The following is a 288358-nucleotide window of genomic DNA, read 5'->3' as shown; positions in this document are numbered from 1 at the left end:
TATGAAAGTACGAAATAAAAGCAATAAATCATCACATCATTGGCAGAAAGAGAAACTTTATGTTCTGTGTGACATTTCCAAATGGCCTGAATCCGATAGAGAGGGAGTTAATGGATATATTACTTGGGTCATAAAATAAAAGTCAAACCAAAACCAAATTTTTTCAAGGCTGTGTACAAAGCAAGCAGTCAGTTTATTTCTACGGGTAGTTTATCCGGAACTTGATCTGCAAACCTTTTAAAAAGGAAAGTAGAATATCAACCCATTAACCTGTAGACAATGTTCTGAAACACAGTAAACCGCTGGCAAAGCAAAAGACTTTATTTTTGTGTTCACTTGCTACGAACCTATACTACAATGAAAATTCATTGCACATAAAATCCAACATCAGCATTCTGAAAATAGTTAGAAGCAATGTTTCAAAAGAAAGCCTTTATGTAAATCAGTGGTTATCTACAAGCGAACTGGACCAGGGGGCCACAGAGCACAGATTAAGAAACAAGGTTAGTGCTTTCTTCGACAAGGTCAGCGCATGATGTACTAACCAAAATGATAATGCAATGAAAAAGTAGATTTAATTAACGTACGCTTGTCTCTGTTTAGAAATGTTTGAAAATCTTTCATGCAAACCCACTTGCTTCTGATTTATTTCCTTATAGTTTTAAGGAGATGTTATCAAGAGAACAGCGCTGCCTGTACACAGTCAGACAGCATCAGTGGCGGTCTGTGCGGGTGTCACTGAGTGAGCGTCTTTATTACCTAAACACTCATTAACTTGGCAGCTTACAGGCCATTTGAACTCATGACCCACATCCTGCTTCTCATTATTGTGCAAACCAGATAGGCCGGATGACGACTCAGGAAGTCAACACACGGGGAAACAAGGGAGCTAATTCACATAATTTATATTAATATGTTAAATTATGAGCTGTGCATTATCTACAGTGTTACACCTTCTGACTGCAATGTCTTCCTCCCTTATCTAGATGTTTTGTTGAATTAAACACACCAAACACGTTTAAGCAATTTTTAAAAAGTTTGATCAATTAAATTCTCAATGAATAGATTGTTTTAATTTACTCTCTGTGGCAGCATGTTAATAGATCTGAATGACCACTCATCCTAAAAGAATTTACAACAGAGATGGAGGAAAGCTTTCAGGCGAGATTTCTGTGAAACTCCATACACATGCTGTCTGTTTTGTGGATGGAAATGTCAATAGTTACGACCCCCTCACACACCCCCGAAGCACAACTAGAAACTGTGTGTGTGGTTAACGTTTTGCCCAGCCTCTGAACATTTAAGGACTCCCTTCCACACCAGCTTGTTGTAATTATGGGGAAAAAGTGGCAGCATGTGGTCAGGTTTATGACTCTTCTTCAAAGAGCGAGCCTGGTTTGCTCAGACCAATCTGGGTGACTGCAGAGCTGTAAATCCCAATCTGAGCCAGCTACTGCCACTAAAAGTGAGTGTGGTGAAGTGAGAGTTCAAAAAGCCCGCTTTCCTCGTAAAAATGCATCTGAAGCCCATGATGCAGATTTGTCTCCAAACATGAGGTAATTTAATGTATAATTAGAAAATGTATGAAAAAAATACATAAAACAGAGACGGAAAGTTTTTTGTTTGAAGTGTCAATTAAACAAAAAGAACTCATTTCGAAAATATTTGACTGAAAACATGAAACAGAGAATAAAGCAGCCTTAAAACTGCAATGAGACTTTAATGGAATAAGGAAATCATAGTCTGCAAATAAGGGCATTACAAAGACCTGAGTCAGAAAAGGTAATTTTGAATGAATTAAAGAAAAACTTTACTTAAGAAACTATAGTCGGATAATTCAGAGCATCACAACCCTTGCTTAGTGCTACGCTGGTGTAGGGAGGAGGTCTTGACTTTTCAGTGAACTCATTTTTATTCTCACAAACACCCCGGCTCCCCCGCTAATGATAAGAGCCCTGAGGCAAGTCAGGTCATATGGGACTGGCTGTGCTCAGACAGAGACCGTCAAGACATCTGGAACAGCCTCAGCCAACTGTTTCAACTCTAGCACACACAGTGTCTTGTAAAGGTTTTTGCAACCTTTGACCTTTATATATCCTGTATCGTTACATTCTCAAATTTCATTGTATTTTCTCTGCATTTTTCAGCAAATTTGTAAGTAGGAATTAAAAGAAAGTAATAAGTGATGATCACAGTTTCAAAAAACTGAAAAGTGTGTCATAAGTGTTCATCTTTGACTGGACCATTCTAACTCTGTTTACTAGTTTATTCTCAATATCCTGCTGCAGGGTGAACTTCTGGCTCAGTTTCAAATCTTTTGTAGCTTTGAACAGGGTTCTTTTCAGGATTGCCATGCTCCCATCAAATCTCAACTTATGTGTCCTTCTAAATTTAAGAATCCCCACAGCATTATGCTGCCCCTATCATATTTCATTATGGAGCTTATTTCTTCAGGATGTTAGATTTTATATGTTGACTATAACTGGCACGTTTACATGGACATAAGCAATCAGAATGAACGGCCTATGGGAATAAAAATATGTCATGTGCCCCAAAGGGAATATTCTGAAATTGTAGTTCAAATGAGAGGAGTGGTTTATGCCGATTAAGCATCCAAACAGTGTAAACACTTGTTCTGATTTTGGCACACTAACCTAATTGAACATTACAGAGGGAAGTGCAATAGTTGGAGTCAGCACAGAACTTTGAAGGATGTTTATTTCCTCTCAATCTCTCGTTCCATAATGCAAGAAGACCAACAGCATGTAATGCTTAGTTTGTACTTTAATTAGAGAATGGAGTAACATCTCAATCATTATTAGAACCTGGCACAGAACAAACACACTACTGCTTTGGGGTTTCTGGGGTGGGGGTTCAACACAGAAGGAAGAACAACTTCTGTGTTTTTTAGGGAAATTTTACATGTGTCAGTGATTCTATTCTGAATAAAGCCTGGTGCATGAAAACACATGTCATCTTATTAATTAATTTTGTGCCCATACAAATGATACATTCAGATTATGTAATCTAAACACATTTAAAGCCGTTTGAGGAACCATTGTCTACATGTTTGCTGTGTATCCAACATTGTTTAGGATAAACTTAGGAAGTTTATCTGGGTACATTTAAAAAAATAAATAAATAAATTTTTGTTGTTCTATACTCAACAGCCTTTTTCCTGACCTCTCAATCCTGTTCCTTCTTCCTCAAGATGTTGTTTATTCTCAACAAAGTTCTGAGTTCACAGAACAATTGTGTTTATACAAACATAAAATCACAAAGCCTAAATATTCATTAGGCCTACAAAAAGCAGCACCTGATTTTATTCAGTGATATAATAAAAGGAGCAAAATACAAATGTATGCCACAATTATCTACTACTTTGTATTGATCTTTTCCACAATAAATCCAAAATAAATAAATCTACATTTATGGCTGTAACATGACAAAATATGAAAATGTTTTAAAGAGGGAACACTTTTGCAATGCACTTTGTGATTTAAGTTCAACAAGGTAATGAAACGAACTACAAGAGGACATTTATTTAATTGGAAATAAATGTATATCCTGTGCAAATTATGTGTTTCACTACACACAGTTTGATAAGATTTGTCAACACAATGAGCCAATCTTCACAATGATGGGAAAAGTGCCAAACTCACCAAATCAGAAAGAAAATGTCACCCCCAGCATCTAAAACATGGTGACCAGCTGCTCTCTCCAGTCAACCAAATTAACCTCTCAGGGTTTTGATCAAAATGGAATTAAAACGGGGGAAGCAAGATGTTATTGCACAGCAGGATTAAGCTTCAAGCTGAATTTATCCACAGAGATACAGTATATTAATGAACAGGACTCCGTGTATCATATTGAGCAGCAGGTCGTTCAGACAGAGAGTTATTAATCTCCCCAGACCTGCACTTTCTCTTCTAATCTCATTTCCCATTTGTCAAATTCAACCTTTTTATAAGTTCAGTATTTGGCCTCTACTGACTCAGGTTAACAGAAAAAAGCACAGAAAATGGCACCAATTTCACCTCCTGTAACACATTGAACCCTAGAAATGAGAATATGTTAAAGTTACAACTAATCCAGATTTGTTTGAGAATTTAAAATATTTATAGGGGAATGGCTAAAAAATGCATTATTGTAGAATTAGGTTATACTTTTATAGAAAGGTTTCTGTCATCTTCCTAACTTCTCTGTTTCTATAAATTGAAGGCTTCTTTCTATGCATATCACTAACATATTAAAATAAAAACATACTTTAAAACAAACTGGAGAAGATTTCTGGAGCAAATTTAAGAAGCGGTCATAAAAAACAACTGCTCATTTCTTTGCCAATAAATTTAACTGAATACAAATTTGGGTTTTATAAGTGAGATTTTGTTGAAACAATATAATCTTAAAGATTAAACCTGCAGCAGATAACTCCCCTGGAATCTTTGTGTAGTCTAAATTCAGATTAATTGGTCTTGCAGGTTGATGCTACAGCTAGCCAAAGACCAAGCCAAAGCAGGCGCCTTCCATCCTTTTACAAGTTCACTCTCAACAACATTTATGTGAGCAGTATTTTATCAACTAACTCCAGCAATCTTTACAATGGCTGACTATTTAAGAGAACGCTGGTGATTATTTACACAGGAAATGGAGGTATGAGGTGTTGAACTAATGATGTGTGAATCAGACACTGAGAATGGAAAAGATATGCTAAAGGTTTTCTGGCGATTACCTTTTCTCAAACAGCGACACTGTTTTAGTTAGTTCAAATATTGATACCTTAGGTCTCTTGAATTATATAAAAAAAATAATTTAAGTACTATAGTGCTTAACTAATTAAAATTTCTTGGTCTGGAGGAATTTTGAATTTAAATATTACTCCTTGAACTGTTAATCATCTTGCATTATTTTATCCCTGGGAATGATTTTTTTACGTTCAGCTATTTTTTATTTAGAGAGACTTTGTGCATTGTGAGCAGCAAACATCAATTCTAAATAAACATTTTTTTAAAAGGTAATTTCACTATTTTGCGCATGTGTGCTTAAATAAACTATAGATCAAATTGGTTTAAGAATAAGTCTGTAAAATAAAATGTTTAAAAAGTGAAAATGTGCGAATACTTCCTGGTGTTAGACGCTAGAAGAATTCGCATGATTGGCACCTGTCAATCATTGTAGAAGGTTTGCCAGCAAACTGACAAAAGCGGTCGCAATTTGTCCAGAAACATACGCCCCTTATCTTTAGGAACTGAACCGCAGTGGTTCATCATTGCTAGCGGGCTGCGCTCAGAGAGATTTCCAGGAAAATAATAAAAATGTCGGTCCAACGTCGTCAGTGGGGAACATGCAATCCCGTCAGCTGCTACCCAGAGCGTGTAGAGGGCGGAATACAGTTTATTACATTTCTAAAACCCAAACGAGTCTGGAATACAATGCTTGAAATGGATCAAGGCCTGCAGTCGACCTCATGTCCAGTTGAATGAAACTGTGATCAAAGGCAACTACCACATGTTCCTCTGCAAGAAGGTAACTGGCACTAACCATCCCATTTTTATCACTTCTTGATAGTCAAGTCAGAGATCAATTAGTAAAGGTAATTATGCTTGATTTTGTGTGTAACTTCAGCATTTACACTTTAGCACCCTTTTATGCTGTTTCTTTTTAAGTAGGTTTTCACAAGTCATTACTCACCCGCTTTGTACGGGTAAAATGCACCCGCCACAGCTTTCACACTCACATCAAGTGAGAGTTTGTCCTTTATTCTTCGTCTGGCTGCGAAAATTTGGGTTTTAACTTTGAATTCTCTGTTGTTTCCCGGAAATAACCTTACAGAACCGATGTACGATTCGTTGGAGAATTTTCTTGCCTGCCGACTTTGCTTCAGTATTGGCTGATAAAACCAAAATAACTCAAACATCATTATTTTCCACTACCTCTGCCATTATAGCACTGTTTGTCTGAGGCACAGACATGAATACTATTCATCTCTATGGTCCGAGGTTTGCGCTACTTCCGCATGTACTCTTCTTCTTGCTCTTGTATTTTATTGGCGGATGGCAAACCAGCTTAACGTTTGCCATCCAGTAGGTGGCGGTGCTTTTACCGCCACCTACCGGACTGGAGTGTGAACGTCAACGAAAGAGGGAATATATCAATACATACAACAATGGTGCGTGTGAGCATATATATATATATATATATATATATTTTATTTTCCTGTCCCAAAATGAGAACTATTAGGGCCTGTATGACCAAACTTAAGACATATTATTACTTCTTCCAGCATCATGTCAGTTTTCCTGTGATGAATTATCATAACCTCACTTTAAAAAAAAAAAAGTACTAATCATTTAAGCAGATTTGAGGTGATTCTGTGAAAGAAGACAAATTCTTGTAATTCAGTAACCCAAGTTCCCACTGGTCTGGATTTGTATTTTCTTGGAAAAAGCCCTTCAATTTTGGATGATGAAATGATCAAACTTGTTCACATCTGTAAGAAGAAACATTTTATTCACAGATACTGGGAAAAAACACAAGCTGCCATATTATACATCTATACACAAGGTTTGAAAATCCTATACAAAAACAAAGATCTTAGAAAATATGGGTTTTGATATGAAACGAGACCTTACATATTATCACACCTTGGAAAAGAAGCTCTGTTTGTTTTTTGGTTTTTTTATTCATGAGCCCACCCTCTTCCTTAGTGAAAACCAAAATTATTGTAAAAAATTAGAATGGTAAAAATGAAGAGTAGAAATCATCTGTAAAAATGGTAAAAAATTTCATGCAGCATCTTCTGTGAGGGCCTGAGAGAGTACATCTTTGTAAAAGGAAACAAAACAAGCACACCAAGATAAATCATAGCCAGTCTGGTTTTTCATGTTTTTGGAACAATCATTCTCTCAGATCTCTCTTCTTCTCTGTGTGTCAGCCATTTGATTCATAAACGTGTTTGGGTGGCTTCAAAGAGCAAATATGATTGATTTTTGCTGGACACCGCTACAATCACCGTCCATTCCTGCATCCTTTCCCGAGGAAGCAGATTTAGTCATTGTGGGAGATGCTTATTAAATGTTGCCATTTTTTTCTAAACAGTCTTGTTGCAGATAAAGATTAACGTTGCTTCTGAGGACTTTAAAAGTAGTTACAGTGTAAATGTGCTGGAATGCATAGAACTGAGGCTTGGTAGCACTTGGGAAAAGCACTGTTCAGGAAAAATACTGTACAGGAAGAGGCTGGCACATTGGCACTGTCTCATTTGTGTCTTACATTACATAGTTCAAACCATCTGCAGAGAAATAAGGCTCAAAGATGAGACCTACTGTCACAACTGAGGGTGGAAAACTCTCTCAATGTCCATCACAGTGCCCTTCTGATTGTTTTGGCTTCATTTTTTGATTTTCAGGGAGATAAACATCAGTTAGCACATTTCAAATAAACTTTGCTTGCCATCAAACACACCAGCTGATCCACCGAGACCAATTTTGATAAAGGCAACTGTAGGAAAAACAAATCATTTCCACCCTGTGAGCTTTTACAGGCCAGCTGACGGGAGGAAAGGCGGTCTGTGATGAAATAATAAAGTCCAGTTTGAAAGTCTAGAAAACTACAGAAATACAAATCGAACTTAAGGCGCAAGAGGCTGAATGACCATGGAGAAAATGCTGACTTGAGGTTAGAAACAAGAGAAAAGGCAAAGTCTGGGACCGCAATAACATTAGCTTATTGCTTCTTATGTTTTCTTTATTTTTCCCACTTAAAAAAGGTTAATTGTACACACCACACATTCATTTAAATACACTATACAATGCGGTATAAAATATTTTTTTTCTTAAAAGCAACGTGTTCAGGGTTATGTTCAGGTATGCTTAAAACACCTGCGTTGTATGAAAAATAATGACTCAAAAAGAACATTAAAAAAAGGCACTTCAGGGTGTTTGTCGACTTTTCAGTAAGTGATAGCCACTGCTTTGCCATGAAGACAACAGCGTTTGTGCTCACGCTTCATTCCTCTGCTTTGTCCTAGACAACGAGGCACTGTAGCTCAGATGGTCGAGATCTCCTATGTTTTTCAGTAAAGCTCCGCTCTTGGCCCCCATCCGTCTCTTTTGTACTTCATTCCAGTGATATCTATAGACTGACTGCTACATCTCTTCTACCTTTTTCTTCTCACTTCCACTTTCTTTTAGATTCCTACTTGCTTTTGTCCTCAGACTTCAACTTCCCGCAGTCCCTCTTGAGTGCCGGGTGTCGACGGCATGCTGATGTCGAAACAAGTCACCATCATGACGTGGGACTTGCAAAGATTGACGCAAAACTCCAACTCCTCTGTGGCCTGTGCCAAGGCCTCCAGGTACTCTGGAGACTCTTTATCCATACTCTGGTCCACGTCAACTGTTGAGACAAGAGATCTTGTCTTAGGACTTAAAACAAATGTATTTTTTAGGCTATGGACTGAAATATCAGTACACCAAAAGTGACAATGACTTACATTCTCCAACCCACTTGCTCGGATCCATCATTAGTCGAATCTTTGTGTCCTCTAGCTCCTCCAACAACACTTGATGTTTTGCTCTTAATTCCCTCACCTGCTGTTGCCTTCTCTCTAGCAACCTCCACTTGCTGTTAAAATACACCAGACCCTAAAACAGAATAAAAAGGGGATTATTCATTGCAGTAGCCAGAGGATTCTGTAGAATCCGTTAAGAGAGAGTAAACAACCAGTTTCTAATTGTGAAGAGTATAACAGTAAAGTAAGCACTTTGAGTCAAGCCTGTGTATTTCCTTTTTCTGTCTATCTAGACCACAAACTGCATATTGAAAGTGTTATATTTTGAATGAATGAATGAAGTATCAATTTAGATTTGTTTAATCCAGAATCTCAGCCAATATGAAAAAAAGCATACCTTTTCAACTTCTTGGTAGGGTTGCTGCAAGACATTGAGACAAAAAGTTGGATCAGTAAATGATAGCTATGTATAAACCGTGTATAAATATTGTTTTAGCAGTAGCTTGCAGTAAGATTTTGCAAGCCAATAAAAGAAAATCACATTATTACCTCTGATTAAAGAAACAGGACATATTTAAAATTTACAGTGCCTAGAGAAAATATTAAATTGTCTTCAACAAACTACAACATATATTTTAATGGGGTTTGATATAATAGAGCAACAAAAAGCTTTGCATGACATCATTCTGAATTGCCTGATATTTAGATACATTCTTATGCCCTTTAAATCCATTTCTTTCCTAATACTGTAGAAGAAACACATTGCCACAGCATGATGATTTCACCACCTTGTTTCACTTTAGGAATGGATGAAGTGCAGGGTCAGTCTTTCTACTGTATTTAGGTGAGTTCTGGATTTTATTGAAGTATACCAAAATAAAAGATTCTAAATTTAGATTTTAATCTGATCCCAGAAAAATACCCTGAAGATTGTGGTTGTAGTATGACAAAATGTTGAGTGTGTGAATTCTTGTTTAAGACAGTGTAATGGTTTTTCTAATTGGTTGTTAATATTTTTCAATCAATGTATTCTTTTTTTTTTTAAGAAATATATTTATTGTTTTCAACAAATTATTAAAAGATTAAAAGAAACCTAACGAGAGAATTCATTTGGCAGTGGTTTTAGTAAGGTGAGAATGTATTTGCATATGTCCATATGGTCACTCTATTTATGTCCGTCTTTTGCTTTCATTTTTACACACCTCCCTGGTCTTCTCACATTCAAATCAGGACACCCTTATCAGTGCACTAGACTTCTGACATTCATGGGGAATGCTACCAAAATACCAAGCACAAAGTCTGGACACAGACATTTTAACGACAGGATTTGCTGCTGAGCTAACTGAAGGTCAAACGTCTGGGGCATATTATTCTTGTCCTACTTGTTAAAAGGAAATTAGATGGAAAAGATTCAAGTTATTTTCACAAAGTCCTGTAAATCTTTGTGGCACATCTTGAGAATGTGTGGCAATAATACTGCACTTGCAAAACAGGCTTAACAAGCAGAAGTCACAAGCCCTTCACCCAGACATGACGAAAGTTTAGCAACATGAGCTGCAAAAAATCTGGATTGACCCTCCTCTCACCTCTGTGGTTTCCTCCTGACGCCGTCTTTGGAGCCGTTCCACATCATCAATCTCATATACTTTGATCTCAAAGGGCTCTTTCAACTGTCCAGACATAGGAGGCAAGTCCACCCACTGGCCTGCTGGGGCCACCTTTTTCCCCAAGGACGATGTGTCTGGCAGGGGTGCAGGAATAAGTCGCCTTCTCTGGAAGCCTTAAAATACGCATACCATGCAGTTAGATAAGCATTTTCTATGTTTGGTTAAGGACAAGGCAAGCTTACACAATGCTATCCAAAGAGTCTCGCAGGTAAATAAAGTACATTACAAGAATAACATTTAAGCGTCATTGAAGAAGAATTGTTTCAAATGAAAACAAATGAATAGCCAAGACAAAAATGAACTAATCAAACCGTATTTACAGGAAGGCTGTAGTAAACAGTAATGTTGCAGTGGTTTGAATGAGTGAACAGTTTCTACACATCCCAGCTAAAGGTTCAGCTGCCATGCTTAATACCAGTTTTTGGAGTCAATATACAAGCAATATTTCAAAATCTATACTTTAAAAAGAGGGGACCAAGGCAGTGTTTAAAGACTAATACGATATGATTAATTTTTGAGGTGTAGGTCAGAACTCCGGCATTAGAAATATGGAATGAGCTGTAGCTGCCCTATTGTCTTTTTTACAGACATTGCATTATTCAATCCAACAAAAAATTAAACAAAGCACAAGTTTTTATGTGTCCTATTTTGACTTGAAACTCTACATTCTGTCAATGTTTTTAGGATAGCCAAAGGCTAATTTAGCAGTAAACTTGACATGTCCATAACAATATTGCAGTTTCTCGCATGCTTTGTGGTCTTCAACCAATAGCCTTTCATTTTTGGACTAAAACCAACGACTTATGTCTTTTCTCTGTTATTATCTGTGCGTCCATTACATCTGTTATTTTTCTTACCATTAGCTCTTTTCTTGGGATACTTGGAGCTCCTTGCTCTGCCTGAAGATGAAATCCCACTTTCACTCATGGAGTCAAGGGCAGACGAAGCACTACCTGTGGCTTCACTGTCCCTGATCATGCTCTCATATCCGCTGCTGCCTCCACTGTGGTAGAACAGAGCTGTGCGGCCCATGGCTGGAGGCAGTTCACCGCTCAGCACGCTGCTGTTGTCACTGCCATGACCACTGCTATAGCGCTGAGGCCGTCTGGGTGCAGTGATTTTACTGTACGGAGAAGGTAGCATGGCTGTGGGGGACCTGTCATCAGCCGCATTTACTCCACTGTCATTCCCGCTGTCTGAATCTCCTGAACCTCTCCCATGCTTTCCTGATATGTTCCCTGTTGCAAGTTCGCTGACACGACTGTTTGCGGCCCTAATGGCCTGCTTTGTGCCCATGATAGTCCCTCTCCCAGGTTTATTTGGGACTGGAGCAGTAGTCCGAGAGCCTGATGTTCGACCTGTTGGCGGGAGGTTGGCATTAGTATTCCGGGTCACGGGAGAGGCCAAAGATTTAGTAGAGGAGCTGAGGCCCTTGGAGTTATTGGCTGACAGTGAGCGTGCTTTATTCCCATTAACTGCTCCTAATGCTCTTGTATTTACAGAGGTCTTAGCCTGACTTGGCTTAGTATTGTTTCCTCCACTTTGAGTAGACTGGAAGGTAGCTATCGGAGAACTAGATGAATTAGGAATACCAAATCTTGGAATTGACTTGTTGGATTTGCTACCCAGACTTGCTCCACTGTTTTCCCTGCTAAGCGTAGCTCTGGAGCCAGAGAGAGAAAGGCTTTCACACCTTTCAAGTGACATTTGGCTGCCATAATGCAGACCAACCTCTCCTTTAGAACCTTTGGCCTTCAGGCTAGAGGTAACTTTGGCTGTGTTGAGGCTGGAGGTTTTGAAATTGGTAGAGTCTGCTTTACAATGTACCTCAAGTTCATCCTCTGAAACAGCTGTCCTTCCCCCATAGGTCCTCACTGCCTCTCCATATGCTGACTTTAAGGCACTTTGGGGCAGCAAAATCTTAGTCTTGTGATCAAGGCTTGATTTCCTAACTGGAGGAGGAGGTGGTGAGGTGCAACCAGGCTTGGGGAGATTACTTGCTTTCTGTGAGTTAGCCTTGTTGTTTTTCCCTAGCGAGGAGAATTTAAGGCTTCCAGAAGATGAAGCAATATCTTGGCTTCCCTTGTGATCTGAAGAGGAATGAATAACAGGCACCGTTCCCAGGGTGGTGGCTCCTCGCCTCAGCTGAGGCATTCTGCTGGGTGGATTTCTGGTAGTTGACTTCTCACAGCCATCAACCACTCTCTGGGATGAGGTAGACCCCTGTACCTTGGGAGGGTGAGGTACACTGTTGCTGTTGTTAGATGCTTTGCTGGAAAAGACACCACAGGGGGGATTTCTGAGAAATCTGCTGGTGCTGCTGTCAGAAGTCTGAGGTTCTGCGTGGTTGTTGACGCGCTGCCAGGGATCCTCCTGTTTAGCTTCTTGCCTCGGTGGATCTCTACTGCTGCTGCTGCTACTGCTACTGCTATGAGAGATGGATGAGGTAGGTTTAATCTTCCTGGGAAGACTAGAGTGGACAATCGAGGAGCCCTGTGGAAGTGGAGGGGAGCTCACTGAGTGAGCTTTGGATAATTTAGATGTAAATCGAAGGGACCCTTTGGTTGATTCTGGGGATTGGGGGCATCTTGACAATGACAGTTTACTTGATGTGGCACTGTCACTGTCTTGTTCAGAAAAACTGAATCCACTGTCATTTAAGGAGCTCTTGGCATCTCTTGTAGATGACATACAATGAAACATTTCAAGGGAATCGAAGTAAAAGGTGGACTCTGGCCCTATGTGTTGGGCCTGTGGAAGGAAAACATCTGTTGAATGGGCCCCTTCACTTTCCAAGGTGCAGACACTGACCTCACTCAACCAAGAACTGATAGACGAACCCCTGCTGTCTATACACTCCATTGTGCTCTCCTGGGTGGGTGTCACCATGGCAATGTTGACCTCAGATCCTCCCACAGTTGATGTGTAGGCATCAAATTCATCATTGATGCTGCTGATGATGCTGACAGGCCTAGAACCAGAGGCCAGGGCCTGAAGTGAGCAGTCACTGTTAAAGCTAATAATGCTTGATGGCCGACCCTTATCTACAATACTACCAATGGAGAGCTCTTCCACAACAGTAAACACTAACTCATCCTCCCCATTCAGCTCCACTGGCTGCTGTAGGGTGACAGTAGCTCTAAGGATATCGTGATCCAAACACCTTTCCCTTAAAGTTGAGCGCACTTGACACACTTCTACAGGTGCTCTGAGAAAAGGCGATGTGCAAGGGTCCCTTCTTTTAACAGCTTGGTGGCTCATTCCCACTGGTGGCATCCTGGTGCCTGATCGTTCTCCTTTTTCAGGATTTTCCATTTGTTGTGAAGGAGGTGGAGCTGGCTTCGGCAAAGCTTTCTTATTGGGATAAACTTTCTCCCTTACTACAGGCTCCGAGCTTATGGCTATGGGAGGTGTTGATCTGTTTGTGGTGACCTGGCTTTCAGACATCAGCACCTTCTCTCCATCTGCACTGGTTCTGCATACATTTTGGACAGTCTCTGCTGGAACCCTTTCTGAAGGCATGCATTGTCTCTTGTTGGCATCAAGTTTGGGTATAACATTGGCACTGCAGGATATTTGAATAGGGATAGATTGTTTAGTTGAGATTCCCTCTTGGTTGTTATAAAGATTTATTCCAGTCTTTGGTGAATTACAGACTTGGTTTTCCCTGGATTTTTCTGTTTTAGGGCTAGCCTGGTTTCTCTTGCCTTCTCCAACAAAGGCAGTGGGCTCTTCACTACCGTCTATACACTCCAATCTCTCCTGCAGCTCAGCAAATGTGTTGCACTTAAAGAACTGGTCTCTATCCCGAGGGCCCTCTTTTGCAGATCTCTTCTTGTTAAGCGAGGGGATTATGGGAACAAAGGCAGGTGGGCCTTCATTGTCACTAAGCTCTCTATCTGAAATTGCAGTTCCTCCAGGTCCGACATAAATGACGGTATCACAAGATTGTTCACTACTTGAAGAGTATTCTGGGTCGCTGAGCAGAGCTGGCAGGTCTGGATCCAGGGCTACTGTCTGAGGGTGGAACGGTCTTAAGTGTGGAGGCCGTCGAACTCTGCCTTCCTCACAGGAACTTTCCCCTCCAGATGAACTGGATGCATACTTCAAAGAAGAGCAAAATCAAAACATATAAGATTGCTATTATAAAGAATATTCGCTGCTTCAAAAGGAAGCAGTACAATGCTTCTTTTAGCATTAGCCAACCTTGGATTCTTACTAATAAGATGATCTGTGTCAAAGAGTCAGTTTCAAGTCCTACATTTAAGTCACTTGGTGTAGTGCATGGTTTGTGTACAGAGTTGAAGATTTTTAACACTCTGATGTTCATCCTTCAAACTTACAGGGGAATTAGTATCCTGTAATTACTGTTTGTAGCCTTGTAGCGATAAAGGCTGTTCCCATCCCTCAGTGTACATTTGGTGTTATAATTACAGCAGGTGACATTTTATTGGTCTAAAACATTAATGTGATGACCATTCTATTTTACAAAACCTTTTTAACTGTTATGATAGATTTCATATGGGTTTTTAATATTTCAACATATTTTACATTGCATGTCAATATTTATCTAAAGGTTAAAAGTACACATCAATAGACGCATGGAAATGAATGTCAGTAAAACTAATTGCTGTGTCTGAACAGCATAATGATCATCACTGGGACCACAACCAAATAAATACAGGCTGCTATTGGGCCTCATTTACTTTCCCTAATCACATTTACTTAGGCAGTGCTATCGATTACATGCAGAGGAGCTGAGAAAAACGTAATCTGTGATATGGAGTATTATATGGGTGCATGTGTAAGAATCTCATTTTGATGCAGATTTTATCTTGATTAAAAATAAATTTATACCTCAAGAAGACAACAAACCTGACCATGACATGTTCTTATATTGGTGACAAACTACTTTTTCATAAGTACAAAAAAGTCAGATCAATTGCTTTAATGGCAAGTACCATAGCAACAAAAAGGTGAAAATTAATGCAATCTTACAGATATAGAACAGATCTTCAGCATACCTTTGATTTCTTCTTCCTCATACGGTGAATACGAGAAGCCAGCTGGATTGTGTTGAGTGAATCAGCGTAGTGGGCTGGGGAATCTGAGATATGGGCAATCATGGTGGTTCTGCAGTTGATGTTGCCAAGAGACTCCCTCAGCAACATTGTTAGTTTGCTGTCCCTAGAGAATGAATTAAAGTTGCTATTAGCAAGCAGCCCTGTCATTTTTTAAACAAGACAAAAGTAACTGATGTGTTGTGTTGTCTGGGGATGCGTCCTTAATACGTGAAGAGAAAAAAGCTCCCAGGTGACAAACTGTTAATCTTTCAAATACTATTACATTCTTGTGTCACACAAGAAAAAATTACTGTCTAAAGGCAAATAAATTGTCAAACCATGCACTGAAACAAACCTATGATCAATTATGGTTTTCTTACCTGTAAGGTACATGTTTTGCTCCATTTGTCAAAGCCATTATGACGTTTCCCAGTGCGTTCAGGGAAAGACACATGCCTCCACCTCCATCTCTGCTTTTGCTCAGGACCTTCTCACAGCTTCCCAAATCAATAAGGTGCAGTCTGCTCCGTCCACCCGACACTGTGCCAATGGAAGAAGGGGAACCAGGTAAGCAGAACAAAGACATTCCCCTTTTGAAGTTACAGTGACAGGAGCAACACAGCACTGTGTCAACTGTCCAGTTTGTTTAGGAGAAAGACTCCCACTGAGGTGATTCAGTTACGGAACAACCAGCATTGTGAAGACAAAGGAATACAGCAGATAGATCAGTAAGTTTGTGGAGAAGTTTAAAACAATATCCAAAGCTCACGCCATCTGAAACTGCTAAATCTACCAACTAACAAATGGAAATGGCTACATCATTGTAGCTATTGCTATATTGATCAAATCACACCTAACAAGACCACTCTTAATCCAGCCAGCTGGATTCCCAAAAAATGTATAACTCTGGCTTTGTTGTTTATGTTATGTAAAAAATAATAATAAATTCACTACAATCAGGATTAAATATCTATTCTAATGAATGAATAAATTAAATCAATGATTCCATATTTAGATATTAAATAAGACATTCATTCTTAAATCAAGCATTTCATATGAACAGTTATCAAATAATTATTTATTTTCAAGACAACTACACTCTTTTAATCTATTGCAGTGCAGGAAAATTCACATTTTTACTGTAAAGTGAATGCCTCAAATGTCAGCTTAGAGGCTTGAAGATTTTACAGAAATACTAACTTCCTCCTTTGCCGCTTTTCTCCATGCGATATTGGTAAATATGTAGTGTGAACAGCATGTGCGAGTTGCGCCTTTCATCTTCATCTGCATCTGGCCTGCTGGTGCTGCGTGCGGCGAGGGCTGCGTCCAGGAAGAAGCCGGCTTTCTCAGCATTTGGGGCTCGAAGCTCGCTCTGGTTCTGGAGCTACAAGGTTAAAGAGCAGTGGTGATGTGAGCAGAAGAAGGTGTAAAAATGGAGGCGCAGTAAAAGGATAGGAGCCTGTTAATTGGACCCCAGCATACATTAGAGTGTGTCTCCGGGGCAATTAAAATAGCAGATATGCACACAGAAGAAGGAGGATTAGGAGAGGTGAGGTAGGAGATGGTAGTGGTAGGATACAAATATAAAAAAGGGGGTGGACAAGAATGAAGGTAGAAGAGATCATAAAGAAACCCACGCGTGGTTGCTGAGAGGAAGACAAGCTTCACAGGACTGCATTTCCTTTGAAGTCAAAGTCCACAGTTGCCCCCAAAAACAACATCTGTCAGCAACACCTGTGAACACCTTCAAACATCCAGTTCTTACCATCCCCCAATATTATTTCTATTGTGCTACAGAGGCCTGATTCCAATTCATCCATAATAGATGCTGACAGGAGAGTCCGCATGAGAGAGAAGAAAGCTATCAATAACATAGATGAGTTTGGCTTATACATTAAACATGGATAGAAGAAGCATGATCGAGACAGATAACTGGGAAGTCCTGGGAGATGTGGAATAAAAGAGAAACTCACACAGATGCACTGACAAGAAAGTTTAAATCTCTTTGGAGGAAAAAGGAGAGGTGGATCATAGAAAAAAAAGATCAATACTCGGATAATACTGGAACCCACGGAGAGAATGAAAGGATCAGTGAACAAAGGAAGAGTGAAGAGCTGTAGCGATACTCACCTGAGTGCCACAGATGGGATCCTCTCTCAGATGGATTCCCGGGGACTGGCCCTCCTGCAGACTGCCTGTTGACACCTCAGACAACAGGTCCTTCAGCTCTTCATCTTTTCCAAAGATTTCTACAGCAGACACACGAACTGAGAAGCGAGTGCCTGTCTTCTCCTTGCGCTCGTTGATGAGCTTGAAGAGCCAGGAAATAGCACAGGGCACAATGCCCAAGCTCTGAGTGGAGCTGTCTTTGCCAATCATGGTGTATGTTTTGCCTGTTGAGTTAAAGAGAAAGGGATAAAAATGGAAATGTAACTAGAAACATTTATTCTCACATATAAAATGGCTTGTATTTCTGAACCTTTTTTTGCATCTTGTCACATTACAATGGCATATGTAATCGTTTTTATTGCAATTTTATGCAAAACACCAAGACAAATTAGTTCCTAAAGGTAAAATTAAATCTTATTTTAATAATCTAAGAAGTATGGCACCACCTTTGAAGTTAGTATGAGTCAATCTTAGCCAGCTTTGCACATGGAAAGACGAATAATTTTTCCTAATCATCTTTTCAAAATAGATTAGGCCCCAATTTTCATGGAAGATATATGTGGGGTATATGATTACCAAGTCCTACCAGAGATGTTCAAACAGATCTTGGACTGGACTTTGACTAGACCATTCTTGCACTTAAATGTACTTTAATCATACCCATTCCATTGTAGCTCTGGCTGTATTTTTAGGGTTATTGTCTTGCTGGAATGTAATCCCCCACCTCAGTTATTCAAGTGTTTTTCAACCCCTAACAGGTTTTCTCCCAAGATTTTATCTCAGATGTAAAGTCAACTGCTTGGGTTGGAATTAAATTTTGGATAATTAGAAAAAAAGTCCAAATGCACACTTTGCAGATTCTTGAATCCCATGTTAATTTCCTTCTAATTAGTAATTATGTGTTACTTTGTGTTTGTCCAATTCAAACCCAATACAACCCATTAGGGTTTGGGATTCTGACCTAACAAGATGTGGAGGTCTTACGAGGTACAGGTAGTGTTTTGAGGCCTGTAATTTGAAGCTGCAAATATTACGCCGGCTGTCTTTAATTGGCGAGCGTTTTAAATCACATTGGAAATTATGCGAAGGTTACAAGGTTTAACAATTAGTGAAGGAAAAGAAAATGACTGGTGCGGGGCATCAGAGGTAACATAAAGTTAAAATAAAATCAAATGCTAATTCAAGGACTTATTCCAGAAGCAGTCATTCTGTGGAGAATTATAGCTAACAGCACCAAGAGAGAAGCACACTCTTCATCCTAGGAGGACTGGCTGGACCAATTACTAAGATTTTAATTAGAGACTGAGCCCTGAAGCTTGTAGGCAGCATTTTAGCCCTCAACCCCCCTCACCTCAAACCAGTTCTTTCTTCCCTCCAATCTCCTATTCCTTGACTCACCCCAGTGCACTGCTAAGCCAATTGTGGACATCAAGCCTAGCTAACAAAGAGCAATGAGAGTTTTTTTGCCCGAGACTAACAAAGGCTGTTGTCTAATGTGTTGCCGGTGGAGGAGCTTACCGAGCTTGATTTGGCCGAAGCAGAAGATGCAGCCGTCCGCACCGTTCACCACAGACTGGATGACCTCAGCTACTGTCCCTGAGCACACCTCAGCCTGAGAATGGGAGTGACACATATACCTGTCACTGTCAAAGTCTAGCTATGACACATCTGAAATGATAAAATAAAACAGTCAAATACCAAGAAGCATGTTGATTTTGGAAGCATAAAACATAAATGAACCACAATCAACCTGTTTTAAAAATGTATTTTTCTTCACAAAAAAGCCTTTGTGGCCACGCCTACTTTTAAAACACAAAGTGAGTAACATACATGGATGATGCCTCACCTTAATCTGTCTTGTCTGATGCAGTACTGTAGTACACAAATTCATTTCCAGTTTTAAAAACAAAACCTTTAGAAACGAACATCATTTTTGCTGTAATATTATCTTTGCAGAAAACGTGAGTTAGCTCCATGGAAGCAAACAGGTGATGAGGGTGGAGTTCTCATCACCTGCAAAATCTGTCTTTGAAACACTTTTTTAAACACCTGGAATATTTCATATAAGGAAAGTATCAACTCAGGACCAGGAGAAGACACAGAGCTGTTCATGACACACTTAATTTTTTTTCTACATTTTTTTTAACCAAGTAGATTAAAGCCTGATCTGGACTGAAAAGGAAAAGTTGTAAAAATGATGATAGATACCATTTGAGGAATTTCTATTACTCAGGTGTGTGTTTGTGAAGGTTGCACTGTGTATTTTTGTTTCAGCATCGGCCCACTGGGAGCAGTGGGCCCTTACCATACATCACATAGCAAACAAGACCTGTAACAGCTGAACAGCTTGCTGTAGCTGTTAGCCACCAGCAGAGCTGTCCCAGAGGCATAATCCAGCAACTTGGCTTCAGCTCTGCAGCAGAAACATTTAGACTTCAGCTATCAGCACCATACTTAGGAAAATAATTGTTCCATGTAGGTGGTATGATGGAAGATCTGGGGCTCTCTCTGCTATGGATATGCTCCTCTACACCAGTAATCACAACCTCCTTTACTTGAGTTTATTGTGCCATTTGGAAAACGAATAAAAGAATAAATGGTGATATAAATCTTAATGTTAAATTGCAAATCTGTGCCAAGTAGAAGTAGAAAGCTTGTCTAATCCTCTTCTGGAATACAATAAATATAATGCTGACCTTTTTTTGTGTCTCAGCGGGAGTTGTGTGGTTAGATATAGAGTTTGGATATAAACGGAGTGGATTCAAATCATTCCTCAGACAGCTTAAAAGCCCCAGCTGTTGGGCTCACACTGGTAAGAATGCCCCCTGACCCAAGACAGGGATTTTTCTCTAAGCCGCTGGTCACACCCTGCAAACATAAAGATTGTCCCTTCGTCCTTGAGAGGCTAAATTGCCACCCAACACCTTAAAAAACACAACCACGTGAACATACATAGAGGCTCTTACTTGTGAGGCATCGTGGGTAAAAACAGCATCGAAGGCAAATATCTTTGGGACGGCCACAGTGGCGGATCTCCTGTGCCCTGAGCTGGAGTGCGGGCTGGATGCAGGGTCATAGAGGGTCAGCTGCTTTTTCCTGCTGTCAACTTTTAAGAAAGACTGAGACTCTGAGGAGTCCACAGCCTCCAGAGACGGACAGATTCGCATCATCACTTTCACCTAGAAGGATAAGTAAAAACCAGGAGGGAAAAAGCTGGATTAAAAAGTGGGAAAATGCAAAATGTATAAAACAGAAAAGAGGAAATGGAGTCAGCAGAGATTTATCTCTTGTTCAGTGTGAAGGTGGAGAAAAAAACGTAGTCTAAGAACCTTTGCTCATCTAAAAAAGAGGAAAGAACATACTGAACATTCTGAATGCGTTGTGAGATGCGACTATTTTTTTTATTAATTCATCAACTCCATTTTTTTTAATACATTGGGTATTCAGAAAAACATTTTTTGTTTTCTTTTAGACAATAAACCTTTTCCTTTTTTGCATGTTGCAAACAATATAAACAGGTTGCCACCCTTTACAAAATGTATGCATAGTGTATGCCTGCATAAAAAAACAAAAAATAGTCATATATTTAATTTTTATTGACAAATAAAAACATAGAAAGAATTTTTTTAAAAAAACATAGGCTCTCAGTTTTGTCAGCCACTGACAGTACACAAAGACACAAATACCAAATTTTTCTCTTCAGCTGTAATCTTAATTTAAAGTTCAAGACAAAAAATGCAATGCATTTCTGTTGACTCAAAATATTATTGTCAATGGAAAGCTATAGTCGCAGCAGTCTTAGTGTATTTTGCATCAGGAGTAATTTGACGCCATGTAGACTATTTCAGAGCTGAACTATATCTCAGGTTACCATGGAAACTTTCAGTTTTGCATTGACTGGGAAACTCAATGGGTCAACACATTGCTTAATGGTGTTAGTAAAAGGCACCAAGGTGAGTATTGAAAGTCATAGCTGAAAACGGTGGAAATTGATGTGCGTGAAACGCCCTGCTGTAGGATTATCCGAATCCAGGTTGTTTTTCTAGACTGCAGGCAACTCAACAGCATGGGAGAGCACCAGCATCTGCCCCCCACCATTATTCCACCTACTCACTCTCCTCCTTCTGTTGTCCTTGCCCTCAGTTGCATAGAAAAAGCCAGTTCACTGCTAAAAAGCCTGAAAGCCACCCAGCTGCATATTGCGGCTTCACATTCATCAAGTGGGCTTTACGGTTTTAACAAATTCCACAGGTCAGCGTACGGTTCATCGTGCCAACATGGAAAACTGAAAACGATGACAGCCCATGCATTAAAGCGTTGACTGAGTGCGGCTTTGACGAGACAGCTCATGTCACAGGAGTGGAGCCAATCTCCTGGTGGTGCACAGTTCAACCTCCTCCAGACAAGAGCAGATGAATTTTACAATTTCCTGCTGCAGAGAAACATTGTGTGTGGTTTGTGTGGCTATGTTTGAACATGTCTGGCTATAAAACACTACAATTTACAAAACCCCTTCTTCAGAAATCCGGACAGCTCCATATTGCTTTACAATCTGATGGTCAGATATTTCTCACTTGCATTTCTCCAAAGGCAATGTGGAAACATACTGTATCTGTGACTGATGGGTGACGGAAACAGCTCTTGGGATGTGTTTAACAGTCCATTCACCTCTTTGAGCATTTAGGGTTACATTATCTGAATAGTCTCTATACGCGTCAGTTTATTCAAGATGCTAATCAGTCCTGAGTCATTTAAAGTACGTATGTTTTCTCTTTGACTGTTTTGTTCAGCCTAGGGATTCCACAGGACTTCTACATAAATGTTCTTTCAAATGTTGGATACAGAACTGTAAGGTGTTACTGAAGTGAGTTTATAGCCCTTTATTGAAGTATTTTAACTCTGCAAACAACATTGAATACTTGATGAAGTTTTCAATGTTGCAAACATTTGTTGTTGTTACACTGCAACCACAAAAAGAGAGAGAGAGAAACAACATGAAGTAATGTGAAGTGATTTTTCACAACTGAATATTTCAAGTGTCTTGGTTTTTTTTTTATTAGTATGTCTAAAATTATGCATTGTCACCAGTTAACTCGTACAAATGTTCAACAAGTATTTTTTGGAAGGCACTTTCGTCTTAATTTTCTTTGCCAAGATCAAACTTTCTGTTATTCTAATTTTATTTTGTTACAGAAACATTCAAATAAAGACTAAATTACATTTGCTCTGACTTTTAAACGGAGTTTCTACATTTGACTGCTGAAGTCATTAGAAAAACAAAAGCTAATGTCTCAGCTTTATTTATCTTGGCAGTAATATTAAAGATATTAAAAGTCACAGTATTTTAAAACACTGCTAATGGTTTTGGTTTTCCTGCACCTTGATCCCTGTCTGAAATCCATTTGTGTTGCTTGGCACGACTCCATATATAAATGTCTGCAGGTAAGAAGCAGAGAAGTGGAAGTGACCTATATATGGCTGATGGAAACCAGCCATTCACTCAAGTGTCACAGCGCTGCTGATATAAACCAGATGCAGGCAAAGACAAGCTGTAGAGGGCAAGTGAAACTGTTATTTCAAGAATCTTTCTGCATGGCAACAAAGAAACCAGACAATGTATTGGTGTATTTGCTCACTAATAGGATAAAGCTGTAACTCTGATAAGCTAGATCATAAAATCTCACAAAAAGTCAACTGTCCTGTTAGCAGAACAGATGTAACTGATCTTGTTAGGACTTGAAGAGGATTGTTAATAACAGTTTTTTTTTATGATGTCTGCATGTTGAAAGGAGATTTACAACATGAGGCAAAATTTCAACCGTCTGGATACCTGGCAGCAGAAGCGAGGGTTTCCTATCCAGGTGGGATCTAATCTTGTTTCGGGGGACTTCTGCTTTATAAATACAGGACGTCGGCTCAGACAAACAATACCCAATAAACCTCAAAGGAAGAGCAACTTGTTTGCACAGCTTTGTTTAATGACTGTCCTATAGCTGCCAGGCCGACTTTCATCACCCTGCACCACATATAGAATGGATTCAGGAATCCCGCTGTTGTGGTGACCACAGATATGTGAATTACAGCTTTTACTGGCTCTCGGTGTTGAGAGAGGAATGCTGGTCCCACAAACTGAGTGAATTCATGGCATTCCAGCAGGCTTATCAGACTGAATCTGCATGAACTGGACCAGACGGCATGCTGCCTCTAGACCAGTCTGTCTCCACTCTGCATTTCACCCCTTCAAACAGGGGTCTCTCTGTGCATCTGTGTATGTGTGTGTGTGATGTTGATGAGGACAAGGTTACATCAGTGTGCATTATAAGTAGAAAAATGTGCTTCTCTGTGCATGTTCTCACCTTTCCCATCCCTGGGTTCTCTTTCACTTTGGACACGGCTCGGAGGAGACATGGCGGAGTCGGGGGTGGTGAGACCTGCAGGATGCCACTGAAATTAGTTGGGTAGATGGAGGGCTCCTGTGGGTGGAGCAGGGAGGGTTGGTGTTTCTTCCGTTTGGAGGAGAGGTTAAGCTTCTGAGCTGCCCTAAAAGAGGAAAAAATAAGAAATGAAGGTATGGTTAGATCCAGCAAGCCAGAAAGGTTATGCTTAAGGAAATCTTTGTTTCTGTGAGGTGTCATGCCAAGTACTCACACTATGCCACTTCCATAAAGGTGAAAACTTTCCCTTTTAGTTTGCCAACATACACAATACCACTAAAATTGCTTTTCTAAGAAACCACTCCCTTCCTTTGATAATTAAAACACTTATTTTCCAATCTCCCAGCTTATATTCTTTCACCACATGGAATTAGCAATCAGTGTCAGCTGAAAATCATTGTTTAAACTACTCCAATATAATATAAATCATCACCAGTCAACTTTCTCAGTCCACTGGGGACTAAATGTAGGTTGTCATAGCTGGAAGACAAAGTAAATCTAATCAATTATCTTGATCAGACATAACCGGGCTGCCATGGACATGCCAGGTGAGCAATGCTGAAGGACAACCAGATGGGAAACGCATGTCGCCTTAGTAACTGTAGGATGGCTAAGCACTTGTGACAGAGCTTGTTCATTCATCATTCAAGTCACAGCAGAAGAATGAGTTTTCCTTAGGAATGTTTAATTATGGGGCCGAAGCTGGTCTTTACATGAAGTCATACAATACAGATGTATTAGAGATTTACCTGGAAATAGGTTTGGTACATTCAGCTGAAAACTGTCCTCTATTCTTCAGTGCAAATACTAAATGTTTGCCATTTTCAGTGTGAGTTTAAAGTTTAGAGATGAAGTCAGACATGGAACAAAAGGAGTCTGTGTATTTCTTTTTCTTTCTTTCTTTTTTTTACAGAGTTAGATCCATTGTTCATTCAGGCTATCACAATAGAGAGTTGAACATCAGTAGTCAAGAACAGCTCAAGGTATTACAGCAGAGTTGAAGTAATAGGTACATCCAGTTTAACCACAGAGCTCTTTCACACACACGGTGTAATGTCTCCTCCCGTCCTAAAAGGTTATTGCTGATTGCTTGCAATAGAAATTCCTCTTAAAGTTTCTACAATACTTGCAAAAATAATCCTTTTGGAGGTAAATATGTGATACAGTATTTTTGTTTTACCACATTAAACTGTATTTGTAGATTTTTATTGACAAAAAGAGAGAGAAAGCTATCTAACTTTGATTTGTTTTTTAAGAAAATAGACATTTATTTCATTGTAAAATCCTTAAATCGACATCAGAACCAAGTAAAATTGGTAACAGGAGGTCAGAGCTTTACAAAATCGCTGTTCAGAAATTTGCCACATTCCTGATTTTTGAACATCTGATAGGTGAACAAGTTTACTTATATGGACACCTGGCAATTCTGCTATGTTGGCTCCAACCGTGAGAAAAAGGTATCAAACTCATTTCTGCTTTGCAGCTCAGGAAAAAGAACCAGCATATTTGCCTGAAGGGATTTAATGCATTGCCCCTATCAGCTAAAGCTCATCTGCCAACAATTCAATGTTGGCATATAAAGCACGCCTCCCAGGAAGATCCAATGAACTCAAGTGGTCTTAAGCAGTCAGATTTCAGAGAACGTCTGAGAGGACAAAGAAGTGATTGTTTAACATGAAGGAACAAGTAGCTCAATTTAGCATATAGGATTAAAAAAACCAAAAAAAAAACCCAGATAAACTAGCGTGAGCTAACTAACGATGTTCAGGTAAAACTTAGGTTTTAAAAAGTTACATTTTCAAAACCACTATTGATTCCGTCACGCTGTTCTTACTCCTAAGGTGATTAATCTGAGATGAAACTGCAAATCGCTAGCCTAATAGCATAATTGTCTAAGTCGTTAGCCTAATAGATAACATTTCGTAAGCTATTATATGGAGGACAGTGTGATGTAGCCTTTCCCCTCCCTCACCTATTGCTGCATATTGTCCATCAGAAAGAGTAATATTCCACTATCAGAAAGAGGAATTTCCACAAGACAGATAAAATCTTTCTTGTAAGTGAAAGATTTCATGTACAAGATGTTCAGAAACAGAACATTACTGTTTTGTTTCAGAACAGAAATGTTTCTGTCCTGAAGCATTTCTGGTCACAAGAAACAATCATGGTTTGAAGAGGAAATGAGCACCAGGCATCATTTCATCCTAAAATAGACTAATTAGAGAGCTAATATAATTGAACTAATCTAGATAATAGCATCTTTTTAAATACAAATACCATTATAAATTCGAAAATTAATTTTAGATTATTTCGGCATCATGCAATTCTTTCATTTTCTGTTGGATTCAAAACTCTTTTTTTTCAGACAAGCTTCAGGAAATGTTTTTTCTTTTAGGAGTTACAGCAGGTCAGACCATAAAGACGGCCAGACATTGATCTAGGCCAAGAAACGCCTGACCGGTGCAGTGCTAGATTTTAGAGGCGGCACTCTTAAAAAAGGGAAAGGCAGTGATCAAAATGAAATAAAACTACACGTCTCCAAGTCAGCAGGAGTTCCTCAGCGTCCAGTCTCAGTCCATTACTCCTCTTCTGGGCTCCTCTGGACAGAATTGGGTGGTCTGCTGCGAAAAACCTCACCATGTTCCCATTCCTATCTAATCCCCCCCAATCTCTACTACTCCCCTCTTCACTGTAACACCCCCTACAGCGACAGCCGAAGAGCACAATCATGGAACACGCTGCTGGCTGATGGAATAATTATTACATCCAAGAAGGCTGCAGGAGAAGCGTCTCCCTGGGGAGCTGCCTATGTGCGATAGCATGCGAGACGGATCATGTGACTGAAAAAAAATGAATAAAGACTAGATGGAAGAGATGGATGTGAGCCAGAAAAAAAGGGAAGGCGAAACTACGCCAGAGTCCACGTGGCTGCATGCTGCAGCATGCATGGGTATACATGTGGGAGGTTTCTGCGACACATTCATTCAAGAGAAACCCATCCGTCCGTCTCTCTCACCCCATTCTGTGGTTTCTCTTCCAGCAGCAGAATAAATCAAATGTGAGCCTAAGACACTTTACAGGAAAAAGGGCACCAAAATGATTTGTAACTGTCCTGACCACAGAGGAGTGGTTACATCCCAAAGCTGAGATGGTAACCTTGAAGTTTAATTGATGCTGCACAATGACAGTCAGTGCGCAGGTGTGCTCATGAATAAAAGCAGAGACAGATTCACATTCACATTTTGAGATTAATTAACCGCCTCTTTCCCTTTCTGCCTCTCCCTTCTTCCTATTTTTGCCTCTCTTCACCTCACCCAACTATGAACAGGGAAAAGGTGGCGAGAAGTGGCTCAGATTTCATCAGCCCACAACAGCTTATCCACCTGTTCACTCTCAATCTCCATGCAAGTAAAGCTGTTTCCACACACAACTTGCTCCAACTTCTCAAAGCAGAATGTCACACTGAGTAAACCAATATCTGAGATCTCTCAATTTTCTTTTCAAAGTATATTTATTTACATTTGTTTAACATGCACCAGTAAGAATGTGCTGCAGTCATGTACTTACAGCTCTTTCCAATCCATCATCTAGTTTGTGCTCATAGTCAAAAAACAGACAACTGATTCAGATCAACTTTGAAGTCCGTGTCTGTGCTGTCACTGTTCTCCATTATTTGCACATTTGCTACGCCAGCGCAGTCGCCAAGAACACGGCGAGGAGGAGGGGGTTGCTCACTAGTCAGGGCACGGGGCTCCTTCCTACTCCGATCGCAATCATTGAGGTTCCGCTTGATTTCACAGAGGTTTGTAAGACGCCAGAGGGGTGGAGGGAGGACGATCGGGGTGAGGCGTGGGCGTCATAGTAACTAAATGGAACAAGCGGCAGGTGGGGCAGAGATGAGGTGGGCAGGAGGGATGACCGCTCTGCAAGAAAAAGTAGGATAGGTGCAACGGTGAGAGAGGTGCGTGAAATCCAGAGAGTTTCCAAAGAGGAAGCAAGAGGTGGAGCACCCGTTTAAAAAAACATCTCCAACTCTCTTCCACGTGAAAAAGTTCTGCACCACTTCACGGTCTTAAAAAACAGCTTGAAGCAGTTCAGTTCCCCTCTCCGTTTCTTCATCCAAGTCTTCTCTCGTGCCACAAGCTGCACTGTTTCCTGTCATGGAGTTAATCCTGCACGCTCTGTCTGCTGAGTGTGGCTGTACATCCCGACTGTCTTCCCCACAGCCAGAAGGATCGGAAGGGATTCTCCACTCCTGGCTCGGCTTTGAGAGAAGAAGGAGAATTCCTGTTCTTGTTCCACCTCTTGGTCCTTCTCCTGCTATCGGAGAAATTCTGGCAGCTGTCCTGCCGTGTCCTTCTTTCCCTCCCTCTCTCTCTATCTCACATACACACATGCAATCCCTCCTCCTTCCTCTCCCTCTCCCCTTTTTCCCTCAGCCCAGCCCCTTCTCCCTCCGACTGCCAGACGAGGTGTCAGCGCTCGATTGCTGGGTGCTTGCGGCGCAATTTGCCAGCACTCTTTTTCTCCCTATACCCGCACACATACACACACATGTATGCACCTCAAAACACGTCACATGAATACTTAATGCATACAGGAGCCCTCTCTTCTTTTAGGGTCCCACACTTCAAACAGATTTGGTTAGTATGCCTACAGTGCATGCATGCATGAACCCCAGTGTGCACACGTGCTTCTTATTTTCCAGCACTTTTGTGATTCACTGTCATTGTTGAAAGATGTAATTAGCCAGAAGAGTGAGGGTCTTATTAATCAAAAGTAGAGACACGCAGATAAGCCGAGATATACTTACGAGAGATGGATTGCTCGAATGAGTGATGCTGGCACTCAATTGACAAGCTATGAGAAGGTAAAAATACCAGAGCAGAGGAAACAGAAGAAGACAAGAAACAATGAGCAGTTGACACACTAGGAAAGCGGATTTATGCTGGCCGGTAAGAGGGAGTGCAGACAGTCAATGGTCAAGGGTAAAAAGGGGAATGAAAGCATGTGAGTGGGTGAGCGCTGGGGTGAGAGTACCCTGTATTCCCTGGGCTGCCAATTTACCAGTAAGCCCTCTCAGCCCCCCTTCTCCTCCCGAATACAGCCAGAGTTGTTTGAAAGGCTGCCGCGTTGGCTGCAGAGAGCCCACTACAACACATCAGCAAACAGAGTGGGTGTGAGACTAGCCAGATGAAAGTACATTCAGCACAAAGCTCTCTCTGACTCTCCTTCTGACACACTGCCCCACATATGAACTCAGCCGGATTAAACTTTAAAAGACTAAAAGGGGAAAAAAATAAAACTCTCCATAAAAATCTGAGAATGCCTGATAAATAATGAAGCTGTTTGATATATCATGTAACCTTTACAGTCATCTCTGCAACAACACGCTTACCTCTGCTGTTCTGCAGCAAATCCAAATTACATCAGCTGAGGTATTATTGTTTAAGAAGTGAAAGGTCTGGTGCATTCTTCAAAGAAAATACTGGTGTTGATATTAGAGCTGCTCAATTATGGAGATAAATTACAATTAATTGTCATAGTTACTCATTGAGTTTGAAAAAAACAAAACATTTATTGCACATCATGAACATTTTTCCCTATTTTTATTCATATTTTTTCTGAATTCCATGTTTTGCCATTTTTTTCTACCTAAATCAAATCTAATCACAGGAGTAATATAATCACTTCAGCTCCTGTTGCTTGTTAACACAAACAGCAGTCATATGGCAACTCAATGCATCATCGCATCCATATGTGGTTAAGATAAATTACTAAAATTCAAACTGAAGAATATAATGAAAACTAAAGGATGACTGAGGACGATGAGCAGTAGCTCAACAAATCACTGCTTATGTAAAGTGTGCAAATAAAAACACATTAAAGTGTTCCAACAGAATCAATGAAAATACTTTTAAAATCATTCAACTTTTTAAAACTTTTAAGCTTAAAAATTTGTTTTATGTACATATATAATTTTACTAACTGCTATATGGTGGTGTTAATAGGGTAAACAGCAACTAATTTCAAATACATGCAGATCTACCATAATTTATCATGTCTTTTCCAAACATCACACAAACTGGTGAGTTTGTCAAGTATGTTTGAGGAAAACCATATTTGTTAGGTCACATCCAAAAAAAAAAAAAACATTGTCACACTGCTTCCCTGTATGCCATCTGTGCCTGTAGTTCTAAACCACATTGATTTGCATATGTTCCCAGTTTGAGTACAGTGAGCGTAATGGGATCAAGGGTGTGGCATTCAGTGTTCAGGCGGATTGAAGTTTTGCCATGATATAACCATCTAATTTTTTCTTTCCCATAATTGATGCTCTGGTAATTAAATGTCAATGCTTTATGAGTGTTCCCAAATGTTGAGATAATTACTGTGACCTACTTTGAATAGTTTCACCTTCAGCTTTAGCAATCCTAAGGTGAATAAATAGAGCACACACATAGTGTTGCCTAAGATTAGATTATTCTGTTGTTCAAGTTGAAGTTTAATTTTAAAAATGGGACAGTCTGAACATTTACATATAACTACATGAGATTATAGCCATGTGGATAATTTCCATCTCTAGTCCGATGTTCATTCCTACAATATTTACGTAGCAGTTGGGTAAATGCTGAATCATGTAGCATACAGGAACATTTTGGCAGCTTAGCTCAGCTGTGGAATGTTTAGGAAGGGTTGTCTGAAGTACATTTTCCCTGAGGCAGTGTATCTTCCTACACCATTGAAATGCAAGGTAGATGTACATTAATGTGATACAACATTGTTAGTTTCACAAGGTGCTCCTCAGTCAGAAGTCAGGCAAAGTGCGGCCATCAAATTTAATTAACAACATTGTTTTGTCAGTTACTTTGTTTTAATGGTTGTTTGGAGGTTTGATTAACTGCTCAGCCTACATTGGAATTGGTCACTCTGACAGAGTTGCCTCATTAGTCCCATTCCCACTGCCATTCCCCTTAGTGTCCTCTCACGTGTTATACATCACAAGGGCATTAAAAGAAGGAACAGTCACAGTCAGAACTGTCCTGATCGCCTTTCAGCTCAATCACTGTCTCCTTTATGAACAGACCTCGGGGACAGATAATGACTGCAATATATATAAATGAGCCAGAGCAAGACAGATGTAAAATTAAGCACCTTTTTAAAAGAATAGGTCTACTGGTGGCTTTTTTCCCCCCTGAGGAAGAAAACCCAGATTTAGAGCGAGAGGACGAGGAGCAGGAGGTCACTGACTGCAGAGAAAAAAGCATAGAGGGGTTGTGTTTGCCTCCATCTTTCAAAGCTTCACGTTGGCTTGCTGTCAATAATCACCCCAGCCTTTTTCTTCAAGCTTTGTCAAACTGGCTGGAGAAATTCTCCTACCCCACAGAATAATTTGCTGCCACACCCATCAGCTTCATTGTGCAAATTTATCTCTGTTCCCCTAACCATCTATACAGCTTCTTGGGTAGGTTCGTTCAGCAGCTAATTAACATGTTGGAGGCATTTCCTATTCTTGACATTTTGTTTCTGTGATTCCCAGCTTTTATTCTCCCTCCATGCACAAGATAAGGTTGCTGTGGCTATTCATGCAGGGATCAGATCACTGGATATGATATCATACTGCTTCATCCTCGACTGCCCCTCCCGCTCCACAGTCTGCAAGTCTCCCACTGTTGCTGATTAGCAGCCCTGCATTGCTGTTCATGAATGGAGATACATGAATGATAATGACCACAGCACAAAGAGCCAGGCACATTCACTCTCAGAAACATTGAACATTTATCCTGGACTCAGTAGTCCTGGCATTTGTGAGATGTCTTTTGTTCAAAAAGCGGCGCATCTTAAAAGCGTTGCTCCATGCCAAACCCAAAATGCCATATCAGCAGTTGGTCACAACTGAGTGAGCTGGACTTGTGTTGCTTTATCAGGTGGGGCGCTATGTTGTTGCATGGAAAGATAATCATTACCAATCCTCCCTAGAGCTAAAATTGACTGTCTTGTTGATGGGCTGCCCTCGACGCAATCAAACAGCTCTCTGCCCCAGAGGTGTGGGCGAACAGCATAAATCACCAAACTGTGAGAGAAACATAGACTTCAGATAAAGCGAGCATACCACGCTAATGTTCAGAAAGGCACCACTGCGTGGGTTTATGCTTTACCAAATTTGGGGAGGATTAAGGCAAATCTGGATCTCTGCATCACCCTCGTTGGCTGTGATCCCCCTCCCCCCCACCACCACTACAGCCTGATCCAGCTATCACAGAGCCTTAGGGGTAATTAAGCGGCCATGACATCAGGCTGTGAGCACACAAATTCAGACAAGAGGAGATGATGTCATACACTTAACAGCTACTCCTGGCAGAATAAATAGCCCATCCAGAGAGGATTTACTTGTAAGTCCAGGATGCCAATTGCTCTACTTGAGATAAACAGTTTTTCACCTAGTAGTTGCTTTTTACTCTGAGATAAAACCCTGCTAGTTTGATAGCAATTTGTATATAAATATGGTGCTGGAAACTAGCTTTCTTACTTTCAAGATTTACATCAGTGTAATAAATGAGTTTGTTTTTTTCTTGTCTGATTATAGAACATAAACTTATTGTGAAATAAGGAAATAGTCAGAATTTCATGGAGAATTTCTCAAATTTATACACATAAATAACTACATCTAAAAAAAGTCTAATGATTTGTGTGTAAGAAGTTTGACCAAAATGTAAGTCAAAAATCAGAGGAATATGAGGAAATAAGATTTAATAAAGAACTCAGAACAACTTACAAAAAACAGGGAGGAACAAACAAGAAGCCAAGGATTAAACAGAGCTTAATAAACATGAGGCAAACTGAAAGAGCCAGTGAGGAGCGAGTGAAGGAGAGGTGGTTAAAAACTAAAGTTTGAATGCTGGAACGATGTAACAGGGTGCAATTTTGGACCAGGCAGCCTCTCAATACATATTTTAATTTTGAACTCTCATCACTGTGGATAGTGTTCCTGCATCTTCCATCTTATAATAAACTTGAATTTTCATGGTACATGGATAGTTCTTAAATATCCAAATGAATTTTCTATCAGAGGTTCATTGTTTGGTCAGATTAGGTTTCCACTCATCCTACACAAGCATCACAATTGGTTATCTTATGCATAAAGCTGGCTAACATTAAACCTTTGGAGTTCCACTGCCTTCCACCTTGTTGAAACTGCATGATTTATGCTTAAAAACAAGATATTTTCCTAGAAATCAATAAATGTGATGCCAGAAGCTTGTTGACTGCCACATATATGCAATATTTCACCAAATATCCGTAAATGTTTGAGTCTGAATGTATACATTTGAACCCTGCTTGTCAAATTATTATTTTTAAGATTAATTTATGTTTTCTTTGTTGTGTCATATCATCCCAAAACAGGAGTAGTGGGAATTCATCATTAGAAATTAAAAGACATTAAAATAACAGTCATGAAGAAGTCTGACTGGAGCTGCATTTGAATTATAGTGGCACTAAAAGCTCTTCTTTTGGTACCTGTCTCAGAGGGCACCTTAGGTTTTTATTCATTAAAGAACTAATTAAATATGCACATCTATGTTACACATTAGCTATAAAGGGGGTGATACCAAAGGGACAGGCTGTCTAGTGCATGACAAAGCTAATCTTGTCCTCTTGTGTGGCTCAGACGTTTAGTCAGGTAATGAGCCCATCTCTTTTCTAAAATCTCCCTGCAATCAAGGGGCTCTTGGTGTAAACATTCATTTAGTTTTTTTCTCACGTCCTCTTCCCTATCCTGAAATGCTCGAAACTACTGCCTGGTGCTTCAGCCTTGTGAAAACCCAGATTAATCTTGCAATGTGGCTAAAAAAAAAGATCATTGAAGAAAAAAATGTGCAATCCCTTCTTAAAAACAGGAGAAAAAAAAACCCACAAAGGCTACTACCGGGAGATGCTGGAACAGATTCTCGCTCCGTTCACTGGAGTTTTCTTATCATTCAGATAAGCTTTGGCCAAATCTGAGATCTTTTCAGACATTTTGAAAAAAAAAATCTGTTTCCTCTTTTTTTTGGCAAGCTTCTCTGGCTGTCTGTTGAGTCTTATCAGTCCAAAAAGATCTGTAGCTTTCAAATGACTGCAAGCTCGTTTTCTGCTGCTTGGCAGTTGTAACAGCAGTCTGAAGGCTCTTCTCTTCTGTGTCAGGAGCCCTTTACAGGAAATACACAGACAGCTACAGGCTAAGATTAATGGTCTTTCTATAAATCCTTAGAAATAGATAAACGCATTCCAACAAAACTAGACACCAATAAATGGGATGTCCATTTTGCTGCACAATATCCGGCCTGGTGTGTTCCAAGCACGTTGGACCAAGCCTTCTGGAAAGGCTCTTTGTTTCAACAAGGTGTTCAGCAAGCCTTTTGTCCCTGCACAGTGTCTGACCTTGCGCACGGAGAATCAAATGGTACCTTATTTGTGTGCCGACTGCTGACAGCCCAAGGCTGCTCACACATCTTTGCTGCACCAGTCTCTAGCCAATTAGGTAAGGCCAAATGCATTCATGTAACATCTGTGAATACAATGTGTTGTCACATAAGAAAAAATTCCCAACAAAGACTGGCATTGCCTTCTGCAACTGACTTGTCGTATCTGAATCACTTTGCGTTGTCAAGGAGTGCTGCTATCAGAATAAAACAGCAAAACCCTGCAAATAAAATTCCTATTTTTGCCAGCGGGTTGTAAACCTGTTCTGTCACAGTCTGATTTTCAAAGGGGACTGTGGACTGAGGTGGAAAACGGAACATTAGGGTATCCTCCGGAGAATAGCTTGAATAGCAGGGGATCATTAGAAACAAATGGGAAGGAAGGGGCTGTCACTGATAAACGTTGAAGTAGGCAGTGCAAAGGTACAGCTGGGATTAAAAAATGAATTAGGGGGAACGGACATTAAGAGAAAGATGCAGAGGAAACAGACTAAGGCAGCATGAAAGGAAGCAGCAGGGTGTAAAACCAAGTCCTCTCTTCGATCAGTGAGCCTGGCTCTGTGCCAATGAAGCACTGTCCACGAGGAGGTAAATCATTTTCTGCCTGAGAGGAAAACAGGGGAGAGAAAAAAAATGATTGCTGGGACTATGCCACAGCCAGCTTGGAATTGCTTTATTCCCAGAGATGGGAATCCCCAGTCGGCCAAGAATAAATGGAACAGTTGGTGACAAAAAGTGAAAAAACTCATCAATATTCAAGAAAGTCTGGTTTGGTGCTACAGTATATCAGTGTAAACAGAAATGCAAGCATTGGCAAGTAGCAACAGCTTAGTGTATTTTGTACATATTTGGATGTAAAGTACCCTGGCAACATGATATGGACAACAACCGTATTCACACTACTTTACTTTTACCATGTTAAATTCCCAGGCTTGGATATATTTCTGAACCATTTTATGTCATAGACCAAAACAAAGTAGGACATATGTGTGTACATTTGCATATAATGCTCTCTACTCTGACTCCCCTAAAAATAGTGCAATGTAACAGTCACCGATTGAACTAGACTCAATTAGTAAATCTAGTTCAATTGTGTGTTATTTATTCTTTGAGTATAAATAAATTTGAGTATTTGCTGAAGGTATCAGCAAAGTGCTGTGTGTAAGGAATAAACACTGTACATCACCCTACACACCATTTCCAGGTGAGACATGGAGGTGGCAGCATCATGCTGTGGGTAGATGGTAATTATGAGGTGGGAAAACCATGTACACAAATTTGCACTGTGTTGGTCTGTCGCATAAAATCTCTGCAAAATACATTGAGCATTGTGGAGAAATAAGGGCATAGGCTCTGAATGTAGATCTTGAACTGTAAACATATGTTTGCTTTTAAAATCAGAGCTATGAGTCTCATTTGTGATGGATAAGAAACTACTATGGTCCACAATCACCTAGAAACAAGGTATTTTTTTAAACTTCTTTCCTGAAACTGACTGCATCTCTATACACCCTGCACCCATTGAGTGAGTCACACACTCACTTATCTGTCACATTCCCACACTGAAAAGCCATTAAGACGTCTCGCCAAAAGGGGGCTTAAGCATGGCTTAAGACAAGCACAGGAAGGAAATATGTGGGTATAATTCCATTCACCGTTCACTTTATTGTTCTTTCCAGCATTCAGGATCTCATCTTCCTAATGTGGCCTTAACTGGCCACGAAGGACTGAACAAAGCACTGGGCTTTGACTTGGCAGGACCTTTTGTATGTCAATGAGATAAGCTTACAAATTTAGGATCTATAGAGGAAAAGAACCAAAGGGTATTTGCAACAGGAGACAGAAGTGTGAATGAAGATTTGCAGCAACAGACTACCTGCAGCACTAAAATACTCAGCTGTTGCCTCAATTTTTTTTTCCGGCAGTTGAAAGTGAAAATTTTGGAGGCAAGTATGCTTTTCAGCTGATAGGTGACACGTGATGATGAAGACATGCTCCTGCCATCTTCACAGACGGCAGTCTCCCCACCTCTGGCATGCTGATGAAGATTAACAGCTGCTTTCATCTCTCCGGGTTTTTTTTGCATTTTCTCCGTACTCCTGAGACATTGCTCCTGGTATTCTGCTGTACACTCCTCTCCACGGCTGCGGGGAGGTTGGAACAGCTTCACATCCTTCACACACATGTTGAACTCTAGTTTACCCATCATCCCACCCACATCTTCCCTCAGAAACCTCCCTAGAACCTCAGGCGGTTTTACTCAGGGCACACAAAAAATGTCTTGGCACTCACCTCAAGTCATCACAAGCTGAATGATGTTTCCTGTCTTGAAACAACATCAACTGGAATCAGGATATTGCAGACAAAAGACTAGAGAGGGTAATTCACATGAGACAATTCTTCAATCAAATATATTGTTCTTTAATTTAATTCATAACACAACTTAAGACCTTGATGAGCATGGGATTGACAGGCAAAGGGGTAAAAGTCAGCTTACTTCTGCTCCACTTCCCCGCTTCATTAATCACTTTCTACCAGCGGAAGACACCTAGCGATTATTTATTTGCACTTCTCCGCACAGAGGCTATCACAACAAACAGGCCCACAGGCAGCTAAGAACATTTGGGGGTGATTAATCAACTCTTTAAAACCTCTGTCTATCTTGGTACAGGTTAGTGACCCAGGCCTAATGTAATCCTCATCTTGAAGAAATGTGTTTGCAGATGTCTCATTCAAATCAAAAGGTTCATCCGCTATCACATACCCGTAAAGCCAACAAGCACACACAGGGAGCCACAACTGGTGTATGTGCAGAAAGAGATTTTTAAAAAACCTTGCAGCTGGTTCTCACATACAAGGTCATGAACTGATTACAGGGTATAATCCTTTCTGTTCAAGACAATGCATGTGGTGACACAAACATCAGGGATAATTTAATTGTAGCTTTTAATTTTATGGCAAGATGTTGAAACATTGAGAGACACAAAAATACATTTTTGCATTTCCCTTCTAAAATGTGCAAAGTGGTGGATATACACAATGCAATTTGCATTAGTCACAATGTTTCCTCTCTGTCTGTACCTCAATTTGTATTAATTACATTAATTTAGAGAAAGGTCAAAGGTTAATTTGTACATTCCCAGATAATAATATTATGTCAACACAACAATGTGTGTTGCAGCAGCCTCATTAGTCCAATAATTTCTTAGTTTGAGTCCCCCACAGTTGCCTGTTTCAACCCTTCTGCAGCAACACCAGCAATAGATGGAGATTAAAAAAGCAGCAATCACAATTAAAAGGTCTGGCTTTGGAGGATGATGAGACAAAAGCTACAACCCCTGTCCTAACAATCGCCAATCCACAGTGGTAATCATAGTGCCTGACTATCAAAAGACCAGTCAACCAGTTAACTCAGCAGAATAAGGTCCTGCAAATGTGCATCTCTAGAAAAATAAAGCACATGTGTTTGGGGAAATCAACTTGCAACTGGTGATTAGGCAGATATTAGTTGTTCCTATTGAAAGGAAGGGCATGGCACAGCTGAGTACTTAGGAACAGCGATGCCTGAGACGCCCCAGCAGGAGACACCTTTGTTTATCCAGATTGTAGCACATAAAGGCAGCTCACAAGAGATCATGAGTCTCTTTTCCACAATAAGGTCATAAACTTCAACAGCACACTTCATTTGCCAGTCTTTCTTTTTTCACTCTTACACTGTCTGAGCCACAACGTGAAAGCAACTACTCCTAATGACAGAGATAATAGACTCCATTTGCATGACACCTTTCACTGAGGGGCACCAAAGAGGTTTCGATGGCATCCTTGAGCCCCCACAGTCATGACACATAATATCCATTCCATGGGATGGGAGTAAGAGAAATACTCATGATAACTAAACGCTAATGTACTGATCATGAAGCCCCGTGGGTAGCCATCAGGGCTGTTATCCAGTTAGACAGGGAATGTTCGACGTGGGCAGGCAAACTGAGCCGAAAGGGATTGATGTTCAGGGCACGGCCTCTCCTGCCCACATGAAACTAATCGCACACAATTTAGCCTTTTTTACTGTTGTCACCACAGTCCTGACTGACAAAGGCAGCTCTGTGTCAAGTGACATACCTACAATAGATTGAGTTATGTTGGTGCCTGGAATCGGATAAAAACTCAATTGAAAACTAAAGTATCTTATACAAGATCGGTTTACCATCAGTTGATGTACTGTACCTAAATTCTGCCACATTATGCTGACAACCACATTTTTTGTCTGGAGATGGGTGTTTGTGAACATTTTTTAACTATTTTTAGTATTAGTGATCCAATTAAAAAATGAACAAAGAAACACAGAACGCAAAAGTTCAGGTTGCATGGGAGACCAAGCCTTTCAGCAGATAACAGGAAGGCTGAATGGAGTGCAGCAAAGTTGTTTTGTTTTATCGTTTTTAGGTTCCAGTCTTATAGAAACATGGTGTTTGTGGAAATATTGCCATATTTTAGAATATCTTAAGAGTTCACATAAGTATTTACATTCTCATGCACACAAAGACAGCTGGTTTATTTATGCTAGTTACACTAACCTTGCTACTTGCTAATAAGATGCTAAGCTCAAAATCATCACCATCTTTTAGCTGATCATGGCAGGAAGGTAAAAATCAATTGTTTGATCCTTTTTTTAAAATTGCTTAAAGAGAAATCAGAATCAAAAAAGTCATTGATAGCCTAATGAAGCTGGTGACTGGATATGGCCACAACACTCTGATCAGTGCATCTCTAATCTCAACAGAAAATAAATCTCTGCCACTAATTTCTGTTTGTGAAATGAAACTGTCAGGTTTAGACAGCAGTGCTTTCCCTGCTCCCCACAGGGCTCAACACATGTGGACCCAGGGTGAGTGCAAAGGCTTGTGTCAGCACTTCAGCTCTTTGTTTGTCATCCCCACATTCACTGACCGCTTCAGGCAATGTGAGTGGGCCAGACACACTTCCTGACTCAGGGGATTTACTTAGTGGAACAAGGGAACTGGGACAAAATATCCCTGTGTTATCAACGTGATAATACTTCCGCTATTCTTCCTTTCCAATTTCTGCAGCTTTTCATAATGTCAGGGAAGAGTGATTCTGACCTGCCAGTCATAACAGAACCCAACCCCAGAGGCTGCGAGCGCCGCATCACCAGGACGCACACTTTTGAAAGAAGTCTTTTAAATCAAACACGCTCAATAGAAATTTCCAACTAAATCACATTTCTAAAACAAACTATCCTCAACCTGTTGTCAATCAACACAAATCCTGAGAGTTTCAGCTGCCTTTCCTGTAAACTGAACACAGAATTCATATCAAAATCTCTCATGAAATATTCAACATGCACTTCTCTGCTGTGTACAATTTATACAGGTATGCCCCAAGCCTAACGTGATCTTTTCCATCCAAAGGCTCAATACTGTAAACAGGGTTCTAGAGATTTCTCACGATAACATTCAATTATTTCAAAGACTCAGATTTTCAAAGCAGAGCACAAATAGAGATGGATGGATGGTAAAAGTTTAGATTTTAAATAAAAAAAATCTGGAAATGCAAATATTTCTGCCCACTCTTCAAAAACCTTGCTGAAATATCGTGACTAAATTTTAGTTGTTTCCATGTTCTTGACTCTGTGTAAAGACTTTATCTGTATCCGTCGTTAGAAACATTGACGTCTTCAGACTTACAGTACAGTATGATTTTGAATCAGCGATGCAACTTTTTGCTGCATGCAGGTGAATGAAAAAGTGCAGATCCCTTAGGCTGCAAGGCCGAGCTCAACCTTCATCAACACCTCAGCCTTGACGAAACCCGACAAGTCTTGGATGAATTCACACCTGGCATTTTCTGCAGGTTCCAACCTTTTTGCTGCCTCAGCTGGTGCAGCCAATGTTAGCTGCCGCACAGAAGGAACCATTAGTCCCATCAGCCTGATTATGACAGGAAAAAAACCAGCTGGTGTTTTATCCACCAGCAAACAAAGACAAATACCAGCTCAACCATCCCTCCTCCCTCTCAATACTTCTGATGAGCCACTTGCCGCCGTGGGCATGTGTTGCTCAGATTCAACAGATTGATATGAGTCAATTCTCATTTGTCAGTCTCCAGAGGTACACACAGTATTAACATCTTCTGCCCCATTGTGGTCGTTTCCTAAAAAAAAAATAGAGCCCGGATTTCTGCTGTATGTAATACAGCTACATACCATACAGTGTGCTTACACTCCCTCTCTTGGTGGAGGAATCCATCTCGCCGCAGCTTGACAACAAAACTATTAGCCCCTCACCTCGAGGGAGCACACAGTCCAACTCCAGCAGCACAAAACTGCACATTCCACAGAGCAAAAAAAAAAGAGTGTGACACACAAAGAAAGATAGATCGGGAGAGAGAGGAAAGAGAGAGAAAAACAGCTCACAAGGCAGATTCAAGCCAACAAACACACACAGGAAGGCTCTAACACATCCAGGTGAGCTCAGTCTTCACTGTGTACAACATAACTTACTTGACTCCCATGGCAGTGAATCCAATATATTCTTCTCCACAGACACAGACCTCCCTCTCCTGACGCTTTCAGAGAGGAGCATCAGTCTAAGCTCGACTTCTGAATGACAGCATTTATAAGCACATTCATCCCAGGCAGTGACTGGCCTGCTCTGAGTCTGTATCCCCCGGCTATGTGGGCCAGACCAACTGCGCTCAGCAGACCCCTGTGCTCCCTGTAATCTATTCTGTCTGTTTGTCACCGCCAAAGATCCCTCCTGTCAATCACGGCGCAACAATCCAAACACAGTCATGCCCTGCTTTGTCTGTCCCTAGAGTCACTGCATAGATCCCTCCCTTGTTAGAGAATAAAACCACTGCATTTCCTGAAGCTCCAGATGTTTGTATGTTCCCAGGCTTACACTATGTCTGACCTCAGTGTGTCTGTCTGCCTGCAAGGTGGTCGGCCTAAGTGGAGGGCATTTCCTGTTCCAGTAGGAGCCACAGCTCAACCACCATGCACAATCTGGCAAAGATCAGTCTCTAGCTGCGTTTCCATTGACCATAAAATTGCGCAAATTGAAATTACCAAAAAAAAAAACACGGTTAATGGAAACAGGCCAGTATGAAAAACCCGTGGTTTTTGACAAAAAGCTTTTGTGTTAGGATGAAGTGATTTTTCAGCCATATCGAAATTGGTGTATTTCACAAAACGGGTATTTCACATTACGGCAGTTTGTAATGCGCCAGGAACTGGCCTCTTTGGAGAATGAGCAGCTGGCTGCACAAGCGATCTCACAGCTCAGTTCATCAATTGTATTTATTATTCAAAAGTGTTGAATCCATTGCTCTTATAAATTGCCAACTACAATTTCTCCAAAATGCCACATATATAAGTAGCTCCTGCCACATATGAGAAGCTTGTCGCTCCAACGCTGGCATAAGGACGCCGACATCTCCTCTGTTTGTTGTTGTCTGACCTTTCATGAGGTCAGACTGCCATTATAAGGTGGGCATTCAACTCCCTGCAGGTTGGGTCCTACATATTCCTTCTGGCCTGACATCGTCTTGGAGAGTGTCACTGGGGTGCCGTTACTGCCACCATCCAACCTCAGATAAGCGGAAGACAATGGGTGGATAGATGGACTGATGCACATTGTGTTTGCATCATTGCCCCCTTTAAAAACAAACAGGATGAAATCTGTTGACTTCATTTCCAACTCCTAAGCTCACATGAATAGACAATAGACTTTAGTAAGTAATCCAACATGTGTTTTTCAGGCACTTGTGACCCTGCAGTGCCTCCACTTTCCAACGTGTGGGACTCATTGATGAGATGCGCGTCCCTCCCCCCCCGACAAAATTACAGTTCACTGGACGTGAGTGGGCTATTGCAACTTCCTAATTCCCCACTCCACTTTTGAAAGAAAAATTTGTCACATTTTACTCCCACGAGCAAGTCACATGTTTCTATGGTTACTCCAAGCAGCCTGGGGGATGAAGGGCAGAGTGTGTTGCTGACACAAAGGCAGTGTCTTGTGCGTGCAAGGCTAAATGGACCTGCTGCCACAATTACAGGAGGATTTCTGCACAATCACAGTCATTACTACACAAACACTCACCTGGGCAGCAGCTGCAAAACAGCAATGGGTGACCATAAAACCACTTCCTCCTGATGCTCCCCCCAGGGTCGCATTCCAGCAAACAGCTGTTTGCCCTGCGTCTGCAGCAACCCACCTGCCTTTAGTGTGCCACCTTAATCTCAGTGGCCCTCTGAGTCATTTTATTCTTTACCACTTTATGTCATCAGAGTAAGTAAATCAACCATCTCTAGGGTTGGATCATGGCAAGGAAACAGAGTGATAAATGGACTCACCACGTCCTCCAAAAACCCATAAACAAGGGAGTATCAATAAACCATGAAAACGGTCTAATCCTGCTGTGTAGATGTGAGCCTGCTGATCTAACTGGGCTGCAAACTGAGCAGTGGACCCCCCGAGGCGCCGTGCACCCAAAAATCCCACGAGCCCAGCTTGTACCAAACCCAGCGTCACAATCAGCAGGTGTTGATGGGACAGAGATATGGGTGGAGGAACCTGCGAAGCAGCAGTTTGCTCCACCATTTCATCCCTGCTGAGAGCTCCCCCTGTTTTCATTACACAACACTGTGTCAATACACTAATCATATGCTCCGTCACAAGGCAATCAGTGGTTAACGTGCAACTCAGCCGAACACTGGCTCTAAATTCATTATGCCCTCCCCACCTCTGTAACACACACAATGAGATGCAGACACACGCTCCACCCAGTCAGAGCTTGACCGCGGACTCATCCCATCTTCCTGTGACTTTATAGTTAGAATAATTGCCAACTGGCCATGATTGACCCAGAGGTAATCCTCGCTTCAGAGTATATTTTCTGTGTTTATGAATAAAAGGAAGACAAAGGAGAGGAGTGACAATTGTTACAAAAAAATTTAAAATATTCATTAATGTATGAAGCATGAAGACCGATGAGCACAGCAGACAGGTCAGGGTTAGCTTGTTAGCTTATACCTTTTGCTATGATCAGCACTTTACTGGAAAATCGCAAAAAGATCAGAGCTACATATTTCAATAACAGATATTAGCACTTTAAACATCTGCTGTCTTGCTAAACAGAAGCTCAGAACTTAAATTTTCAAAATTGATAAATATCAGAAAAGTCAACTAATTTGGCTTAATTAATGAAATGAAAAAAAATGTCACGCTGCAATTGTTTATATTTTTCTGATCTTTATCAGAAAGACTCCTGTTGAAAAACGAATCTAATATTCTTTTTGCATCAGAATTGAGTTTAACATTTGAGTATTGTGACATTTCTACTAAGTGGTGGCAGTATCATGCTGTGGAGATTACAGTTCTCCAAAAGAACTGTAATTGCAGAAAGATATTTCCTTACAGGGACTGAATGCAAATTCATGCCACACTTTCAAAAAAATTTGTTATAAAATACTTTGTAAACCATCAATTTCCCCTTACTTCACATTTTCTCTCTTAGCATTTATCAGTCACATAAAATATCGATAAAATACATTAAAGGTTGTGGTTGCAATGTAACAAAATGTGGAAAATGTGGAAAGGCGCCATATTTATTTTATCCAAACATTAAATTAATAAGTCCGGAAAACATCACAATTGATTAAAGAATCAATTTTAAAATAATTAAGTAATTTGTCTAATCAAGTCACCCAGAAGCAGAAATGATTAATTGGAGGTAAACAATCACGCTTCCCAACATGAATCTGATCTCTTGCTGATTTTTGCACAGTTTGTGCATAGTTTGTGCAAAAATCAGCAAGAGATCACATTTTGTTTCTTAAAATGTTTTTCTACTGAGAGGAAATCTTAAATGAAACAAATTAGGTGCAATTTAAATTAGGTCATTTTGAAAGAAAACTCGTTGAAATGTTGATAAGGCTCATACAGTATTTCTGTCTCTCAGCAGAGGTTAAACTGGAGCAGGTAGGCTCAGACTAATTGAGATCTAATTGAAATAACATTTTTGAGAAGAGAAGGTGTTGCTAAATGTCAGACAAGAGTCTAAAGAGGCGTCTGTACTCCGCTGGGGTACAAACTGCTCTATGCTTATTCTGCTCCTACCGTATATGCTGGGCTTTCAGCATTTACACATGCATGCCACTAATTGAATCTTCAGAGAACAAAAGACGAATACTAATCACATACAAATTTTCAATCAGCCCGAAAATATGATGGACAATTATTTTATTCAATTTTACTCCTTAAAATGGGGTACAGAAGAAGAAAAACACTGTTGATTGATGCGTTTGTTTTTCACTTTTTGGGCCTTACGTTTCAATCAGCAATTACAGAGAGAGAACAGCTGCAGAGGGTCAGGAAGCGAGTGTGTTTCAAATCAAGCGAAAAACATCTCTTCTACCTTTTCTTTATCTGCAGATTGTGATGTTGTTTAAGTCTGACCCTGATGATTGTATTTTTGCGGGCCAAGTCAAACACAGAGCTGTTGGCAACAGATTTTCTTTGGGACGAGATGAAAGGTGAACGCCTCTGTCCGATCAGCACCAGTTACGAGGGGAAAAACATGCCTTCGGATTAGACGGTGTGCTGTGAGCTTATGTCCAAAGAAAACATAAAATTTAATAAATCAAAATCAGAAATTAACCCTGCAGCTCCTGATTACATCCATTGCAAATAGGAGGATGCATGTTGAGTTATGGATTTGGGTTGTCCCCTCAGTGAAAGAAAAGCCTTTATCGTTGCACTGATATACTCTGGCGCTTTGAAAACTGGGAAGATAAAGCCCATTTGGACACCTCAGAGAAACGCTTTGCTCCAAACTGATCCCCTGTGGGCTTCCTGTCACACACCACAGGTCCCCTCGCTGCTTCCTTACACCTCCTGTGGAGCAGGGTTTCAATGCCTCTACACATCGCTCTCAAGCCAGCTTTCTTCTCTCATCAATATTCATCACACTATAGCTCTCTTTAGAGAAAAGAGGCAGGCGATGTATGCACTGAGTGGACTGCCAAAACTAGGGGAGGGCAATATAGACATAAAGTTTTATCATAATACTTTGTGGTTTTGTGAAAATATTTATTACTTCTATTTTAGGTAACTGTGACTGAACAGCACAGAAGTCACAGCTACACAAACGCAGATGCTGCCCATTTGTAATATGCTTCTTTAGTGATTTGTATCACTAAGCTACACAAAATGACTGCATTTAATCATATTTTCAAATTTGTCAATATTTATTTATGCTGTCATTGAACAAACAAAGAAAATAATAAAATTAACAATCCAGCTAGACAAAAAAGACAGCATCATTCATTTTTAAACATCATTAATTGGAATTTATAATGAAATTGATAGATCAAAATTCTTATCATTACCAGAACTATTAATGATATTCCACCACAGAGCGGACGGATGGCTGGACGGAAGGACGGAAGGAAAGTGCTCTTGTATTTTTTTTCCATTTTTTAGAGCCAAACAGGACAGAAACAGTTCCCGAGTTCCAAAACACAAACAGTTAAGCTGAATTAATTTCCTGAATTAGTGGTTCTGATCTTTAGCTGTCTGCATAAACAAAAAAAATATGACTAAACGTAATAAAATACCTCAGAACAATATTAAGCTTTACCCTAAGCTCCCTTCGTGACACACTCGCTCTTTCTATAAACTTATGTAACTCTGTTATCTATTCGAATTCACTGGTGCCTGTCACTAAAGGTTCATTTAGCTGCATGATGCACATCCCACAGAATAAAAGAAGTGAAGCATGGTAGGAACAACATTTCTACTGAATAGGTGCCCTACACTAAGGCTAGCAACCTGAACCATCAACTTCAGTGGGCAGAAAAAGGCAAGTCTGTGCAAACCTTCTCAGTTTTCCGTTTGGAGCACAAAATGAAGCCTGAATGCGTCTGCTAACACATTTTGCACCGACAAAATTGATGTACAGCAAAACAACACAATCAAATCGGTCCAAAGTTTCACTGCAGTTTTGTCGAGGTGCTCACCTGATGAAGAAGGAGGTTGCTGCCGATGAGGAAGGAGAGGCGGATGCACTGGTTATGGGTACTGGGACTCCTGGGTGGTTGGGGCCTTTCAGTCTGCAGGGCGTCAGCGAGGTGGTGGTACTGCTGCAGCTGCTGGTGGTGTTTGTCATGGTGGTGACGGGCGCCTCCAAGGCTGTGACATCACTTTCTGCATCCCCCATCAAACTATGGGCCTGTTAACACATGGATACAGAGATAAGACCACAACCCAAGCTCATGCCGGTCCTGTTCACCTCCATTCCACTCCATTTGCTCCCCCCTCTGCCCTCCTTTGCCACAGATGGATGGGCAGCTGCTGCAAACTGTACGGGTTAGTGGCAGTCAGCAGTATCCGCAGCAGAGGGCTCCCCACAGAACAACAGGGATGCTGCACCATTCATTGATTCTGGCACCGCTCACAAGGTTGCTCTGGATGTAACATACTGTAATTAAGCAATAACCCACATTTAATTAGCAATTAAATCACTTGTGATTTAGCTCACTCTGCACCCCTGATTATATCTATACCTCCATGGCTAATTTGGCACTCAAGCAGGTTGAGCCAAAATGTCTGAGAGCGAGTTTTAAAGAGGGTAAAGAAATTACCTGTGGTTTGTGGATAGCTTAAACAACTAGGAGGTGTGTGAGCTGTGCATACTGTACAAGTCGTGCCCTGTTGAGGAAACAAGCCACAGAACAGGAATAAACTGAGGTGTGCCGCACCTGATTCAGCCCTTGAGCAGTGTTAGTTCTTGCTGAAATTATATTTCACTCACTGTTATGAAACACAGCCGTGTACGCAGCAGCTACATATCTGACTCAAAAATCCTGAAGCAAGAAACATGCACAGCACACAGTATAAGTTCAGGGCGATCAAACAAGTTTAACAAATATTTTTTAAAGTTGAAATTTAACATTTAGTCAATTTTGGGCTGGCAAGAATGTAACAAGACGTTAACTGCAGCAGTAAAAAAAGATGCAAACTTGTTTTGTTGTATTTAATTGGGTCAATTCCACCTTTCATTGATTCATACTCCATTTTAATTTCATCCTTCTTCCATACTTTTATAGCAGTAAGCAAACTATGTCACACCCATGTACTGAGTGTCAGTATTTTGGTGAGTTATTGGGATAAATAGCCTTGACCCCTGATTAAAGCGAGATTGTTATTGACAGGTCAGAGTTTTTAAAAAGGTCAGTTATAGCATATTCATATATTGAAAAGAAAAACATGGCTTTTCAACAGTCAAGCAGCAAGTAGACCTATTTTATGTTTATCAGTCAGGTTTTTGGTCCGTCTCTGAAGCATGAACCAGTTGTACTCCTCAGCTGGAGCCAACATAAATACAAGAAGTTAATTCCCACCCGAGTTCATATTTTATTCAGCAATGGTACTAACAAAACACTACAATTATTGATTTTTAGTTGTTCCTTGAAGTATTTGTAACTTTGTCACTTGAACACCAGGTGCTCAGCAACAACCTTTGAATTAACCAATGACGTACTCAGATTAACCACGACACAATTTAGACTGGATTCCTCCTTGGCAACAAAAATAACTTCCTCCAAAACACTTATTATAAAGTTATTTATCATTACTGACTGACAGCTGCACTAGTTAAATGCCATGACTGCTTATGTCAGACTTACATTCTAATGTCTAAATGAGAAACTTGACTCTTGCTGCTTGTAGTGTTGTGTTATCCTTGAGCAGTTGTCAAACAGTGGTATTTTGAGCATGGTAAGCTTCAGAATAGCACCCTTATTTAATAAAAAAAAATCTAGTTTTTCCACCTTGAGACATAATGATGGAGGATAAGTTGGATAAAGGTTCAATGTGTGAAGTTATAAATAAACAACTTCAGGAATATGCAGAAACACTAAATATTTTGTAGATCCCTGAACTGCTGCTGAAGCAGAAAGCCCTCACACCAAAGCTGGAGTTGGTGACAAGTTAGGAATTCAGCGCATACCGGCGAAGTGGACCCATTACACTCTGGCATGAAAGACTAGAGCACTTCACACGCAGCCGTACAGGAAGCTGGTGTGCAGCTCATCACATCTGCTGCTGATTGAGTCGTTGGAGGGTCTGTTTTTAAATCAAGTGGCAGCAAATTTGAGGAGGACACACAGACAGCCGGGCACAGATGGAGCTGTGGTGCAGGCTCAAAATGGATAAAATGCAGACTCAACACACACAGACACATTTGAGCTTGGGCCCAGTGCCTAGCAGAAATGTCCCTTTGGTATAAATGCAGGAGATTTAAGCTGCACACCCAAGCCGCTCCCTGCAGCCTTGGACCGGGCCTGGCCCTGATTATGGCTGAGGAGAAGAATCTATCCCCCGGTCAGGTAATTAGGCTGTGTCAGTGGAGCCATGTGCACTCGGCTGTCTGCACCAAAAGTCACTAATGAGCTGGCCTCCCACCCTCTCACCCCCCAACCCTTTATCCTTGGTTCTTTCAACGAGATAAAACAGAGAAAGGAGAGAAGAGAAAGCAATGAAATTTTAAATATAATAGGAAAACTGAAGAAATGAAAAAAAATTATATGGGTTTGTTGAGAGGGAGCTCTGATGTCCAGAAGTGAGCAATGCAGGTCAGCATTCAATCAACAGACCATCTTCCCTTCAGTCCACCGGGAGTCCACTGCAACCTTTGACCCCTGCAGTCAACAGACAATTACAGCTGAGGTGAAATAGGCCTTGTGTTGATCTTGCTGTTGTTCTCAGTTGGCCTCCATAACCAACAAAGTCCAGCTGAGTTGAGAATTGACTGCTAAATGATACGGGTTTCCTTCTGGGTGAGGAAATAACACTATTCAGCCCATCTTGATAGAAAACACCAATACAAATATTCAATCACATCCCAAGCAGTATAAAGAAAGAAAACTGGAATTGTCAACCTTTTTCCTTCCTTCTCTTGTCACCACTGCCATCTGTGGCTCTTTGCCATTCGAGCACAGCTGCAGCAAGGCAGCAGCAGCCAAGATCGTCTGCTGGCTAGAAAATTGGTGGCTAGCTGTGGAGGCAGCCAACCACTGTGGTGAAGAGCGGAAATCCTCAAAAGTTGAGTGTATGTAGATTAGTCTGCATGTGGTTTTGGAAATTTTAAAGCAAAGGATGAAAAGTGTTGATTTGATTCGGTCTGAACAGCTCTGCTCATATTGTAATTCAGTCAAATTACAGGAACCACTAAAAGCTCTTGTCATACCGAAGCTAAAGCAAGGTATGTTTTTGAAATGTCAAATTGTTCTGACTTTCAAAGAGAGCCCCGAAAATATATGAAAAAAATCACACCTAGTTCTACATGTACAGCTCAATAAATTGAAATAGCATGGAAAATGTATTTATTTCACTATTTCCAATAGTGAAAGCTATGATTTAGGTCCCTTACAAACACAATCATATATTTCAAACATTTATGTCTGTTAGCTTTGATGGTTATGGCTTACATTCAGAGTAACATAACGTTAATTTTAAATGAGATCAGTAAAAAAGAATAATACATGCCAGCCTGCTGAAAAGTATGTTCATGTACTGTACAGTATATTCGCTCAACACTAAGTTCATGCTTCATGCTGCACTAATTATTGCACTAATTCATGAATCAATCTGTGCGAGTAAGGAGATTTCAGGAAAACACGAGTTGATTTAATGTCTCCTTTCAACTTGCCAGTACTATTGGGTCCAGTATTTCATCTTCCTGTTGACAATAACCTTTTTTCTCTAAACTCAGCTTTTCATTATTATTTGGTTATGGCATTTTCACAACAGCCAACTTCATTGAAAGGACATTTTCTGACTTACTCTCCTTGGTAAAAGGATCAGTGAATGTCTGTCACAAGTTGTCCCTGTGATTGTGTAGGCCATAACATGGCTATAACATAATTAATAAACAGTATATATATAATCTTTTTATAATGTGTTTATGAAATATGTGACACAAATATATTCTATGACATATTACTGATTGTACTTAATTTAAATACAATGGGCCCCACCTATTTGCTGACTCATCTGTTGAACGTAACTCCAAATCATTTGGGGAAAATGCTTTTATCTGTGGATTTTTTCACAGATCGTATCTAAAAACCGCTTAGGAAACTGAAATACCTGGACAAAGTGTTAAGTGTCATTTGAAAAAGCAGCCAATCCAGGACTCCCCTTCTTTTTTCTTGGTCCTGACTGACTGAACTCCAAATTGTGGAGATAAGGAAGAATGTGGACGATAGCTTTTGTGGTAATGCTAGGATGGTTTCCACTGTGCATATTAATGCATCCTAAGGTATATTTGGTGATTGAAACTATTAAAATAGGCTGTTACAATCATTTTTAGAGAGTGTCTTAAGTATTCACAGATATTAGCTTTTCCAGACAGTTGTGGTCCCTAAACTCTGAATACAAGGGATCCACTGTAATAACTTAACTTTTTAAATTGAATTACTAAAATAGCTTAATTTTCTGATGAGTTCCCATTCATTGACATGCACAGGTAAAAAACTGAACAAACTTTAACCAAAACCAGTAGTTATGGGAGTAAACTTTGCGTCCTTCCATGTAAGCTGCATACATCCTCTGCCCTTCTCTGTGCAGTTCACTCAGGACAGGCTGTCACTCTACAAGGGGTCAACACAAAAAACAGACGACTTAAGAACATGAACTCCTAGAGGGCAAATCAACTTTAGAACACCAAGGTGAAAAAGCAACACCAAGAGAATTTTGTGCAGCCTGAGAGAGAAGATCCAAACTCCAGACAGACAAACTACAGTTGAGATTTAAGACAGGAAATTCTTTAAGTCTAATGACTAAACCGCCCATTATTAAAGATCCCCTTCTGTTTCATTCCAATAGATGCAACAAACATGCTAAACAAAACCCACATGAGAGATTCTGGGTGCTGTGTAATGAACTCCAGAAACCACGTTTGACATTCCCTGAAGAATATCTGCATAAAACACACACAGTATATGTTTGCCCCTCCTGCCAGAACAGCGCAGTAAACTCTCTCTGCTGGGAACACGAGTGGGAATCTTGTGCCTTTCAGCACTGTGTAACTTCCAGTTCTCAAGAGAGTGTGTGGGCTTTTGTCATTCTGAAGGATCTGGTTTTAATGAAAGAAACCGCTGCGTTTGTAGCTTGATGTCCTGAGGGGACATTTCTCCCAGAGCGAGGACGGCCTCAGCCTCAGCTGCGGGCTTTGAACAACTCACCCAGGCTTCGAGAGCCACTAATTGCTTTTAGACACAAAGATGGAGAACACGAGTCAGTCTCTCCTGTCTTTGCCAGGGCATTTGGTTTAAGCCAGGCTGCATACGAGCAGCTAAAAGCTTTTGATGGTCTCCCATAAACCATCTCTACAGGCACTTGTTGACATTACTGGTGGGAAAAGAAAATCTGTCTTCAGCTTTTCAAGCATGAGGAAGAAACGAATACCCAGAGACTTCATTTATTTATACTAAAAAAACAGAGCAGGGGAGATTTAAAGTTATAGTGCCTCACAAAAGTATTCACACCCACTGAAATTCTTTGTATTTTTTGTCACTCTACAAACACAAACTTTATTTTATTTATTTAGTATGTTATGCAACAGAATGGAGGTGGAAAGAAAAGTAAACATGGCTTTCTGATTCTTTGTGTTTTTTTACAAATAAATATCTGGATGTTGAGTCAACACGTTTTTGAACCCTCTACACACTTTACTTGTATTTAGAGCTGCAAAGTGTTTGAGGTGTGTAACTACATCCAGCTCACTCAGATTGAATAAAAAACATATCTGAACATCTTTATTTTATTCAAGTCATGAATTTAGAAAAAGAATTGGATTTAATTCTGGAAATTTGACTGGGCTGTTCTATGCTTTAATCTAAATCTTTCCAGTATAGCTCAAGCTGTACATTTAGGATTGATGTTCTGCTGATATGTAAGAGAACGTTAAGTTAGTCAGAGTGAGAGTTGAGGATGCAGAGGATAAGACTAAACAGAGACAGATGATTCGCTGGTGATCCTTAAAGAGAAAAGAAGAAAAACAAGAAGATGCTGGTTGTAGATGAACTTCCACTCCAGAATCCAGTTTTTTGCAGCCTGTTAAAGGTTTTCTTCCCATAAAGTCCTGTATTTAGCTCTGTTTAAATTCCCATCAGCTCTGACCAGACTCTTTCTCTATGCTGAAGAAAAGTATCACCAAAGCATGATTCTGCCACCACCATGCTTCACAGTGGGTACTTTTGGCAAACTGCAACAGGAATACCCATGGGTTTCCTTGAATAATGTCTTTTTTCTTGTCACTTTCCAACAAAGTTCAGAGTTCTTGGGTGCACAACTAATGTTTGCTCTGCTAACAAATTTTCCTGCCTGAGTTGTTGATCTCTCTCATGGGCCTCTGAGCTGTTTCTCTGATTAATGCTCCCTTTTCCCTGCATGTTGCCATTTTTCTTCTTTTTTGTATAAAGAAATAAACAGTGCTGGGTGAAATGTTCAAACATTCCTTGGGCTTAATTTTGTAACTCAACTCTGCTGGTAAATTCTCTCTACAACTGTATCCCTGACCTGTCTGCTCTTTCTTGGTCTTTATGATGCTGTTTGTCAAATAATGTTCTCTAAGAAACCTCTGAGGCCTTCACAGAACAGCTATATTTATACTAAGATTAAACTAAACACAGCCAGGCTGCAATAACTATCTGACCTATGAAGGCAATTGCTTGCATTGTGATTTTTTTAAGGGTGTGAGAGTAAAAAGGTTTGAAAATAAAAACATGGGTTTACATTTGTAAAAAAATAAATAAAAGAAAAACAGAAAAAAAAGCGCTTTTTCTTCTGCTCCAATGTGCTCTACTTTGTGTTGGTCTATCTAGCACAAAAATTCAGATAACATTCACTGTTTGTGGTTGTACTGTGACAAACGCTCACATTTGCAAGCCACTGTTTGCTAATTTCTTAGGTGCTACAGCGTGAGATATTATTAACATATGTTGTTTAATCTGAGTAGAGCCTGGCAGCTGCAGAATGTCACATTTGTTTCTCAGTTAGGTCTGACAACAGATGTCACCGTCATTGCAGGAAGTAACTCTGCAGTAAAGCAAAGCGCCTTCTTATCAGTAGGCAGAGATAAGCTCTGAGATGCTGGAGATCACATCCTCTAATGAAACAGTTTAAATCATTTAAAAGATTCAGCCTTTAATCATGACAGCAAGTCAAAAAAAAAAAAAAACTATCCACGCCAGTCACACATCTAATAAACCAAAGGACACATAAAGAGTTATGGTCCAGGTTATTTAAATATACCCTTGAGGATGAGGTCAGCAGAATACTGCTGGGATGACCTCTGACCTTAGATCAGTCAGAACACCAGGCAATAAGAGGTCAGCACTCCTGCAGAGCTTTGAGTCAACAGCTCTCTTCAAGGCTTCATCTCCCCCAAAGGAAATTGAACATTTGTGATGGTTGATGTGATGAGAGCTGCAGTGTGATGTTTATAATCTGTAAGTGAAGATAGTAATTGTGGCATTTTTTGGTTCACATTGCAGAATATGTACATCATTTAGTTTTTCTTGCATGTGATATTATTCAAATATTAGATGTTTACGCTGAACTACCTTGGAAAAGTAGTTTAGTGTTCAAAAGTACACTTCTTGAACATTTTTTTTTTCATTTTGTCAGGTGACAAACACAAAATTCAGTGTACTTTATTAGAATTTGCTGTGGAAGATCAATGCAAAGTAATGGATACTGAAGTGGAAGCATAATGATACATGGTTATGACTTTTTACCACAAATGAAAATTTGAAAGTGTGGTGTAATTGCAGTCAGCCCCCTTTATTCTAATGCCAGTAAATACATTTAGTGCATCAAACTGCAAAACACTACTAGTACATCCACACAAAGAATCACGGTGCTGGCTGCATCATGCTGAGGATGTTGTTCATTTATAGGGAAAAGGAATTAATTACAGAAAATGGTTGAAACCACTTATCATGTGCCTTCCACTTCACATATTATACATACAATAATAATAATACAATATTATTACATAAATTGATCAATTTTGTTTGGGTCCAAATGTTCAAAATGACAAAGTACATAAACACTATTTCAAGGTATTAAATCAGCTTTTCCCACTTCAAATTCATTATGCTTTTGCCATCAGTAAAGTAACACTGATTTGCAGTTAGTTTGAAAACTAGAATTTTAAGAAGTGTAAAAATGTATGCAAATAATAAAAAGGGATGTTCTTGAACAGTACAGAGATGTTTTTATCAGACATCAGGATCTGCAGATAAATTGTGCAAATAGATTGTGCAATTTCCATATTATACAGACGTACCTGTTTAGGCTGAGCCAGAAAGTTATTGAGTCTAGAGATGCTCCACATCCCGTCGAGGTACTGCTGTGCCTGGATGGTGATGGTGCTCAGAGATCCAGTAAGCTGCCCTCCTGCCACCGTCACCTGCACACTGGTCTTGGACCCTGAAGAGGCAGACGGGCTTTGGGCCCAGCCTGGAACCTTATGCCGCTCCCCCAAAGGCAGGATAGAGCGGTTCGTAGGCTGACCTTTCACTAACTGCTTGGCATTTACACTTGCGGACGAACCAGTGATTCTGGAAGGCTGTTGCTGAGTGGACGTGGTGGGCAACGCTGCCATGTCTGAGCCCAAGGCGAGAACAGGAGAGTGGAGTGCCTGCAAGGCCTCCTTCCTCAGCTGGTGAAGAGGCGTGGAGCAGACCTGGCAACAGTCAGGTTCATGACTCCCAGGTGTTTGGAGCTGATCAAAGAGGAAGGTTGCATATCCAGGGTCCTGCAGGGAAAGAAATTATACAAGTTAAGTCAGGAGATGGAGAAAGTCTGCATCTGCTCATATATTTCATTTAATAGTGTCTGTTGCATTTCAGAGATGCAAGATATCAGTAATGGTTTACAAAACCTGGAGATAAAAAATCTGCCACAAACCTATGATTGGATCATGTAAGAAAAGATTTAAAAGAAATTCTGAAGGAAAGTTTTGGGGAAGGCCAATTCATCATGAATACATTGAAATATTCCTTCAAATACTTTGTAGTGCTGCAAACTTCAACTTTCAGGGATGGCCTTGTTGTCTTTTCACTTTGTTCCTAAGAAGGCTCCCCAGGCTGTCCATCTCTGCTTAGAGGGAGTGATAAAACAAAGTGACAGCGCTCAAAGCAAAAATAATTTACATATGATAAGTTTCCCAGCATAAAAACACATGATAAACCACAAAAAAGCTGAAAATAACTAACTCCACAAGTAAGCAGCAGATGTACAGAGCGGTGATTAAATTATTCAAAACATAAGTAAGGATGAAATATAACTTTATGTCTACATACACACCATCAGACACATTTGGTCTCTTAAGAGGCATAAAGTGGCACTACAGGCTGCTGCCCTGTGGAGTCATGGCCTAAGACAGGAGCTCACAGCCCGCACATAAATGTTTATGAGACCTTTGCTCCGCAGAATCTCTGTGGTGATCAAGAGGAGAGAAACAGTGGGGAAAAACAACAATCTACTGCTCTAATGCAGTGCCACTTAATACAGCTAACCCGACAGGCACAGAGAGCAAAGAGGCCGGCGGAGGGACTCTAAATCAGCTCCTGGTGAAGGCAGCTCAATACGCAGACAGCCCCGCAAACACCAGCCTTATGAGACATAATGGACACATATCAGCAATGCTTTTCACTGACTGTCAAACTGCTGCCTAATTGAGCTTTTCAGGATAGCCGCAATAAGGTTTACATAAAGGATAGTCATGCGTGAAGTCATAGCGAGCCAGAGTCTAATGTTAACTAAGTGGCTCAAGTTAATTATTTACCAAGCTGCCTATTTTGCATGTAAACATGGGCGGGGTGAAAAAGAAACGTCTCGTTTAGTCTCACTGTAAACGGCTCAGAAACTGTCTTATGGATTAGCAAGTGCAGTACAGTCGCAGACGGACATTAATGCTTCAGCCTTCTAGTCTTGTTGAGGGATTTAAATGTAAGAAGCTTACAGTTAAATGTGAAACAGTTGTGGGAGCTAAATAAGTCGGCCTTGAATCCACAGCATTGTGTAAATGAATTATGTCTGTGAATATTGAATTAATATGTGGCTTTAAATTAACCTTGTAATTCACTGAGGGTTTTCTTTAGCCCACTCAATATGAAAGTAAACATACAGATGAATATGTACATAAAACCAAACCAATATATGTAACACTTTTGACAGCCATCAGAAAGCTTTTCTAGCAACGCTGGCCAGATTTTTGACCATTTGAATTATTTAGTTTCCAGCCACTGGCCAAGCTTTTAAACAAAGCCCATATTTTTTTAATATCATAGCTGTGAAACCAGACTGCTCTGCTCAGCTTTGTTGTATGTTTGGAATCACTATCCAGTTGGATCATCAAACCATATCTAAGGATCTCTCCATCCAGGAAGAACCAAGGTTCAAGTCTATCATAGAGCTGTCAGTACAAACAGAACAAAATCACTCTGGGAAAGGATTTGCTGTTAGAGGAGACACAGGGTTGAGATGTTTGGTCTAATTAATTATGCTTAAAGTTGTAGACGATTTCAACAACTCTGCCATGTATGATAAGAAGAGAAGTCAAATTTACAGCTGAATTTATGCCAGAAGCTTGTCGATGCTTGAATGGTCCAAATGCATCGCTGGGAGCCCAAAATCACATGACCTATCCAGTGTGCACAAAACTGCTCACCAGAACTGTATTTTCACCCAGGCAGCGTATCTAAACACAAACAGGACAGATCCACTGACAGAAGATGAAACGGTTTATTACAAAACAGAGTGCAATGTGATACCGAGCCATAGAAAACGCCGCTGGCAGCTATTTTTACAGTTTGGCCTCGCTTCATGTCCACGTTTCCGTATGCAGGAAATTGAAGGAAAGTCGTAATAAATAAGCCCCGCCCCTTCACCCTTTACCCTCCGACCACTCCTTTACCAACTCGGGGGACTGGTAGATGAAATCAATGCCCGTCTTCCTCTTCATGCATTGTTAGGCATTGATTTAGGGGTGCAGTAAAAACGAAACACAAAGCTGAGCCCATCTGTTATTCAGTTTGGCTTCTGGAGGTTAGAGAGTGGGCCTTCTCCTGTAAAGCTGTCCATAAGCTTTATGCCCAGTGGTGTGAAGAAAGGGTCATGGCTGCAAGGCAGGATAGGTGGCACAGATTATGAGGATGATGATGATGATGTTGAGGCGAATGATGTGATTAAACTGAAGGCCACAGAGGAGAAGAGGTGAAGAAAAGCGATAGAGGACATCAAGAGTGGCACATATTTCACACAGGTCTGGTTATAGAAAAATTTCAAGAGCTATGGTGGTATAAAAAAAAGCTTTTCTCCCTTCTGAAAATACCTTTTTGTTCATCACAATCAAATGTTTCAGATCAAACCAATTTTAATATCAGACAAAGATAACCTGATTTTATTTATTAAGGGGAAAAAAGTATAAAACCAACCTGAACCAATGTCTAAAACTATTTGTTCCCTAATATCCTAAACCTAATACCCAGTCATGTACCAAGTGCACTTTACCTTAATATCCCAAACTCCAGCACTTCTAACAAGTTTTTCAAACCAGGAAGCGACAAAACGTCACCAGACCATCTCATTTCTACTACCATGCATGACCATAAATATGATGTCTGGGTCGCTGAGCTTCCAAATTGTTCCAGTTTTATCTTGTCAATCCACTGAACATTGTCTAGTTGATCATCAAGAATTTGTTTGGCAAATGTGAACAGGGTCTTTGGGCCAATATTACGTTGTGCTCTGCAGTGCTGTAGATGTTGGTTTGGGTTCTTTTGTGACTTTCTGGATGAATCATCAATGTGCTTTTGAAATAGTTTTGTTCCCTATTTTGTAAGAATCACTAATAATTCTTAGTGTGGTTCACAGAAGACCTAAAGCAAGAGAAATGACTTTGTGAACCATTTCCGATTGTTTCTCAGCTGTTCTTGACTTTCTTTAGCTCTACACATGATGTATTGCCTATTCCAGGTTGTCAGACAGGTTCTATTTAAATGCTTTCTTGATTTAAAAGGCCTGTGAGAAATCAGGCCAGGGTGTGGCTTTTGAAACTTAACTATCCAAAACATGTGGTCAGTCAAAGTGTTTATGATCTAACAGGAGATGAATGCTTTTCTTGCATGGGGTCAAATTGGTTTGGATATTCTTTTAACATCAATGAAATCACCATTTGAAAACAGAAATGTTGCGTTTACTCAAGTTATTTTTGCCTGGTTATAAAATACTTCAACTATAGGTAGCAGCTCAAACACTTTTCTCATATGCTGTTTTTATCCTGCTCCAGCTAAACGCATGAGAGCTTATCCATAGGCGTAAAGTAGAAGCATGGAGCATATGATGCATGAGTGCTCAAGCCCCAAAGCCATACTGTTTCTTTTATTATCCATTTGATATATTACTGACAGGTGCAAGTGGGTGTGAAGGGTAGCATCGCTTCAGAGAAGTATGTAATGCAAGGCTTCGGCGCAGTTCGAATGCTCAAAGCATTCCCCGCGCAAGGCGTGGAACCTCCGCAGGTCTTTGCGGCCATTGTTAATACGAGAGCTGGTTTTGGTTTCCGACTTGCGGTTTCTAACCGTGGAGAGTGCTAGACTGCTGCATAAGAGGTTCAGGGAGAGGTGGAAGGAGGCAGGCAGGGGTTGTGGACCTTGCCTGGAGGCGTGTGGATGGTTGTGTTGGTTTACTGCCTGTCAGTGGTGATCTTTATTAAACTCTGGGGACAAATCTAGTCAGATACTGTGGCCTTATTATGGAAACAAGCTGCACTGAGGGCCATGGAGAGAGAAAGCCCAGCCGGTGGATTGAACTCTTCATGGTCCTTGGAGACTGGAGTTTGTCTTCGTCCCTCACACTAACTGTGATGAAAACCAGGGCGGCGGCAGCAGCAAGAGAAACGAGCCAACTGTCTCCATGGGTTGATGGAGAGTGTCATCACAGACAGGCCATGCCCAGAGGCTGATGGAAACAAGTTCAGCCGCAACCACTTATGGAAGAGAGCACTGGGAGAAAGATGGACGGGATTTCTCTGTGTGCAAACAGAACTGAAATCACACCTCATTTACCTCGTCTTATCGCTGCACCCTTTCTCTGACCAGGCAAAGCAAAGACCTGCCATCTAACTGTTTCTACATTCAGTGTTTGATGTAGCACTGATGTGGAGCACCGGGCCAGATCCAACCAGCTGACCTAAATCAAGGGAAGGTCACAGTGATTTGAAATGCATGAGGCCCCTCGCTTGCCGAGACACTTTTAGGCACGCTCGATTGAAAGCAAAATACTCCAGGACACCATATTTTCTATTCCAGTTGAGCTCGACAGATATTTTCCAAGCATGAAAGCTCACTGTGACCCTCTCCAGGAATGGAAGAAAGAAAATGAAGTGAAATTGTTTCAATCTGCAGACAGGATAGGAAGGAATTTTAGAAAAAGATTGAGATGTTCGTCAAAACGTCACCTAAAAGAGTCTGAGTTTATTTAGTCGACAGGTTTCTGTGATTCATAGTGTCCTGCTAAAGTATTCAACTTTGTCACATTTCATCACATTATAACCACAGACCTCAAGGTATTTATTGTAATTTTGTGCGTTAGAGCAACATAAAATGGTGAATTATGCCTGAAAAGTGTTTCATGTATTTATATTCAATCTCCCAGAGTCAATAATTTGTGGAACCACATTTTTCAGGCAGTTTTAGGTCCAAGTCTTTTGAAGTATTTCTAAACGAGCTTTACACATCTAGAGGTGGAAATTTTTGCTCATTCTGAAGCAAAGCCTCGTAAGTTCAGTGGGTGCGGATATTTTCAAGTCTAGACTTTTACTTGGCCATTCCAGTAGTCACTGGGTGAAAGGTAAATCCCAATAAATTTACAAAATGTAAAAAAAATTAAAGGGACAGAATACATTATCAATTATATGAGTTGACATTAAGGAATTCACAACTGTATGGTCCATTCTCTGTCTCTCTCGTTAAATTGAAAAATAACCCTTTTTAGCTCCTGATTTAGATCTAATTGTTCAATCACTCCTCATCCCCTTCCTTAACCTCCCATTTATTGTTCTACCGGTACGGAAACATTCCTGAAAAGTAGTAAGTACAACACCACATTGCTTTATATCTTATTCTCACACCAGTGCCAGGCCTGTTTACACATCACAGTTCTTAAGTACTTCCTACCGACTGCATTTCTTATAAAATCAAGACCACACAGAAACTGTCAAACCTCTTCAGCTTCTAACTTTCCCTGAATGTAAGAAAATCATCTGTTTACTCGACCTGAGACACGTTGACCTAAAACGCACAGACCCTGGATAGATTGGTGCCCCAATAAACCGCAGGAGCCCCCCGTCCGGGTCCCAGGGTGATCACGGGAGCATGAGGTTGACTCGTTTTCCCACAGGTTAGCTCGGCTCACTCTGACAGCCAAGTTGGAGAAAAACGAGCACAGCTGCTGGCCTTGCCCCAGGTGAACACAGAGCATTAAGGCAGATTACGTTCCCAAGATAAAAGCAACACATCCAGAGGTGTAATCCCTCTCAGACTCCTGCTCCATCTCAGCTCCGGAAACCCACCAACTCTGCTCAGATTCCCCAAGTTCGCCTGTGGCTCTGATTAGAAATCAGGTAAAGCTTTTAGAGCCACAGCAGATTGGGGATGCAGACCATTAAATTTAACCACTGCCTGCTCGGAGGCAGAAACAGACAATGACTCAGGATGTCACACTAGCATGCTATTTAACTGTGGGAACGCCTTTGGTGGAACACAAAAAGGGACGGCACAACAAATCACATCAAACAGATGTTTGCCCACGGTCTGCTGACTTGACAATATTAAACAAACCTGTAATAAGACTTTCCCCAAACAAAGCGTCTCAGGAAGCACAGGAAGACTGTCATTACCTACCTGACGACAGCCTCGGAGAAAACAAGCGGACAACCGCAGCAACAAATTCAATCATCTGCAGTGGATGTGAGCAGGAACACCACCTGCTTGATTCATCTTGAGGATTTTACTGTAGACGTTCAGAAGCTGTCACCACAAAAACACAAAATCTTATCAAGTAGTTTTGTTCTAGTTTCTAGTGCAAATACTAGTTTCTAGTATTCTAAGTGTCTTAGAACACTTGGACAAACCTAACTTACAAGTAACTTTTCAGCAAGATGTAGGACCTGGTTTTAAGTCAGTAACATCTTAATATTGATAAAACAGTATTAGATCCATTAGCAAATTATTTCACTGATAATATGAGAAAAATATCTTATTATAAGTGAAATAATCTGCCACTGGAACTAGCATATTTTCCATCACAAATAAGGAATTATTTACTTAAAACAGGCTCCTATTTCTTCCTGAAAAGTTACCCGAAAGCTAATTTGTCTTAAGTTTTCTAAGGTATTTATACTAAAATATAGAGGAAAAAAACATAAGATTTTTTGTTTTTGCAGTATAAGAGTGGAAGTTACAACTAGGTACTTTAGAGAAAGGTTTTCAAATAAGCAATTTTCCTTTTAAAAATGACTTTCAAACTAGCTTCAGAACAAAGCACCAGATCATAATCCCTTCTCCAACCCATTTACCTTGTCAGGATTTGAGAATCAGTCTTCCTTTAAATGAGCATCTAAATCATCGCGTCTGAAGACTCAAGAAGAGCTCAGGGACTGATGACAGCCCTCTGTCTTCTTGTCATTTCTTTCTTTTAAGCTGGCACTGAACTGCTCACAGAATGCAAATAGGCTTTACCCTCTGTGATACTTTTAACACATGATAGCACCACCTGCCCGTAACATCACACTGTGACACAGGGGGGAGCAAACCAGCCACTCGATGAAGCACACAAAGATTTAACAGAAAAGAAAAGCTGTGACCTTCTTGTCCTCCTGGCTGACATGCTCTATTTTGAGGAATTTCATGCACAGTGATACATCTCAGAGTAACCTACATTGCAGTCTGCAGTTCCCCACGACGTGCATTACCAGAGACATCACTGTCCGTCAAATCTGAAAAGGCTGTGAGTTTTGTTGACCTTCAACTTCATATGTGATCACTCATAGGTTTTTGCTAAACCATACCGAAATCACCACCGACTCAAAGTTCAGATGTGTCATCTCTCCATATGGTCGACCCATTTAACAGTTACTGCTCCTCCTTTCAGTGGCCACTATACACTATTTGAACTCGTGGAGCCTTGGGTTCGCTTCCCTTGAACTTTTTCACATCTGCAATGTATTTTGTTTTGATTTATGTGAAAGAGAAACACAAAATAGTGTCAACTTGCATTCAAAACTGATAAAAAATAAAGTTTCTTCTTATGAACTGCAGCCAGCTTCCATATCTCTGCTGGAGAAAAGCAACCCCAACATCATGATGCTGCCGCTACACCTGTTGTTTTGCATGCACTAAATAGGTGACTTTGTACGCAGTTAGCTGCTTTGTATTTGATTTAAGGGGATGGGAATAAAAAGGCACTAATTACAAATTAATACTGGATCCCCTATATTTCCCTTTGTATATAAGAGTAAAGGGAGAGGAACAAAAATACACATAAGATTATGAAAATATAGCAAAAATAAATATGAAAACCATACATAATTTTCCTTCCATATTACAGTTGTGCACATAAAATCCAAATAAAATAGATTAGGATTGTGTCACCATAATAAAGAGAGTGAATATTTCTGGAAGGCAAAGGAGAAAATGCAAAAAAATATGTTCATGTTTATATATGTATGTGTGTGTATGTTTGTGAAGCCATCTCTCACACCCATCCATCACTGTAGCCTCTCACCACTTGGCCATTTAATTACCTTTTCCTGTTCTCTTGTGCACTTAAAGAAAACAAGCCTTTTCAGACTGTTTGGACAGACTTCATTCTTCCTCTCCCCCACCTTTTCAATATCTTTCTCTGCTTCTCTCTCTCTCTTTCTTTCTGGAAAGGCAAGGAGGCCTCAGCTGGCTCAAGCTCTGGGTGTCTCAGCCCAAAATCCATCAAGCTTTCATCAGCTTTGACTGGGGTCAGAGTGTTGCAGGGCTAAGACAGATTCACCACTGGTAGGAAGGGAGACAGATGCAAGAAAGGATGTCTCAATTAGACATCTGGTGGTGACTGATCATTAGTTTCGTTCAATATGCGTCTGATTGGAGAGATTAAACAATGCTTGCACAGAGGAAACAGCCATCGTTGTGAGAATTGCTGGATTTCTAACTGAAATTGTCCAGATCTCTTTTTTCCCTTAAAAAACATGTGAATCTGTGAACTAATTTCATAGTAAGTCAGTAACAGGCCAATATTTATGTCCCCCCTTTTTTAAATGTACATTTAAAAATGCAATGTTTCAGTTAAATAAGCCGTTATCAATTCTGTTCCACACTTCATATTCAAATTAGTATTCCCATACCATCTGCTTGAGCTTGCTTGCTTGTTTTTTGTCTAAGTGCCCACTCTATTCCACATGTTTCTCGTACAACAGTGCCACCAGCACAGCCATCCTTGTTAGTCAAAATCATTTTCATACTGTAAGAAGCGCTGACAACTGCCTGCTTTTCCACGGCAGTTTGCTTAGCAGGAAAACATTCTGACTGGGAATTGCAGCGCTCCCAGTTCCCTGCAGTTTACTTAGAGGGGAAAACAAAAACAAACTGCTGCCAAGGGCTTATGGCGACTAATCTTTATTCGTGGTTAAAATGTGGCTGCAGTGAACACTAGGAGCGTGTGTTTTCAGTAGTTAATTATCAAAGGAAAAAAGGGAGTTACTCATGCTTAAACTGAAGTAATTACGTACAGCACATGCATCCTCTGGACCAATAAATGTAAAAGAAATACATCACATCACATTTACATCAACATTTAAATTGTGTTTTTAAATTACAAGCCACACATTTAGAGAACATGCGGAACGGGATGATTCTTATGCACTTGGTATGGGCCTGTTTATAACATCAATGTAAAAACAGCATTTTCAAAAGCAAAAACCACTAAAATTCTGAGTGAAATCACAAATAAAGCCACAAATAGTTATCAAACAACCATTTTTCATTAATTAGAAACTCTGCAAATATGGAAGTGGTTCTAAGTATCTGGCCAATCACATGCTAATGTTAAAAGACATAAAATGTTAAAGTCAAAACATACAAGAACCTGTGGGATTATGTCAATAAATTCCTTTAAAAATTAAAGACAGTAAATTAATCATTTTGTCCTTTTAAAGTCAAACTTTAAAGAGCATAAAACTAATCTCAGTTTTTATCACAACGATCACCTTCTAAGTTGTATATCCAGTTCAATATAAAAAGCCAAAATGAGGAAATATAAAGATGAGAATCATTAAAGTGAGTTGAAACAAGCTGCCCTCAATCATTCTGCTATAATGTGCTTTTATGATCCATGATCCTTTGTGTTTCCTTCCAGTTTTCCCAAGATATCCAACATACATAACATCTAAGAACATTCATTTTAGTGATATATATTTTGCTTTTTGGTGATTGAAAAATAATCCAGTTTCTATTATAATTGTTCCACTGCATGCAGCCATTTTTGTTTGAAATTTGAGTGCAAACAGCATGAAACTGCTCAAGCTTACACCAAGAATTTCACACTGGCTCAAGCCTAATATGAACCTGACTTAACGTTCCTGTTGTAATAAATAAATATATACTCCTGGATCTGACCAGATTGCTGGGGAGGTGGGGACAAAATGATGTGCTGAGTATCCTTCATTATTAATTCTGTCCACTTCTCCCTCCAATAGACAGTATGGTGATTATCCTGGAACGCTGCCACTATAAAGGATAAATATTCATATTTTTCTGTTGCTGAGAGTGTCTGAGTTTCAGTCCCCCTCCCACCGTCTCTCTCCACAGAATCATGGTGGCTCAGTAGGTTCAGTGAGTGGGGAGAGAAGCACATAATGAGGCGCAGTAAGTGCTTATTGTTGAGCGTGGCACTTTTTTTATTTGCCTGATGTCTCAATTTTCACCTATGAGTTCCTGCACCAGTAAAGATATGTGAGCGACGGGCAAATTGGTTAACATCATAAATGTGTAGGGGTTATAGGAATACTCATTCTAGCTCCTTATATGCTAAAATCCTGAGCTGGGCTGAGCATTCCTGCCTCATCCACATCCAGTCTGCAGAGCGTTGCCGCATGGAGTGACACACATTGTGTCTCAGAACAATGCAGCAGCAGAGTCAGTCTGGTAAAACATTATAGTGTAGGTACACCACAGAGGGGGGGTACTAATTTATCATAAAAGATGTCATTACCATGCCAATAACTTGTCAGAGAGCACAATTATCTCTAATAATAGAAACACAAAACATCAGGCCAGAGCTTTCAGTCAGGGATGATGTATTAATGGAAAACTGTTGTGTGTTTATAAAAAAAATCCACAGTGACGGCTGGCAAGAGTAAAAGATAGAGATAAAACAAAACAACGAAAGATAAGCTCCAACCAGAATCTAGTTTTTCTTCTGCTAATTGAGAAGTCTAGACACATTTTGTGAATCTCGGAGAGATAAGGAAGTAGGCTGAACTGTCTCTGTGGAGAATAGCACAGGCTAATCCACTTATTGACTCTGCAAGATTTTCATTCACCATCACTGAAAATGCTTAGCTTATCAAAATTTTTCCACATGCACATTTTTTCACTTTGTGTTTTAGGAACAATAGCATCCTGCAAACAGAGTCGTGGGCTGCAAGTCAAAGCTCCTAAAACATTTTCTCCAAAAAATTGAAATATGCAAATTCAGACGTCGTTTTCTACGATTTGGTGTCACTCTCTGCAGTTATCTCCTCTATAACTCACAGTATGTCCAAAGAATATGATTAAAATTAATTTTATTTTGTATTTCATTTGATTTTAGTAATGAAATCATTCAAAGGGTTGCCTGGTGCAGCAGTTATCATCAATGCTGCCTGCCAGCAGATGAATCCTGGGTTTAAATCCCAGGACAATCATTTTATGTAAAGCCATGTACGTGTGTTGGTTTTCTCCAGGAACTTTGGCTTCTCTCCACAATCCAATAACATGCCTGTTAGTACATCACTCTAAATTACCCTTAGGTGTGAGTTTAAAGGAGCTGCAAAGATCAACAGCTTCGATTTGAGAATCTGTTAATAAATCTCTCCATTTAGGGAAGAGAGCCAAGAAGAAAGTCACAAGAAAGGATTAGAGTTCATCACAATCAGTGCAGGGCAGCGAACATGTGCAAAAAGCTGCTGTTGTTTGATTAGATTAAACTTTAACTTTTTACATGCAAAATACTAAGTGTGGCATTTTGAAACATGTGGCGGTAAGAACGAGTGGTGGCAGTGTCATGCTGTGGTGACATATTTCTTTAGAGGAATGAGGAAACCTCCACTAGATAAGACTTGAGGCTGAGGTGGATGTTCTCCTTCCAGCAGGAGATCTTCCCAAACATGCAGCTAGAGAAACAACGGAATGTTTATATCGTAGCACAATGATGGTTTAGTCAAAGTTTGGACCTAATCCAATTATAAATCTCTGTCAGCACATAAAACTTGATGTTTAAAATGCTCTTAATCTATTCTGACCAAGCATGAGTTTTTTTGCAAAGGAAAATTTGACAAGTCTTCGTGACTTGTATAGGATCGATAAGTCGAACTCAAATTCCAAAAACAGTTGCAGTGATGACGAGTCCACAAAGTATGGACTCAGCTGAGTTAAATACATTCACGTTACACCTTTTATACTTTTTTAAAAATTTTAAGTCAACAATAATTTTCCTCGTACTTCACAATAACTCTCCTTTACGTTGGTGTGCCACACAACACCCTAATAAAAAATGCAAAGGTTTGTGGTTGTAAAATGACAACCATGCTTTGTGAATACTTTTTCAAGTGTGTATGTCAGAGGCACCGACATGGGAAACCCTGAAGTCAGTGCTTTCTGTCTGCTCACCTAAATTGTCGGAACAACAGATCTCAGAAAAAGTGGAGGAATTCGGATTGATGGGAAGACATGTAATCCTTAGACTGCAGCTTAGACGGCACAAGAAGACGCAACATGATGACAGAATGTGTCACAGTGAAAGCTTTCAATCTGGAATGTGATTTGTATATTTTGTTGAATATTACAACACTATTTATATGAGTTGGTCTGTTGCTGTATTTATGAATGGCACTTATTACTCCATATAATAGAATTAAACACAGGTTTGAGCAAATAACCACAGAAGACAGAGACTTATGAGACTAAGACAGGGATACAAACCTAAAGGTATAAAGTTTAGGATGCAGTTTCATCTCCTTGCCTCTCAAGAGTCTCTTCTTACAACTAATGACTTCATGCAAGACTGAATAACATGCTACAGCCATACTTTTTTCAGATACACATTCACAAAGTCAGATGTGAAGCAGATCAGGGGATGCAGAAGCACGCCCTCACCATGTTCAGGGTTTGATTGTTGGAGCGAAGGGGTCAAAGGGCAGCTAATTTCACAACTCGCTGGGGTCAGCTCTGGTGTGGCCTTCTGCCGGAGATCGAGAACCCCAACTAAAGCCTTGTCAGGAAAGACAATTGAACTCCGACCTCCGTGCTGATGGTGTTGACCTCAGACAGAGAGCACACACGTCTTAATCTGGGTCATGGAGAGAAGATCAGGTCCCCCGCTGCCAATCTGGAAACTACACGCTGAAGGAGCTACTGCTGGTGTTTACCGTCTGGTTTCTTGTTCATCCAATCAAACCATAAAAAAATGGCACAAATAACAGGAAACGATCAATCTTTTTCTTATCCAGGATATTGTTGTGGTCACTCAGGCCTGTGTTAGATGAACATTTAAGATCACGGCATGTATCTTTGTGGATGGGTTGGACATTTACCTTATTCTGATTAGTTATAGGGATCAGCTGAAAACTTGGCAATTAGTATGTAATGAGTAGTATTGTCATAGCAGGTGCAAACAGGCTTCACTCAGAGGTTAGTTCAGATCTGTAGCAACATGGACTGCTATAAAAGAGCATTTCCATCCCTAACAGAAACATCTAAAATAACTCTGTAAGAGCTCTCATTGTCCAGGTTTCGTCTACATTTAATTTGTATGAATGTTTGCAGTATTAATTAATTTAATTTAATGTCGATACAACAAATCACTAAATTAAAGTAAACTTGCACTAAGTGAAGTAAAAGTGGCCCTGCCTGACCTTGGGATCTCACTCTGCTAGTTTCTTTTCTGATTGCTGTGAATAAAGGCCACCAGTTCCTTTTCCCTCTTTCTTCTCTTTATTGCTGGGCAATTAGTTGGGCTTTCTGTTAAGCAGCCAGGCTGCCGTTGATTACTTAACTCTTTACTACCTGAATCTTTTATCAAATGCATAACACATTATTATCCAACAGACTCAAAAATTTACACAAACTGGTCATTTGAACAAAATACATGTAGGAGACAGAAATGTAGCTGTTAAATTTGCACATTAGCTAAATCTGAATGAAACGCACCACCAGGTGGCAGTAAAGAACTCCAATATGTATGTGTTGTATATGCATTATGAGGCATTAGAGGTATAAATACATACATCGCCCTAACTTTGTGGTGGTTCGAGGCAAATTTGTGACAATACTCTACAAGACATTAACACAAAACAATCGTAGTTTTAAAACAATGTTAAAATAAAAGTGATGAATGATACTCCTTTAGTTTCCACTTTATGATTGTGTTATTTGATAAATGAAATATTTTCAAAGTTAGCCTAGTTTGGCTAATTTGTATTCAACTGTAAAAGCCGCTTTTCAGCCAGCTGGCCAACTGTCTGCAGTAAGGAGAAGAGGAAGGGAAGTGCCTGTGCTCCATAAAGACAATAGCTCAGACACTTTCTCTAGCATCTCTATTAGAGGATTTTAAACTATAAGAGCATGTCTAAAATGGCAATAATTTTGAATAACGCCTAACGTGAACTGACAAGGTCTTGTCCTTTTTCTGACTTACTTGTTTTTCTTACCTGATATTTCATCAGCGCTCTCATAGCTCTCCACTGATCAGAATTTCCACAAAGCTGCACTCTAAAACAAAGCGTTTTGCAGCTCTATTCTGTGCCTGCGCCGTCCTGTTGTAAAGATCTACAGAACGTGTGTGATGGATGGATAAAATTATTTGACACCTCCAGCCTGACGGAAAAGGTATTGTGATTGAGGTCTAGAGATCACCCAGAGAGAAGGAGTGTCTCGCTTTTATGATTAACATCATGCCAAAAAGGATTTCCCTTCCTAAACAGAGACATGTGAGGCTGCCAGCCAACGGGACACGGCCAGATGGGATGTCTCTCAGATCTCCTGCGCTGTTTTAGAGACAAAAATTACCCAAACCTGTGTCAACAGCTGGGAAAGGCATCCCCCTGCTGCGCTTTGTGAAAGTGATAAAAATAACGCCGTGAAGTATCCCACTGTGGGTTACACCCAGAAGAGGTCTGTTTTTCCTGACTGGGAGGGTCACCATCAACCAGAGCTGGACCTCCAGCCAACATACATCAAGGCAGCACTTTCCTACTCCTCCATTTTCGCCCCTGTCCTTTCCTGTTTTGACAGGAAACAGGAGATGATAACATAGTCGCACAAAACAAGCAGAGATTGCGTCCGACCTGCTGCCATGCTGTCCTCGTGTGGCAGAGGATGTCTGTTTTCTTTAAAGAGGCTCGTGTCCAGGCATTAAAAAAATATAACACAACGATGTGTTCCAAAAACACCGCAGAGGAGCATGCACACAGACCTGATGCACACCTGTTGTCCAGACAAGCTTTCAAAAGCCTGTCGCAGTCCATTGTCCAAAATAAACCGCCTGAGTCACAGACATAAGACTGAGACAGGAAAGATTTAAGCAGCAGTGTTCGCTGAGGGGACCCAAACATCAAACTTCAAGGGTAAGCAGAGGATAAACGTCTCGCAGAGAGAGGAAGGGTGGAGAGGGGAGTGGTTCACGGCTTGGATCGCCTGTCCGAAGCTCTTTTTGAAATCTGCGTCTTTTATGTTGTCAGGAAGCGCACCACAGTAAGACACAACAACCAGGGTGACGGAGCCATTAGAGATGGCTTTGTAGACGGTGTGAGAATTTCAAAGGAGTGAGAAACTTTGATTGCCCTTTTTGATCCCCCACTAGCCTTTGTTTATGAGCTAATTAAGCATTGTTCCACTGCTCCAGGGGTCTTCAGCTCTCCATCCAAATAGCACCATAGCATGACTTTTAAAAGCTACTTTATTGCTTTTATGACACCCTCTGGCCGAACTATTAGAATGGGAATTACTTTTTATATTACAATCTAGTGTGGGAACCACCTTCTGTCAGGAACGTGCAATTAGTTTCTAAGTTGTGCAAATGTTTGCGTGCCGAGTACACAAAAGAGACAGACACACAGGCGAACACATCAGATGGGTCAAATTCAGTTCAAACCTGGTCTGTGGTGTCGGCATCTGTGGGAGTTCAAGTGTGTCCAGCATTCAGCCCTTGGCTGGACTGCACAGCCAAAACAGCTCTGCTCTCACAAAGAGATGAAGACATAAAGGCCCAGCGTGGGGCAAAGGAGCACCGAGGGGTCAGCCTTGGACCAAAGGGGAAGGAAAGGGGCAACATGGACATGGTAATGACCATGTGACTTTGGTTCACAAGGCCAGCGGAAATGTTAAGACACATCTGAGCAAAAATGTGTTTACCTATTTTTGTCTGAAAGTCACACGTTACTAGAGACGCAGGTGCATCACAGTGACGTAACAATGTCTTTGAAAAGCTTAGCTGTTCGACTCAAATAGATAAATTCCTATAATATATAGATTCATTACAAAATATTTCAGGTAATTTTGATAACTGTATTTCTTTAAAATATCATAAGACAACAGAAAAGATTTTTTATATAAAATATTATCCCTGATGTGATTGACAAAATCAAGGAGAGACTACTGACAGCTGTCCATCAGACAATCACTAATATCCTCCACATCCGCCATAAACACAATCATTGCTACAGAACAGACAGGGTTCTGTGTCCTGGCATATAAATCGAAAGTTGAGTGGAAGGAAAAAGTAAAGCGTGGTAGAAAATCTAGTACAGTACATGGGCTTCGCCAATTAGTGCGTGAAGGTCAGTATCATTCTTTGTGATCCCCTCCATGTCATGCTATGAAGTTAAATGTAACATGAGTTACATTTAAGATCTTGATGAAGTGGATCATTTCAGGAGAAAAAAGTCTGTCTGCATATTGCTTAAATGTGAAATTGCGTTAAAAACAGTGAAGATATAAAACCACACATGTATTTGAAGAATCCATACTGTATTAGTTTCAGTATATTCAACTTACATTTTTGGCCGCAATAAATGTAATAATTGAAAAACTGTAAAATTATGATTTCTGCATAAAATAATCTATAAATATGATATATTAAACATTTACCTTTAAAAAACATCATATCAGGTACAACATATTTGTAAAAAAAAAAAAAAGAAAAGAAAAGAAAAAAAAAACACTTCTAAATCTCATTTTAACTATGTGAATAACAGGAAAATATCAAAGGTGTGAGCAGCACAGCATCAACTCCTGTTCTCACCACTAAAACGTAACAGGAATTCATCAAATTCACAAGTGCAGGTGTGCTTCCCAGGAACTTCCACCCCTTTAGTGCCAGGAATCTGTTGAGGGACAGCATTTCCGTGTTGCACAGACATGTTCAAAGGCATTCCAGTGATGTTTTCGTTTGATGCACAAATTTAGAGCAGCAAACAACAGTTACGATCTGTCATTTTGATTTAGATGTCACTGAGACAAGAATTACTTAGGACCCCTGAAGCCTGTTTCAAAGACTAACTGCAAACCCAAAATGCACAACCTAAAGATGGCCTAAAGATCGACACGCAGGTATGAAACCCCAACGAAAACCAACTTGAAATGAAAGTTAAACTTTGAGATAACTTAACTTTACTACATTCATCCACCAAACAAACATTTTACTAAAGGTAGGGATGTCAGAATCCCCAACTATTAGTATTTCATGCCTATTAAGGCATTTTTAAATGACTGATATAAAAGACAATCATCCATCAAAAGAACAAAAAAAGATATAAGCTTTTTTCCCCAACAATGAAAAATGAAAATCTTTACTGAAGAAACTCTGGTTATAATGGTATCAGATTATTAAACACTAACAAATGCCTAATCTTTAACAACTCAAAACACAAAAAATCTTGACTTTCCTAACTTAAATTTAAAAAAAAAAAAGGTATTTGGATAAGAATAAACGTGGGGAGCCACATAACAGCCCACACTCTTCGCAGGAAATTCTGCAAGCTTGATGTCACTCTCAGCAGGGGAGCTGTTTGCTTCGCTGGGGGGGTTTGCACCACAAAGTTCCCTGAACAAGCAGGATGCCTCATCTTTTACAGGCGATGCTGAGGTGAGCAGGAAACGTAGAGAGACGGGAAGAGGCAGTTTGAGACTCGTAAACAGAAAGGTTTAAGTTTAAGTGCTTGACACACATGAAGGAAATAAAGCAGCCCAGAGCTCTCCACCAAAGAAAGTGACATCATAAAACAGAACGGCGACAACAAGAGGGGAAGCATAAAGGACATATCTATTAATGGGAGGCCGGTCATAAAAGAAAAGAGATGGAAGGTTTACTTCAACAAGCATCAGCTGGGAGTCATGACAATCTCAAGATGTCAACATTTTTAAGGCAGTAAAGCTCTGCTATTTGAATATAAATTTAATTATTCATGTGTGGCTGTTTTTAGGAACATCAGCAACTCTTGGTCCAAGTCATTGCAGACAGGAGAGCAAAAGACAACAAAATATTTGGTGAAGTGAGCAGTTTCATTTGGATGTGATGGCAGGATGCTTCCTGGGAGTCTTAAAAACAGCTTATGTTGTTTCTGTGAAAGAATAATAGGAAGCCAGATTCAAACTGCAAACACCATTTTATTTTAATATCTTTTTGGCTACATTTTTGTCAACCAGTTGTTTTTAAAAATCTGCCAAATAAACCAATATTAACAAGTGTTTATGTGATATATGAAGACATTAGACTCCACATAGGGTGACTGTCTCAGTGATAGAGTACCGGTAGTTGTTTTGCAATCATAAGGTTGTAGGTTCGATTCCAGCTTCCTCCTGTCACATGTTGATTTCCGACCTATGGTATATTGTTGGAAATATTTGTGCGCATGTTGGTGAATTTGGCTCTGGTGAAAGTTTTCTGCTGCAAGAAAAACATTTCAACATTTGCACTGGAAAATGTTTCAACACCTTCTGACTTCTCCCTGCTCACCACAGTGTTGTTTTATTAAAAGAAGCATTTTAACAGGCAAAAAGTCAAAAAGTGCCCTTTAGATACTCTATTTCCTAAAAGTACATAAGTTTGCTGAACTGCTTCAAAGAACCTCAGGTGCCAATCTCAGAAAAGCACACGCCTACTGTATCTTTATTGAGTTTTTCTTCAAAAAAAAATCCATTATGAAAATCCATAAGGCTGCAGATGACCTTTTCAGTGCTCTGCTTGTTGAGAAATTCAACAACACATTTTTTTATGGAAATAAAACCAACTTGGCTGCCATTTTGCAGAATGAAGGGCTATGCCATTTCCTTTCAAATGTCAGCAGACAAATTATTATGTCAGGCCATTTAAGGCTGAAAGAAAAATGCTAGGTGAACAAACAGCTTTCTTTTCTAAAGCAATGTGTCGTAATGATTTGGAGCAAATCTAGAATGCAGGATATTTCCATAAAGGGGATTGAAATGTAAGTTATTTCCATGTCCTTGAAAGCTTAGAAAGTAAAAATCTAATAACTAGCAAAACCATCTGAGCTTTACAAACATAAAAGCAATGTCCAGCCACAATCTCCAGCAAACAGGTCACCACCAGATATGTCTGTGTGTCACAATGAGGACAAAAGCCTGACTGTAATAATGCAATCATAAATTGGTAGCAGTTACGACCAGAGAGATGGATGACTTCTGCTGCAAAGTGGAAAAGATGGAGGGACTTTGAGCGAGCTTCATCTTTCTTTTCTCTCTGGTGCTTACACGCACATCCGCACATCATCAATACACACAGTCGCCCTCGCTCGCGGAGCTGGATGCTCAAGCATGAAATGAACATGAGCAATGTGAACTTTGACTGGCATTTTCACACCTCGCCAGGATTTATGGGGCACTATATATACGTATCAGAATGAAGTCGCTGATGATAAAAAATAGCCCAAAGCTTAGATAGGAAGTCCAGGGAGATGAGTTAACGTTACCTGTTTACCAATCATAACACAGAATCCATCAGCTATTACACAAATAGAATCACTGGAAAATGCTTGTGTGCCTCCTAACAGACACAAATGGAGAAATATGATGTGAAAGCAAACTGGTGCACTTACACAGTTTCCACAAACCACAACCACAGCGTACTGCTGTTGGTCTGTAAAAGGTTCTTTAGGGAATAAAAAGAAATATTCATCTGTATCCATACATCCCTTCCTGGTCTTTAGCTTATCCAAAATCAGATCCCAGATAACAGGTCTAGACATCCCTCTCCCAGGTCCAGGCTAAATTTAAAATAAAGTTCCTCCAGCATGGTCTGGGTCTTTCTCAGGGTCTCCTGGTTCTGGTGGAGTGGGGGCTTGTCTCTGAACTCTGCAATGGATGATGAATCTGAGCCCAACCCCCATATGGGTGAGCTAATTTACTTTTTGGCTTCACTCTTTCTTTCATCATAGATGAGGCCCCAATCAGTTCGTCCATCTCTCACTTAATCTTACGAAACATCTATGAAGGGATGTCGGCTGTTCTTTAAATCAAGATTGGAGACTTTACATGCAGGAAATGCTGCAGCAATTGTAGCCAAGCTGTTTGGTTTTCCTTTCAGCGCTTCATCTTTTGCAGTCTTTTAACATGCTGGACTTGGAAACCTTAGCAGCTTTTTGAGATATCATAACACCAGAGAAAACTAAAACTGGTGTTTTCAATTAAAACTACAAATTACAGTAACTGCACAAGATGCTGAAGGCAGTTAAAAATAACTTGTAAATATGTTTTCTTAGTATTAAAATAAATGGGAAATATTAAGTACAGAGCTGTGTAACACTACTACTTCTTTATGCTCCTTTAAACATATAAATAAATGAATTATGTCATATCTTATTATCTCTGACAATTAAATTAGAACTTTTTTCAGACATATATGGATTTGGACACCATTGCTATTAATTTTGAAATGATTTTTTGGAAATACAATATTATCTATATTCTGAGAAGTTAAAAAAGGAAATGAGGTATGTTGTTATTCTTTTTAGCTTTATTTCAAAAATTAAATGTATCATTTAATCTTGCACAAACATTTTTTTTAAATAGTTAAGGCTTCAGAAGAGCGTAAGTTGGCTTGTTGTGTCTCTTGTAATAAATAGTCATTACATAAAGCGCCTTCATAAAAGCAAATCCCAAAACAGCTTGCCTGGCTGGTTATTTCTGAAAGTACATGTTGCCAAATGCTGAACTGACAGATGACATGTAATTTCTTTATTGATTCTGTCAAAGGAATAAAACAAACAAGGCTAAGTCGGCTCCAACTCAGGAATCACACTCTGCTAAACCCCTGTTTGCCCTGAACATGGGAGCCACGCCCAGACAGCTCAGAGTTTGCTGTCTGCATATCCATCTTGGCAACGATGCACAACGCTGGCATTCTCTTTCAGCACATCGCTATAAGCCAGGCGATTTGTCTGCTACCACAAGGCCTGCTGTCAATTGAGCACATTTTATGGAGCCAGTAGGAGATTACCTCCAGCCCATCGGTGTCTGCGCACCATGTTGAAAATTTATCTCAACAACAATGTCTCTCCAATACTCTAAATCAGACTCGATAATTGACTGCAAACCGCCCGGATTGTGCGCATATCACTCCAGTGTGACATATAGTGCTGAATGCTGAGAGATTAAAGAAAGAAGCAAACACTCATTCAGACTTCAGACTTTTACTGTTACATATTTAGATCCACAAAGTCAGGCTGATGCATTTCCAATGGTTGCACATCTAGTTTCATTTGTGTTCTTTGTTCACTGACATTTCTGCCTCTGCCATTCTGTTCTCGTGCTCTGTAGATCTGTGCAGTGCTGTGTCACATCGCCCTCTCAGACTGCGCTTCAGCTTCATTGTTCATTTCAGTCTGGCTCTTTGTAACTTGTAATCCTTTGCCAAACAGCAGCAAACTCTTTCAGGCGAGGGTTGTTATATACAATAATCATTCTTCAAACACACACAGAGTGGAAGACAGTGAGAGAACAGAGGTGCTGTAGACTGCTGCAGCAGAACAAGGAGCACTGCCTACCGGTTATGTAAGAATGATTCAGAATAAATGCAGAGGGATAAACTCAGATGCATGATCAGAAGATAATGTAATTGAACCAGTAAAATAATTATGACGTGATTATTTTTAGCAGGATTGAAAAGAAAGCAATAGATAAACACTACAAATTCAACATCTAGCATAACAACTTACAATATGTTTCTTCAGCAGGAAAATGGAAGCCAACAAAGTTAAAGAGATGATGGATTTAGCTGAAAATGTCCAAACCAAATCAAAGGCGGCAAAAGATTTTCGACTGGGCACAGAGGTCTTCCTTCTGGACAAACCGTTACAGTCAAAAATAGAATGGCTTTCAGTGGTCTCAAACTCCAGTCCTTAAGGGCAACTTTTCGATGTCTTTCTGCTTCAGCACACCTTGCTCCAATATTAGCTCATTAGCAGAGCTCTGTGGAGCTTGACAGCATGCTAGTGAGGCGGTTTCACCAATTAATTCAAGTGTGCAGGACAAGGGACACATCTAAAAGTTGCAGGACTGTGGCCCTTGAGGAATTCAGAGATCAATGGTTCATGTGTTCAACATTCAAACTTTAAAAATGACCACCCAGCCTAAATAAAAAGAAGCATGCAATTGATTTTCACAAAACTTATCCTGATTATGGTGTGTGACCAGAAACTCTTGCATTGTCTTGAGCGACACGAATGGAAACTTTCCAAAGATTTTCAGGCACTAACTTGATGTCATCAGGTACAGTGCATGTTACGATGAATCACATCCTGAGTCAAAAATATCAGAACTGGGATTCGAACTGAGACTGCAACCTGAACGCAGATCCTTAGACTGCTCAGCCATCCTGACCTCCATCAGCTGTGAGTGAGATGCCTTTACATGCAGTAATGCACAAGAGGGTGAAGAACGTCAGTCTGATAGGGACTTTGTCAAACATTTAGTGTGTAGCAATCTGCAAATTTACCACATTTTTGTCAAAATTTTATGTTCTGTTTGTATTTCTTCAATGACCCCCGTAGGTATTGTGTGCATTCCTGTTTGCTCAACCCTTGCCATACAGGCAAGGACAACATTTATATATGGGCATAAATCTATGAATTTGAATGCCTGACATTTCAAGACTTTAATCAACTTGAGAGTTTTAATCAAGACTAGAAAATGTTACCAATGAACATTTGAAGTACTCATGTTGTTCTGAAAACTACTGAACTGAAGTATTCTCTTCACACCATTTCCAAAATAAATAAGCCATTGTAACCTTTTCAACCTCTGAAGGTGTGAATATCCACGTTTAAGCACGCTTTCTTTGACAGGTAACTCTGGGAACATCTGGACTTCTTTCTGCAAACGTTACAGCACCAAAGACACAACAGCAACAACCAGATGGCCCAAAAACGATGCATCCTGATAAACCTGTGAATGTGGGTGTTGTTGTGTGTCAGCTCCTGTTTCATCCTGTCCGCAGTGGAGCCGCTCATCTGAGCAGCCTGAAGTGCAGCGTAGGCGGAAAGAGTGGCAGTGATTCCAGGTGTTGCATTCCGGCCGATTCCTGACGAATGGGGATGAGCATCGGCTTCACTCTCTTTCTAACCAAAACCCATCAGCCTCCTGCAACTGCACCGCCTGAACCCATTACCAGCACTAACTTGGCAATTTGCCCCTTGCTATTGCAATAAGTAGTGGACCAGCGAGCAACAACTGGGGCTGATTCACTTTCCCCGTTCAGCAAATGAAAGATGTAGAATGAAGCTGCAGCGGACACAGTGAAGATTTGACCGTCACTCCAGAGTTGCCCGGAGGTTAGAAAATGAGGCTAGTGGCTGGTGAAAGTGCTTCGAAAGCAGAGCCAGCTGTGAAAATCTGCAAGCAGCAAGTGAATGAGAAACTCACTGCACTGCACATAACAACTGACACAGTTGTTTCACTATTTAAAAAGCATGGTTAACCTGGAGTGTTTGGAAGAAAAGAAAAAAAATGAACGGCAGGTTAAGATTTATTAATAGATAAAGACTTTTGTTGACATGTCGATTCTGGTTGTCAAAAAATCATTAGAAGTGAATTTGATCTGATCAATCTGAGTTTTTTTTTTATTTACAGTAATACTAAGTGTGTTAAATGCAGAAGCACTTCCCATTGCCAAGATACTGAAAGAGCAGTACTTTGTTGTGGCGTGAAAAGTAATTACGTTAATTAATTTAAAATTAAGATTTCTTATAAACTGCCAGTTATGCTTTACTATCAAAATGATGAACAGCTTATGGACATAAATAAAAATTTTATCAGTAGTTTATAAACAAATAAAATGGATAAAAGTAATTTATTAACCAAAATTTTTTTCAGAACCTCTGATCAAATCCAGAAATCAGATTTTGACCTTTAAAAAGAAGGTTTCACAGCCTGACACAGAAAAGTGATTCTTCGACACTAAAATCTATCCATTCGCTTGAAGGAGAATGTATAAACATCTACAGAGAGCAGTAAATTGGCCTAAAACAACTGCATGCTGCTACTGCTCAAACATACAGTGCTGCACAGTAGCACCATGACTGATGTCTATGGTCTCTGCACCACTTGACACCAGATTATTGCCCTACAGTTTAATATAGCCACATGCCATAAAACAGAAGTCACACTGCATGCAGGGATGAAGCAGGAGCACAGCTCATCTCCTCTCTTCTCCGGCATCGTTTCTCATCTCCTCCCAGGCTCTTTGCAGGGAAACAGGCTGCTGAGCACACACACACGCACACACACAAATATGACAGAGAGCCTCTGGGGCTCAGGTGTTTAAAGGTGCACAGAACAATATGGCCCTGAACTGTTTTAACTCTACGTTATCTCAAGTTTCACAACCGGGAGGGCTCTTCAAAGTCTTTCCTTCCATCTGTCTGCCAGTCACTCCATCCTGCTCTCCTGCTGCGAAATTGGCAAAGCACACCTGTTCCAGCAGCCCCCTGCCCCAAATGCTAATCTACCAGACGTTTTACGACAACTGATTGCAAGGACAGAGGTCAGCAATCGAGGAAGAAGCGACAATCTGCGTGAGAAACCTTGCAGTTAAATCGAGCTGACTTTTTCATGTTTATTGCAGTTGCTTGTACATCCGCATGCGTCCATGCGTATCACTGCTATCTTTAAAGAAATATTCCAATAAAACTGAGCATTTTGCCTTGGGCAAAAAAGAAAGGCGTGCGGCCTTGACGCAATCTAAATGCATCAAACACGAGCTTCTCTGCTGCTTCAGGAACCTGATCTGAGACACCTACAGACACACCAACATGACCTACATTTGAATGGATTGATGATCAAATGAGGAACAAAAATGAAACAAATCCAACATGAATCCCAGTGAGTCATTTATGAAAATTATTCCTCCCATAATTCATTAATTCAAAGTAGAAAAAAATCTGCAAGAAGTCTGATGGTATAAATTAATTTGTGCAGTCACATTCGTAGTCACATGGATATACACGATCCATAAGAGCCGGAGACGCTTTGTGCATACATACGAGACATGATTAGCTGTAGTGTACTTTCTCTCCATGTACAGGATCCCACTTGGTTGTAGATTCACTAGATGGTCTCCAGTGGCCTGCTTAATGGTCAAGGTTTCTGATTCCACAGTGCAAAGGTCCCAGGAAATGCGAGGCTGACCTTAACCTCCAACAGTTTCAACCCTTTGCAGGCCTGCAGGACATTATCTTTTAATCCGTCTGCATGCTAATTTACCTCACAAGGTCTACTGTTGCTTCTATATTCATAAATCTCAATGTTTAATAGGAACTGTTACAGTACCAGTAGAAGCAATCTGCAGTTTCTGCATTGCAGCAAACTCCAATGGCTCAGAAAATAGAAAGCACTGAATCATTTTGATGAATCCAAGTTTCTGTAATCAGTATAAACATATTATAAGACAATTAAGGAGCTATAAAGTGTATAAAACACTGACTTATTACTTGGACATTAAAAGGACTGATATCACTATGACTTTGCTGGCAAAGTATTCATACACTGTGTCAAGTTTTACTTTTTGTCATTTTCAAAGTATTTTACTTTGATTCCAAGCCAAAATGAACTCAGCAACATTGGAAAAGCTGCAGAGATCCTCATCTCAGGTGGAATAATCAAAACTATTAGACACAAACTTCCCATATTTGGCCTTTATGGAAGAACGGACACAGAAAGGACATAAGAAGTTCAGTTTGTCGCAGTCGATAAAGGACACAACAAATGCACAGAAGAAGGTGCTACTCAAATGAGAACAAAGTTTAAATATTTTCGTTTAATGCAAAACATTACACATGGTAGGAAGCTAACACTAGCATCACCCTAAAGACCCAATACCTGTTGTAAAATATGGTGGTGGTAGAATTATGCTGTGGGTATGTATTTCTTTAACAAACAATGGATGAAAACGTTTCAGAGGCAACTAATGACTTGAGACTGAGGGCGAGGTGCCAGCTGGAAAATGATCCTCTAACACTCAATCAGAGCTGCAGAGAAAATATATCAAATTGTATAATGTAAAATGTTAAGAGCAAAATGTTGTCAAATAAAAGTAGGTCTGTATTTTTTCACTTTTCCACTTTAGTTTTAACAAACAAGATTCAGCTTAAACAAACAAGAGAATATTTAAGATTTTAGATGTGCCTGTGGTCTAAAAGAAATCCAACCTTTCTGACTTTCATTCTCTCTGAATGTTATCTCTCGGTGAGCTCCGCAAATGCAATTAAAGTAATCCCTTTCAAACAGGAAAGATATAAATTTTTGTGTGTTATCTGGTCTGATTTGCTTCAACCTGGCCTGAGGCGAGGAATAATAATCTTTCCTGGCAGTGGGTGATTTGTTACATTTACAGAGGTCTGTGAACTAACTAATTTAGGCCTCCCTCTGCTCCTATGCAAACAGCTCACAGAGAAGATGGCAGGTCTGCAACGGGAAAACAATTTGGTTATTTTTCCTTCATCTAATCAAGATACCAATGTATCTCTTAACTTCATATTAGGGATTCTTTCATGTCAGAGATTTTCGCTCTGCAGTGAGAAGTTGTGGGCGGAGGTTCCAGTCAAACTCCTATCAGTTTGCAGCAATTGTTGACAGATCCTCTGATTACAGTAAGAAGCTTAGTGGTTTCTTTGATGTGGAGTTTTAAGCACTAATCTTTTTCTAAAATCATCCCTTAGCCACCACATTCGGCCATAATTAGCAGTTTAAAGTTATTCAAATTAAGGAATACAGGCAGTCTACCACTAATGACTGAATCACTCATCATCACAGTTTTAGGTATATAAATCAATTCCCTTGATTCAATAAAGTATGGGGGTTAGTACCTACATTTAGACAGAAGCATTTAATGTCTGGACAACATGAAACGTGTTAAGGCATCCAGCATGAAAGAAAGAAAGACAGAATTGTAGGACTGCAAATAAATTAATGATTAATTAGTGAAATGTTCTTTTTGGTATTGGTGCCAAATGTGTGCAAACACAAAAGTGCACATAGGCATGAGACTATGCAACTCTGCATCTTTGTGTCTGCACAGGTGTGCATGTAAGCATTTTTTGGTGATGATGGTGGCCAAAAAATGTTTTCAGTGCAAGAACAGGGGATCCCAGTTAGAAGTTGTGGACCACTGCTTTAAAGAATCCTGTTTTGCTCTGCATTTGCAGTGGCAAGTTTTCAAAGAATGTCTCTGCCAGCTCTGCACATCTCCAGAATTGCATCTTTTTTCTCTGCAAAATAACTCTAGCTCAATCAGATTGGATGAAGACCATGACCAGATCTCAATTGGATTGAGAACAATTTTTCCTTGCACATTGTTTTCTCACACAACTGGTGGCCTTTTTACAAAGCTGTACTGAATCGCAGACATAAAGGGAGAGGCCCTCGCTTCCACAGCTTTCTTGTGGGACATACTGTAAGCACGTTCCTCCAGACCCAAACAGGAAAATACAAAAAAAACTGTCTGGGAGGCTTCAGAGTGTGTGAAAAGTCAACTTTCCCTCCAGCAGGCTTGATGTTGAAAAGCACATTCACTCTTCCTTGAATTTTAGTCCTCCTGATACTACTACTGTATTGAAACAATACAGTATGCAGAGAGAGGGGATGTCTGGGGACTGAGTGACTTCCTCTTTAGAAAAAAAAAGGGTCTGCAGGCAGATTGGGAGGGTGGGGAAGTGTGACCTCGGGTAAACAGTCTTCGCTCTCGGGTTTTCCCAGGACAGACCCAAACACTGTCCAAATCCAAGCAGGTTGCAGGATCCCAGACACACCAGCAGGCCCCATGAATGACCCAGCTGACCTTATACCCTCCATGGAGGAAGTAATTTGGAACCAATCATCCATCCTATGAGGCCCAACAGGTGAGCTACTCAAACCTCAAAAAGACAATGAGGTTTTTATCCTTTCGCCTAGAGGAGGCCATACCACAGCAACCGCACAACAACGGTATCCAGCCATCACTGCTTGCCACCCTGGAATTAAGGCCTCATTTAGCCATCAACAAGAGCAAATAGTGGGTAAAGAGGAGGTCTTCATCTCTTTCTTCCTCATAGAGCACCTGGAGAGAGCCACAAAGTGCTGCCAGAGGGTCTATCACTAAACACAAGAGGTCAGTTCCAATGACAGATGACAGGACTCAAGTGAAGCCTTTATGGATATATGAAGTGGATATACCTGATAGCTGAATACTGATATGCTCTGAACTTTTCATAATGGACAGACCACACATAAGAAGTGTAGGTGGTTGAGAAATGTCCCCTTGTCCCTTTGAACAGCTGCTCCCGGGTGAAGCACAGGTGCTGTGGGATTACAGGTGAACCCTAAAGTGATGTAACTCAATCTCATGTTGAAATTAATGACAAAAAATTACAACAAAGGAGCACGGACCAGAGGCCAAACCCAGCCCGCCACAACAGTGGGGGCAAGACCTATATTTAACAGTGGTGGGAATTGTGGGAGCAGCAGCACAGGAACACTTTCAATGGACATCGAAGGCCGACTGGGACTGAACTTCCTCCTTAGCCTCCAACGTGAGCAGCCCACTCGTTTCAGGCCTGTGGACAACCCCCATTCCCTCCACACCCAACATCGACATAAAAAAAGGTAAGCATTGTTTGGTCGAACAAAGGGGCCACTTTAAATGTCTCAAAAGCGTCCAGTTTCACATCCAAGGCCAGCATTTGAAGTCGAGTAGAGCAATAAATAATGTTACAAGAGAATGATGAGAGTCTTCTAGGTTCTGTTAGAAAATAGCAAGTGGAGCTTCATTGTCCTTCAACCCAAAGTGAATAACAAGGGCAAGAACAACTGAAGGAGACAAATATCTTGAAAGAAGTGTTTCAGCAACTCAGAGTGAGAATTAATAATCAGGAGTCCAAAACTACCTTCTCCACACATATGTTCACATATGGGCCAATATTATATGATATTGGCTAAAAATGGTTCCCAGCTGATATTGTCCACATGTTACAAATTGTGGTTAAAACAACTGGAACTAATATGGTACCTAAAAGTGATGTGCAATTGAGATTCAGTGTCTTAACAGCCAGCCAACACCCATGTAGAGTGCCAGATTAGTTTTGCTGCCACAGGTTATACAGTATTTCCATACAGGATGGGCCACATGTTGAAATTGTACTTTAAACTCCTGACTAGCAATTCTCTCTTTGATCTACACATATAGGACTGATACAGGTTATCCTCCATTGAACCTTTACAGGCCATTACCTGGGGGCCATTGTGTGGCCTCTGAACCATCCCATGTGGGAACTATTGTCAGCCCGTCTCTAACCAGTATGGCACCCAACAGTCTGGGATTCCAGCTACCTCACATGGGTCCTAAATGTACTGTACAATTTAAGGTGTCCAATTGGTTTTACCATATAGGTTCTATTGAGTGAAGACAATCAGAGTTTTGTAAGCCCAGGCCTACTTAGACCCGACCAGATTGAGAAAACCCTATGGGGCACTTATTTGCCCCAATATATGGTGGGGGGAATTAAATGGGGAAGGAAGATTTCCCTGAGGGAATATAAACTAACCTTTAAGGAGCTGTGGTCAGCCAGAGTTTGCGCCTGTTTCTTCAGTTCGGACACCCTCTTTTGGCACTGCTGGCAAAAGCCTCCTTTCTCCTCCGACTCGGTGATGGAAACTGACCCGGCGCCCTCAGGTGGAGGACGGCTGCTGCATCGCGCTTCCTCCGCGGAGTGAAATCTTTTCCTGGGACTCACCACGGACTCTCCACTGGGACATCCCTCCACCTTCAGCACAAGATAGAAAAGTTTATTAGGTGAGCAGTTCGTGCGTCAGGTGCGCATAGGTGACAGTGGTAAACCTGAGAACAAGAGCACCTTTTGAGTGCGCAAAACAGAGAGATGCAGGTTAAACGAAAATGGAGACATAGTCAACAGTTCGCCTCGATTGTGACACACTTACAGTGAACACGCGGCTGTGGAGGACTTCTCCATCAGAAGCCAAAATGCACTCAAACGTTCTCATTCTCCCAGAACCGAGGTTTACACCTTCAGGAGAATCTTTCGTCAAAGTCAAACTGAAAAACGCGAGGCAGAGCCATAGGCTACTCTGAAGATTAGACTCACTGTCATCTGTCACATTGCACGTTGGCAAGAGCTGCACAGCGAAAGTAACAAGTGAGCGTCTCCATAAGTTTGCAAGCTGCGCAGGAGTTTTTGGCAGATCAATAGAGGAGGCGGCGTACCCTGCTAAAGTGGGAGGGCCAAACAAACTTTCTCCCCCGGGGTGGGGTCTTATTATTCTGGAGTAGAAAGTTTAAAAGCTCTTTTGATAGCTAAATTATTTAAGATGTCTCTTTTATTGTTCTCGTATACGGACGTAAACGTGTTGCTCTACACATTAAATGGAAATATGGAAATTAAAAATGATAATTTTATAATCCTGAAATTAGATCAAGTAGATTCACTTTAGATAATTAATCTAAAACAATGACTTCGATAAAAAAAAAAAAAAGAGAGAATATATTATAACTAAGAAGGTAGTTTATCAAAAATTGAACGACTTTCAGTCCAAGAGCATCGCCCCTGCGCGTAGTTAGTGGGACTCTGACGCCATCGTCTGGGTAAAGAACAAAACGGCATTTCTCAGACGGAATTAAAGGGCTTCACTATGGGTTTAATATTTAATTAGTAAACTTTGAATATTTCATGTGGGTGATGTCAGCCACAGTGGCCACCCCTGAAAAGGGTTTCTAAATTGTCCCTGTCCTTAGTTTTGTACGTGTCATTTCATATCACAGACTATATGCCATGTTAAACTCCAATTTAAGCCAGAAAACATCTTCTCTAATAGTTTTGAGGTTAAATAGAGATAATCTGAAGACCTTTAGAGCGTTATAGATTCAGAATAGAGAATTATGTGCGATATAACAATCTCAGTTTCACACAAACATGTCCAGAACGTTTTACGATTATCATCTTCTGATTTTCTATGTATGCAACACTATTATTCATAGTTTAGCATTTTTGTAGAGATTTATATAAATTGTGGGTTATATTTCTGAAAAAATAAAAAAATGAGATTTAGAATTCCCCCAAAAAAATAATTAAATGAAGAGTTTTCATTAATCTGAGATAAAGAGAATGGCTGTTGCAAGATGCGTTCTAATCCCGGAGAGGAGCGCTCCAGCGCGCATCATTTTTCTGGATCCCAACTGTTTTCCCTCATCATATTTCCTCAAGTATTTATTAATCCCCGAAGAGTCGCTCTTACCTTTGTTTTTCTTCTTAGCAGGTGACTTGTAAAGCCAAATATGATGTCCGAGTCAACAAAGATAGTCCCCAGGTCTATGACGTTGGGGCTGGGCTTCCCTGCTTCGGGAGAGCCCTGTGAGTTTGGTAAAGCCATGCCGGCTGCAAGCGCTGCCCGAAAATAGATCTTACTCCTATTTGGTGCTTAGATCCATTAAATTCACGAGTCTCATTGTGCCAGAAAAGATCCGAGAGGGTTTTTAATCCCAACATCCAGGGAATTGCGTTGAGCACGTGTGCGTAAAATAATAACCTCCCGGGTTTCCAGTGATCTGGAGTTCAAGAAAAAGACAAGTACAATCCACCGGGTGTGTATCCACTTTAAGAGGCTACTTTTCGAGGTTGCTCATGTCTAATCTGTGACTGATGCTGCTACAGATCTGAGAGCGAACAAGGAGCACCTTGTGCATCTGCTGCGCACTGATCTCCTGCCTCCCTCCATCTCGTCACCCAACTCTCCCTCTCTCACTCAGCCGCCCTCTCTCTCCGCTATAAGCTCCCCCCTGTCAGGCTGTGATGACCTGCTCGATCATCCCCCTCACGAAGATGTAAAACACAGAGTCAGTCCTGCCTGTAACCCCACACACACGGAATCACCTCAGGCTAATTATCTTGTATCTACTTACAAAGTGTCACTGGAACACAAGAATGCCTACATTTGTCTTTTTGTCTTCTTTGGGTTAACAAGCCTTCAAAGTTAGACTTGTATAGAAGAAAATTTGACATATTATTATGGTAAAAGTTATCTTTACAATAAATTAAAGTATTAAAATAAAAATGTGAAACTTGTATTCAGTTATAAATTTAAGATTCTCTATATGCAAAGCATTAAATCTCAAGTACTTATTTTTGTCAAATTTGATTAACATTACTTGGAATAAAAACCTCAAAATGTGTCTTTTAAAAATATTAAAGAAGATCTGTTAGAACTCGATTTTTAACACTCAAGTTTGTTTTTGCTGGCATACTGCTGACTTGCAATTGTCCAGCAGACTTCTCAAAGTCCAGCCATACTAATGGGATGTTTACTAAAAGGAAATTATGAGGGAAATAAAGACGCACATGCAACAAGCATAACTGCAGCCAGTATCATGTAATCTGCTTATTTTGGTACTTGTGTTTTCTTAGTTCCCCTATCCATGCTCCCACCCACTGACAAGCTTTATTGAGATAGTTATTTCTTTTTCCAGTTGGATTTAAAGTCTGCCCACAAAGCCCAAAAGTACAAGCACCTTCTTTACTTAGCATTGTATCACCATGCTTAGTCAACCAGCGAACTGATTGGACAGAAACCCTATCCTTTAGAGCCTGTTGGTACTGTCAAAAGGAAATTGAGAGACACCAGAATCAACAATGAGGAATAAATGTCACTATTGAAGCAAGCTTCATTAACGCCACAGGAGAACACAGGCTGATCACCTTCATCTCACACAAGAATACAGTAATTTATGCAACTGCCAAACAATATTACAATAATTTCTCCACTTTTTGAAGCAGATTGAAGCTAGTTGTGGAACGGATTGAGGATGAGACCAACAGATGGTTTCCATTTGATTCATAAGAACGATAACTGACTGAGCAAGCGATAATCAGTAAAGGTTTTTGACAGCATGGTTCACTGCTCAGAGACCAACAACCAACAAGATATTTATCATAGGTTGAATAGTACCTTTGATTTCTTTCAAATTTTCTCTCACACAGTTTTTAGGGTGTGGAGTATTATTACTATTTACATCAGTCAAAGTACTGATGAGCATATGTCCTTCAAAAATGCCATTACTGAGTCCAGTGGAAGCATCGTTATTGCCATTTACAGTAATCAAACTCTTGTTATAATTATTTGTTTTGTATGTTTCCACTGGTATTTTGATTATTTACTTTTGGTAATAAGCTCAAATTTTCTCTGTGCCTTTGTCCTAGTCTTTATCATCTTTTATGAATCACTTTTAATATGGGCCTCCAGAGGGCACTAATAAAGCATTGAACTTTAATCCTTAGATGGTCAGTCAAACCTTGAATATGAGCGAGAAAAAAACCAAAAAAAACAACAACATCATGGCTAAAGTTACATACCGGGTCATCTTTAAGTCGAACAATGTGAATTTCACAACCTTCACCCCAGTGTGATTCTGAGATATCTGAGTACTTCTAATAGATATGCCATAAGAAAACACTGCTGCTTGGCAATGTTTCCTCATTTATTATTAAAATCATAAAACATTTTTATTTTATTTTACTGAATGGTTTCTAAAGGGTGATTAGATGGGGGCCATTATAGCCCTGGGGAGGTGCACTAAGGCCAAAATATCAGCAGAATTTCTGGAGTTTAATTTTGTCATCAGGTGGCCTCTCTACAGGTTTGTGGTGGTAGAAGTGTGTGACAGATATGGTCTGCTCTATGGATGAGATTTTTTTTTTCAATTAAATAAATATTGAAGCTCACTAAAACTGGTCTCCTTTTCTTTTAAATTATTTTTTTGTAGGTATTTGGCTAGGGTGGCCAGCAGATTTTATAGGAGTGACTTACTGCTCCTCATGAATATCCTATCTTCTTCGTGGCGTCCTTCTACCGTAATAAACCTTATATGGGGGGGAGCTGATTTCTACTTTCAAAGCGCCGTTTCTGGGTTGAGCGTAAGGTTGAATTGGATGAATAACCGGAAGGGTATCATGATTTACGCCGTTTTACTTTAAAATTAAATTTTTTATTTGAACTTTTAATTCAAAAAAAGTTGCAAGACAAGTTTGGAAGTTTTAAGCTTTCCACCCAGCAAGTAGTCAATTTCCCTGCAACAAGAACAGTTTGACAGGTAAGCACCGCAGATTGGGAAGGTCAATAATTATTTCATGGATTAATCAATTTGATTTTTTTTTTTTTAAATCAATTTTGTGACTTCAGTTGTCACTGAAATAATGACTGCAATCCATAAAGATGATTTACAATGTTCGTCTCCCGTCTCCTCCCCGCTCCAGGAGGTCTAGGTCGGACTCGGGTCTCCCCCTCTGGCCGCTGATGAAATTCAGTGGACCCCTCCTGGGATCCCCCCCTGGGAATGCCTGCGCTTCTACATCTGCTGCCCTGTCCCTGCGCACGTACACTTAAAGCGCTCTGGGCTTCTCATTAATGCCTCTCCTCGTGTCTTATCCCTTCTCCTCTGCAGCTCCCCCGGTGCGCGGTCCGGCTTTGAGGGAAACGTTTAGCAAATATTGATAGCTCTTGGTGCACGGAGGAGATCAAAAGCAGAAAAAAAAGGAGAGAGGAGGGCAGTCTAAAAAGCGGAGCGGTGGATAAATGGTGCACAGTGCTTTCGTGAATGATTTATGCGGTATAAGGTGGGTTGTTGCTCAGGAAAAAAGCATTTGATTTTTTTGTCAGATTTTGGATGCACCTGACAAAAATGTGCCTTTAGAATTTAACCTTTAGTAAATGTCTTTCCTGTGGGCACAGATTTAAAATAAAAGCTGAAAAGTGGTTCAATCAAATAAATTGCAGATTATTAATGGAGATAAAATAAGAAGATTCATTCATCTCAATCTTTATGTAATATATTTCTCTGTACCGTTAAAGAGAAAAATGCATTTCTTTCCCAAATGAGTGAATTTGTCATTTCAACACAAAACCAATTTGCAGAGCTTTGGACAGTGACCCTCCCTGCAGACCACAGGTCTATCACCCCCCACAGACTCGTCAGAGACAAATGGTTCTTTATTGACTTGTTTTAATCAGTACCTCTGGAAAGTAGGGACAGAAAAGCAGTGAAAAAGTGAGAGCTATGCAGCAATAGAGCCATTAAAATGTTGCATATGTGCCAGCAGAATGAAATTACTGAGCCCTAATCATTTTTACAGCCCCCCACAGCTCCAGAGCTGCATGTGCTGCTGGGACGCAGTCAGGCAGAGATGACAGGGAGACATCAAGGAGGCTGACAAATATGGTAAAAACGATGCAGTCGTTCCCAAATTTGTCCAGATTCAGGCCTTCTTTGAATCCAGCCAGAATCGTCTGAGATGGCAGCATTTGTCCGACTGCTCAAGTGGTCCTAAACATTTCACAATTTTCTCAAAGAACTGTTGAACTGTTGAGAACCACTTGATCAGAATGACTTTGCACTTCTTCATTCGACGCTTGTCCTTCAAACTGTGGATTCCACTGGTGAAAGAAAACCAGCAGCTACTGTTAGTGAAAAGCAAACGTAGATGCAATGATACAGCACTTTTCTGAGGTTAATTCTGCTACAGAGCAAATCAGTACAAAAACAGAGCAAAGCCCAAGCAAAGCACTTCTTGATCAGAGAGCTTTTACCTGAAGAAGGCGCCTCCCTTTCTTGGTAGACGTAGTGTTCCTTGGTGTGATCCCTGCCAAGACTGAGTAACTGAAGAGGCAAGAGGTGCTTATATAGTGTTTTTGGGCTTGGCTTTTACAAGAGTCTCGTTTAAGGAAGAATGAGGCTCATGCTGGTCCGACCTGATGAGCCAGGTTCCACCGGCAAGGAGCAGGACAGGGCAGCTACCCTGAAAAGGAAAAAGAAAACAGATACTGACGAGTGATATGAACAGATGCAGTTTTATGTCATCACTGCCTTGTGAGTTCGTATGATTTCTGATTTAAAAAGATTACATTTATAGTTGGTAACAGCCTGCTGTTCACCGAGCTTTATATTAGGATGGGATGCAGCTATTCGCTAGGAGAATTTCTGCAGTCAAAATTATTCCTTTCAGCAGTCAGAGCGTGTTTCTGGTGAGAATACAAAGAAAACAGCTCAGAGACAGAAGTGACCTCCAATGTTTGAAAAGATCTTAATTTATTCATTAAAATAGAGAGAGTTGGAAGCTGCAAAGACAAGGCAAGTTTACTTGTGTAGTGACATTCATACAGAAGGTAATTCAAAGCTCTGAGCAAAGATAAAGAAAAATACATTAAAAGTAGTAAAATTTATTATCTCATAGAAAACGTGCAAATGAAATTTATAACAATAATTGATCAAATTTGACTTTTATGGGAAAAAAGGATGTTTTTAGTCCTGACTTGAAAAGACCTGACAGCTTCTACACACTTCAGGTTTTCAGGAAGTTTGTCAGAGCTTAGGGCTCAACATTCAACAGTTTATTTGTGTTCTAACTGTGTAATACACAGAGAAATGCTTTCTGAATCACTGTAACTTGCTTGCAACACTAGACAGGATGGAAAAATAAATGAGGAGCAAAGAAACTCAAAGTTGACTCTTAATGCTTGTTCACATTTCAGTGAACACTGAGTCAAAAGGTCTGTGATGACTTGTGGGGTTTTGATGGTTCATATCGGAGAAGAAAATCTGAGATGTACTTAACTCCAAAAGTATTCACTGCTTTATAAACCAATAACAAGATTGGAAACTTTTTCCATTTTAAAGTGAGGATGTGCAGTGATTTAAGGACTGCTGTGATTTTTTTTCCTCTTGCTGCTGGTCAGGATTCCAGCAGCAGCAGTTCTAGATGCACTTCAGCAGTATGACAAATTCTTCATAAAAAATATGCGGCATACTTAACCACAGTGAGTCTCTCATTTTCTAGTTTTCTTTTCTGAAAACAAGCATAACACAGATTTTTGATAAAAAGTGGCCCAAAAAAGGAGCCTGGAAGAACAATACATGTGAGTTAAATTAGGCATTCTGAGACTGTGCAGAATGTTGCAGCAACCTGGACTAGAATTAGGGACCACATAACCACAATATAACCTTAACATATTGTGGACTTACTGGAGCCCCAGTCTTCATCCTGGCGTCTTAGATTATTCAGCTTGATGCTGCTGGTCGTTCCCTGGACTCACTTTAAGATCAGTAGAGACTTGCAGTTTTATTCAGGCTGACTCCAACGCTTTGAACTCTCTTCCACTTCCACTGAGGTCAATGTTTACTGACTCTTAAAAAAACAAAACCTGCAACCCATTGAGCTGTGTATTTCATATACAAATATAATTTGTAGATTTTATTTCTTTCATTTTCATGGAATACTTTTTTTTATCTATGAAAGGTGCTACCATACATAAATTATTCATTAAAAATTACTTACAAAACAGAAAATGTGTCCTTTGATCAGAAGACAGCTCTAAAATTATATAGTATATCTACTAAAAATATTTTTTAAAAAATTAAACCTGACATAAAATAACTTAATAGAAAGAGTTAGATAGTGGGACTGATAATTTCAGAATAAAAGAAAAACTAATTCCACCATAGTAAATCTATTTTTTTAAATTATTTGTATGGTAAAAGATGTTGGAATACTCCATAATCTGAAATAGAGGGAGTAAACAGAATCCACTTTTGAGTAATAGTGAATCGAGAACATAGTTTTGAGGATCACCATTTATAAATCCCAAGTGGCCCAGTCTTGAAAATAAGGTCCAAGCCCTTTTAGATCAGTGGAAGGCAACTCACAAATGTTCAATCTATCCATTTGGTTTGTTATGATCAACTGTTAAATTCAGGACTGAAATTTAACAAGTTTTGAATGTTGTTATATCATTGAAGATCTTTTCCAATATGATAAGCTACATTTTTAAGGACCTCTGTCAAAAACACTAGGTTAACAGGCCTGGACTAATTAATGTACCTTGACTACATTTAATCAAAATAAAAAAGGTCATTGCAGTTTTGAAGTACTGATGTTTTGCTCTAGTAAATAGGGAATATATTTTTATATCTGCAATATTTTAGAAGCAACATTACAAAAAACAGAGAAAAAAAAACAACTTGTGGCCGTCATGTCAAGACAAAGGAATATTTGAACAGGATCAACATATTTTGTTTCATCCGAGTGTGTGAAAGACATCAGCAAGCACACAAGGTATTTCTTTACATCAAAGGCTTTATTCCTGCTGTTCTTCCCGCAAGGTAACAAATTACTATCAGATAAAACTCATTACAATGCTTATGTCATTCAAAGAGGTGAGAGAGAATGTTCCAGACCATTAAAATGAGTGAAAAAATAGAAGTGCATACAAAAAAAATCTAAAAAACTAGAGCAGCACTGGATGATGTGAAAAGCCATAGATACAATAATTTTATTGCTGAGAACATTAAACAAAGTCATGAAGTAACACAGAAACTGGTTTTCCTCTTAATCTGCTTCACACAATAGTCTGGACTTCCCCTTTCCGGTTCAGGGTGCGAGATATGCGACGCTTTCAGTTCGACAATTAGCCTAGAAACAGGCTGGATGAGTCTGAGGAGTAACTGCAGCTTGTTTTTTCTATTACACCTGTAGAGCAGCAGGAAGCAAGGAAAAATAAGCTGCATTTGGGAGCTGCGAGGCTCTTTGGCTGATGTGGACAACATTCAATAAAATATTGCTTTCATAATCCCACATTATATTTTCTACAATTTCACTAATAAAAGAACTACAAAAATAAAATCAGTGATTTTACACTCTCATTGGAAACATTAAAAATACTTAGCTTCACAAGCAGGTAACATTATTTCACAATGAGACTCACTTCAGTTCTCTAATTTAAGGGTTATTTTGAGCAGAAAAGTAACAAATTTGAACATTCAGCATTGTAACACGATATACAACAAACACTTACAGTACATACATGTAGTACTTCCTTTTCGAGGCAGCAGAGTGTGATACATTTGAGGTGATATAAACACATTTGGATGGATGAAGTGATATGTGCTCATATTTAAGAGGTCAAACAGCAAACACAAAGATGGACAGGATGTAGAGGACAACTTTACAGGAACGGAGTTAGAGTCGGCTCACAACAACGCTGGCTTGGCAGTGAACTCGATCGCTGCACCGTTCTGACAAAGTAAAGGATTAGAAAAAAGGAAGGATTAATACTAAGCACTAGAAGGGATGACAAGTGATTCAGGATTTCCACAAACACACTGACACACATGTAAGATTAGTGTGAGCAGGATTCTACGAGGGTTTGCCAACAAGCGCTCAAACATGATTAGAATGAATGCATGAATGCATTGTTTTGGTTAAAAGAAACAAGTGTTTATTTATTCTGATAATTTAGAGAAAAAGCTACAAGTCTTTACTTTTAAGACACCGATTCCTGATAAAAAGCATTTTTGCTTGGTTACTGGTCTGCAACCTGAAGAGACTCAAGTGGCTCTTTGGTCTGTCATCAAAAGTTCTTAATAACTTTAGCTAAAAAATTATGACTAATAATTTACACAAATCTGGCCTTTATGGAAAAGTGGCAGGGGAAAAAGACACATCATGCTATTGTGATAATTTTCTTCAGAAGGGACAGGAAAGCAGGTCAGCTCCGAATCTGGTAGGACTTGAAAACTGATCTTTACAGATTCAATCAAGTAGAAATTTCAGTTTCTAAATGGCCAAAGTGGTTGAAATATGCACCAAAAGACTTAAAACGTGGTTTTCTACAGACTCAGGTTTACTAAATGCAAATGCATGCCACACTTTTCAGCTTTTAGTTGTAGAAAATCTCTTTCCCAGCACATTACAGCCATGTGCTACTTTGTGTTGATACTGCATGCTAATTCAAAATAAAACTGTAACAGGGGCAAATATAAAATGTTTTAGGGGTTTCTGGAACAATAAGGTTTTCCTTCCCTCTCTTATTCCTTCTCTTGAAATGTGAGTCAGATCATTTGACCTGGTGTCACTATGATGATCTGGACGGGCGTTTTAATGACAGGATCAGCAAAAAGAGCACCCTGAATGAAGGGGAACTCAGGCCATGCTCGCTGTGGGAAAGGAGCAACAAACTGGGAAGTTCACCACATGTCATTTACCTCCTCCTCATCATCAATATTATATTCATCATATTCATTTAGTTCATCAAATATGGGCTGAAATGAACAAGACAAGCAATTAATAGGCAGAATTAAGGAGTTGGTTTGATTTAATTTAGGTTCATGTCGGGGTTTGGACGAGTCTAAAGGAGGATGGGAAAACCATTTACCATGGTTTTGCTGTTTATGTACGAGTTTAAAAACTCCACCACGTCCTTACTGCCTGCAGCTTCAGCCTGAGACAGAAGAAGAGGGATTTATTAGACTTTCTGAACTGACGAGCGTTATCACAGCAGACCAAGTCTCCCTGAAACTCACCACTTCAATGGCCATCTTCCCGTCGTAGCCTGGTCTGGTCAGATCTGCCCCGGCGATTCTCCAGATATCAAGGCCCTCTCTATCACCATTGGCCGCAAGGCTGACACACACACACGCAAACACAACGTAACGTTTTTAAGAAAGCAAAATCAAAAATTTAAAGAACCGAGGGTGAAGAAAGAGAGTTTCCTGAAACTGAGTCAACACATCAGAGGAACAAATCAACAGATTAGCAGATGCTTTTGTTTCGCCTTAACTGATAGAACACGAAAAGTGCGCTCATACAAAATAGGTCCTGACAAAACCAGTTGAGTATCACGTGTAGATAAATAACAGAGCCCGGTCTGCATTGTGTGCTTTGGAGATGCAGATTGGGTCCACAACTATGCAACTAAGTCACATTCTTAATGCATGTGAAACACTTGGGCAACTGGTTGGACCTGTCAGCTATGCAGGATGGGTCAGCATGGACGGTTCAGTGTGGGTAAAGTCCTGAAACGTCTTTCTGGTTGGTCTGACCTGCACAGCTCACTTCCTGCTTCCTCTAGCTGCTCTCTCGAGAAGTGGGCTCCGGTCTTCTTCAGCAGCCTCACCACTTCCTTGTGCCTAAATAAGACAAAAACACAGAATCTCATTTAATTCACACTTTCCCTGTAATTCACAGTTTAATGTGATGCTGCACAATAAAGAGATTTTATAAAGCTATTATATAATTTTAATATCAGCTCATTAAAAATGGTATCACCTCACTGGAATATAAGTTATAAGTTCCTATAAATAGATTTTTAACCAACATTACAAAACATTAACCAACTTGTAATATGAATTTACCAAAAGCGTTTAAAACAATATGCTGGAGTGTATGGGAAAAAAATTGAAGGCAAGATCTATGCTTTTTTGTTTTAGTGGCAACAAAGACAACACTTCATGCCTTCATGCCTTAAGTTAAAGTTTTCAAAAACGTTTAACTTCTGCTCAGCTCATTTGCTGTTTCATTCAATGTGAGACTTTAAAAACATACCTGAGATGGAGTATATTAATTATTATAGATAAAAGAAAAAGAAATCGGACACAGATTGAAAAAAATAACTAAATGGATATTTCACATATTTCCAAGAAAAAAAAGATGTGTATATTTAATAATTTAATGCAGAAATGTATTGAATCTAGTATATTCTCCAACATCTCAGAGGTGCAGATTCAATGCAACATGTTGCAGTTTCTTCCTCAGGTGTTTATTCCGGATCGTGTTTGAGATTTTTATGGCGAGTCTGGACAAGGTACGTGTCAGTCTGGTTCAGTAAAAGAAAGAAACTAACATTTTGGAAAATATCTAGATGTGCATACCCTACATTTTTCTAACTCAGTGTTAGTGGACCTCTGTCACTTTGTGTCGCAAATGTCTGACCCTATAATCTCAGGAAACATCTTGAGTTTCTGACTTCACAATGTCAGAGAATACACCAGTCTTAATATCATAACACTATGCCTTTAGTCATGGAAAATTCACATTTTCTTCCTCACAAATTTACGACAGCAAAGGCTAGCCACGTTTTTCTTGTAAACATTTGAAATGAATATCAAAATTAATATTTTTTTGGTGGAATTTTACTTGTCAATGATCTACAATGATCTACAATGATCAGGTACTATGTACTCCGTCATAGGCTTTTGCCTCTTTCTTTAATAGTTTTGGACAAAAAAAGTTCCTCTTAGATTTCTTTCATGTCCAACCCTGAAACATGTTTGTAATATGTCATATGCATGTCAGTGTGTCAAAAAATGCTTTTTATCTAAAGTTTCTGCTTGTCTATTTTTTTCTAGGCATTGAATTTAGCTAGTATTTTAGCTTCATACAACCAGAATGTCCTCAGTCAGAGGCTTCTTCAAATTCAGTGTATTACTGACTGTTGGAAGTGGATCCTTGCTGCCCACAACTACCAGCGTGTATAACAACTTTTTGAAGAAACCTGAATAATACGAGTTACAACAGTAGTTTTTATAACTGAATTTGGAAACATGTTGCACTTCTTTTTTTGTCAGAATCACATTTTATTTAGGCAACATTTAGATAAAATACAAAACATTAAATCATTAAAGGTTCAAATAAAGTCTCAAAAACGATAACGGCCTTTTTGTGGTCAGTTCAAAAATCACAGAATTAATTTTTTATCAAATTATTTTTATTTGTTCATAAGAATCTATAAATTAACCGCCCACTTAGAGACAATCAAACACTTTTGTGCTTGTGTAACGTTAAATCATTTCACAGTTGAGCAATATTTAGACTTGGACTTCCTTCAAGCAAATATTGCGCTGCAGCATTTAAGAATTCACACTGATGTTATTGTGCCGTTCTAAGAGTTAGTGTGGTGGTTGTAGTTGTTGTCTGACATGTTAAGACAGGTTCCTTATCCCCCACGTTGAGCCACCCACACAAGAGTCATCTGCAGGGACAGTCACTGTGACAAGACACAGCAAGTTAGTCCTAATATCTACAACTGTTTCCCTTTGTGCACCAATGTCCATAAAAAACATTGTTAAAGACAACAGGGCAACATAACTAAAAGCAATTTGTTAATTCTATAGATTGTGTGATATAAGAACCACAGAAACTCCTGGAACGACAAAGGAGACTAAAAGAAGAAACAAACTAGTATCTTTCATCAGTGAAACTGGGAGCAAGCTGGTAATACTGGTTATTAAGGCACTCCCCACATTTGTTCTTCAAACTTTCAGTCAGTTCAACTCTTAGCTTTCCCTTATATGGACGTCAGGCTGTGGTGTGAAAGTTCTGTGGCAAATACATCAGCGATACAGACAGCACCTCCAAATCTCAGTTCTGTTGGGCTGTTTGCAGTTGTTTCATTGAATCCATTAAGGTAGGAATCTGCTGACAGAAGCCGTGCAACATTCTTTAGGACGTGTTCAGTAACGACAGGTCCCTGTGGCCCGATGCATCACTCCAGTATCACAAAGGAAACAAGTCTACGCTTGCAGTGCCAACCGTTAAAGTAAGAGAAGAGCAACATGGTATAGCTGTGACACACACCGTCTCCCTCCTCAGGCTTAATCATCGCTCCAACATGGAAACATGAAGCTTGGTTTTCACCGGCAGACGTACAAAAAGATTTCAGAGGGAAAAGAAAGCACGTGTAAAAATAAACACTCTCTAAACTGTCAGATGACAATTAACCTAATTAGTTTGTAATTATTGTTGGCCTCTAAACTCCATTATGAGTCTCTCCTCTGATTCCCCCCCCCCACTAATACAGATGCTTTTCCCTTCTCCTCATTTAGGCAGAACCAAATTCCCTGCTTCTCAGCAGCTCGTTTAATGAAATCTCCGCTATAGCAGCTATTAACAACATGTTTTCAGGAAAACACTTTGAGGTCTGAGAGGAATGACAATTGTTGCTAATGGCCAAGAGGGGGGGTTTATACATCTGCAACTTCATAACCTTAATGAGCAGATTAAAAACAAACACATCAGCGCTCGATGAGGCTTTACCTGAAGCGGACGGCGTTGCAGAGGGGTGTGTCTCCATAGCGATCTTTGGCATGGACAGAGGCTCCCTGGTTGAGCAGGTATTGCACAAGTCTGAGGTGACCCTCACAAGCAGCAACATGCAGAGGTGTGCGTCCGTCAAAGTCGCCCAGACGTAAGTCGCTGCCCTGAAACACAGGAAAATCAGTCCTGCAGGTTGGCTGTTTAAAACAGTAAAAACAGGTGCGGGGTGTGTTGATGTCTCTGTCATAAATGTCCAAATCAAATAAATACCCAACAGTCACACAGACTGGTCTTCATTATGAGCAAAATGGCTAACGTTCTAAATAAATTATCACGTTTACATGCAGATTAAGCAATATGACAGAAAACATCAGTTTAGCAGTCCTCTGTATTTTCAGAAATGTAATATGTTGAAACTTCAAATAGTGGCTTTAAAGATGCTATCCAGCAGTGTATTTAGTTCTGATTTAAAATCTGTTTTCTTTTGACAGATTTTGACATAGATCATGACGGACTAAGGGTCTATTTGAGTTGCAAGAGGTTTGACTTTCCTTAGCAAACGTGTAAACTGTAAACTGAAAACAAGCTGAAAATTTTCACATGGGAAAATTACAAAAAAACAAGTATGATGTGATTGCATAAGTGTGCACACTCTCTTAGCTTTCAGAATTACCCACCACATTTAAACTCATGTTAAATAAGAGTTAGCAAACTCTTATTTAGGCCTTTCTTGATATCTTCTTAGTTGTCCTATACCTTATATGATGTCACAACAGGCATATAAATTGTTCTACAGATGACAAACTATATCAACAGAATATTTGGCTGAATTAACAGAAAAGTGTAGCTGGTACCAAAGCTACAAAAACACCTACATGTATGTTTCCAAATTCTATTTGGCTTTGTGTGAACTTGGACATCCAATTTTCTCAAAAGAGTAACATTGATTTTTTTTGGCAAATTATCAGTGAGAGTTTTAACTGTGGACACTGACCCTGCTACTCAAACATGAGAAGAAAAGAAAGGTCAGAACCTCTCTGCTAAGGCACAAGGTTATAGCTTGTATAGGTTATAGAGTGAAAGTGTATCAAACAGTTTTTGTTTATATGACACAATGAGAAGGAATGGCTGCTTACCATTTCCTTAAGAGCTACTAAAGCTTCTGTGTCCCCAATTTTAGCAGCAGCACATGCCAGCGAAGGAGTCAGTGCATCACGGATGGCTTCCAGTTCCTTTTGGATGTCAGGAAATGTAAGAGATCAAAAAATATGTCTTTCAGGGAACTTGATAAAATCCTCTTTCCAAAGTTTGTAAATTGTAATAATTTTAAACACTGCCAATGACAAAGTCCCAAAAGCTAGAAGTCGTGTTTTTTTGTGGGGTTTTTTTACAACTTTTATCAATAAAAATTTATGACTTTACATCTCTAGTATCATGAAGTAGTCCCTTAAAAAAAATCACAAATTGATCTTTGCAAATGTTTTTTGTTTGTTTGTTTATGGGGCATGTGGGGCAGTGGCATGCAGTCAAAGTCATCCAACTTATTGCCCCAAAAGACTGCATTGGATTGTTTAATCATTTCTATCCTCACCTTTATTTGTTTTGCATCAAATACTACAAAATGCTGTGAAAAACTTTCATCATTACTACAATCCAAAATGTATTTTATTGAGATTTTCTTAAACAGACCGGCACAAATTAGTCTATAACAGCAAAGTGGAAGGAAAATGGTACATAGTTTTAATTTTTTATGCTTAGGGTTGTTGTCCAATTGAAAGGAGAACCTTAAACGTTTTGTCTTCCACTTCACAACTATGCACCACTTTGTGTTCGGTTACCATATAACATCCCAATCAAACACTTTGTGGTTTTAACAAGATGATACATGAAAAAAGTTCATGAGGTATTAATACTTTCATCCTTCCTCCAGAAATATATCAAGAGCTGCACAGACTTTTCTACAGTTTGATAACAATTCTAACAGACAGTATTTATTTCATGTAACATGTCAATGTTTTAATGTGACATTAAGCCTTGAACGGAAAACTGGAAGGACACAAGCCCCACTGAGCTTTCCTGAGAATCTAAATGAAAAAACAAACACAAAGACAAGTGTAAGAACTTAGGACCTGATTGTCCTGTTATCAACTGGTTTGCTGAAAATCCTGTTTAGCTGTTGTGGGGGTTGAAACACATGCGTGGGTGTCTGTCTGCTTACCTCTTTGCAGCTAACGCTCAGAGACTTGGCAATGACCTGGATGAACCTGCTGTCGCTCAAACACAGTTTGGCTCCTTCAAGGTCGGCACTCATCTCACCTCGCAGGTTTTGAGCCATCATCTGGACGTGAGGACAAAATAGTTTTTACTTTTATGACATTCCTTCTTTGAAAGGTTCACATCAACGCCAAAGAAAATGAAGCCTTTTGAGCAAATAACCTTTTTCTGAGCATCTAGAGTGAGCTCTTTCTTAGCCAGAACGTAGGACAGTTTTGACAAGGCAGCCTCAGGGGTCATGTCACCTCCAGCTAACAGACCGGCATCCATCAATACCTGAAAAGTCAGATGAACCAGTCACTTGCAGAGCAGATTGTATAATAATCACTTGCAAAAAAAAAAAACTTCTTGGATGAAAAGTTAATCTGTGTTTATGTATGTAATCACTTAAACAGATGTGGAACGACATGCATGAAATAAAATTCTAATTTCTTAAAGGAAATTTATGATGAGTAGGTCATCAGTTACATGTGTCTGTTTAACGAGACATAAATATTTGTTTTTAATGAAAGACTGTAGCACAGGAAATATGATTTTTTTTTTAATACATAATGAATTCAAAGCAATATATCTTTGAATTTGTATATGTGAAGCTGGACTTCCACAGCAGTAGATGATTGTTAGAAATGTTAAAGACCAATATGCTAGTTTTACAGTGATATGAATACCACACTCACAGAAAAATAAAAATAAAAACATGAGCAAGTCACATCAATATTAAACAATTATATTGCAAGTGCATATTGTTGTAATTATCATTAAATAAACTCCCGTACCCTTCCAGTGGCGTAAGAGGCTGAGACTGTCCCCCTCAGACACTGGGTGCAGTTAACCATGATGACACCAGCGTCGGTGGCCTTACTCAACTCCTCCAGAAGATCGGGGCGGTTATCGGGTGCGTTACCACTGCCATAGGTTTCCAGGACGACGCCCTGCATGGGCGGCTGCAGGAAAGCCCTGACCTGGAGACAGATGTGAGCCGGCTCGAGTTGAAAACAGCCCGCATTTACGACCGCATCAACTGCATAGCATCAAATTGAGAAATTAGTATTCCGTGTTATTTTTCCTGCAGTGCTTTTTACTCTTATGCACAGGACCATTCCCTCTACTAAAAGCCCATCTGGTGCCTTCTCTAAAACCAGTATCTCAATCACCGGTTGGCTGGCAGGCACTCGGAGGCCCTATAGCACATCATTAACCGTGGCATACGACTAGAACAGCAGATGACTTCAACGGCAGAAAGGAGAGCAATTAATCTGAAGCCATTAGTGAGAATAAAGTCACTTGGCAAATAGCAGTGTGAGGGGAAGGTGACATTTAAAGTTCGGGGTTCAGTCAGTATTTTTGAGTATAATTAGTAGTTTGACAAGAAAGGTCTGACACAGACCTCAAAACACGCTTCCATACAGCAGGGATGGTGAATAGGCAGAAGTCGCCTGGAGACTAATCAAAACGGTGCCTCATAAAGGACTTTAAACGTGGTAAGAAAGCCTTGACAGCAGAGCTGGGTAGAGGGAGCAGATTGAGACAGTAAAGGAGAACCGTCCCCACAGGTTCTGCAGGGGGAAGCTCAGCTAAATTGGACGGTATCAGCGGCATTCCTCCCTCCTTACAGGGTGATTGGACATGGGCCATAACTTTCTCTCATCTTTTTCTGGCCAGAACCCACACTGCAGTTTACAAGAGCAGATAAAGTAACAGCGGAAAGGTAATTACATAAAAGTAACTCTATTTTATTGCAGTTTGACAAATAGAGGGCTTTACCTTTATTCGGAAAACATTTGCATTTTATGTGTGAATCAATTCAATTTTAATCAAACTTAATTTTGAGCAGGCATTGCTTTATTTGCCAAACTCTTGTAACTCTGTTAATGTTATTGTTAGAGTTTAGATTTATGACAAAAGTCCAAATTGAACATGGTAAAAAAATGGGTAAAAAAAAACATAAAGTTGTATTAATTGACGAATTTTTGTCAAAAGAGAGGAAGAGAGGATTCTTACATAGCAGTGAGAATCGCCACCACGGTCCCACCAGTAAGACAGAAATCTAATTTTCTTACAGTTGATGCTGTGATTCCTGGGAACAACCTGAGCAGACCCACGTTCCTGTTCAGCTCCGTTCTGACTTGAAACTTTGCTGTGGTGTTTGCCCTCCACACCGTATCCCAGTTAACTAAAACAAAAATAATTAAATTGCTTCAGCCACAAAAAAAATTACACATCTTCAGTATGCAGAAGAATTTTATCTATAACTAACTTTTAAAATCCACTTCAGCGGTTGCTAAAGGAGGCAAATTGGGAGAAGTGAACGCATTGAAACTGCCGGCGTCCACCTTAGTAACACGATTTCCTCTGTAGAGCTTGTTGTAGAAATACAAGCAAACCTGAAAGAGAAGAGATCTAGTTCATGACCAAAATTTGTTGCAGATCGAATCAGTTTCTACATTTTCTGTCTTACTTTTTTTTTGATGACTTACTTGCATTTTTAGACAAATGTCAAAAAGTAGACCATTGGAGGAAATAAAAACCAGAAACACAGAACCTTGCTAAAGTATTCAAAGGTCGTTTTTCTTTTAATTTTGCTACAACTTCAAACTTCTGCACTTTTTGTTGAGATTTAATGTGACAAATCAAGACAACGTAGTGCATCGTAGTCAAGTTATGGAAGAAATGCGTGGGTTTCAAACGTTTTGACAGGAAAGTCTGAGAAATCTGATGTGGCTTCTTTTAACCTGATACATTGAAATAAAATCCAGTGTCTGGCACAACTGCAAACCTGCAATGAGACAGCTGCCAACTTAAACTGACAGGCAGAAGAGTAATAATTAAGAAAGAAGCCAAGAGATTCACAGCTCAGGTGGAACAGTCTGTCATCAGGGAATCGATGAGTCGTACACAAATGTGGCTTTTATTGAAAAATGCCAGAAGAAATCCTGACTGCAGAAAAATTTCCTCTGGTTCCATGAGACTAAAACTGAACTTTTTGGTCTACATCCAAAACTAAAAGTGACAAAAACTAACTTCACAAAACCTTGTGAATGCCATTGGTGAAACATGGTTGTGGCGGGCTGGCAGCATGGTAGTGTGGGTGAATACAAATGAGTATGATTTGTAAAATGGGAGCAAATATGGTTGATCATGCAGATTTCCACCACATAAAGCTACTCAAAAACTAAAAAAAAATCACCTGATGTAAAATTCTGGTTCACATATGCTGGATAATTTCTAAGTAGATTCGATGGTATATTCTTTACACTAAGTGTTTTAAAGTGTTTAGATTAAATGAAAAAAGCTGCTCTGTTTGAAACGCTCGGCCCTGACAAGGTATCATTCCTGCTAACGTTCTGCAGAGCGTACGATGAACAGAGTCAGGTGCTTTTCCTGTTCTGTTAACTATTGCGAAACACTCCCGGTCATTAGAAAACATTCCTTCCACACCCATCTCTGAGGTACGTGATGTATTCTCTCTGCAAATCACATTGTACATTTAATTAATTTAGACATTAATTTAGAAACGGAAAATACTAAAACATTGAGTCACTGCGAATCCTCATATTTGGTTCAGAAATAAAGCTAAGTTATCAAATAATTTAAAAATATAGAGGCTTTTCAAACCTCAGGAATGACAAACTGGCCGGCGATCAGCAGCGCTCCCAACAAGTTGTCTCTGCCATCATTCCTCAACTCATAGATCGGCACCTAAATACAGAAAGTAAACACGTCAAATTTAGCAGCCATGTTTCATAAACTGGTTGGTTAAACTCTTGAAGACAGGTTTTACCTGAGAGCCGGTGAGAACGATTGGTTTTCCCAAATGCTCACACATGAAGGACAAAGCAGAGGCTGTGTAAGCCATAGTGTCTGTGCCATGAAGAATCACAAACCCATCAAAGTTTTCATAGTTTTTCTGGGGTCAAAAAAATTAAGACAGAGCACATAATGAGAGTTGAAGTTAAAATTCAATGTTTATTTTTATATCCTTTTATCTATTATGACCTAGAAAAAAACTGCCCTAAAATGAAGACAATACATTTTAATTATCATCAAAAAGTTTATTTATTTTAGCATATTGGTTCGAAAAAATGATTATATAAATTTACTACTCACAGTAAAATTATTGACACAAGGAAGGTATGTCACTAAAGGTTTGTTGCTAAAGGAGCTGGCTATAAATACAGTGTTAATAATATCCAATCATATTAATGAAAAGCTTAATAAAAAAAAAAGTGTGGTGAAGAACCCACAGGGATAACCACATCCTCAAGAATCTTGTCAACCAATGTGGCAAATTGTTATAGCAAATAAGGGTTCATATATTATGCAGTAAAATGACAGATCTTCTGTTAAAAATGTATTTTTATTGAGCTTATGTAATATTCTAATTTGCTGAGAAAGTGAATTTAGGGTTTTCATTAGCTGTAGTGCAGGTTAATCAATAAATGAACAAAAATAAACACTTAAAATATATCACTTCACGTGTGCCTTATATAATATGAGTTTTCATTTTCAACATTTTGCTGATAATCTAATTTGACGAGATAAACCTCTAAATGTACCTCAATGTCTATTCCAATGTGCCCCCAGTCATCTGTGGTCATGTTGGAGGAGTCGAGCAGAGGACTGTACTCCAGGATCGTGTAGATTATCCTCTTATTTAATTTACTCGGCCTTAGAAGAAAAACTGTTTACAAATTTAATATTCAGCAAGTCAATAAGCTCAAGTGTTAGTGGAGTTAGTGCAAACACATTCACAACACAAAACATAAACACAGTGTTAAGGCAAATATTTAAATATGAGTTGATAAACTATTATTAATGTTCAAGCTGATTCTTTTTGTATTTAAGTTCTGATTAACAAAAGAAAGTAAGTTTAAAGAAGTAGAAATGGCTACTAATAAACAAAAGAGTTGGTGAAGAGACAGTGTTTTTTTAGCTGGGCCTTTCCTTCTCCACAGAAAGCTGCCAAAACCTGTTTCAAACACAGACAATGAATCCTGCAGGTGGAAAATCAAGGTGTGTTGTCATGCGGGTTATGGAGAACGCAAGGTTCGAACTTTCAGGCCTAGGTTTTGTTTACACTACTTATTTAACTTCAGCAAAACAACAAGTTTAAAGGGACACAGCTAATGGTACATTCTTGGTCATTTATATATGATTACAGGGGAAAGATATGTTTTCTCATTCATGAAGCTGGAGAGTCTCACGTCACCTTTCAACCTAAAGAGCCCCACCTGCAACACTCACATGTAAAACAGCGTGACAGCCTCATGAGTGACTGAAAGATTTCCCCACTAATCTCTTTTTTTTTTTTTGTTTTCCCCGCTAATCTCTTTTTTTTTGTTTAAAAACCAGGGTGTGACTCCCAGTCTCCCACCCCCACATTATCATGGGCAGCCTTATCCCATGGAGATAGGAGCTGAAAGGAACAGCAGGGGGAAGAGCAGGCGGGCCTCAGCCCATCCAACCAGGGGTCTTCACTAACACTCTTCCAATTAGCCTCTCATCCACACACAACCCTGTGACATATGTTGTTGATAATCTGAGAGCTGAAGTAGCAGAAGAAAACACTATTCAAATCCCAAATTATTCATCTTTCTGGCCTGAGGTGCATCAAAGCTACGAATTAGCATACCCGTGCTAGGAGGCCTAATAGTTAAAGAATAATAAATGTGTGTGTTGTGTGTGTGCATTTTTATGAATGGTGTTGGGGGTTGAATAAGGATGGTCTAAGTTTGCATAGATCTAATTAATACAGTTAATACCGGCTCACAAATAAAATGTTACTTTATTAATTCATTTGATTAAAAAAAAAAAATGTATTGTTTCGAACAAAACTATTCAGACCAAGTGAAGGTTTAGATTTCAAATTATTTCCCCTCAACCAAAAGGTTTGTTGCTAATAGGAAATAACACAGGTAAAACAATGTAAAATATATATATATATAATTTCTTTGTTTTCATTTAGATATGATTAAAAAATTACCTGACTAAAATCATCGGCGGATCAGCTTTTTACATGTTTTCAGTTTCACTAATATTTTCATTAATTTAGGTAATGTCCTCACAGTCTGACGTTGGAAAGTCTCTGTGTGCACAATAATCTTTGGCTCTCTCCATCCACTTTTAGATTACAACTTTTGCCGAACTGACTCATGGCATTATTTTTACTTGCAGTCTGAAGAAAAAAGTGCAAATCTAAACCTAAATGTACCAATTTTTGGCCTATCTGTATTGTATAGATTATTTTCACACAAAATGAGACATAAAAGCAATTACTTATTTTAATTTCATGCATTAAGACTTAGCATTGTTCAGCACTGCTTGAAACACAAGGACTCTGACAGTTGTCACTATATCTTGGATATACAGTATATCTGTGTGGCACTCCAGTCAGTCTAATCCTTGTCAGTCCTCCCAATAATTAAACAAATTTTAAATTTCTACCACACCTTTTTCTTTAACTAAACTTTGTATCAATAAGCTTTGGATGAAAGACTGTAAGAACCTGCCAGTTTCTGACACTCAACACATTGGCTATTAGGCCATAACATGACTAATTTTTTAATCAATGTATGGTAATATTTAAATTTTGTAAGACATCAAAATAATCATCATGAAATTTACCAAAAATAAGACTTGAAATATATCACTGTGTGTAAATAAAATTACTTTCTGGGTCTTATAGTCTTATAACCCCTTATAGTCCATACATACATAGTCTTGTACATCTGTAAATAAATATTTATATCTCATAGAGCACTTCTGGATAGATGCAAACTACATCTCGTTGCTTGTACTTGTGACAGTGCAATGACAATAAAGTTGAATTCTATTCTATTCTATTCTATTCTAATTATTGAATAAAGTTTTTTTACATTTTTTTTTATTAAACTCTAACTCAATGAGATGCACCTTCATAAACTTCCAGACAGGACGCAAAAACTGTAAAAAGTTGTTAATCAGCTTGGAGCTCAGTCCATTCTCATTAATGTGCTGCATGTGGGCAGGACAATAAGACAAACTCTATCAAACATGCTGATCAGGAAATTGTTGTTCAGCTTTTACAAACTGATGCTCCAAAGAACATTAGATTATCTCAGCCCAGGTTATTATCGTTCACACTTTAAGGCAGCTGAAACTGAGCACACATTAGCTCAATGGAGGGCATTAAGAATATTCAAGCCAACATTTATTTGACACCATTCTCTGGTCAGCACACCATAGGCAGAGAAACAAAAATACTGTCAAGCAAGTGTCATGCTTTCAGTTTTACAGCACCGAGGGAACTGGAGATCGGACTGGGGTGTTGGCTTTCTATTGAGGTGACAAATGCAGGTTAGAGTCATTAAAAGGAATCTGAGCGCTGGAGGAACAGTTTACTAAAAAATTCTAAGTTTGGGTCAAAACTAGATGAAATAAGGAGGTTAAAAGAGCAAATTATATAAAATTGCTACATTTTAGGAATAAACTAAATGTTAGTTAAAAATCCAACAATGTTAGATCATCTTTAAACTGTGTCATACAAAGCAAATTAATGGAATTAACAAAAATAATTTACAAGAAAATTAAGCATACAGTAGATGATAATTCTTCTAGTGAAGAACAATAGCACCAACCTTACAAGATGCTCACTGGGTTTTTCCCTGGCTCAGATTAAAACAATTTAGAAAATGTGTCCATTATTCAGCTTTTTTCAAATTTAAATACTTTTTTATAAAACTAACAATAATCTATAAAACACAGTTATGTTGTTTCTATTGTAAATTCAGCTATAGTACACAAAGTGGCCTTCAAAAGTTTATATTTAAGAGCATGAGTTATGGCTACATGCTAACTGTTGTTGAACTTACGGCAGAACCAGCGTGTTCTCCAATCTGTAGTACTCATACAGGCAGGTTTGATGGGCATAAAATTCATCGTGTAGGATGGGCAGCTTGCGCAGACTCTCCACAAGGGCATTGGCTGTAGGGGCATAACCTGTAAAAGAAAAAAATAATAAATGTTGTAACTTATTCTTTGTACTACTTTTTTAAAGAGGGATTTGCCATTGTCAATAACACAGCAATAACAGTCTTCTACTGAACCCTAGAGGTAAACCTAAGAAATTACATGAACACAATTTTTTTTTTTTTAAATCTTAACAGGACTTTTTTTTAGCTATTTACATCACCCAGGTTTCTTTGTAGGCACCCCAAGGAAATATGCTGGAGTTTATATTAATTTTCACAAGTCAGTGTAATTTATTTTGACAACATATAAAGTTGTGCAGTGCTGGGCTCTTTCATCCAGAGTAAACACCACAGAAAGAGCAAGATAATCAGAGAACATTATGGTGTGAAAAATGTTTGCTGGCTTCCTAATTTCCTTTTATTTTTATGTTTGTCTCACTTAAGTCTTTCACAAGATCAAACCAATTGAAATATAAATGAAAAACATCACAAGTAACCACAAAATGCAGTTTTTAAATGAAGGTGTTTATTTTTGAGAGAGAAAAAAAAAAAAAACAGTGAATGGAAAAGTGATTTTGCCTCCCCACTTTATGTTGAGATCCCAAAAAAATGACTTTGCCAGAACACTTCTTGATGATTTTCAAGACTGGCAAAAGCTGAACGCTTTGGAAGGTGTTTGTCTCATTACAACTGCCATAAAGCAACACTGCATTTCAGAAACATCATACTAGGGATACAGGTTATCGATTAATCAGGTAATCTAAAGTTGATCGATCTTATTGTTCAACTAACAAATTGATAAGCTGCCATTTTCTTAAAAACCTGAGGTTTGGCTGTGTTTCCATAACATAAAGGGATTTTTCTTTCATAATATGTTGAATTAAATTAATTAACTTTTAACATTATTTTGTGTCATCTGTATAAAATGCTGACCAAAATAAGCAGAAAATGTGTGATTTGTTATTAAACTTAAGGACCTTGCCAAGTGTTTAGATTTTAAAACAGTCATACAAAGTGCATATTGCATCACACACTAGTCTGTTTGGACCATTTCTTTCCCCACTCTGGGGTCTCATATCCCTATAACACTGCAATAGATAATCACAGCCCTTCACTGTTTCCTCATAAAACACTTCAAGAAAGAAAGAATCTTGATGACCGTTAAAATGATTACTTTCTTTGTCTGCAATACTCTGAAAAAAATAAAATTTCCTGATTATTCATTATGAAAAATAAGTAAATAACATTTATTTATGAAACATGATAGGGATGCTTCCTCTTAAAGTACACACACACACACAAATACTTCCCCAAATTATATGCACTCTTCCTTCAACAGTCCAGGAACCCCAACTTTCTCAATGCCCCGTCGCCATGGAGACTCATTGGTCTGAGGCATCATTTCTCCTTTTTAAGATTTTAGAATCTCTTGATAATTTTTACCCAGTGAGTTTTATCTTCTTTTTGCAGCGTACCCAACATGTTTAAGAGTGTTCGGTTGAATCGCTCCACAGGATTGCCACGGGGATGGTAAGGTGTGGTCCTAATCTTTTGGATTCCTGTGATCTGACAGAGCTCTTTGATAGTATGAGATTCAAAATCAGTCCCTTGGTCGCTATGGAGACGCTCTGGCATTCCATAATGGACAAGGTAATTCTCCCATAGTGCTTTTGCTACGGTTTTGGCTCTTTGGTTTGGGGTTGGCACTGCAACAGCATATTTTGTGAAATGATCAGTTATCACTAGAACATTTTTGGTGTTGCTTCGGTCTGGTTCTATGGAGAGAAAGTCCATGCAGACAAGTTCGAGTGGTCTTGAGGTTTTAATGTTAACAAGTGGTGCAGCTTTCTCAGGCTGTGCTTTTCTTCGGATGCATCTCTCACAGTTCTTGAGTTTGTTACAGACGTCAACTGCCATTCGTGGCCAGAAGAACCGTGATCTGACGAGGTCCAGAGTCCTTTCTGTACCCAAATGGCCCATCTGGTCATGAAGCTGGTTGAGGACCTCAGCCCGCCATTCCTCTGGAAGTACAAGTTGGTAATTAAGCTCACCTCCAATATTCCTCCTCCTGACAAGAACATTATTATGGAGCTCCAAGCGTGTAAGCTCTCGCAGGAGTAATGGCAGATCGGGGAGCTGTTCCCTCAGAAATGGCGGTGGGTTTTCCCCTCGTTCCAACTGAGCGATGATGTGCTGAATGACTGGATCGGCTCTCTGTTTGTCAGCAATTTCACCTTCAGAGAAAGATGGCACAACAGGTGAAGAGAACTGTAGATCATTAACGAAACTGTCTGGTAAACTGTCAGTGTTAATGGAGAGGGTTTGCACAAGAGCAACAACCTGGTCCAGGTTGGGTGAGCTGTACACCAGTTGCCTGTCACATATTGCTTGGACTGAGTGCTGGTCAATGGAAATACAGGATGGATGTTCCAGATGTTGTTCAGTGAACTTCAATATTCTCTCTTTCTCCTTAAGAGACAAAGGATCAGCCTCCTCTTCAGCATGAGGTCGCCGAGAGAGACCATCAGCATCCACATTTAACCTACCAGCCCGATAAATGATCTTAAAAGTAAAGGTTGAAAGAGCAGAAAGCCATCTATAGCTTGTAGCATCCAATTTAGCAGAAGTTAGCAGATATGTCAATGGGTTGCTATCTGTAACCACAGTGAAATCGGATCCATACAGGTAGTCATAAAATTTTTCTGTAACTGCCCATTTGAGGGCCAAAAACTCAAGTTTATGGGCAGGATATCGACTTTCACTGCGGGACAGACCTCTGCTGGCATATGCAATCACCCTGTTCTGCCCATCCTGTTCTTGGTACAAAACTGCACCAAGGCCAGTAGAGCTAGCATCTGTGTGTAATATGTAGGATTTACCTGGGTCTGCATGTGCAAGAACTGGTGCTGTACTGAGTTTCCGGATTACCTCTTCAAAGGCCTGCTGGCAAGCAGTTGTCCAGCGAGAAGCAAAGGGTTCTTTGGGGTCAAGGTAATGTTGCAACTTCATCTGTTTTGATTTTTTCTGACAGGGTGGATATCCAGCTGTTAACTCATTGAGAGGTTTGACCACTGATGAGAACCCTTCCACAAACCGGCGATAATACCCTGCAAAACCAAGGAATGATCTGAGCTCTTTTAAATTTTGAGGAACCGGCCAAGATGTTAAGGTGGAAATCTTGTCTGGATCTGTCTCCACTCCATCCCTTGAAACTATATGTCCAAGGTAGCGAACAGATGTCTGAAAGAAAACACACTTTTCAACTGACAGCTTCAATCCAAATTCTTTCAGGCGTTGAAGAACTTTCTTCAACCGAAGTTCATGCTCTTCTAGAGTTGGTGCAAACACTATTAAATCGTCAATGAAAACAAGCACTTCTTTTAAATTCATGTCTCCCATGCACCGCTCCATGAGGCGTTGAAAGGTGCTAGGAGCATTAGTTACACCTTGAGGCATGCGGTTAAATTCGTAAAATCCAAGCGGACAGACAAATGCAGTTTTATTTTTGTCTGATTCATTCATCTCAATCTGGTAGTAACCAGATTTTAAATCCAGTGTGGAGAACCACGTCGAGCCAGACAGTGCTGAAAATGTGTCCTCCAGCTTTGGCAAAGCATATGCATCCCTGATGGTCTGTGCATTCAACTTCCTGTAATCAATACAGAGCCGTACTGCACCATTTTTCTTCCGCACTACAACTATGGGGGAAGCAAAGGGTGAATTGGATTCACGTATAACACCAGACTGCAGCAGTTCTTGAATATGTTTACGTACCGCATCCACATCTAGGGGGTGGATGGGTCTCGGTCGCTGTTTAAAAGCAGTGGGATCTGATAGCTTGATCTCATGCTTGACCTTATCTGTACGACCAAAATCAAGATCATGCTTTGAAAAAACATCTGACATACTGTTGAGCATGGTTGTTATACTTTGCTTCCATTCAGTTGAGAGTGGCGAATCTCCAAAGTTGTAGTTCAATTTGGTTGGATTTGGCTCGGAACTATGGGAAGGTTGATGCACACTCTGCTCTTTGTAAAGAATGGTTTGGATGGTACTGACTTCAGCGATGACTGCTCTGGCTGGAATCACAATGTCATGGTCAGATTCATTAGTGATCACCACTGGCAGAGAAGCAGGCTGTACAGGAGGTAAATCAAAAAGACTAGATTTTACTATCAAACCACCCGGTAGAGAGAAAGAGGTTGGATGCTGAATAACTACTTCTTTTTCACCTTGCAGTAATGGGCATATAAGAAGAGCATCCAGCACAGCAGTCTTCTGTGCAGGAACGACCTGTGGGATGGATGACTGCATTTTTAGAATGCCATGATAGTCATCAGTTGTCAGTTTATGCCTTATCTCCAAAATTTTGTGCACTGCTCTATATCCAAAAGGCACAGGATGGAACTCAGACTGTGACTGACAGCACTGGTTATACACAACATCCAAAGTGTTGGTGCCAATCAGAACAGGGGGTTGTGATGATCGCAGGTCTGGAACAACCAAGGCCAAGGTGTTTATGTCCATCTCTTCTCCTGTGAACTCAGGGGGAAATGTCAAACAGAGTTCCACATATCCGATATAAGGCACCCTCTGACCATTTGCACCTTCTATCTCTAAAAGATCATTTATTGGTTTTATTTTGTGATCTGATAGATGGGTGTTATAGAAGGAATGTGAAATTGTGGTGACTTGGGAACCTGTGTCCAAGAGGCAATGAAAGTTGATCCCTTTAATCTTCACCTCACCAGTACTCCTTGTGCCCACTAATCCTTTAGGTAATGAAAAATATGAAAATGAGTCTGTAGTGTGGGGACATTCACTGGTTGCAGCTCCCACTTGTCCCTCAGTAAGAACTGCTTCTAGTTTAATGGCTTACTTTTGTCCCAGGACTGCTGTTTGTGTTTGAGCTGGCGGCGTTTTTCTTCAACTAAGCTGGAATTTGGCTGACTGGAACAGTTGGGAGCAATGTGACCATCCTGTCCACACTTGAAACAGAACCAGGGCTTTGGCGTATTACTGGTTTGGCCAGATTTTGGTTTCTGTTTTTTCATCTGATTTTCTGGTTTAGCAGAATTAGAGTCCTTAGACAGCAGGGTTGACATTTGACTCTGCAGCTTTAACATTTGTTTCCTTAAGTCTTCGATAGTACCTGAGTCTGATAGATGGCTACATGAACATGAACTGGTAGTGTGAGCTTGTGCACTGACACGATGCTTGACTGATGGAATATGTTTTTTCATTAGCATCTCTTTTGCCAACTGGCTGTCTTCTTCTGTTCTGAGTTTTAATAAAAGCTCTGAGAAAGGAGGTGGTTGGTCTTTTTTCTTTTCTAGTTGAAGTTTGTTAATCATGCTGTTATCCCAGCAACCTCTACAAAATTGTTTTAACAAATATTTGTCAATTTCAGTGGCTGGAATCCCACCACGCTTCACCACTGTGCTGAGAGCCAACTGGAGTCTCTGCAGATAAGAAGATGGTCGTTCCCCATGGTCCTGAAGCGTGTTTAAAAATTTTGCAAACAATTCTTCGCCATCCTCAACAGTGGCATATGCAGAATCAAGTACCTGCAAAAATGTTGCAGGCAGGGCACCAGGCCCCAAACCCTTCACTAGGTCAGCAGCTGGAGGGAGTAAACCTTCCAAAATGCGCCTTGTAACATGTAAAGGTGCAAGACTTGGATCTGCATTTAAGAGTTCTATTTGAGACCTCCAGGATTCATAATCTGCCTCATGCTGAGGTTTTGGAAGTCTTCCTGAAAAGGTGCGTAGTCTAAATGAAGACAGAGGTTGAAGATTAACATCATCTCTGCGCACAATGTGTTCGACAACAACCCTTTGAACCCCAGAAGGATTCAGATCATTCCCCGAGAGGAAAATTCTCGGCCCCACATTTGTAGTTGGATTAGGCTGAGTTTGTGGTCCCTGCTGGTAGGTGGTGGACTGATCTGATTGGTTTGCGGGAAGAGTAGATAGCTGAGTCTGACTGGACTCTCTTTCAATGGTAAGTATTTCAACAATATCCTCCTCATCACCATCCCCTTCATCATCCCCATCAGGCTCCCCTCCGGTAGCCGCTACTCCTAAATGAGCACTTATTTGTTCAAAAACTCCTCTCAAAACGTCATCAAATGATTGTCCACTCTGCTGGGAAATATGTTTCAGTTCATGGAGATAATCGGGAGGTAAGGTCGTGTCCACTGTGACTGTGGCAGGGCACTCTCTTGAAAGCAATTTAACAACAAATATAACATCTTCTGCAACCTGAGATGGATAAACATATGGTAAAAGCGATTTTAGCTTTTCCAAATCTGCAGAATTAGTAAATTCAACGGCCAGGTTTTTATAAAATGGACTCTCACGTGCAGTAACAGAAAAAACCTTAATTCCACCATAACTACGTAAAAGATTGACAATCTCATCATCTGCTTGAGTGTTCGTTACACCACTAATGATGACAGAATTAGCAACATTGAAACCAACTTTGTCAAAGAAATCCATATTTCAATACCAAACCACAAAACACATTCACCAAAACATTCACAGTATCAGGCTCCTGGCTAGCTCGCCAAAGTAATGTAACAGTTATGGGCTAGGCAGCTAACTGCGGCTACATAAGCAGCATCGGAAGAGTGGCCTTTTAAGGAGCCTGAGGTGTGAAAAAAAACAGGAGGCAGTGCTTTTAGTTTTGGTAAATATATATTAAGTGATTTGAATAAAAAAACATACAATTACAATAACACAATGAGACACATGAGAATTGACTCAGAATAAATTGATTTCCAAATCATAAAGTCCATAGTCCATTTCTAGCTCGCCATCTTTCGATCCAGATGAGGATCTGATCCGACAGGTGGATAAAAGAAAACCCGACCTTTTAGAAGAGAGTGGGGCGTACTTAGCCACAATCAGCACTAACAGAATCCTGGTGACGGTCCAGGTAAGCAATGCCAGTGATTCCAGCAATCAAATCAATATGTTCAAAGATTTTTTGAGGAATTCCTGAGGAAGACGCCAACAGCAAGCCACAATCACAGTGGAACAGGTGAGGATCTTTTACTGCGCACTGGAGGCGTGGCTTTAAATAAGTTAGCAGCGTTCGGGCAACACAGGAAGTGGGCCCGCAAAAATAAAAGTCCTTTACTAATTGTGGGTTACACTTACATACAAAAAAAACAGCAGAGTATCTTCTCATTGATGGTACTTGAAATATCATCCTACTGTTGAGTCTATTAATTGAAAAAGGGGAATGTGTCAAATCTCAGTTATTTTGATAAACCGTGAATTTTGCCATTTTTTTTACCAAAAAATCCTGCAGGAGAATGTCCAGGCATCTGTTCGTGACCTCAAGCTGAAACAAACTTAGGTTCTACAGCTGGACAGTGATTCAAAACACACCAGCGAGTCAACCTCTGAATGGCTGGAAAAAAAATTAACATTTTGGAGTGGCCCAGTCAAAGTCCTGACCTGAATCCTATTAAGATGTTGTTGCAGGACCTTAAAAGGGCCAGTCATGCTTGAAATCCCTCCACTGTGGCTAAATTATAACAATTCTGCAAAGATGAGTGAGCCAAAATTCCTTTTGATCACAAACTCTTGATTGTAGTTGTTGTCAGTTTTTAGGTTTTGGGAGGCAGGCACTTTTTCAGGAAGGGTCATGTAGGTTTGGATTTTATTACGCAAAATATTATTGATTGTCTAAGAAGACAATCAATAATAAACAAGTCAGAGTAAACACTCTGAATGAAAGGTCTGTCGGACAGAGTCAACACATCATTTTCATACCAAGGACAAAAAATCCAAAACAGTGGAGTGACAATCTGGCTGCAGCTGCAGAAAAAACTCTTCCACCCTGTGTGTGTGCATGTGTGTGTAACCCAAACAGGTTCATTTGGTGAGAGTTCATAAACACTTAAAATAAAGACATAACACAGCATAACCATCAGATCATTAATGTTATAATGTGATGCATAACAATAAAATATTCCACCACATTAGTCAAATGCATTTTTAGATATCTAATGTAATTATGGATAGGTAGACAAAACCGATTTTATGTCCAAACAGCCTGCCGTAATTGAAAGCAATTTTATTAACACTGCCATATAGGCTCCAACTTAAAAGTACTGTGCACAGCGCTCTTTGAATCACAAGGCATCTTGAACGAGACTGTGTTCGTAAATTTTTAGGATCAATAATTTTAGGCTGTTTTTTAGTTTTTACAAACTTTTGGGATTACTGTGGTCTTCACCTATTGCAGGACTATACGGTCAATGCAGGAAAAAGACCATTTCCAGTCAAGATGGTATGCATTGTTCTATCTATCAAATAACTTGATTTTAAAGCTTGAGAACTAAAGAAAGGTATTTCATCATAATTGATTTTCTTTATTCAGCTTTTGTTTTTGGTGAATTATGGGCTATATGGTGTTAAAGTTGAGCTAATAGGGGACAAGTTTGGACATTCATTATTTGCTGAGCTATAGTAAAAAATCTGGGACGCAAAAGGCTTAAAAGTTTTAATATCCCAAAAGTTTGTAAACAATTAACTATGGTGACTGTTGAACAGCTGCTACGCAGAAAGAGGAAGGCGTTTCCTGCATACCAGTGGTTCTCCAATCTGGTCCTCAAGTACCCCAGCCCTGAATGTTTTAGGTGTCTCATTGCTTTTAAACACCTAAAATAAATAAATAGTTGAATAAAAGTTTTCTGCAGTATTTGATGGCTACAGAGGAGATCATGCAATCATTTGAATCAGGAGACCTGGAACAGAGACACATGTAAATAAAAATGAACCATATCTAATTTAGTTTCACCTCATCATTATTTGCTTTATTTAATTTATGACTAGTCATAATTTAATTGTTTATCTGAAATAAAAGTTTGTCTAATTACTGAAATTACAGATATCTTGAATTAAAGCTTCCAAGCAAATTTATGGCATATATCTGACACAATTTATGCCAGTCACAATGTAATTAGTTATCATAAATAGGTATTATGTGTAATAAACTTATAATTAGAAATATCTTAATTTTAATAACACAACATGAACCAATTTCAGATATCTAGAAGCTACGGTAAGTGTGATGAAACTGATTTTATGTTAAATCGACCTGCCATATCGCCATGTTGAAATTTCAACTTCTTAACTAGAACACATGAGGTACATTTTTCCCCAAAGTAATAACACCTGATTCAAATGAGTGAGGCATCTACAGAAAACCTATTAAAATCCAACTGTTATTTCCTTCTCCCTACCAACTGATGGAGAACCAAATTCCAACAGGCCCTCATCCATATCCCAATAGTTTTTCAACCAACAACCAACGCACTGAGGCCAGCAAATTGCTGTAGCTTATTGCCTGTTTCGGATGTGTTCAAACTATGCGTTTACTTCTTTTTAGAGTGAATCAACCTGCTGCATCTGTCGTATCCCAGCGAAGTCAAATGGATATCAATGGAAAGTGGGCCCATCAAATTAAGGAAATTGGCACCCATAACTTGGCTGGCCTGTAAATCGGTGCACCCCTAATATCTGCTTCAGAAAGATTTTAATAGATTTTATGCAAGTCCTGGTGTAAAATATCACTCCTTTCAAACAATGAAACACACAGAGCTGTTTTACACCTATCTGCTCCTTTTTAGTTGTCTCAGTTTACATTCAACAAAACTTTGCTTTTACAGGGGTTGTTTCTTTCCACTGTTGCCCTTTGAGTCATGAGTAAAGGGTTTCCTCAATATTTTTGTCTTTTAGCTTAATAAACTAAAATTGATTACAATGTATAGATTGCCATGATTGATTTAGAATGCTTGTAAATGAATTTGAAGTACTCTGAAATGACATTTGTTAATTTGAGTTACAGAAATAAACTGCATTTTTATTAAATTTGGCATTACTAACAATGTCATTGAAGTCAATATTTTATGTATTTTGGCAATAACATTTAACTTGTAAAACTGAATTAAAAACAGGAAATGTATCTATTTATAATACAATTATATTTACAGTAGTTAGTTTATTGAAAATTTGTTTTTACATGTTCAAAATAAACAATTTAGAGCAAATAGTTAACTCAAACTGCGACATTTGCATAAAGAACAGAATGGAGGTAAGTTAGAGAAGCGTGATGAGAACGCAACTATCACACTTTTTGTATGGAACAGTTTTGAAAATGGTCACTGTAGAGTTTTAAACAATCCAATTTTAAAGTGTTTGTTTTAATACAAACTGAAAGAACAAATTTAAATAAACGTTAATTATGAGGTTAAGTCACAGAAATTGTCATAAATTAATTATTTTAAGTATTGTGGGACAAAGAAAGATGTAAATTTCACATGTACAAAACCCATTTGAAGTACTGTCTGAGATAATTTCAAACAGTACTTCAAATGTACGTTACAAATGCAAATCATGCATTATTTTCAAGTCAAATAAAATCATGCAAATCAAGTCTAGATTACTAGCTGCAATTTCTCCATCTTGTTTAAAAGCCTAAATTATGCTGGCCCCCAAGAACTAATTATATTTTCTTTTGAGGCTTACTTTTATAGTTTAGTAATTTTCTGTTCTTCTATCAGATATTATAGTTAAAGGCTAACCTAAATTATCCAGCCTCACAATGATGGAGTCCATGCAGTTTGGCCAACAATAATGAATAACAGGGAAAATAGGTGCCTGAGTTGAATGTTATTCTGCATCTCTGCATGTTGCACAATACATGTCAGCATGAGGTTATTGATTTATGAAGGGTGATGTTGTTCCAACTGTATCCTGGAAAAAAGGTGCCACCATTCTCTGAGGTCTACAAACTTCAATTCACCGTAAAATTCACCCCTAATAAATAACTGCTCCAAATGAATACAACTTTATTACAAACAAATACGTTTCGTACTATTTTCGTTTGAGGTAGAAAATATATTTACAAATGTCAATTTTTACTTCGATTAATTTTTATTTTAAGCGTTCCTTCTCGTGTGTCTATTTTAGGATCCACGTGTAAGTTGTTATGAAGCACAGCGTAATCCTTGCATCATGTTCCCAGCAACATGTGACAGACCCGCCTATGTATATGTTGAGTTATTTGCTACAGATGTGGGCTTCAGACAGACACTGCGAAACTTAAAAGTAAAGTTAAAAGTAACTGGGAGCCCAGTCCATCACATATACCTTTATCATGCAGCGTCATCCCGATGGTCCCCCCGGTGTTTATCACCAGGACCCGCGACTCATTCCCGCAAGGTGAAGTCACCAAGTCAAGGTTTTCCACCGAGCTGCAGCTGGACAGCTTTCTCCTTCGGCTTGGGTGAAGCTGGACGTTAGACGGAGAAACATCGTTTGTTTCTATAAGAGTCGGATGAGACAGAGCCCGACCGAGCGTGTTAGGTCGACTGTATTCCGCCATGATGCCTTAAAGTGGCGCTGCCCCTTGAAATCCGCCCGTTGAAGCTGATGAGGGGTCTTGTAGTAAACGTCAGAGCCCTGCCTCGCGAGCCGCGGATTCCAATGCAAACCGGGCGGACCGATTATTTTAATGATGTTTAGTTTCGCTGCTATAATTCACAGAGATGTGATAGACTAGGATGGTAATCAATTCTGGCGTCATCAATGTGGGCTTGGCTTATACACCAGTGGCGGTGTTTTGATATGGGCAGCCGCCCAAAGCGGCTTCTCGGAAACATAAGCTCTCGGAATACCTCTTCTGCCCGGCCCCTCTCCACACACACACACACACACACCCACACACACACGCACGCACACACACACACCACACTCGTGCGCGCTCTCACACAGGTGACGTGTCCCGCCACTTGCCTCCCTCCGCTGTCAGTCATGTCCTGTAGTGATGGGATTTTCGGCTCCTTTTCGAGATGCGGCTCTAATGGCTCTTCTTACTGTGGAGAGCCGGCTCTTTCGGCTCCCCATATATATTTTTGACATTATTAATTAATTAATAGCTTAAACCCAATTTTATAATATTTTGTTTCATTATTGACATTGTTAAGCACTTATGATGAGTAAAAATGCCGCATAACAATGCTATAGCAATACCGATGCGTGTGATGTCCGCATGTGCCTGTGCAGGTTGTTTGTCGAGCCTGCATGATAGGAAATGCTGACTTTGCACAGTCTGCACTCTGCCCTGGAGCTTGATGTAGCATTAAAATGAGTCCAAATCTTGCTCTGTTTTATGTCACTCATTTATTTTCACCTATTCAGTTCTCACACTGACTCCCCTTCTTTCTGTGCTTCTTGACGCTGACTGAGTGTCTGTACATAAACACCTGCCGACGAACGCTATACAGCTTGGCCAATTGCCTGCCGTTTCCACAAAAAAAGTGGAGATAAACTTTTTTTTCAGTGTTTTCCCGCCACATTATTAATTGAAACTCTGTGTGATTGGTCAGATGTGTGGATCACACGCTTGACATGAGGGCAGTGGACCGAGGGGAAAAAACTCTCCGCTGTAGCACTGGCAGAAGAGCAAAACGCGCAAGGAGAGGGAGAAGGGGGCGGAGAGACAGCAAGGCACCTCAGAACAAAAAAAACGATGTGGGGAAAAACTATCGGCTCTGGCACTTGCAGAGCACAAGCACAACGACAGGGAGGCGGAGAGACAGCGATATACTGTAGAAAAAAACCCGGCTCCCAAATAGGATCCTAAAACGGCTCCCATTGTGGAGCCGGTTCCAATCGTTCACTTCAAAGAGCCGGCTCTTAGAGCCGGATCGTTCGCGACCGACACATCACTAATGTCCTGGTGGCGGTCAACCATCCAGGTGACAAACAAAACGAGTAACTTTGCCTCCTAAACCTAAGACCCAAAAGTTCAAACTTCTCTTACTATGCAGAGCAGCCAATCACCGCCAGTAGAATGATTAAAATATAGCTCTTAGATTAAATAAAATATATAAGTAAATTCAAATGTATATATCTGCTCTCAAGGCTGATAGTTAATCTAATTAATTTTAACTCTAAGAATAATTTCTGTCATATTTCACTGGTTACATGCAGAGGTCTAGATGAATCTTCTCATGGCTGTGCTCTGTTCTGTTGTTGCCTATTTGGTTATTTTAGAAACCAACCTCTAGTGTTGAACATTATCAGACATCTGCATCAGACATGAAATATATATATATTTATATACCCTTATATTGACTTCGTAGGTGTTAAACTTAGCATATAGTTGTTGGGAACGTCATGATGTTTGACGAGAAACTGTAAGGCGAAAAATATCTTGCAGGGCATTCCTTCATATGAATTGGTTTAGTTACCATTTGAGGAGCACACTCGATAAACAAACCTTTTTCCTACCAGGTTACCGAAACATTAAGGAAGACACTTTGATACCATTCTGGTTCAATGTGATACTCTGGATCTCTTTCTTTGACCTCTCTTGTCTCAGATTGCGCTAACAATTTCTTTACATGCCGTTGGCCGCTAGGGGGAGATGTTACTCTTCTTATAATTATAAATAACTGGCAAAGATATATTTTCATTTATGAGATCCAATACGTTTTTGTATTCAAGATGAAACACCATAGTCTCCACAGAATATTCTTTTCTTACCCATTTCTTACTTTCTAAGACTTTTCCTGACAAATGGATGGAAAGAAACCTTAAATATTGTATCTTAATAAATACTATAGATAAATACTATAGAAAAGACATAGTAAAATCGCATTATATCATATTTGAAAGGATGCATTTCAATGAGTTGGAATTTACTCAAAGTTTATTTTGTCTGGCATTTATTTCCTAAACCAAAATCACCCCAGTGCATGTATTTATAACACAACGACAGTGTGATATACCGTAATTTTGCGTTAATGATTGTGGTTTACAGCTATACAATAATTATTTTTATAGCTTGTGAAATCAACCCAGGATCCAAATCTTACCATGACATAAGCCAAAAAATAATAATATTTTTATACTCCAGTGTTATGTTATGGCCATATTATGATTATAACATAATGATTCTAGACAGCTGTCCAAAATGTGCTGAGAAGTTAGGTTTTCATACATCAGTGGAAAGTTAAGTGGACGGAAAATAGTTATAACTAATGGCATAACAGCAGCATTGGAAGAATTATAAAGTGTGTAATATTTATGAATATGACTGTGTTTCACATGCAGACCGACTATGTCTCATTCAAATGGAATGGTTGTTTTGGGATACTGCAATGTAAACCTAATCCCTGAAAAACTGAAATTTGCTTGTAAACCAACAGAAATAAATGCTCTAAAAACATACCTTCTGGATGTGAGTTGTACTTTTTTGAAACGAATTACCAAAATAAAACTTTTTTGTTGTCATAATATTCATTGTGTGAGAGTGTGGCATGTAAAGAAGCGTCAGACAGACGGAGGCGGATTGGGCGGCTGTCAGCTGAATGGAGCCGACAGGAGGAAGTGGCCCCTGATGCAGTTCCACACCTTTCCGTTATAGCAGCGGTAGTGCGGATAGCTCCGGTTAAAGGAGGAAGGCAAGAGCTGAGTCAATTTATCGACTCTGAAGGACAAAAACAGGTAAGTAACTTAATTATAACCGGTCTCTTCTTCTACTAAAATGTGTCGCTAATCATATTGTCATCGTAGCACACGTTTATTGCCCTGATTTGTTTAGTTGACTGCCGCTAACTGCTGTTAGCTACTTAGCTTAGCGTGCTAGGTAACGAGCTAACTAGCTGTATTAACAGGCAATCTAGCAATAGCTGGCTAATTTTTCATGTCTGACCCTCCCCCTAAATCTCATTTCAGCGTGACCAGAGTTTCTCTTACGGGGTATTTCTGGCCACGGACAAGCAGGGATATATTTTACGAAGTTATTCCCTAGTAGCGCGGTAAAGTGTCCCGACGTAAAGCTGCTGTTTCTCTCCCCCCGACAGCAGTGGAGAGAACAAGGGCGCACCCGGTGAGGAGGACCGCCACATCCTAACACCAGAGGAAATTCTCTTCAAGTATCGCGGCTTTTGTTGGAGGTCCTTTTTACCCACACAGTGAATCTTCTCTGCAGTTTCCAGTCATCGCGGCCTGTACCTTTATCTTCATTTTTACTGAACAATGAACGACCTGCAACAGCTGCTGCCAAGTTCTTAGTCTGATCGTGTCATGTTGCGTGTAGGCCAAGAAGACATTATCTGAGCATAAATGCCCCTGCACCTAACAAGATCCAGACAGACTTTAAGGTGAAAAGTCAAGCATGTGTGTATATTTCTGACTTTTGTTCCCAAGTAAACAAAATATCCATTCACTTCATGGTTTCACCAGTAAGTCTATATTAAACTGAGCTGCATTCCAAGTGACCATCAAAACATTATCACATTTTCTCCTTGGGAACAAAGTATTTATGCTCAAGAGTTCAAAATGGGGAAAATGCTGTCAAAAATCTTCGGCAACAAGGAGATGAGAATACTAATGCTCGGACTTGATGCTGCTGGAAAAACAACAATCCTTTACAAACTGAAACTGGGACAGTCTGTGACCACAATCCCCACAGTTGGCTTCAACGTGGAAACTGTCACTTACAAAAATGTCAAGTTCAACGTCTGGGACGTAGGAGGCCAGGACAAGATCCGTCCCCTGTGGCGACACTACTACACTGGGACCCAGGGCTTAATTTTTGTGGTGGATTGCGCAGACAGGGATCGCATTGACGAAGCGCGACAGGAACTTCATCGCATCATCAATGACCGCGAGATGAGAGATGCCATGATCTTGATATTTGCCAATAAGCAAGACCTTCCGGATGCCATGAAGCCACATGAAATACAAGAGAAGCTCGGATTGACCCGAATCAGAGATAGGAATTGGTATGTTCAGCCCTCCTGTGCGACCACAGGTGATGGACTGTATGAGGGTCTGACATGGTTAACTTCAAATTACAAGTCTTAATGATTGAGTGCTGACTGTTTTAGGTCAAAACTACAATGTTGCAAGTAACAATTTACTCTTCAAAATGAGAATGCTTAAGAAAAGTTGATTATCTCAATTTATTTTTATTACGTTTATCTTTTGACTAATTTATCTTTAACTGGGTTTGCCGGCTTAAAGTTTGCTTATTTTCTGTAGCAGGCATATATCACATTCTTTTTTGCTTGGGCTTTTTGAGATAAAAAAAAAATGCGGTTAACTGGTTTCTAAGGTCAAAATCACAGAGATCACCACCTTTGCCTGTTCTTTTGTTTCTATTTTATATCTTTTATTTCTCTTGAGTTCATTCTTGGACTTGAGATGTTTCACAGTCCTTTTGTCTCTGTTGGGATAAACTTTGACATTGAGCTCTTTATTTGTCATGTAGCCTACTTGAAGGACACAGTACTGTGATTTATAGTTTTTCTTCTCTGGTATTGAAAAGAACTGGGGTAAACGCAAGAAAAAGAAAACATTGCCCATGTTTACATGTCGCAACACATTTTCTTACCCCAAATACAATTACGTGGGCTTTTCTAGTTAACTGATTGACCTATGTCATGTCTCACTATAATGTGCAGAGTATTAAACAGGCCATTGGTAACCTCAGCTCTGACCTCTCAATCTGATACCACAGCTGAAAAGTCTCAGTATTGGGACATTATATGATTGCTTATATCTGTAGCATGAGTACATAAGTACATTAACCCAACATCAGAGTCCATTCGTTGGCGCAGTCAGAACAGAAAGCTGTTAAGAAGTGAGATGTTGAACAACAGCCTGTGGTGCAGGTCCTATTCCTTATTTGACTGGGGGAACTATGTACAGAACAATGTCATTGTAATGTCTTATTAAAAAAGTGATTTTAAATCTTTTATCTCTCCGTTTTATTTTCATTCATTTGTTGGTTCATTACTTGCAGAGTCTTGCTTTTAGACTTAGGCCATTTCAGCTACAACTTGGTTATTATATGCTTAGAGCAATTGCAAAGAAAACATTTGTGATATACTCTCCACTATGTCATAAGACTTCATATTTGACGCTTAGAAACATTTAAATAGTTGGCTAAGTCAGTGTTCCCCAACCCTTATCCTAAAGGCACACTGCCCTGCATGTTAAATGGATTGGAGTTCAACCTGTTACTCATCCATCAATTGAAATCAGGTGTGCTGAAGCAGGGAATCACCTAAAATATATAGGGCAGTGTGCCATGAGGACCAGGGTAGGAAACATTGTGCTAAGATCAGTCCTTAAGTAATTCTTCTGAAGCTAGGTGTAGAAGTTGTGTAACATTGATGTGAAGGGACTGGACTCACATGGCAAAGCTGAAAACATCCAGATTTGTCCCTTTTGTAACTGAGGGAAAAGTGTAGCAACCTTTCAGCCAGCTGACCAGCAATCCACAGCTACATGTGTCTTAAAGTGTTTAACTCAAATTTAACCCAAAAAATTCTTATTCTCCACAATAGGTTTCAAATTGTATTTAATTACATCTAATGTTAATAAGATTTATATCCAACTTTTTTCTCTTAATTTAATTTCTCCTTCAACTGCTTTATTGTATGTTTAAACAATTTAAATAAAAACACCCCTCTGTTATCCTCTACTAGCTGATGTGATAAAGGGCATATTTAACCAGGGTTAGCTTAGAAACAGGGAGTAGTGGACTAACACTTATCAGTCAGCAAATTTCAATTCTTCAATTGTATCTAAGCAAGATAAATATAATTTATATAATTTTTTTTGCAACTCGTAATTTTTAAATTGATACTTTATGTCTGAAATTCAAGTTAAAACTTGTAGAAACTGTTATGTAGTCATCTAAAGAATACAGAACATGTAGGGAATTAGTGTTTGAGTCACATTTGGCCAAGTCTTTGTGAATAGTTAAACATCCATGCTCAGATTTAAAGTTGGCCTCAGTGCACACCCCATTCAGCAGTGAAAATGTGCAAAACAGGAAGTCCAGTTGCTCTCTCTTTTTTTAAGAACAGAGAAGTGCACGCAACTGTTTGCATGAAAAGTTGAATGGGCTGCGCTGATATTCAGCTGAATTGTGAATTCTTTTTGAATGTTTCATGTTGGTGCTGAGCTGTCAGCTGCAACTTCCTGAGTTTGCCTCAGCTTGAGACGTGACTTCACAAAGCAAATCTGTAACACTTCAGTTTGCAGTGTAAAGCTTTTTGGAGCAAATTGGTTTCACTGCAATCCACACAGTATGAAACCTTTAAAAATACCACAGCACCACTGTTTGAACTGAAAAATAATTGTTTAAAAAAGCACAAAAACAGCAACTCTTTTTACTGTTGCTTAAATAATGTGTATGTTAATGATAATATCACTAAGACCTAAACATATCTATATGTCTATCTGACTTATCGAAAAATGTTTTTCATAAAAGCAAATTAGGTCATTTTTTTCCCACTATATTATTTGTAAGGTTTAATGTCCTGCTAATTAGATAACAGAGAAAGTTTGACCCAGTTGTATGCAACATAGGGTAATCCAGGACTGGTCCTTCCCTGCCTGCTGCTGCGCATTGCTTTGCATGTAAAAAAGACAAATCCAGCTGTAGAGATATTTCTAGTGACTATAAACACACAGTCGTACACTTAAAGCAAAATTATTGTCACTCACCATTTGATTTTGAAAGTGCAATTTGCAATAAATGAGGGGCATTTATGTGAAGAGGCCAACTGTATGCTCTGTCAGAGCAGATAACTTTGGTAATTGGCTCTTAAGGTTTATATCTCTAGAAAGCGCAGAAAGGCAAACAAATTTACATTTTAATCATATGTGCTACATGAATACCATTAAATAAATGTACATATGTGTAATAAAATGTTTTGTATGATTTTAGTGCCTGTAAAACTAATGTGTTCCTAATAAAGTCAAATAGAGCGCATTATGCTCCAACGTTAGTAAACAAAGTGTCTTTTAATTTTTCAGTGTTTTATTATAATACAATTTGAGCACAGCATACTAAATACTATTTCCTGGATTATATTCTGAAACTAAAACATACAGTACATGTAAATTGTAGAGTGACAATCAGACATAATACTGTTTTGATGTGTCCCATTCTGAGTCATAGTTGTTGTCAGAGTGACTGCACTTGTTGTTTGTAAGATCTTTTGCTCTAGTAATAGCTTTTAAAGCCTCAGGATGTTTGTTTTAGCTCCACAGAGGTTTCTGTCTGGTAGGTCAGGTGACATAGATGACTTCTAAAGACTCTGAGACTTATGACTTCCTTTGGAAAAACTGCAAAAAAGTTTTATATAATCACGTACAAGTCAAGCCCATTGTATAGGACAGAAGTCTCCAGAATATGCCTAATTTAACCACCAGGGTTTCCACCTTTTATTACAACCATATGATCCTTTAGTCTTTATAGGCAACACTAGTGCTCGAGGGCAGAGGACAAAAACTGTGCAGGTTTTAATGACCTCCCTTCTGTAAAGGTAAAACCTCCTGCCCTTCTGTCAACTCCCTCCATACTCAACTGGAATTCCACACACTTCCTGAGAGGAAAGGTCAGAAATGGCTTTTAGGTCAAAGTAGGAAGCTCAGTAATGAGGAGCTTCTTCTAATAACCTTCACTGCTTGCAATAATGAGGTGCTAGGCCGAACATCAATGCTGCTACAACATCAACACCAAAAAAACACCAAAAAAACAAGTGCTGTGAGCAACATGCTTATGAAAATAGGCACATAGTTTAGTCCTTTCGTAATTCACAAACTAAGGGCTTAAGCTCTTACTTAACTTGTTTGCATGTGAATATGTGACTAATTTGTCTTAGGTTTAAAATCTGCGTGTTTGTTGGGCTTGTTTCTATGACAGTAGGTTAAAGGATCTCTACAGTTACGCATGAGTGTCTTTGGCGTCACAAACAGTGCCAATTTTGGTATTATAAGTCTCCTATCAGGTTTTCGGATTTACATGGAAATAATTAAAAGGAAACAGCCTCTAAATGCGGTGCCAACAACACATGTTTTCCACTGTTTCACAATGATGGTTTCCAACTTATTAGTCAGCTTCAGGGAAAAAGTGAAATGGCTCCAGAGTTGTTAAATAACTGCATCCCTCCCACGATTACAGGCTAAACCTGAACTGTCTTTGCGGCTTTCAGGGGTGTGGTTTGTCTAAGTCACTTGTCTTCATTTCCTCTGAGCTCCATCTGCAGAGCAGCATTTCTGCAGGTAGTTCGAGAGTAATCCTCCCCAACATAGTCATTGTTGGCTTAATGCTAGCCTACAATTTAGTAGACACACCCTCCTGGGTAATCACGGTAGGATTTGGACATTCGTGCCCGTAAAGGCCAAGCACCATCATTACAGCCATTTATTTATTTGCTAAATGGTTGGTGGGAACAGATACTCCAAACTGCTGTTGTTACAGCTTGATTTGGTTTCTCTTTAACCTTATAGACACTAAAGTTGTCCTTGGTTGTGAAACTGCTGCCTCTATGTCCACTTTTGAATTCCTGTGCACCCTCTGTAGCCTCTTCGATTGTGTAGTTAATGATGAACTCACACAGAGCTCAGTTTAAAACAGGTGCGGAAGTGGCAGAAAGCTGTTTGGTTTCCTGCTGAGGGCACAGTTCCCCTGAAAGCAACTGGCTTTAATCAAAGTGCCTTGCGAAAATATTAGCACCCTTTGAACGCTAACAGATTTTTTCACATTAAAACCAGAAATTTTACTGTATTCTTTTGGGATGTCATGTGGAAAACGAACACAAAGTAGTGCATAATTTGAAAGTGAGAGGAAATGTTTCTGCAAATAAAAAATGATGGTGTGCAACAGTATTTCATTCAGGATACATTGAGGAGTAGTATGGATCTGTCAGTAGAGTGTCACTGGGTGAAATTCTATGAAGGCCTCAGAGATTTGCAAGAGAACATCATGAATAATATCTTGAAAACTAAGGAATAGGACGACAGGTCACGGATACAGTTATGGAAAACTGTAAAATGCTTCAGCATTGAATAAATAAATTATTACTGAGATTGAGCTATTTTGCAAAAACAACATGGTAGTCTATGTCAAGCTGTTGGAAGATACTCTGAAAGATTTGCCAGCTGCATCCGCTGTCACTTGTTTTTAAAAATGCACTGATTTGTTTTGTCCATTGAAATATATTTAAATAACAATACATTAAGGATCACTGCTGTTGGAACATGACAAAATGTTAGGAAATGGGGTTCGAATACTTTTGCAAGGCTCCTTTCTTTCAGTAATGGCTGTGTAACTTGAGTTTGTTTGACTGCAGTTGTTTCAGACCTGAATTTTCTCACTTATATTTTTTTTCCCTGAAATTGTTGATTATCAGCCATGCTCTGGTGGCCAAATAAGGTTGAAAATGTGAGGACCGTGAAGTCCAAGGTACACCGGGCAGTTGTCCAAAGCACATTCCATTCATATGTGCAGCTGAAGGTTGCTTGCTGTGGTGAAATTACAAGCTCAGAGAACCAGAAAATTATTATGAACTGCTGCAATTCCACCTGACATTTTCAATTTGTGTGTAGCGCCGTACATAATGTGCATAGAAGCAGAGTGTGCACTACATGTGCTACAAATTCTATTTAACTCGGCTAAAATCATTGGTGTAAGTGTAATTCAATTTCCTAGATATGGTCATGGGTGCTGCTGAAGATCTATAGATGCTTGGCACAGATTTATTAGTTTAAACTAGTTTGTCTCTGCAATCACACACCAGAAATACAAAGGATTATAGCTTGCATTCAGGTGTGAGAATGGTGTTACTTCAGGGATAGGAGGGTAAGGTATGATTAATAGTGCTGCAGCTTGCAGTTTTCTGAATCTCCTTATTGCAAAAACCACAACTGCATATGTTTCGAAAAAAAAAAAAAAATCAGTCGTTACTCCTTTGTGATAATCTGCTTGGTGAATAGAACTGGCCAGTGCTTGTTCAGGCAGCACACAGATCCCCAACCTTTGTCACGGAGCATCTGTTTTCACAGAAACAAGGGAGGGTGATTTTATCATCACACACGGGAGCACAGGCACAAGTCATTCACCCCCACAGTTGCACACACTGACTGAAGGTCCATGTGATGCAACCTCAACCGCTTCCTTTGAACAGTTCTCATACATGCCAAATCAGTGTTGTGACAATGCTTCTGGATGAAACAACACATGTTGCTTGTTAGGAGGTGGAGAAAAAGACTAATTCGTGGCAAGTCTTGTGCTGCTGCTCACTTATGCTCCACAATTAAGAAATGACTCAGGAAAATGTTCCGTATGTACCCTGGTCTGGACTCCAAAATGCCTTTAAGCAATGTTAATGAATGATCCAATACTAATGCTTTAATAGGAATGGAAATGTGTGCACACTATCCTTACAGAGCTGGATTCTTGCCCCCCTCCCAACTGCAGCACAGCTGTCCTAACATCATCCTAACAGAGAGAGAGGAGGGAAGCAGCGATGTTTCCACTAAAAACCAGTTGTTCTACAGTATTCCATCGCCATTTGATGCAACTGTGAAAGTATGGTTCAAAATGCTCAGTGTTGCTGCATTCCAAAAGGGGTTTGGAAGTTGTGCTGAGAGATAACAGAGGTCACATGCTCCGCTTTAAAAAAGTGAGTTCTGTTGTCTGTTTGTGGAGCCTTAAGTTCAGTGAACTTTTTTCTATGAGAGATAGAAGTGGAATGTGTGTGTGTGTGTACAGAGAGAAGTGTTTAGGCACCTTTTGCAGGATCAGAGGACTCCACCATTTATGCAGTCTTTCTATTTTTAAGCAGCCCAGTTTGATGTCTATTCTTGAGCCACTCCCTAAGAATTAGTGAGAAAATGAGTCTTCCTTTTTCTGGAGCAGTGTCTCTTGGCTCCAGGCAGCGTGATGATGATGATGATGGTGACACAAAGGGTCCTCTGTGTCACTTGGCTGTGATGCAGCAGAGTGGAGCACGCCACACAGAGCGATGCGGCTTTTTCACAGTATTTTGGGTGCGATTCAGTTCATCTCTCATAGAGCAGTAAAAAGAGTTTGCAAACACAAGATCAGATATTTTAATGTTATATCATGATTAATGAGCAGACATTTTAATAAGTGAGAAATATTTTGAGGTTAGTTTGAGAATATAATAGCACCATCTGTTGGTAGGAAATGGCCTCATTTGTGTTTTGTTGCAAAGAGGACCAACAAAAAGAATAGCATTAAGGCAACTATAATCCACTATTATGTGTACAAAATAGCAACATCAGCGTTTCTCTGTGATTGTCATCATTTATAGTAAGGCTTCCTGTGTTTCCATCTGGTACAAGCCCAATTATCTCATTTTTAAAAGCATATATTTCCTTTTTTTAAGTTATTCTTAGTCAAAATTTAAGAGGTTATTTGTTTTGAATGGAAAAGCTTTAAGTCGAACTATAATCTCTAATAAGACTATCTGAGACCTGTCTCCATCACATATGGGAACAGTGATTTATTACCAGCTATGATTAAAATCAATTAGCTGTTCAAAGCTAAAAAAGGCCTTAAGACAAAGTTCATTCTGATTACTGTCCAAGTGCTTCAGGACAAAAAGTGAAAGGAGAATGGAGGGTCACGGTGATTATAGTTGAACTGATTAGTAAAATTAAATTAAAATCAGTATATCTATGTTCTATACTCTCAAAAAAAGTTTTAAAAAACCCCAGATCAGATTCATTTCTTAAAATATTATCTAAACAATGTCCTATCAAAAGCAATTTCAATGTATTCATATACAGTAGATGGATTCAGATTCTAAATATAATACAATATATAGCATAGCACATTGTATACTGTCTAAGAAAGCCAGTATACCAGTATTAGAGAATTCCTTCTTCCACAGCAACCTTATGTTAAAACGTAAGCAGTTAATTTTTGCCACTTTTCTTACAGACAGATACAATAATTTAAGCAGGTGGAGCTCTATATTTTTCACTATTCACAGCTTCACAGTTTGATAAAACAGGATGAACCAACGGAAGCAGATTACATGGCTCCCTAAATCATCATTGACTGTGTTTAATCTGAAACAGTCCAGTTCTTCTTCTCCTTAGTTTATCAACTGAAACATTGACTCCAGCCTCAATGTAATTGATGTAATCAATGTATTTTGTCAGACTTTTAAACTTCCCTTGACCATCTGCATTGTTTCATTTAGCCAGAGTACTGAAGGTCACCCAAGCTCTTTATGCTACAGTTCCTACTGTGTAAACAAAGCAAGAAATGCTGTCGGGGGGCCCTGTGTGTCTGTGAGAACGTGTGGGGCATGCTTCGTGGTTTTACGGTTGAATAAGAGTTATAATCTTCTTAATCTGGAGCTCTGAATAGAATTCTTCTCATATGGTGGCAAAACCCAGTAGTGTTCACTTTGCTTTACAAAACCATGCAATTTAACCTACCATGGTTAAATTGTAAGTTTTTTACTTACTTGATGCAGCACATGAATGTTAATTGAATGAAATTATTTATGTGCAGATGAAGGAAACTGTTTATATTTGACTTAACACAAAGTTTTACACTAAATAATCTTGGTTCATGGATCTGAGTATTTGTTGCCCCCCAATGTTCATAATGGGTAAGACTGTTTTATTAACTTCCTCTTCCTGTTGTCAGCAACTGAGTAATCAAGAAGAGGCTGAGATAAGTGTTCAAGAGTATTTTATTTTTATACGCTAAAAACTTACTGTTTTGAAATGTAAACTATTTTTAAGAAATACAAATGATTATTTAAGTTTTTTTAAATGCCACAGTCTGAAATCTTTCTCACAATGATATAAATCTTAGTAGAAAAACAAATTTCATGCTATAAAATCAGTCTTTTCTTTGAATGTGCAGAATATGGATGTCGGGACTGCTGAACTCTGGGTCCTGTTTATCAGAAGGGATTGTTTCATAGATGAAATTTCGTTGCAGCAACTGAAAAATAAAAAAGTAAGGCAGCAAATCAGACGTCAAGGATATTGAGCTGAAATTTTTTTTTTCTATCTATACCTCAAAAAACTTATTTTCCACTTCTGGATTAACACCCTCAGTGCGTTGCTCATAGCAGCAGATAATGGAGGTCTCTGGTCCAGATAGCTGCTTCAAGGTCTCCACCAGTGGACCTATAGACTGTGAAGGATTGAACCATGACTTAAAATGAGGAATACAGCAAAGAATACATTTTATAGTCTCAAAATTATTATTATAGTGCTTTATTAATGTATTCATTCCTGTTGTCATGTTATATCTTCAAACCACAGAGTATCTTTGAAATCTTATGTGGCAGACCAATGCAAATAAATAAATATGATTTAAACTAAACAATATATTGACTGCATTTTTATGTTTACTATCCAACTGCAAGGCTAACCTGGTCTCAGATCTTTAGCGTAAAGATTTCAATATTACTCTTTGCTGACCTTAGTGACTTCTGGTTGGTATTTTCTTTAACAGTACACTCGCGATAGTTGCCATATCAACAGCTAGTCTTGCCTATCCTGTTGATTTTTCCTTATCATGGGCCTCTTTACTTGTGTTTTCTAAAGTAAACTGACGGGACTGAGTTTTATTCAGGAGTACAAAAGTGAAGAGGGCCAAATACAAATGCATCTAAATCTTCTATTTTTTTAAAATTATTTCCTCTTCATAATTATGCACTACCTTGAGTTGATTATGTGGATAAAATCCACATGAAATAACTGAAGTTGGTGGTTGTAAAGTGACAGACTTAAAAAGCACAGTTTAATTTAATCCATTTCATAAAAGAATAAGTAGAAGAAAGTTTGCGCAATACCTGCTCATAATATATGCAATCTGCCATGATAATGTAATGTGGAGGAGGCAATAGCTCAGACACATCCTCACCCCTTTAAAAGCAAAGAAACGGGTTAGAGTTTAGCAAATATGCAGCTTGTAAACATTTTATCAATCCAGTGCAATATTAAACAGAAGTACAAACCATTTCAGTACCTTGGCAGATATGGACCCACTCTGAATGAGTATCTGGTTTTCCTGAATATTCACATTCAGGAGGGACTGCAAATCTTCCAGGTCTGTTACTATGACATGAGCACTGTAGAAAATTAAAGAGAAAAAAAAAAAATGTATATATATATATATATATATATATATATATATAAGTAAATGAAGATGCAAAGCAAATCTGAAAGATTGAGGAAGCGGGGGTGATTTACAAAAAAAAAAGTCTCACCCGAGTGTTGCTGCCATCAGACCAACTACTCCTGTCCCAGCACCTAATTCCACCACAGTCCTGCCGCACCACACGTTGACTCCTATCGACATGTCATAAAACGTTTTAGTCTCCAAATATTTAGCAAGAACAATGGCTGCATCCCAGACGACACAACCAACGTCTCCTATGTAGCACTGTTTCATTCTTAAGACGCATCCGTTATTCTTTTCGATTTCTCTTACAAAATACTTGCTATTGTCTATTTCTGCTGCCGCCATGTTGACCAAAGTTGGAGCGATTGGTGTTATACTGAGAGAACTTCCGGTCCTGTGCGAAATTATGTCCCCCTGTGAAAAACTGTTCCCCTTGTGTCGGGAGCGTACACAGCAGCCAAAGAGGTTCGGAGATACAATATTTGGTAGCTGCATTTTCACTCGGTGGGCGCACCAAATATTTCTCAAAAATACATAAAGGAAATACATCTGACTCCCCAGCTTCCAAATCTGTTTCTTAAAGTCAAATATCCTGCTAGGCAGGGCCAAAAGACCGACATTTTACTGTTACAACATTTCTTATTTTATCAAAACAAACTTTCGGTTCAATGAGATATAAATCTTGTTGAAACGATATACATTCTCTTTACAACCAGACACTGCCCATGAATTTATTACCTAGCTTTGACAGTTAAACGCTTTCATGGAAATACGCCAGAGTACCTTTCAAAATAAAGTTTTCATTTGCCAGTAGCGATGAGAAGGTAGCGATAGCATCATGCGCAGATGCTAACTTCCGTTGTTTGTCAGAATAGCCATTTTTGCTAACTGCTTGAAATATGTTAAAATCCTCTCTTTACTGTTTATTTAAGTCTGATAAATAGATTTGAACATATATAGAGTACGCAGTTTGGACTTTTTTAAACCACTATAATTTTCTTATGAGAATTTAAAATGTATCAGAGCAACACAGAGGAGATAACCGGCAGTGAGACCTCAGACCCTGGACAAACCTGTGGCAGAAGTGGCCTGAAGGAAGCTACCGCCTCCGGCTACACCTCGTCCTGTTGTCCTGCATCTCTCTCCTCCGCTCTGCCTTGCCGAAGTTCAGATGTTCACACTCCCAGTTCAAGTCATGCTCCATCACAGCCAGGAATTGCCTCAGGTGATTTTAAAAACAAGGGTAATATCTTGTAAAAATATTCATACAGGTTGGCTTTTTTTTTTTTTTTTTTTTTTTTACTGTTTGTCAGGTCACAACCACACTTTAGTTCATTGGTATCTTGTGCGATTGAATCTAAATACAAAAAAACAACAACGTAGTTTTCAAAACTTAAACTGAAATGTTCAAGTCTTACCACAAAATTGGCGTTTGATCTGGGCTTGCACACAGACATTCTACAAATTATCCTATTGCAGCTCTGAGCGTATTTTTAGACATTGTTCTGCTGGAATGTAAGCCTCCATCCACAACCTGCCCGTTTGTAATGAGACAAAAATAAGCAGTTCTGCGCATGTGAACATTTTTTAAAGCAAAAATATCTACTGTCTATGTGTTATGAAATTCAGATTTTATTCTGATAGTGTAGAATAGGATTGTTCCCACAAGTTAAATTTTGTTTTTGACATGCTGGTTTTCTTGAAGGTCAGTGCCAGAATGGCGTCAGGGTGGGACAACCAGCCTCGTTGGTTCTTATGTCTTCCTCAGACACTTCCTCTGTTCGCTTTCCTGGAGGAACACCAAGACTCAGGAGGACACCAGGATCTACAGGACCGACAGGTTGACACCTTACACAGCCACGGGTTCCTGAAATAAAACTTATAAGTAATCCCTTTTTGAGCTGATTTCTAAATGGTCACTCTTGACAGGAACAAGTGTCTCGTCTGTTTCCACAACTTCTGGTGCCTCTGTGATAGTAGCGGTAGTTGAAGGGCGAGGTTTGGCCAGAGGAGAAATTGGCATGGCCAGTATTGACTTAAAATGTCCAGAACTCGTACTTTCTCAGTTTGCAGACACAGGGACGTATGCCAAGGTGAACCTATTAATTTCTTCTTGGGTGATTATAAGACATGAAACACACAAAGAGTTGTTTATTTTTCCCTTTGAAGGTGATAACCAGACTTCACATCTTGATGCCGATGGAAATCCTGATGCCAGATACAGCCAGTGAGAAGGGGAAATGGACAAAACTCTTCAAGCTCATCACAGAGAATTTTCCAGTATAAAAACATTATAAAATTTTTTATAAATGTTTTTCAAAAATAAAAATCTATCGATCACTTTTAGTATGTTAAAGTTTTGTTTTTCAGGGTGTAAATCTCACTGCAATCCAGAGAAAGTACTATAATGAGAAGAAAGGGATGGAGTACATACAGCAGCTCTGTGCTCCAGAATTTGGCACTGTTCTAATGGAGGTGCAAGCAAAGTAAGCTGCAAAGTCCATGAAAGCATGAAGTATACTGGTCAGAAGTTTGGATACATTCACCATTAACCATTAACATGAATGTCATATCAATTTTGAGCTCTTTACAATTAATTAGAAAAGTTCTTATGTGGAGTGTTGACATTAAACAGCTTTAATGAATTTTAAAAATGAGGACATTTGGTGTTTGAGTACAACAGTTGTCTCAAACACTCATTTAAACTGATTCTGGAGGATGCAAAGTACACTAACATGTCTGCGGAAATGACCACAACATCCACTCTGTTGAAAATGTATGGACTACTCTTAAAATCTGTCTTTGTGCTATCCAATTTTTATGAGGTCTAGTTATTTATCCAGAGTTGGGGTGTATATATTTGAAAAACCCACAATAAGTTACAACTTGTATGCAAAACATTTGTTTTCGAAAGTTTTCGAAACTGAACTTGTTATTAATATGAAAACCCTAAAAAAGCATAACGTAAAACTGAAAACAAATGTGACATTCATGCTATTGATGTGTTTATGTAAACCTGAGCGGCACTGTTACTCTGCTATAATCCTGCAAGTTTTTATTTACCTAATATTATTACCATTTTAGGTATTATTGCCTAGCAACGGCAGCTGCTTTGCTGAAATACTTGGAGTTCATTCAGAGCTCGTTTTATGCTGCCAAGTCTCTAAAAGTGATCTTTAAGGGAAGTGAACAGACGGCTATGATCGACTCGGCCTCTGCAGCTAACTTGGAGTTGGTGGTTAATAACAGAGACAACAGGTAAGAGAGGAAAGCACCTGCAAAATCATGATGTCATTACATAATAACTGAACACATTTTTAGTCCGTCTTTGTTTGCCTTTGGACAGAAGCGACTATACTCTTTTAGGAGTACTCAACCATACGAAAACACCTGGTGGAACGAGGAGGCTGCGCTCCAATATTCTTGAACCTCTTCTTGATGTGGATACTATAACCACACGCTTGGACGCCATTCAGGAGCTGCTGCAAAATGAGGAGCTCTTCTTCGGCCTAAAGAATGGTTTAGGAGCTACCTTTTTATTAAATCATACATGCAAATTTAACAAATACAGATGATGCATAACAATGTGTGTTTTTCCCCCCTCAGCAATAGGTCATTTCCTGGACATTGACCGGCTGCTCTCCGTACTTGTTCAGATTCCAAAACAGGAAACGGTACATGCAGGGTTTTTTTTTTTGCAGCTTTATGGTCTATAGATTTTTTTTTTCTGTTGCTCACGTTTTATGCATTTCTCATTAGTGGTACGTTGTTAATCCTGCAGGCTCAAGCTGCTGAATCTAAGATTACGCATGTCATCCAGCTGAAACACACACTGGATCTGGTGCCACAGTTAAGGGTCTGTACCTGCTGGTCATCATTCAATAGACATTCATATGCAGATTTTTAAAAAGCCAACTTAACATTGCACATATCAAACAGGAGGTGTTAAAGACATGCAATGCAGCGCTGCTAAAGGCATACAGTGCAACGCTGGAGGACAACCGGTAAAAAGGCTTTTTTTAACTTTAAATTCAAATTGGAAATATGCACTAAACCAACTGGCACCCTCAGTAAAGATATGTAAATATCCTTAAAATAATAAACATTCAACCCCTGTTGACTAATTGTACTGCTCTTATTGTACCTTCTATATCATTTCATGATCTTTTACCGTTTACCATCTGTGCCTCAGTCTGTGCTCTCTCACAGCTGATACATATTAAGCTACCTTGTAAGCTACCTTATGCTACCTTGTTGCTCTCACTTTTGTCCGTTTGGGTTTTTTGTTCTTTGTGTCATCTTTAGTTTTCTGTAAGCTTGTACACCTGTTCATAGTGAATATAAATATCCCTTAGATTCCATCTTGCTTATCTGCTGCCCGCATTTGGGTTCTATTCAGCAATAAAATATGACCTCATTGTGTTGAAACCCATTGATGATCTATTGTAATAGAAAAAAACCCATAGCATGACATACTCCACCATACTTAACAACGGCCGTAAGGTACTTTTCCAAATATTCATACAAATATTCATCTGACTAAATCAAAGGGGTTCAGTTAAAGTCCCAATTTTGAAGGCCGGATTTTTCTAAATGTTACAGTATGAAATGATACTGGAATAAAGTAGCCTTTTCAGGCTTACATATATGTTTGTCAGGAGTTTCAATAGATTTTGTTCTCTGCTTAACCTTTCTAAAACAGTGTGTGCATTTTGTTTTCCTACAGATTTGACATAATCCTTGAGCAGATCAAGACGGTGGTTAATTATGACACCACATATTTAAAAGGAAGCCTGAACATGCGGACCCAGAAGTGTTACGCAGTGCGACCCAACATCAATGCGTTCCTCGACATCGCACGCAGAGTTTACACTGAAATTGTAGACGACATTGCAGGTTCTTTAGTAAAAATTCTCTTGCATCATTTGTATGATGCATCCATATCTGATGACTGTGTGTGACCTATACCCTTTGCTGTGTATAGGTCTTGTGAACAACTTGGGGGAGAAATACGGTTTTCTGTTGCGCACTAGTTTCAGTACGACCCGGGGATTTTTTATCCAGATGAAGCTGGATGGAGTGGTTTTACCGGAGGGGAAACTACCCCCAGAGTTCATCAAGGTAGGATCCTTTTAAAATGACTCCCCAAGCAGACTAGGTTGTGGAGAGACAGAGGCAGACAGTGGAGCACTACTAGGTAGTAAAAGAAACTAACTTCAGTAATCACTAAAGCTGCTTCTTGAAAATCTTCTATTTCAGGTCACCAAGCAGAAGAACAGTTATGGCTTTACCACTGCAGACCTGATTAAGATGAATGGTCGCTGTGATGAAGTGCTGAGGGAGATTTTCCACATGTCTTATGTGTGAGAAGACAACTATCCTTTCACAAACAACTTTATAACTAATTTTAACTGCACTGATTAATTTCAATTCAAAACGTATATGTTTTTCTACTAGGGGTGTTCTTCCCTATAGAAAATCAAATATAAGGACATGATTAGTAAATTCATTATCTCATTATACCCAGCAATGCCTTTGTAAAAAATTACTGTACCTTTCAGAGCTTTGAAATATTTCACTGAATCTTTTTACTTTGTGGGGTGCCAGTGACCCGTTAGCAATTTTCTCACAGCAAAACAATACTTATTTTAGTCATTAAAACCATAACCAGCAACCCAACTGGAGTATTTTAGTGAGAAAACTGACATTATAGCTTTTGAGGCTTGTCTTTGTCATCAAATGCCCACTAGAGGGGGCTATTTATAAGGTAAAATTTATTATACTCCTTATCTGTGTTTCAATAGGGTTATATGCCAACTTCTTACAACCATCCATGAGCACATCCACTGCCTGTACAAACTGTCTGACACTGTATCCATGTTGGACATGTTGCTCTCGCTGGCCAATGCATGCACAATCTCAGACTACGGTAAGTGGAAACCAGTTTCATCAAAGATAGTGCTTTGCAAAATGATGTATAAACCTTGAGCTTTTTAACATTTTGTCACATAACAGAGACAAACGTCAGTGTATTTTATTGAGATTTTTTGTGGTAAACTAGTTTAGTCAATCCACAAATCTGGCAGAGTGGTAGATGACACTAAAACAGTGAAAGTGGTTCAGAACGTAGGGATTTTGTCCCACAACTGATGGGTTGCTGGTTCAAATCCTCACTCCATTTATATCAGTCAGTTGGTGGCTCTAATTGAATGGCAGCCTACCTTCCATAATCAGTGATTGTAGTCTAGATATGTACAAGTACAAGCCACTTACCATCACCCTAATCAAACCATTTCCATAGTGGACCATTGTGGTGGAAGCATCATGCCACCACACTGCAAAAACACAAAATCTTACTAAGTATTTATGGTCTAGTTCCTAGTGAAAATACTGTAGTCCCCTTGAAATAAGACAAAACTAACAACTAACTTCTCCACACAATATAGGAGCTTGTTTTAAGTCAATAATGAATAAGTACTAGCTATAAGTAAAATAATCTGCCAGTGTAACAAGGTATTTTTCTCATGTTATAAGTTAAAATGTCTTGTCATAGCAAGGAACAGTCTTGTTAATAAAAAAATCCAAATAAAATTGATCAAAGTTTGCAGATTATAATCATTAAGTGACAAAATGTGAAAACGTTCATAGTGTATTACCACTTTTCCAGTGCTGTGTACTCAGTATTACCTCCATGAAGTTTGATCTGCTGTCTAGAGGAAGGTGGCTCCGTTAGACCGCCATGAACTGCTTGCTCTGCTAAGCCCGACTCTCTGCTTGGCTCGGTTCTTTTCGCATGCGGCTCCACCCCCATCAGCCACGTGGGTGGCGATTGCTGGGCCTCAGCTGTCTGAAACTGTCTCTTCATTGATGCATGCTGACTGCCTGCCCCCTTTCTGTCCAAGCCAGCTTGTACTCAGATTACCCTTCTTATATAAGCCCTCACTGATGTGCTGTATTTGCAGAGACAACTGCAGCCGCCAACTGTCTGTAACCAGTGCATATTTTCACACAGAAATGGCTGGTTTTATGATACTGTGGCTTATTTTACAACCAGCTTGTGGCTAATCAGGAATTTATTTAAATACGCTGATGGATTTAGAACATTGCAAATGCTTCTACAGTATTTTGCTGTTGTTGTCACTGATATGCCTGGAAGACAAAACAGCAGACAAAAGTGACGTAATTGTGCTGTTCTGCTGTGGCCGCCAGTGCGTCCAGAGTTTACAGACACCTTGGCCATCAAACAAGGTCGTCACCCCATCCTGGAGCGAATGGCCCGACAGCAGCCTGTCTCAAACAATACCTACATCTCCGAGGGCAGCAACTTTGTCATCGTAACAGGACCAAACATGAGCGGCAAATCTACATACCTCAAACAGGTGGCGCTGTGTCAGATCATGGCCCAAATAGGTCAGCAGCTTATATTCTAACCTTATAAATTGTGCCGTGAGCTTAGCTTAATCTTGCGTCATGACTTCTGTGTTTATGTTCTTCAAGGCTCTTTTGTCCCAGCTGAGTATGCCTCTTTCCGGATCGCTGATCAGATTTTCACCAGAATTGGTGTTGATGATGATTTTGAGACCAACTCTTCTACCTTCATGTTGGAAATGAAGGAGGTATAGGGGCTTTTTGGGGATTTTCTTTTTGCACAAAGATTGCACAGATTGTTTCATGTGATATAAAAAGGAAGGCTTAATCTCTAACACTTTTTGTTTCTTTCAGGTGTCTTACATAATCCACAATGCGAGTGACAGGTCATTGACCATTATAGATGAATTGGGGCGTGGCACTAGTGCTGAAGAAGGCATTGGAATCTGTCACTCAGTTTGTGAGTTCCTCCTTGGCCTAAAGGTGAAAAATGCACCAGTACAGTTGAATTCTGCCACTCCCCTTTCTGAATTAAAAACCAGATCATTCAGATTCCTTTGCTGTTTCTTAGCCATTTACCTCCTTTCTAATAGCTTGTGCTACACCTTCCTGGTGAATGTAAAGTAGCAGAACAAACAAAGGCATTATATGCTGTCAAAACACTTATCGAAATAGGTGTTTTGAACTTGAAGGTGTGTTCGATTTTTCCTCTTCTTTGCAAGGCGTTCACTCTGTTTGCGACACACTTTCTGGAGCTCTGTCAGCTGGCGTCTCTCTATCCTAACGTGGAAAACCAGCACATGGAGGTTCAGCACACACGCAACAGAGACTCTGGTGCTGAGCAAGTGGTGTATACATATCTGCTGAGTCGAGGATGCGCCGAAGAAAGACAATACGGTAACCAGTCGGCGTATTTCAGGAACAGTCTTGTTAAAGTTTGATATGAAAGTCATTACAGGACACAGTTTTTTCTGATTTAGGTTTGAGAGCAGCTGAGATGACCTCACTTCCTCCAAGTATAATCCAAGAGGCGAAGTTGGTTGCCTGTAAAGTCAGCCAGCAGCTTCTGGTAATGTCCATAGAGATCAGATTTAGACATTTTGTTCTGATAGTTCTGTAATAAGTTATCCATAGCCCTGAAACTGTCTAATGTGTTTCAGCTTTAAACTTCTCTCTTGTTGGGGAATTTATAAGATAAATAAAACAAAATCTAGTGCAAATTTGTGGAGAAGAACATTTTTACTAATAAAAATCCCAAAATTGTGTCCTGCATATTTTAATCTGCGTTGAGTCCAAAGTTTTTAGAACCACCTTTTGTTGCAAACCCAGCTGCTAGTCTTGCCAGTTTTGCACATCTAAGAATTTTGACCCATTCTGTGAAAACAGCTCAAGCTCAGATGACTCAGACATCAATATCTTTTCCAATCCCCTAACAACAGCAGGTTTTTTCTAGAATTAGCTCAATTAATGTCCTTTCTGACACAATTCTATATCCCTGACACAGAAAAGCATCCCCACAGCAGGATGCTGCCAACACCGTGTTTCAAAATAGGGATTGTGTATTCAGGAGGATGTTCATTTGTAATTATTGCATGATATGTGTATGTATGCCCTTTTTGCCCAGGTCTGTCAGTTTAGGTGGACGACCAAGTCTTGGTAGAATTGCAGTTGTCATACTCTTTTCATTTTAATCTGCTGAACTAAACACACAGTGACATATCAGGGATAAAGTCCACACAAATGGGCTCTTTTAGGTGACTAATGAAGGCAGTTGTTGCCTTTAGAAGTCACCTAGATTTTATTTAGAGAAATCAGAATAAAATTGTCTGAATGCAGACGCACATCTGACTTTTTACAATTTCATTTGCCATATATCACTTTCCTCTCACTTCAAAATTATTAAATATTTTGTGTTGATCTCTGTGAAAGATCTTTTGTAGAGTGAGAAACTTAGTTAAACCTCACGGGATGGAGTGTGGCTTCTCATGCTAGCAACAATATTTGCCACCATATTCTATAAAGATTATACACTTATGCTGTTAAAAGCGTGTAAGTACAATATGTAGCCACATAGGCTGACATTAAACTGCCCCAATGCTAAAAGTATTTTTCTGACATGACATTAATAACTGGAAATTTTAAATAATAAATTTTAGGAATAGACTAAAATTAGCATCTGTTTGACACTTTCAGGCCAAACATCCCATTGATCCAGAAACGCAGAGACAGAGAGCTGTGTACCACCTGGCAACTCGCCTCTTGCAGACTGCCAGAAATTCAAGACTGGATCCAGAGAGCCTGCGTATGTATCTGAAAGGACTGAAGAAGCAGTATGAGACGGAGCTGCAGGCTGCAGCTCCAGCAAGGCTCAGTGACACAGTGGAGGAATGAATGAATGACTCTGCCCTTCTATAGGGAGATAACTGTCCTTTCATTGTTACTGACCAAATACTGACCAAACCTTACATATTTAATAACTGTTTAATAGTTTAATAACTTTTAATTCTAACTGTGGTGTTATTTATTTGGTAAGTTATTCTGCCTGGGCAGCTGTATTACTGTGATGACCTGCCTGTTATTCTGTATTGTTTGATGTTTTCTGAAAATAATTGCTGGCTAATTATATCAGTTCAGTAACATATGAATTGGTTATACAGTAGTTTTTGTTGTTATGGACATTATGAAATCTTCCATTGCCAATATTTTCCTATTTTTGTTTTTTGATAAGAGCAAACATATTTGCAATAAAAAATCTAAGCAAAAGCTGAAATAAAAAAAGTAATAAAATGTTAAATTAGCAATAAGCAAGATGATACCTCAAAATTAAAAACAACAAAAGAAAACTTATATACACAATAGAATCATACTTGACATAAATATTTAAACTTTTACTTGACTCTTTTATTGCAACAGTGTTTCATACATATGATGAACCAACCATAAGAACTAACACCAAAAGACCCCATGGGCCCCATCCAAGACAGAAAACTGTCTTTAATCTAAAAAAAAAAGAACTTTGAACAACAAAGCAGTGATCCAGTCCGTTTTCTCTTTTGCTCATGAAAGACACCTTTGGCATTGTCTTGTCCAGGAGTGACTGATCACAACAAATGCAACACATGTGGCCTAGGTCCTTGAAGCCACTTGAAGCAATGACTCCAACAGTAATCCACAACTTTTTTTAAAATCTCCACCAAACTTGTACTTTACTTCACAACCCTCTCAAGGTTGTAGTTATCTTTACTTGTTGACCTTTTTTCTTACAGATTTGTTCCTTCTGCTCAACTTTCTAACAATGTGTTAGAAAGCCATACTACGTGTGATGTCAGCTTCTTTACCAATAATTCAAAATGGCAAAACTTTTTGTATTGGTTATGTGTTGTAGTCTAATATTCTGAGACTTTATCTGTAAGTCATAGTCATCAAAATTAACAGAAGCAATCATAAAAATATACGATTCTTTTTAATTTATTTATTTTTTTCTTTTTAAAAAATAATAAAATGACACTAAAAAAGAGTCAACTTTCGATTATATTTTCATTATTCGAGAAACATCCGTATGATGACTTGTTCCGCCGGTGTAGGTCGGTTCACAAAACGAGCGCTCCCTAGCAGGCTGCTTATGACCCGCCCCCGCAAACCAGAAACAGCAGAGCAGAGAGTGTGACGGAAAGCACAGGAGAAAGCCAGGCTGGAGCTGCCCTGGGAAGTCGGGAGTGTGCCAGAGTCAACGCAGAACAACGCCATTTAACCACTAGCAACGGAAGCAGACAACTGAAGCCACAGGTACTCAGGACTGCGGTTTCCCTAGATGTTATCGGTAATTTTTGGTGAGAATAACCGCTTGTCCCGGTCAGAGCTGCTCTTTAGCTTCTCACGCAGGCCTGGGAACGGGCCGCAGCGGAAGAGTGAAGCAGTGCGCCGGGTCAGAGATTTAAAGAGAAGGAGGCTGGGATAGTACGAGGCCTGTCAGGGAAGAGGTCCACGCCTCCAGAGAGGAATGAGTGTTTCTGAGTGGGAGCCAAACTATTCCTCCTACTCACTGTCTTGGTCAGCTCATTTATAGTAACAAATATTTCCGGTGTATTAAACTTGACTGACCGGTTAGCATGGTAGTGGTCAACCGTTAGTTAGCTCTATTAGCTAGCTCATTCATAGTCCCTCTGAACTTAAAGAAAATTTAGAAAGTGAGGTCATTCATACTGACCACGTCCGGTTCACAGGACAAGCCCTGCCAGGACATTTTGGGGAAGTGAGGTTGTGAGCAATCTTGCTTGCTGCTTCTGGTGACTAATTTCATAGCGTAGAAAGTATCACACCAGGAAGATAAGACGCCTTCATAGTTTTTTCGTTTTTTGGAGTGTAGCTTCTGAGTTGACGTGGAACCAACTGCCATCACTCGCCCTGCGGTTAATGTTAAGCATGACCAAGCAAGCTAGCACATTTAGTACTGCACCTGAGAGTGCTGAGGTGGTGTAAAGGATACCACCCTGTGTCAAAGACAAGTTAAGCTACTGTAAACTATTTCTGGTATTTACACTGAGTGACATGTGTGCTGCCAAACCCTTCATATCTGCATGAGTCCTTGTGACATTTAGGCCTCTTTGATGCTAGGGGGACTTTGGAGTCATTGCAAAGTCAACCAGGATCTACTTAGTGACAGTTTAAGAAACTTAAAAAGCACAAAAATTGAAATTCTCCTCCATTCTGACTAAGATGTTTGTTTTGTCTCGTTGTTTCCCTTTATCTGATCCCTATCTACTGATAAGTTATTTCTCAAGGCTGCTTTGCCTAGGTACAGTAGAAAATGAAAGCACTGCTTCTGATTTGTTCATGTTTTCCTCCATAACCAAGCACGTATACCGTGTACTTTGATTCATTCAGTTTATGAACCGGATTATTGATAAGATAGAACATTATCATCTACCTTGCGTCAGAGCTTTTTCTCTGACTGGAGTTCATGTCTCTGTATGAGTGTATTAAAACACACTGTACAGTTTGTATGTAGCCATGGTCTGACAATTGTATCAAATTTTCTGCATTACAATTTGAGACAAAACTGTCCTTTTATTTAAAACAAAAGAGGACAAAAATGCAATGTTACTATAGTAACAGGAACATATGTTGCTATAGTAACAAGTATACATAAATGGCAGTTAAATTTATTTAGTAACTGACCTATTTTCAACTGTAATATGGTGTTGATTTAGTAGCAATGGTTAGAGTAATCTTAAGTCCTAAAACTCCTGTTTTTTTGTTGTTTTTTTAAAATAGTTTCTGCGTAAAACTCAATTGGTTTAGTTAATTTTCATTCATTGGCCCAGGTTAAGCAAATATTTACTTATTATTCTACTGTTTTAGTTAGTGTTTTTAAGCATCTTGTTGCCAGTTCAGAGATGTTAACTTTAGAGTGTTGCATGGCCTTGTTTTGGACTTCATGCAGGATAGTTATCAGGACTTGCCTCTGTGTCCTCGCCTGCCAAATCAGGAGGCCTGGCCAGCCAAGTGGGTAGATTCCGGGGAGCCAACAGCCCGAGAGGGCTTTGTCCTCCAGGCTCATTTTGATGCTGGAACGAGGCTCCAGCTCCATAAGGGAACGCATGAAATCTCCATTCTTAGTCCCAGGACTGGGAGACAAGTGAGAAGAAAGCGAAAGGAAACGAGCCTGGGAGTTTTACACCACCTACTCCACCCATCATCTCTGTGCCAACATTCAATGTTGCTTCAAGGGTTACTGACAGTTTGAAAGAGTTTACATTACAAGTTAAGTTTGGAAGATGTTTTCTATAGAAAGTCCATACAGTCTGTCCAGGGTCTTCATCTGGTTCTTTTCTTCCTGGTGGTATGTGCCTGAAACGTCTCACCAGGATGGCATCTAGGAGCACTTTAACTGGCTCCTTCACTTTTCTATTCTGCAAAGCAACCCAATTATAATTGTAAGAATATGAGAGAGTCATTAAATAAATTATACACTCCTTAATAAGATCACTGGGTTGATGCTGTTTAAAAGGCAAACGGATCATAGAGGAAGAGTACATAAATGTGCCACAACAGAGTTACTGATGGACCAGACATCAGAACCACCCAAATATTCTTTAATTAGCCGTAATTATTTATTGGCAATTGAGTTTCCGAAAAATTGGATCTTTCTTCTATCTTAATTTAAATGCATTTATTTTCAGTCTACAAACACCAAACATTTTGATGCTCTTCTGTTTAGGTGAAAAACAATCTAAAAGTAGGGAGCATGTATTTGGATGAATAAATAGCAGATAAATAGGAGAAAATCTCATATTTTTGGTTGGGTTCAGACTACCAGAAGGTTAAACCTTAAAGAAAATGGATGTCAGTCCCGACTCAGACCAAGTCAGCAGTTAATTAAACCGCTATTGAAATCCAGCATCAGGATGTATCTGATTGAGCTATAAAGCACTTTAGAATAGCTTTGCAGGCAAATATTTAGGTTTTTCCTTTTTTTTTAAATGAAAAGTTTGGTTTTAAAGCCAAACAAAGCTAAGCTTGCAACAGACCTAATTATATGTCTCTTTTTCTGTTGTGAAATGTGATCAGAGGTTTTGGAGGCAGGAGTGAAACACAATCAGCGCTGCACTGTGAGACTAAGCCTGTCGGTGCTCAGGAAGCCCTGCAGTGGAAAGTTATTCTTAAATCTATTATCATGGGTAATCTTCTTAATCCAAATTACTAAAGGCCTGCTCTACGACACTGACTCCTATGCTGAACGTTGGCCACAGCTCTTGACTGGATTGTACAGAATTTCAGGTCACTTCTCATCAGACTCTTTACACTGTTGACGATACGACACTTAAACAGACTTTAACTTTCTTTTTCTGTTTCTCTCATGTTTTAAAAATGCTTTATTTATATCCGTTCCCTCTATATCAGCTTCTCTACCTCAAAAGAGATTTTTGGCATTGTTTTAACAGGAAAAACTGTAATTTAGCGAGTAATAGTAATTTAATTATCAGAATGAAGTCGTGATATTAGAGAATAAAGTTGTAATTTTGAGAAAAATCAATGAAAATCAAAAGTCGGATGTAGTATAAATTTTTGGATAAAATTTTTAAGCCAGAGCTTTTTGTGAATTAATATTTTTAGGGATAATGAATTCGTCACAGACTACACTCTGTGCGTTTAAGAAATCTCTATTTAGTGTACGTAACTTACACCATTTATAACAAATCCTGTGGTGTGTACATATATACATATATATATATTATTTTTTTTTACCCCTCCAGGGGGTCTTTTGTGGGTTCTAGTGTCCCTTATATGACAGTAGGCTGACAGGAAACGGGGAAGGAGAGGGGGGAAGACATGCGGCAAATGTAGTCAGGTCCAGGAGTCGAACCTGCGACGGGCGTGTCGAGGACTCAAGGCCTCCAAATATAGGTCGCGCTATCCCCTATGCCACCACGGCACGCCCAGTGGTATATATTTTTACATAGAAATGATTCTGCATGGAAATGGCATAATTCTCCCTTTACCACACTGCTGAATCTGAAGCTAACTTCTGCATCATGCTTTCATGATTTACAGAATATGCTGACAAAACCCAAAAAGGAGCTGATGGGGGAAAAAAACTCTAAAAATTTGAGTCTAGAACATGAGTGGGCACTAGGAAGAGCAAAGGCACATTTTTCTGAAGAATATGTTTTGTGGATTTTAAATTGATTACAACTGAGGCTATTGTGTCCTCAGAGATATCTAAAATGTAACAGATGAACATCCTCTCCCCTGGCATAAAGGACTGAAGTTCCCGGCTGCAGCTGGAGCGGTGTTCAGCCTCTGACACTTTCATGTCGGTATATTTTTGCCCCTTTCAAATCCAATCCAGTATAAGTTTAGAACAGCGGGGGCTTGTCCTTATGGAGGCCGAACGGCAGGGAAGTGGCTAAATGAGAACGTAGGCTACGAATGTTACCCTAGTTGCCTTTTGAATGGTATTGACCTATTTTGTTCCTGTTTCAGTCTGAATGAAAGAAGCTGACATTTTTAATATTTGTTTAACATTTTTGGCTTTAACAGAATAGTTTTCAGTTCTCTCTGTTCCCTCTGTGAACTTACAGTATGTAATGAAGACATTAAGCTGTCTGGCAGGGGCAGTGTGCTCTAATTGGATCATATCGCTAAGATAGGGTAAGGTCAGTTCTCACTCGCCACCCTCTTAGCATAAACAACGACCCACCGCACAAGGAGAAATGTCATACAGAAGCACAGATTTATATGTGGTTAGAAAAAGAGCAAAAATCAAGTCTGTTGGATGAAAATGTATAACAGACTAAAAGCATGGTTTAAGGTTTCAATGTAGTCTAAATAAGCATGTACTTTATAGACATTTTATGATTCATTTGAGATTTTTATTTTGGATGATCAGAAATGACACACATGGGTTTAAAATTGCACACACTATCTCAAATATATAGACTCTCTTCCACTAATCTTAGGATTGATGTTTCTTAGCATATTGCCCCTCAACTGAAAGCTTTTTGTAGCTATCAGTTTGTGGTATAATTCTCCCTAGAGCTGCAACTAATGATCATTTTAGTGATAGGTTATTCTATTAATTTTTCTGATGATTAATTGGATTTAAGAAATGACACATTATACAGATTTTTCATGTAAACTTTTAAGCTTTTTTTTTTACATACAATATTAGTCATACATTAAAAGATGTAAATAAACAGATTACTCGGCTCCTATTTTAAATAAGAGAGACAATTTTATTTCAGAAAATGCAAGTTTTAGGAAATGGGAAATAATTTAGTGAATTTGAACAAGGAAAACAAAATTATGCCACATAAAGAGTGAGAATTTTTTTTAAGCGAATGGCGTTTTTAGAGTTTGTACATTCCAGTTAATTAATCAGTTGCTAAATTAGTTGATGATTATTTCAATAGTTGATTAATCACAATTGTTTCAGCCCTAGACCACTCCTCTGGGTTTCTACAGGTTTGAAGTTATTCTAGAAGCCTTGTCAGGTTTTATCCACTTCAAAACCACTTTTGATTTATTTGTAACCCTCCTCTTGTTGGAAACTCGACTGTTGAAGTCTCACCTGTCCAACCCCAACCGTTCTTTTTGTTCCTCTCCTTAGAATGGCGATGGATATCTACGACTCTCAGTACCTTCTCATCCTGGCCCCCACGCTGGTCATCGCCCTCATGTTCCTCTTCTTCTGGCTCTTCATGAAGGAAACCTCTTACGATGAGGTGCTGGCTCGGCAGAAGCGAGACCTCAAGCTGCCGCCGACCAAGCCAGACTCTCGTAAGAAGAACGAAAAGAAGAAAAGCAAGAAGAAGGAAGCTGCCGGTGGGGGAAGTGGTGGAGGTGGAGGAGAGTCTGAAGAAGACCTGCGGGATTTTGACTTGACTGACGTCATTGGCTCTAACGTGGAGGCAGAGGAGGAACCTGAACCTGTGGTTACCCCGGATCCATCCCCACCTGCACCTGCTGCCGAAGTTTCAGTCTCTCCAGAGACTACTTCGGGACTAAGGGAGAGGAAGAAAAAGGAGAAGAAGGCTGCCAAGGCTGCTGCCAAAGCTGCTGCTGCAGCAGCTTCCAACCTAGAGGAGTCAGAAGTGAACGACTCAAAACCAGTCAGCCACAAGACAGAGACGTCTCCAACTTCAGGCAAACGGATGAGCCCACCTCCTCCCCAGATGGAGACACAGGTTCAGGTCCAAGCTGTTCAGGCTCCTGTTCAAACTCAAACTCCTCCCCAAACTTCTGGGAAGAAGAAAGACAGGAAGAAGCAGAAAGTGGAGTCGGGTTAGTAAATATGTGAAGTTTTTAGCCTGGTTTAGCAAGGGATAGCCTTGAGTGTAAATATCAAAGTTTCAGTGCATCCCAATATTGACACAAAGATTTTAAACCAATATATGCTTGACTGTGCTAATATTTCCATATTAGATGAATCGGTCTGTATCGTAAATGATTGAAAGGTGTTTTCCTAAATTTTCTTTCCATTTCAAGCAGATGTCCAGCAGCTTGAGGTGAAAGCAGAGCAAGCTCCAGCTCCAAGCAAAAAGGAAGCTCCTTCTGTGGCCGAAACCAAAGTTCTTGACGGTGTCAACCCGACTGCTGTCACTGGCAAAAAGAAAAACTCTGCCAAAAAGCAGAAGACAGAGCATGGTAAAAATGATCAAAACGATCTCACTATCTGAGTCAGATGTCAGTTTATAGATTAAATCTTTTCTTCCCTAAACAGTAGTAGAGGAAACCCACATTTTGGGAGATGCATCAGCCTCCAACCACCAGGCAGCTCATAATGACGACATACCACCTAAAGCATCTGGCAAGAAACAGAAGAATGAGACTGATAAAGGTAAGAAGTAGTTTAGATTTTTTTTTACCCTTTTTGGCCAGCTGTGGCTAGTAAAGTTTATTTCATTAATTTAGGTTACAAAAGTAAAGCTCCTACATTTATTTCACACAGAATTATAAATTCAAGTGTTGACTCCTGTGAATTTTGGCTTATGAAAACGCTGTCTCCAACCATATTCATGGAATGCTGAGTGGAAGGAAAACATTTGGTAAAGAAAGGTGCACAAACCTTTTCTTGAGCTTACAGGACTTGATTGTGGCTGGAGTCACTGCACACAGACCTTTCCAGAACAGGAGTTGCAGCTGCTACATTCTTTGTGTTAAGCCACTGCTAAACCAGAGGCATGATGAGTGTTGGCTAAGAGCTGGACTGATGCTCAGTGGTCCAGTCTGATATTCAGACCAAAGGAAAGTTTTGCATTTCATTTAGAACTGCCGTATTAAAGAGGAAGAGTAGAAAAACTCACATTTCAAGTAGCTTGAAGTTCAGTGTGATGTTTCCAGATTTAGGGGACCCTGTCATATACTGGTGGTGGAGAAGTTGATTTTATTTTTCAGCTGCGGCTAAATTCTGAGGTTATATACGATTGAACATTTTTTGAATAGACTGAAATTTCTCTATTAAAGATATATATTTTTTCCTATTCCAAATTCCTTTTTTTGCACATTTTTCAACCATATGTTTTCCTTCCACTCAACTTTCATCAAACCTAACTGGCTGAGCACTCTGTGATCCGACAGATTCAGTCAGCTTATTTTCTTTTAGCATATCAATATCTGTGTGCTGATTAACTGTCAGATCAGGTCTTTTTCCTATAATAATTTACATCATAACATTTTTGTTTTAATAGTTCTTCTATTGGTGTTGTTCAATGTAGTGTTTGCAATCTAATATCTGTCGGTGTGGTTAGGTTTTGTAGCTCAGTCAAACAGAGTTTAAAGCTCCATTATCTGTAAAACATTTACAGACTTTTTATTGTATAAATAAACTGCAGCAGCAACCTTTTTGTGAATTAGCAGGGAACACAGAAGTGAAACTGAAGGAGCTGCTTTCTGGTCTGTCCAACCTGGCTTTGTCAGAAGCGGAAGCTATCAGTGTGATCGCTCTCCTCCGAGAAAAGAACCCTTCTGCCGTGGATGCCTGGCACAAAGTAATATTTGTCTTACTGTTTTGTGGTTCACACAGAACAGCGAACCACAAACCACACAGCTATGACAAATGGCATGTCTTAATATTTGCATGCATCTGAAAAACCTGAAAATCATTACTGAACTTCCCCTGTCTGCTTTTCACTTCTCCTCTATCACTGTGACCTCCAGTCCACAGCGAGGCCCGACCCGGCGGCCCAGGAGAGAGAGAAACTTCTCGTAACTCTGCAGGAGGAATCCTCCATCGCCAAAGACAAAGTGAAGCAGCTCAGCCAGGTCAGAAACGCTCTGAAGAATCCTTTACTTATAAGGTACGGATTGTTTTGTTGAGCTTTCCCTTGTGTTTTTTTATGCTTTAGGAGCTTCAGCTTGAGAAACAAAAAACTGGCAGAATGGAGACCATGATGAGAGAACAGCGAGTCGCAATGGAGAAGGAGCTGGGCGGCATGCAGGCCAAAGCACAGGGCAGCTACCAGGAGCTACAGAATATGCAAAAATCGGTGAAACCTGATGTTCTCCTCTGTTCAGTAAAATAGCTTTAATTTAGTAACTGATGTTAAATGTAACCCATTGCATGGTGTTTGTATGTAGTTTCAGCAGGTGAGGGAGCAGTTGGAAGCCCAAATCACTAGGCTGCAGCAGGAGAACGGGATCCTGAGGGACGCTGTCAGCTCAGCCACCACTCAGATGGAGAGCAAGTCAGTGCTGCATTTCAGGGTCAAATCTGTCAGAATCTCAATATTTGAATTATAGTACACTCTCTTAAAGTGTGTACTATATTTGTATGCAGTTGAAAAACCTGGAAATCATTACTAAATGATTTCCAAATAATGATATTTCTGTGACAGTTTTGTAGCATTAAAGGCTTCAGGCCTTCCTGAAGTGCTTTACAATTATGATTTAAATCAGTGGATCTTACACTTATTACATAGGTGTCACTTTGTATTTACCTTTCAAATATTACCAACATTTCTGCAGAGTACCACTGAAGGTGACTCTATTTTTGTTTTTTTTTCCCTATATGCTTGTTGGAAATCAGTATTGATCTGCCTTTGCGTATAAAATATCCAATATATCCTACCCCTTTCACACTGAAATATGCTTTTAGTGGGTTGCTGATAATTTGCTTCTTCGGCAGTTTCCCAAAATTTTGCCCCATGAGCAATTTTCGCATCACATTCTTGACAGGAATTCTGCAGAGCTGAACAAGCTGCGCTCCGAGTATGCCGGCCTGATGAAAGAACTGGCAGACAACAACAGCAAGTTGCAGCAGGAGGAACACCAGAGGAAGTCACTGGAGGTCAGCTACAAGCAGAACGTGTCCCAGCTGGAGGTACGCTAAGCCAGATGTGTGTGTTTACCTTCTGCTCCAGGGTCCCTCGGCACAGAAGAGTGCAGCATAGCTTCAGATCTGGTCGGTGGGTGTGGCAGCATTAGTGGGGAAGTGGTGAGGGAAGCTGTAGTAAAAGTCCAAGAGTGGGTTGTGGGAAACAAAACCTGAGATGGGTGGGTTTGCTTGCTTAAGAAGATGGAATGTTTGAAGCTTTGTATAAACATGACTTGTTCCTGTAAAATACTTAGATCAACCCTTCCTGTTGGCTTGATGCAGACAAGTCTTTTCAGTGAACTTCAGAGGTATACCAAGCTTTAGGTTTCACAGATTTTAACCTCAATGAGGCAATTTAAAGGGGTCTACATACATTCCCACTCAGATGTTTACATGTACTTATCATTAGGAGTGAGCAATATGAATTAAAAGTTTATCTTGATATTTTGTGTTACCATTGCTATAATGATAAAAGTGATACAACTATTTATTACTTTTTTAGATAACTGTATAATTGTGACTGTGACACATCAATCAGAGCCGCACAAACACAAATACTGACCTTTAAAGCCATTCCCATTTGTAATATGCTTCTTTAGGATACCAGTCAAGTGTGATTTGTATCACCAAACTGGATATACTAAGTGCTTTTAATAATATTTTCAGGTTTATTGGTATTTATTAATGTTCTAATTGGATAAACAGTAGAGAAAATAGTAAAGCTAATAATCCCGGCAATACAGACAGATTTGGGGATTTTAAACATCATTAATTGGAATTTATCAGGACAACAATAAATCAAAATTCTTATAACAATAAATTATTATGATAAATACAGTGTGATAAATACCCAGCCCTACTTATTATTAGGTATTACTCTCGTACTCTTGAGCATTTAGAGATGAGTTTGAGCCATTCTCTCTCCAAAGTGTAAAGATTATACAACAACTTTCCTGAATTAAAAAAATAACTGGGTGTCCATTTTGACTGTGTAGAAGAATCTCTCTATTTAGTTAAAGGTATTAAAAGTAGTAGGTCAGTACAGCTTATATTCTGATAAATATCTTTTAGCATGTTGCATTTCAACTACACACTTTTTGTTGCCATGAACATAATTTCATTTTCTTATTTGACCAGTCATCTAAACGTTTTCCTGGTACAGCTCTGGCTTTTAGACATGGTTGATACATTTTGAGTTGGATTGAGGCCAGAGCCGATTCAGAAGCCTATTATGGTCCTATTTAGAAAGCCTGATTGTGTCTGTTTGACTCATCTGACCCAGACTGTCACATCGGATGAAGAGAAATGGGTCAAAATATTTATGAAGAACTCTTAAGCTACCAAGGCACAAGGCAATCCTTAAATGAATGTTGCAAGAAAAGCGGCACCACTGAGTCAAATTTAACTTAATTTAGTGCCCGTAGCACTGGGACAATGCACAAAATGGGAGAGAAAATCAAAATCAACATCTGGGTGGTTGAAACTTGGGCCCATATGGGTGTTTCAACAGTCAGTGATCCAAATAAAAAACTGGTTTTGGAATGAATAAAACAGATTAGCATTGAGATGCTGGAAATCTTAATATTTATAAAGACAAAGATGTTGAGATGCTTTATGTAAGAAAACAAACATTCTTCTGCTATGCCTTTTGTTATAAAGTTGCTTGATTCCTCATCATTCCCAGGCCCAGTTACAGGATGCCAAGCGAAGCTGGGAAGAGTTGCAGAACTTCCTTCACAATGTCAACGCTGAACGAGAGAAACTTCAGGCCTCTAAGCAAGGTTGCTAAACATCCTGTCACACATAAAACATTTATATATTCTCAGTCCTGTTCAAGTGAAGTAACTTGATGTCTTTTTTTCTTTTAAAAGAGCTTCACAGCCAACTTCTGGCAGCCGAGTCAGAGATGAACAACAAAAACAAGGAACTCCAGACTCTACACAGCAACCTGAATGAGGCCATGCTCTCCAAAGAGCAGCTGGAGCGGAGGGTGTTGGAGCTAATGGAGATGTCCCAGCGCAGCGTGCCAGATGAAACTGTGCAGGCCCAGGTTCAGGTAAGCTGCTATGACCAATTCAGAATATGACTGAAAATAAATCACACACTCCATCTGGAAATAACTCTTCCAATTTGTTTTTATTAGGAACTTAAGAATGAGAACAAAGCTCTTCAGGCTCAGAACGAAGCACAACAATCCCAGAATGAGAACCTGCAGGCTCAGATCTCCTCACAGGTGTGGGCCATCTTTACCTGTCTTTTCTTTCTCGTTTGAAAGCAATAAGATTAAAACCTACATATCTGAGTGCAAGTAGGCTAATGAGATTTCTCTGTTCAACATTTAGGCCAACCATGTGTCCCACATTGAGGAGCTACAGAAGCTGTAAGCAAGTCTTTTACCCTCGTATTGCACCAAATGTGTTGGCATCAGAGATCGTTACAGTGATCTTTTGTATTTGAATATTTTTATCTCTACATAGGCTGTCTGAAAAGGAGCTGCAGCGGAAGAGTCTGGAGGATTCTCTGAATGCTGAGAGGAGCAGCGGAGCGAACAGAGAAACTAACATGCAGGTATGTTTTAAAGCTTCAGGTTCCTGTGCTAACATGTCACTGGTTAGTCTGTAGGCAGTTTATCACAATGTTCTCTACCTGCTGGGAAGACATTTTGTTGACATTCACCTTGCAAGATTATTCACATTTCTTAGGGTTTTTTTCCGCTTTGCTTCATCTAGCAACCATGAATTTCTCTGTAGGTTGTTGGAATATTATGAGATACACTGAGAATAATTGAGAACTGAAAGGAAAAGGATGCATAGATATCAAAATTTTTTACAACACAATAAAAAAAAATATAAAAGTGTGCCAATAATTTATAATCAGACCTCTGTAATGTGATACATCTGTTCAACCAGTTGCCTTCAGAAACCAACTTATTGGTAAATGGAGTAAACCTGTCTCATCTGTACTCTGTATAAATACAGGTGTCCTATTGAGGTCTCAAATATTTGTTAGAGAATGTATCAAACAACTTAAGGAAAACGTTGTAGAGAAATCTAAAGATGGGTTGGGTTTTAAAACGGCATCCCAACTAGGCCTGGCACAAGAACAAGTTTTGCTGGAAGATAAATTGATAACATATTCTTGAAGTTATTGATGTAGATACTATTGTTATATGAGACCACTTTCAAGTAATATACTTGTAAAAGCATAATAATGAAAGTACAGCCTCTCAAAGATCAATAAATTTTAATTTCTAAAGAACATTTAACACCAACCAAAACAAATAAAATTGAATCTGTAGTCTCTGTGAAGAAAATTTATCTTCAAGAAAAGGGCTGATTGAGACCAATGCACTAGACTGAAACGACTTGTCATCCAGTCTTTGGTAGAAAGAGAGACATGATAAAAGCAGTCATGCAAATGGAAATGATCAAACCTGTTCATCATACTATTAGTTGATTTATTGCTTATAGTGACAGGCATATTGTGTTCTTATCTCTATTGGCTTTGCACATCTAGAAACTATGCCAAAAAACTTGCAGCTGTAATTGTAATTAAATGTGATTATTGAATGTATTGATTCAGTGGGACTGAACACAAATGAGTGCCACACTTTTCAGATTTCTTTTCATAAAGCGTGTTAAAATCGTTTCTCCCACTTCTCAACGATGCACCACTTTGTTTTGATCTATCACATAAAATTCCAATGGAAACAGAAATTTATGGTTTAATGAGACAAATTTGACAAAGTTCATGTATTGAGTATTTCAGAAATCCACGGAGCTGTTTTGTCTTTTAGACTTTGCACAATGAGAACTTGTCGCTGAAGGCGGAGATTCTGAATCTGCAGGCACAGATTACTGAACAGGTTAGCTGCTGCTTTGTTTTTTTTGTTAAACACATTTAAATGCCCCTTACATTATTCTTCTTTATTACACACCTAAACATATTGGCTTTGATTCTTCCCCTTTCAGAAAGCTTCCCAGCTGGCCTTGGACCAGATCCAGAAGAGGTGGGTGTGGAAAAAACATATTTTTATTGCTGGTGACTTGTCTATGAAACAAAAGATCTATAGTGAAAACCTGCTTCCTCCGCAGTGTCCAAGAGAAAGAGGAGAACATAAAAACAGTTGAGGGACTGTTGGAGAAGGGGCTGATTGAAGTGGCCAACAAAGAGGCGAAGCTGAAGGTAATGCCAGTTTTTAGAAAAGAACAGGCATGTTTTTAATTTGTGGACATTTTGATCTCTTTCCCTGTTTTTTTTTTTTAAATCATAATGTTAACTTTCTTCCCCCCAAAACTGCAGACTGTGAAAGAAGAGAATGTAGCTCTAAGGCGTGAAATAGATGACCTTAATAAAAAGAAGGAGGAACAGGTGAGATCTGGTTTATTTAGTTGGGTTTTTTTTAATGATTAACAGATTTTTTTTGTCCCTTTACATGTTTATTGTATTGTTTTCTAACCACAGGCTACATCAGAGTTGAAAGTGGAAGAACTCCAAAAAAAGTAAGATCAATCAAGTTAATTCTAACATTTACTGGTTTGTAACGAGTTGGGTTCTCCTGACCTGTAAAAGCTCCATTAATCCACACATTCCTTTCTGATAATCTCAGGAGAACTGAATGTGTTGTCCTTGTAGCTAAACCTTTTTAATATTTGCATGAAAGTTGCAACAGCAATCCTATTAACATCTGGCTGAGTGACATTTCCATCATTATCAGAAAGTCCAAAGTACCAAGTGTAGGCATAAACCAGAGATGTAGGCTTAGAGTTACTTTCTCTTGTCTAGCAAACACACGCAACCACTTGCTATAGTCATTATATCTTTAAACATCAATAGATGTTTGACATGTTGACCTCAGCCAGTAATCTCTCGCAATCAGCTTTCTTGGCCTAGTTTGTGCAAGCAAACAAGACTTTAACTTCGGTTCCACTATGCTCTCAGTATACAGACATTTTGAATATAAATATAGAAATATGGGGGGAAATAAAATATAAATTTTTAGTTGCCATTAAATGACGTAGCTTAAAAGGTCTTATGATGTATTGACTTGTATCCGTACTATACAAATGATCACCTGATGGTTTTTACTACAGCATGTGGGTTGGCTCTTTTTTTATGGCTTAATCAAAAGATTACTCTTTTTGTTTTAAATCGTAAGGTTGAAAAAAGTGTATTTGGTAATGCTGGGAGACTCTGTAAGGTTTGTAAAAGTTATTTTTTTGTTCTTGTGTCACTGATGTTTAGAATCCAAGAGAAAGATGTGAAGCTGAAATCGGTGGAGGAGAGTCTACAAGCAGCACAAGCCAGGAGCTCCACCATGGAGAAGACGGTTGAGGTTTGGGCCTTTCCGGAACAACAATTTGAGCATTTTTCACAGACGACCGTCATTAGTGTAGTTTTGTTCCCGTTTTGAGCTCGTGTTATCGTCTTGTATCTCATAGACTCTACGGCAGCAGTTGTCTGCTCTTCAGCAGGAGTTGGAGAAGCAAAGACAGAAGCAGCAAGAGACAGCCAGTTATGGTATCAAGATTCAGCAACTCCAGTCTCAGTGAGCTGACTTCATTCTTTACATTGAATTCCATTTTTCTACACCCCCCACCTCCCAAATCTGACCATAATGGAGAAACTCTGAACTTCAGGTTAGCGGCAAAGGACCAGGAAATTCAGAAGCTTCAGACTGAGCTGGAGGTAAAGACAAAGGATCTGAGTGAGAAAGTGGAGCAGATACAACAGCAGGTGAGGAAGGTTTTTATAAACCAAACATGACTGCTATCGGAAGATATTTTGTTTTCATTTCTGTCTTGTTCACACAGCGGTCCATCTCTGCAACACCAAGCCCTGAATTCCTCGCAGCGTAAGTGAAGCGATGCCACTCTCTCAGGTTTAAGAAGTTTATACTGAGAATAGTGAATAGCTTTAAAAACCAGAGGCTGTTCTGTTTGGCAGGTTCTCTGAGAAGGAGAGTCAGGTGGGCAATCTGCAGGTGGAGCTGGCAGAGCTGAAGGACGCTTTGGAGCTTCACAGAAAAAAGAACAACGTAGGTTTCCTGCAGTATTGACCTATAACGCATTAACACTAAACTTTTTCCCCCTGTCCTCTGAATGTTCCCACCAACCGTTCCCCCTCCTCAGGTCTGAACACTGCATATTTCCATAGTTCCTGTTTTCCACTGCCACTTATTCTCAATTTGTTTGCTTTTTTTATTCTGTTCAGCTAGAATCTCTTAGCTGGAATGTACTCTGTAGGAAAATTAGGGAGTCCAGCATAATTGGACTCATCAGTATCTTTTTTGCCTTGATTTGGATTTGTTAAGCTGAGCATTGCAAAAGAGAGCTTCCAGTCTCCTCCTGTCGTTCTCACTGTTGGATCCAGTTTCAGCAGGCTTGGTTGTTGTGAATGACTCGGAATTTTAGAAACTCTGTTAATAAAGCATCAATGATAAATGATTTTCACATTAAGAACTCTGTAGATGCAGTTTTGTACCTCATGACCCTCCCCACATTTTAGCACATTGCAACCACAAAACTTTGGTATTCTTTATTGGAATTTGGGACAAATACATTAGGAAGATTGGAATTTCTTCTCCTCTTGTTTCTTTAGCAGTTAGATTTTTTTTTCTCTAATGTAAGAAATCATTCTGGATCAGGCTTTGTTTAGGGGTCAGTAAGTGCTTTTTCCCTGAGGCTAAACTGAAAGTAGTATCTTTCTGGAGCTGACTTTGTAAAACAGGAGCTTCGGGAGAAAAACTGGAGTGCAATGGAGGCTCTGTCAGCCACCGAGTCCATGCTTCAAGGAAAACTCAGCAAAGCTGTCAAGGTTCGACACCTCATCTCAGTCCTGATTCACTCTAGATCCAATCTGATGCATTCCCCTCCAAAATGTCTGTGTTTTGCCATAATTGACCCTGTATATTTTCTTTTTGCATCATCATCTGTGATAACACTGCATACTCGTTTACCTTACTTTTGCTCTCTCTCCTCTTTTCATGGCCTTATTTTTAATTGGCTTTAATTCCAGCTCCCGAATCTGATCAATCCTCTTGTTGCATGTCAGATTTTTTCAGTATTTTTCTGAAGCTTTGCTAAACCAAACGACAGGCAATGAGTGTGCAGTGACTTAGTCATTCACTAGATGTCATTAGCTCAAGATTCATGTTTTATTTCTGTCTTCTTGTCATTAAGCATGGCATGTTTTCTCCAATATTGCCAACTAATCAAAAATGACTCCTTACAATGCATTTTTTTTCTTTTTTAATTTTGTTTAATCTTTCAAAATGTTTAATCCATATGTAGCAGCCCTGTACTCACAAAGAAATCCTGTCAGATCATCATCAAGACAAACTGGTGCAACTGGATGTTTTAGCTAAGTTTACCTTACATTTTGCATAGTCACAGGTCAGTTTGCAGTCAGATAGCTGTTTCCATTTGCAGTTGCAGTGATGTGTGTATATTTTTGCCATCCTCCTACAGCAGTAGGTTAGCACACTCGCCCAGACATCACAATGCAGCTGTGGTACAGTAGAAAGCTCGTTCTCTAGTCTGAGCCTGGCTCTTTTGGTACTTTCTGGGTTGCTGTTGTGTATTTTCAGACGGTTCAAGTTCTGTTCAGCTTTGCTAAGTGTTACTGCTGAGAGTGAAAGTGAGTGACATCAGCTTATTGCCAGGAGCCCAGACGTGTGATGGGCTGCTGGCATCGAAAAGCTTTGAGTTAATTTGTTCATTTTTAAGGAGGCAGAATCATTTATTTACTTATTCAGGAACATGAAAGATAATGTGAGGCTTAAACTCTGAAGTTTTGTGTTTAGTTATGGCCACAAAATCTTTGAGAAAATAACAGAAATGTACCCCTTTACAAAGATTTCAGTATTCATTATTTTTCTATTTCTATTTTTTTACTATTCGCATTTGATATGTTGATTATTTATATATATATATATATATATATATATATATATATATATATCAAATTAATCAAAACTGTAATTCAGACATTAAAGGGACTGTAATTTGTTCAGTACTATTCTGTACTCATTGCTTGCGTTTTGAAGTAAGATTGTAAACAAATCTATTCTGTTGGATGATGGCATTACACTGTTGCTGTGACACGGTAGCATTTATCTTTTCTTCTTTGTTCTGCTTTGTGGTTTTCATAAAAAGTGGCCGTTTTGGTCTCGTACTTTCCCGCCACCATGTCTAAGTAAGCTCTGCACTGGTGGCAGATCTTATTTCTTGTGCAAATCATATTTTAGATTTGACTTTCTTGTACCTCTTGAAACTTTCTGAACAACAACTAAACTTGATGGTTTTGGTTATGTGATAAAATGTCTGTTTTTTTTTTTTTTTTTTGGTTGACTCAGCGAGTCAGAATGACGGCGATATTGGCTGCTCTGCCACAAAATGCTTCCTGCTCAATTTGTGGCAGGGCTGAAATGCAGCAGTTTTAATATCAGTTAATATTCAGTTAAGTTTGCAATTAATTGCATTACCTTTGATTACTTTTCTTAGCAACTCAATGCAGTTTGCCTCCATAAAATATTTCTCCTGGTCTCTAAGCATGGGCCTGCTGAAAGGTGCAAATGGGGTAACATATGCTTAATTTATCTATTAAAACAAGTTGATTCTAGTTACAACACTGATGAAATTAATTTAGAAAATGATTGAAGAAATTATTGGTTTACATGAGGATAAGTGCAGAGGGCCCTGTCGCCGCATCGCCTGAATCAAATCATTATAGTTCTCAACGCTCTTTCTGTCTGTATTTTTGTTTCTGTACTTTCTGCTTGTAGGAAAGCCAAGCAACGCTGGCACAAACCCAAGCTGAGTGTCGAGATGTTCTGCACAGACTTCTGCCCCACGTGCCTCTGCCCTCTGAACAGGTATCGACAACGCTGCGTTTTTGCCTTCAGATTTATTTTGCTTCAGATCTTCTTGTTCATTTGCCATGTTTGACTTGAATTTTTACCACAAATTGTTCCTCAGAACCATCAGGAGTGGTTACAGAGGTTCGAGACTGCAGTGGCTGAAAGCTTGGTCGCACAGGCTAGACAAGCGTCACAGGAGTCAGAGGTAAGTTAAAAGTAGGAAGCCTAAGTTTGCCAGCAATCCTTTTATATCTGAATGAGTAAATAAATCCTGCAGGAATTAGCTGAGAAACTGAAAGAAGCAGAGGAAACCCAAAGAATTTTACAGAAGGACTGTGAGACGTACAAGAAGGTTTTGGCAGAGACGGTAAGATGTTTCTTTGAGTCTTGAAGTCATGCGGAGAGCTTCCTCCAACTGAGGTCTTATTCCTGCTGTGTCCACAGGAGGGCATCCTGCAGCGCCTGCAAAGCAGCGTCGAGGAGGAGGAGTCTCGCTGGAAAGTTAAGCTGGAACAATCGCAGGAAGATGTCAGAGAGGTGTGTATTCGGGCTTAGAAAGAAAATACTCTACTTATTACAGATTACAGCACAGATGTGTGTGTTCCTTTTTTTCCAGTTTGTTTCTCTTTAGTCGAAGTTGACAAAAGTTAGAAAATCTACAGCTTCCTTCACTGTTGCTGTTTTTGTTGCATCCAAAAGCTGTGGAAAAAATGAAAGTAGAAACAAACATATTGATACATTCTGGACCACTTCCCTCGTTCAGAACCTAGATATGCAGGCTCTTTTTCTTTAAAAATATCTGTGAAAGAATGCGTTACTCTTAGGCATACACAGATTCCCACTGTGGAATAAGTGGGAATCCACTTGGAGTCGTCAATTCAAAATATTCCACATTCAATGGTTTGTGGGGTTACAACAAAATGGAAATGACTGGGAATGACATGAGGTCAGTCACAAAGCGGTAGGCCTCTTGAAATCACAGGGTCAGTGAATGCCAAGGTGCATTGTGAGTGGAGATCACCAATTTTCTGCACCTCTGGATCTCCAAAATCATTCAAATCTCAGATTAGCTGAAGAGCAACGTGTAGAAAGCTACAAGGAAAGGTTGCCATGACGAGCAGTTGCATCTGAGCCTTTTATCTCCAAGTACAACTCTGAGTCTCAGATGTGTGGTGTAAAGCATGTCATCTGGACTCAAAACCAGAGGAGTTGTGTTCTCCAGAATAATTTTAAAAAATTCAAGAGTCCAGAGCAAAAACATCTTGTCCAACATCAGTGTCTGACCTCACAAGTGGTCTCCTGGAAAATGATCCAAAATTTCCATAAAAAATCTTTTTGAAAAGCCTTTCAAGACCACCAACATGCTATCAAACCATGTGGATTAAGAATAGGATCTCACTCAAGCTGCGCTGTGTGTGAGAATGGATGAACCGATATATTGTGGCTATGCGTATCTTAACGATCCACTTGTGTTTTGACCTTTCTGGTGACATAATCTGGCTCCAATTTACTGAACAGAGTTGGATAATCCACTTCAGTCCACTACTGTTGTCTAAACTTTCACCGTTTCTGTGCATTTTCTCATTTAATTGTTCTGTAATTCTGTTTGCGGTGCAGCTAAGAAGAGAGAAGCAGCACTTGGAGTCCGAGTTGGAGAGGGCAGAGAATGAGAGCGCTACGTATGTGACAGAAGTGAGAGAGGTGAGCAGAACCTGAACTGAACGTTCCTCCTGTTCCTCTCTGATCATTCGAAGGGTTTTGCAGCTACAAGATTATTCCTCAATCATCCAGTTTGACTGTTTAGACTCTGGATCATTTCCCACAGACCTCCATTAAACAACGACATGTCAAACTTAATTTCAGCTCAAAGATCTGTTGACTGAATTGCAGACCAGACTTGATGGCTCATATACAGAGGCTTTCAGACAGAATGAGGAGCTGGCTGTGGTAAGCATGGATGATGCTCTAGCTAGAGCTTCTTTAGCGCCTCTCTGGGTTTCACTGTCTGCTGCATAACTTTGGGCTAACCTGCAGTGCTTTGCAGAAGTATGTTTACTTTTTTTTTTTACTTTGTTGGAATTTTATATGCAAAATTTCAGTAGAAGGAAAATTTTGACATGGTTTTCAACATGCATTTGTATCAACTATCTTTTACTTTAAACAACTTTAAATATAATCTGCTGGAACAAATTGAATTAAAAAATCATCTCCCATAACGTTATACAAACTTTATTCTCCATATTACAATTGTGCAATTTGTTCTGGAACATTGGTGAACTAAAAACATCAGTAAAGCTTTAGACTGGAGCAAAGTTCATATTTGACCTAGACAAAAACCCTAAACATACAGTCAGCGCTACAATAGATTGTTTAAAGCAAAGCATGTTCATCGTAGAGTGGCATAGTCAAAGCCCAAACCTTAATCTGATCTATGTAGAAATGTAAAAATTGATGTTCAGATACACTCCTCCCAATCTGACTGAGTTTTAGGGGTTGTGTAAGGAAGAATAAATATACAAATATTTCTGCCGATGGTAGCATACATCACCATATGCTGAAAAGCTAATGATTGCAGCTGTTATTACAGAGAAAATGATTTCTACAAAAATATTGACTGAATACACGCATACTACAACACCTCAGATCCAAGTAAAATACATTAGTTTGTGGCTGTCACATGAGAAAATATGGCAAAGTTTAAGAAGCATGAATACTTCTGCAAGGCACTATAACATCCTGAACAACAAAAACTAAAGAAATAAGATCCTGAATGATGATCCTCCTTCTACTTGCTGTGATACTAACATTTCCTTTTCCACATCTGTATTCTACTCATCTTTTTCACACCACTAAACATTTTCTCTTTAGATGCCAAAAATGGGTCACCGCAGTAATTAACTAAAGCCTCAATCTTCAAACTATTCTTGTCAATTTTGTCTGTTGCTTAACTGGTTCCTGGAGATTTTTTTCACCATTATGTGTTAAATCCACCCCTTGTTTTGAACTGTAATGGCAATGTTCAAACTAATAGCAGTACTACTTGATGTGCTCTTCTTCCTGACAACTGTTGGAATTTCACAAACGTCAGATGAGCTGATACATAACATTTTTGCAGCCAAAGAATGAAGAAATTAACATGACATCTGAATATCAAACTGCACAACAATCATAAAGTTTTAGCTTTGAAGATCATGGAATGACTGACTTCAGCAGAGACCTTCCTGACTTGCAGGAACATATTTTACTATCAGTCGGTGTGTAATGTTAAAATGTCTGAAGCATCCTGTCAGTGTGCGAGTTACACAAACTGGACTTTTTGGATTGTGACATCATTCCTCTGTTACTACAAGGTCATACTGACATAGTGCTGTTCTGCGTTTGAACACACTCATTAAAAGACTACCACGTCATGGGCATTTTAACATATCCATGATATTTTGCAAACACGTGGGTTTTAATAAATTTGAATATCAACTCAAATAAAACCAGTATATTATATAGAATTATTACACACTAATATATTTCTCAGCATTTGGATGACTATGGCTAATAGCTAATGAAAAGCCAAAAACTCCTCCAGACTTTTGATTTCCAAATGAAATGCAAAATCTTCTGAGCTCATGTAAGACACTTTAAGGTGTTTCTGACTCAGGAATGACTTCAAACGAGGAATTTAACCATTGTAGTCCATATCCTGAATGTGTCCTCATCTGCAGTTCAGAATCACTTACAAAGTCTTCAATTAACATTTTCTTCTACCACACTTTTTTCAGTTTCTCCTTCCACCTAACTTGTCATTAATATTCTTTGACACAGCACTGTGTTCAACTAGCTTTTCTAGTGATGACCTTTTCTGGCTTCCTCTCGTCCAGTGTGTTAGTGACCGTCTGGTGGACAACTGGTATCTTTCCCGCAGCTTTGAGAAATTGAATTTGAGATTTCCATCCGCTATAAGCTAAAATCATCAAAGTTCATAGAAATTATGTATTGACATGTGTCATTCTGTGTGTGGTTAATACTTTCTCTATCAAATCATTTAAGTAATCTTGAGATGCACCTGTGGGTCTCCGCTGTTTTGATTCTTCTTGTGTAATCTGAGAAACCAGCTTAATGTCTGTCTTCAGCTGAAAACCCAGCTGTCTGAGACGCTGTCCAGGTTGGAGACAGAGGAAAAAGAGAGGCAAAGAGTAGCTGGAGACTTGTACAAGGTAATGGCACTAATTTCTTTCATGCGTCTGCTCACACAAAGTTAAACCACAGTTCATAATGCTAATAATCATTGTTATTGTTCACTCAGGCCCAGCAGTCTCTTGAACAGATCCAGAGTGAACTCACAAAACTAATAGAAAACACTGCCCTGATAGAGAACACCAGCCTGTCATCACAACGTGTAAGTGTTTCCTAAGAGTAGTAGTGTTAACAGTTAGTGGTTCAGCATCTGCTTTAAACCAGCTGATGTTTGTCTGACAGGAGGAGATTGACAAGAAGGAGAGAATAACTGCAGGACTGAATCAAACAGTGAGAGAAATGCAGCAGCTGCTCAATGCGATCAGCCAGCAACTGGCTAAGGGACAACAGGGGGTGAGTTGCCTTCCTGACAAAATGTTGCACTGCATCTGCAGCTTTAATAAGATCTGCTAAAACACACTGGCCTTATTTAAAAAAAATCTGATTCTTTACCTTTCCACTGAGTTATCAGCTGCTAAAAAGACAAGCAGGTTTCTGTTCTCTTAGAAAAACCACAAGACATTTCTCCCACTAACGTTAGACACAAGCGTTTGTTTTGGTTGTATTTACTCAGAGTGCCCTGTGCTATGGTCTGCTTCCTGCCTTTGGAGCGGTCTCTGGTCTACTTGCATTCACTTATGCATTCGAACCACATTATAGTACACATCAACGGAGACCAAGGTTTTGATGCTTCTCCCCCACCCCCATTAAATCAGACTTTCTAGGCTAATTGACTAGAGTTTTATTAAACTAAACAGGGCTGGTGTAAATGCACCCTGACTGACAAGGAGCTTGTGCATCTTCAAAGTATTACCAGTAACTTTATTCACAATTATGATTTTCTGCAAACAATACAAAGGTATTCTTGAGATTAAAAAAATCACATTAATAAACAACTTATCCTTAAGAACTGCTCTTATGGCTAAATTAGGAGTTCGTCTGAATATAAAATTCAGCTGAAACGGGCCGAACTTAAGACTCCTTCTGTAAATGAAAAGTCAGAATTAAGATGTGTTGCTTACTAAACATCCTCCTGTTTTATCAGCTTCTAACAACATAGTTGAATGCACAGCCTGAATCAGTTTATTTTCTTCCAGGAGATTGAGAAAGATCAACAGAAGGTATAACGAGAGGATGCCACCATGCAGACAGACTGACTGCAATACAGAGACAGCCTGCAAACTTCAGCTTCCTCATTACCGCATCACACAGTCACTCCTGCTCACTTCCTCCCAAACCCTGTACCCTTCCTCTTCAACTGTACTGTAGATGGCCTCTTGTCTGACGGCCTACAAAGGAGCAGGCAGAGGTTCTGTTTTATTCCTAACACTCCAAGCACGGTACCAAAACTCCAATTCTCCACTCCAGCCACATTCCTCCTCTTCTGCAGCTTCATCAATTGATTTATTATTATTATTTTCTTTTTTACTTCAAACTTTAAAAATGACCCCTGGCATTATTTAAACTGTGTGGCAACCATTCCTCTGTTATAAATCCACCTGTATAATTTCCTGTGACATACCTTTGAAAAATACAGTAGATTTTTGTTTTGTCTGGAGAGGGCAGAAATGAAATGTCCCAGCTTAACGAAACAAACTTTGGGGTCTTCTGTTTCTTTTCCTTTTAACTTAAAGATATGTATTGTTTAAATGTACCACTTAGGACCTGCTGAAATACACTGTTCTGTTGATTTGCTCACTGACAAGAGAAACCACCACGATTGCTCCATGCGTACCTTGGCTCAATACTTCCTGGGGAAAGACGGGAGTCGGTAGATCTCTCTGCATGCGAGATGGGTCACTACAGACGACTGTATCCATGGTGACATATTTTTGTCCCGCCTTTACTGCAGCTTTACTGCACAGAGAAGAGCGTTTGGAATACAAGACCAGGCACATTTAAGAGATTTTTAATCTAACTGCAACCACTTCAGAAATGAGCGTCCCATATCGTGTGTAATCAACACTTACTTTATTGTGGCTGAGTCCATTGACACTGAAGATTTTGTTCTTTTTGTAATGGGTGATGTTAATAAAAGGGATGCTTAATAAAGCTGGTCTTTTCTCTTTTTTCCATTGCAACCTTTGTATTGGCCACAAGGTGGCAGCTTATTACCAGAGAGGATGTTTTTCACACTTCTGAGTCACAAGCTGGAAAATTCTGAGTGCGCACCATGAAAATCCAAAGTTTCTCTTCATGTACTTTTTGCTGGTGGGTAAATTAGTTCGGAAAACACATTAAACTGTTTGCATGCAGACATGTTATTCTCTGTCAAATTTATAGATCCATTAAATCTCAGTGGAATGTTAAGAAATTATTAGTTTATTGGTATTGTAACCTGCTGTGTATTCAGACTCTTTACTGATCTTTTGTTTGTTTTTATTCATTTTTGCAAATATAGAAATTATGGTAAACAAAATAATCCCAAGATAAATTCTGATCCCCTAGTGAGAGCTGTTTTAAATCCTATCTGTCATCTTTCACATCTTCAACAAACAATGGAGCCTCTGACATGCTGATCTTTGCAAAACTATTCCTACCTCTGAATCTTTTCTCACATAGTGTGAAATTATGAAATAGTTAATTTTTCATAATTAACTACTGATAACTGCCTGTGGAGCCTGGTGGTGAAATTTGCATCGACATTTGAGATGACATGCAGTGAGTCTCTACACCTGTGGAGGATTTCTGGCCACTGCTTTACAAAATTGTTCAAATTCAACCACTTTAGAGGTGTGTTGAGTGTGTGATGCATGCTTAATGCCATACCACAGCATCTCAATCGACTAATCCCAGGCTTTGACTAGACTTCCCCAAGACCTACATTTTTCCTTTGTTTTAGGCTTTTTTAGCCATTCAGATAGGATGTTCTATTGGACAGTTCATTGTGCCATGACTCATAAGAAATGACAGAGCCTATAATTTTACACCATCTAATGGGATGCACATCTTTAAAGAATTTCCACTTTTGTCTCATTTGTACTCAATATTTACCAAAAGTTGTTGTGAATCCTGAGCTGCATGGTGGCGCACTGCTGCTTTGCAGCAAGAAGGTTGTGGGTTTGAATCTTGTTCTGAGATCCTGCACGTTTTCCTTGAGATTGGATGGAATCTCTCCAGGCTTCTCCCTCAGTTGACAACATGACTTTTAGGTTAATTGGTTTCTCTAAATTGCTTTTAGATTTGAATGTCTGCATGCTTGGTTGGAAGTCCTGTGATGAACTGGTGAACCAGACTTACTCAATGACCACTGACAGACTGGTTTAGGCAATGGATGGGTTGTGAATCATAAAGATATTTTTCGAGAGATGGGACTATGAACACTGATCCTGAGTCAAGTGAGGAATGAAGTGCTTTAAATCTTGCTTTGAGGTTTTTCATTGTGATCTCTTGGATGAGTTGTTGATCCTCTCCTGTAGTAATTTTCGTTCCAGTCTGTTCTGAAGAGTTCATCAATGTTGCATGTTTCCTCCACTTGAAAATAACAGCTGTCACTGTTGTTTTATTCCCAAAGCCTTGGAGATGGCTTTGTAATCTTTTCAGACACTTATTGATGCCATTGTATTTTAATTCTCTTACCTTTTTATAGAAAATCTAAACAATTGTTGAAAAATACCATGTTTGCTATTTTACTTAACCACAGTGCATCTGTCTTACACCAATGTGTTTCATTTGTCAAAATTATTTAAATTCTCTTTACTATGTCACCCCTAAATACAATCCAATGCAAGATGCGGAAAATATCGGAAAACAACATAATCTGAGACAAATATTATGTTTTATTTTAATCTTGTGAATTGGATTCATACAACAATTGGGATGAACAGCTTTGTACTGTACTGGAAGCTGTAATACAAGTTCCACGTGAGTCAAATTGATGCTGACTTTATATGCATGGAGAGCTGTTGCTGTCTTGCATGTTAAAAAGGCCTTTTAGACAACAAGGCTGTTGTGCTGACTGACTGGGAGAGAGGGTGGGTGTTTGGGTGGGTGGGGGATGTCGGGTCAAGAGCACAAGCCACACAAGATCAGCACATTCCTTGCATTCCCCCACACTGTCATGCTACAGTCAGCTGAGTGGAGAACTGGCTTTTGCTTTGATCGAAACCATGCGACGCAGCATGCGCCCACAACATCTTCATTACAGAGGAAAATGCCTTTCACTGGCTGGAGATTCAAGTTGCCAAAACATTACTTTGAGGTAGATTCATCTTAGCATACTGTCCATTTAAAGGATGTTATCTGCAAAATGTGATAAAACTGGGGTTAAAGGAGGAAAGTTAAAGCATTCCACTCTTACAACATACATATTTGTCATCCCTTGACTCAAAAATGTAGAATAGTCACATGATGAGTCTGTTGGACATCATATATGGTTGAGTAAATCCTCACTAAGAACAGTTCAGATGTTAACAGGGACTTTACCAGTCTGTTGTCATCATTGCTCACAGACTCTCTATTGTGCAACTCAGCTCTGCATGCTTCTTGCCTGGTAACATTGGACTCCTCCTCCTAAACTTAGATTTATACTCACGCTACGCCAGCGCAGCTTCAGCAAAGCAGCCCACTCCCTGCATCTGCTCTCCATCAGTGTGGTATGCGCCGGAGAGCCTTTGATCCCCACCCACCCCCAAATCTTCTGTGTGTGTTTATGTGAGTCAAACAGAGGTAGAAACAAAACCTGCAGTGCTCTTTTAAAAAGACAATGCCCAGTGAATGAAAAGCACAGCAGAAAGAGGCAGTGGCACAAAAGAGCAGTAAACATTCATTATACCCACTCCTTTAGGGGGTTGCCCTGAGCCCTTTAGTTACAGGTCTAACTCAGCTTTGTGTTTGTGAAGAAGAAACTCAGACATTTGTGGTGGTGATCAGCAAGAAAAACAGCAAAATATGAAATATTTCAGCTCCTTTTCCTATACATGAATGTCCAATAGTGCATGAGGGTGGGAATGGAAATACCTTCATGCACCACATTGCTGCCTTTTTGTTTTTGCGTGAAGTGTTATTGCGCTTTGAAACTGAACACCAGTTCAAACAGAGGGCCATAATTAGAGGGGGGCACCAAAGAGGCCCCAGGCAGTGGGTGAGCACCTTCAGCCATGGATGTTCTTTTGAAAACAAGACTGAGGCAATAACGTGTTGACGAGACCACCAGAGAAAGGTGGGGAAGTGGAGCATTCACCAGAAATGCGTGAGAACAACTGGACATGTGACGTCATTCTCGTTTAAGTTGCAGTTTCAGCAAATTGTCAGTGAGTCAATCTCCAAAGAAATTTGTATGCCAGTAAACCAATCAGTGATATGAGATGTGAAAATAACATTTCCAGGCATGCAGCTCAGTAGTGGTGTAACATGTTCCCACTAAAATTAGAAAAATAGAGCACATCATACTAAAGTCCTTACTCAGAGAATTGCTGAGTAAGCCTACCCTAGCCCTACCCTTTAAAATACTTGTGTTAGTTTATAAATCAATGAATGGCTTAGCAACAAACTACAGTGAAGACTTGTTGTTGTTGTTTTATCATCCTTCCAGATCTCAGGTCTTGTAGTTCAACTTTACCAGTAACCAGAACCAACTGGAGAAGCAGCATTCAGTTTTTATGCTCTTGTGATCAGGAACAAACTTCCAGAAAACTGCAAAACAGCTGAAAGAAACATTGAGTTCCTTTAAATCAAAACTGTAGACCCACCTGTATGGAGTTGGCTTTAACTGGAACATTGATTAATATATTTGATGTATATTTAATGATGATTATTCATGATGAGTTTGATGATGGCATTTGACAAAATGTAATGTCTTCTGCTTGTTTCATAATTGGTTACTGTGTGATGTTTTGGTCATGTAAAGCACCTTGAACTGCCTTGTTGCTGAAATTTGCAATACAAATAAACTTGACTTGACTTGATTTAACGTCACCTCTTAAACATATTTACACCCCAACCTTAAAGCTTTTCCCATTTTGTCATGTTGCAAAACCAGCTTTCACTGCAATTACAGCTGCAGGTCTCTTGTTGTCTGTCTCCTGTAACTTTTATACATCTAAAGTTTGTACTAACTCTCCTGCACAAAATATCACAATTTTGATTTTGACTTTGGACCAGTGAAACACAAACATATGTTTTGATGTAAAACATTCCGTTGTAGCTTTGTGTGCATTAGGGCCATTTTCCTGTTGGGATTTGAACTTCCACCCCAGCCTCAAGTCTTTTACATTTTCAATGAGATTTTCCTCAAGCTTCCAGGTCCTTTCTGAAGAAAAGCCTCTTCACACCATGGGGTTTGATGCTAGTTTCCTGCCACTTTGTCCATTGTACTCTATAAAGTTTAGATCGCATTAAAGCTCACCTTGCCCTGTCTTAATGGGTTTACTGTTCTTAATTAGCTTTTTTAAAATTTTCATATGATTGACTGAGCTGAGGTCTGTGAGATGTAAGAAGCTTTGGAAACCTGACATAAACTTCACCACTTTATCGCGACCTGCCTGCTGTGTCGCTTGGCCTTCATGTGATTGTTTACTCATGTTTTCTAACATACCTCTTAGATTTAGAGGTATTAAAATAAGATTGAGGTGAATATAACTAAGCAATTTTTCTTACTTCCCAATTATGCACAATTTATTGCTGGTCTGTCACACAAAATCTAAATAAAACATATAAGTTTGTGCTTGCATCATGAGAAAGAGTGAACAGGTTCAATGGATATGAAGGCATTGTGTTTGGTTGCACAATCAATCACATGCTTCAGCAAAACTGCCATAAATCCCTGATTATGGAAAGAGAGGTTTTAAAGTGCTCAAAGGAATCACAAACAAAATGAGGAAATCTGATTTCGCCATCTTTTTATTCCTCAAGAAAACAAACCAGGGGGGATTATTTTCACTATGTGTTTCCCATCATCATTATCTATATTTATACTAAATATGAATATAGATCTGCTAAAGATACTTTTATGAGACTTTATTATTAATCATACAGACTGCATCTGAAATAATATTAGGAGCTAATATTAAAACCCCTTTGTTGAATATAAAAGCCTATTTATGCTATTGGGATAAAAAATAAATAAATCTGAATTAGCATTATTTGCCAAGTTTTGCAAGAAAAACCCCAAGGAATTTAATTTAAGTTTCACTTTGCTTTCAATAATTACATTCTAAATATTTTATACAAGAAAGGAAATAAAAATAAAATATATATTTTTTAACATCTATCTGTGTCTGTAGCAGCTGGTATTTATATTTTAGTCTGTCTGATTACATCATTTTTTTTAAAAGAAAAACCTTTTTTAAACCTTACATGAGTAGTTTCTTGGTGGGATACTATTTATTTTAATTTAGTAAAATATGTTGAAGTAGTTCTACTAACGTTTAGTCCTCTCCCCACCTCTTCAAGGGCTGTTTCAGTTACTGAGCCAAATAACAACAGATAATTGTTTATAATTTGCTACTGAAACAAATATTAAACATTTAGATTTTAACTAGGCTACAATCAAACAAATATTACTAGCATATAGTTAAAAATACAGCTTTAAATTTATTTGTGCTACAACTGTTAAATCAAATTATTCTTGTTCTCTCATTCTCACTCCCAATAAGCAAATATAAAAATTGTAGATTATTAGATTGTTGGTTTGGGCTAAATTCAAGAATTTACAAGGGAGGAGCCTCGTGTTGTTGGAGGTTTGGTAGTGAAGTGTCAGTTCTCACAAATATTATAAAATGACGACCTGATCTGAATTATTAGATAGAAATTAATTTGTTGAAACAAATATATTTTTTCATGGGGCCCCTTTAAGAATTCCCAGATTGTAGTCTTTGTTTACATAACAGATGGTGCTACCCATGGATGTCGTAGGGTGGTGGAAATGGAAAACTAAACCCACGCTTTGATCACTTTATCCCCGCTATATTAAATCCACGAAAATAACATCAGTAGGTGTGAGTGTTTGTGTCTTTAAATAATAAATCGCAGTCATGTCTGCGCAGACTCACCGTAGGAAGAAGCAGAGCTGCTGAGGCGTCCCCCCCTACAGAAAGTAAAGTAGAAGTGAATGGTACAGTCCGGCCCTGCTCCTCGCTGTTTTTGTATCTGCTGTAGAGCGGATTCAACCGCCAAGTAAGTTACGCTCTGCTGTGGTTAGCCCAGGAAGTTACAGAGCAGTTATTTTCCTTTCCCCCCCCCACAAACAGACAACTGGATTTAATCGGATAGAGATACACGCATGATGTCAGAGTCATAAGATGTAGTGAGGGGACTTGGTGTCTTTTTTTCTCCTTCTCTCTTAAAGGGAATCTGTTAATCTTGTGAAACACTGTTATTGCTGTGGAGCTAACACAGTCAAGCCTCATGTTTTCGTCAAGCCAGGAGGAGCACTGCGCCCCGTCCAAAGACCCGGTGAAGTACGGGGAGTTGGTGGTGCTGGGGTAAGATTATGGCATATTTATTTTTAAATTTACTGGTTTAGGGCGAACAAGAGAGCGAGTGTTTAGTGTCTTAAAAGTTTCTCCGGATGTTCCTCTACCTCGCTCTGCCGAGCCGCTATAACCTGACTCTGAATTAGCAGTAATGTGTGTGTGTGTTTTTCTTTTTTATTTATTTACGGTGTCGGTCGGATTTAACTCGGGTGGCCGTTGGGCTCAGTTTAGAAATTTACGAGCTCACGTTACTCCTCAAAGCAGACACGTGCGCAATCAGATATGCGGTCCAGTTGTTGATGATGATGTTGATGATGTCTCGCTCCCTGATAACCAGTGGGGTATAGAAACTAAAGCCTGACCAGATAATAAACACGTTCAGGACAACTTTAGGTACACCTCCTGGTTCCCAGCAGCCCCAGCCGGAGCGCTCCTCCCTACCTTGGAAGTTGAATTCACTGGGCTTCAGGAATTCGGAAGTTGTGGTGGTCTCCACCCCCAGGCCCCCAGGCTGCTTCCTTTTCGGCTGCTACAACCCCAACCCTGCACAACTTTTGTTCTAACACGCACCATTGTCTGTTCCTGCTGGAAGGATTAATAATTACTCCCCATGGCATTGTTTAGTTGAATTATATCACCATACAAATAGGCACTAATATCGGAACAGCCTTGGAGGCTAAACCCCTGACAGGATCAAGTTGAGAATGAAGCAAGTAAGCAGAACAACTTTATCTTCATTGTGAAATTCTAAAGCCACATTGTGCAATTCAGAGGACAGGAAGTTACTGTGCATATGTCATCACTAACAGGACACAAGTCATCCAATTCTTTAAAAACAAAGCCAGGGGGTATGTTAGAGTTTGCATTGCGTGCCTGTGGTCAAAATCTATGTGTAAACGTCACTTTGTGGATCCTAGGACTCCCATCCCAAGGGGCCTGATTGAACATCCACAAAGCCATTAAAAAGTGGGAAAGTTTTAGTGCTAGGGATGCAGCGATTGCAGTTTTCTGGCCGATCAACTTTAAAAAATTTGGCCTTCTGATTTCAATTCTGGCTGATACTGATTTGTTTTACTAATGACTCTTATGTTATAAGGTCACAATACATGTTCAATGTTCCAATCTTATTGTGAAAAACATCAAACAATACTTGTGAAACAATAATCTTCCATGGCAGAACAGAAGAGGACAGTGGGTGACTTTCAAATCTTTGCTGAAGTCTGAAGATCGATTTTCGATGTGATTGGTTATCATCCAAAATTAAGGAAAATTGGCCAGCCGATTGATTGGCACACCCCTAATAGTACTCTGACCATAGATGTCACTGTGTTCTTTCCATTTACAGTAGTATGAAATGTTAACTGAAGGGCCTCAATGTGTTCTGAAGACTGCAACATGGCTTGCAGCTACAAACATATTATTTTGTGTCATTACATGATAATACATGTAAAGTTTTGACAGCCGGTGTTTGTTTTTATTACTTCGCAAAAGTCAAGCCCTTTTGAATATAGTTCAGACTGGATATTTACATACACCATACTTTTTTTTTGCTGTTTGGCATTAAATCAGACTAAATGTTTTCTGTTCTATGTTAGTTAGGATTAACTAAACCATTTCTGTTTGCTAAATGCCAGAACAATAGGGGAGAATTCATTACTTGCGTCATATTCAGAAGTGACATGACTTTAAAAACTCTGGATAAGTTAATTCCCAACATTGGACATAAACGGGGGAACATTTGTGGATGTACTTTAATAAAAGACCTTAAAACACACCACTCTCTTGCATAATATAATGGGAAACTCAAAAGACAACATATCAGGAAAAACATTGTGAACTTTGGGTATGATTTCCAGATAGCTGAAGGTGCAATATTCATCTGTCATCTGAGAACTGTGTGTATGAGCTACACAGGAGGTAGGAGCATCATGTTGTGTGGGTGTTTTGCTGCAGGAGGAACTGGTGCAACTGGTGAAAAGATAGATGGCATCACGTGGAAAGAACATTTTGTGTAAATGTTGAAGTAACATCTCAAGACATCATCCAGGAAGTTGAAACTTCCCAACAAAAAAGTTTTCCAAATGGATAGTGACAATATGGATCCCTCTAAGTTAGTTAGAACATGGCTTAAGGAGAATCTGTGGGCTGAGCTGAAAAGTTTTGTACTACAAACCTGACTCAGCTGCATCAGTTTGGTTGGGGGAATGGGCCAAAATTACAGCAAACTGTTGTTTGTAGAAGGATTTCCAAAACATTTGACTTAAGTCAGACAGTTTACAATAAGGCAATGTCAAGAAAGCCTGTAAAATTTCCTCTCTCATTTAACAAAAATGGTCATTTAAATGAGACAATTTCAAAGACTTTCTGAGTCCTCTTTGAGACTCAGAAAGTCCAAAAGTGACTGGATTTTTTTTCTGGTATTAAGCAACAGAGCAGCAGTGGAAATAAATGCTGTCTTCCTCTTTTCAATAAAAAACATTAAGATAATTTTACATATTTTTCCATTTTAATTTACACGTATTTCAGATTTATTACTAGTTCCAATGTTAATATCACAAAATAAACCAATATTATGTGAAATAAGGCAGAAAAAAGTCTGCTGTTATTTTCAGCCGGGTTTTAGAGGAAGTTTAGTTTTTACCCCAAAGTACCAGTTCTCTAAAAAAGTGTATGAAAGTTTGATCTCTGTGGTGTTGTCTATCTTTGTGTGTGTAGGAGAATTGAAAGGTGGCATGTGTTGTTCTTTTATGCTTTTTTAAAAACTATTGTGCAAAAGTACAATTGGAAAATCTTCTCCTTATGTTCCAAAGAAGAATAATTTGTCCATAGACAAAAGTAAAGCTGCAACTTATTCATAAAAAAGGTGAAATACCTTAAACTAGTGAAGTAGTTTAAGGAATCTCAGTTTGAGACTTCTTGCAATGGAATGCTTTCTTAATCGTTAACCTTAATGGATTATTTCAGTATTAGCTGCATCTTGTTTCAGAACTATTGAATCCTTCAAATGTCAATCCAGATTTGTGGAAAATTACCAGTATTACAAAGTAACAACTGTGCATAATACTTTTTTTTTTTTTAAGAAAGCTCTAAACATCATTCTGGATAATTAAGCTCCAACATGTCCAATACTCTGTCATGCTTTGTGTCGTCAGTGATTAGACTTTGGTCAGTATTTTTACTCGCCTCAAAGTTTGACATGAATTATTAACAGTTCTCGTAGTTTATGCTGTTCGAATCTCACATTTACAGCACTTGAAGCGAATAGCAGCAAAGTTATAGACCGGGGAGTTGAGTGGGTGGCTTTGTCCTTTGCCTCCAGCTGTCCATTCAACAGCCATCCTGCTTATTGTAAAGGACAAAAAGCAGCGCTGACTGGTTATCACCCAGGGCTGAGCGTGTGGTGTGTTTGACGCCGGGACTTTTGTTCTCCCTCCTGACATCAAGACACATATGTGAATCAGATGTGACGGGTGCATAATCACTGCCGTGACATCACATCCCCATTGATAAAGCCGATGGTAGACGAGATAGCTGTCAGCATGGCACAAAGCTTGTTTGAGCTGCAGTTTCCCTCGGCGGCTTGTTGTCACGGCCGCGGCGGCTCTTATTACTTGCATGGCTGCCCGCCATCTCCGCCGCTCTCTGCTGAGGTGGGATTGGCTCGGTGCTGGTCAGCGAACGGAGGAAGGGGGGAGCTGGGGCTGGGTGGGTATCTTGGAAATGAAAGAAAGGATTGATCAGGACTCGGTCTTTGCTTTTCCTCAGCTTCCTCTGTTCATTGTGGCTCGGAGACTGGGCCCATTGAGGGAACTTTCTACATTTTTGCCATGAAAAAGTGCTCAGTAAAAAGAAGCCAGCTTAGCTTTGTTACAGACTTCCACTGATTGTCGATACATTACTCCTTAAGCAGAAGCTTATTACAGAAAAGAAAGCTGTCTTTGAAACGTTTGTGTTTAGTTTTGTTTCATCCTCTATGACCCTGTTGGATCAACATGTACAGTACCTAGAACATGTTTTATGTTCTCTTTGGGGCTGAAATGATTAATCAAATTAATCGTGATGAATCAATTGTTAAAATAACTGTCAACTAATTTAGTGATTAACCATTAGCTGGAGTATGCAGACTCAAAAAAAGCCAATCAGAGCAGTATATAAGCCAAGACTTTACAACATGTATACATTTTGTATTTAAGTTGAAAACACCTTTGTCTGTAAATACGTTCTACCCAAAACATAGATTTATCTTCACCCAGTTTAAATTAATTAAATTAATATTATTTTACTGCGTTTGGGTAATAAAATATTTATTTTCTTGTTTAAGTGAGGAATTTAATTATTTAGGGTTTGTTTGCATCTTCTACTATTGTGTAAAAAACTTAAGGTGTGAAATGAAAACTCTGTAGAATGTGACAATTCTAGGACTAATTGATTAATTGCCAGAATAAGCTATAGAATCATTGATTACTAAAATAATCGTCAATTGCAGTCCTCGTCTTTTTACAGATCTCTTTTCCCTAAATCCAAAATGCATGTTTAAAATATAATTCTTTAATTGAGAAGACTTTCCAAACCAGCCTGGCACTATGAAAAACTAATCACTCCGTAGACTGTTTGTGCCATCAAGTGTTAGCAATGTTTTTTTTGTTTTTGTTTTTTTTTTTATGGTGAAGGAATTTTGAACCACTCTCCTTTGTAGAATTGTCTAGATTTAGTCACAAGGGAGTTTTCGCACAGACATAACATGTATGAGGTCATGCCACTTAAATCCATTTCAGTTGGGTTTAAGTTCGGGCTTTGACTAGGCCTTGTTTTAGTGTGAGTAAATTCAGAGGTGGACTTGCTGGTGTGTTTCACCCCATTTTCCTGCTGCACACTACCACCACTATATTTTAATGTTTGTATGATGTTCTTTCTTGTTCCCTTTAGTCTTGCCAGTCCACAGAATATTTTTTCAGGTCTTTGGGATTGTTGAGATGTTTTTTTGGTAAATGTGAGATGATTATGTTGTGTTATTTTTATCCAGCAGGCATGCTGAAACCCTATCCAGACTGATTGGTGTCACTTTGTTTCTCATCTGTTCTTCAGTTTCTTTACATCAGGTCTATTTCATGTTGTCAAATGGGTTCTGTATAGGTGAGTTTTTGATTCTACAAATCAAAAAGATTGAACAAATCAGTGCTTAAAAAATGTGGTTTGTAGCAGTTAATTCACATTTTGGGCCTGGTTGGTTTGGTTAGCTTTTTCCCATTAATAAATAAAATGACCATTTAAAGACTACATTTTTTGATTTATTTAAATTATAAATTTAAAGGTGGCAAAAACAGAAGATACCTATAAGGGGAGCAGACACCTTTTCACAGCACCGTATCTCCTTCGTGTTCTGTAATCGGTACACTTTGACATTAACACAAGAGGTAGGAGGTGCTGTTGGCTCCTCACTGCAGCCCTGGAGGATACGCGATATGCCACAGTCTTCTAATCCCTGCTGCTAAATATTGGAAGGTAAATCCGCCGTCTGCCTGGCACAGGTCAAAAGGGAACGTGATCACAATTAGTTGGTAGAGCCGCTTTGAAGAGCCTGTCCTAGCTAATGTGACGGTAGCAGCTCCCGGATGACATGATATTGTTCTACGACGTGATGATGAATTAATTTAAAGCTTGTGGAGCTTTTTATTACAGACTTAGAGGTTATGTTCTTCAGTATAATTCATCATGGTGAAAATGCTAAGCTTCGTGTCAGCTGAATACATGCTTAGTGTGAGACATTCAGGAGCCAGCCAGTGCTGAGTGTACGTCTGAACAATGTAGGCCTTTATTTAGGCTGGGAGTTTCTACGGTTGATCTAGGATATTTGTCAACTGCTCTCATCCATTGTGGGGAATTTTAGTGCAGCGTGTGTGTTAGCTTAAAATGGGAATTTTATTGCAAAATTGAAACAATAAATCAAAACAGTGATGGCAGAAGAACTAACCTCAAGCATTGGCTTGTCTCCAGTAGGTCTTCAAAGTAAAACTTTTCATTTCTGTGGTTTCATGATATTCCAGCGTATTGTAACAGAGTGATGCTCCTCCCCCACATGTTGCTGTAAAACATACATTGTTGGACATTAAGCAGGTGATGACAGCTGTGTATTCTACGTCTTTGTATCAAACATTGAAAAAGCAGCAGCATAAACTTTATAAGTGTGCTATAGATTAAGAAGCCATTTGGAATGCAATATTTATTGGTAATTTTATTATTGTCTTGAAGTCACTTTGCCCAATAGCTGTAAGATATTCAGCCTGACGAAAGGACAGGTGAAAAGAGTGTAGTGTGGAAATTATTCCACAATATTTCAGTTTCAGGTTATGTTAGAAACAATAAGAAGTCGTTGGAAAAAAATATTTGTCTTATAATTGCAATGCTGTATAATTTTAGCTGCAGTAGAAATACTTGTTGCTTTTGTGACTTGAATGAACACAATTAGATCAGGAGTGTCGGACTATTTTCATTTCAGGCACATCAGACTGCTGTCAGAGGAATGGTTATGGCTGAAGGTATTGATAAAACTACTTATTAATAAAATGTTAAAATATTATAGCCCTACAGTCACTGAGTACTTCTTAAAATTAAATAGGATATAACAGCTTTTTAATTGGTATAATTTGCCACTATACAAATGAAACTGATTTGATTTAATTTATAAAATAATATCTTCAAGTGTGACCCTCTAGAGCAGTGGTTCTCAAATGGGGGTACGCGTACCCCTGGGGGTACGTGGAGGTACTGCAGGGGGTACGTGAAGCTTTTCAAAATATCTTTAAAAAATCAGTAGGCTCCTTATAATACGTCTTGGGAAAAATTATTTTGTAAAAAGTTCAATAAAATATAAATGTGTGTTCATGCACTGAATTTTATATTCAGTATTTAGTTTCAATATTCTTTAAAATAAAACGGTTTGACTGGTTTTATACCTTCCTGGTGGTCACCGTCTTCTGTTTTTCTTTTTTGTTTAACCATGCAATGTTTGCAATATGGATGTATTTGTCAGGTTCACTGATATAAGTTGTTTGGCTTTAATAAATCAGACAGTGATTTTACAGCACTGTACCTCTTTTTAATTCCAAAAATGTTTTGCCCGTGTCAGGGGGTACTTGACTAAAAATATATTTTTAAGGGGGTACATCACTGAAAAAAGTTTGAGAACCACTGCTCTAGAGTCCTGAGGGCCACATATATAAATTTGACCCATGGCATTGAGTTTGACATATGTGAATGAAGTTATGCTGTATGTCATAGATTGAAGTTTTTATGTAAATACTATGGCATTGGTTAGTTCAAATCTCAGAAAAAAAATTTAGATTTGTAAAAGCAGAGGTTCTATTAGGAATGATGTGCACACTCTCAAGCATTATCAAAAATGTGAGTAAAAATGAAAAAAAGAGCCATAAAATTGCTTTAGTTGTATGTTTTCCACAGAATCCGCCTTCCTGGCTCTCTGTGGGTGGCTTGTCTTACAGGCCAGCTTTGTGCACTGTGCTGACTGGGACCATGTGTTTCCCTGCCTGGCCAACCGTATGGAGACACGGGACAGGTGGGCTAGCTTAGGAGGGAGTTGAGGGTGGAGGCGAAGGAGGTTCTGTCGCCTTTATGTTGTAACAAAGACGAGAGACGTCCCATTATGCCGCAGCCGGTTGAACCTCTTCCCTCAGATGAACTGCTATGCAAAGTTGGGGCGTTGGATGTAAATATTTCTGCTAGACGGTGTGGCTGTTTAGTGCTCTGTGGTTACGTGTGCGGGTGTGAGCAGAAGGTCTGCGTGTTGGATGGGAGTAAAGCATGGGGTGACCCAGCTGTAGGAACCAGCTGGTGGACAGAAAGTGGATCAGTCCCACCGGAAAGGGCTCCTCCATTCTTGAGGAGGAGCTTGGGCGAGGTGCCTCACTCTGGACAGAAGGGACGAAGCTGGAATCTGGTGTGAAGGGATCAGGAAGCAAGGAGCTTGTAGATTTCAGTAAAGGCTCTCAAATCATGTCAAATCTAAAATTATTCTGACAATTAATCGATTGATTGCATAAAAAGTTTGGATATTGTGTAGATTTTCATTTAATCATGTAAGCCTTCTTTATACAACATTATTAATACATTAAAAGATGCAAAAGAACAAATAATTTAATCCCTTTTTTACATAAGAAAATAGACATTTCATTACCTAAAATGCAATAACAGCATTTCTTGTGTGTGCTTGATTATTTGTAGCAAAAGGATTCATCTGCAGCCAAAAAAATACTTCCAACATCATCTATTGACTACTTTTTTGATTAGCCAATTAATAATTGGATAGAAAAAAGATGCTTAACAAGTTTTTCTTCTTACAGAATCTGAACCAGGTGAAGCTATAACTGTCACATGAGTTTCTGGTAGAACATATTTACAGACAAAGTTTTTTTCTTATCTTCAATGCAGTGTATATATTTGTTGTACAGCTTTGGCTTAATTACTGCTTGAGGGTGTTGTTCTTTCACAAAATGTCATGTTTTAGTGTTTGAATTCTCCAGTAAACAATTAATCAATTAATAAATTAGTTGCCAATTATTTCAATAATCGATTAATCACGATTGTTCCAATTAATTGTTTGCGCCTTAGTAGCTTTCTATGTAATTATGTTAAAATATGCTCAGTTTGCCACACAGTCTGTGCATTTTAAAATGTGTTCCTGTTTGTAGCTGCAGTTTACGCAGCCCCACTCAGTGAAATCACCAGAATGCATTATGTAATAAGAGACATTATCCAAGGTGACGCTTAGATTACTAATATGGTGTATTAGATTGCCAGTGATGTAATGCGTGGAAAAGCTCCCATTCAAAGCACGCAAATGTTTCTAAATCTCCATGCGCACTTTTTATATGATTACAAGAATTTTCCCTGTAAATCTCATTACACACATCTTTTTGGAGCTGCAAAAAAATGGCTTTTTATCCAGAGAGGGAAAAAAATAACTGTGAATGCTGTCCTTTTCTCCACCCCGTCCTAACCCCCACCTCCCCACTGTGACAGGTACAATGGCTCTCTGCCCAATGGAGATCGGGGTAGACGGAAAAGCAGATTTGCGCTTTTGAAGAGGACCAAAGCCAACGGTGTTAAGCCAAGCACCGTGCACATCCTCAACACACCCCAGGATAGCAAGGTACAGAACAAAAGATGACTTAAGATTTAATGAACACACTGTCACTGTGAATGGTGTATATTTTGGACCAAATATGTATGAATGAAGGTGTGAAATGTTGTTTTTCTCCTGAATCTGGTGAAGTTAAAGTGAAGGGAGAGTCTTTAGGCAGCAAGTTTCCTGTTCTCTGTCCCTCATGGAACTTGAATGTACGTTGCTGTTGGCCCTGACCATTGTGTTGACATTTCCAGTTCAATAACCATAGTTCCTAACTGGGCCTCATTGCTTCTCTTCACACCAGAGAGCCAGGATAACATGTTTCCCTTCCCGCATTCCTCGTCTCGGTTTCAGAGCCAGGCCGTTAAACAAGGAGCTGCTTTTCTCTGCTGTTATTCAGACGTTTGTTCTCGCTTTAGCTCTCCGACCAAAGGCTCTCAGGTTCAGGTTTCTGTCACCTTGTGTAACGTGACTCCTGGTATCTGCTCAGAAGGTTTTCTTTCGGGGAGAAAGGCCTTTTCACAACAGAGATGGAGCTTTATAGCTGAATGTTGGGATGCAGTGGTTTTAAAAAAAAGTATTTTTACTCCTTGAACTTTTTCACATTTTGTCAAGTTTTGTCGGACTTCAGTCTATTTTATAGAGATCATATGTGATAAAATTTAGTTCAACTCCCATTAATCCAGGGATGTCCAAAGTGTGGCTCTTGGGCCAATTTCCCGCCCCTGGACTTCTTTTCTGTGGCTCCCAACTGCAATTTGATAGTGGTTCAAATTTAACCTGCCAGCACAGATGACTGTTGCAGGTGGGGACTTTATTTACTGACAAGTTAAATCCTTAAACACGAGGAGCACAACACAACATGTTTACTTTTTAATATCCAAACGTAGGCCTTATTTTTTTATTTGATAATAAATAGGACTTTTACTTGAAAACAGACTTTATACCCAAATGTTTTTATCAAGTTATTGAACTCTGCTAAGTCTTGAAAGTGTTTTCAGAGAGTTACCTGAATCCTGTTTTAACTGCTAGAAATAGACAAAAAAATAATTTCCCAGGCCAAGAAAATAGAAAACAGTCAACCTCCAAAATATTAACTAATAGGACATTTGTCTTTTATCAAGGCAAACATGTAAAACCTTATTTAGGTTTTGAGCCACAATAATTTGCACACATCCTTTTCCTATAAATCTCCAACCACCCTATTTTTTCCAATATATTGAACACTAAGTTTAATTTTTTCAGCACGCTAACAAAAAAACATCACAATAAAATTTGTTTTATTTCTTTAGGTTTTCAAAAATTTTGGGCCCCCAAACATTTTGACTTGACAATTTTGGCCCAGGTCACAAAAAGTTTGGACACCGCTGGTTTACTTTGATACCCCTAAATAAAATTCAGTTCAATCAAGTTTTCAAAAGAGAATCTCTGTAAAAAATGTGGCTGCTCTGCGTTTAACTCCATCCACAATGGTTTTCTTTTGGTCCCTCCCTCATAAACTCCAAATTTATTGAATTCAAAACAAACAGCAACTCTCTCAGCAGATTCTCCACCTGAGCTGTGAATTTCTGCAGCTCCTCTGGAGATCCCATGTTGTCTTGACCTACGGCTTTGGTTTGATAGGTGGAGAGCCATTCCATGGCAGCTTTGTTTTTGTGCCAGTCGCTTTTTTTTATTTTTAGACGATGGCTTGAATTGGGCTCTGTGAGATGTTCAAAGCGTAGGAAATTGTTTCCTAACCTGACCCTGCTTTATGATGCTGTTTGTTCACTGATGTTTGCTAACAAACCTCTGAGGCCTTCACATAACATCTGGTTTGATTCTGAGATTTAATTACCGTACACACAGGTGAACTCTGTTTACTAATTAGGTAAATAAAAACAAGAAATAATGCATCATTGTCCTTTCTCTTCCCCAATTATTCACTACTTTATGTAGGTAATAAATTCAAAGGGAAATACACTGGAAAATGTGATGAAGTTTAACTTTCGCAAGGCAATGTGAACTGTGATGAGTATAATTTTTCAGAAATGTATGCTGCATTGTTTGTGGCTTTAAAAGAACAATAAGTGGTGTATGTTGGAGGCGTTTTGAGTATGGGAACTGCTGCGACGTTCTTCCTCTTTCACCTCTGTTCCTCTTTGCCACCCTGTTACCAGGCCTGGGATTATTATTGCTGAGCGAGCGGAGGATGTTGTCGCAGTCGGCCAGCCCTCCTCCACTCCCAGCTGCACGTACAGTCAAAAATAACCATCTGCGAGAGACAAACAAGGTGCCGAGCCAATGGAGTGATTAAATATATGAAACACTGAAGGAGTCAGATGAAAGAAGCCATCTTTTTCTCCTGTTTGGAGCGGTCTGCCAGCGCCGCTCACGCTCCCCACCGGTGCAGCCTACGAATAAACCGAGAATGCCCGGTGGCTGAACGGGAACTCTCACACGCTGTGCACACGCTGGTGTTCATGACAGATAATGAGAAGCTCCCATGATGGCGCTGCCAGCCTTCGACTCGCTGCAGTTTATTTTGACTCAAGTCGAGGGGAACACGGTTATTTTTACTCGTCTTTCTTTTTTGTGTAAGCGCTCGTTTTCCTTTAGCTTCCGAACAGGTGGAGCAGCGTTTGTTTGCGGCGATGATGACATTTGTCCCCCGTCTGTGTCTGAAGTTACGGCAGAGCATTGCGGCTCTGGTGACCCACTTTCTCTCTCCCTTTTTCCTTCCCGCACGTGACAAAATAGGAAAGGAGGAGGGATGGGGGTGGAGGGTTGTTTTGGAAATGGCATTTGCAGATAAGAGCTGGATGATGGTGGCATGTGTTTAAGTGTTGGTGAGAGCTGCGTTTTGGGCCTTAACGCGCCCTCCCCTCAGCACGCTGACTGGCAGATCAGCCGCTTGGCGAGCTCGTGCTAACCGAGGGCCAGCGGGCAGTTTATGGTCACTGTCATGGGAGTGTGACTTTACAGGCTTTTCTCTGTTCCTGTTCCAGGAATTTGTACCGCACTGTGCAACTTAAGGTAATGCAATAAAGAAATTGTGCAATAAATTGGAGGGATTTTTGTTGTACTTTTGTCTGTAAAGAGGAAAAAAAAGGACGAAAAGTATGCACAACTCCACCGCTGGATGGCTTTCATTTGTTGAACGGTTTGTGTCTCAATACTGCTGTTGGTTTGGTTTCTTCCGTCGTAAAGCTAGCATGAGTGGACGGAGGGTTTGCGCAAGGATGTTTTGTGGCATTGTTCCTGTACGGCTGGTGGTATCGAAGCCACAAACAAGATGTAAAAGTAAAATAATTCACTTCTTTGTGAATTAGGTAGTAAGTTTCAGATGCGGTGCCTGGCAAAAGTATTCATACCCCATGAAGCTTTTCACTTTTTACCACATTAAAACCACAAACTGAATTATTCTATGGGAATTTAAATTAATAGACCAATTCACAGTGGTGCATAGTTGTTAAGTTGAAGAAACACTGCTGCATAATTTTCAACTTTACAAATGAAAAAATGTAGTTTTCATTTGGATTCCTCTTTATCCACTGATGCACACAAATGAAATTCAGTGCAATCAGTTGCCTTCAGAAGTCGACTATATTCCACCTGTGTGATTTTAACATGAGTGCAAATAGAACATTAACATAAGAATAAACTAAGAAACTCAACACAAAGAAAATTTACTTATATGGCAACATCTTTGAACACAGAGAAATAAAACATTCTTAGATATATAGAACAAAATGGACAACAAAGTAAGGATTAAAACTTAAGCACAAATAAAACACCTAAGGATGTTGGAGGAGATTCATTTTATTATGAAGGCTTCATATGCAGTTTAGGAACATTTGAATTTAGATTTTTGTCTTTTCCAGTTTTAGCTCAGTATGAAAATAAAATAACGTGGAAATATTTTTTGTATTTCCAGACTGTCTGAATGCCTAAAATGTTTTGTCCTGCCTTCTTTGTGTCCTTTTTTTCTAACGTACTTCTGTCAGTTTTGTTTTTTATTCTGTCTTTCCTTTCTTCCTATCTTTTCTATCTCCTTTCTGTCCTTGTGTCATACTTACCATTTTGTCTTTCCATCCTTTCACGAGTCCTTCCTTCTGTCTTATGTTGTTGGTTCCTTACTGACTTCTTTCTCACCTCCAGTTTCTGGTATTCACAGTTTCCATATTTAAAGCCTTTCCAGTGTTTTACATTGTAAGATGAACCAGAAGGTTTGGGAAATCTGGAAAGTCTGAATATGGAACAGTCTGGAGCCTTCACATCTAAAATGTGTATTAACCAAATTACGGCAGTGCGGTGTGTCCTAAGTCTGAAGTGTATTGTCTTCTTTCAGGCTGTGAACTGTAAAGGCCAACACAGCATCTCCTACACGCTATCCAGGCACCAGACGGTGGTGGTGGAGTACAGCCATGATAAAGACACAGACATGTTTCAGGTGAACGCCCTGTTTAATTACGCGGTTGGATGTAAAGGAGGCTGCATCTAAATTTCCCATGTACACTGCAGCTGATCATCGGGTTTTAATTAGAAGCTTGTACGTTTGAAAATAATGTTAGAAAACGACATATTAATGTTTACAATGTGTGTTTTAAAACTCAGTGACAAAGCAAAAGATTTTTTTCTTACATTTGAAAGCCAATATATAAATACAAAAATATACATAATGCAGACTTTATTATAAAGTTCGAAAGTGGAGCAATATGAGTTCCACAAAACAAGAGCATTCACAAATGAAGGATTTTGGAAGTTCTCAGAGAAGAAAAGTGATGAAATGAAAGAGGAAATGCTTATTTCTACCTCTGGTTTCCTCTTTATCACTTTGTTGCTTAAAGCTAAGTTTGAAGACATATTACCCCCCTTCACAAAATATAACTATCTTTCTGTTTAGTATGTGTTTTTGAAGCACTATCTCAGGATTTTTTATTTGAAACAGCACAAAGCCATCTGAATCTGAAACTGGGCCAGTTTCACCGCGTTTTTAATAAATGGATGCTAATTTTGAGACTGACGGCAGCAGCACGTTTAAAAACGGAGCCGAGACAGGAACTTCAAAAGGTCAGTTGCCTACAGGTCAGCAACATGTTATAAAAAGAGCCTCTGAGAGGCTGAGGAGCTGGGCGGGTGTGGTTCAACGAGTGGGCCTATAATATAAACACCATGTTTTCTGTCTCAAAGTCGCTACACAGCTCACGTTTGGTGGCCTGTAATAGAAGTTGGAGTGCCTTGCAAAAATATTTATACTCCTTGAACTTTTCCACCACTTCACAACCAAACACTTCAGTCTATTATTACTGGGAATTTATTGGGAGGAGGGGTCGGCGGCCTTTATCATCCAAAAAGCTCCTTCTCCTTTCCTAGAGCTGCAAAACACACACAGTCTACATTTAAGTAAAGACACTTGTTTTATGGTTAAGTTAAGGAATTATATATCTAATTTTATGTTTTAGAACAAACAAAACATTTATTTTACCATATTTATGAAATAAAAACATTATTTAGAGCCTATTTACCAAAGAAAAGGACAAAAGAAACTAAATAAATAAATAAAATTGCGAGAATAAAGTAATAAAATTACGACAGTAAAGTCATAATATTATGGGAATAAACTGGTACTACAGTAAAGTCAACATTACGAGAATACAGTCGGAATATTAGCAATATAAGTCGTATCTGTGTTTGTGGGGTTATAATTGCTGTGTCATGCAGTCAGTCATTCAGTTTCCCAAAAAAGAAGCAACAAATAGTTCTTCTAGTCACTTTTATTGTTCTCATAATAGTACCACAAAATATCGTTATAAAACTTTACTCCTATAAAGGAGCTACTGTGCACACTATAAAGGACACATTGAAGTTTGTGTTACAAAATCAGAAAAGTTTTGTAACATTGCAGTGCGAATAATTTTGCAAGGTGCTGTAACTGTAAGAAAAAAAACCATCATCTTATTGCATAGCTTAACATTTAATACTATTTAAAAAAATTATAGTTGCAGCAGTGTCCTCCACACTCAAGAGAATATAAGCCGTGGGAGTTCAAAGTGAGGCCATTTGCAGCCCCTGGACTGATTTTGTGCGGCCCCCCGACCACAATTGAAGAATGAATTAAATAAATAAAGACAAAACTACAACTTTTAAATTAAAACCTATTTACAAAAATGATAAATCCAACACAAACTGATCATCTTTCTCAAGCTTTCAGTTTTCCGTCTATTCTCATGGTGAACAGGACCACATCTACTCATAGATTAATGCTCTGATGTACACCTTGGTGCACCAAAATCTGCTTTTAGTGGATCTATTAAAATGTGGCTAAAACTACAGCAAATGTTTTCAAATCAAGGCTGACCTAGATCCTGTTTTCATTGTGGTTTTCATTTTCCAGTTTTTGTCAGTCAAGTCCAAAATAATAAGCAAACTGGATGCCTTTGATTTCACAAAGAAAACTTGCAAAACCAATTAAAGTTTTTTATCTACTAATCTGTTCCTACAAACAACAAAAAAATCTGACTACTTTATTTATTTAATTAAAAATAATTTGCGCTTAGTTTACTATCATGTAGGTAAAAAAAAAAAAAAATCACAACATATTTTGGTGATTCTAGGTTTTAGCTGATCATCTGGGCCCACAAGAGAAAAAGTTTAGACAGCCCTGATATGAACTATCCAGTTTATTCTCCCAAAGCCATTTCCTGTTATTGTTTGGTTGTGTTTTAGAGCAGCATCGGTAACCAGAAAGTCAGTGCCAAAACTGAACAAGAACACCAGTTGTAAAACTTTGTTTCCACATGAGAATGCCATGCTACGTTGTGCAGTGAAGCGAGTTTGTTTGATAAATGTTCAGTTCCACGCTGAACTGCTGTGCCTTTAGACGCTAACAAACAGGATTATTTGATTGCCGCTGAAATCCTGAATCAAGTGAGAATGGTGAAAACACTTTACTTTTATTTCTGCGTAAATTGGCCTGCTTACATCCCAAATGTTTACTCCAGCATTAGTGAAGACGGAGGTGACGCAACACAGTAGTAAAGATGCCTCTGGCCCAACGCTTTTGAAACCTGTTTTTAACTTCAAGCCGACGCTGAGCTTTCAAAAACAATCAATTTCTCAGTTTCATCATGTTCAATGGTTATTTTTCTCGTTCATAATTCCAGGGGTAAATACATTTTAAAATTGTAAACTTTATTAAGGGTTTTAATGAGCTGAATGAACGATTTGTTGTGCAGATTGGCCGTTCCACGGAAAATCCCATAGATTTTGTGGTTACCGACACCGTAGCAGGAGGCCAGGATGGAGAGGAGACTCAGATCACCCAGAGCACCATCTCTCGCTTCGCCTGCAGAGTCGTCTGCGAGCGCAACCCCCCCTACACCGCTCGCATCTATGCAGCTGGATTTGACTCCTCCAAAAACATCTTCCTAGGGGTAATTACTAGTTGCTGTTAATTTATGGGGTTTCACAAACTTCTACATCAGTTCATGGGACGAAAGTATTTTTTTAATATAATAAAATACTATTTTACTGCATTAGGAAAAAGCAGCAAAGTGGAAGAACCCTGATGGTCACATGGATGGGTTGACGACCAATGGGGTGCTTGTAATGCACCCTAAAGGAGGCTTCATGGAAGAGTCCAAGCCCGGCGTCTGGAGAGAGATTTCCGTTTGCGGAGATGTCTACACTCTGAGAGAGACCCGCTCAGCGCAGACCCCAGGAAAACTGGTGTGTATACATACAACAACTGCAAACTTATATCTCATGAATTTTATTTGTATTTTATGTGTTTGACCAACATAAAGTAGCCCGCTTGGAATAATTTTATGCAGCCCGCAGATTAAGAATGGTACAAATTTGACCCTCTAAGCTGATAAGATGATGCTGTATACAAATTTTTTTTTTTCTTTTATTAGCCATGTTTTTTACTTTGATTTTAATATCATTGAAGTCTGGCTCAACAGACTTGAGCACCCAGCCATTAAACTTGGCTAAAGACATCATGGATTTTAGAAGAAAGTTCCTGAGATTATACTGAAAATCAAGCCAACAAAAAAGAAAACTTTCTACCAAAAAAGTTAGCAACCTATACACCTTTCCTTTATTTAGATAAACATCTGAGACTGTTTTCAATAAATGGTTCTCTTTTACTTTGTTTCATGAAAATATTGCATGCTTCAATCAGAAAAATTAAAGATTTCTAATAAAATTACACAGCATTTTTAACTAAGAAAAGGCTATAGTCATTGTTCTGCTTGAAAGTAGGAAAGGTAGCAAACATTGATCCTGAACTTCTGACAGGTTTTATTAGGTATTTTTTATGCAACTGAATAGCTATGTCTAATACGCCTCGTTAGAACGTCACTGAAGAAGTGTGATTTTTATTACTAAACTGCACACATTAACTGCATTTATTCATATTTTCAGATATTTATTGATGCTCTAATTGAACAAAAAAATGAGAAAATTGTAAAACAACATTGACAATTTTGGGGGATTTAAAATATCATCATTTGGAATTTATCATGACAGCAATAAATCAAAATTCTTATCACAATACAATAAATGCCCAACCCTAATGTGCAGTTTTACAGTGCTGTTTGTGTGTTGGTCTATCACATAAAATACTCATTTAAAACACTGAAGTTTGTCAGTAGGATTTTATAGAACTTAAATTTGTCTCTCTTTTTTCAGGTGGAGAATGAGAGTAACGTGCTGCAGGACGGCTCTCTGGTGGACCTGTGTGGGGCCACTCTGCTGTGGCGCACCGCAGAGGGTCTCTTTCACACTCCCACCCAGAAGCACCTGGAGGCCCTGAGGCAGGAGATCAACGCGGCACGGCCCCAGTGCCCCGTGGGTCTCAACACGCTCGCCTTCCCCAGCATGCAGCGCAGTCGGGCCCTCTCCTCTCTGGAGGACAAGCAGCCGTGGGTCTACCTGGCGTGCGGGCACGTGCACGGCTACCACAACTGGGGCCACCGCTCCGAGCGGGAGCCCAACACCCAGCGGGAATGCCCCATGTGCCGGGTGGTGGGACCCTACGTCCCGCTGTGGCTGGGCTGCGAGCCCGCCTTCTACGTGGACACGGGCGCGCCCACTCACGCCTTTGTGCCGTGTGGACACGTGTGCTCGGAGAAGTCGGTCAAGTACTGGTCAGAGATCCCTCTGCCCCACGGCACCCACGCGTTCCACGCCGCCTGCCCCTTCTGTGCCACGCAGCTCGGCCCCTCTCAGGGCTGGTCCAAGCTGATCTTCCAGGGCCCGGTGGACTGATCCGAGGATCCCTGCTGCCGGAACGTTCTGGGAAACCGATCAGATAAAAACCATGCTTCATTTGTGCAAACCAGCCTTGAAATGGAATGAGTTTGGTTGAGTTTTGGCTGTTTACGTGGATCCCGTTCAACAGGGAGCCATTACAATTGTTTAGGAGCTTTTCGGATGGAGTGAGAGAGTGCTCTGTCCAGACAACCAGTTGTTTTATCCAAGGCTTCATTGTCAGGGTGTTTCGCCACATCATCAGATTACTCTTAAACAAATGACTTATTTCTCCCACCAGGTGTCTTTGGGTCTGTTGGGAAAGGAAACAGTTGTTTAGTTTCTGATGGGATGGAGCTTTCACAGAGCCAGACAGCTGGACTGTTGGCTGGGAGAAAAGCCAGGAGGAACTTTGGGTTTAATGGCTAAATAGCCAAAAATAAATAAATAAAAAATGCCTCCAATCGGTCCTCTTGGCTGTAAACTCTTAATGGCATCCAAATCACATAACTCGCTAGAAGTGGCTTCCATTCACCGAACAAACTTTGAGTTGTACAGAGATGAAATCCAGTGCCTGAGATCCTGATTTAAAAAAAAAGTGGGAATATTTTTATTAGAAATTGAAAATATATATATTTTGTGGAAGGTAAAGAAAGAGATGACAACCCACATGTGCTTTACTACACTTAGGTTGTTGGAATGTTTTGTAACCCAAATGTTAATATATTTTTCTCCTTCATATATAATGTGTGTGAGAATGAATGCATGTATGATGGTGTGTGTGTGTGGGTTGGATTGTGTGGCCCTGCATCATTTCACCCCGACCGCTTCTTATGATCTCACATGCCAACCCAAACTGCTAGCAGAGATGTCGCAGGAATTAAAAGAAGGTCACCGGGTTTCAGAATGATGGTGTGGGAATCCACCGAATCCTTTCTGCTGGTGCTCTAATTATATGACCTGCTTTCTCAGTTAATGTCAGGCCCGCTCACAGTCAAATGTGACATTTTGGCTTTACAACTGACACCTACGTTGCTGATCAGCTTTGCACTGCTGTTAGCTTTATCCTGTACTGGGTCTGATCCAAGGCTGTTAAACCCTGGCCATGTTCTCAGTAGCATCGTGAGATTATAATGCAAGATGGAACGGCCACCGTTTTAGTGATCCAAAGTGTTTCTGTGAACCCAAACTCCTGCAATGACTGACCACTGACAGGTCGGAATTATAGCAAAGTCTGTTCTGTACCTTAGCGCAGAGTTCCTACACGCTCCCAAAGACTGTGAAAGTGTCAAATTAGCTTTTAAAGTGAAAAAGTATGGAGCAAAATGAGTATGGAAAACCGTTGTATCCATGTTCCATTTGCCAGACAATGAGAATACGATTTTGTAATGACTTGCTCTAAGAACGTGGAGTAAATTTGAGATGTATGAAAGTAGTCGTATGCCATCACAACTCATTTTATTTTAAATTTTTAGAGTTTACAAGCTGACTATCTCCTATTTTTATTAGATAAAATAATTTTTTTGCGATAAGAACCAGCTGCTAACATGACTGTTCTGATTGCTAAGTTGACATACTTATCTATTGTTTCAGACAATCCAACTTTTAATATATCATGGTGTTTCAGTGAGATGGTTTACTTGAAAAACCAACAAAAATATCAAAACCTCATCATCTCAGTAACATTTTTTATAACATTAGAAAACTAGCACCCTTGTGATCTTGTGGTAAGAAATTAATGAAAAACTTGCTGACCCAAAGTTAATATTTATTTATCTCAAGATGTTGAGATGATAAAACATCACTGTCAGAAACAAACTAGGTATTTCAGTTTTAATTTTGTTACACTAATGCAACAAAACCAACTTGGGGTCTTGTTATTTTAAAGTAATGAGAAATTAATAATGGTGTCACTACAAGTTTGAGATAACAACTTGAGATAACTCGTACTGTCAAAATTGATACTTACAGTTTCACTGCAAAAAAAGTTTGGAGTTGGTTGCATCAGGATCAGATGTGTAAACCACATAGATAAAAGATATTTTGGGCTACTTAGAGTGATTACGTGCAGCTTTTAGTTTGTATTGCTGATACTAAACCTCAAATTGGAAAAAAAAAAAAAAAACAACAACTAGTAAATCGCATTAAACTTTTAGACCCAACTGTCTGACCTAATCTGGAAATTGAGACATTTGATAATCTGACTCTTGAGTTTTAAAGTGGAAGAATGTGTAGGAACCCTGTCTGTCTGGAATAACAATGTTATCCTGCTTTATGCCAAATTTAGTAAATGATGTTGTGGTAAAGTCGTCCAGAACAAAGTAGCAGAGGAACTAAAACAGAAGAATCTGGGAGAAATGGCTTGAAAACACTGTTCCCATATGTGAAAATCTCATCAGTTCTGCTTGTAGTAGAGCATTAAGAAGGTGGGATGTTGACTGCATTCAAGTAAACTTCCAGGCTGAATCATAAAGAATAAAATTAATTCAGGTATCGCTACAGGGGGAAAAAATTCAATGTTTATTTTTTGTCATTTGGGATTTTCCACAGAGAAACATCTAAACATTCTTGTAATTCTTTACAAATACCAGCAGCATTACTTCTACTTCATACCACTAAGAACCTCTTGGTTTCTGCTTATTTCATGTAACTGCCACGCAAGGTGATGCACTAAGCCTAGAACTGTACAGTAGCATTCCCCCCTAACGGTTTGAAGCTCAAACACTGTGCCCATTGCTTGAGACCGTATTCTGTAACAGCTGCAGCGTAGCCGCCTCAAACATTCCTCCTCGGTAAACATGGGTGGGGCTTGCAGTTTCTCCCAAGGGCTCGTTCTATGAAATTTGTATTTTTTATTTCTATTTTTTTCCTGCAGGAATTCTGTACACAAGCCATAGAACACACCGAAGCTCCTGATGCCTCCTTTGCAAAGAATAAAAATATTTTTTAAATAACAAACCGGAGTGAGTTGGGCTTCTTTCTCTGACTGTCAGATTGTATTTTATACTTGTGGTTAATGGCCGGCGGCTGCGGGGCATTTGATCCACTGATTTAAAGAGCTGTGTGTATTTGAAGAAGATTTGTTGGTTTTCTTATTCAGCCCTCGCCTTTGAACTCCAGATGTCTGTGCTGTGTTCACTCAGCCAACACAGCAGTAATGTTTAATCATACTTACACATGTGTTTCATCATGCGTCTGTGTGAGCATTGTACCTACTATCTTGCTTGCGAGTGCTGGCTCTACATGTTGATAACTCTTATCAGGATATTTTTACTACAGATAAGCCAAAACAATGTTCTTGAAGTTTGTTTTCTGCACATTTCTTCGTTTTATGGGAATCCGTTCTCCTTGCTGCGCATTTCCCACAGAGGCCACAGGAGGGCACTGTTTCCTCAACAATAGAGCTGTTGGCACTGCGCCCTGAGGCATCCAACAGCCGCAGCAAAAAGATGAAAGTTTTTATGTGCGCATAAATTCATCACATAAATACATTAGAAACAAGAAAAAGAGAATTATCTGCACATGGCTAAAAATCCTGCAAATACGCAACTAAAGGAGATGCATGTCAGCTGTATATTTAAAGGTATTACAGATTAATCTTTTGCATTTTCAAGGCTTTTACAGCTAATTTAATTACGGAGTGCTTTTATTCCCCGTTTAACTGCTGTCATGTTCCCAAGAAATGCCAGATGTATACATATAGAGGTTTGCCATGTTTCGCTTTTATGTTTAAATTCCCTTAAAAAAGAAAAACCAACACAAGATGCTGACAATGACATTTCCAATCATTCTTATTTGACTCCATCTCCCCCTATAATAAGGGCACATGAAAGCGACTTAAATACACTGCATGCCGGTTCGGCGCTGGGAGAGGACTGGAGCTGTGCAGTGGCATGCGTCCTGATTAACATTTCTCCAGCAGATGGGAAATGGGTTCACATGTCTGCACACTTGCCTGAATGACAGAAGAGACGGCGAAGGTGACAGCATGCTAATTTTGGGATCACTCAGTGACTTCTCTGCCTTAAGCAGGGCAGGGTTATGCAAATTTAGTGGAATAGTGGTGGTTTTCTTTTTTTATTGAGAAAGTTTGCATGCAGGACTGATGCTGCTGTTTATAAATGCACAAGAGCTAGAGCTGTTTAGTAATTTAGCAGCATTATTTTTCTTGCTTTTTCTACTTGGTTTGGTCATATTCTTACAGAAAGCTGATATAAATGATGATTAAGCATTCTTTCTTTTTGAAAACAGCAAAAAGATTACTTTAGATATTGCACCAAATCCAGGCACTTGGGGTGTACTGTCTTTACTGCTCCAGCACACCTAATTCAAATGACAGGAGCGTCTCCTCTGCAGGCCAATCAGTACTGAAGAATCAACCTTCCATTCACTGAATGTATAGCAGCTGGGAAACGGGTAAAACCAGAAACACAGTAGGTCTTAAGGACCAGGACTGAAAACCGCTGGTTTAGAGTATGACGAAAGATATGGAGTGGATTTAGCAAACAGATGAGACAAGGTCTTATCTTATAACTTCTAATAGAAAACCAGTTAGAAGCTGTAAAAAAAAACAAAAACCCAAAAAACTTAGAACTGGAAAGCAATGAAAGATAGCAGCTCTAAACATCATGCATATTCATGTTAAATTGGTTCAGTCAAAGTTCAGTCCTAAATCTGATAGAAAACGTAACATTTACAAGACACTACACCCTATGAGAGAAACAAAACATAATGTAATTCTATAAAAACACGAACTAAAGACATCACAAGTATGCAATCTTAAAAAATACTTATTCATCATTAACTCAGATAAAACACTTTGGATCTGTGAAGGAGCTCTGATCCTGAAGGAGGTAGGAGCTATATCTAGGATAAAATGTGTAAGACTGTTTCAGCTCCCCTCACAATCTTCTGCAGGGCACATACAACCCAAGCCCAAGTTACTACTGATTTCTCACTGTTTCAGGCTTGTAATGTATTCGCTGTTTGTAAGCGAACCGGGTTTCTTGTTGTTTTTGTCTTAATGTTGGACAAAAAAAGTGCTCATGTTTCGTTTCAGAATCCATATATTTATTTCTAGCTATAGAATAAGACAATCAGAAGCTGTATGCGGTGCCGTTTGAAGAGGATTATGATTATATCACGCCTATTTACTATTTCATGTGGTTCTTGATGATGCTTTGTACTCACGCCACTCAGCTTATTACATCTCAATGAATAACAAATGAGTTTCTGGATAAAAGACAAATAACCAGAAACGAATATATCATCAGAACATATGGTGGGGAGCAGAGGTTTGGAAAATCAAGCATTAAATTCAAACATTAAAGCAGTTCCTCTTTGAGCACCTCATGTCCTTTTTGTGGTCTTCTGCTCTTACAGAGGTACATGTGGCGTCTTGCCTACTCATCCAAACAAGGGGCCAAATGACTTTAATTATGGAGTAATTGCAGAGTCTGGTGTTAATTAAATCTTTATCAGTTAATGTAAGTGGATTTCTCCCACATGGAAACCAGGCAGCGACATGCTGTCTTGCTCTCCCCCTCCTCTTTTCTGCTCAGGCTAAATTTCCTGTTTGAGGCCGCCGTTGAGTCGCCGCATACTCGGACTCTGACGTTTTTCCACCACCGGGCCTCCCAGAAATGATTGGGATTAGCAGGAAACGGCAAAAGGGGGTGGTTTCGCCAACTCTGTAGCCAGCTGTGTCTTAAAAACACCGTAACAAACATGATAGGACCGATGTGAGGGAGTATCCCGCGCTGGAAAATGAGATACACGATTTATCTGGGGTTCCTGGAGTTTGACAAAATTGAATCCTCTCATTTTAATTGCTCTCGACGAGGTGTGCTGCCCTGGGCCATGGAAACGTGAGCTCTGTGTGTTGTCCCTTGTTCTCTACAGACTATTATACTCCATTGTGCAAAACACAGATTATGAATTGCCGTATCCCTGTCATCTATCTTATTTAGGATCATTTAGGTAGCCACATGTTACAAAGGAACAGCAGTCAGCCCTGTTATTATGTGTGTTTGAGTCCCCGGCTTCCTGTAATGAGAACAGGATCACAAAGGAGAATTAATCTGTCTGAAGTCTCATTCGCTGGTTCAAGGCCTCACTATGTGGACCTTTTTATCCACAATAATAGAATGATAATGTGTGTGTTTTTTAACTCTTTCAAAAACACACATATGAAAAGTCTTCCACAGATGACGGAGCCATTTTGTCCTTTGCACTGATACAAATTGAGCCTTGCAAAGGTTTTCAGGTTTAATATTTACTAAAGTATTTACTAAAAATGTACTAAAGAAATAGTAACACCCTTCACAAGTTAGTGAATGTAACCACTAAGCAGACACACATATTGCAATGTTTACCACCTGTTCTATGGAAAAGTATTCATACCCTTTAGGAAACTGACCATCTCAACTTAATGTATAATTGCTTTGAGCACCCACGTATTTACAGTTTTGACAATTCTGTCAAAAATCAGTCAGATTGGATGGAAAGTGTTGATAATATTAAGATATGTCACATATCCTCAGATAGATTTATGTCTGTAGTTTGACTAGGCCATTCTAACACAAGCTTATCCTTTGATCAGCACCATTAAATTGTAACTCTGACTGTATGTTTAGGGCTATTATCTTGCTGGAAGATGTACCTTCTCTCCAATCCCAAGTTTTTTGCAGCCTGTTCCAGATTTCGCTCCAGCGGTAACCGTGTATTTATTTCTTACCCGGCTTGTAAGCTTAGGTGGACGACCATGTCTCGGTAGGTTTGCAGTTGTGTCAAATACTTTCCATTTTCAGATATCAGACTGAACAGTCCTCTGTAAGATGTTCAAATTCCAAACTCAATTTTTCAAAAATGTATTACTATTTTGCTTTTTAATGAAGGCAGAAGCATCGATTAGCCCTCAAAAAACATGGTTGACATTTAGCAATTGGAAACACAAATATTTAGAATTTGGTGGGTACAAAAAAAATTGTCATTATTTTTTGTACCCACCAATCATATCCACTACAGTGTATCCTTCTATACTGTAGGTGATGAGTAATTGTTGTGCTTACTCACTGTCACCTTCTAATGAGACAAATCTCAGCTGCATGGTTTAAAGTGTTTGGTTGGCTTTTTGCACTCCCAAATAGTGCAGCGTTTTAATCTTTTGGTGTCTCCAGTACGAACATTTTGGCTCGTGGACCCAGAGCATGTGTTTAGCAGAGAATGTTTGCGGGGTGATGAATGGGTGTAAAATGGCTCTGAAGCAGATTCAAAAGGGCTTAACTGGATTACACCTCATTTCAAGGATGCTTAAGGTAAGATTAAAACAGATATGGGGTAAGTAGGGGAAAATACAGAACCAAATAGATGGAATTTCACTCGGTTGCCTCGTAAGCCATTTGCTCATGCATCCCTCCGCTGTTTCTGTTTGTTATAAAACATTAGCAAAAAAAAAAAAAATCACAAACGACATGTTGGTTGTTAGTGTAGAAAGGTCTTGACAAAGGTGGCATTTCCTCTCCAACAGTTTTGCTCCACTGGACCATCACGATTTACTATTAATGCCCTTTCTTATCTTATGCAATAAATCCCCAGAGCTGGAACATTACAACTCTCTAATCACACACACTGCCATGCAAACACACACATACATTATCATACACCTCGCACACAATCTGAAAAGATAATGAATTTAGCACAGTTGCTATTAATGTTAATAGTGTGGTGCCATATGGAATGAGAGTTTCAACTGTTTGGGTAATTCCTCTCTTTGGACAAGCTGTCAATAAAAAAGGCCTTGCATGTAGTGGATGCAAGGGGGGGAGGGATTTAATCCAGCAGACTCTAATGATTCCTCTGCGCCTTGAATTGGAGGCTACAGGCCTTGATGAATGTGTTTTATCTCTGCTATCAGAACTCCACGTTTGTGTCTATATTAGCCCTCTATTGAGCATTAATGCATATGATGTAGGAAATGAAAATAGAAGTCTTTATGACATGCTTTATTAACCTCCCCACCCATCTCTGCCTGACGTGCCTCTGCCGCCGCTGCAGCCCGGCGGATAACCAAGCGTGGATTAGCAGTGACATCACACTGAAGAGAGGGCTGAGCCACCACCGAACCCCCCGTCTGAGGAAGGGTGAGTGCTTTGGTTTCTGCGTGTCAGATCGATGTGAGCATTGCCTGTGTATGTGTATGTGTGTGTGTTGGAGGCTGATTAGACAGTGAGGGTGGCGGCGAGAGGAAGAGGAGGATTAGAGAGCCATCGGAGAGTTAGTTAGGTGCTGACACCACTCCACCTCATCGAGAGCTCAACATACTGGGGGATCAGACTCATTTATGGTGAGCCGGGATTATTATCAGTTCAATAGGCCAATTTCTTACGTATAGTCACCTCTTGACCTCTGAAATATGGGCGCTTGTGGGACACTTATGAGATTGAGTATCTCATTTCAGGTGTAGTGTCAAAGAAAATGAGTAACTGTAATAAGATGCAGCTTTAATAAAGTAAAAAAAGTGAGATTTTAAAAAGCTGCAATAAATGTATGGAGTTAAATTTAAATATATGTGATGTTTGTTTCTTAAGCAGTTTGTGGGTCAAGAAATGCTGTTGAATATGTAAAACTAATCAAAATGTTTCAGTGATACTGTGTTGGTCAGATGTTTGAATAGATTCCTCATATTCATGCATATATTGTATTCATTTTGGTTTATTAATGATAAATCTGAATTTTTGGTTTTTAGGCTGGACTTATATTTCAGAAACAACTTCAATGAATTTTTAAATACAAGAATTTTGTGAAAATGTTTGAATTTTTTTGTGAAATTTCCCAAATCCACACAGCATCTAAATTACCGGTGCAGGCTCAAATATATGCACACATCAACTCTAATAAATGGGCAAATGATCCTTTGCAAGTTATAGAGAAACTTGTTTTTGCTTCTGGGGCATTGGCAAGATGCTACCACTATCATACTTCCCAGTTAATATGATGTTCTTACGTTTTAAAGCCTCACAATAACTCCTTAAAACATGCTTTTTGCTATTGTGGCCAAATACATCAAATCTTTGCTTCATCATACTAATCCACATTAAATATTTGACTTGCCCTGCAAATAGTTATGCTTAAAGTTGTTAATTTTGGAACAGCCAGGCATCTCTAACTGTCTGCACCTTATCAGTTCATACTGCTAAGCTCACTTTACATCCCTGCTGAAGAAACCTTTTAGTTGTAGGTCTGTTTTACTGCCAGAGATACAAGTGCATTGCTCAAACTTGATTGAACAATGACAATAGGGGGGTACCTTCTAAAATTTCACCTCGAATCAACAGCTTGCTGGTTGAAAATTGGACACTTGGATAGTCTGACAAAAATGCCCAAACAGTATCAAAACTTGTTCTGAAAAAGCAGACTAACAACACCAACAATCAACTTGCTATAGGACTTGGAGCTTAATGTATGTATGAATAACAGGCTCTGTGTGCATAAGAATCCCACAATGAACACAAACATGCATACCAAATTCTGGTAGCTGTGTGTTGCATCCACAATTACTCTAAGATACTGATTAGGAGTGCAAATGGGAATTTAATATGCCTCTATGATAAACCTAAAGAGCACATGTGTGGAAATTAACCGTTTTTGAAAAATAAATACTTAATTTTTGGCTCAGACTAAGCGAAAATGTTTTGTAAAGATGCCTTTAAGTGTTGATTTAAAAATGCCAGATGTGTTTTTGAAACAGTTAAAACGATAAATGTAATTGGAACATTGCAAATGAGGCATCTTTCAATTATCTACTGCATTAAACACATGAAGAATTATTTTGCTTCTGGAGTCTCGTATAAAGGATGTGGAAAAAGTAAACATAAATAAACACAGAACATAAATTGACCGTTTTTCTCCATATGAGTGGAAGTAAAGTCAGTAACAGCTGCTATTTCTGTCTCTCGAGCCACACGCGATAGCATTATATCTCCAGATTTTCTGACTTTTCCTTTCATTACTTCCCGTTCGGTAATATCGCGTGATTTGCTAGACGGCGTGTGAAGCTCCCGGATGCTATGTCCAAGGCAACAAAAGCGCCTCAACTTACCTAATTATCATGCGTTTAAAACGAAAACCATTTATGTAGACAAAATCTAAACTTAGGTACACGTTGTCCGTGTGTGGTTGTGTAGTTAACAACAGGAAATAGCTCAGATTTCAGTCTAAAATGCTTGGCTCTAAATGTGGAGGCATGCTAAGTGTTACTGCTAGCTAAGCAACACACGGCTGACATCTTCCTGGATTTTACAGCGCATAAAAATGTTTGCGAAACAGAATGGTGGCTGGATACTGACCGGGACTACGGTCGCCTTCGTAACGGCAGTGTACATACCCTGTGTGCAGAGGACTGTACCCGGAGGAGACTCAGGTTGGTGCTACCGGGCTAACTCGTGCTGCTGAGGTCACGTGGCTTTGTTGTTGTTTTTCGGCGGCAGCCAATAGAGCTGCGCCTTGTTGAGATGGTGCTGTCCATGGTGCTGCAGGTACATTGATTCAAACAGTAGATCTGTCATGAAGATCTCTAAACTAAACTTGCTAATCTACAGTTATAAAGGAAAAGCCAAGCAACATTAAAACAATATAGATTATTGAAAGTTTCAGTTACGAAGTATGCTACTGTGGATAAAAACCTAAATAAAGCGTTAAAATTGTTTTATTTATGTCTATAATTAATTTGAAAAATTTAAGTGCTATTAGGTTAAAATACAATAAAATTCTCTTTCAGCATTTACAGCATTAGGTTATATTAAAAGGGTTGTATGTGAAATGTTTAAGAGTTGTATATCAAAGCAAACAATTTAATGTATACTTCAAAATATAAGGCAGCTGCACTGTTTAGAAAAGCTCACATTTTGTTTACATTGAAACTAAAAAATTGTGACTAAAAGGACAAAACAATTGCTGATAGTAAAACAATGTTAATAAGTTATAAAATGTTCATTCAACGGAAAATATTTAGTCAATATGTTGATATTTAGTGGTATACACAAAATAAAAGCCAAGTACATGGCTTGTAAAAGTCCTTTTATCCATCCAATAGATCAGGTTCATTATTGTAGAATATATTTTTTATCTTAAAAACAGATACAGAAATTTTTACTTATCTCTAAGTAAATTAAGCATTGTATTGTTGAACCTAATCTAGAACAGTAAGCATCGGCTGTATTATAAATACAACAAAAAAGTAGACCAGTGACATTATTTTTTATATATACTTTACATTAGCTACAGACGTTCTTGAAGCTGCGACCCATAACAGCAAATAAAATCTATATTTGTGTGGGTATGATGCAACCAGACTGGTGCAAAGACAAATGTGCTGCTGTTTTGGGACTCATTGTCCTGTTTTGACCATGTTTGGATCAAACTTCAGCTATCCTGATATTATGGGTTTATACTTTCTCTCAAACGTGATGCTGTGCATTTTGAGCAAACATGTAGTTTTGATTCAGATGCAGACCAGACATCATGTTGCCATATTGTTTTTAGAGGGAAGTGGCTTCCTCCCTTGATCTTTTATAAAAATCAGTTTTTTTTTTTGGATGAACTTCAGCATTTTACATGCTAACTGTGTAACACCAATTACATGGTAACTGGTGTTACACCTTGCTAATTGTGCAGCCTGACACTGAGTACTTGGTTTTCTGTGATTTCACTTTGGTTGGTGCAGAAATGTTGCTTCTCTTGGGTCATTCTAATGTCATTCCTCCTTTGCATTGTGTTGCTGCAGAAAGTGACTAAGGGTCAAATGTCCTGCTTTCCTTCAGGTGATCATTGTAATTAAGATGAATTAATTTACTGTATTTGACTAACTGCTAGTTTATGGTTTAAATCCAACAAAAGTAGCAAGGATGAAGTTAGTTTTTGCACTTGTGGTTAGATTTAAACCTTAAGGTGAGATCAGTTTTACCATGTCCTGATGTGTAAAATCCTAAAATTGAAAGATGATGTAGTTTCTATTTATTATCCCTATAACTAAATATTTCAGCTAAAACATGACACCTGTGACATCAACAGAGACACATTCTGTAATGGAAATATATTTATTTAATTTGCAACTCTGTTGCATCTCACTCAGGATGTTTTAAAGCTGAAGTCCAGCTTTTTTTGTCTACCATTCCTAAAATGCATTTTATTAGAGGTGATGCCTCATACAATTAATTCATTTAGGAGTGATAGCAAGGTTACAAACTTATAAATGTGGACTTGGAGGCGTGAAGGCTCTACTTGTTAGGTGTGCACTGCTCAGCTGCAGAAGGGAAAGCGTTTCTCGAGAATGAAAGGATAAGGAAAGCTCGACCACATAAAAAAGAGCTGAGGAGAGGAGCGGGCAATTGGAGCGCTGAGTAGCCCTGCTGGTTGTGCTGCTGTCTAGCAGGGTCTTTGAAAAAACGGCCAGCCCCTTCTCCACAGTGTTTAGGGACGGTGCAGGATGCCCGCTCTGATAGTGCCAGCTGAACACCCTTCCGAATTCTCCAGGTCTCCGTCTCTGTGTCCTAATCTCTTTAGGTGTGATGTGCCCTGGAGAGGCTTGAGCGCAGCCCCGTGGGTACGCTGTTGTCTAGGAATGTGAAGTGTGGAAATGATGGGGATTATGGGAAGACTGATGTGGGTGCCCATGCTCCACAATCACAAAGACTTTTGGCACCCGTGCTGCATCCCTGTAGACTCAATATTTTCCCTTTTTAGTACTGGGGCTGCAGAACCGCATCTCTGTGGCACTGAGATGAATGTTTTGGCTTAGTGCTAGTTTCTCTGCTGAATGGGGTAAAAGTGTGCCACTACTGCGGGAAAATGAGTGAAATTGAGAAACTGATGAAGGATGAGAAAGTGTGATGTGGAATGATGGCTGGTAGCTGGCGGCTGATGCCAGGTGAAACTGAGCTGTAAAAACATTTAAGCCGTGCAGGTGGAGGAGTTCTGACTTCATGGTCCATTAGACTGATAAGTGTTTGGGCTCCTCGTGTGGCAGAATTTTAGGCATCGTAATTCGCTGTATCGACAGGGTTGCAAAATAGCAACCAGTGCCATCTGAAATTCAGCCATTCTGCTCTAAAATGGAGGTCTGTTGTGGACGATGTTGTTGCTCTGCACATGTTTATTTGTGATATGTAAACACACTTGCCGCTGCTTGCATTTGAAATAACCATTTATGTTTTTATGGCGCTTTGGAAAAGTATTTCTACCCCTTGAACTTTTTCTCATTGTGTCAGGTTACAACTACAAACTTCAATGAGGTTTGGTATGATTTTAAATAATTGCAAAGTGAAAGGAATATTCTGGATGTTTGGAATATTTTTCATAAATAAAAATCATAAAAGGTGTTGATGACCTTTGTTTATGAGGTCAATAATGAGTAAAACCTTTGTTTCACTACAACTACAGGTGTAGATACCAGCTTTGGACATCTAGACACTGACATTTTTGGAGTGGCAAATAGCTGGAGATGAGTCTAAATCTGTGGTTTAGAGATTATACACAATTATTATCTTTTTCTTGTGAGGAAAATAATTGTTTTTGATTCTTTTTGTAATTAAAAAGGAAAAACTCAAATTAATATTTTTTCCAAATCTAAAAAACAGAAAGAATTTTGAAACCATGTTTTCCACTAATGTTTCGTAAAAACAATAATAAATTCTGTGTTTACATTTCAAAATATGAATGAATGCAAATATTTTACTGTTAAGCTGTAAAGTTGTGCACCTTGTTCTTGGGAAGTCTACCCTGGTGATGCATAATTTTCCTTTCCTAGAGCAGTATTTATTTTATGAGGTTCAGTTTGCAATGTTAGTTCCCTTCAATTCTTAACATCTTCCTTTCTGCTAAAGAAAATCATTCCTACAGCATGACACTGCCACCACCATGTTTTGTTAGTGGGTGGTTGATTCAGGAATTGCCAAAACAGCCTTTGTGATAAAAATTACTCCCAGGCAGACTTTATTTTCTAACTAGGTGACTTCTGACTGCTTATACATGCTGAATACATATGCATGCCACACTTTTCAATTTTTTATTTAACCCCTCCAAAAAAATAACATGTATAAACGTCCTTCCACCTCATTTACCTACTACTTAGTGCTGGTCTGTCACATAAATTTTCAATAATAATACATTGACGTTTGTGGTGTTACATTTCTCTGTTTTGGTAACTTTGAGAACTAGTTTGACTCCTAAATCTTGAGTAAACGTCACCTACATGCTTTCTAAATTTTATAGGAAACAAAACATCACTCTCACTGGATAAATGTGACGAGAAGAGGACTTTCCCTGGAGCACCAGTAGAGGGAGCCATCTTGATCCCCCAAGCATTTATCAATGTCATTTAATCTGAACCAAATTTCAATTTCCATGAGTGGGAGATGCAAACATTGGGTGAGAAATCAGTATAATTTGAAACGCTCTGGGTGTATTCTGGCACAAATGGGTTTGCGCCCAGATACATTAAAGCTGCCTCAAATAGCTTTTAGGGGTTTTCTTTTCACTTTGTGCGGCGCCTCACACAGAGCTTGTCAGAAAACTGCGCAGCCGGCTCTTTTTTTTTTTTAAGCTTACCTCATTCTGTGACTGTCACCGACGTAGCCTTTTCTGTTTGTGCCCAACGGACTAAAGGAGACACTAAGACACTGGGAGTGTGGGAGCGGCAGAGAGGCACATTGAACGGTGAAAGAAAGGAAGAAGGGAAGGGACCCTGATGCACGGGGAGGATGGAAGTGGAAGCATTATTCTCAGATCTGCATATGTGTCTTTGTGTGACAGGGCATTGGAGAGGGAGTCTCATGGTTTGCGCGTGTGTTTATATCTGCGTGTGTGTGTGTGTGTGTGTGTGTGTGCAGAAGAAGGGAGGGTGGCATCAAGGGAGACGCGCAAGATGAAGAGAATGAGCGTGCCGCTTAGGAAATGTCACACTGGGAAGATTTGCAGGTTTTGATCCTGGCAAATTAATGCAAAACCCCAGTGCAAGTATTTGATTTGGGAAAACTTTGGGAGCAGACTTGTCTCTTAATAATAATTATTGGGTTTACATTAATTTCCTTCCCTTCTTCCTTCCACAGGAGAGTTGATCACCACCGCATGTGAGCTGGGGGTAAGTATTAGCCGTATTGTTTAATCAATTCACTCATTAACTCTTATAAGCATTAGGGAAGTTTAATTAAGCATGGGCAGAAAGCAGATTAATTTACTTTCAGTCCACAGGTTTTTCCCCCTGCTTTTCTATACACTTATTTTACTAAGTTGCAAGTAGAGAATGCTATAATTTGCAACCCGTTTTTCAAATCCAATTAAAGTCAATGGTAAGGCGATGGCTTTTGTAGGCTTTGCCTTATGTACGGTATAAGGCTTATTATATCCACCCCTCTTTTTTGTGTGTGTGTGTAAGCCGCAAAGAATGAACTAAATCGGGTTAACAGTTATAATAAGTTTTATTATTTAATAAAGTTTATTACGCCGCTGTGATCCTTTTAGGGAGGCTGTGTCGGTGTCACTATGCCAGTAATCCTGTGGTTAGTGCTGCAGTCCGTGTGGCCTGCCTGTCTGCCGTTCAGGCCTCCCCAGGGCCTCGCAGGCTGTCCCTTTGCCCCAAGCTGCCGGAGCCCTCTCTCATGGTCCCCAGAGCTGCAGAGATCTGCTTCCATTTGCTCCAACAGTGGCCTTTAGCTGCACGTCTCTACACTTAGATCAGTTGTTTAGCTCTTCTTTCATCCTTCAAACAATCCCCCATTATGCCTTCTTTTATTTCTTTAGCTGCATCTTCAAGTCTGTGCCATCTTTTTATGTTCACTCAGATTTTTTCCATTTTTCACAGCTGAAATTACCCACCAAGACTTCTCCTTGTTTGAGGTGACTGTGGCAGCAGTCACTTTTTCACCTTTCAGCTCTGTGCTCATTTGTGAGGAGCTGTCCTTTCTCCCTGCCTGCACGGCTTGTGTTATCAGTGCCAGGGAATGAGCCTGTGTTTAATGACTGAGCCTTTATCTGGGTGGAGGAGACTTAGCGGCTAATTGCTGTGATTGCCGAGATCCCCCAGGCGAGAGCGACTGCGGCTCTTAGGTGGCTCGGGGGCTGAGGCTGTTGAGCACCACGTGCTTCATCACGGCCCAGGGGAGCTGTGTTGTCCTTGGGAAGAGGCCAGAAGAAGCAGGAGGAGATGTGCGCTGTAGTAGTAAAGTCAGCAGCCGTCATACCAAGCTAGTTTTTCTTCATTTCTGTTGTATATGACTGCATTATCTATAAAGGATTGCTAGTTCAACATACAGTGCCTTATAACGTATTCATACCCCTTGAACTTCTTGACATTTTGTCACGTTAAACCACAATAGATGTGATAGACCACATGTGTCAAACTCAAGGTCTGTGGGCCAAATCTGGCCTTCTATAACTGGAATTGTTCTTTCTGGAAAATTGTCTTCTTTTCTACTCAAGCTAATCTGACTGAGCTTGAGCTGTTTTGATGAAAGATTTTGTCATTTCGTTCTCAGGTGGCTCATCCTCCAGGATATCCAGTCTTCACGCTCTTGGCCCGTTTGTCTATGTATCTGCTGCCCTGGTTGTCTCCAGCTCACAGTGTCAACCTTATGTGCAGCCTTCTAGGAGCTGCAGCTTGTGGTTGTTTCACTCTGACAGTCTGCAGGTATGAAAATACATCCTTAACTGCTCTATGGTTTTTTCATCACTGTACATTGATTTTAGTTTGGTTTTTTTTTAACCTCAGAGTAAATGTATTCCTTGTCTTTTTGAGTAAATTTTACAATTTCTGAATATTTTTGGAGTTCTTCCTTTAAAGAGAAGGTATCTTGCATTCTACATATTTACAAATCTAAGTTTTACTTCATATCACAATATCTATTCTTTCTAAATGACATCTGTACAATTGACTTATTATTATGCAGTTTCCTATAAGACATCCATAGAACTAGATTCATCTTTAGCAAAACAAACAAAAGCAACATCTTTTCCTGTTCAATATAGTCAATTATAGAAATACAAACATCTCATCCATCCAATCATGTTTAATCTGCAGTCCTGCTAACGCATCCCTTAACAGTATGCCAGCAGATCCTCAGTGGATTTTGTTGTGGACCTTGTCGAACACATGCAAAACAGCCTCTCCACAGCATGATGCTGCCACCACTCTGTTTTCTGTTGGGAATGGTGTGTGTGGAGAGATGTACATTATTGCTTTTCCAAAAGTCTAACTCAGATCTCATTTGAGCAGAGCACCTTCTTCCACATGTTTGGTTTAAATGAAGCTTTTTATAGTTTTCTTTATACAGTGGTATTTTATCACTAATGTTTGTTGTCCTGATCATTATTTTTTTTCTGTGTGGTGATTTGTATTTCAGTTTATAATCATTATTTACTTAAGTGGGTTGTCTTTTCTGAGAAACAAATTTGGTTTTTGATTTTGTTGACTAATTTGGTGACTTTTGAGGCTGATTTCATTTTGGGTTGTTATATTAAAGGAAGCTTAATACAAATGTCACATTTTTCACATTTTTATTTGAGAAGATACAAAAAAGTTTCCTGAATCTTTTTTCAAAGCGTTGTAAAGTACACTTTAGCCAGTTCTGAACGGAAGCGTCATCTCAACATTTCTCTGCTTACGTTTGATGCCGTCTGTAACATGGAGCAGTATTTTTAGGTCCTGACTGACATGCAGTGGCGTCCCTGATCCTCTGTTCAGTATTCAGCAGCAGAACCCAGCCGCCCTCTTTCCTCCCACCGCCCTTCCCTGCCTGTTTACCCATCAACCACCCGTCGTGATGGTGCGTGTGTGTGTATGTATATCACAATTATGGTGCCCTGCAGCCCCGCCCTCCCCTGACGTCCCATGTTCCCCTGCCCCAGCGCTGCCCAGCATGCTCCCAATCCTGACATGGCACGATTTCTAATCTCCACCTTCTTGCCTCCAGTGTCTGAGGGGAGCAGGATCACTAACCGTGCTCCTCCCTCTCGCCTCTGTTCAGCCACCTCTCCCCTCACTCAACCATGAAGACAGGTTACAGTCTCTGCATTGTCATCTACCCACCATGCAGCTTCGCCTGCATGCTGACTCCATCATGTAAGGAGCATCTGATGCATTTGTTTGTTGTGCATCTTTTTTCCTCCTTGTGGTTGGCCTTACATCACCCTTATGCTCATCACAGTCATTTTCCACATTGCATTGTTGGTGGTGGCTCAGTGTGACCATTTTACTTTTTTGTCCCAGTTGATGCAAACCGAAACATTTCCAGTCTTCCACGTCTAATTTGCTTCTTTCGTGATGGGAGCATGATGTAACTTCTGCGAGTGTGCAGCAGGAGGGCAAACGAAGATGAAATTGTGACAGTGCCAGATGTGTGGTGCTTTGCCTATAAGTGTGTTTGTCAGCAAAAAGCAAGGCTATGACATAAAATAGGGAGCCTTTCAGTTCAGACTGCACCAGCAATCTTCTATTTACTTTAAAAGAAGAACAATGCATTCTGACCACTTTTATTGCAATTTTATTTTGGACTGAAACAATTAATTGATTATTAAAACAATCATCTGCTAATTTAGTACTTGATTAATTTTTAACGGTAGTATACAGACTCAAAAAAGGTCATTTGCTGAATAAAAACATGTTTAGAACAGTAAGTAGGCCAAAACTGTAGAAAAGAAACCTTTTGCATGTATTTACAATAAATATATTTACAATATATTTATTACATATTTATAATATAATATTGTAAATACAGAGAAAACATATTTTCTCTGTAAATATGTTTTATTCAAAACTTCACAGATAGCATAGCATTAGCTTAACTTGGTCATTGCATTTTAGGTAATAAAAAATATTTTTTCTTATTTAAAAAGAAATTTAATTGGTTTATTTGCATCTTTTAATGTATTTTTGAAAAATCTGAAAGAAATTTAATTGGTTTATTTGCATCTTTTAATGTATTTTTGAAAAATCTGTGGAATGTAACAATTTTATATTTGATTAATTGTCAGAATAATCAATAGAATACCGTAATTGACTCCAAAAAATTCATTTATTGCAATATTGCAGCGAGTTGGAGTACTGTTTTTTTTTTTTTGATTATTCCATTGGCAGAAAACATGCCAGGGTGATGTTTAGCTTTCTGTATGTAGCCTTATTGTAATCTCTGAGGCTTTAGATTCAGTTATGGATTATACTCCAATAAATGGTCATTATGAGAAGCTAAAACCATACCCTCCACTCAACCCGGTTCAGTGGAATAGAGAAGACGTGAGCCAGAGCAAAGTCTCATCACATAAGCTGAAGTGAGAATGTATAATCTATGCTTTCAATTTGGAAAAATAAGCTTTAAAAAGCTTTAGTTATTATCTGCCCAGGACCTACTTTAGGTTGGGCTATGATTCTGTGGAACATTTTGTGTAGCAAGGGAGTTATTGACAGGTCCAGAAGAATGGTCAAATGCACTTTTGCAGAAAACCAGTTACTTTTAGAGTTCCTTTGCTGTCCTTTGCTGTCTGGAAAACTGCAGGCTTTATTTAAGTATTAAGAAGGAGCTACAACCTAACAACCAGCTGTAATAAATTCTTACATTTATACTTTCAAAATGGACTGACGCGACTGAGAACTCTGGAAATTTGAGTCTGGAAAACTAACTAGTTTTGACATGATGGACCCCTGTATTCTGGATGAATCCAGAATTTTAAAATTGGTTCAGTTTCTGTCAGTAAACTCTGCTTTGACCTTTTCTTCATTAGAAAAATGACCAGCTGATCATTCTTTGACAAATTCTCTGAGTCTTTTCCCTCAGTAATTAGATTCAGAAACATTATTTTTGTCTCTTTCTATTACATTTTATGCAGTTTTTCTTCAGCTCAGAAATATACCCAACCTCAATCAAACGATTGTGTCGTGTGATTATGTTCAGATGGGAAGAAATATTGAAATTAATGTGGGTACTTGTTGGCAGTTTCCATCAAATGATAAATTTGTAAGACCTTGAAATTTGTCTGGAATACACCCAACATGGCAAGCCTTTGATGTATCAGTTTAAATTAGTTGGCCAGATTGCCGTGGTTAATGTGGAGGGAATGTAAGTTGATAGGCTCGGAAGCCAATTCTCTCTCTTGCATAAGTTTAAATGCAGCATTTTAGCCTTCCTTTGATTTGTCAATTACAGCCCTCTTGGCTCGATCATGCGGTTTGATTACCAAATTGCATGTCTTTTTATGTTTTCACACCGCGGCCTGACAAGCCTTTGAGGATGCCGGACGTAATGATAATCACCATTGATTGCACTCAGAGTTTTCACGGAGGAAATGTTGGGTGAAGTGCCACAGGTCTCAGCCGTGAGTTTGTGGAGGAATGCACCCTTCGTAGCGGGATAATCCAGACAGCTCCATATTACGCACTCTCTTTCATTTCACAGTTTATCTGCCAAAGCTGCTCTGAATCTCTGCTACCTGAGAGGAATCTCTTTCCGTTCCTGAGCTTATCCTGAGAAACCCGGAGCGGGTGCGTTAAGAGCTGACAGCACATCATATCGGGAAATAAAAATACAAAAAAAAAAAACACTCAGTCATCAGCACATTTGGTTTGATCACTTGATTACATAACAGACCTGCGGAAGCAAACACGTCTGACCTCTCTTTCCCTCCAGAGAGAGCCCATGTGGCACAGCTGATGCCTCAGTGGACAGGAGAATGGGTTTTCAGCCATCTCGTGCTCCTTATAAGGACCTTCACCATATGGTCAGGATGGCACGTTTTCTCCTCGCTCAGGTGGGCTGTTTTTCCACAGGAGTAAGGTGTATCGTGTTGGTGAGAACAGCTGAATAGGTTTGTTTTGTTAGATGCCTTTCTCACCTCTCCCTGCAGGTGACCAGGCTGCCCCTCCTTCTCACATCTGCTGCGCTCGGATGAAATCTTTATCCCAAGCAGACATAAGAAAATGAGTTTTTCTAAAGATGCACTGAGAGATAAAGGCCGATTTCCAGTTACTGGTTTTGTAAAATCCACATCTGACATGGATTTTAGGTAGTTCCTTTTTAAAAACTATTAAAGGTAACCTATGATGCTTCCCTGAACGGGTTAGAAGAGGTCAATGGGCTAAACCAAACATGTTAATGACATTTTATGTACAAAGTCATTCTTGATGATGAGATTTTACTGTTATTTTGAGCTCTTTTCAGAATGAGTTGTTTTAGGGCCTTTTGTCACTTTTAATCCAAATAAGTGGCTTCTGCCTTAAGTCAACATTTACACTCGCATGTGAAAATGGCTGCAAACAGATGCTCAATAATACAACAGTACATCTTTGAAAAGCAGAAGTAGAGCTTCCTGCACAACCAACAAGAATTCAGCAAGTTGTTTCTGAATAGTAACTCAACAATAAAACACTTGTCTTTTCCAGCAGCCATTGTACAGCACATACAGCAATAAAACCATCTGACCAAAAGTGCTGGAGCTCAGCTGGGGTTGCTAGGTAACTGCTCAGTGACCATCGTATGTGACAAATTTTTTCCAATCTATTATTCTATGTTAATTAAATTAATTTGTCACATCACACCACATATTAAAACCTCAATAACATATATTTATGCAAACATTTTTTAAAATCTTTTTGTATAAATTGAAGTGTCAAAAATACAATTATTGGTTTATAGTAATATAAAAAATATCTTCCAAAACGACTCAGGAGTTAAAATCTACAAATACAGGACAGTTTCCTTTCTAGAAGCTTCTTGCAGCTTTTGTGCTTTCTTCCTATACTGGAAATAGCTAAACGTTTTTGTTTTAGAGGGAACAACTTTTACACAAAAAAGTTGTTTCCTCAGTAACAACTTCTACACAAAAGAGCGCTGTGGAACCTGTTCATATGGTACATTCACTGTCTGAAATAAAGCCTGGATCTTTAGCTTTCAACCAGGTGATCGCTGATCTGGGTCGGCGGAGCACAACCCCTGCTGATTCCAGTCACTGTGCATTTCCAGAGCCTCCCTGCCCCTCAAGCCCTCTGGACCCTTTTGTTTTCTTTCTGTTGTATCTCATGTGTCATATTGTAGTCCAACAGACCTCCTCTGCTCTCCCCATCCTCAGCATGACCAATGGTTCCCCCAGGACTTATCCTCTAATACAGTTAAACAGATGTCTAATGAAGATGTTATTTCCTCATTACTGGCTACGGCGTGAGGATAGAGCTGAGGGGTGGAGGAGAGGAGGGCTAGATAGGCAGCAGAATACAGTAGCGGTTTAATATTCCTTTCGCCCGTGGGCCTGAGATTGTGTCTGTCTCGGACGTCAATATTACATTCCTCGCCCACCACAGGCTGCCTTAATAAGGCACCAGGCACAGAGACAGATCAGACTCGGCAATTACAATTCACCCAGAATTAGTTAATGGAATCTATACAGCAACATTTATATATTGCTGGTGTGTGCCTAATGACTTTGTTGGAAAAAGCAGCAATAGAAATGGTATTCAGGGAATTGCATAAACAGGAGGGTTTCTCTAAATTGTTTTTTTTTTTTATTCCCATAATTTTTGTGTGTGGGGTGGAGATTAAGATGGCATTCTGGGAGAAATTGTCATGTCAGTGGCTGTATTGTTTGTGGAGAATTGTGGTGATTAATTTTACATGCACTTGTAGCTCAGGGGCGCTCTCCTGGAAGGAGCCTGGGACCCTCGTTTATCCTTCAGCCTTACATTTGCACACAGGATGGAAGAAGGAATGCAGGGATTGGCTCCAGAATCTATGATTGGTGAAAAATGTGTTAAAAAAACAGATTCTAGGAAAAATGTTTTGAATTGGCAAAAATATTTATATTGTTAGGTTAATTTTACATATTTATATATTCATGTTCAATATATTGTATTTAAGTACTGCAGAAAAAAATCCTTTGTTATTTCAGTAATATATCAGTGACCTGTTATCTATGAGGAAATATTTTAAATCTACATCAAAAGTCAGGGTTTAAGTTTAGTTAAATAACAGATCTGCAAACAACTTCTTGCTGTCCTAAAGGAACACACAGTAAGTATCAATGAGAGCAACAAAAATATGAGTAAAATAATATTATAATTAAATCATAGATACAAGGTGAAATTAAATTAAAGGCACATTACTATGGATAAATAAATATGCAAGTATAATATCAAGAACAGCTCATATCACCAGCCTTTGTAAAGTAGTTTTTTAAGGTAGGTGGACGACAAACCTATCAATGCCATCAAGAAAATAATCTGTTTTATTTTCATTGAGGTTCAGCATTTATATTTAGTCCCTGATTTAACAGCTTTGTACAATAGAGTGTCTTCTTATTTGTTTGCTATCCACTAAGCAATAAGAAGAGATATTGTACAATACATCATAAAGATTAACTCTTGAGACAGCATATACAAAAGAGAACAAAAGCTGGCCTAACATAGAACCTTGAGGAACCCCATAATGTAATTGAACTACTGTTGAAGAGTACTGATACAGGTGGCAATTAACCAGTTAGCAGTTAAAGGTAAACCTCTAAAAAACACTCTGTAAATACTCAGCTGCTGTTGAAACACGTTTCCCATCTAGAAGTATATATTGTGTTTTATGTCATCTCTCACTTGAGGTAGAGATAAATATTATGGTAAATGTTTACATTTTAAATTTCTAAAACCAAAAAGTAAATATAATAAAATTTAAAAAATGTGTGGACCATGTCTTTGAGTATAAGTTCCACTTTATTTATGTTTTTCTTCTGACAATAACTCAAATTGTTCAAAAGAAATAAATGAAAATAAATGAATTAAGAACTCACTATAGTTCTCCTTAAAAGAAGTATGAGTTCTTTTTAGAATACTCAATATATACAGTATGTAGCTACTCATTGTTAATAAGAGTGTATAATGGTGTTATATACATGTACCAGTTCATCATTCAATAATAACAAACTGACACTTTGCAGTATTTGATTTAGCCCAGCCTTTGATTTCCTGACATACATTATCATTTAAATGTTTGTCTATCTTGCTTGGCTTTGAAACTTCAAAGCAGTACATCACACACTTACCCTTCATATAATAGCTGCTAAGTACCCTGGCTGGGGTCCTGGCCAGAGGGGAGCCCCCGGGGTGTGTGAGCGAGGGCCAGCTGGAAACCTCGGCCTCAGCCTGAGCTGGCCACCTCCTCTCCGGGGCTTTCTACCCTCTTCAGGAATGTGTGATTCCTTTCCAGCGCTGCCACTACTCAGTTAGAGAGCAGCGCAGCTCTGATCCACAGTAGCACAGCTGTGGTATTGTCTGCTCCCCTGGGTGGTGTGCGACAGCGGCTTGCTTGGCTAGCTCCATTGTAAATCCTCATTCACTACAGAGTGCTGGTGTAGGCTTTTTGTGTGCTGTTATTTAGCCGACGATTGATGCTGGCGCCTGTCCGCCCGATGTTGTAGAACGGAGTGAGTAAACATGCAGGTTTCATTTGGTTCTTCAAGGTGATTATTCAGAGATTTTCTTGCATCCTTGAGGGGGAGAAAAAAGTCTATATTTTTTTGCGATCCTTTTGTTTCGTTTTAAGTGTAATTTACAACACTTCATTTTTTTTAATTGAATCCTTTCATTTAGGTTTTTTAAACTTAGCAAAATATCTAATTCTATTTTTGATGACAGTCAAATTTATCACTGAAAAATTTATGTATTTCAGTTTGGGAAGCCAGTTTTGTGATCTATAGATTCATTACACATAGTAATGAGTGTTCAAGTGTTGATGTTAATTTTGATGATCACAATGTATTGCTAATGAGAAAAAAAATCTCATAAATTTACAATATTACATAAGGCAAATAAAAAATATCTATAATTCAAAAATATGTTCTGGTCTCCTCAATCATGGAAAATACTGCTGGCTTGACAGAGGGTAAGTTACAAAAGGTAACTGCTGTTCTTACATTTCTAGAGCCAAGTATGTTGATGGAAAGTTTAGTGGAAGGAAATCCATGATAGAAAAAATTGCACCAGCAACAGAGATTGAGGCTCCCTCAAACTGGCTGCTTATAACCTTGCTATCTAGTTAGCTTTTTTTTTTTTTTTTAAATTTTTGCATCTATGTTGGGTAGGTTTAAATTTATTGACTGTCTGCTGGACAACATTTGTCTTCTCCACTGGCTTACTTCTTGCCAACCTATACAATGTTATGTGCATTCTGTGCAAAAAAAGCTGGGCACTACTACAATGTAAAATATGCAATTTTCTCTTGTACATTTCAGTCGTGAAACAGGTGTTAAATGTTTTTCATTTTAGTCTTTAAAAGGTCTTTAAAAGCCTTAAATATGAGTTGATGAAACCTGCAGAAACCCTGTTTTTTTGTCTTGGTTTTATGCAATATTCACATCAAAATAACAGAAATAAACACTTAAAATATATCTCTCATTAGGCTTTGAATTTATTTGCTGTATGAGTTTCTCTTTTGAATTAAATTACTTTACATAAAAGAATGTTTTGGTGATATTTGGTTTTATTAAGATTTTCCTGTATCCGGTGTTCAGTTAATTACCCAAATGATGTAGACATTTTATAGTGGGCCGGCGCAGCTGATAGAATAGTCTCATTGTTGACTGTTGTCACTTTCCTGCTGAGTCTCAACCAGCCCATTGTCACCGAGCAGCAGCCTGCTCTGCAGCGACTGCTGATAACAGGGAACACGGCCATGCTCATGTCAGGATGTGTCCTGTTCATACCCAGAAGACCCGGGAGGACCCAGCCTGCAGGAGTGAGCTGTGGAAATGCCCAGGAGGCTGACTGGGATCCAGGTGGTCCTGCTCACACAGACGGGTCATTTACAAGCTGCTCTGTACTCACATCACTGCACTCCTAATGACTGACAAGATCCACCAGAGAGATTTGTTGGGCATTTAAGAGAAGAAAGAAGGTGAAAACAGGACTGAGTGTGATGGAAAATGTGGCCATCAGACGAACTTCAGAAGCAGGGGCAGACTTTGTTTCATAGCCACATTGCTGGACCCCCCATGACTACCCAGCACCCTGTGCTATACCCCTAAACCAGCCCCCACCCCCACTAAGTCCATGAGCTGTGGGTTAATTGTCATGCAGTGAGGTAAAATTATGGGTGCGGGAGGTCTCTGCACCTCAACAAAAGTCCCCGTCTGCTCCCCTCCCTCGCGCTGCCACCCTTCTTCATCCTTCCTGCAAGTTACAACTAATTCCTGGAGCGGTGCAGCGAGAAAGACGCTGCTATCTCTTATTAAGACCCACGACTCGACACCCCATCCCCCCTTTTAAGTGCACACACTCTCACATATACTGTACAGTCTCATTCAGAGAACACAGAGGGAAAATAGTAGAGGGTGGGTGAGAAAATGGGAAGTAGTCAGCAAGCTGGAGTTTTTTTCCCTACCCTTCTCTCGCTCTCCCTTTCCTTTTTTCCCTGATTTGCCGTGCTTTCCTCAGAAAGCTCCATTGTTCCCCTAGCCTAAGTCTCATCAGGCCTTTTGTGACTGACTATCACAGCGGCAGGCAGAGAGCTGGAAATGTATAAATGGTATCATGCCTTGTGATTAATGGCGGTGCTTATGAGTCAGGTCTGATAACGGGCCTGCTCTCTACTCAATTTCAGATACCGTTAATGGAATCTGTCTTCTGCGATTGTAATGTGAGAGCGCCTAATTTGCTATGGAGCTTGAAGCTGTCACCGGCAAGGGATTGTGGGGTCATAAGGGACCTGGCAGCCGTTTGGCCTGCAGCTTGTATCTGCGGTGCTGAATAGAGCAGCTCTCTGCCTGTCAGTTAGCTGATAGGCTGATGAGGACTCTAAGCCACTCCACACAATAGTGGAAAGGGCCATACTGCCTGACTTCCCTAATTGTCGAGCCTGTTCATATTTCAGAGCCAGCATGCTGGGGACTGGGCTGCTTTTTTTCTTTCCTTTCTTTCCCTTCTCTCGTCATGAACTTTTTTTCTTTCCTTTTCCTGTATTTCATCCTACATCCCGCACGCTGTCTCCCCCCTTTAATGCACACTTTTCTGCACTATTTTGTCCCCTTAATTTCTCCCCCCTCTCTCTGTCTCTCATAGTAGTAAGTGTTGGGTCTTAGCATATGACAGATTATCCCAAGTTTGCTTCAATTACCACAGAGGAGATGGGAACGGCACAGGAGAGGAGGAAAGGGAAAACTTTTGTGCGTACATTATATTTAAGAAGCGGAGGATAAAGTGCTATCTCCACCATGGTGGTTTCTCTGTTTGAGATCAACCGGCTGCTGGGAACGAAGTTCTGATGAATTACCTCATTTCACAGCGAGTGTGTGTGTGTGTGTTTTTTTTTTTTTGAAGGTCTGGTCCGAGAAGCAAAAATTGGGCAGAAGGAAGATTATTGCTGGTTCCTAAATTAGTCTGAAAGAAGTAGGAGCTTATTTCACCAGAAAATTTGTATGCAGTTTAAAGTTGCTGACTTTGTTGTTTTTATTTTACTTTTTTACACAGTGGTTCAACATAACTTAAATCTGTAGGAAATTAAACTTAAGTAGGGCTACACGGCCAATTTTTCCTGGTTAAATTGTGTAAAATCAGATTTTTTAAAAACCTTCTGTTAAAGCATCAAACCTAAAAACTCCCTCCTTTTCAACCTATGACTGTATAAAGATGTGTATTTTGATGCATAAATCTAGATAATCTTATAATGTCTTCATTTTCTGTTGTGTTTGAAAGATGACACCCAGTAGAATGGTAATTAGCCAAAAAAGCCCAATGGCTGCAACTCTATTATAAAGATGTGTAGCTTGTAGAATTGTCTAATAATGATATCTTTAATAGATATTTTAGTTTGTGAGGATAAAATATTTTTCACAAAGGTATGATGAAACATATTTATATTTATATTAAAGAAAACTTTTGTCATAAAAATATCTCAAATTATTTCTACTCATTTTGTACAAATAATCTGTCACTTTTTTATAGATTGCCACTTTCAATAACATCCTTAGTATTCTTAACTAGCTGACAACACTGTTTTGTAATCCTGCTTATTATTGTGTTTTCTATTGTAAATCTTCACAGAAGATCCTGTTTAGTGTTTGTCTATGAGTCGGTGTGTTTTAATATACCAGTATTCTGACAACTCTTACAAAATGTTCTTCATAACTATCATTTATGCACTAAGAAACCATCTGGTGTTCTTTTTCTGCTTTTTGAACACACCACACCTATATCTGCCACTCACGTTCTTCAGTGAAGTATTTGTTACTGAGGGAAGAAAGTTTGAGGTGTTCAAAATAATGTCAAGGGAAGCAACAAGACGTGAGTTCCTCCTAATATAGATAATGATCGTTAACTTCAGAAAGCATAAAAAAACAAACAAAAAAAACCTTTTAATCCTGTTAATCACAGTTCTGCCTAAAATTGGTCAAAGCCTTACAAAATCCAAGATCAAAAATTAGCCAAGAAACTCTCATATGTGCATGTCTAAAAAATTAATTAAAGGCCCTTCTTCATTGTTAGGTTGACAGGTCCTGGACCCGGTGCGGTCCTGGCTGGAGGACTGTTCGCTGTGTCCAGGCTCAGCTGGCAGTGGTCGATGGTGGCAGAAGTCTTCACCCTCAACAACCTTTTCGTCGGCGCTCTCTTCTTCTTGACGGCCAGCTTCCACTGTGCTGAAAACTCCTGGCAGAGGAGGATGGTAGTCCTATCAAACTCATCCTTACTAATCTGTCATCTTCCTTTTCTTTAGGTGTTAGACGTTAAACTGACATTGGTGAAATGTTGCGATTGTTTCTTTCAGATTGCGCATTGGGGCGCATTTTGCTGCGGCCTGGGGCTGTGCAATCAACACACTCTGGTCCTGTATGTGCTGATCATCATTCCCTGGGTCCTTTACCGACTCTTTACTCTAAAGGTAAAACTACTCTTACATACATACAGTAAACAAACAATATTTGTGAATACTTCAAAAATAGTATTAATTTTTCAATTTAAACAGGAGCTGTCTTTTTTGGGCCTTGTATCTCTGGGATTTTGTTTCATCGCTGGTTTTTTCCCGTACATCTACCTACCCATCTCATCCTACCTCAACAGCGCCCGCTGGAGCTGGGGGGACCAAACTACCGTTTCCGGTTTGCTGACTCATCTACTGAGGGCAGAGTATGGGACATTTAGTCTTGTACGTGCTGGTTTTTGGATCTGCACATCATGTTTTAAAAAAGAAACTTCTTGTTGTTGTTCTAGTATCTGGATATTTTTGCCCTTTATGGTTTTTACCTATACTTTTCTGTGTTTTATAGGCAAACACAGAGACCTCTGTGAGTCTGAGCTCAATGCTGCAGTGAGTTTATCAACGTTATCCTAATTATCAAGTATCTTAGTATGTAATTGATGTGCTTTTTACTTTTATTTCCAGCATGTTAATGTTTCTACTAAACAGTACTTACTACAAAATGGGAACCCTGTGTTCTCCTTGAATGTTCAATGTTCAAATTAGTTGACACTCTAGTGTACACACATCCACACTGATTTTGGAACAAATAAACTCTTAGAATACAGCCAAAGCTACAGTCAAGTGGTTTGGTTCAAACTCTGACCTTATTACAGTAGAGAATATGTTTACTTTATGTTGGTTTATCACATAAAATCCCAATAATATGTCACTTGTAATAGTAAAGTGACAAAAAGTGACACAGATCAATGCCAATGAAAGTTTTTACAAGTTATTTCAAGTTCATGTATAGATATTTTATAATCACAGTCATTGTAGAAAATTGTTATGCTTAAAATTCACATTTTGCATCGTTCTATATATACACATGGCTAAATGTTTATTAACATTTTTCTGGTTCATGTGCAGAGTCTGTGTGAATTTGACTTGTGTTTGTAAGATGGAGCAAAAGAGAAACTGTAAAAAGTGTTGGCTTTGATCTCAGACACACTGAGAGCACATTTAGTTTCTGAAGATGGAGGACGCAGCCACTCAATGCTTTATGGTTATGGTGGTTTACTCAGGTTTAACTGCAGACACGCCAATCTTCCGAGAGAGAGCCAAGAGTCCCTTCTTCCTTCGCCGCTCAGTCTGGCAGCTTTTGTTCTTCCTGTTCCACTCTCTCCCATCAAAGAGCTGAACCTGCTTACGGGGCCAAAAACGCTGTGTTCTGTTTCTCTTGCAGTTTGAACTGATCACTCAGCTCTGGTGGTGAACCGTGACAAGCTGTGATGACAAACACTGCAGCAGAGCTGGAGAAATTTTATTTTTTTTCCCCCTACCAATAAATATCCTCTTTTTGCTCTTCGCCACCGGTACAGTCTTCCCTCTGCTGCTATTTTTCTTCAACTGATGGGACATGAGAGGGTGTGTGGGGGGGTTGCATGTTCATCTTAGGACCCCCCCCATCACCAGACCCTACCCTCTGCCTGCCACCCACCCTTTCCCATCACCCCTGCTGCTTGATGGACATGCACACCTTCAATATGGGGGAAAGAGACGAACATGACAGGCATGTCGCTGCAGAGACGTAAACCCGCCGGAGACGTTGACACACACTCACACAGACACACTCACCACCACATCACACACAGCGTTCATTGGGAGATATAGAGACTCAATAAGCTGTCAAATAGAGATGGGTATTAAGGAAGAGGCAGGGAACTATCTCTCTGCACTGAGCAAGCGCTTTGTGAATGACAGGAGCTGTGAGGAGAGGACAGGGTTGCCGGGGACGGATGACACAGTCATTCGTATCTGTCAATCCGATTGAAAGAGGAAGCACACAGTCCAGGGAGTTTGTTTTCACACGGTTTGATAATTGCTGTCCTTGACTTTAGTATCATGAAGGGTAATTGAGCTTGTCTTTGGTGTCCATCATATGCTACATATCCGTATGTGTGTGTTCTGTGTGTGCAGGGCCCAGCTGGACCACTGCCTGGCGGATCTCTCTCCTCCTGTTTTGGTTCTGGCAGGAATAGGCCTTCTCTTCTCCTTGTGGGACAGGTAGAATGAGCAAAATGGCAGCACACAACACACAACGCTCAGCAGCCACTTCTCAATGAAAAAAAATATAATCCCCTGCAGTGAAAGATGGCTAACAAAACCACTGACAAAACGCTGATCCTGAAAAAGGAGAACACAAAACGGGGCTGAGGCACCTCGCTGTCAGGCTGTCACGACGCTCCTCATTCAGATTGAGAGGGGTTGATATTTATTTAGGATTTTCAAATGTGTCTGTGTGGCAGTAAGTCACTGTGTGTGTGGGGGCGTGGGGTGTGTGTGTGTGTGTGTGTGTGTGTATGTGTGGGTCGTTGGGATCCAGTAATTTATTACAGTGGTGGCTTTGCTAGGGTCTGTGGGGTGGTACTGATAAAAGCCTAGTGCTGCCCTGGAGCTCTGCAGGGTACCAGCCGTTCTCAGCTTCCCCCTGAGGTGCACTTTAATAAATCACACACACACAAACTCATGAAGAAGACCAAGGTCAACCTTCGGAGTGCCAAAGGGGAAGCATTGCAAATTTTAGTTTGTACTGTGTTACGCACCAAAAGTCGTTTTGCAAATAGTTGTTTTTTTTAACTCTGTATAGATATAAGGAAATTATGATTAAAGATTATGATTAAGTATTATGTATTCTCCTGGATCATAGTACCATTTTATAGCACAGTCAAGTAACTATGTTTCCTTCAGTTGTTATAAAATGCTATACAGTATGCATAAAATATGACTTAAAAGAAATTTGATTTTGTAATTTAATGCCTTAAAACCCCCTGCTCTTCCAGGAGCGTTACACTGAGACGTAGCTCATATAATTTGCAGATGCACAGTTCTTGGCAGGTATTTGCTAATTGCTGCTGGCTAGTCTCAAGGATCTGAGTGGGGATGTGGTGGGAGAGAACTGCTCTCTGAGGTGGAAGCTTCGAAACTGCACCTCTGAGGAGGAGCTGTGTCTCAAAGGCGGTGCAAGGTCCGCTCAGGTGTTTGGCACAGCTGAATGGTTGCCATAGGAGATTAAAGGATTTCTCAAACAGACATGAGAGAATCAAGGCAACTCTCCAAGTATGTTTTTGATGAGGGAATAGCATTATAACATGGTGCAAAGCTCAAAAAAGTCAATTTTGCATAATACTGCCCCTTTAAAAGTAGTTTCATGTATAAAACACCATCAACATCTAGTTACTGGGGAGCGTGGTCTTACTGAGAAGATTCTTTTCAGGTTCAGATAATGACTTGTTTTTGCCATGAGAGCAACATGTGTGTTTTTTTTTTTTTAGTAATCTAAGTATATTTTACAGCTTTGTGATTCAGAGGCTGGCAGCAGCTCTTTATGACTCATTAGGAAATCAATCATGCAACTCTCAGGTTGCAAGTAGCTTGTTAGTACTAATAGTCATTCAACATATTTTCAAAAATATTTTTGTTTTTAATGAAGAAATATTATGATAGATAAACATGATATTGAATAGTATATTCAGTAGTTCAGCGGATTTCACTAAGATGAGCAACAAGTTGTGGATAACTGTGAAGTGGAAGTAAAAAATATGCATTATTTTTACCTATTATTATTGTTTTTTTGTTTTTTTTTTTACAAACAAACCTCGGCTCCATTCACAAGATTTTTGCAACCTTTAAGAGGTTTTATTTTCTTTCGTCTTTTTAAATTGATGTGTCTGTTATGTTCTTTGGTTTTTAAAATGCTGTTTGTTCAAAATTGTTTTTAACAAACCTCTCAGTTCTGTTTACTTATGAAATCAATTGGATTTTATTCAGAAATGTAACAAAAAAACATCTTTTCAGATTTTCATTTTTAAATACTTTTAAACCATTATTTAAACCACAATCATTGTTACTCCATGTCAAAATGATGCATGTTTTGTGTTGGCTTGTCTGATAAAATCAGAGTAGAATACATTCAGGCTGCTGGTCATATTAAGGCAGAATGAGGGGGAAACGAAATAGTTTTGCATTATAGCTGAATATTGATTGATTGGAAATAAAAGCAGATGATATACTTGACTCTATGATTTGTGTTGTTTCCTGTTTAGGACCTGCTGCTCAGTTTCCTGGCTGTTGACTGCAATGCTGCTTGTCTACTCTCTGTTTTTTGCATGGAGAGCTAACCTGGACATTAGCAGACCGTTACTGCTTGGAGTGGTATGCAACAACACGTCTCTCTTCAACATCCAATTTGAAAGATATCAGCTGCCTAAAGTGTTTCGCTGCAGCACTATAAATAAATGTAATGTTATTGTTATGAGTAGATTTGATGCATATTTTACGTGTGTGTTTGACTTCCTGCAGGTGGAGCGTTTTTGGCTCCAGAGCGATGCTGCAGTTTGTGTTCTGGCCGGCCTCGGTTTGAGCCATGCTCACAGTAAGATGGAGAGGTGGCTGGGACACGGGGGGCTGTGGAAGACCATCGGCTGGGTCTTCGTTTTAGCTCTGCTGGGACAAATGGGACGCACCAACCACAGGTGAACATTTACCATTGACTTATGAGACAAACAAACATGTACCAGTGCCATCTTCTAATGATAAAGCAGGGTAATATTTATTTTATTGGATGTGAAATAACAGACTTTAATCCTGATAAAACATTAAGCGATTAAATTTGTTGCCTTTTAGTTAAAGAGGACAAGAATAAAATTAAGTCAGCATTCGAAGCTTCCTTTCAGAGTTTGCTGTTTGGCATCATTTCTGTCCTGTAGATTCGTTGTTAAACTCTCCTATTTTGTTGGGACTCAAACTCCAGTTCAGCTTTGTAACATTCAAGTTTGCAGACAATTACAGAACCAATTTTACAACAGCTAAGATTCTGATCACAGTGGACATAATTATTATAGCTGCATTGTATTGCACTTCCACAGGCTATTAGTAATTCCAAGCTGTAATTGTGTTTTAGCGGCAAGCTTTTTTAATTCTGCACAATCTTTGAGCATTTATCTGTCAGTTAAACAGTGCTCCTGCTGCAGAAGTTACTCTGGAACCAAACAAATACATCGCCTTGAAAAAGGGTTTATTTCCCCATAATTCTTTCAGTTTTAATCAAGTTGTAACAACTAACTTTCTAAATAAATATATTTTACTGAGATTTCATGTGCTAGATCAACACAAACTAGAGCATCATTGAGAAGTGGAGGTAAAGTCACTTAAAAAGGGGGTTAAAAACATTTTTATTCAGCCTGCTTCAGTGAAATACACCTAAGTAAAATCTAGTATAAGATGAAATTAAAAAGAAAATAAAAAACATGATATTTATCGATGTGCTCCATCATTCCGGACTGAGGCTGATCATAAAAAAGAATAATCTAGATGTGCAGAGCCAATAGAAACTTACCCTGAAAGACTTGTAGCTCTAATTGCAGCTAAAATGGCAAATCTGTAAAATGTGAAAAACTTCAAAGTTTTAGCCTTCTGCTTTTTAAAGTTCAGACAGAATAAAAACTCCCTTTTTACTTCTGTCTAAAATCCCTACCCAGGTGCATGTTTTTCCTGAGTCAACCTGATTTGTTTCTCCTGCACTTCATCCCACAGGTCTGAACTCTACATGTCAGGTTTTCCCTCTGTGGCTGTTGGTAAGGCTAAAGAGAGACTCGGTTAGCATGCAGATTCCACTCGCAGGGCTCAGTCTGAGATGTTAGCTGTCCGAGAAGGCAGATTACACCAGCGTAGCTCCGCAGCATGCCAGACAGCCATCACTGAGCAGCTTTGATCAAGCAGGAGAGCATGGCCTGTGCTGTCAAACCGATCACACCTGTCTCTCTACAATTAGATAGGCAGTCAGAGTGCTGTTTGAAGGAAAAGGGTGGAGGGGAAAAACCAACGACTTCCCCTTAGAGCACCCAGAAAGTATACATGCAAACATGTACACATCTGTATATATAACACAGATCTCTGAGGCTGCACTTGTTTGTGAATTGAATGCATGATAATTATTTCAGGGAGTGTGACCAGAGCAGGAACGATGTGGTGGAGCGGTTCGGCAGGGAGCTGCTGGCCTCCTTCCCAAAAGACTCACTCATCCTGACCAGAGGAGACCTGCCAGGAAACTCTCTGCGCTACCTGCACTACTGCCAGGACATCCGGCCTGATATCCGCCTGGTCGACCAGGAGGTCAGGACCTCCATGTCTGCTGCCTCTATTAACTATCCAACTGTTCTCCTTACGGTTCTGATAACAGTATAAATCAAAAAGTCAGTGCAGATCATTTTAAATTATTTATGCATTAATTTCAGTTACACAAACCAAATAGATTTTAAGTTTTCTCAGAAGTATGTAAATAAGGACTGTTTCTTATTTAATAGTACATATGCAAGAGAGGATTTTATGAAATTTTGTATGATGAATGTATAGCAGCACAAAAATGTAATTTTTTAAAATAATTTTTTTTTTAAATTAATTTATTATTATTATTAATTGTTTTTACTTTTTTCAAGTAAATTTATTTTTTTACTTGTTTCAAGTAAAAATTATTTTTGGTTGCTAAAATGTCTTCCTAGACATGAGCATAGATTTAAATGTGCCTGTTTAAACATCCATACAGATTTTACTAACATTTTTGATAACCATAAAGAAATTGAGATGCATCTATTAACTGGCTATTAATCAAAAAATATATCTTTTTTGAAAAACTCTGATGCTTGAATTGATGGTCAGTCAATAAATATCCAATCTTTGTCCTGATCAGTGAACAACATGGTTACTAGGTCGCACTGAGGAAAAACACTTTTCACTGTAATTATTGAACAAAGCAGGTTAAATGAAGTCATAGGAAGTACAGCAGATCTAAGAAGCTTCTAAAGGAATGGATGTGTTGATTAGTTATTCAGGATACTACAACTGAAAACAGGAAGCTAATCATATTTCAGCCAAGTTACTCTGTTTCATCTTTTTAAAGAGTCAAAGTGTGTCTGTGGTGGAACATGCTGAATTAGGAAATGCTGGCAGTCTTTTGGAAACCTCTCTGTTGAGTTAAGGGTTCACTAAATACAAGGAAAATAGGCAGGGATTGCTGATAGCAACTGCTCAATAGAAAGCTCTAATCATGTTGTATGTGTTTTGAAATATAACTAAAATCCTTATTACGGTAATTTGGTTTTATTTATATTGAGAGATCTCTTCAATTGTCACCTGGAGGACTTTTCTGAATTTGCAGACTTTCTGTACTTTCAGTGGTGGAGAGAGACAGACAGACAGACATGCAATTTTGGGAAGCTTTGATTGAGAAATCATTACATTAAAATTTATTGTTCTGATAATTAAATTTTCTAATTACCCAGAAAGTATCGAACAAGTATATTTGATGTTATTTATAGTGGAAATCATCCACAAAATCTCTTGATTGGTGCATCTCTATAAGTAAACAACACTTTGGTAATCCTTTTCTTTTGTTGCTACTTAATCAAAGGTTTTCACGAAGATTTGTTGATCTTTCTTGTTGCTAGATGATGACATATTCTTGGTATGTGACCAAGCTGGGGGAGCATCTTCCTGGGGTACGTTTTCCTGGCCGAAGGTGGGACCCGGTCCAATCTGAAGAAAAGGACACCTTTAGTCTCGAGCGGTTCCTGTCCCACAACACACAGTGAGTCTCTGAGAGAATAGGGAAGAGCTGAAAAGCTAAATAGCGAGATGTTAAATTGAGCGCCTGAACTGGGAGGGTAACAATGGTCTGAATGAACAAGTGGGTGATCTAACAAGGGAGAGATCAGTGGGGACGGTCCACTCAGCCATGAGTGCAGGGAGAAGATAAGCCCACAGAACTGTTAAGGCTGGAAAAGAGTTTGATGAATTACAAAAGTCAACTAATCAACTGGCTTTGGTTAAAGGCTCTCTGCTGGACTCAATGCTGCTCCCTGTTCTTATGTCTCCTCCCCCAGGAGGATCTAAACCCCTAAAACTGCTTTGTGCCTGGTTAATACCAAGCCCACCAGGGGGCAGTGTTTGCCAGGCCAACAATATTCTCCCTCTGTGGGGTAATACTGACCTCTGGGATTAACCCCCAGGGTTGGTGAGCAGCACAGGGATAAAGTGAGGCCACAAGGTGCTGGGATGTGAAGAAATGCTTGCATGTATATTGTCTCTCAACATAAGTCACCTGTTTTTCCTCAATCCCTCCTCACCGTTATAGGAGGGATGTGTTTGCCTGCATCGGCCTGACTGATGGAGATCCCAGCTGGGAACGTAGCTTCTCTCGTTGGCCTTTGGGTGTGTGTGACTACCTGGTTCCGCTTCAGAGGCAGTTTCACCCAGAACGCTGGGCCGAGCGCACCCGCCGCCTCTATAACTGGAGTGAGCCACACAACAGGTGACCACTAACAACAGAAAACCATGTTTATAACCACAAAGCTTGTTCTAATGGTACCCCAGTTTCACTGCATCACCGTATTTACACAAAAAAGTCAGACATACTTGTATGACATGATCTAATTGCTTTTATTTGAAACAAAAAGCAATAGCTATCTCCACTGCTGCTAAATTAATTTAACATGAATATTAGTTACAGCAAAGTTATCTGCTACTCTGTTACTCTCAAACTAAAGCAAAAATACCTGCCTGATTCCATCTCAATAAATCTGATCATCAACAAATGATATTACTTATTATTTATTATTTATTCAGTAAATAAGTTTAAAAAAGTGAAACCCATGCATAGAAACATTACACAAAGAGTCATATATTTTAAGCATTTATTTCTATAACATTTGATGGCTTACAGCTTTTGAAAACCCCAAATTCTCAGAAAACAAAATTTCTCAGGAGCTTATAATATTATAAAGCCAGTAAAAAACATCTATTTTATGGCATAAATGTCATAGCACGTCTTACCCCATAACTGGAAATACTGCTGGCCATTGTCAAGCATTCACCACCGTCCTCCAGAAGCCTCTAAAAGTCATTGCTAAGGAAGCAGTCTGTTCACAAACTGCTATATCCAAGCAATTAGTGGAAAGTTGAGTGGAAGGAAAAAGTGTGCTTTAATAAAAGGGTATCTGCACCCTTGAGAGGATTGTGAAATAAACCCAATATAAGTGTTGGGGAAGTTTCACAAAGTCTAAGACCATCACACACAGACGTATCGGAGACTAAAGCTACATAATCCGTACCTGCTTTAGTGACCATAACATCGCTGTGATTGATAGAACAGGAAACTGACCTGACCCAAACCAAGCAGTGAATCTGTGGAAGATGAGAGACACCAGAACCCAACAATGGAGAGGACCTGGAGGTCGTAGGCCACAGATGCAATAATTCATGTAAAAGAAGCTCCAACCACATTCTAAACGTATTGGCTGTATAGTTTTCAATGATCCAAGATTTCTGTATTAAAATATTTTTATTGGTTATTTTCTGAGACATTTAATTTTAGGTTTCCATTAGTTGGAAGTCATAATATTATAAATGAATAGAAATGACTGCTTAAAATATGTCAATCTGTCTAATCAATCCATAACATGTTGAATTTGGTAAAAATAATGAAACCCTCTTTCAGCCATCTGATCAGTAGTACACAGCAACAGGAGGGGGAGGGTAACACTGAATCACTCAATTCCTCATTTCCACTAAGTGGTACGGCACAGATAGGTGTGGCTTGATTCATTTTTTATTTAGGAGAGCGAGTCCAGCTGGTGGTGGACTGGGCAGGCGGTGTTTAACCCAAACGCCTCCACCCGAACCGTACCACACTGTTGTCCCACAGACCCAGGAATGCTGCATTACAGGTCAGTTTTACAATGGACACGGACAAAATACGTACCGAACAGCACCGACCTGTGCTGTACCACTCAGTGGAAACGAGGCATGTGTTTGAAAACTGGCAGGAATGGCAAAATGAAAAGTTTTTCAGTTTTGAAATCTTTTTATGCCATAAAGCCACTCAGTACCTGTGTCAGAGATGCTTAGGGGCTTAAATATTAACAAAGTGTAGTTTTTGCAGGGCTGCTGCTGACAAAAAAAAGACAAATCTTTAGAAATAAATCCGCTTGCTACTTTTTCTCTCTGTGGTCTCCCTTCTTCAGACTCATGCAGGGTTTCCTCACATTGACTTCGTTCGGCGCTCTCCATGCTGCGATCCTCCTCTTTGTGAATGCAACCAGTGCAAGACATTAGGCCCTCAGCCATTTGAAATGAGACTGAAGATGAAAAATAATGAGTTCCTTATTGCATTTTGTCAATAACTGTGTCAAAACTGGAATTAGTCAAAGCTCCATATTCTGTTGCTGTTGCCAGCAGCCCTTCTTTCACTCACATATCCACGGCTGAATACTGTGACATTATTTCCCGCGCCCTCACGACAAGCGTGTCCGCAGATGCCCACAAGCCAAATATTAGCCGAGAGACCTTGCTGCTAAAATATTCTTTTGAAAAAGAGGTCAAGCGTCTGCACACGGGAAAGCGAAGAAAGATGTGGTTTAACCCCATGTCTAATGTGTTAGCTGGTATTGTTGCTCAGTCATTTCATGTTGATGCATTCTTAAAACCTGCAACATTATCATTTATCGCTACAGGAATTGTGCATAAACTTTTGCCTGGAGCTGTTTTAAATAAACTATATCTGCTTGACTTTGAACAGTTTTCCTCCTGCGTCCTGGGAGCGCGTTGCTAACGAGGAGATGTGGCAAGCGAGGTATGTTTAAACATTTCACACAATATATGGACGTCTCAGTATAGTGCAAATAAAAAGCTGCGTCACGATGCATGCTATGTCCCGACGACATCTCCATAAACCAGTCTTGTGCGGTAGAGCATCTACATGTACATTCTGTTCGGTGGCTGCATCTACATAAATCACTCCATCGTAGTGGTGCGTTTGAGAGCGTGGATCTGCATGACTCATCCATCCAGCACTTAGCCCTGAGCCGCCGTGCTTTGTTTCAGGATGAAGACGGCTTTCTTTCTGTTTGACCTGGCAGAGAGGACGCAGGGAGAGGGGAAAGCGCGTCTCTTTGAGCTGTCTTACACTGTGAGTCTGACCTTATTCAGGGTGCCTGAGATCCTTGAAAATGCTTGAATTTCATTTAGGTGCTTTCAAGGTTTGGACAGTTTTGTAATGAAGTGCAGCCTAATGTTTGATTAAAACCCTAAATTTAGAAAACATTACTTTCAATTGAAACCAAATATTTTCATACATCTAATAAAAATACTTTTTTTTTGCACTGTTTGAAGTTGGATCAAACTAAACTTTTCTTGTTTTAGCTTATTTAGTTACCAAAATTATTTCTATTTACCAAACAACAAAAAAACGTTATTTTTGAATATTTAATAGAGAGTTACAGATCTGTGTAATTGAAATAAAGGTTAACTTATATTTTATACCTTAAAGACAATTATTGAAATTTGTGTTTTGCTCTTGGACCAGTCAGGTGTAAAGGTGTATACATCAAATTTAGTTACATTTTAATTTACCTTATCCTTGCTGCAGAATACCATCACAAAGCATTACTTGTCACAGTAATAAATGAAATATAGTAGTCTTTCTTTTAGCTCATTTGTGTTATTTTAATCTTCAAAGTGTGGTGCTGGAAATGTTTGAGAACTTACCTTGAAAGTGCTTGAATTTTACTGTGTACAAACTCTGCTTATTAAACATGCGTCTAATGCGTCACTAGTTTCACACACCTCTTTGTTGTTTGCAGCTGTATAAAGAAATTGTTGAGGCCCAATCAGATTACCCTCCAAACTGGGACAAGAACCTGGCTCTGGCATGTGAGAGGCTGCTCCGCTCAGCCCAACGGGGCTCCAGTCCAGACCACCTGCTGACCTGCAGCGTTCAACACTTTAGTCTCTACCTGGAGAAAGAGCCCACCGATCCCCAGGCGGCGGTCATACGCTCAGCCGTTTCCCACCTGCTCAAGGAGAGAGACAGACTGCGCCAGAGCCGGAAACAAACTCTATGATGGAGTCCTGGAAAACCCTCATGGAGCTGAGATGCCAAGAGCTTGCTCCAAACTTGATGAAAGTGCACTGCTGTGGGAATTATCATGTATTTTTACATTAAATGTTTAATTTTGTGACTTTATGTTGAGTTTTTCAAATTTGTTCTTTAGCAAAAATAAAAGAAGAATAAACAAGGTTTAGTGTTATTTGCATAATTATCAAAGTTGATGCAAGCCTTGCAAAACCATTCATATCTCATGTTTTCACATTGCAACCACAAACTAGATATTTTATTGAAATGTGGCAGATAAACAAAGTGTTGCAAAATTGTGAATTAGAAGATAAATGATAACATGGTTTTCAAAATCTCTTAGGAATTATCTGAAAATGTGTTGTGCATTTGTACTCAGTTACCTCCATCTAGTCTGACAACTCCCTGTCCTTGCTGAAGAAAAGTATCCTCATAGCATGACACTGCCACTACCTTGTTTCACCACAAATACAGAAGGTTCAGTGTCACATGCATTGTTAGTTTTAGATGTGAATGAGAGTTAATCATATAGCAACCACATTTCACATACATTCATACACATATACACAGATCGATGGGTATCAAAAATTGGAACAGATTAATTTTGAACAGAAGTTTATAGGTGGCAAAATTCCCCAGAAATAAAAAAAAACTGGATTAAGACCAGTCAACCTTTTAAAGCAAATTATGAAGAAGAGCAGGGTGGCTCAAGACTTTTGCAAGGTGTGTTAAATCTGAGTCAATGTGATGCAGATCAAATGGCTAAATTTCTCCTTCATGCTACCATTTGAGTCAGAAATGCACTCTAGAGAAATTCTGATAGATAATTTCTTGCCTTTTTAAACATAACTTTTGCATACAAACTCACAGCCACATTTCCTACAAATTATCATCTGTCCAAAAGAGAAAAGGAGCTGGACTTGAAGAAGCCTTTCTGACCTCAATCAATGCCTGAACCCATTCTGTTGTCTTTTTTTTCCCCCTCTCTGCTGTTCTGCTCTCAGAGCTTTTAACGTGCAGATTATATTGCCCCGGCTTCTGCTCTAGTTTTCTTTTTCTCACATTAGGATGCCAAGGCCGAGATTGAGGGAAACCCAATTTAAGGGGCAGAAATGGGGGATTAAAACGGTTGTTTAATCTAGGGCAGACTTACACCGTGCCATGCCATGCAGTGTTCAGTACACATTACAAGCCATACACACACCCCTCTCTATCCCTCCATCGGTTTGTCTTCGATGGTCCTTTAAATGTTTAAAACTAATGGATTCAATAAGTGTTTTTTTTTCCCTCTTTTCCTTCCTAACAGGGGGGCTTTAATCCCTTCTGGATTTAAATGAAATATGAAATGTCACAATGCCAAAGACCCTTTTAGAGGTGTGTTTCTGTGTGCATGTGTGTTGATTTTTCCGTGTACACGCTTAAATCTGCACTCAAGCTGTTTTAGCTGCCAGGGAGGCACGTAAACAAATTTGATAAACAGATTGGTATAATGAAAAGCAGTATGTTTTGATCATTAGAGAGGTGCACTCATGCTAACTCCAGGGACATGCATCAACAGTGTGATGGGCTGCTCTCCACTTTTATTAAAGCCAACACACAGACAGAGAGAGGATTGAAAACAAACTAAATTTGTAAATTTTTCAAGACTCTTTTTAGAGATGTGCTGAATAACGAGTCTGTTTCCAAAGTCTAGTTTTTGTAAAGCTTTGACCGTCTGGTATAGGTTTTACCCGACTCTGATCTCTGTATAAGAACTGCAATGTAAGAAGCACAACATTTGCTTTCCTGCCATGAGTCACTAATTGTTTATCTTGGGACCAGAGGCGACATCACGTCACAGCGTGAAAGCAGTTGCTGTACAGCAGGGGTCTTGCTATTATTTTAAAATAAAGACAAACGATTACAGGCTTCACATTTTAAAACATGCACATATAAAAGTAGACACCACAGAAGAAACATCAGTATATCTGCCATATTATGAATGGCAGGACAAGTTTGGTTGAAAACTGTTTTTTCTAATAGAAATAAAAATTAACAATCAGCTAGTTTTGATGACTTACTTTTATTTACATTAAGGTAGTCCGCTGTCCTTCATCTTGTACACAGGATTCTGCTTGAGCACATTGATTCATATGATAGCATTACATCCTCAACCTGCTAAATGCTGCAGAAACCAGTTAGCCACTCGTTCATTTACGTCAGGGCAATTTCAAGTGGTATATTTCTTGACCTGGAGGAGGCTGGGGAAATAAAAACGGAATTACAAAAAACTTCCTGGACGGGATGAGAACCCGCAACCATCTTGCTGCAAGGCAGCAGCTACAGCACAGTGCAGTCCAACTGCATTTAGTTAATCTATTTTTGTTTAAAACAGTAACATGGTGTGGAAACTCTCTAATCTTGGTTTCCAGTTGTCAGTTATTTAATGAAAAGTTATTTGCATGTACTATTATTCACATAAATATGACAAATAAATTTTATTTATGTCAAAAAGAAAATGACATAATATGATATGAGTGTTTTCATACTAAATCTAATTTTCAGATTTAATATTTTTCCCCTTTCCTTTCTTAGGAAGAATTACAAATCATAAAAAATATTTACAAAAAATGTGTTTTACTTAAATCATCCATTCTGGGAGTTGACTTGAATTCAAAGCCCCACTAAAGATAAACTGTAAACCGTGGTAGTAAACCAAGATGGTAGGCTCAAATCAGCCTGACATCACTCAAGCCCAGCAAATACTTTGGTGAAAATAATTTTAGATTTTAGATTTTTTCACTTTTAAGCATTCTAACACTAAAAATTGATCATATTGAGAGAATATACTGTAGAAGCATGATTGCATGACTTCTGATGTGATCTACAGATCCATCTCCTCAGTTTACGTTTAATGTTTGTGTGCTTGGTCAGCGCTGCATTTTTTTCTCCAGCTGTTCGAGATACAACTGGAAAGCGATGGACAGCGAGTACGAGAGTGGTTTTCTCAAGATGTAATCTGCCGTTTCTGCTTGCAGGTCAGTTTAGTGTCTGTCAATGATTGGATGATGACATTAGACATGCTGTTGCATGAATAGTTTTGCTCCTTCAAAGATGAAAATATTTGAATAAAGATACACTTTTTATGTACTCTTTATTGTCTTTAAAAAGGAGCAGATTTGACACTAGACGAAAATGAAAGTGTGAAATTATAATTTTCTGCTTCGCTCTGTTCCTGTCCCCCTTCCCTGCCCCTCTTCTCCTCTCACCCGTCCGTTCCTCCCTTCTCCCCCCTGTTTCCGAGAGTCAGTTGCCCACCCTAAATCAGCAAGCTGCCGAGGATTGTGGGAACCCGTGGAATCGCCGTGACCAGGGATGCAGGCAGGGAGCCACAGCAATGCTGGAATGTGGGGCGTCTGAAGAGATAAGAGCTATGAGCCCGTGCCAAGGAGTGAACAGGGATGCAGCAGGCAGGGTAGAGAGAGGTGGTGGTGGTGGGGGGTTGGCATGGCAGAGTGAGGAGGGTGAGACGGAAACAGGGGCGGCTGCATGTCTGTGAATGGGGAGGCAGAAACACAACACCGTAAACAACCAGAGTGCAAGACGGAGTGAAACGAAGAAAGAGGGGAGTGAGGGGGGGGCACACTGGAGATGGGAAGCCAGCCTTATTCCTCTTTGCATTTCATTTACATCCTTGGCCGTATCGACCAATCGGATTGGGAGCAAAGCCCAGGGCTTAGGAGGGGAATAAAAAGACAAAATGCCTTTGCTGCTCTCATCCCTCCCTGATAATACCCCTTCTGTTTTTCTTTTCTCCTTTTCTCTCGTCTATAAGTAGATACTGTCCGAAATGCCAGCAGAAAAGCGACACCTCCGCTTGCTGTGTATCTCAGATAGACCGAGCGGGAGCAGGGGCTGAAAAGACAGCTTTAGCGACTGGGCCTATCTCCACTCCTCTCCCTGGCTGGGCTGGATCGAAGCTCGGAGTGGAGAGAGGCAGAGGGCCGGGTGTGTTGGTTAGTGTTTGGGAAAAGAATAGAGGGTGTGAGAGGCATGATATACTAAGCTGGCAACAGATTTCACAGAATCTTACACTCTGAAAAACTTTGCCTCAAGATCCCTTTTCTAAGCATGAGAAACCTGTTTCAAGGATGTTTACCAGGTTCCACCCATCTTTGTGAAGGTTGCAAATTACTTCTGCTGAACTTTACATATTTTTAGCTAAAGGTTGCTTGGTGGTATTCTACTCTTTCTCACAAAATTGCAGGATTTTCCAAAACCTATTGGTTTCTTTGAATTGAATGTTTTCTTTCTCAACTTATCAATGTGTATTGGCTAGAAATAGGCTTATTAACATCAGCCTGTGTTGTCCTGATTGACTTGTCTCAAGTTTCAGTTTGCTGTCACTCTCCAGTTACATGTTCTTGTTTGTGTTGTGGATGGTCTTTGTATACCAGGCTCGGTATGTGTTCAGGTTTATTTGAACAGGTGTTTGCACATCTCTCCATTGTGTATCTGCTTGTGTTTGGGTTACTTTGGGCCTGTCAAGTGTTCTTTCTGTATTTAAGTGGTTATGCTAATGTTCAACAGCTCACATCTTTGCATAGCTCCCTGTAGAGGTAGTTAAAGGGAATCGAGGACTCCCGGTCTACATCCTCTTTCCAAAAGTACCTTTTGCTCCATAAGATTGGACGGAGAGCCTCTGTTAATACCAGTTTTTTGTTTTGGTTTTGCCACAAATTCCCAATTGAATTTAGATCTGGAGCATTCTGAACACATACCGGGCTTTACAGCATTGGCTGTAAGTGAATCTTCGGTTCAGACTCTTTTGCAGCTTTTAGCATGTCTTCTCCCAGAATTATCCTGCCTTTTACTCCCTCTATCCCCACATCTTTCTGGTTCTTCACTCTACTTCCACCTGGTTACTGGAAAAAAATCATCTTAAGAAAGGTTTGATCCCCTTAACTATCATCCCACTAAACAAACTCCAGTGACAATCATCCATTTCCTTGTGTTTTCCCTTCTCTACAACCTTAGCTCTGACTTGTCTGCTTTATCCTTTCATTCCACTTTGCAACTGTCTCCTGCTTTATGTTGTTTTATTATATGATATTACATAAAATATGCTAATTAGGGAAATTAACAGCACTATTGGTATAACTTTATGGTGTATCTCTGTGGAAAACCTTTCAGATATGGATACAGTTTGTTGCTTACCTGCACCAGACGCTTAAGTGATAAGGTCACCTTAGGACCCCTCTACCTTCACAGCCTCCTCCTCCTCCTCAGCCCACACAACCTCTCCCCTACAGTAAGTCAAACCAAACAACAGAGGCTGATGTCTGAAGGATTAGAGGTCAGGGGTTTGGGAATGCCACATCCAGTTTTTTTTTCCAGGATCAATCTTCAAGCGCTTGGTAATCTCTGGCCGCCGGCCTCACATACCTCCAGTGGTCTTCCTCACTGGGAGATGGCACTGCCAAGTGGGTTCTCCTGCTGGGTAAGAGGAGCTGATTTGAGGGAGAGGTGTGAGGCGCTAAGAGAGGAGTACAATATATCCTTTATCCTCAACCAGATGTGTGCAAATGCATGTCAACCACAACATTTTAGTCTGGAGTTCCTCCCCGCATGTGTACTGTGTTGTGTACTTTCAGCGCGCATGCATAAAGTTTGTTTAATCTGCCAATTTTGAAATGTGAAATAACTTTGACTTCTTCATGGCAAACCGAATATTATCCGCAAGTTCCCGCTGTTATCTTGTGTACACACATTTGTTTATTTGATACAGCCCCTCTCCGCTACAGCACTTTTGTATATCAAAGACAGCGGTGCGGAGCGTAATTGAAAATGGCTACCGTGGAGAAAGGTCTCTCTCTGCTTTGACTGAGAAGAGGTGGAAAAAAACTCATTCTCTGCTCCCTTCTTAGATCGATTTAAATAATTGAGGAGTAAACTGACAAATTAGACACCTTTATGGAAACCCTTGGGGTCTCTCCGGGGTCTTCCACTTTTCCCAGTACAAGAGAGCGCCACTAGGCATGGGATAATATCTTGTGTGCTTTGAGAAGGGAGGGGTGATGTACTCCACTGGGCCAGGAGGGGTTTCGCCAATCAAGCGGGCCACACTTCCTCCCCCAGGTTCTAATTTTGTGCCACATTAAAGAGCTCGGCCTCCATTTAGGACACAGAGAGACATTTTCATAATTTGCCGGGTGTCTCGGCTAGCTCGAGGTGCCTCTTCCCTCCTTTTCTCACTCTGTATCTGAATGGAGGGCCTGAGGAGCAAGAGGGGGAAATTCATTCGTCTCCTTTCAACCAACCAGCATCAGTTCTGCATAATGTTGCTGCTAGGTGTGTGCACAAGCAAATATTTATCTCTTTATTAGCTCCCCATTAGACCTGAAAATTATATGCTATGTGAAACCAACACTGCGTGTTGTCATCTACGGAGCTACTAGAAGTCAAGTGTTGTTGAACCATCAGGATTAATTCGATTATCAATAATTAGGAGTTAGTTGTGTTTTTGCAGAGGGAGAAAATATTTAACACTTCAACTTTAGCAACTAAATTGATCCATATAAATGAATGAATCCAAACGAATGAATCCATATATCAATTTACATAAAATATAGCACAATAGTGTGGGAATATTTGAACATACCTACTGAAATTTATTACACGCTTTTTAATAAAAACTACAAGATCTCTTCCATGTGGAGAAGCTAGTAGCATGACGTTTAAATAGATTATGTTCCCTTGAATGTAACATAAAAATATATTTTTGTTTAGATACAATTCAAATTGGACATGACTGTAAATACAAAAAAAAATCAACTGTAAATTTATAGCTTGTATGACCTTCATAATCTGACCTTGCCATGATGGCAAAGTGCTTCTCATATGTGTGGATTATGCATCAAGAGGCACGTCGGCTGAATTAGAGTGAAAGCAGTATGAGGTGATTATGCATCTATAAGGCATTAAACAATGTTTACTCTGTTTCTCCTTCACTGGTGGAGACTTACGCAGCAAGTGTGAGTGGAGATAGCTGTGACTCAGCGCATTATGTTGAAATAGGTGTTCTTTCCACTTTGGGTTCATAGTTGCAACATCTGAAACATTAAGAAAAATATTGATAACCAACACCATCCAGGTGTTTTGCAGCAAGAAGATATTCAGAGAGCTTTTTTGCTTCCCTAAATTCGGATCCAATAGTACAATAGTTAAATAATGAGAAACTAGCTTATATTAACAGGGGGCAGGTTTTTTTCTGAATAGTGTCGAATTTCTTGGCTTTCTATGCATTTTCCCTCCTTTTTTTCTTCTTCCTTTCAATATTTATTCCTCGTGTCATTCTACTTTATAACGCATAACTTTATTAATGTATTTGCATGGGTTGATTACTTTGGTTTTAAATTCCACTCCAATTGCCCCACTAGAAATGTATTTACTTATGTTATGTTCAGTGCTGTAACATTGTTCCACCAGATTAAGATAAGTTTTTTACTCTACCTATGTCTGGGTAGAGTTGTTGCATGATACTGTCCATTCAAGCTTTGCTTGCTTCTGCGTCGATTCATGATTGGTCACATAATTCAGTCTCAGGGGGCATTCCTTCGCTGACAGACAAGCTAATCTAAAATCCCCCCAATTTACAAATGAAAATCCCACCATCCAATTGAGCTAATAGAGGGACTTGAATGGGATAATAAGATGTGGTGTAATACTGTGTAAAAAGCCTATAATGTTGTGTTGGTGTAAGAGCCTGTGTGACTGGATGTCTGACTGTTTGCAGCGATTATGGAGGCCTGCGGGCCTGGCGGCGACTCCGTGGCTGGGACAGGGAGCTTCCTCCCTGGGCATGGAGATATGCCTGTCTGCCCCTTCTGCGGCTGGAGCTACAGGGGAGCAGGATGTCAGGAGGGAGAGCGCTCCCTGCAAGCTCCTGTCGCCGCCGCGGTGGTTGGGTCTTCGCCGCCGCAGTGCTTGCAGATGTGCACAAACAAGGGAGGATTAAAGCAAAACAAATCTAAACAGACAAATGGAATTAGAGTGATGGGTGTCGGTGGGCTGGTTCACAGTGATAAACATAATGATGGCGTGTGCATGTCTGTGTGTGAGTGTGTGTGTCTGGGGGATTATCAGTGATTAGGTGTGTGGTGTGTATGGCTGGGTGACTGCTTCTGGGTGTCTTTGTGTGTTTGCCTATCTGTCTATGTTTTTGTAATTATGTGTGTATATATTTACTCTATTTCTAGTTTATGTGTGCGATAAATGAGTTATTTCATATGGCTTTGCATGTGTGTGGTTATGTATTTTCATTTTGGTTTCAGGGTCACGGCCCTCTCCTGGCTTTCTCTACGGTTTTGTGTCTCCTATTGAGACACACATTTTGAACCGAAACTCTTGCTTTAGCAATTAGGAAGAAACTCATCTTGAAAAGTGCTGTGGCATTTATCTGCAGATGTTTTGTTTTCTCGCACCAGGAACCTATGAGGAGGTCAGGCGTGTGGAGGAAGCAGCAGGGGGGCTGGTGATCAACAGTCTGGGCTTCCCTGCTAGGAGTCTGGGATTAGGACTAAACCCAGCCCTGCCAGATGGGCACAACACATCCCCAACATCAGCACCTTTAGGACACCTCGCAGTCTCCCTCTTTCTTCTTTGAAACACATGGAAAGGTGAGCTGGAGCATTCTCACATCAATCAGAGAACAATCAATAATCAAGCAACTGGTAAATCGGTTTTCATTAATACAACTCCATGTGTGCAGCTGATGTTCATCGTATTGAAACCAAGATCACAAAAATGAATAAATAAATACGTTTAAAAATATAAATTAACTTCACTTCACATCTTATTTGTAGAGCACTTTACATAGTGACTCTAAAATTAAAGACAAATTAAATTAATCATAAAGAAATAAGAAAAATAGATGAATGAACAAATTTATTTAATTAACTAGGAAATTAATGTCCTATTTCCAGTGGGAGGACATTTTTTAATATAAATTTTAATAAATTGTTGCAGTAAAAGCAATAAAATTTGTAGATAGAATAGAATGGGTAAATCAGTATGTTAAAGTAAGATTTAAACTAAGAATAAACTAAACATAAGCTAAAATTCAAATTGAAAGAACATCTCAGGTTTGTTTTTTGTGCTCTCGGTTGCTTTCGGGTTTCTAGGAAGCTGCACAGATCCGAGCTGTGATAATAAAATGATGCCTCACTGTTGCTTTTCCTTCTTACTTTTGGTTTTATCAGAAGACCTAAGTGATCTGCATGGTTGTACAATGAAATTAAATCTGACAAATGTCTGATTTAATTTGTAAATCATTTTAAAAGTCCAACGAAGACACTTGAGTAATGTGAACTCTTTCTCTGCTCTTTGTCTCCATGTGTGCAACTGATGTTGATCAGGATTTAGCATTTTGAAGTGTTTTAATCTTTCAGACCTGTCAATTATTCCACAGTTCAGAGCAGATTGCATAAAGGCTTGATTAATTCAGTCATTTCATGGGTGGATCCATCGTGTTTTCGGAGGAGCTCACGGAAAGGCGGTTACCTCTTCAAAGTGTGGGGATGTGGACAGTTGTGGACAGTCAGCAGCTTCAGCAGGGATATCAGAAATGAAACTTCCAAGTTGTTTTGATGTGCTGTAGTTCAGAGCCACAGGCAACACTGAAATGATAAAGTGCATGAGTGCAGGAACGGCTCAGGCATCAGCAGTGGGTAGATTGCTTCCTGCTTGACTTTTATCACACATAATTTGCACTAAATAGTAGTTTTGATACTGACATAATTTATATCTTTTTGCTCATTTATTGTATCGATCCAAATTTCAAACCCTGGTTTAATAGATTAAAGAAATACATGCATGACTGAAATCTGCATTTCTGTTGTTATGGCCTTGCAGTCAGGTTAGCAGGCTTAAATAAATATGTATGACAAACGCAGACGTTAAAATTCAGCGCAGCACCGACCTGACCCAGTGGGATGGCAGCCCACCTGGCTCCATCATCCACTGGTTCACCGTCAAAACCCAGAAAATCGTCTCTGTGTTTGTTACTAGAAAGCAGATTACACGAAACAAGTGTACAGACAAATAAAAGATTACAGGCTGTGAACATGTTTCAGTCTAATGCCCTTTCAACATGCAGTGCTCAGCACAATGCTTCCCTCTCCCCAAGCTAAATTTGGATTCCCCTCGTATTTTTTGAAGGATCTGCTGGCCAGCCGTGTCTTCGCCATGAGCAGAACCTCTGTAATGATGACGTTCCACGCAAACGGCCCGTCTCCTCTGCTGTATTAGTTAGGCTTTGGGGTTCAAGTGACTACAGGGTTTAAAGACTGATTTTTTTTTAAGGAGGGAGGAAAGAAAGACTCTCTGTTGTTCTTGAAAAGCTGTGTTTATCCTGGATTAGAGACACCAACATGTTAATAATTGTTTCTCACAGAACTGCAAAGAAGCACTTTCCTGTAATCCCCTAATCAGGCATTACACCTCTGAGCGAAGCCACAACGCAGGCGCGTGGTGTCTGTGACGCAGCACGCCCACAGTGTGTAATACGCTCACATCTCCAGCACCACACCCACCATGTGCAAAAAAAACAAACATCTCCATTCTGGCTTTTCATGCAGCTTCATCATCCATTTACCTCTTCTGTCGATGAGATTTACTGTCTTTTCATGATGATTTTTTCAGTCTATCAGTAAAATATTCTTACAGCTTTAATGCATATGGCTGCATGCATACCCATTTATTCCAGCTGAGGTTTATTTTTAAAGTATCTTGTAGCTTAATGCTTCATCAGCAAATTATTCCCTATTCAGACATTTCTACTGCTGTCAAATATCTAACAGGGCTAAAAATGAACATACTTGGTCAGATATTATGAATACAGCCTCTTCTGACATGTTTGCCCATACATCTTGCTGAAACCCTGCCCACTGAACAGTTTGTTTCAGTTTTAATTTCTCATCAAGCCATGTCTGTTTAGTTGAGTTTTTTTTCACAAATATTTTCCCATTTGTTTACTTTTTGTGATCATATTTAGCCCTGAATGTTTGCTTGTTGCTTCTGCAGCCTGTCTCCTTGGAGGGCCCCTGCTGGGGAGTGCGGTGTGGCGATCCGTGGGGATTAACCTGGAGAATTTAATTAGAGGAGCTGTTGTCTCTGACATTTCAATCAGCCCGAGCTGGTCAGCCGGCTGGCGGTGCTGGAGCTGGACCTGTGGAAGCTGTCTGCCTGGGGAGGAAGAAGGGAGTTGAGGTAGTAGAGTTCAGAGGCAAGATTAGTGTCTGATTTGTCCAGAATCCTGGTAGAGGAAAGATGGAGGGGAGCCTACTTGAAAAACATACATTATACGTTATGCAGTACTAACACACTACTAAAACTGATGCATTTTAAGCGTTTATTTCTCCTTATTTTGACGATTATTACCTACAGTTGATAAAAAACCACAGTCTTCAGTAAAAATCCAAATTTTAAACACATAAGTATTTTTAATACAGAAATGTGTGTCTTCTGAAAAATATGTCCAAGTACTATACAGTACATGCACTCAATATTGGGTTAGACCTCTTCCAGGTTGGAAGAGACCTAATGAATCACTACATTAGCTACAGCCTGACTCTTCTGAGGCACTGTGGGTGTAGTGAGGAACTTCATAATGGTCCTTTCTACAATAAAAAAACTTCTCTGTTTCTTTATTAAGATCATTTTTATTAGTCTTGTGTAATTTTCTATTTTTTGAGGGATTGAATCTTTGAATTTTCCTATCTGCAATCATTCAAATTCAAAGATTTTTAAAAATGAGTTACTGAGATAAATGCACTTTTAGGTAAATTTACTGAGATGCACCTGTTGATTTTCTTGATTTTAACCAGAAAAGAACAAAATAATGATGTAGATTTCCATTATTCAATCAATGATGATCTTGAGGAACGACGTTGTTAGGTAACCAGCAATAGCATGGGGTAATCACTATTCCATTCACAGCCACACTATTGCTTTATAATCCTGATGCTAAACTCCCCATTACTCCATCTGGGACCCAACAACAGCCCACACCCTTCACCACACACACACGCACACCCCCTCACGCACACACGCACACCCCCTCCACACACACACACACACACACACACACACTGTCAAAGCAACTGTGGCTGTCAGGGTTTTCCGTTCTGTTTGCGCTTGCCTGGAGGAAGGGAGGGAGGAATCATGTCCTGCAAATTAAAAAAGCTGCTGTAGGAATGTGGCCAAATCCCACCGGAGCAACCAACACCCGTCTCTCTTCCAGTGCTGACCCGGTGGTCAGTGGTGAATCCCCCTGTTTGTATTCTGCATGCACGCCGGGCCCCAGGGAGCGCTTCTGCACGCCTTCTGTGGGACTGCTGGTAATTTAAGTCAAACACGATGTCCCTGCTTGTTTGACACCCGTTTAAAGTGTTTCAATCACACGTGTGTTTGCTACAGGCCATCCTTGTCACACTCGCTCAAAGACCCAATCAATTTTATTTGATCGAGTTCTTTGTGTCCAGACAATTATTTCTTTTTTCTTTGAATGAAGTGGTTGAGCTGATAATTCGTGAGGGGTTAGAGGTTCTTATTGATATTATAAAGATGGATTTTTGTAAAAGTAGGACCTTGCTCCCCTCCCCCAGTACACCTCCCCCTTTCTCCCAGCAGGCAGCTTCAAGTTGTGGGCGGACTAGTGTCATGTGCCACTAATTAAGGACTCTTAAAGGGCTATGGAGCATACTCATTAATGAACTGTAGCTTCCTTACTGTCCATTGACTGATTAAAAACGGGAGGGCTGATTCAGCTTGGGTGTCTGCCAGTTCAGTTAAACAGAAAAATAACATTCACATCATCTTTTTATTGAAATAAAACTAAAGAGGACATGAATATTTAACTTATATTTTACTTAAAAACAAGTAATATTTTATTAGGAGTATTTTAACTTAAAAAAAAAAATTCAGTGCCTCATTTTTTTGTCTGTGTTCATGTATTTATTCATTTCCATTAAGACAATAACACCACCACCAACAAGGAAGTGCCAGGTGCCCCCTCCCTGCCACTTGTTTATTCCATTTTCATGGAAATGCAAAAAACAAAACAAAGCAAATGGCCGTATTTGTCTTTATGAAAGTAGGCCAAACAACCGCTGACAAACAAGAGGGGGAGTTGTAGGTCAGGGTGCCACAAGCCATGTGTAACCGTGCCTGTTGAGAGAGCATGTCACGCTGTAGTAAGCCACAATACACACAATAACATGCAGACACTCCTGCCAGCATGATGTAACATTGTCTAGACTAAACAAAAACACACATGAATATTTCTCAAAGTGAAAAAGTCTTTAATCAAAGACTCTGATACAGTTTTGACCAGAAAATTAAGTAGGTCAGATACAGTGCATCACTAATGTGGTAAAAACTTAGACATTTTTCACATTTTCTTATTTTGTGACAACAAATATCGATGTATTTTATTGAAATTTAAGGTGATAAACCAACAAAAAGCAGTGCATAACTGAAAAGTGAAAGGAAAGAAAACAAGCTTGCAAATATTGATATTGTCGCCCCTAAATAAAGTCCAGTGTAACCAATGGCCTTCAGACGTCACCTTGTTTATGAATCCAAAGTCCATCTCTGTAATTAAATTTAAGAATAAATGCAGCTTTTCTCTGAAGCCCTTACCAATGGTGACTCTGGAGGTTACCATTCGAAGTTTGGCTCAAGCCTAATTGAACATGTGGTAAATGGTGGTCTCCTGTTGACCTACATGCAAAAACTCTAAGTGTTCAGGAAAACTAACACTGCACATCACCCTGAACGCATCATCTCCAGTGAAGTATGATGCTGTGACAATGACTTTATTCAGTAAGGACAGAAAAGCTGATCAGAATTGAAGAAAGGATGATTTTTATGTGTTAGAATAAGGAAGCTCAAATCTCCTCTGCATGAGGAAGAGGTCATCCTGAAGACTCAAATTATTCATTTTGGAAACTATTGAATCATTAGCTCCACATACTATGAGATGTTTGTATTTGCTTAATTTAAAGATTTACTGTATGCATACAATGTATTTCCATTTGTCAGACAAAACCTTTAGCTGTAAAACACATTTTATACTGTAAACCACTGTTTTTGTTCTTACCTATTTAATATGTTGAGTAAAATCTTTGTTATTTATAATACGTTTAGCACCATGGCCTAAATAAACTGCAGTTATGTGGTTGTTATGAGTTTTAACTGAGAGTAAAGGTGACTAGACTCAATCTAGTAGCTTGGTAAGGGTCATCAGATGCCATCTCTGTCCCGTCACAGATTGAATCATGTCTTAAGTTACATTATTTTTCACTGTTGATGTGGAGGTCATGATCCTCGGGACCTGGACAGGCATGTCTTGACCTTGGTGACCTGAGCTCAGTATCCCTGCAGTGTGAGTGTGTTTCTTTGCCACTGGAGTTCATTAAATCACTGCAGACCAGTCAAGGGGGAGCCTTTGGCCTGTTTAGGGCAACATACCGTTTGTGAAGTTCAGGTTTTATTGACTTATGAAGCCATTTAATGAGTCTAAGTTTAATAAATCTGTTGACTGACTCTTTATTTGGATGTGACATATGTGGAAAGTGTGCAGACTTCTACATGTGATTTGCTTGGAAAAAAAATTGACCTTGACAACCTTGTCAATATGTTCTATCTAAAAGTATACATGTCCTTTGAGCTTCCTAACAGCATTGTCAAACTCTGCTAATTCTTTTCATGCAATACAGCGTAAATAAAGTTGACTTTTAAATCTTGTCACAGATCCTCAGATGGACATAGGCCTGGACCTGGACTGTAACACATGGATATGGCTTGATGTAAACTGTTGCTCTGGTTGTAAGTTTAGGGTCATTGTCCTGAATGTTTTTTTTTTTTTTACCAGAATTATCTTCAATTTAGCTTAATGGATCAACTCATCAACTCTAATCAGGATCTGTGTGGAAGAAAAACATCTCCATAACATGATGCTACCACCACCATGCTTCACTATGGGAATTGTGTGCTCAGGGTGATGATTGTCACAGCTCCATAAAGACCAGATACTACGACTGGCTTCCTGTTGACGGATTATCCCACCTGGGCTACATATAGTAATGGTAAATGGTAAATAGACTGAACTTATATAGTGATCTAGATCCCTGCAGCTCCTCCAGAGTTGCCGTGGACCTACAGACTGCATCCCTGAATAATGCTCTTCTTGTTCTGTCTTCCATGTTTAATTGGACAGCCATGACTTGGTAGATTTTCTGTTGAGTTCTTGTTTTTCAGCTGACAAATGGCAAATTGTACAGAGATCAAAGTTCAAAGCTTGGGACGTTGTTTTACACTTTAACCCGGTCCTAAACTTCTCCACAACTTTATCCCAGACCTTTCTGCTGTGCTCTTTGGTCTTTGTGATGTTCTTTATTCACTAATGTTCTCTAACCAATTATTGAGGCCTTCACAGAATAGCTGCACAGATTTAATTATGCGTTAGTGGACTATAAACTAGGTGACTTCTGAAAGTCTTTGGTTTGCACTGGATTTTATTTTGGGGCATCAGAGGCAAGGGACTTGAGTGAAAATAAACACTACACTTTTAAAGTTTGATTTGAAAACATTTTAAAAACAAGTATTATTTTCCTTGTGTGTTTGTTAATTGGTAATTTGAATGGGGACAAGTGTTTAGTATACATAATACCAAGCACTACAACATTTATAACTTTAGCTTATGTGCAATACACATCCCCAGATGAACTTTTAACCACAAACATATGACAATATCAACACATCAAAATAAGAAATCATACATTACATCATCCTAAAACTACACAATAAAATAAGTACAAATGCTTATTTTGTGTTAATGCCCATATTTTCTGTTGGGCAGTAACACAACTCTTAAGTTGAGGGTTGTGGACATAACATGACAACATTTTAAAAGATTCAGGGTGTATGAATACTTTCATAAGGCAATATTTATGCTTCTTTTTTTACATTTAGCTGAAATTTAACTTTTAGATGTGAATTAAAATTAAATGGTTCACAATTGTGTGCACAGAGGACAGTTGTGATTTATTAACCAAATCATTTGTCCATTAAAGCAATAAATAATCAGCAACAAGGATATTGTTGGTTAATATTTTAAAGAGGACTTCTATTATAATTTATGTTGAGTGAATGCATGTCTTCAGGACGACTACCTCAGGTTTACAGTTTATTTCTCAAATGCTAGCTCAGTTCAGAACATACATAAATAAAATATCTGCATAAGTAGCTTCATATGAATCTCATTAGCAGCAGAAGTTGAACTGTTATTCTAATAAAGGCTACAATGAATTTAAGTGTGGACCTCATTTAATTACAAAAGAGGCAATTGTTTTTAAGTAACCACCCTCCACCTCATACACAATCCAAACTCTTTGTGTGCTGCCCTCTCCTCTGGCATAATACCTAAGTTTTGAAGCACACACACACACATGCACACAACAGATGCCCCCTGACGCTTACTCGCATAAAGCGGGCACGTGATGGACGGCCCTGGGTCCAGAGGCCTGCCAGCATCGTGGCATTGTGTTCCCCCAGGCAGGCAGCAGGCCTCCCTGAGCACCCTTTTGTCTTGGGTTGGATAACAAAGCGGTGGCCAAGCCGCTGGTGTGGCACGCGCACAGCACTCATCCCCCTGGTTTGTGACCTAAACAGGTGGGTTGGAGGGAAGGGCTGGTCGTGGTGGGTGGAGAGGGAGGGGGTGGAAAGGCGAGGAGAGGCTGCATCTGTCCCTACACTCAACGACTCCCTGGGTCAGCCATATGCTCCCAGGAGAGAGGGAGACACGCATGCAGACCCAGACTAACAGGTGGAGGCTGGGGGGGGATTAAAAGAGGTAAAACTAATCAGAGGAGGATATTCAAACTGTCAAATTGGCTGTATGAGAATAAGACTTGATTATTCTGAGAAGATTTCATGTCAGTCAGGAGATTCTTAACGTGTTACCAGCATTAGGGGTTTGGGTGACAATATGAGAAGACGTTCACTGTGTGGAAGGCATCCTGATACAAAGCCCTACAGATCATCTAAAGCAAATGTTACTATGTAATTTTCTAAATGTTTTTCTGTATAAAACATTTAGAGAACATATGGACAGTTCAGCATCTGATCTTCTGCACATTGTAAATGTGAAACAGTGGAGTGGTCACCCCATATATCCACACAGTCAAAATTACTTAAGGATGACTTACTTAGATATTTAAGTCAATATGTGAAACTATAGAAGAAATAAGGATGTAGTTCTGCTGGCAAAAATGCATCTCAGTCAAAAGCTCCAAGTTTGGAACTTTTGTACGACAAAGATTTTTTCTTTCATTTATTCAATGCATGCAGGATAAAAGCAAATGCCACAAACCATTGCTTTTTGTACAATGTCGCCCCTGAGACAGTTCACTGATGTACAACAGCCAATGAAATGTTGAAATAAACAAAAAATAATACTTCTTTGTCATCGCCTGACACTACCTGGAGTCTAATTGGTAGTAGGGGGTGAAGGTATTGACATGACCGAATTAACATTAATTTAAATTGATAAACCAAGATTTAAAAAAGCAATTTGATGGAATTGATCATTAATTACTTCTTTTAAAACCACTAGTCAGAGTGAAGCTCTGCTGTGGGATTCTTCATATTACAGGTTTGTTTTCTTTTCACAACCATGCTTGATATAAGGGAATGTCCAAAGTCAATGACTCAATCCAATCAGTCATTGACTTTGGACAATGACTGATTGTCTGATTGTTGTGAAGTCAGAAACGTGATGCAATCAGCTGATTTTTCTGAGATGGCACAAAATGCGAAACGTGACTGGATCTTGTCATAACTGGGATTGAATTTGAACTCACAAGCTTTGAATCTGTCTGTGTGATAAAATTGAATTCGTTACATATTTCTGTATTCAAATTTTATCTGTTTGTTTTGTAAGATGACATTTGACTAAATTGACTGAAAGTGTCTTTGAGTCTATCAACATGCTAGTCCAGGGGTGGGCAACTCCAGGCCTCGAGGGCCGTTCTCCTGCAACTTTTAGATGCATCTCTACTTCAACACACCTGAGTCAAATAATGAGGTCATTAGCAGGACTCTGGAGAACTTGATTGCACTTAGGAGGTGATTCAGCTGTTGGATTCAAGTGTGTTGGACCAGGGAGACATCCAAGAGTTGCAGGACACCGGCCCTCAAGGACCAGGATTGCCCACCCCTGTGCTAGTCTCATTATTACAGCCGTCTTGTGATGCCAAATGTCTTTTGTTCATGCCATTTCTTTGCAGAAGATAAAATTAAAAACTAAAATATTTCCTTTGTTGTGTAAAGTTCTCAACCTATGAATGTTGATACACCAATGTCCCACATCTGCTAAAACAGTTCAGCAGTTTGAAGCTGCAGTTACTTGAGCAAACTCACCAGATCTCCACGCTACATCTTCATCTTCATTGACCAAAGGAGGCTGTGAAAATTAATTTAAATGAAAATAATTCTGCAAACTGACTGCCTGCTTCCAATCTGAGGCTTCAATTGTCATTAATTACATAAACATGAAAATAAAGTGAAATAAACAGGCTGAAGCTAAATGTGGTCTATTTAATGTGTATGGGACATTTTGGACTTTACAGGCATTAGTGACTATTAATCTTCACTTAGTGGTGATTACACCTTAAATGTTTTAGCATGTGTATTTTCTATGTTGCACAGCATAGGACAACACCATTAGGTCAATGTGTTATCCATTATCCAAAATATCTTACATCTGGGTTTTACATTTTGCAGAGAAATATTTAAAATGGCATGCTTAAAATTATCCAAATGACATCATCTGTGATGTTATCTTTTTGAGAATAGTTTTAAAAGTAGGCAAATGTTCTGTAAATATGTATATTTAATTTCTACGTCACTTCGTTTTGGAGAAAATCAATGGATGTGTGTAGGAGCTTTTACTAACTCGGTCGTGACTCCACACATCATTTTTTGTTTTGTTTTTTTTAAACATATGCTAAGGTCCACTAATCTTCTTATTGGTTTGAGATTTTTTTTGCCTCTCCAACTTTGAATAGCTTAACAAAAATGTGCCTCAGTAATGGATGGTCATATCCTCATCCATCGGCCTCCTCCCACCAGCTATGACTTGAAATAGGCCATCAAGTGGCTAATGAACTGATAAGCCCTCTGTGTCCTGTGGGGCTTATGAACATCATAAGCCAAATGTTTGGGCATATTTGGAGAGACTGTTTTTTTTATTTGCTAAGTGTAGGAGTGTTTCCAAAGGATCTTGCCTCCTCAGTTACATGCATATTCCCATAAATAACTGCATGTTGTAAAAAGGAAACCCTTACACATCCAGAGTTTTTTCTCTTTCAGGATATGTTATTACTTCTGTGACTGTGTGGCCCCTGTGCTTCATCAGACCTCCAGCTAGTCAAGCTGCTGGTATCATTATCAGTTCTGGATCTGTGTAAATCCGTGGATTTGTGTGAGCAGTCTGAGAAATTAAAATAACATGCTTTTTACAGCGCTTACTTCAAATCTCTTTAGACTTCATTTTTTTTAAACATCTAAATCTGTTATTATGTAGGCTGCACAAAACCCTTTTAATGTAATCTTTGACAAGATTATCAGATTCATTGATGATGTCACAAACTTAAATAATTTAAATAAAAAATGTTGACTAAGCCTGGATAAGCACATTCAAGGGGATACTGCAGGATTAGAATATTATTTTTTTAATATTATTTCCTATGAGTTATTGGCACATATTACATATCATCATCCTGTTTCTTTTATTGATATTTTATCAGATTGTTTATTCCTTAAAGCACATTAAAGTAGGGTAGTGGAGCAGCTTTGAGATTGATGAGTTCATTTTGATTTAATTGAGCTTGTTTTAATTGATAGCATTTAAATTAATTTCTCTCATTTCAACAAGCTGTCCCAGATTACTTCAAATGTTTAATCAAATATTTTCAACTTGTGTTTTAGCAGAAAATTATTTTTCTGCTTCTTAAGGGTTTTTATTACAGCTCAGAAGGAAAAAAAAAACTTTGCACCTGCTAGATTTTGCAAGCTATCCCCATTTAAACATTACGCTCCATCTTGTGCTTCTCCTTTCCTTCATCTTTTGGTTTTGATTAAAACTCATTGTGTAAATGAAACATGTTTGAAGGCTGGATTATCAATCATTTTAACTTATAGACTCTGAAAACATTAGACCTTCTTATAACCAGCATGGTGATTTCTAACTGTGAGTGCAGTCTTATTTTAACATGGTGAGGATGTATTTTGCAAAGTTGGCCTAATGGGTCCACTTCCAGATTAGCCCAACATCCACTTTCATATTATCCTTGCATTACCTTTTTTAATAGCATGCAAATAGAAAATTAAAGAAAAATCATAATCAATTGGAACAGTATTGGTGCTATCACCAATTTAGCTTATTAGATTAGACTGGAATTATGACTCTGTTAGCATAACTCTCAAGCTTTTAAGTTTTTTCTTTGAATGTCTGTTACTAGTGCATATGTTACCCTAGCTTGTCTTGAGCACTTGCGATGTTTGTTTATCATTATGGCCGGCTTGTAAATGTTTATGGAAATGTTGTAAATGTTGGTTGTTAGGTTGTATTATTTTGATTAATATTTTTAGTGGGAATTTGTGGATCTTGCATGTTCAAAAATGATTGAAAAGGAGAGCTAAGTCCAGATAGAGGTAATCACACTTTGCATCTTCAGATTTTTTATGTGTGCTGAAGTGTTTTCCTGTTTTTCCACGTTTCTTAGTCTGAGGGGTGACATTTAAAAGCGACCCTACAGTCTATTATTTAACACTTTTCTTCTTCCTGGAATTTGTATAGAGGGGTTGTTGACACGGCACAGACGTGATCTCATGAATATGCAGACCTCTCTCAGTCTAACCTATTGTTTTCAAATTCAATAGTTTCATTGTTTAGCGCCATAACGGTGCATATCTGTGCGCTTTAAAACATAGACTTGAGTTGTTACAATTATATGGTTGATTGTTGCGCATTAACTGAGAAAAAAAAGTAGTACAAATTAGTGGGACAACACCTGAAAATAATCTACTATACCCTTTGGTATAGGTCACACCGGCTGTTGCATATTTAGCCTTTTTTTTTTGGCACACACAACTACACACTCCTTTTTTTCCTGACCACGCAGGAGTGGAATCAGAGCGTATTTTTTTAACGATGATTATTTCAAGAAACGCTTTTAATTAGCGGAGACTCCAATGAAAGAGAGATTACTGGCAAAGTCAAGGATGCTAATTGAATGCTGGACTTCTGACAATTAGCGCACTGCAGTGTTGTGCAGACTCATTACGGATTCCAAACCTAGACGGACTTTATAGTCTGAAGTATGGACTCGAGAGCAACAGAGAAAAGAACAAACTCAGTTGGAGTAGCAAATGTTTCTCACCAATGCAACACAACAAATATCATCCAGGTACCTTTGTGTGTCTGAATAAAGTGGGGGAACGTATTTTACATGAAAAGTTAATAGAGAGCACTCATTATAGGAATTTAATTACTCTTGTTTGGAGAAACAATAAAAATCTTCAGGTAGCACATTAAAACCTAAAGCCGTAACGGAATTTAACTGTTTTATTACAGGGTAACTTTGAGATGAAAGACATATATATATTAGCATATATAGTAAAATATATGAATTTTTAGCTCGTTCAAAGAATGCAGTGTCCATCCATCCATCCATCCATTTTCTGTTCACCCTTGTCCCTAATGGGGTCGGGAGGGTTGCTGGTGCCCATCTCCAGCTACGTTCCGGGCGAGAGGCGGGGTACACCCTGGACAGGACGCCAGTCTGTCGCAGGGCGAATGCAGTGTCCAGTATTTTCAAATACAGCCCATCTTTTATGTTTTGCTCCAAGTACTTCATTTTGTATCATTTGAAAGTTTAATTTTTGCTCTTTCAAGAGACATGACTTATTTTGACGTGATCTAGTTTAAAAAAATATGGTTAATTACCCAACTTTACTACCATATTGTTCATATGTAGTAAGATGGGAATGGGATTATTAAGGCAGGGAAATAAGCGTCGGACATTTAAAAGTGGTCTTATGCTGAAAACCCCCCCCAAAATATCTGATGACAATTAATTAATAAATACAGCATTTCTTGTTTGAGAAGTGAATGTTTCCTTTTGAGATGAACCATCGTGTTTTATATTATGGATGCTCTTGGATATTTCTGTAAATTCTCCTTGTTTACACTGGCCTATGATAACCATTATTTGGTTCTTCGTAAGTTCAAAGTACACTCTTTGAATAAGAACATTATGTTCCTCACGATACTCCTGAAAATATATCTAACTCGGTAAAATTTCCAGATAAAAACGTGAGCATTTCAACAAGTTGTCATTGTACAAAAGGTCCCTGTAGATTTACTTTAAAAAGATTACACGGCAGTTTGGATGAAAGATATAAAAGAATAAGAAAAGACTAAAGGATTATGTACAGGACTGTTTGTGCTGATGAAAGCCTGTTATTTTAATTAAAACGTTAAATGGAAGTTCATCAACCTTAGAATCTACAATGTAGCTAAAATATTTTTTTTCACTCTAATTTGCAATATATTACAAATAAATCATGACAAGCCTTTTTTAGATGAGAAATCCTTCTGGTTTTTTTTTTTTTCATTTTTATGTAGTTTATATGTAGAAAATAAAATTGTGGATTAGATTCTGGACTTTATGTTTGCCAGCGGCCCTGGTTTAACTTCATTCTGCCTCCCGGAATGATTCATTCGACTTTCAATCATAATAACAAAAAATACTAATGAAAGTAATATATTGCGTTTTGTTGGTTAAATTGATAAATGCCTTTTTAGTTCACGCATCCTAGCAGTGAAGGTGATGAGCAAATTAAACTACAAATCAGCTTTGAAATAAACGCCTGTTTGCCCCATGCTGTAACATGTAATTATTTCAGATGTGTTGGATCAAGAGGTTATAAAATATGCATGAGAAAACAGAGCTCGGTTGAAACTGACAAGTGTAATTATTACTCACTTGGATGGCAATTACTGGCCCAATTAAAGCGAAACTGTGCATTTAAACCAACAAAACGGCGACCTACTTCCGTTCCCCCCCAGAAAATATATCAAATATCTCAACAGCATAATAAAAGCTGAACAGTCCTTGTGACTCAAACCTGCTTGGAAAAGTATCCACAGCTGTTTCTTTTTTCCCCCACACACACATTCACACGCACACACACACACATGTATTTTTGGTAGAAGAGTAAGCCCACAGGATCTTTATTCATGTCTTTTCAGTGGTGAGGTCACACTCTCTTTGGGGGACCGAGAGAAGGATCCACAATCAGATCAGTAGAGGGGTGGGGTGGGGGGAGCAAGCAGCTGAGAGTCTTTTCCAGTATGGCCTAACCCTCCATAATGTGCCTGCAGAAAACAAAAATCTCGTCTCTGTGTCACTTTGAATTTTACTTTTAGCTCAGTTTTTGTCCCAAAAAAGTTAAAAATCTATTAAAATCACAGCAGAGAGTCTGATGCGAGAGGGGGCTCACAAATTGCATACAATACAACAGATCACAGTTTCGAAGGCTATAGCACAGATAAAAAAAAACACCTATGTACCATTTATTTAAGACGCACACTGATTGTCTCTTAGAAACTACATATTGATTCCTTATAAACACTTTTTCTTAAATAAAGTAGTGCATCCATGTCCACACAGTATCCTCATGTCTCTCTGCCAGCAGGTTCATTTTTTTTAAAGAGGTCTGCACTTCAGCAGGACTCACTGAAGTTTTAGTTCCGTGGCTGCGGTTGTCCTCAACAGGTGTTTTTACGCACAGAGGCACGCAATGATAGAGGTGGATGAGGGGCTACAAGTTGTGAATGAAAGGGGGAAAAATCTATATGCCAGTGCTAAAATAAATTAAACCTCTCCTTTAGGAGTACCGAAGACCACCGGGATAAAAAAAAAAAGGAGAGCACAGCCAGGCTCAACCAGTCTGATGTTGAGTTTTATTGAAGGATGGCTGAACTGCGTCTCATGTGATCGTCACTGCTCTGTTCACAGGACCTGGAATTTCCATGAGGATGTTTGATCCTTATAATCCAAGCAATCGGCATTGAAGTTCAGCTTCCATGACGCCGCTTGGTCCTTATAATCCAAGCAGTCTGCCGTGGAGTTGAAGCCCAGGCCGGACGTCCCGTAGCCCTGGGTGGAGAGGGACGCCGGAGACTGGTTCAGATGGCTTGTGACGGCGTTCGTGCTCATCGGGCTGAGAGTCGAGCCGGGCCCCGACAGCTGGTGGTGCATTGGAGTGAGGTAAGAGCTGCAGTCCATGCCCCCGAAGTAGGACGTCGACCCGGCGTAGCCTTGGCTGTAGCCCGAGGCCTGAGTGTAGGTCATGGGGTAGGACCGCTGCATGCAGGAAGAGGAGGTAGACAGGGGGTCCGAGAGAGGAGAAATAGACGCGGGGCTCCAAATGGACACCGGGGCGGTGCTGGTGGGGATGGCGGGGACTGTGGTGGTGCTAGTGGGGGGCGTGAACTGGCCGCTGGCCCCGCTCTCCGAGCTCACCTCCCTGGTTGGGGAACTTTTCTTTTTTGGGGGTCGCACCTTGTTTTGTCCGCCGTTCTGTTGTTGTTGCTGCTGCTGGCGACACTTGGCCCGCCGGTTCTTAAACCAAACCTTTAGAAGTAACATAGAAAAGGAAATTGTAATTAAAAAAGAAGATTTTATTCACATGTTGGTGATTCCACCTAAAACTGTTGTAAAAGTAGACAAAGGTTTATGCTTTGACTAAATTTAGTTTGATAAACATTGCAGGTATCTTCCTATTTCCTTGTGTCTTTTTTATTTCTAAATAATAAATCTGTGCTTTGTTTTCCGTATAAGATATATAAATGCGAATTAATAAAAAATAAAAATGGAGCTAAATTATACATTTTCTCAAATGCAGTGGAAGAACAAAAAAAAAAAATATGTAGCCAACAGATAGTTTTGGCTTCATAATTTATAACATGACACATTATAAACTTTGCAACTCTATATCAAACTTATAATTGTATATTTCCTACAGAGATTAAACTGAAATTAAGTTAATTAAATCATTAAAAAAGAAAAGTGGAATCACAATACAATTATTTTCCCTAAAAACAAGTAAAACACAAAATCTTGTTGTCTACAATGATAAGATAGACATAAATAAATGTTACATTTTAATCATAAATCAACACGTCTATAGCCCAATTTAGAATACATGCTTCTGCCTCATGTCACTAAAATTTAAATTTCATCCCTTGTGTTTATGTTATAGGATGTCAAATGAATACAAATTATTATTTTTAATTATCCCTAACAGTTATTCGCAGACATTTACAGAATGTGTTACCTTAAATATGGCAGAGTATATTGTTATTGAAAACAATTATGAAATACCGTAAAAGATTTTCTTCCATCTTATATTCGTTTGTTAACTCACCTGTACTCTGGACTCAGGTAAGTTGATTTTCAGCGCCACTTCTTCGCGCATGAATATGTCCGGGTACCTGGTTTTGGCGAACAACGCCTCCAAAACGTCGAGCTGTGCGCGCGTAAAAGTAGTCCTTTCTCGCCTTTGTTTTCGTGGCGTGGCTGCAGCAAAACAGAAATATTAATTTACTGAACCTTCCTTACAGATGTGAATAAGATAGATGACACCCAACTAAAATGTTAATTTGGGACTGAAATAATCTAAACGCACATTTTGTTTTTGTGTGCGTAATTACGCACAAACCTTTCATCTTGAGTGCAAGATGAAAGAGTAGATAATTATATCTAATAAAGTAGATAATTATTTCAAATAGAGTAGATAATTATTATTTTTTTAAATATTTAAATTTTAAAATGTAAATACAGTAATTCTGTATTAGTAAATGTCAAATGAATACAATTAGTAAATACAGAATTACTAATTTTCTAAATAGAAAATAATAAAATATAGATTTAATATTGAAGTATTCAGTTTTCAGAATCAACCAATTTGTCAAACAGGAGGAAAAAATACATATTGGGTGCATTATTATTGTTTACGTCAGACTGCTTTAATTGTTTTGAAGGGGAAAAGTGCATTTGAAGAAAACTTGAATTATTTAAGTTATTTCTCAGGAAAAAAAAACGAATCCCACCTGGATAACCCACTGATGGATGCAAAAGGTCCATCCCGGAGGTTGTTAAGCTCAGGCCATTGACAGTGTAAGGTGGTTGCTTTAGATACGACATCATGCTAATGTTTGTCTGAGGGCTGAAGTTGGAGAAAATTTTGAAAACTGATGTCGCTCCGAAGGCGCCCCTTGTGTTCTCTTTGATCTCCGTGGGCTCCGTGTTACACCGGATACCTGTTCCAAAAATAACAGAGAGCAGATGTGAGTTTTTTTCCCCCCCTGCACGTATATTAGCTCAGTTTACATCGTGTTGGTTGTCCAAAGACCCACGTCGCTTCTCACAAAACTTCCAATGCGGCCTCCAGCTGCCCCTACCACTATACGACCCCCGCGGCCCTCTCAGATGAAGGCAAACAAAACACGGGCATCAGAGCTGCAACAAGTCACTTAGAAATTTAATTAAACTCGTTATTGCTTGTTTAGTTAAGTGAAAAACTGGAAGTTGATTATGGCTGAAACGAATATCTCTTTGTTTTTAATTCATGTAAACAAATTATATAGACACATCCACAGAAAAGAAAAAGAAGCAGGGCTCGCTTTAAATGAAAAACTTTTTGTTTTTCGATTTCTGACCATTTTCAACACAAGCTCTGCACTTAAATTGGGTTAATCCACAGACAAAAAGAGCACATATGCCTCCTCAGTGAACATGTGACTGTGGCGGCTCTTAAATCCGAGCTGTGACGTTGTGTAGTAAACGCGATCGTTCTCACTTCGACTCCAGTGACCCTCCGCCACCCGCTATCCCCACTGTGCCTCTTGATTAGTTGCATCTTCTCCCTCTCCATCCAACGGTTTTAACCCCCTCATCCCAATCTGTCACACTTAAACACACACCAGCCCGTCAACCAGTTGCTCTCCTACACTCGCTCGATAATAATAAGTACCCGCTCGTCCAACGAATAATTATGATAAATGTAGCGCTGCTGATGAATTAAGGTGGTAATTCAAGTGGCAGCCAGCTTGAGGTTCTGCAGGCTCGAAAAAAAAGAGCCTGAAAATTAAACACAGTTTGATTTTAAGATTAATGTACGTGCTGTTTTTTTTCCCTCGTTCTATCTAACTTAAAATAAAATTACTAACTTCTCATCCACGTGCTTTCGGTAAAGAAGCAGGTTGAAGATATTAAAAGTGACATGTTGGTTTATTGGCTGCTGAATTATTTATTTCTGCAGTCACAGGAGGCGCAAGAGGCCCCGGAATTATTTTTTCTTCATATTCCTTAAATTTGCTATCATCAATATTGTTGTTTTCAGTCGATTAGTCTTCCATTTTTATGTTGTTTATGTTAAAATCTTTACGAACAATAACTGTGATTATCTTATGTTTTCAAAATAGGAACTTTGCTTAGCAGAGATGCCACAAATAAAGGTGCAAAATAAAACAAATTAATAAATAAAATAAAATTAACAATAAAAAACTAAAATGAAAAACAAAATGACAATCGATTTCAGGAATAAAATAACAGTTAAATACATTTTTGACTTAAAAGCTTCAGCCCTATGGTTTCTTTTCAGCTGAAGGTGGCTCCATAGTGTAGTTTCATTTGTTTTGATCGACGATCCCTGGGTGCTTTATGCTTCTTCTTCTTCTTCTCTAACCTGACCTAAAATACTGTTGCTAAAAACAAAACAAAAAATAAATATCAAACGAAAGAAAAAAGTAAGTGTCGTACTGCACTGACCTTTTTAATTAATCATTATTTATTTTGGATAATAATAATAATAATAATAATAATAATAATAATAATAATAATAATAATAATAATAATAATAATAACTTACCCTGGCATTTAGGTGTAGAATTGGCTTCTTTTTCTTGCTTCCTCTGTTTGAGGGAAATAACAAAAAAATAAATAAAATAAAAAAAACCGCGCAGAAGTCAACGAGTCCGAGTCACAAAATCTCCAAAAACCAAGCAGGAGCAACCTCCTTCAGCCAGCTGATGAGAACAACAGCACAGATAAAAGTTGAGCGATGAGCGCAGCATCGGGCTCTGAAATGACGCTAAAGGCGGCGGTGGAGCTGCGGAGGAGGCTGCGTGTGCGCCTTTAGGATTTGTTCAGACTGAAGTGGTTTGAGTTAGATTTTGTACAAACCGCCAGCCAATGGGGAGCCCGCAGAACTGAGCTGAGGTCCTTCTCTGTCTCCGTCTCTCACACTGGTGGGAAGCCCCGCCACCCCTCCTCCCATTTCCCCCCGCCACTTTTTTTTCCTTTTCTTTTCTTTTTTTTTTCGGGGAACAAACGTCTCCAGCTACTTTTTTTTTTTGACGCACGGTCCTCAGCCAATGGCAGCGAGAGTACGACTGACAGCATCCCCATCTCACCGCAGAGAGGCTGCGCTGATGGGAAGTAAACTGTATGCCGGTGGATGATGACACCAGACTTTATTAATGTTTATTCATTCTTCTACCGCAAGTTACTTTATATCATGAAGAGAAAGAGGAGAGAAACCCTTCATATAAAGACTGACAATTTCCAACAAATAGAGCAGAAAGTGACATTTTGTGCAGATGCATCGATCAGACGCAGTCTTATTGCTGTTTGAAAAATATCTGATTCAACAGAAGGCTGAAAATGTGTTTTCTTATTTAATCAAAAATAAGTTTTAAATAAAAGAGGGACTAATCTGAAGGGTAAAAAAGGAGGAGGGGGCCTCTACTGCAGCATGGCTCTCACATTCCAGTGCGTCGCAGAAAAAAAGGGGGGATTTAGAGCGACTTATTTCCTTTAAATTGTCCTCCGGTCCGCAGAGCCAGCCAGTCTGAGGATGTTGCAGGCCTGCACCGAAATGCACCGGGGATCAGACCGAGGAGCCGGTGGGGTTTCATCTGGGTTGGATATCCAAGTGAGGACAAACGATGGAAGAAGACGAAGAAAGGGACCCGCCTGAATCACTTGATGTTACCTTATTTATTAAGGTAGGCCTCTTTAGTAGTAATAATAATAATAATAATAATAATAATAATAATAATAATAATAATAATAATCGTGGTTAATTATCCTGACTGTCTAGAACAGATGTTATATTTTGAGCACCAACAGTCTCTGAGGGACAAAGAAAATCCTCCTTTGCGTCACTTACGTTTTTGAACCTGTGTGCCCATCTCAAAATAACATGCTGAGGGTTTTTGTCACGGCTTGGTAAATGTATCATCCTTAAGAGGCTTTTTCTAACACCTACACACACCATCTCTTTCTCACACACACACACACACACACACACACACACACATAGACACCCCCTCTCTCTCTCTCTCTCTTACACACAAACACATACACACACACACACACACGCACACACACATACACACGCACACACACACACACACACACACACACACACACACTCGCTCTCTCTGCAGCGCCTGCACGGACACACCCGCTCCCTTCAAACAGATTTGAATATTGATTTAGATTTATAAACACAGGCAGAGCGTGGATTTTTTTTTTTTACTCATTTGTCATTTGCATCCCTCTCCTTCTCTCTCCCTCTCTCTTTTTCTCCCTCTTCCTGCGTGGCTCGTGTGGAAAGGGCCAGAGTCAAAGGTGTCGTGACAGCTGGGAGGAATGCTTTTCCCCCAAAGCTGCATACAACGCAGCTCACACACCCAGAACAAACTTCATAAAGTCAGTGACATTTCTTTTGACAGATTTCGATCGGAGGAGGTGAGTTCATGGATCCAGAAGTTGGATTTGTCTTGGACCTGAGAAGCAGAGAAAAGTTTTGCTGTCGGGAAAAGTTGCACCACAGGCAGGTAGGAGTCTTTACCTTTCTATGCATTTCTTTTATTGTATCTTTTTCAAAATTATTAATGACTTCAACAAAAGCAAAATTTTTAATTTGCCATTAATTTGGTAATTTGGATATAGTGTTGAAATGTACATTGCAACAACAGTAAATGGAATACAGACTGATACAACAATTAAAAACGATAACCAAAATAAGAAAAAAAACATGCAGTTGTTTAGTAATTGGTAAAATATACACTAAATTGTGGAAGTGACGTAGGGGTTCATTTTGTTTGTTTTGTTGAAGAATATAGACAGATGCTGTTTGTTGCCCAAGTCGTAATATAATATTTAATAATTTCCTCTAAAATTATTTTGACAATGTAAAGCATTTTTGAAAAAGTGCATATTTTCTAAAATTGTATTTGATTTTTAAACATATCTGGAAATTCAAACACAGCAAAAAGAGGAAACAAAATATACCCAACTTTATCGGCGACAGTGTGGGCTGCATCCAACGAACATAAAAACACTGCACTGTAAAAATGCGAAATATTATTTATTCTTGAAATAATATTGACCATAAATTTTATTTGGCTCACAGCTTTTCTTTTCATAACTTCTTGTAACTTTCCACACATGGATGACGTTTCAGTCAGAACGCACATATTTAACTCTTTTAAATCACTTTATAAACTCATGATGTCTGAAACCACTAGGAAATGTATTTTTTAATTTAATATAAAAATACATTCTATATGCAGAATGCCTTCTTCCGGGCCGCTTCATTATAGCAGCTGCATGGTAATGGATCCTAATGCGAGACGTTTTCAAACTGCAGCGTGGAGAATGATGATGTCTGATGCTGTTATCTGCCGCATCTCACCGTTTAAAATCGCTAAATAAATTATTAAAGTGCAAAGCGAGGCCCCTCCGCGGGGACTTTGTATCTTAAAAGGACGTTTAAAGGGAGAAGCGGCGGAGCGCCTGCGGCGGGCTGCGCTCCCACTGACTCCCGGCTAATTGACGACGAGCGGCTTTTATCTCCGCCTGCGCTGCGCTCAACCTGAGGGCGAGGATTTTTTTTTTCCACCGGGCCCGCTCCAACCTGTGATTTCCGCCTGTTAATACGCGGCCACGCATCTTTGGAAACGCACCGCGCAGGCTTGCCTGTTTGACCTCCTGTTTGATAGTCTTGAAAGAAAAAAAAAAAAACAAAACAAACAAACAAAAAAAAAAAACCATCGCATTTTCAGATTGGGTAATTGCAGGCAGACAGCCCCCTTCTCCCCAGAAGTAATCAGCACTTTGTGGAATAATTAGATGTGTAGTTTTAAAATTAAATAAGAAAAAAACCTCTCCATCTTGAAAGTAGTGCATTAATCTAAATTTTCTTGTATACAAAAAAAAAAACAAAAAAAAAAAAACTAACATCCTGCCTTTTTTTATTACCTCCCAGGCAGCTTTCATCTCTTTCAACTCTTTTCTCCCAGCCCTAACAGATATTCGCATGGCTGTCTATGAGGAATGTGTTGGTTCAATATATTATAATCTTAAAAAAAAACAACAAAAAAATCAAAAACTAACAAAGCATTTATATAATCATAATAATCATGATTTGGACATTTTTTCCTTCTGTTACTGCTTAATTTAGAGTCATATTTGTGGAATTTATTAGAGTATCTTAGATGCTCAGAGGAAAAAGATAGATAGATAGACAGACAGACAGACAGGTAGATGCTTTTTAATCCCATTAATAACGTTAATTGGTTAATTTGTAACTGTAACATGCCACAAGACTGTGTGCAAGAGCAAATATAGCTGCATTATGCATTAACAGTAATGGTATGTACAGGAGTGGAAGTATGTGTGGGTTATCATGCTTATTAGTAGTAAAAAAAAGTGTTGATTGTCTCCAAAACACTCAATTCATATATATATTTCAAAATTCTTAAAATTTAGAAAGCTTATATGTTTACCTACCAACTGATTTAATGCAGATGTAGAATAAGAGACAGAATCTTGTCTAAACTTATATTTTTAATCAGCCTTCAAAGTTTGATGGATAAATTGAACTGTTGCTTTAAATAATTCTTTTAAAGGTCCAATAAAGAGTTTATCCTGCTGAGTTACCTTATCTTAAAGAAGCTGAACCTTTGTGTAATGTAACATGTAAGTGACCCCAGAGGTCATCAGCACGCACCAACCCCCGTCCCCAAGGATTAATGGGGTAAAAAACCCTTTTCAGAGTTTACTGGCACAGCCGAGTGCAGGCATCCAGGATACAGACATAATGTTTTCATATAAAGTAAATCAAGCATATCCACTGCTTACAATGTTCATATGTTACACTTTTTAAAAATGACAATAATAAAAATTGGATGTTTTTCTATTAATATCTAGGATGTGTTTAAATGTGGGCCCTATTTGTGTTTACCAAGTTTGGTTCTTCTGATAATATGGCATACTTCTTCAATTACTGCCCTAATTGCTTGTGTTGTGTTTATGCAGGAGTTTGCAAACAAACAAGTTGAAGCAGTGAACACAGTCAACGTCCACTAGAAGTCAAGGTCAAGACGGGCTGACAGAGACAAACAAGAGGAGGGAAACTCACACTTATGAGAAACGTCTGAAGGAAGCTTTGCATGAAAACATCCCTTCAATTTTCAACTTTAAAACTCTTAAACAGTTTTTTTTGTAATTGCTTGTGACTGAAACATAATTAATTGACTGTGACTGGTTTTGCAATTAAACTTCAATGCAAAAAACCATTGTTGCTTCTATTGTTGAAGGTTTACTCTGTCCCCCTCTCTCACCATTAGTAGCCCCTCTTCCTGTGTGCTCTGAGGAGTTTGCACGGCGTGGTAAAACCTGCCCTGCAGACCGGACCTTCCCAGTCTTCAAAGCAGGAAGAACTCAATGCAAGGGGGATTTGTTCAGGCTTATTTGGTAACCTAGGATTTGAATTGGATTCTTGGAGGCATTCACGACACATTTGAAAAATGTTACATTGTGCGATTTTGTGTGTAATCCCCATAATAAATTTTTAGAAATGGTCACACAACTGTGAGTATTTATGATTCATCGAGAGGTTTTCTTGTCTTGCCTCTCAGGGGTGAGGTGTGTGCTGCCTGCAGGGAATTGAGTAGGGGTTGAGATGCAGTGCATTCTGTGGTTTTTAACCTTTTTCCTAAAATATTTAGTTTATTTGACCTGAATATGTGATAACGTCATAACTATCCCAGGAGCCCCTCCAAAACACAACTACAATCCTCTTACTGGATGATATATTATTGAAAAAAACTGAACATGACAACAAATAATCCAGCAAAGAAATCAAAACCCAATTCTCATGTGTGGAAAAAGTAGAACAACAAATTAAAACAACTTTTGTGTACAATATTACTGGACACAAAATGGAAATGACAAAGCCGAAGAAAGCCAAGAAAATAAATGAAATCTGTCAACATTCAGAGAGCAAATTAATAACTGGTTTAGTCCTAACTAATGGTCTAAGAAAAGGTTTCTCGTTACCAAGGTATCACACAAATCCTTCCATAATGGGTAAAAGCAACGAGCTCTTTCAAGACTTTTGCAACCTTATTGCTGCTGAACATACCGACTGTAGTTGGTTTAGATGTATTTCTGAACATCTGAATGCTACAGTGAGCACCATTGGGACCATTATTCAGAAGGAATAAGAGCTTCAATTCACCAAAACCCAGCCACAGTGGGGACTCCTCAAAGGATTTCCTCCAAATGAGTCAAAAGAAGAACAAGAAGAGTTGTCCAAGACGCAAAGATCCTCTCGCAGAGCACTCCAGAATGAACAGGTTTTCCATGAAAATAACTACTGGACTCCACCATTAAGCCTTCTATACAAACTCACTGCGTAAGACTCCACTGCTGAAGCAAAAGCATGCAGAACCTTGGTGAAAGTTTGATGCAGACAATTTTAAAAAGCCAAAAAGATTAGGAGAATATAGTCTGGTCAGAGAAGGCCAACGTTTAATTATTTGGATTTCTTGCACTAAAAATGGTTCATTGAAAAGTTTATTCTCCTAAAAATCCAGAAACATGCTGTTAACCGGGGTGTCCACAGTCTTCACAGTTCAATAAGTCAAATATGGACCAGAATTAAAACTAAGTGTATTTTGGTATCCAAACTCTTGTGGTCTGGTGTGTGTAACTCGATTAGAGCAAGAGAAATCAGGGTGTGTGTGTGTATGTACGCTAGAATCAGCACTTGTGCCTTGTCCAAAACCCGCTTCGCTTTGAATGACACTTTGGCGATGCCCCCAGCTCCCGACTTCGACTTCTCAAGCGCAGTTTGCTGTCAGTGCCAGCTCTGCCAATTCCTCTCATGTCTTTAATATCTCTCTTTGGGCCTTTGGGTTTTGCCAGTGAAGGCTCCCCCTCTGACAGTTGGACATCGCCGTCACATTCGGGAGACATCGGTGGGTGTTTGCAGGGTTCCCAGCCCTCTAGGCCTGCGGGGAATCTGTGATGGCTCGCCTGTCAGCCGGCCCCTCCCCTGTAATTAGGAAAGTAAACACAGCGTCTGGCGCTGCTTGGGGGATAAGTGGGAGGGAGCAGAGGAGGGGACAGTCCGGCTCCTGTCCTGTTGCTTACTTGAGCTGTCCAGGAGCAGATTTGGACAGACAGAGCATAATTTCCATCCTGTCAAACCTCAGAGAAAAGGGATGAGATGCAGAGAAGTTGCTAAAGATATCCATACTCATGATTTGCTACAACAAACCTTGTTGAATTATAGTGGGATTTTTAGTGATAGACTATCACAAACTGTGGAAGAAATGGCTATAAATTAAAACCTGAAAGTGTGACTTGTAATTATATTCAGCACCTACATCCCGGATGAAATTTAGTGCAACCAGTTGACTTCATCCAGACAGCTGTGCATTCATCCATCCATTTTCTTTCAGTTATCAGAAATTAGGTTCTTTGGGTAACAGGTCCAGAAGGGAAACCCAGACATCTTTCTCAGCTTCACATTTTCTGGGGGAACCCAAAGTTTTCTTCGCCCCAAAGGGAGATACATTCCCTTTATCAGGTTCCCGACTGGGACCTCCTCCCATTCAGAGGAATGGGTTTCAATAAACTATTGACAGATGGAAGCCAAGTACATAAAAACAATTTTAAAGACAAAGCATCATTTTCATTTCCTGAACAAACATTTGCTACTTTGTGTGGGTCTATCCTACAAATACATACAAGTTTGCTGTTAGCTCCTTAGAATATTAAGGAACGCCGTTGTTCTCTTTCATGAGTTATATCACATCAACTCATTTTCAAAGAGTAAAAAAAAAGTAAAACAGTGAACACTGTATGAATGACAACTTTCTATCAGAGTTTGTTGTGATCTTAAGCAGTGTAGGACTCCAGCTGGTAAAATAAAAACAGGCACTCAACCTTCCTCTCTCATTCCTTCACCTCTCTCCTGGTTGCTGGGGGGACTGGTTAGTGGCTACAGGAATGCGTTGAGGGTTGCTGTGGAGGCTGTAGCTCTGGACCTGCTTTGGAGAGGAGGTGGGGGCAATGTCCCACCCTACCCGAGCCACCGTACTCTGCCCAGGCGGGGAGGAGGGCCACGGGAATGCTGAGACCAGGAGGGGAAGAATTTCACCAGAGGACCTGCCAGAGAAATGTCATGCAGTGAGCAATGAAGAGAGCAACCTAGACAGAGAGCAGGAGGAACAGAGGTCTCAGCCAAGTGAAACGCAGCCTGTCAGTGTCATTTTAGGTTCGCAGGATACTTACTGATGATGCGCCAGTAGCTGGTGGCCTCACAGACACTGTGGCACCAATTGTGACTCAGATCTTTCTCAACCTCATCAGCGTTCAGAAAGAACAAATTCAACTTCTAATACATCTGCCTTGCTTCCTTCTCATGTCTAACCCAGAATATTGATGTGTGAGTTTTTCAATCAGATGGTGGGCATCGGTGTGAGGCACAGAGTACAAAGGGAGGCTTGGTCGAAGGCCTCAGCCCACTTGCCAAAGTCTTTATGGCACCCAGAGAGCCATGCTGCAGCATCATGGTCCACAGCATGGAAAGACATGGGGCAGATGGGTGCAGTGCAGCAGCTCAACCTTCCCCCTTTTTCTCCAAAATGTAAGTAAACAGTGGTGGGAATGGCACAGTGTGAGAGGGTCCATGGCTGAAGGAGAAAAGCTGTTGGAGGAGCATTTGGGGGGCTGGGAGAGAGAGTGGGAGTAAGAAACTGTTTGAGGTGATGGTGGAGGGGAGTCTTTGGGATCCTGTAAAGACAAGGGAAAGCCAGTCCCCCCCAAACACATCTCTTTGAAACCCAAGAGCAGGGGCACGAGCCCAGCGAGGAGTGGCAGTGTGGCCCAGCGCCTGGGCAGACAGGCAGTCACCGCGCTGGGCTACCGTCCAGCTAGCCTCTTCTGGCCCCTTCCCACTCAAGCCCACCCCGTCTGTCCCAGGCTTATGGGAGTCAGGCAGCTGACCCCCAGCGAACACACTGAAGCGCCATCTCATATCCTCGGTTGGGTTTGAAACAGCGGCAGTATCCCCCCGGGAGAGAAGCCCTACAGGGATGAGAGAGGGTTGTTTCCCCTGCGCTCAGGCCTCTGGATGACGGCCCAAAGTGGTCTGCTGCTGACGATAACCCCCACCTCACCATCAGGCCGTTCTGCCTTCAAGGCCTGTGCAGGTCCACACATCCCCATGGCAACAGTGGCAAGGCCGTCCACACAATGTGAGTGGGCATTGAGCCAAGTGGTGCCAAACTGGGATGAGGGAGAGAGATTTTGAGAGAATGCTCAGTCCAGAACCTTTTCACCTTTGTTTTGTCTCAAGGTAATCTTGTTTTTGGCTCCAGTGATTTAGTATCACAGACCTAATCAGGATTGTCATTGAACATTGGTCAGAAGAGACCTTTGTGATGTTCTCCAGCACTGCTGCATGTCTCTTAAACACCAGCAAGTCTCTTTGCTGTCTAAAACTGTGACAGACAGCTAAAAACTACACCCTGAATCAGAACTGGACTGATACCCCCTGAGCTCTTGGTTGTGTGTTTAAAGAGACGTCGTCCCGGAAATATTAAGCCGGCGTAAACGCAAGTAGTTTGATGACATTCACAACAAGCAACTAAAGTTGGTTCCCCATCCCCTCTAAGCCACCAGTAAGACAGTGAATATGAGGGGATGGATGGTGTTTACTGAGAGGGGATATCTGCTGTTTGTTTTGTTGCTCTGCTTTCCAACCGTCAACACGACACAGATTTCCTTGAGTGCTGTTTGAAACGCGTATGTGTGCGTGCCATGTGTTATATTTGCTGATAACAGGATTTGCTCGAGTTGTAACTCACCAGTTGAGGAAGGTTAATTGTCAGCGAGAGTAGTAGAATGGCTACATACAGTAATTATTAGTCTAAGTTGCTTTATTATTTAATGGTGCTAATTAGGCATTAACATTGCTCTTCCTTTTGGATCACAACTTCAAATGCATGTCAAATTGCATGAAGTTCACTCTGACATCCATTAGTGGAACGAAGTGAGTGGTGTTTTGTAGATGTCCTTTGCCTGTTCATTATTATGAAACGGATCTGTTCTCAAGGTATTGATCAGAAAACTAGCAGTGGGGATTTTCAGAAATTACTCATTTAAGTGCATCCTTATTTAGTTTCCAATAAGAACAATGCATTTCATGGTTGGCAATTTTCTTTTGTTTGTTTCCAGGACAAGATGTGAGAAAAAAAACAAAAACAAAAATACAACCTCTATGTTACAGCCACAGATATCAGTGTATTATATTGGGATTCAATGTTATAAAACAATGTAAAGCAGTGATTAATTGTGAAATGTGTTTTTTTCTGCAAGCACAAATTTAAAAAGTGTGGCTCGAATTGTCAATTGGTTTCTTTTACTCTCATGCACTCAAATAAAATTGTTTAATTATTATATAGACACCAGGAATGTAACAAAATTAGAGCATATAAGATTCCAAAAGGTTTGCTAGAGAACATTAGTGAAGAAACGGCATCGTGAACACCAAGGAAACACAACAGACAGACAGGGAGGAAAACGTTTAAGTCAAGTCATACAGCAATATCTTAAGTTCTGAATATCTCAGGAAACCCACCAAGACATGAATAAGGAGATATCTGTTGTTTGTTTTGTTGCTCTGCAAGAGGAGCATCACACAAAGAAGCATCCAATAACCCCATGGTAACTCTGCAGGAGCTACCACAGCTCAGGCTGGAGAATTTTTTAACAGCACAACTCTTTGTCATGCGCTTCATAAATCTCACCTTAGTGAAAGAGAGGGGAAAAAATATCTTTAGATAGTGGTTTAAGAAAACATGCTGGCAGTTTGCCAGAAGCCACGTAGGAGATGCAATTATGAACATGGTGCTCTGATCAGGCAGGACTAAAACTGAACTTTTTAGTGAGCATTCAAAGGGTCATGTGTGGGGGAAAAAAAAAAAATCCTCTGGTATAACATGGTAATGGCAGCATTATCATGCTGTGTGATGCTTTTCTTCAGCAGGCGCAGGGAAGCAGAAGAAGCTGGAAGAAAATGTGTGAGACATGGAATCTGGTCAGATGTTTACCCTAAACTTAAAGGAAATGCTATTAGGGAACTGTTTAGATAAAGGGCATACCTATGCGCTATAATGGTCTCATTAAAGTCCAGACATAAATCGAATTGAGAATCTGTGGCAGGTTTTGTAAAATGATCTTCGCAGATTTCACTTCACAATTATAGACTACTTTGTGTTGGTCTATTTCTTAAAATCCTAATAAAATGTGAAAATATGAACCCTATAAGAATTGTTTCTCAGTTGGACCACTAAGTGGTGTATGATTTGTTTTGAGGTGCACCCATGCGGATAAGACTGGCATGAATCTGGCATAGAGGTGAGGGGGAAAGTGACAAGGAAAGAAAGCAAGAGATCAAGGCATGACTGCCAGTGCATGTCATTGCCCTACACCCTCATCAAATAGCCCCTTGCTGCTTATGCTGCTGACCAGACGCAAATTAATTTGGACGCCTGAAAAGACCGCAGAGCCTGGGACTCATCTCTGCCCTTTAAAAGAGAAAAGACACCAGCGGAGAGCACTCTTCCAACAAGGGGTGGGGACGGGGGCCAAGCAGAGAGGTTTTGATGGGTTTCAGTGGAGGGCAGCACAGTGTCTAGAATAAGATGGGAGGGTACAGAGGACACGGTTGAAAATGCTTGTCCTGCTATGATGACAAGATGGCTCAGCCACCACTGTGCTGCTGGCCTTCCCTTGCTCTTCCCTCGCTGGTGCTCCCCCTCAGGATACCACAGAGGGAAGAAAGGGGCAGTTGAGGTGGGGGGTGGAGGATCTGGTGGTTAGCTGCCGTTTAATCTTCGCCTTGGCTCACTGGAGATTCTTTCACTACAAGCCCCACTCCCTCCTCTTCCCAAATCTTCACCTGATCATCCTTGGGTCTGCTTTACGGGGGAGCTCTTGATCAGTGAGGTGATGGAGAATGGCTCTCGTCACACACTCCAAATAGGATCGGATTGCCTGGGAGTAAAAGGTGAGAACTGCATGGAGCCTGGTTAAAAAAAGAAAAAAAGTAATGGAGGAGTAATGGTGGTGGTATGGGGATGCTCCAGCAATCAGACACTAACAAGAAATAAGCTCAGTTTCAGCTGGACTATTTGAAGGAGATTGATCAGGCATGAAGCTGTAGAGCTTGTGTTTGCTGTTAATGGGGAGGACGGTGGAGGGCTTGTTCTCCAGTGGCATCTCATTGGCATGTCGTTAACCTCCCAGGGTTCAGGGAAACAGAGGCTGAAGTGCAGAGTGGAAGGAGCCTGTGGAGAGCTGGATCCCAGCTGGAGGACAAGATAACAAAACAGCAGCACAGAAAAAAGGAGGGGTAGACGATGGAGTGAAGGAGTTAAAAAAAAAGCACATGCTGGGTCTCAGAACGCACCCCCCGGGTTCAGCATTATACCTTTAAGTGACTCAAATTAGATGTTTGAATAATGTGGAAATGCATCCAATTCCTGCTTAACCAAACTAACCACTTATTAAGTCAAAAAAACAGACATGCAATAGTTATTCTTTAAATAGCCGCATAAAACCATTCAGTTGAAAAATAGCCACCAGTAAGCATTTTTTAAAAACTTTATTTTAGTTATTTATTTCTTTGTGTTTATGCTTGTTTCACATTCTTTTGTCTTCGTAGCCTTCTCTGAGATCTGAGATAAAATATTTTACATGTCGTTTGCCTCATTTTTTTTCTAATTCACATTTTCATTCATTTGTTGTCATTGTTTTTATTTTAGCAGTGAAGAAATCAAGAAACTCATATGAAATACAACAAAGATAGAACAAATCGAGTTCTAAACATGATGGCACACACTCAGAAAACAAACTGGGACATGACGACCTAACAAGATCATGAACTTATCATAATTTGAGATGCCAGGTCACAATAAAAGATTGATTTGAATAAACCAATCTTTGCAGGTTGAATTTTATGTCCGAGTTACGTGTGCATCACTGCACTTTATTCTAATTTCTTTATTAAATATGAACATACAGTAAGGATCCACTTAATCCTACATTTGACAGTTAAAAAAATATGAAAAAAGCTTAACATATTCTGATATAAAATATTGATTTCTTAAACCATGCAAAAACATACATTAGAAAGGAATCAAGTAAACATCTTTGGTTAGAATGGCATGAAGAGAAAAGCTACCATTAAAAAGTTTTTAGATTCAGAGAAGTTAGAGTAATTACAATACTCAACTTCACAGAACAAAAATGTATGAAGAGATTCAGAGAAGGAGCTTGGTAGTTCTCCCAAGTCTTGTGATCGAGCACTGCTGGTGACACTACAACCTTCTACCCCCTCTTGTCAGAATTGCACTTTTCCTCCCCCCTTTTCTTTTCTACAGTAGTAATGCCCCTCACTATTTTTCTACATCTTATCCCTTTTAATTAGAAAGCAAATTCTGCAGCCTGGAGAGACCTAATCCTCTACTGCCCAACAATACATAAAGTGGCTTTGAACAGCTGACCTACAACCTCAACCCCCAACGCTTTAAATACCCCCCACCCCCAGCCTGATGGACCTTCAAGGGAGCAGGGGGCTTGTTCTCCTCAGAACATTATTACTGAAGAAATCAAGTGCTACAGTATTTGTAAAACTGCATATTTGCATTTTAGCAATGTTAACAGTAATTAACAAACTGAGTGACACGCGTGACAGAAACTACACAAGAGTATGCAAACTTGCACTATCTCCCCCGGAAGAGATATAGCAGCAGCTGATTTGCATATATATTAATGTCCATTATTGTATAGATTAGATCCCATTAGTTGAGCTGATTCTGAGAGAAGGTGCAGTTGCTAAGATGCTAAAAGTCCTGTTATTATGTTAAAATCATATTTAAATAGTCGGAGGGCAAGAAATGAGAAGGGGGTTACAGCACTGATACAAGGTTAAGAGCGATAAGACGCCCTGACCATCTCAACAATATGTTCCGATGAGAAAAGAAAACATAAAACTGAACATAATTAACTGCACATTTCACAATTCTTGTCGACAATCCCAGCTTTTCTTAGCTCATTCAAAGTGTGGACAGAGAATCAGCACACAGTCTGTTGAAAGTCATTCCCAGATTAATTCCTGGCTCCTTCGCACAGTTAACACCTAGGAGATGAAACCTTTATGAGAGTGTGTGTTTCCAATGACATCTCACATAATGAAGACTCAATCCATGTTAAAGCTGCAGTATGTAATTGCTATAAAAATGTTTTTTACATATATGTTAAAACTGTCACTGTGTATGTTACAGTATAATATGAGACAAACAAGAAGGCGAGCTCCTCTGCCTCCTCTCTGTGATCCTACTGCCATCTGGAATACACAACTCCCCATCAAAAACAACCAATCAGAGCCAGAAGGAGGGGCTTAGTGCTGTCAATCATATGTGCTGCTTACATCCTCCTCCACACATAACCATTAATTGAATGCCACTCTTATAGTGCCACTTATAGTTGAGTTCATAATTATTTACACCTCTGGCAGATTTAGATTTAATTAATTTACATTCTTATCAACAAAGACATTGAGTAGAGAAATGGGACAGATATCTCCTAGAAGATTAAAAAAAACAATGTAAAGGACAAAATAAATAATAATGTTGAAAATTGCTTACATCCTTCTCAATATTCAGCATTTGTTTTCTAGACAATTTTGTACAGACCAGATTTGTGCATGTTTCCACAGGAATTATGATGATTTATTACAACTTAATAAGCTCCAAGTCTTTGAGATTGGAGGGTGTCCTTGCCATCATCTTAATCTTTAGCTATGCAGATTCTCTATCAGATTCAAGTGAAAACTCTTGCTGGACAATTCCAAAATGTTCATTTTACTTCCAGTAAGAAAGAACCTATAGATAAGAGTAAAATATTTTTTAAACCCAAATCTGTCAAGGATATGGATAATTTTGGACTCAACAGTATAAAGTAAGTAAGTAAACTTGATAGAGTATAGATGATTAGAAGAAAAATACAGTATTACTTAAAAAGAAGCTAAGGTAAAGCAAGTTTGTATGTCTTCAGCTGGATATTAAATGAGTTCAGATTCCCAAGACAACATTTCCATCTTATTTTCAAGCTTTCTACTTAGAAACTTTTCCTTTTTGGTTTAACAGTGTTGTCTTCGATAATAACCACAGGAAACAACTTTCTTAGACCAAATTAATAATTGCTAAGTTAGTTAACATTGATAGAGATGCCCTGGGCAGGTTAAGGTTTTGTGTTTGAGTGGGCTGGGAGTGCTGGGAGACAACATACACACTCTTTCACTTACTCAAAGCTTCAAGGATCTTTCTTAGATCCTGTCTCAATTAGTTACTCACGCTGTCGCTCAATCTGTCACGTCATAGATGTCAAGCTGACACAACAGTGGAGGGGGCTGTCTGGATGAACACACAAGTCTCCATGTAAGCATCCAACACGAGAGCGTGGGTCACACTCTGTGCCTAAGGCCATCGTATCCCTTTCTTACTCAAGGGTTCAATTTTCAGAAAGCTACTTAGGTATTATTCTAATCCCCACCCAGCTTCACCCCCTAAGGCCAGAACCTTGTGTTGCCATATTGGACCCCTGATCAGATGCTGTCTAAAAGTTTGAAGTGACACTTTTCAGTTTTAGTTTGTTGTAGCAATGGTAGATTTGAAGTGTTCTGGCTTGTTTCAGCAATGAAGTGGTCTAGTGCTGCTGCCAGACTCCTTGGGAAAAAGCTGAGCTGCCAGTCAGTATCTGATGAATTTTATGCCAACGTATTAATAAAACATCATCGCCTAATTTGCTATAACAACACATTAGCATGACAAAATCAATGGCTTTGATTTGGTATTCATGTATTTCTCTGAACATATTTGCAGATCTCTCGGGCCTGATTTCTGCTCGGAGGCGGTGTATCTGGAGGCTGCTGCAGATGGGAGAGCAGGGGAGGTTATAGTAAGGACTGCTGGGAGTTGTGGGGACGGACGTCTCTATGGAGTTTTTTCTCTCTTGTACAGTTTTGTTGTCTAAATGTTTTACAAACTTAATTGGCATCCCCTAGGGGAGGCAGCCAGCTGTCTGCCTGATGGCCGGGGTTTTTAATTTGGAGCATAGCGAAGGTTAGCTGAACGTGGAAGCTAGCAGAGCGGAGCAGGACGTGCACATGTCCTGATCAAGCCCAGTGTTTGCTTGTTTTTCCCTCGTTCAACAACAGCTTCACCAAACAAGAGTGAAACAGATGCTATCTAACAAGCAGAGAGCAGAGAGTATTAGAACTAACATAAATTTTCTTCTTGCAAGTTTTACTGCTTCTTGGTATGCTAAATTTAAAAAAAATAACAATTTCACAAGTTTTAAAGGTTTTTATTAAGAAATACTTAATGTTTATCCAAAGAGCCAATGTTATCTCTCTGGGATTATGTTTCCTGGTTATTTCCCTGAAAATTTTGTGTTTTGATCCTTGAGGCACTGCATGCTAGATATTTTTCCCATAACCTCCATCTTGCTAGAACAAGTGTTGTTGATCGGCAAACTCCTTGTTGGGCAAAGTCGTCTTAGCTCCATTATTTATTCACAGCAGCATTTTAAGTAAGTTTAGGGCCAATGACAAGAGGCAACCCCAAACATGAATGATCTTGGGATGCTTCACTATTTGCATGATGCAAAAGTCATTGCAGAGTTGAGCTTTTCTTTTCTAATCCTGGAAATTCTTGCAAAATCATAATCTGTCTTAGAAATTTTTACTGTCTTAACCCTCTACTGTTCCTGCATGAGGTCTGCGCTGGTGTCAATTTAATCTCCTTATTGAATCTTCTTTAAGAGATGAACCTGGAACTTTCTAGACTTTTTTCTTACTTTGTATGAATTGACCCGCTCTCGTTGAAGCTCTTGATTTCTCTAAGAATGGTTGATTTGAGTGCAATTCTAAAAGCAGCAATGTCCTTACCTTGTGAGTCAAAGCTTTGATGTTTTCTTGAAAGAGGAATGCTATCAAGCACCTGCTCCCTTCAGAGTGACGTCACCTGTTCTACAATCGCTAAGATTGTTCCCTGAGATGAAATGACGTCATTTTGCGGTAGAGCTCACACATAAAACAAATGCATTTCTAGAGAATATGTTTACTTTAATTCATTTTGTATTTTATCAGATGACTTGTTAAAAACCTCCTTGGCTCAATGAAAACTGGCACCATAAAAAATGAAGCAGTAAAATAATTATTTCAGTCTCAAACGTTTCAAAAGAAGTCTTCATAAATTTGAGGTAACAAACTTGGGAAAAGTAGGACTTCATGTAAAGGATGATAGATATGAAATTTGCCATGGCCCACATCTCCATATTGTACCTACAAAGGTTAAGTTCAAAGGAAGGATAAAAGGTGACATGACTAGAATCTGTTCTTGAATAATGACTTAAAATATGACAATTTGACTAACAGTGCTTGTGTTTATATTCGTTTAGCATCTTATAGGTAAGATGTATACTATTCCTCATGCATAGTGAAGCCAGATTGCATTTCTCCTGTCTGGATGATATTGAGAGAAAAGATCTTCCTCCAGGTGTAGGAGATCAAAGAGCACTTGAGAGGGGAGCAGCACCATTCATTTCCCTTGAAGCCAAACCAGCTTAGTATGTTACAGAGTCAGTGTGACTCCTTTGATAGTAATGTCTCTCCATCATGCTCCATTTGGAGTCTTCATAATCAACTCCTTTACAGAAAAATGTTTTGCAGATCTAGGACAGGTGACTCATGCAGAAGAGCCATAGTTTTTACATTGTCTTCCACAAAAATGTGTATTGTTCAGGTATCGTTGACATCTATTGAGGGTCCTGACTGAAACCCCATCCATGCCACTGATTCTACAAAGGTTTATCTTCATCATTAACTACAAAAAACTCCATCTTTGCTTAAGTCCTGTGTCAAAAATAAACATACTGTTTGTGACCCAAGAAAGAATGCTGATGAAGCACTGCTATTTTAAACTTAATGTCAGAATTACATATTTTTCCAGACATATTTACCTTTTCTTCCCTTTTAGGCTATAGGGTTTGATGTGAATTATCCAAAAATACATAGAAGTGGTTCCACATTGTACAAGGTGTGTAATCAGCCTACAAGCACACACCTGTGCAGGAAGTAAATACGAATTCATCCTGGTTTGCGTTCTGCTGTAGTGGTCTACATGGCTGAGTTTGCTCTGGTTTGCTGGTCTAACCCCTTCCAGTGAGCTGTGTCTGTAGGACATGTTGACTCTGCACACATTATCACCAATGCATGGGGGTGCATAGTCATGCAGGATAATTGGGCTGCAGTGGTGGCACAACAGCAGGGAGTACAAAAGTTTGCTGGCAGCTCAAGGGTAAATAGGACTTGTCAACCTCACAAAGTGACATTGACAGCTGAGGGAATTATACATGTTTTCTTTAATTCATTAGTTGTAACTGTTCAGTGCAGCTTCGAGGCGGACATGTTCACTTAATGTTTAACTTTAGGTGATCAGAAACTGTTGTGTAAATGACTTCTTCTCCATAAAAAAAATCAGATGCGACATCTCAGCAGATATTGTTTTAGGAGATTACTAACAGTGACAGCCTCTCTTCTTTAGATGGGATACTTTGGAAAAATGTTGGCTCTGGGCCCATTGGGATTTCTTTTTTCTCAAACAAGAGGCCGGATGTGGAGGATGTAGAGGATCAAGGGATCTGAGGCTTAGTAAGAGCCCTGTATTCATGACGCATAAGTCTGGTGGCTTGAACTGGAGCAAGCATATGCTGAGGTCTTTACTAGTATTCAGGGTGGGACAGTCATTTAGCCATCAAGTTGTCTATTCCTGGGGACTCTTGTCATACCCTGATGACTTAGTGGTCAAGCCCAGTAAACCAGTGTTCACTGGATTTGACTTGACATGAACAAATGCAACTAGATGACAATTAAACTAGACTGGCAGGTCGGACCATCTTGGAGTTGGTATAGTTATTCTAGACTTTTATAGGTTTCAAAATATTCTATCCAATAAGTGTTGTGAGTGGGCTATGGACAGTTGCACCACACCTCTGGATGAGGTGCCGACTTTAACGGAGCACGCGGGGCACTGCTGATTATTCAACATGTTTCTCTAATCCTGGCCCTTGTGGTAGGAACCTGAGAAAGAGCCCGGTCTTTGTGTCGGGGGGCTAATCGTGTTTTGGAAACGCCGATTGGGGCTAATCTCCTGGCCTGCCTCTAACGTGGAGCCGCTGATATCCTCTGCTGCGATAAATTAAGCTTCTTATTAATCTAATTATGGTACATTCATCCCCACAAACTTTCATGTGACTTGGAAAGCCCCCCATTCACCAGTAACTCCTGCTCCCCCTCTACCCAGCACTCTCCAAAGGCAGATCTTGAGACTGACTGCCCTCTTTCTCTCTAAGACTGCCTGGTCCAGGCTGGACCAATTAGGAACACTCAGGATTTTGCCTCTAACAAGCATTCAGGCTCCAGTCAGCCTCCTCACACAGACTGAGGTCAGTTTTAGTTTTTCTCCACCTACCCCCATTGATCCCTTTAAATCTCCACCTGGTTCACTTCACCTGACTTTTACCATGTTTCCAATAGCATTTTCTAGAAGACACACAATGCCTTCACAAATTATTTATCACACATGCAACACATTGTAGTTTGATACCATTAAATACAATCATCACTGAATCCAATTAAGAATGTGGCAAGACTCAAAAGTCACTATCCACACCAATAATTTAATATCAGATTGAATGGATCCTCTTGGTCTACTCTAACTTAGCATGAGATATGATGTAAAGAAGGGCCAATATTTTACCCTCTAAATCTGGTGGAGACGTCAGTCAAAGATCTTTATAAGCATTAATGACTATGGAGGGCTGAATGCACACACCTCAAAAAATATTGAAAACCACATAACATTTTCCATCCACTTGACAAATAAATTGTTTTTCTACTGAAAATCCCCCCAAAATGGTGATGTTTGTGATATTATTGTGACAAAATAAATGTCTTTGCAAGGAACTGTATACACATCTTTACCTTTCATGTTTTCTACCAATTCTCTTCAGATACACTTCAGTTTTATACAATGTTGACCTTTCCTCGAGTCCATTTTGATTCGGATTCTTGCCTTTTGCCACTTGCTCAGCATCCTGTCTCTGTAAGGTGCCCGTGCTTCATTAACTGTAGTTCCACTCTCTTTGGCCTGATGCTGAGCTCAGTGTTTTGGCTTTTTCTTGCAGAGTGCCATGACCGTGTTTGGTGGGAATCTTGAAGATGTGGTAAACTCTCTGCAGGGAAGTGAGAACGGGATGACAGGGCTCTTCTACACGAGGACAGTGAACCTGAAGGGAGATGAAAGAAGTTCACAATTGCACTTTAGCAGCAAAAATACAACCCCAATCAACCATGCAGTCTCTCTTACCTTTCCCACAGCTACTGCTGAACTCAGACAACTATCCCCTGCGAGGCAGAGATGAGTGTTAAACTATTTCTGCTTGTTTTTTCCCTTTTCACTAAAGTTTTATTTAAAAGTTATTAAGAATCTGATCATTTCAGACTGTTCTTTGATAACCCTCCAAAACTCACCTTCCACAGGTATAATCTGTGTGGCATTAACATTCTCCTGCTCTCTTGCTGATGCTTTGGAATTGGTCTTTCCTCAAAGCAAAATCTAAAGAGTGAGACAACAGGAAGGCGCTTGCCGCTGTTTGTTCTTAAAAACAAAGGTTCCATGCTGCTATCAAACTCCCATTAGATACGGAGGAATTGAGTGTGCGGTCGTCACTGCGCACCAAACGGCGAGGTGATAACACAACGCAGAGGCAGGCCAGGACGCTAATTGCATGCCGAATATTTATAGGGTAGACAATTAGCTGGTGCCTTTTATATGCAAAATAACAACAGCAGCAGTGGCAACAGAGAAAAGGGTGGTGATGAGGGGGGGTAAGTAATTAAGATGCTCAAAACAGGACAGGGACATGCAGTCTGTTGTGCTCTGATTTGTTGCTAACAAACACAATAATTAGCCTGTTATTGGCGGATAATGAAGTTGCCACTGTCCTCTTCCCTCAGTCAAGTGTCATCCTGAGCAAGGACGTTCCCAATGCTGCTGCTGGGACCCCAAGGACGAAGACGTGCAGAGGGTAGATGGGTCATGAAGCCTCTCAAGGATCTTGTCAGGGTAATACATCAATCAGGCACAACATTATGACCAATGACAGGTGAAGTAAAAACACTAATTAACTCTTCATGTTAAACAGGTGCAGTGACACAATCACATGTACACACAAAGGGCACCCCGTGAACATTTACCACTGACATCAATGAGCATTTATATAATAAATAAATGCATTTTAAGGCAGCCAGAAGCCGATATCCATTTAGAAGTTAAACAATAAAATGCTGTTATAGTGAGTGATTAGTGCAAGATATTTAGTGAATCGATAACTTTCTGAAACAAGCCATCATTAGATTGCCTGTCATATAGCCAAGTCCTGTTAATATCCATTGAAGATGTAGGATTATAGAAAACCTTTCATTTTACCTACATGTTTCTTCTCAGTAAAGGTAACATTTTAATTTTAGAGGAGAGTTCTGACTTGAATCTGACAGAGAATATATGGAGGGAGCAAAAGTTACCATCACTTAAACCCAGATTTTTGACCATTGTTGTAGAAAATTTGCTTAAATTCACAGTTATGCCAAAAAATGAGTTGATTTTTTGAGAATTTCCTCAATCGCAGAATAGCAAAATTACTGGAGGGACTGATTCATGTAATTTGCCCTCTGGAGTTTGGAGGGCCACATAAAAAGCTATGGTGAGCCAGATTTGGCCCCCAGGTCTTGAGTTTGACACATGTATCCCAAATTGTCTGCTAGAGTGTGTTCTGTGACACATTAAAGCTGTTTTGGCAGCAAAAGAGAAACCCATAAGGTATTTGACAGCTGGTTATAATGTTATGCCTGATCAGCGTACAACAGTCCGCTAGTCAAAACAATAAATGTTCTTACTGCTGTACTTTGGCTTGCATAGAGTGTCATGAAAGTGAAAGTGAAACATCTTAATATGTGTGTAGGGGTGTATGTTAGAGTTAGTGTGTGCAGCAGCTTCATAAGATTGTGACCGCAGGTTCACTGAATCAACAATGCTGTCTGGCAGGATTAGGTGCAGCCAGAGCTGATTTGATATTTGTGGCTGATAGTGCTTGTAAGCACGCCTTTGTTCCCTCCCATTGTGGCTAAGATTAAGGCAAACCTCCTCTTCATCATCGTGCTTCGGTGTAGTAATAACCTAGATAAAGCTACTCTTTGATTGAATCATTGCTGCGTGTGTTCAGGACCTCCTCACTCTCGCCTCCCCCGCCCGTCAGCTGTCGCTCGCGCGTCATATTCCTCACTTCTAACTCCATCGCTGTTATTCATCTCAGTTTTTAATTTCCCAACTTTTCATCTCTAATACCTGTCACTCACTGCTTGTCGCTAATGAGAATGTTTGTGCTTGTTGATTTCCGCTAATGAAGTCTAAAATGTGGATGGTTTTATTGATTTCTGCTTGCAAAGGTTGAAACTTTTGAAATAACTTTTAACAAAGTCTAACAATTACACCAGTTCTTTAAAATTCTTAGTTTGAATAAATAACTGAACATATTTTAACAGCTGCAGAATGTTTACTGAGTTGTTTGGAGTCATGTGGAGGTTTAAATTTGTTAAAAGTGGCTGTCACAATAAGAAACATTTTATTGCTCAAACACACTTAAATTATAGATGATTTTGAAAGTCGATTACGCTAGAATTATCGCATGGCAAATAAATCTTTGCTATTTGACCATTCTAATATTATTACAATTTAAATTTACTCTCACATTGCTTATATTGTGGTAAATTTTTTCACTAATGACTAACAATGAAAACCTATCTGGGCAATGAAGTACGGATTCCCATTTCAGGATTGAAATAAAATGTTTTTGACAAAGCCCTGTGATTCTTGTGTATTTGGGATGATGACATCACAACAAGATCAGCTGGAGTACCAAACACTATGTCGCGTGAGTGACTTTTGAAAGTTTTGGAGATGTTATCCCTTGTGGTTAAAGAGACATTTTCTAGTCAAAAACAATGCCTGAGTTCTTTAGGCTTTGCTTAATGGCAAAATTTAAATGACAAATCTGTTCCTTGATAAGAAAAACTGGGTTTTCTGTGGTAATCATTACTCTTTTTACTCTTCACTCTGGGTTGGTATATTTAAAAGGTCAATGATGTTCATCTTTAACCCAATTATTATCATATGACTTACACAACCCCCTGTGCAAGTTGCCTACTAATCTTTGGATTCCTTCAGTCAGCTAAGCTAGAGTCAGAGTTGGAGTTTAGCTTTACTGAGGAAACCATTTTGCTACTTGCATTTTGGTGAAATTGAACTTTTAGACCCAAACTATTTTACCTGGCCAGATTTATAGCTGCTGTCCTTTCAGCAGAACATTAGCAGGCTGCACAGAGCCAAATTGACATGAAGGACTGCTATAGCACTCATGCAATGTTACAACAACTTTAAACCCCTGGATTACTTTTGCAGGACTCCGTATCTGTGATTTTGCTTTAATTGCTAGCTTTAACAATTTCACTTCAACACAACTTACAGAAAAGTTACATTTGAGCTTATCTTTGCTCCCCTAATAAGTGTTGTCACATGATAAAAGACACTCCAAGTCATTGATGTGATTGTGAACCTTTCCTCCCTCTCTTGCTTCCTCACAGAGGTTAATCTCTACAGGTATTTCTCCTCGGCTGCTGTTATTAGAATGCAGCAAATGCTCTCTATTGATGCATGTCAGAGCCTCATTCTTTCATCTCCAACATTTAATTTACCGTCCTGTTGTGCCACTAATCCTGTGTCGTGCCATTTCCTCCGCTCCTCAGATTGCTCTCTCAAAGCCCTCTCTTCGCCAGATAAAGAGGAAGGTAATCGCCATTGTCTGGCTACAGATACACCAGTGCTGGCTCCCCTTCTTTCTGCGGCTCCAAATTAAAGGGCCGTCCTGCCCTTGCGCCCCCTTAATCACTGCCCTCGTCTCTCTGTGCGAGTGGACCCCAGGGCTGTTGCACTTTCATCCGCAAATAGGCTTTGAGTGAGAACCACCCAGGGCTGGCCTCCTTGCAGGAGATCCCCACAGTCTCTGCTCTCTTTTGCTCCTCTCTGGCTGTTCCTGCAGGAGTTTCACTTTCAGCCTCACACACTTTATCTTCCTCAGGCCCCCTCTGATTACTGAACATGGAGAGCATTCTGGTTCAGCTTCTGTTGCACCCTTGTGGATTTCCCTCTCTCTCCTCAGGAGGTCTGACCCACAAGTCTGTTGAAGAACTTCAAAGTGGAAGAGCACAGATTAATTTCTAATATTTCACAACCGTAGGTAGAAACAGCCGCAGTGACATTTTTCTTTGATTACTGCACCACTAATTAGTCCAAGCCTCAACTTGCTTAGTTCATAATATACAATGCAGTTTTGTTATTATCTGTTTTTGCTCTTTTGTCACACAAAAATGTCTGAAATTATCAAATAGTTT

General features: G+C 39.4%; 9 protein-coding genes and 3 long non-coding RNA genes across 33 annotated transcripts; 7 read left to right on the top strand and 5 right to left on the bottom strand.

Annotated features, from left to right (window-relative positions):
• Positions 1-6491: 6491 nt before the first annotated feature.
• On the bottom strand, positions 6492-86892 carry kif26ab (kinesin family member 26Ab). 3 transcript variants are annotated; one of them, XM_028000361.1, is made up of 16 exons: positions 86447-86892; positions 84742-84960; positions 54688-55158; positions 46349-46560; positions 23768-23951; positions 20378-20590; positions 18930-19023; positions 17373-17635; positions 16443-16626; positions 15623-15782; positions 15204-15366; positions 11037-14283; positions 10099-10292; positions 8910-8933; positions 8495-8645; positions 6492-8397 (listed from the first exon to the last, which is right to left on the bottom strand). In XM_028000361.1, the coding sequence occupies exons 1-16, from the start codon at positions 86579-86581 to the stop codon at positions 8213-8215; spliced, it is 6099 nt and encodes a 2032-aa protein (XP_027856162.1). In that variant the 5' UTR covers positions 86582-86892; the 3' UTR covers positions 6492-8212. The 3 variants fall into 3 exon arrangements, with proteins under 3 accessions (XP_027856162.1, XP_027856163.1, XP_027856164.1); XM_028000362.1 differs by lacking the exon at positions 86447-86892 and adding an exon at positions 85136-85396; XM_028000363.1 differs by lacking the exons at positions 46349-46560; positions 54688-55158; positions 84742-84960; positions 86447-86892 and adding an exon at positions 27413-28210.
• A 3294-nt stretch (positions 86893-90186) lies between these two features.
• Positions 90187-90838, bottom strand: LOC114133810 (uncharacterized). Its single transcript, XR_003593278.1, has 2 exons — positions 90788-90838; positions 90187-90634 (listed from the first exon to the last, which is right to left on the bottom strand). It is a non-coding gene; the product is annotated as an uncharacterized LOC114133810 (long non-coding RNA).
• Positions 90839-93312: 2474 nt separating this feature from the next.
• aspg (asparaginase homolog (S. cerevisiae)) lies at positions 93313-120966 on the bottom strand. 4 transcript variants are annotated; one of them, XM_028000762.1, is made up of 18 exons: positions 120458-120966; positions 109191-109317; positions 108619-108654; positions 105897-106008; positions 105122-105247; positions 104956-105039; positions 103598-103724; positions 103401-103513; positions 102117-102302; positions 101503-101616; positions 101285-101404; positions 100203-100298; positions 99067-99230; positions 96075-96161; positions 95556-95655; positions 95408-95473; positions 95238-95294; positions 93313-94268 (listed from the first exon to the last, which is right to left on the bottom strand). In XM_028000762.1, exons 1-18 carry the CDS (start codon positions 120690-120692, stop codon positions 94224-94226), a joined length of 1995 nt encoding a protein of 664 aa, XP_027856563.1. In that variant the 5' UTR covers positions 120693-120966; the 3' UTR covers positions 93313-94223. The 4 variants fall into 4 exon arrangements, with proteins under 4 accessions (XP_027856563.1, XP_027856564.1, XP_027856565.1 ...); XM_028000763.1 differs by lacking the exon at positions 108619-108654 and adding an exon at positions 108957-108983 and having other exon boundaries at positions 120458-120965; XM_028000764.1 differs by lacking the exon at positions 108619-108654 and having other exon boundaries at positions 120458-120964.
• On the top strand, positions 110740-112758 carry LOC114134278 (uncharacterized). Its single transcript, XR_003593366.1, has 2 exons — positions 110740-111326; positions 112321-112758. It is a non-coding gene; the product is annotated as an uncharacterized LOC114134278 (long non-coding RNA).
• Positions 120967-123660: 2694 nt separating the features above from the next.
• arf6b (ADP-ribosylation factor 6b) lies at positions 123661-126080 on the top strand. 3 transcript variants are annotated; one of them, XM_028001022.1, is made up of 2 exons: positions 123661-123820; positions 124180-126080. In XM_028001022.1, exon 2 carries the CDS (start codon positions 124658-124660, stop codon positions 125183-125185), a length of 528 nt encoding a protein of 175 aa, XP_027856823.1. In that variant the 5' UTR covers positions 123661-123820; positions 124180-124657; the 3' UTR covers positions 125186-126080. The 3 variants fall into 3 exon arrangements, with proteins under 3 accessions (XP_027856823.1, XP_027856822.1, XP_027856824.1); XM_028001021.1 differs by having other exon boundaries at positions 123662-123820; positions 124052-126080; XM_028001023.1 differs by having other exon boundaries at positions 123691-123820; positions 124183-126080.
• Positions 126081-132221: 6141 nt separating this feature from the next.
• vcpkmt (valosin containing protein lysine (K) methyltransferase) lies at positions 132222-142127 on the bottom strand. Of its 2 annotated transcripts, XM_028001641.1 has the most exons (6): positions 141993-142127; positions 135391-135472; positions 135139-135252; positions 134974-135046; positions 134190-134309; positions 132222-134114 (listed from the first exon to the last, which is right to left on the bottom strand). In XM_028001641.1, the coding sequence occupies exons 1-6, from the start codon at positions 142114-142116 to the stop codon at positions 134010-134012; spliced, it is 618 nt and encodes a 205-aa protein (XP_027857442.1). In that variant the 5' UTR covers positions 142117-142127; the 3' UTR covers positions 132222-134009. The 2 variants fall into 2 exon arrangements, with proteins under 2 accessions (XP_027857442.1, XP_027857441.1); XM_028001640.1 differs by lacking the exon at positions 141993-142127 and having other exon boundaries at positions 135391-136024.
• Positions 136147-145318, top strand: msh4 (mutS homolog 4). Its single transcript, XM_028001639.1, has 20 exons — positions 136147-136530; positions 137011-137145; positions 137235-137398; positions 137475-137585; positions 137676-137791; positions 138390-138563; positions 138652-138824; positions 138912-138979; positions 139087-139161; positions 139245-139309; positions 140032-140201; positions 140290-140426; positions 140565-140668; positions 141110-141234; positions 142515-142715; positions 142803-142921; positions 143028-143156; positions 143396-143570; positions 143654-143742; positions 144867-145318. Exons 1-20 carry the CDS (start codon positions 136320-136322, stop codon positions 145062-145064), a joined length of 2739 nt encoding a protein of 912 aa, XP_027857440.1. The 5' UTR covers positions 136147-136319; the 3' UTR covers positions 145065-145318.
• A 991-nt stretch (positions 145319-146309) lies between these two features.
• Positions 146310-170629, top strand: ktn1 (kinectin 1). 8 transcript variants are annotated; one of them, XM_028000314.1, is made up of 35 exons: positions 146310-146459; positions 151786-152459; positions 152667-152822; positions 152899-153015; positions 154032-154165; positions 154335-154439; positions 154523-154663; positions 154755-154861; positions 155352-155496; positions 157175-157271; positions 157362-157546; positions 157634-157723; positions 157833-157870; positions 157968-158058; positions 159287-159355; positions 159462-159499; positions 159585-159675; positions 159793-159861; positions 159955-159992; positions 160735-160825; positions 160932-161038; positions 161130-161226; positions 161304-161344; positions 161437-161527; positions 162220-162306; positions 164276-164365; positions 164469-164555; positions 164628-164717; positions 164795-164887; positions 165968-166051; positions 166214-166297; positions 168475-168558; positions 168648-168740; positions 168821-168931; positions 169675-170629. In XM_028000314.1, the coding sequence occupies exons 2-35, from the start codon at positions 151787-151789 to the stop codon at positions 169702-169704; spliced, it is 3744 nt and encodes a 1247-aa protein (XP_027856115.1). In that variant the 5' UTR covers positions 146310-146459; position 151786; the 3' UTR covers positions 169705-170629. The 8 variants fall into 8 exon arrangements, with proteins under 8 accessions (XP_027856115.1, XP_027856117.1, XP_027856116.1 ...); XM_028000316.1 differs by having other exon boundaries at positions 152664-152822; positions 152902-153015; XM_028000315.1 differs by having other exon boundaries at positions 152664-152822; positions 154035-154165.
• A 6029-nt stretch (positions 170630-176658) lies between these two features.
• On the top strand, positions 176659-198328 carry peli2 (pellino E3 ubiquitin protein ligase family member 2). Its single transcript, XM_028000516.1, has 6 exons — positions 176659-177000; positions 186028-186157; positions 190464-190565; positions 193351-193548; positions 193655-193843; positions 194810-198328. The coding sequence occupies exons 1-6, from the start codon at positions 176924-176926 to the stop codon at positions 195386-195388; spliced, it is 1275 nt and encodes a 424-aa protein (XP_027856317.1). The 5' UTR covers positions 176659-176923; the 3' UTR covers positions 195389-198328.
• A 7066-nt stretch (positions 198329-205394) lies between these two features.
• tmem260 (transmembrane protein 260) lies at positions 205395-236353 on the top strand. Of its 6 annotated transcripts, XR_003593395.1 has the most exons (17): positions 205395-205790; positions 210475-210506; positions 211900-212051; positions 223866-224043; positions 224146-224259; positions 224344-224523; positions 224645-224685; positions 226255-226341; positions 228381-228489; positions 228637-228809; positions 230277-230448; positions 231780-231919; positions 232466-232642; positions 233947-234056; positions 234908-234961; positions 235213-235297; positions 235971-236047. XR_003593395.1 is itself a non-coding variant. In XM_028001112.1 (16 exons), exons 1-16 carry the CDS (start codon positions 205682-205684, stop codon positions 236229-236231), a joined length of 2064 nt encoding a protein of 687 aa, XP_027856913.1. In that variant the 5' UTR covers positions 205395-205681; the 3' UTR covers positions 236232-236353. The 6 variants fall into 6 exon arrangements, 5 of the variants coding, with proteins under 5 accessions (XP_027856913.1, XP_027856915.1, XP_027856917.1 ...); XM_028001112.1 differs by lacking the exon at positions 233947-234056 and having other exon boundaries at positions 235971-236353; XM_028001116.1 differs by lacking the exons at positions 205395-205790; positions 210475-210506; positions 233947-234056 and adding exons at positions 215809-215894; positions 216040-216160 and having other exon boundaries at positions 211936-212051; positions 235971-236353.
• A 23162-nt stretch (positions 236354-259515) lies between these two features.
• otx2b (orthodenticle homeobox 2b) lies at positions 259516-264670 on the bottom strand. The gene is made up of 4 exons (XM_028001573.1): positions 264287-264670; positions 262467-262676; positions 261782-261933; positions 259516-260988 (listed from the first exon to the last, which is right to left on the bottom strand). The coding sequence occupies exons 2-4, from the start codon at positions 262561-262563 to the stop codon at positions 260365-260367; spliced, it is 873 nt and encodes a 290-aa protein (XP_027857374.1). The 5' UTR covers positions 262564-262676; positions 264287-264670; the 3' UTR covers positions 259516-260364.
• A 133-nt stretch (positions 264671-264803) lies between these two features.
• On the top strand, positions 264804-269299 carry LOC114134777 (uncharacterized). Of its 2 annotated transcripts, XR_003593461.1 has the most exons (3): positions 264804-265424; positions 266157-266261; positions 268747-269294. It is a non-coding gene; the product is annotated as an uncharacterized LOC114134777 (long non-coding RNA). The 2 variants fall into 2 exon arrangements; XR_003593460.1 differs by lacking the exon at positions 264804-265424 and having other exon boundaries at positions 265856-266261; positions 268747-269299.
• The last annotated feature ends 19059 nt before the right edge of the window (positions 269300-288358 follow it).

This window comes from Xiphophorus couchianus, chromosome 19, assembly GCF_001444195.1.
Source record: "Xiphophorus couchianus chromosome 19, X_couchianus-1.0, whole genome shotgun sequence".
NCBI classification, from domain to species: Eukaryota; Metazoa; Chordata; class Actinopteri; order Cyprinodontiformes; family Poeciliidae; genus Xiphophorus; species Xiphophorus couchianus.
The sequence above is the reverse complement of the archived record's forward strand: the minus strand, read 5'-3'. Positions and strand labels throughout refer to the sequence as shown.

What these genes read in the sequence shown, in the direction of transcription:
- aspg (XM_028000762.1), bottom strand. Translation starts at nt 120,692, where the DNA reads ATGGCGGAATACAGTCGACCTAACACGCTCGGTCGGGCTCTGTCTCAT. An exon ending in GCCAGTTTGTCATTCCTGAG is followed by an intron (nt 103,725 to 104,955) that starts GTTTGAAAAGCC and finishes CTTCTCTTTCAG; the next exon opens with GTTTGCTTGTATTTCTACAA. An exon ending in ACATAAACAGCAAAACCATG is followed by an intron (nt 95,295 to 95,407) that starts GTAAATGGTTTT and finishes TGTTCATTTCAG; the next exon opens with CCCATATTTGATGAACTAAA.
- arf6b (XM_028001022.1), top strand. Translation starts at nt 124,658, where the DNA reads ATGGGGAAAATGCTGTCAAAAATCTTCGGCAACAAGGAGATGAGAATA.
- kif26ab (XM_028000361.1), bottom strand. Translation starts at nt 86,581, where the DNA reads ATGGCTTTACCAAACTCACAGGGCTCTCCCGAAGCAGGGAAGCCCAGC. An exon ending in CTGACCACAGCTCCTTAAAG is followed by an intron (nt 55,159 to 84,741) that starts GTTAGTTTATAT and finishes CTTTCCCTGCAG; the next exon opens with GACCCTGGATATGCAACCTT. An exon ending in TCCCAAGAAAAGAGCTAATG is followed by an intron (nt 10,293 to 11,036) that starts GTAAGAAAAATA and finishes GCGTATTTTAAG; the next exon opens with GCTTCCAGAGAAGGCGACTT.
- tmem260 (XM_028001112.1), top strand. Translation starts at nt 205,682, where the DNA reads ATGTTTGCGAAACAGAATGGTGGCTGGATACTGACCGGGACTACGGTC. An exon ending in TTCACTCTGACAGTCTGCAG is followed by an intron (nt 212,052 to 223,865) that starts GTATGAAAATAC and finishes CTTCATTGTTAG; the next exon opens with GTTGACAGGTCCTGGACCCG. An exon ending in AGTATGGGACATTTAGTCTT is followed by an intron (nt 224,524 to 224,644) that starts GTACGTGCTGGT and finishes TGTGTTTTATAG; the next exon opens with GCAAACACAGAGACCTCTGT.
- peli2 (XM_028000516.1), top strand. Translation starts at nt 176,924, where the DNA reads ATGTTTTCGTCAAGCCAGGAGGAGCACTGCGCCCCGTCCAAAGACCCG. An exon ending in GGGGAGTTGGTGGTGCTGGG is followed by an intron (nt 177,001 to 186,027) that starts GTAAGATTATGG and finishes CCACTGTGACAG; the next exon opens with GTACAATGGCTCTCTGCCCA. An exon ending in ACACACCCCAGGATAGCAAG is followed by an intron (nt 186,158 to 190,463) that starts GTACAGAACAAA and finishes GTCTTCTTTCAG; the next exon opens with GCTGTGAACTGTAAAGGCCA.
- ktn1 (XM_028000313.1), top strand. Translation starts at nt 151,787, where the DNA reads ATGGCGATGGATATCTACGACTCTCAGTACCTTCTCATCCTGGCCCCC. An exon ending in ACTTCAGGCCTCTAAGCAAG is followed by an intron (nt 157,272 to 157,361) that starts GTTGCTAAACAT and finishes TTCTTTTAAAAG; the next exon opens with AGCTTCACAGCCAACTTCTG. An exon ending in CGCAGGAAGATGTCAGAGAG is followed by an intron (nt 164,888 to 165,967) that starts GTGTGTATTCGG and finishes TTTGCGGTGCAG; the next exon opens with CTAAGAAGAGAGAAGCAGCA.
- otx2b (XM_028001573.1), bottom strand. Translation starts at nt 262,563, where the DNA reads ATGATGTCGTATCTAAAGCAACCACCTTACACTGTCAATGGCCTGAGC. An exon ending in TCCATCAGTGGGTTATCCAG is followed by an intron (nt 261,934 to 262,466) that starts GTGGGATTCGTT and finishes GTTTTGCTGCAG; the next exon opens with CCACGCCACGAAAACAAAGG. An exon ending in TACCTGAGTCCAGAGTACAG is followed by an intron (nt 260,989 to 261,781) that starts GTGAGTTAACAA and finishes TTACTTCTAAAG; the next exon opens with GTTTGGTTTAAGAACCGGCG.
- vcpkmt (XM_028001640.1), bottom strand. Translation starts at nt 135,854, where the DNA reads ATGTATTTCCTTTATGTATTTTTGAGAAATATTTGGTGCGCCCACCGA. An exon ending in CTGATGGCAGCAACACTCGG is followed by an intron (nt 135,253 to 135,390) that starts GTGAGACTTTTT and finishes AATTTTCTACAG; the next exon opens with TGCTCATGTCATAGTAACAG. An exon ending in ATTGCATATATTATGAGCAG is followed by an intron (nt 134,310 to 134,973) that starts GTATTGCGCAAA and finishes AATCCTTCACAG; the next exon opens with TCTATAGGTCCACTGGTGGA.
- msh4 (XM_028001639.1), top strand. Translation starts at nt 136,320, where the DNA reads ATGTATCAGAGCAACACAGAGGAGATAACCGGCAGTGAGACCTCAGAC. An exon ending in AGGATCTACAGGACCGACAG is followed by an intron (nt 137,146 to 137,234) that starts GTTGACACCTTA and finishes CACTCTTGACAG; the next exon opens with GAACAAGTGTCTCGTCTGTT. An exon ending in AAGTCAGCCAGCAGCTTCTG is followed by an intron (nt 143,743 to 144,866) that starts GTAATGTCCATA and finishes TGACACTTTCAG; the next exon opens with GCCAAACATCCCATTGATCC.